Source organism: Mirounga angustirostris, unplaced genomic scaffold (assembly GCF_029215605.1).
Source record: "Mirounga angustirostris isolate CCGP_5_RB_7025 unplaced genomic scaffold, mMirAng1.0.hap1 SCAF_7, whole genome shotgun sequence".
NCBI classification, from domain to species: Eukaryota; Metazoa; Chordata; class Mammalia; order Carnivora; family Phocidae; genus Mirounga; species Mirounga angustirostris.
In genome coordinates, this window is record NW_026991715.1 from 42,897,374 (window position 1) to 43,185,731 (window position 288,358).

A 288,358-nucleotide genomic window follows, 5' to 3' on the forward strand; every position below is an offset into this window, starting at 1 on the left:
TAAATACAGCAAACCTTCCTACAGAGATTCTAATGTACTGTGTCTGGGTGGCCCCAAGCCCAACTTAGCCCAACTAAGCCAGCATGGAGAAGAATGCGTTAAATGGTCCTAAGAACACCCACGGCTTCTGAATGGATTCAGCTCCCCAGGATTCCTACTCCAACCAGCAGCACCTACAGCTCTTGTCCTAGGTTTACTCTTCTCTCTGTCTCTCTCATTCATTCTCTGCTCTGTCACCAATGACCTTAAGTCACTTCCCTGAATGATCCACCTCCCCCTTCACCCTTCCAAAGTTTCCTCGAAAGCTTTGGCAAAAACATGTTCTATTCTTTTATTCCAGTGAGTTTGGGAAACCACTCTCTCTGTGGTTTCAACAAAAAAGGGGAAAAAGAAAACTAAAAAGAAAAGATAGAAGAAAAGACAAGAAAAGAAAAGGAAAGAAAAAGGATGCTCAAAATCACCATTCATTGTTCCTGGGAACCTATCCTATAAGTGATTTTTAAGAATAAAGAAAGGAAAACTTGTTGGACCCCTCCTGCTCCAAAATTGCCTGATAGGAATTTTGCTGGTTTCTTAGGTGTTCTTCCAGATACAAGATCATTCTGTATCTTGGGGACTGTGTGACCTTGAGAAGTAGCTTCTGTTTTCTACAAGTTACATTACAGTCTGTGGAAGACATTTATACATAGTTCTTATTGCTCAAAAAGTGTTCAGTTTTTAAAAATCTCAGACCTTCTAACTGCTAAACAGAAAACCACACTGATTTGTTCACCAGTAAAAACATATTAACATTTGGCCCAAAACTAGCATATCTAGGTTTTTGTTTAAAAATGATATACCACTATAGGGTGCCTGGGTGGCTCAGTTGGTTAAGCGACTGCCTTCAGCTCAGGTCATGATCCTGGAGTCCCGGGATCAAGTCCCGCATCGGGCTCCCTGCTCAGCGGGGGGGTCTGCTTCTCCCTTTGACCCTCCCCCTCTCATGTGCTCTCTGTCTCTCTCATTCTCTCTGTCTCAAATAAATAAATAAAATCTTTTTAAAAAAATGATATACCACTATTATTTTAACTGACTACTCCCTTATTCTTATTCTATATGCACATATGGGACACAATTCTGAAAATACTTCTTTTAACCCATTTAAATCTTTATCTTCCCATTTTATTTATTCATCTCCACCTCAAATAGCTCACAGAGGCATAAGTCAATGTAAAACTTTCACTACTTTTCACTGACAAATCCACAAAAAAAGGACTTTTGAGATGAAGTGACTGTTCTCTCTCCCCATCTTTGACAGTTTAACATCTATGTGGCCACAAGAAAAAGCTTTAAGTAGCTCAACCTTCACCTCTGCTTCTAGTGAGAATCAGGAATGAGAATGATGACCTTATCTGAACAACCTGAAACTGATTCCAACCTCTACAGAAAGCTTTTGCAGTTCTGCATCCCAGAAGAATCTGAAACTTTAAGAAAAACGTAAGAACTGAAACCATGATATTGCTATACAGTCTCCTCTTGAAAGGACTTTGGCTTCACTCATGTGCACCTCATTATTAATTTACATTTTGCTGCAGAGATGGAAAGAAAAATGCACAAGGACCAAATCTCAAAGAGGCCATACGGAAAAAAAAAAGGATAGGGTTTACCATGGTGTTTCTGGAAAGAAGTTCCAAAATACACAGAATTAAGAACAAATTGTTTCAGCAACACAAGGCTGCTTCTTGTCCAAACTGGTCTTCAAACACACACACACACACACACACACACACACACGAAAGCAAGAGTTTAACAATCGTTCAAAAAGTTACTAAATTGGGTGCCTGGGTGGCTCCGTCAGTTAAGCGTCTGCCTTCAGCTCAGGTCATGATGCCAGGATCCTGGGATCGAGTCCCACATCGGGCTCCTTGCTCAGCAGGGAGCCTGCTTCTCCCTCTGCCTGCCGCTCCCCCTGCTTGTGCTCTTTCTCTGACAATTAAATAAATAAAATTTTAAAAAAATTTATTAAATTAAGCAAAAGCATCTAAACTGGAATAAGTAGTTACTTAGGAATAACTTACTGCTTTGAAAAACAAAGTGACTCTAAGAATTTTAAAAACTTAATTTATAAATTATATAACTTCTTAACTATAAAAAGTCACTCAAAATCATGTTCACTGTAATTATTATAACTTTTTAGAAAAGACACAATAAAATGAATAAGATATACTCAGTTTTGTTTTTTTTTTAAGATTTTATTTATTTATTTGATAGAGCGAGAGAGCACAAGCAGGGGCAACAGTAGAGGGAGAGGGAGAAGCAGGCTCCCCGCCAAGCAGGGAGCCCGATGTGGGCCTCGATCCCAGGACCCCGGGATCATGACCCGAGCCGAAGGCAGACGCCTAACCATCTGAGCCACCCAGGCGCCCCAAAATATACTCAGTTTTATAATGAGGTGGAATAAATTGAAATCAGAATTAGTTAACAAGGAGGTGGACAAGGTCCATTTCAGTATTTAAATAGACTTGTTTAAAACTTCTCCATGGAGGGGCTCCTAGGTGGTTCCATCAGTTAAGCATCTGCCTTCGCCTAAGGTCATGATCTCAGGGTCCTGTAATGGAGGGCTCCCTGCTCAGCAGGGAGTCTGCTTCTCCCTCTCCCTCTGCCCCTCCCCCCCGTTCCCACTCTCTCTCTCAAAGAAATAAACTCTTAAAACGAAACAAAAAATTTCTCCATGGATACAGATATAGCTATATATGTGTAAGATACACATACACAATTTTTTTCTGGTAATTTTTTTTCTGGTGATAATCATGAACAGTTATGTTTAGTTTTCAAATTTAGTTTAAAGCTGTCCAATTGAGCTTTCTAACTATATACTAGTGACAGTATCTTTTTAATAGAACAACTGTTACCTGGGCAGTGAGAATATAGCCCATTTTAATTTTTTTCTGTCTTCTTATGTTAAAAACTGAATACATGCTATTTTAAAATTAAATCTCATTACCCATTCTATTATCAAAAAAATTGGGGAAGGGGGCAAAGTCATCACATTAAAGTTAGAGCTGGTTTACAAAAACATGATTTAAGACATCCTCTAGGAATCCAGATTTTTTCCCGTTTACATATTTATTTCACTGCCCATTCACATCCAGATTTTAGTTTTGTATTATATTCTAGTAAAAAAAAAATTCTGAAAAAAAACCACCTCAAGACCTACCAAAATAGACAGTTTTTATTTTATTTTGTTTTGTTTCCAAAGCTAACAAGTTATTATATGGTCTTATTTTAAATAGAGCCATGGAAGTGTCAGTGGGGGGATATGGGTTGGGGAAGGATCTACATTTTCATGAACTGTACTCAGATTTTGAGTATAGTATGCTGTTCCTCACAACTATGGGTACTTTTATACTTCCTTGTTCCTCACAAAGTATAATTGTTTCATGTTTTCCATTGTCCAGCCCCCAAAAACCTTGACTGAAGAACCAGCAGTCTGTGCCGGGTCTGAATTCATCATTAGCACCCAGGGTAACCTCAGTCCACAGAATGTAAGAAGACAAGTGAGGCAATGTTTGTGGAGTCCAGCAGCTGAACCCGCTCCACAACAGAAGAAATGCCCCAATTGTCCTTCCTAAGCAAAAATTGCCATGATTCCCCATAAACAAGCAGTTGTCCGTTGACTGTTATAAATAGATTTTAATATACAACCAGCTGTCTGAGAAAGAGTTTATAACTGTTGACCAAAGACACAGTAGGGAAGAGAAATGGGAGGTTTCCACATAGCAGGAGAATGGCTTGTATGCAATGAGTGAGGGTGCACACAGATCCCCCATTTAAAATATGTTAGCATGCCTGAATTCGAGCTAAAATTAGGGGATAGCACAATGGGCTTCATGTGGGAGTCTTTTCAATAGAGACTGTATTCTTCTCTGACGGGCACCCTTGAATTCGGGATTGTGAAATATGTAGGAGTTAACCATCAGACATCCTATAAAGTGCTGGTCAAAGGAGATATTTCAGAAGATATATAGCAAGATGCACCAGTTTGGCTGTGATAAGAACTAACTTCTGCCCCTATCTCTTCCCCATTTCCTGTACTGCTTTTCTTTATCTTTGCCAAAATGACTGTCCTTCTTTGCCTTCTTTCCCAATCTCCCCAGATAACAACTGTGAAAATGTTCTGAACAGTTTATTTTAACCAGGCCCAATCCCTGGGGCAAGATGCAGTCTCAAAAATCTGATGGGCTATGAGAGAGAACAAGGCCCAGAGCAGCCAGCCAGGGCACATGCCTCCGTACTGCAGCAGGATCCCACCCACGGCTGCTCTGAGTTCTGATCAGCCAGCCGGAGATAAGTGGATGTGGCTGAGGCTGAAGGTAGATGTGGTACTGTTGCAAAGCTCAGTAAAACTAAGCAAGGACGGACAAACGTGCCTCAGAGAAATATGGAAATAGAAGGGTGGGGATAGCAGACAGACACAGGAAAGCAGAATCCAGAAGGAAAGACTTAACAGAATGTTTCTCCCTCCTGTAAAATAAGTAGGAATGAAGAAAAGGACATCTTAATAGAAAATAGTACACTGTGTACATTTTTAAATGTACATTTTTCCAAATGAATTCCTAGTTTGATCTCCGCCCTCTAAAAAATTCTAAAGGGATCATAAATTTTTAAAAATCACTTAGATAAAAAAATAAGACTACCATGATTGCTTTTGAACTATCACCCATCCTATGATCCCAGCTTACCGTGAAAGTGACATGGGCGAGAAAGTTTATGTGTAGTTTAAACTGGATATATTTTTTCCTTCTGGTTGAGACACATGTAATTTAACACCAGGTCTTATTTAAGAATTACAAGTTCTATTTTAAAGATTGAAAAACTTTAAACTGAGTAGGCAAGAGAATGAACCCTTAGAGATGTATACCCGGAAGATTTGAAATATTTGATATCTCATACTACAAACTTGTAAATGATTACCCTTTCCTTGGAAGCTGCCATTCCTCAGTTTCCTTTCATAAAACAGCACCTCCCTCAGAGTGTTGTAATAGAGCTAAGTGAGTGGGAGAGTGCCTTGCCCATGGCACCCAGTAGTGTAATATAGAACAAATTAATGTGCTTTAAAACTTGCCACTGCTTTTTTTTCCACGGGAACTTAGAGCTTTAGTATTCAGACACAAGTGCATGTCAGCTTACAGCTTGATGAATTTTCACGAACTGTACATACCCATGGGACCACCACCCAGATTAAGAACATTCCCAAAACCTAGAGAGCTCCCTTCATACTCCTCTATGGCCAGTATTGCCCCACCTGTCAACTAACAGTAACCATTATCGTAACAATATCAGTTTTGCTTTTTTTAAGATATATATTTTTAATTGTGGTAAACAGACAAAATAAAATTTACCATCCTAACCATTTTTTAGTGTACAGCTCTATGGCATTACATATGTTCACATTGATGTGTACCATTATCAGCTTCCACCTGCAGAACTCTTCATCATCCTAAGCTGAAACTCTATACCAATTAACAGTCTCTACCGACTCTGCCCAGGCCTTGTCAACCACCATTATATTTTCTATGTCTATGAATTTGACTATTCTAGGTACCTCATATAAGTGGAATAATATATTATTTATGTTAGTGTTGCCTAAGAGATACATATATCTAACATAAGAGACCACAACTCTGGCACTATGGTTAAAGAACTTATTAATGATAATTAAAAAGCTGCTATAGGGGCGCCTGGGTGGCTCAGTCGGTTAAGCGTCTGCCTTCGGCTCAGGTCATGATCCCAGGGTCCTGGGATCGAGCCCCGCATCGGGCTCCCTGCTTGGTGGGGAGCCTGCTTCTCCCTCTCCCTCTACTGTTGCCCCTGCTTGTGCTCTCTCGCTCTATCAAATAAATAAATAAAATCTTTAAAAAAAAAAAAAAAAGCTGCTATAATTAAGCTAAGCAGTCGTTAGTCAGAAAGCTCCTTAAATGACAAGGAGAAACTTAACCTTTCTATGAGACCAAAGGCCCAACCCTCAACCATGGGTCAGTGTCCAGCAACATCCGCCACACCCAGAGATTCCTAGGCTCTCAACTGACACTGACTAGTAGCTAACGCCTTAGTGTCCCGCATCCAAGCTAGCCCATGACAGAGTACTCCAAAGAGGCTGGAAATGCTAGACGGTGAGGAACTGACGTTCCAAGGCCCAGGTCAGCTTTGGGCCAGCCCCAGGCCTATGATACAAAGAAGGACAAGAACAGGGGGAATGGGTTGTATCCCAATCAGAGACCTATTCAACAACAATACAAGTTTTACCCTCACCCCAAGGGCAAACACACACCCATTCCAGCTCCTCTTTTCCCCACCTAAGTGACCTTGAAGGTGTCACTAAGCCTGGCCAATACACAATCTAGAGCAGAGCAATATTCAGACATTCAGACAGGACAGGCCCGGCTCCCCCAGTGAGGGGGATCACGGGATCAGAGCTAGAGGGGCCTCCACCTTACCAAAGACAAGTGTCCAAGGAGACGTTACTCCCATAAATCCATCCATCTTTGAGAAACAGAAACCAAATTTCACCCTCCCTCCCAAGCGCTCTCACCCCTATGAGGACTAATCCCAGTCCCTCGCTGGAGTCCTGAGACTTGAGCGGCTGCGGCGCCAGTGGGAGCTTCCCTCCTATCTCCAAAGCAGGCACACTTTTCTATCAGGGATGTGTTCAGGTGGTACACACAACTTGTGTTTGTCGTCCTAGACCATCAAGAAGAAAAGTCCGACTTCAGGGACGACAGACCGACCCGGAGGAGCCAGGAGCACACAGGAGCGGCCCTTGAAGGAACAAAGGACAGGAGGGTGGACACTGTCATAGCCACAGCCCACACTTAAGGGCATCAGTAGACGAGGTGGTCATTTACACCTCACACCCCCACCAGTCCCGAAATGCTGCCAGGAAGCTTCTGGACCATTCCTTCCCTGACAGGGACCGGAGCAGCAGCTACATACTAGCGGGCCAGAGGGTAAAGCCACGTCATCTGGCAAAAAAAATCTCAGTCACATGCGACGGCAGAATCCAGCTGAGAGAATCCAACGGCTCTACCCAGCAAAAACGCACGACCAAAACCCCAGAGCCCATCGCTCAACGCCAACCTCAATTGGGTTGCGCTGCGCCAGGCACGGCTGCGCGGTGGCCACGCTGCGTGCGGCCCGAGGAGGCGGCGTGCGCGTGCGCAGCTGCTGTGGTCGAAAGCCGTGTGTGGGACCTGGGGCTGCGCGAAGGGAACGACGTGGGCGTTCGGCGCTCCTCGCTTCTCGTCTGCCTTCCTGCGGGCCGCGGGTCTACTGCCTCAAAGGGAGCTAGGAGGCTTTCTATTCAGAATATCCTGAGTGTTGCATGGATGGAAAACCCGTTTCACAAGAGAAGGTTGAAACCAAGAAAGCCCTCATGAGCCAGTGTGCGAAACCAGTGCTCAACATCAGCTACAGGCCAGCTTGTGACCAGAGCGGCCCAGTTGAAGTCCTTCCGTTGCTCCACCTTGGAAGAGCCTGCCATGCATCCAAGTGCGAGTTCTTGGCCAACCGACACATTACAGTCCAGCGGAATGTCTCACAGCGGACCTTGGAATCCTGCATGACTCGCCTGCAGTACAAATGGAACCCGTGTAAGACAGTCACATGGCTGACGTCAGCTCCCACTTTCAAGAAGCAATAGGCTTCACTGACTATGTCAGGGTAAGGCGAAGCAAGGTCCTGGTCCACTGTGAGGCTGGGCTGTCCCATTCACACACCACCTGCATGGCTTACCTAATGAAGACCAAGCAGTTCTGCCTGAAGGATGCCTTCGATTACATCAAGCAGAGGAGGAGCGTGGTCTTGCCCAACTTCGGCTTCGTAGACCAGCAGCTCCTGCGATATGAGCCTGAGATCCTGCCTTCCACACCCACCTCCCAGGCTCCCTCCTGCCAAGGAGAGGCAGCCAGCTCTTCATTTATGGCCCATTTGCAGACAGTGAGCCCTAATATGCAGGGTTCCTACCGCACATTCCCTACCTCAGTGCTGGTTCCAGTGCCTCCGCATTCAGCAGTCTCAGAGCTCAGCAGGAACCCCACAGCCACAGCCACACCTGCAAAAACTGGGCTAGGGGATTAGCCCAACCCCAACCACTGTGATTTTATTTTTTAGACTCAGACATTTCATACAATACTGAAAACCTCACTACTTCCCACTATGAGTGATAGTAGTCACCAGGCCTGCAAACGAACTTCAGACCAACCTTAGGAATGGGTTTTTGGAACTGGAGGAAGGTCAAGGTATTATGAGAGCACAGCATGTGCTGACTACTGTCCAGACCCAGTGCCTTCTCAGAACTGCACTTCTCTGTACACTGATTAGTTCACCTTTTCATTTCAAGCTTAAGGCAATAGATAACCTGTAGCAAAATGGAAAAAAGCAGTTGCTAGATCAAGAGAAAAATCAGTTATGAAGCCAATTCATTTCAAAGGAAACACAATTTCACCTTACTTTAACTTTGGCAATCTCAGAATCTGTCTCCATTGCTTCAGGGCATAAGCTTTTCATCATCCAGTCAGGAAAATAACCCCACAGGGTTTGTAGGGACACAGTCTGTGTGCTGATTTGAAACCTCAGATGTTTTTGAGACTCCTTCATGAGTCCAATGGAGGCAATTGGTTGAAGTAATGAGATGTTGACCTTTCTGGGTGTCCTGTCCCCTGTGGGTTCTTCCCTGACTTTGGACTTTGCACTATTCTTATTCATACTTGAGCCTTTCTTATTGTACCTCTCCTCAAACCATCTCTTCTGTCATTTGAAAAACGTTCTTCAGACCTTATACCAAATCAGGCCTTTGAGGTGGTGGCAGCGGGTGGAAGAACAAAAATACCTACTGTCTAAGTCAGGTGGCACTGAAACAGTCGTCTTCCCCAGCTAGTTGTCCTTGTATGTGCTTGTCTCATTTCTTACAAGTGTTTTCTTCCCTGCCCCTAGGGGTTGTCTTCAAGCTGTTGACTTCGGGGATTTACAGATTTTGCAATGTGGTACTACTACCACATTTTTTGTCTGCAGGTTATTTCTTCAAGGGTAAAAGCAGTTATTCCCTAAAACCCATACAAATGTGAAGAAAAGCAGTATGTTACTGATTTTTGTTGTTGTTGTTGTTGTTTATAGTACAAAATAAAAATAATAAAAAGAAAAAAACAGAGCCAGAAGCACAAAAACAAGCAAGGGCTATCCCCTTCTACTGCCACCACTCCGATCAGTCTTACTCTCCAACGCAGCGCTGCCTTTATCACAGCCTTTAAATATCCTTCTGCACAGATGTGGGCCCTTGTCTAAACCCTACAGTGTAGGACTGATCATGAATCCTAGAAGGATTGAATTCAGGTAAGAGAATCTTATATTCCCAGGGCGACAGCAACACCTACTCCTGCTTATAGAGTAGAGGTGCAAGAAGTAATAATACAGAGTGTTTCTTAAACTCAACCCAAAAGTGCAAGTATATAATAGTAAATAGATGCACGTATTTGGAAGGTGTGCACTGACTGACTGTATCAGTCCAAATGTTGGCAACAAACACAGATGTGGACAGTTTATAAGTTACAATCTAACCAACTTTGTATCCTCCAAAGCAGTGCTTCTTGGACTTCAGCAAACATCAGAATCACCAAGAAGACTTGTTAAAACATAGATTGTTGGGATGCCTGGGTGGCTCAGTCAGTTAAGTGCCTGCCTTCAGCTCAGGTCATGATCCCAGGGTCCTGTGGGTTCAAGTCCTGCCTAGGGCTCCTTGCTGAGCAGGAGCCTGCTTCTTCCTTTGCCTGCTGCTCTCTGTTTGTGTGTGTGTGCTCTCTCTCTCTCTGACAAATAAAATCTTTAAAAAAATTTTTTTTCTTAAAAAACACAGATTGCTAAACTCCCTCCCCAGAGTTCCTGATTCAGAGGTCTTTGGTGAGGTCCAAAATTTACCTATCTAACATGTTTCTAGGTGATGTTGGTCTTGAGACTACACTTAGAGATCAACTAATCCACATTACCTATACCAGGACTAGTAGAAATAAGATGTTCACTAAGCGTATATCAATTCATTGATAATAGGCTATGCCTAGCGTGTTTTGCAGCTCTCGGATTCTTAAAAAAGAAACCCATTAGGTAGGGGCACCTGGGTGACTCAGTCGGTTAAGCTGCTGCCTTTGGCTCAGGTCATGATCCCAGGGTCCTGGGATCGAGCCCCACATCAGGCTCCCTGCTCAGCGGGGAGCCTGCTTCTCCCTCTGCCTCTGCCTGCCTCTCTGCCTACTTGTTCTCTCTCTCTCTCTGTCAAATAAATAAATAAAATCTTAAAAAAAAAAAAAAAAAGAAACCCATTAGGTAAAAAGGATGAAATTTACTAAGTCTGGAAATTATCCAAGGAAGTACCCACATAAAGAAAATAGTATTTGAAATTCATACTCCCAACCTTCTTTTGTTTTGTTCAAGAAGAGGAAACATTTGGATCTTCAAAAATTAAAAAACAGCAGACATAAGAAGACAGTACTGTCCTCTTTGTGCTTCCCAACACTTATAGATTATTATGAATATCATAGAAATAGTCTGTCAATTAAACATTCAAGGTAAGTCATACTTCATTAACAAATTAACCAGAAGGTCACAATATTTGTCTTTCTTAAAAGACCAAATCACATTGACACACATATACAATCAAAAGAAGAGAAACTGAGGCTTATTTACTCTCATTAAAAAATTCAGACTGTATATCCCAAATTATACAAATAAGTATATCAAAAGTAATGATAATCAGTACATTCCATCTTTAGAAATGCTTCACCAACATTAGCTAATGAACTCACGCAGCAAGCTTGTGAGGTAGGAGTTATTATCCTTGTTTTGCAGATGGAGAAACTGAGGAAGGAGGAGGTAATGACTTGCCCAAGGCAGGCATGAGTCAGCATAAAATGTAGAGTAGACTCTAGGTTAAGACAAATGCTTTGGATTTTTTCTTAAAAATCAAGAAATACAGGGCGCCTGGGTGGCTCAGTTGGTTAAGCGACTGCCTTCGGCTCAGGTCATGATCCTGGAGTCCCAGGATCGAGTCCCGCATCGGGGTCCCTGATCAGCAGGGAGTCTGCTTCTCCCTCTGACCCTCCTCCCTCTCATGCTCTCTGTCTCTCATTCTCTCTCTCACAAATAAATAAAATCTTAAAAAAAAAAAAATCAAGAAATACAAAACAAAACCGAAAGAAAAAAATAACTCAATTTAGGAAAATGAGCTTTGGTAAAGGGAACAAGTTTTTGTTTTGTTTTGTTTTAACTGAGAACAGAATTTCCATAGCTAGTAATTTATATACCCCAAAGTTTCCCACTAATTACCACCATCTCCTCTGTATTATCTTTCTAGTAAGTGAGAAGTTGATGATAACTCTCTCTTTTGACTCAAGAAGCTTTCCTTTTTAATGAACAGGGTCTTATGGAACCCCAATTATATAAGCAGTGAGCTTATGGAATTTCTAGTAAACATGGCTTTCCTTTTGGCTTACATAAATTAATCTTCAAATTATCAGTGAATTTCAGAAAAGGGGGGTGCTCCTGTGTAATCCCCACACCTTCCCTAAATGCCTTCAAAAGCTATATCAAGTGTGAATGTATTAAGTGAAATCCTTCATGAATTTGTAAATTGCTTTAAATAAAGACTTCCAAAATAATTTTGCAAGAGTGGCTTGTTTTTGTAATTTATAGCTAAGCAGCTGTTGTTTTGGTGGTGTCTTCAGTTTCTTTTACACAAAAAAATCTGAAAATGAGTCATGTAGACAGGAAGACCAGATTGCTTTACATAGTAAATGTTTTTGTATACTTACCTCATAGAACTTTTAAAGTCTTAAGAAAGTAAACACCAAAAAAAAAGATCATTCATTAACCCTCACACTGGATAAAATGTTAACCAATGATATGTGCAACTTATACTCCAATGGATTTTTTTATTTCTTGTGTATTTCCATGCAATAGCTGAGTGTGCATGATGAGCACATAGGCTAGCAAAATATGAGACAACTACTCTGAGGCCCTGCAAAGCTTGTGAGGTAGGAGTTATTATCCTTGTTTTGCAGATGGAGAAACTGAGGAAGGAGGAGGTAATGACTTGCCCAAGGCAGGCATGAGTCAGCATAAAATGTAGAGTAGACTCTAGGTTAAGACAAATGCTTTGGATTTTTTCTTAAAAATCAAGAAATACAGGGCGCCTGGGTGGCTCAGTTGGTTAAGCTAGGCCCTGCAAAGCCTAGCAATTGGCTCATCAAGGGCGCCTGGGTGGCTCAGTTGGTTAAGCAACTGCCTTCGGCTCAGGTCATGATCCTGGAGTCCCGGGATCAAGTCCCACATCGGGCTCCCTGCTGAGCAGGGAGTCTGCTTCTCCCTCTGACCCTCTTCCCTCTCGTGCTCTCTATCTCTCATTCTCTCTCTCTCAAATAAATAAATAAAATCTTAAAAAAAAAAAGGGTCTAAGGACTGACCTGAAGTCATTTACTCTGGTATGCTTGTATCTGCACCATTCACTTTTGTCCACTTGGATGTGGCAAGAATCAGAAGCTGATGAAAAGCACATAGTTACTAATATGCTCAGTATATTCTTGGCACTTGAGGTGATACATGTAAAGTTGCTTTGTGAATTATAAATTCCAGATCCCTTCTGTGGACAGAAGTGTCATATGCTTCAGTAATGTGATCATCTCTAAGCTTCTGAGTGAGTACCAGTTAAAAGAAATTAACATTTACTATAATAGCTATATACATATTTATTCATGGATTAATAAACTATATATATGTATACTTCTGTACTAATATACATATTATAAGACACAGAAAAATAGAAATTGAAAAAGAATAATAAAAATAAATAGGAAAGATGGGGCACCGGGGTGGCTCAGATGGTTGAGTGTCTGCCTTCAACTCGGGTCATGATCCCACAGTCCTGGGATCGAGCCGCACATCGGGCTCCCTGCTCGGTGGGGAGCCTGCTTCTCCCTCTCCCTCTGCCATGCACTCTGCTTCCGCTCTCTGGCTCTCTCCCTCTCTCTCTCTCTGTCAAATAAATAAATAAATAAATAAATAAATAAATAAATAAATAATCTATAAATAAATAAATAGGAAAGAATTTCTAGTATTTTCTTCCTGCTCCCAATGGATTATCTTTGGAGACTACTGCTCTAATGGAATGTTAAGTCTATTTTGAAAATAAGGGGTGATAATTATAATTAACATTTATATAGTATATGTAAATACTGCTAAATATTACTAATTCTAGTGCTTTACATATATTAATTTGTTTTACCTTGGTATCAGCCTTATGCAAGAAGTATAATTATTATCTCCATAAATGATGAAATCAAGGCACACACTAGTCACCTAACTTGTCTGTGGCCACCCAATTACAAAGGAGAAGGGACAGGACTTAAATCTAGGCAATCTAGAGCTAGACATTAGCGAATCTGAAACTCTGAATGCCTGGCACATTATTATCGTACTAACCTGTAAGTGAAGGGGCTCCTATGCATTAGTTTCCATAATACCTTCATAATGGCATGTATCTTACCATATTATAACTGTTGCTTTGAATGTTTGTCTCTCCCACTAGAATGAAAACTCCTTGAGCTCAAGGACTAAAGTACTTTTATATTTGAATCACAGCTTTGAACACAGTGCCAGGTATCTGGAAAGTGTTGAATAAATGGCTAGATGAAAGAAAAAAAGATTTTAAAAATGGGCAGATCGATGAATTTACCCAAAATTACTCTATATCCCCTGAAATGTGTATGTCCTTAAGATAGGGATAGGAGGGTATCCTGTCAACAAAGATATTCTCAGATTTTCTTCTTAATGGCATATTGTTCCACTGTCAAACCAAGACATAGAAAAAAATAACTTGATGTTATCCAAGCCCTTTCAGGTAGGAATACTGGGCCTACCCGTGGGCCTTCCAATCCTTTGCTGTTAAAGAAACCAAAAAGGTGGGGCGCCTGGGTGGCTCAGTTGGTTAAGCGGCTGCCTTCGGCTCAGGTCATGGTCCTTGAGTCCTGGGATCGAGTCCCGAATCGGGCTCCCTGCTCAGCGGGGAGTCTGCTTCTCCCTCTGACCCTCCCCCTTCTCATGTGCTCTCTCTCTCTCTCAAATAAATAAATAAAATCTTTAATAAAAAAAAAAAAGAAACCAAAAAGGTGAAAATAGAAAGATAGGAATGTTGTTTATAAAAATAACATCTCTTGGGAGCCTTACTCATATTTTCCCAAAACAAAACAGAAAATATCTGCCCTCGTGCTCTAGAGTCAACAGGAAACCTGTACCGTTACGACCTCAGCCTGGATACATGCAGGGGGGAAAAAAAAAAAAGGGTGAATAAATGATGATGGACTTACCTTCTATGATGTGGAATCCAGTTATCCAGGTCTCAATCCAGTCTTAATCAAACATATGTGGTTACACTTCCATTGGCAATATGATTCATTACAACACAAGTTACCCAGACTGCAAGACTGACATTCCCAAACCATGATATTTCATATACTTCTTTTTCATTTTGAGTGACACAGACCAGCATCAGGATATTAGCCAAATTTTGAAATTTTCCTTCCTATATTAGAAGCTGGAAAAAGTTAAAGGCACTCAGACCCAAACACACACTCTAATAAATGTGTGGTTTTTTCCCACCCCAGTCACTTCCGTGTATAGCTTAAGGTACAAAAACCTCTGACGAAACAATGACTGTGGAATTGCTTTAACAAATCTAATGATATACGTAATGTATTGTAATGGGTTCCATCTACATCCTATACAATTTTGTCTTTTTTTCATTGCTTTGTATTCTTTATATGTTATACATTCTTGCTATATATTGCTTTATATGCTTTCAAATACAAGATGATTTTATAGAAGTTGAATTCTGGACTTTCTTTGTTATAATTACATATGTAATATAATTATACATATTAATACTAACTATATATACATTTTATATATAATTATATTATATATATATATTTTTTTTATTTAGGCTGATTAGTGTTGTTCTTTGGTGCTTCTTACAGCAATCAGATACAATTACCACTGTTCCGTAACACCACCTATCAAACTTGTTATTTCACTCTGAGAGCTGTGCCTATCTTGTCTTTATTTTTCCCTCTTCAGGACAATGTCCACAATAGTGTTACTAAATCTTTGCTGAATTGGATCACTATTAAACTACTTAGCAAAGATAGTGTCTGTCAAAGATATTATTTGTTTTAATGAGCAGAGAGTGAGTAGAGTCCTACTTAAGTGTGGCTTAGGGGACCAGCAGAGAAGCCCCAACACCACCTAATAGCATTTTTAAAACGTCTTCACCAGTCTAAAGCAACATTCCCTAACCACTTTCACCAATAATAAAGGTGATATTTTAATCACCATTTATGTATCTCCAATAGATCAATTTGGGAGAGAAAAAGAATTAATGATCTCCTAAAATCCCGGCACCACATAATAATATTGAATACTTACCATGTGCTGCACACTATTCTAAGTTACACTTTGTGAATTAACACTCCCAATCCCCCTCCAAAACTCTAAGTACTGTTATTAGTCTTCCTTTTGAATATGAGGGGAGCGAGGAACACTAAGTAAATAAAAGGATACATCATCTCATGGATATAAAGTCCCCCCAAAATAAAGAGGTCAATTCTCCCCCAAACTAACCTATAAATTCAATGCAAACTCCAGTCGAAATCCCCATATGTATTTTCATTGAACTCACAATGGATCCTAAAATACATATAGAAGAGGAGAAACAAGAATGAAAAGCAAGAATATCTAAGTTTTTCAAGAAGAAGAAGAAAAGAGAGAGAAATATGATCCTCTCAGACATTAAACTTGAGATAAATCAGTGTGGCAGATAAATAGATTAATGGAGTAGATTAGTAAGTCCAGTGTCTATGAGAACTTTATGTATAACAGAGAAAGCTTCACAAATCTGTGGAAGAAAAGGTGTAGTATCCCAATTAGCTCTCCATATGGAACAGTAAATTAGGCCTCAATAAATGAGGAACAATAAATCAGGCCTCACCTCACAATATCACATATTTACATCAATGCTGATTAAAGATATAAGTATGAAAAATAAAACTTTTAAAACTTCAAAAAATTTTTGACCACATTAAAATTAGATGTTTATGGGACGCCTGGGTGGCTCAATCAGTTAAACGGCTGCCTTCAGCTCGGTAATGATCCCTGGGTCCTGGAATCAAGGCCCACATCTGGCTTCCTCCTCAGTGGGGAGTCTGTTTCTCTCTTTCTCTCTCCCTCTGTCCCTCCCCACTGCTCATTCTCTCTCCCTCTCTCAAATAAATAAATAAAATCTTTTAAAAAAAAATGCACAAATCCTACAAACTGGCAATTTTACTTCTAAGAATTGATCTAGAGTCCCTCATTCACATCTTCAATGGAAATCTATATGAGGATATTCCGGTTAGCATCCCTTATCTTAGGGGAAAAAATGGAAGTTATCTAAATGTTCACTGATAGGCCAATAGGTTAAAAAATTAAAGTATATTTACACAATGGAGCACAATAGAGTCTTATAACATATGAAATAGTTCCACATGCATCAACATAAGTAAATCTCAGAAAGAATTGCAAATGTCAAAACAGTTCAAGGTACATTTATGGAAATTTTTACAAACCATGAAACAATATCATATTTTGTTTATGAATACAAACAAATACAGTAAAAGCATAAAAATATAGATCAACTTCAGGATGGTGATTTCCTTTGGGGTTCAGGGAAGGGAATGGGAAAAGCAGGCCTTTATGTTTATTTGTTATGTTTTATTACTTCAAAAAAATATGTGAAGCAAGAGCAGCAAAATATTAGCACATATTATACAGAATCTAGCTCTACCATTGCCACCAATTTTGTAATTTTATATGGTTTAACATAAAATTATAAGATATAAAATATTATAAGCTTCATTTATTTGTGTCCCTAAAACTTTGTTCCAAGGAAAGTCATCAGCTACATTTACAAGCATATATGAGAAGAGTATTCTTTAAAAACCAATAATAATAATGTGCTATGGTGACCACTGTGAATTGTGTAAGACTGTTGAATCACAGACCTGTACCTCTGAAACAAATAATACATTATATGTTAAAAAAAAAAAAGAAGAAGAAGATAGCAGGAAGGGAAGAATGCAGGGGGGTATCAGAGGAGGAGGCGAACCATGAGAGACTATGGACTCTGAGAAACAAACTGAGGGTTCTAGAGGGGAGGGGGTGGGGGGATGGGTTAGCCTGGTGATGGGTATTAAAGAGGGCACGTTCTGCATGGAGCACTGGGTGTTATACACAAACAATGAATCATAGAACACTACATCAAAAACTAATGATGTAATGTATGGTGATTAATATAACATAATAAAATAAAAAATAAATAATGATTAAAAAGAACAAACTTTACTTTTCTCAATTGTCACTGCAATATCAGATATCTATAAAATTGTGAAGAAAAATTTTTAAATGTACAAATAAAACACTTTTAATTGGTTTTGGAGCAGGGTGAATGGCAAAGAGAATTTTCTGTATCTTTATCTGGTGTAAAATAAACTTGAAGGCTATAAGGAAGAAAAGAGGACTATAATTTATCATGGATCCATCTAGAGTGTACTATATAAATGAAGCTAGAAATGGCTGTCCAGTGCTTCAGGGATTTTTTTAGAGAACTTGAGTGACTTACTTAGATACTCAGCTATTTGAAGCAGGATAACAAACTTTCAGGCACATCTAGGACTTCATTTCAGTGGATTTTTCCCCAGTTGGACAAAGCTTCCATATGCCCAGCTGCTAAAACGTTATCTTACTTTCACCTGCAAAAATTAGATTATCCACTTTTCATATGGGGTGTTAGAGAATTTTCACTTGACTTTGTACATACGGTATATGGCTTCTTGCAGCCAGTGCCCTTTGGAGATTGAAAAGATTATGGAGTCCTCCCGCCCCACTCCATTGATAATTCAAAATTTTAATATGACAGAAAACTCCCATGCATGCCAAAATAACAAATTCCTTTCTGATGAGCATAGCATAATGTATAAACTGGTCGGATCACTGTGTTGTACATCTGAAACTAATGTTAACAGTGTGTGTCAACTACAGTTCAATAAAAAATTAAATAGGTAAAAAATAAACTTAACATTTTAAGAGTTCTTTTCTACATTTTTAAATGTGAAATTCTGGAAAAATGTCAAAGTTAACTTTGTTATTTTTAGGGAGAGGGTGCCCTCGCATTACTGGTGCCCTGAACATGTCATAACCTGTTGGTTAATCCCACACTGTCTCAGTTATCAATAAACTGAAGGGCCCTTTAAGGCAACTCATTACTTTAAACCTTCTAAGCAACTAGGAAAAGCTATTAGAGGTTGTAAGCTTTCTCACTGGCTTCAGGACTCAGGTTCTAGTCTGAAACAGCAAACACTCACATATTTAAATGATTAGTACCACGTGGCTGAAGCCTAAGATAGAAATTTTCATTTCCCCTCTTCCACAAAACTAGATATAAGACATCAGTGGAATTTGGACTTGCAACCTTCTGAATATGCTACATGAACCCCTTTTTGAGAAGACCATACTGCTCAGCTTCGGGACAGCTTTTGTCGAGTTTGCTATGGTGCTATCACTAATATGAGACAGCTGAAATGTCTTTCCCAGTCAGCGCTACAGATCTCCGGAAATAAAGGTCATTTGGGAATATGCACACTCAGGTTTCAAAAATAAGTTTGATTGCAAGAAGTATGTACAGCTTTAACACAGTTAATCTTAAACCCATGTAATCTTACTAAAGGGCTTTATATTTTTATAAGCTTATTTAGCAAACTCAATAAGGGCAGGGACTCTCTATGATTTTCTTTTTTTTTCTTTTTTTTTTTTTTTTAAAGATTTTATTTATTTGACAGAGAGAAACACAGCGAAAGAGGGAACACAAGCAGGGGGAGTGGGAGAGGGAGAAGCAGGCTTCCCGCCGAGCAGAGAGCCTGATGCAGGGCTCGATCCCAGGACGCTGGGATCATGACCTGAGCTGAAGGCAGATGCTTAACGACTGAGCCACCCAGGTGCCCCTCTATGATTTTCTATACAATACCCAACTAGGTAATGGATGAATGTTCATTTGTTAATTGCAAATTATAACAAGTCACTTGTTCTCCAGTTATGTAAAGACATTAAAAAGCATTTATGTTAAAAGTCACATAAATCTAAATAGGTCTATATACTGATCTTTAGAAAGAAATTCACCAAAGGAATCATACACAATAGTATAGTAAAATACCACTTGAAACATTTTTTTAAGTCTTTTTTTCTTTTCTCTTTTTAAAACTGTGATTTGGTAAATCCAGGAACACTATCAATCTGTCAATTAATCAGTGTTATTGAGTCCCTATTACACGAAAAGAATCATGTGTGAAACATAAAAGGGCATAAAGTATAAGTTTTGCCCTAAGAGATTTATAATTTGGTCAGAAAGAAAAGATTTAAGCACATTAAAACATAAATTCAAGGGGCGCCTGGGTGGCTCAGTCATTCAAGCATCTGCCTTCAGCTGAGGTCATGATCTCAGGGTCCTGGGATTGAGCCCCGCATCAGACTTTCTGCTCAGCAAAGAGTCTACTTCTTCTTCTGCCTCTCCCTCATGCTTGCTCTCCTCAAATAAATAAATGAAATCTTTTAAAAAAAACACATAAATTCAATATATGAAAACAACACAAAAACAGACAGAAAGCAGTTTATGACCAGTGGTCCAGTCAGTGACATACACTCTAAATAAAAGTAATGCTTTCATAAATGGAAGAAATCATTACACAACAATATTTTGTACATGAGAATTTCATTATTTAACCAAGAAATACTGAAGGACAGGCAAGTTACAGACCAGTTAGGCAAGAGGGTTCCCTTGCTCCAATATTAAAACCAAACCCTCGAGTCAAAACTATTTGCAGATTAAAGGTAGGGCCAGTGGGTAATCTTAGGAAGACCAAAAACATCTACCACCTGAATTGTTGAAAATATGGTGCCATTAAACTCAATTTTTAAAATTCTCTTTTCTCTTTTTTAAACATAGGTGTAGATAGCTGATTTAATCATACACCTTGGTTCATGCACACTATCATGGACCACGCAATGCCCCTTTCTTATTTTGTTTTAGTTTATTTATTTATTCCCTTTTATCCCCATGTTTCGCTGCCTTTTCCCTCTTCCCTCACAGCTAGCCATTCTGACATATTTGATCTGTTGAACATGTATGGCTACATTCGCATGTGTTCTTACAAAATGGATATTATTTTGCCTGCATGTATTTTTTAACAGCTTTATCAAGACAAACTTCACATACCATACAATTCACCCATTTAAAGTGTACAAATAAATGGTTTTTAGTATACTTACAGAGTTGTGCAACCATCACTAGTCAATTTTATAATATTTTTATTGTCCCCAAAAGAAATGGCACCCATTAAAGAGTTACTCCTCATCCCACCTCTGCCCAGCCCCTGGCAACCACTAATTAGTCAGCTTTCTTTCTCTATAGACTTGCCTCTTCTAGACATTTCATATAAATGGAATCATAAAATGTGTGGCCTTTTGGTCTGACTTCTTTCACTAAGCATAATGTTTTCAAAGTTTATCCATGTTGTAGCATGAATCAGTACTCTTTTTATGGCTGGCTAATATTTCATCATACGGACATATTTTGTTTTATCTATTCATCAGTTGATGAACATTTGGGCTATTATGGATAATGCCACTATGAACACTCATGTACAAGTTTTGTATAGACTATGTTTTCAATTCTCTTGGATATATACCTAGGAGTGGAACTGCAGGGTTAGATGGTAACTCTACCTTTAGCATTTTGAGGAGCTGCCAAACTTTTTCAAAGTGGCTGCACCATTTTACATTCCCACAGCAATTTTTCCACAACCTCATCAACATTTGTTATTTTCTGTCTTTTTTATTATAACCATCAATGGGTATAAAGTGGTATTTCTTTGTGCTTTTTTTTTAAGATTTTATTTTTAAGTAATCTCTACATCCAACGTGGGGCTCAAACTCACAATCCTGAGATGAAGAGTCGCAGGCTTTACCCGCCCCTCCGCACCCTCCCTCCCCCCACCCCGAACCCGCCAGGCATCCTCTCAGTGTGCCTTTGATTTGCATTTGCCCCATAGTTACTGTTAGGCATCTTTTCATTGACCACTTGTATATCTTCTTTGGAGAAGTGTCTATCCCAATCCTTAGTCTGTTTCTAAATTGGGTTATTGGTCTTTTTATTATTGTTCTGTAAGAAATCTTTATATATTCTAGATAAAATTTCCTTATCAGGGTTGTCTCATCAATTTTTTTATAGTATCCTATGAAACAAAAAAGTAACTCATTTTGATGAAGTCTAATTTCTTCTTTTGCTGCTTGTGCTTTCAATGTCATATCTAAGAAAATGATTATGAAATACAAGGTCACAAAGATTTACTCCTATGTTATCTTCCAGGAGTTTTATTCTACTTCTTACACTTGGCCTCCCCTTACACTTGGCCTTGAGTAAATTTTTATATATGCTGTGAGGTATGGATCCAACTTCATTCTTTTGCATGTGGCTAGCTGGTTGTCCCAGAACCATTTGTCCAAAAACACTATTCTTTCCTCCATCTAATTGTCTTAGCACTTGCGTCAAAAATCAATTTACCATAAATATGAGGGGTTATTTCTGGATTGTCAGTTCATTCCACTGATCTGTATGTCTGTTCCATATGCCAGTACCATAATATCTTGATTATTGTTGCTTTATAGTAAGTTTTGAAATCAGGAAGTGTATTTCAATCTTATTCTTTTTTAAGATCGTTTTGGTGCATATATTTTTAAATTTACTTCATTTTTCTCCACATATCCTTTTTATAATCGATTTTGAAACAAAGTCCTAGTGATAATTCCATGTAAAACTGCCTGTTCCTCTTTGTGGAGGTGTCCTGCCCTTCTCTTCTCTGGGTTGATTAAAGTCAAGGCTCCTCTTGCTGAAACTGACTAAGGCAATGTTTCCAAACAAAGTCCATCTGTGAGGTTGGCAATTCTTCCTTCTCCCTCAAAGTTTCTCAGACCAGGTCTCATCTCTTTGCATTGTTTTTTAAAACTCTCGAGACTTTTTGAACAAGTGCTCTATCTCTGACGATTCCAGTTGAACCGCTCAAATTGAAACTGAGTAAATATCTTAATAATAGGCTTTTGGGATATATTTTTTAAAGCATGTGTATACTAAACATGCACACAGAGACAAGCATGAGTCATAATGATACAGGAGTGTAGATTTATTTTTAACGTATGCAAATGATACTGTGATAGATGCACATATATAGAGATAGGGATTTATCTTACCCTTTTTCACCTAAGTTTCCACACACAACTTTAGGAATTGACAAAATATAAACTTGGTTTCACTCCCTCACTAGAGTAGAGTGTAAATTTGAATTTAAAAACAAACAGACCCTCCCTCACCAGGCATTAGGCTATCTCTGTTGACTATTTTTGTGTCTTGAGGAGTATGGTTCCCTGGTGCCACCACACTGGCCCTGCCACCAACCCTGAGACCAGGGCCAGCCATTGCCTGACACCATCAACGCGGTTGCCTCTGAGGAAGGAGGAGTAGTGAAAGGGAGGTAGAGACCCACCGCTTTTATAACAAAACTCGTGGAACTATTTGATTCCTTTAATAATTTGTATTGATAAAGTTAAAAAAAAAGAGGAGGAGAAGGGGAGAGGAGCTTGGAAAATAAATCAGTAAACAACAACAATCCAGGAACAACTGAACTCTGAAAGAAAGGATGGAAACGGGGGGAAAGTGGGAGAGAATTTTTTGAAAGAAGTTTCTTAGGAAAATTCTTTTTTTTTTTACATTTTATTTATTTGTTTATTTATTTATTTAGCACAAGCAGGGGGATGAGCAGAGGGAGAGGAGAGAGATAATCTCAAGCAGACTCTGTGCTGAGCGCAGAGCCCGACGTGGGGCATCGATCTTACAGCCCTGAGATCATGACCTGAGCTGAAATCAAGAGTCGGACGCTCAACTGACTGAGCCACCCAGGTGCCCCTTCTTGGGAAAATTCTTAGGAATTAGTGCCTGAATGTGGAGGAGAAACACTGAGATGGCCGAAATCTCAGTTTATTGGGAGAAGTGTGTACCTAGAGGAAAATAAACTATATTATTTTGCACATATTGTCCACCTCTTAAGATCAGTACATCATTATACACTCTGATGTTTTCTAATTATGTAATTGTAGAATTTAGCACCTGTTTGTACAGGACTGTCATCCTCATGAACAGCTTCATGTTCATATCATCATTTTTTAACAACACTGTAAACTCTTTTTCTTTATATTACTTTTGAATGCTTTCTTGGTTCCACATAGCTAGGGATATTATAGATTCTCTACACACAATCCATGGTTAATTGATGATGTAAGGTAGAAAAGACAGGTTTTTAAATGTTGGAAGCTGGTAAGTAAAAGGAAATCCAAATCTATGAATCTAAAGTTACTTTATTTTTAAGTACTTTATATATGTTATTTTATATAGAAATAGAACAGCTAACACCTATGTAGTACTTTCTGTGGTCCAGATACTATTTTAAGTGCTTTCTGTTTTAACTCATTCACCCTTCTCACTGACCCCATAAGGTAGGTACCACTATTATGCCCATTTTTTAGAGGACGGAACCAGCGCACCTGGAGATTAAGTACTTTATTCACAATTACATAGCTACTAAGTTGCAGAATCAGGTTCAAACCCAGTGGTCTTGCTCCAAGTCTACATTCACATATGTATGTCATATGTTCTTAGCAGTATGGTATGACACTGTGATGTGGTATAAATAGAGAATAGCACAGCATATCACAATGTACAGTATGATTCAGAGAGAGAACGTTCAAGCAACCAGAGAACAGAGATCCTTGTGAATGGAAATGAGTGGAAAAGAATTTCCTAAGTAGAAACGGTATGAACAGGTCATAGGTCAGTTTGCTATAGGTCAATATACCAAATGATTAATTTGCCAAATGACAAGTTTGCTGAAATTTACCAGAAAATTCATCACAGCTATGTTACCATACAAGTTATCCACATGGCCAGGGGCAGAAGGGACAGAGGTACCTAAATTGTGCGATTGGTAACCAAAATTGATACTTTGACAAGTCTAACAAATCTCTAGCTACAGGACTATAGCAAAGCTTTAAGGAAACTGGAATATAGGAAAAGTCCCCAGTAAGGCAATGAAGTAATGAGTCCGTGAATAAATCATTCATGGAATGGATTTTCAGTGAATTGACTTGTGGCAAATTCACTCATCGTCAATGAATTGACTTTTGCTACATGGGCCTGATTCAACACATAGAACTGAAATGTATAAACGTAGGTTAGGTCCTACAGTCCCCACCACAATGATCTTGAATCCTACTTACTACAACCCATGGTAAGGAATACACTTCACAGTGTAACTACATGAACACATACACACACACACACACACACAGATAAAAGATTCACGTTGCCCTTACTCCAGGCAATGCACTCTGATATTTTCTATCCTATTTGATTTTTTTTTATAATGGTTACAACCCAATAACATGATTTCCTAATCATTTAATTGGTTTTGAACTGCAGTTTAGAAAATCTTGGAACAGAAAACCTGTTGTAACTTCCAATATATATAGTACAAGATTAATAGTCCTACAGCACCAAACTAACATGCTTAATACTGTTTTGGAGAAAATAATGGATATAATTCCAACTCAGATCCTGGAGAAGCCGGTGGGAGCCCCAGGTAGCGTTCTCTTTTCTTCACGAAAGGCAGGGCACCCTGGAAAGGGTTCACCCCCCAGAGAGGGGCCGGTGCCTTGGAAAGCACCCTGGTTCCAACTCCGTGCTCCAGGATATAATTCCCCACTGCAAGGGAATGTTCCATCTACTGTAAATCCTGTTTACGGACTGTAGGGAGATCTTGCAGCTCCAAATTGCTAGTATGGCAGCCCTGGCCTGATGGGTCACCAAAAGGCTAGTTAAAAGGCTGGGAGGAGGGAGGTGCCTTGGTCACAGATGCCTTGCTAAAGGAGACCTTTCTTTTCCTCTACCAAACCTACTGGTTTAAACTTCTGCTGCCAGAACTGGATATCTGCTGCCCATAAGAACTGCTCTCTCCCTTGTTCCACTAGTAAACCAAACACCATCTTAAGCTATTCACTTTCTCTTCTGGCCTGTCAGAAACCTAGAGGTTTCCTAAAGGGTATCATGCTGGCAATAAGAATGTACAGATGGGGTAGAAAAGATGCCTTTTCTTTTTCCCTTGTGATGGGTAGGAAAAGGCAGAATTGACCATAAGATACTTCTGAGTTTTCAAGTGCAGCAACAGTAATTTATCATCATTTTAAGAAAAACCAGACTTGGGTTGTTCTAACTGGGCTTTCGGGTCATCTGCCTAAAACCACTATTTAATGATATTGTTTCTAATTCAGTGACATAGAAATATTAGAGGGGAAAATGGTAAAAACATACGCCATATGCTATTGTATAATGTCTCATCATTTGGCCATGCATTTAAACAAATTAGATGCTGATTATACTTCAAGTGTAAAATGCTGAGGGCCTCTTCTGCCCTTTTGAGTTCAATTAAAATTTTAATTACTTGGTAAAGAGAAGCACTTCAGGAAATAGAGGTAACATTTCACCCAAAGGCTTTTGTAAAATTAAGAGTTGAAGAACAATGATATTTTCATCTGCTATTGTTCACTGATGACCAGCTAATGTTTTGTTTATTTGTTTTTATCCATCTCCATGTATCTATCCCCATTGGACTTGTGTCAGCCCTACTGGATGCTAATAGAAAAGATTAGAATCAAAGATGAAGAATAAATAAAATCTTATCTGTTTTCAAGTATTTGCAAATTTCTGGGACTCATCCTTTCTTACTGGAGCTTTCCATATTGAACTCAGCCCAAAACTCAATTTAGGGAGAACATGTGATTAGCATTCCTTCAGTTATGAGGCCTTTATAAAGCAAAGTGTTTTCTTGGCATCTTTGGTAGATATTTTTTCCTTCGTTATCCATGTGAGCATCTTTATTTTATTTTAAAGATTTTATTTATTTATGTGACAGAGAGAAACACAGCGAGAGAGGGAACACAAGCAGGGGGAGTGGGGGAGGGAGAAGCAGGCTTCCTGCCGAGCAGGGAGCCCGATGTGGGACTCGATCCCAGGACCCTGGGACCATGACCTGAGCCGAAGGCAGACGCTTAATGACTGAGCCACCCAGCTCCCCATGTGAGCATCTTTAGAAGAAGAAGATGAAGAGCTGAACTTTGAAATAGACTTACTAAGAAGGTAAACGTGAGTACTCAATTTGCAAAACTGAAAAAATACAAAACTGAGAGTGTTACATCAGTATGTGAGTATCCTGAACACCTAGTGTGTGTGTTGGATCATTCTACTGAAATACCTAAGAATCTGTTATGGAATTCCAGGCCCATCTTGGAGAGCCTGATAACTCAAATGAGTTAGAACATAATGCTAATGAGCTGAAATGACGGTCATGGTCCTTGTTTGAGTTACTCGGTGTCATTAAAAGAAATTTTGTTACTTTTACCACCCACTAAACTTTTAACCCCAGTGACCTGCTAGGAAATTTTGTGCTACTGCTCAAGATAGGCCTGGTTGAGGACCATGAGTGATTACACAATCATTACACAGAAAACCTTCAAGTGCCTGGTACCTGATAGGCACTTGATAAATATTTGTTGACTGATTAGAGATGCCTGATTGTTACACAAAGAGTACATTTATTCTCCCTGGAAGCAGTGATGTATTACGGTTAGAAGACCAAATTTAGAGTTAGCATCCTATCGTGCCAATTTTCCAGCTAAGTGATTTGCAGCAGGATAAAAAAAAAAAAAAAACTTCCTATGATTCCATTTCCAAGTCTGTAAAACAGGGAGAACTATTTCTGTCTCCAAAAAGACCTGTGGAAGAATTAAGTGGGCAACAGTACACAAAAACACCTGACAGACAGGGGCCCCGAGCAAATGTTGGTTGAATCGAATCCTACATTTTTCATTGTCATGAATGAGTTTATCCTTAATTTTAGGATTTCCACCAATAATTTTAATCTATTTATTTTGTTTTCTGGATTATGTAGTATTCCTCTTCCCTTAAAAATAATCAACTCATTTTTGGCAAAGTACAGAGATACAAGCAAAAATAATAGGAATATTAAATGTTACAATGTCAATATAAAGGATTAAGATTGACTTTTAGGTATTAGCAAACTCACAGTGTGTACCTTGGTAAAGGAGGCATTAATTCCCCTGGTTAAGGACAGCTGCAGCATTTCACAGAGAACTCAGCTGATGATGATTTTATGCCATCCTCTCCTCAATGATAGCCTCTTGGCAGTTACCTGAGCTGACTTTATTATTGTTGATTAGATTAAAGTGAAAAGTTATGACGGATGCTGGGATACTTCCCTTCAAATGAAATGAAAATAGAATCCAAGGAAAAGGGAAGAGATACACGTGAAGAAGCCCAAAATCACCTGAGTTAGAAGGGGCCACTCTGAACATATGCTCAGCTTCAAAGGAGGCTGACAGCTCCAGTATGAGACAGGCCAGACTGTTTGGGAGCAACCCTTTCCCTCCTGCCAGACCCGATGATCAGTAACTGTCACATGAATAGGCAGAGCTGGGCCTGGGCCTGAAAGTGCAGTGAGGAACACTGGCCCTAGCCAACAAGCCTGCAAAGCAGTTGGAGAATAGAAAAATGCAAATGTCCTGGGTCTCCTCAATCCTCAATACACAACCTAAGTTCCAACATATGGTCCACTGTTTCGGGAAGATAAAGAATTGCTTTAAGGAAAATCTGGCAATTTAAAAATCAGCTTAGAAATGTTCTTATATTTCAGAAGCTTTTGATCTCCACTGATATTTCTGTATCATTTCCATCCCTGATCATTTTAATAATTGAAACATTTTAAAAACCTAACTCTTCAAATTAGTTCACTTCACTTTATCAATATCTTATTTCCAAGGAAGGAGATGAATTTTTAAAACGTAACTTTGAGACCCTCTGCAATATGAAAAGTGATTTAAAATAAGACAAAAAGTTTGTTTCCACGGTCTTACTCTGCCTAGTCCGGTGTTTTCTTGTCTTAAAATAAGTTGGCATTCCAATGTTTTCATATATACTAATAAGCTGGAACAGTAATGCCCGTTACACTGATCTCTTTAGCAATAAAGAAGAGAGTTCTGTGATTTTGCCACCCTTTGGAGTGCTTCTCAAAGAAAACCCATTGTTGGTTCACCTTTGCCTCTCTCTCAGACGGGGATATGACCTGATTTGTAGTCTACAAACTGAGGAGAGTAAATTCTTCTGCTAACTTCTTCATCTTGTCATGTTCTCCTGCAGCTTGGTCCAGCAGATTCTCTGCCAAGAATCATCTAAAGCAACTGATGTATCCTGGAATTGCCAATAAAATGTGTGAAGGGGAGGGCTCTCCAGAGAGATGGCCTGTGTTTTGGAGCTGTTGATTCAATGACGCTTTTTCATCTCAGAAATTATTTTTCTTTGTAATTTAATTAGAGATGGAAGTCAGTGATAGGTGTTCTCCAAGGAAGTGCAGAGAAGCACTAAACTAAGTCCGAAACTGAAGATTGTTTCCCCCATCTCATGAGTTGTATTTCGTTTTTAGGTTTTTTTTTTTAAGTTAGCAAAAAACACTTTATTTAGTTACTTAGTATGCTGAAAAACATGCTGTCCACAGCATACACTGAATATACGGCAAGGATTGGCCTTCAGCGTTGTAATTTCAGACTGAAGAGCAAAGGCTTTGTAACCAACCAAGTTTCACCACTAGGGTTTGGGGAAAATAAGTCAGTAAAGTTTTATGTTTCCAAGAGGGAACCTGGCATTCTAGCACTTAATGTCTATTAAATAATGACTATTCCTCTACCCAAAATGTAAACTTCATGATGTATGTAAATTAGTGGACTTGTTATAGAAACACTTTTATTTTCTAAAGTTAGGCAAGGTATAGGACTCTAACTAAAACTTAGCCAAAACAAAATCACTGATAATAAGGCATACTTTTTTGAAAGATTTATTATTTCATATTTGTATGTATTATTTGAATTTATTATTGAAAAAAGATCCATGTCTGTTTTAAGATGGACAAACAACATAGAAGTAAAAAGTGAAAGTTCTTTCCTCCAACTCACAAGAGTTGCTATAAACCATCTTATATGTATTTGAAATATATAAAAATTAGTCATATGACATTAACATTATATATAATATACATAATAATATAAGTACAGGCTTTACAAAAGTAGAATTTTATTCTATTCTGCTACTTGCTTTTGCACTTCACTACATTTTAGACATCTTTCTTTGTCAATACAATAAATAGGTACAACAAGTTATTTCACTCTTCTCCACTTAGCATAATTTTTTTATTATGTTATGTTAATCACCATACATTATATCATTAGTTTTTGATGTAGTGTTCCATGATTCATTGTTTGCATATAACACCCAGTGCTCCATGCAGAACGTGCCCTCTTTAATACCCATCACCAGGCTAACCCATCCCCCTACCCTCCTCCCCTCTAGAACCCTCAGTTTGTTTTTCAGAGTCCATCGTCTCTCATGGTTCATCTCCCCCTCCGATTTCCCCCCCTTTCATTCTTCCCCTCCTGCTATCTTCTTCTTCTTTTTTTTTTTTTAAATATATAATGTATTATTTGTTTCAGAGGTACAGGTCTGTGATTCAACAGTCTTACACAATTCACAGCACTCACCATAGCACATACCGTCCCCAGTGTCTATCACCCAGTCACCCCATCCCTCCCACCCCACCCCCCACTCCAGCAACCCTCAATTTGTTTCCTGAGATTAAGAATTCCTCATATCAGTGAGGTCATATGATACATGTCTTTCTCTGATTGACTTATTTCGCTCAGCATAACACCCTCCAGTTCCATCCATGTCGTTGCAAATGGCAAGATTTCATTCCTTTTGATGGCTGCATAATATTCTATTGTATATATATATATATATATATTAGGTAGCGTAATTTTTAAAAATCTAACCACTACTAATTGGCATCTGGTGCACTGTTACTCTGTCACGAATACACACACCGCTCTAAAGGACATTCTCCGTTTTCCGTAGAATAGAAATGGTTCTCTGCAGCATAGAAAACTGTGCTGCTTCAAAGCAGGGTTGTCTTGAAAATTTTGGAAGGTATTTCCCATTGCCCTCTCTGCTTCTGCACTGGATGCCTCCTATGCCCACCTCGCATCTCAACCCCCTTTGATTTCCATTACTGCTGCAGCTTTGTGCAGCTGTCTGCAGCGCACCAGCACCTCATTCCGGCCCGACCTCATCATCTCTCATTTCTCCCCAGGGTCTCTCAAGGCTATGTGACGGATGCCTGGGGACATTGATCAGCTTTTGCGCATGGGCATACCTTGAAATGTGAAAGGCCCACAACACTTCTTGGTGCAACTCTTACCCAACGACGACAGGAGCTGGTGGGGAAATGCTTCCTTCCCCTCCCCCATTCTTCAGGTGGGCAACTGTGGGGCATGATCCACAGGGCTCCTCAGAAGGTCCCTGAGGGAGCCAGTCCAGACTGCCTACAATGGTGGTGACCAGCTAGAAAAGGCTCCCTTGGACTGGCTTTACCCTTCCCTCTTCACTCCCCGACTCGTGCCCCTGTCTCAGTCTCTGCTTTTGGGGGGACTTCAGTTAACATAGATACAGATTAAATCCTATCATTGGTGACTGTTTTTTCTTATCCTCAGTCACATCAGGCACTGCCTGCCTTTTTAATTCTTGTCATTGTTATAGGGAAAAGAAATAGATCTCACTGTTTTAATTTGCAAGTCTGAATAATAGTAAGTTACATATAAAAAACACTTTAAAACATCAGCAAGTAAACCATAATCAGGAATCTGTCATTTCTTCTAACATTAAAACCCTAAGGAAAAACACTTCATTGCCCCTTTTTTCCCCAGATGAAGGTAGTACTTTCTGATTTTTACACAGCAATTGATACAACAGAGACAATAACAAGCATATAACATGAGCAGAAGTCTTTTCCTACTGTCTTATAGCCCTTGACATATTAAGACGGCACTAGCAAATGATGGGTCCATAATTTGAATTGGGGCCTTTGTCCATATCTGTCAGTCTCTGATAAAATGTTAGACTTTCATAAAATGTTAGCGCTGAAATAGATGTTAAACACATCTTGTTCGGGATCCTTTGAAAATGAAAATCCAGGGAAGGGAAATGACTGAATGACTCACCCAATATGACACAGACAGAGGGAGCGATAATCTGGAACTCCTGACTCTGGGTTTGGTGTTTTTCGTACTAAATTATGCTCTCCTTTCTTCAGAAACTATCATTTGGCTTTTCCAAAACATCCTCAGTCCTTGTGTCTGATAAGAGCCCATTTACTATTGAAATATAATAAGATAAGAAATGTTATTCATAATATCACCATAGAGACATCACAAAGGACTAGAGGTTTCCCCTGCTATACAAAAACAAAGTAACAACCATTAATTTATATAGAGAAGTTTTTGAGCATTCCCTGATGCAAATAATAATTATAATAATAACCTCTCAGGCTTTTCTGATAGCTGATGACACGTCTTTCTAACAGATGCCAAAATAAATCGAGATAAGGCACAGAAGCTCACACAGTTCAAAGCTGTGGCGGCTTGATGCTGAGATGTTGAGCATAGTGTCTGAGTTCATATTTCTTTTGGTTAGTGAACATAGGTACTGATGTAGGTCTTCCGCAAAAGCAAAGAGCTGTAAGGAGAACTTGAGAAAAGCGGGAGATACCTGTATTTTTAGAGCCGTTATAGCTTTGTAATGGCGACCTCTTGAAAGAGCTTTCTAATGGCTCCAACATTACAATTGTAAATACAGAATCCTGGGATCCTGGGATCCTGGCACACATCACCGTTCAAAGGTGACATAAGATACGAGGTCAAGATAAGAATCTAAAATAAAAAACAAAATAAGACCAAACGGACAGTTGCTAGGGAAAAATCAAGATCAATGAATAAAGGGGTCAGAGACTTTAAATTTATTAGAAGCCTATAGCTACCAGCGTGTAAAGGGAGCTTGGAGATGACTGCATTCCTGAATTCTCTTTGTCTCCTTGGGTATGTGAGAGATTTTCCTTAGTTTTCACATGTATAGTTTCTTTTTGTATGATAAAACCATTTAAAATAATGAAAGGTTTAAAAAGTCATTGGGGGGCAACCCCTTTGGGGGTCCCCTCTCTCCTTGGGAGCTTTGTACTATCACTTTGCTATCGCTCAATAAACTTTGCTTTGCTGCCCACCAGTAAGTAAGTAAGTAAGTAAGTAAGTAAATAAATAAATAAATAAAAGTCTTTGGAGGTGATTTATATATTTAGGCCAACTGAGTTTTAAATGCATTCTTCCAATTCCTATTACGGTTAATTAACTGATAATAATTCTGCTCAGTTGGTTTTAGTCATATATTATTTCAGTACAGGGAACTGTTAATATTTGTGGAGCACCAGCTAAGTGCTATGCACTTTACATAATTTCAACTTTATTTGCTAGCCCCCGTCCTAGTTTGAGTTCCCCTAAAACCAGACGTTGAGACAGGATTTTAATGCAAATAGTTGTATGAGAGGGGAACGCAGGGGAGTGGAGAACTGAGACAGTAAAGACAGCTAATAAAGGTTGTATTCCCAAGCTGGCAATCACTAAGTGTAACTGGAGTTCAATCCTGCTGGGGGAAAAAATCTGGAAATCGTTGTGGAGCACACTCCTGAATTATCTCACCCCAAGGATAAGAAATTCTGGTATGTTGATCAGTGTTTAACCAACAGCTCTGGTAGAGGATGGGAGTTCTGATTTGGAGCATTTGCTAATAATTCCCATGGTGTAAATACACTCATCATGGTCAATTTTAAGCTACCAATGTGACATCACTGAACTTGAAGTTGGGAAGACACATGCCCTCCAGGTTCTTATAAACTGATGCAGAGCCGTCTGCAGTACACCACTGCAACACTCATCATTGGTTAAGAACTGCTCAGGATAGGGGTGTGGGGTCCACTTCCAGCAGCCTATATGGTCAGCAAAGTGACTTCAGAGGCCAGAGAGATGTAGCTGGCATGGATATCTGGATGATGTACACCGAAGTAGCAGTAACAGTGAGAGGAGAAGGGGGAGGCTCTAACAGAAAATCCCCATGTTTCTGATGACTAAAGTGTGTACAACTTGCCAAAGGTCATGTAGCTAGTAATGGAAGAACTGAGATTCAAACACCAACCTAGCTGATACTGAAGTCTTCTTGGGTCTGCTTCTCCTATCGAAAGCAGTATCACAATGCATTAGTGAACAAAGAAAATTATATTGTATTATTTATGGTAAATTGTTCTAACAAATAGATCTAAATAAGTAATGGCACAAGACAATAGAATTTTCTTCCCGGGAACAAATTCAGGCTATCTAGAGAGGCTGTCCTCTAGCTAGTCCTTCAGGGACCCTTTCATTCTGTGACTCTGCTATCCCATGGGGCATTGTAGTCATCTGTATCCAGCCAGTGCCATTCCTTTAAAGCCATGGTTCATATTCTATTGATGAGAACCAGTCACATGGCCATATCTAACTGCAGGGACGGCTGGGAAACAGTCCTGGCCGGGCAGCTGCTTCCCAGCTACAACTGTATGGAGCAGATACTTGTTGGTTAATGTTACTTGTGGCTGGAACAAAGGACAGATACTTGTGGCTGGAGCCAGGGCCTCAGGACAGAGTGAATGGTGAGAGCAGAACAATTAATGGTGGAAAGTAGAAGGAGGAGATTGAGAGGTTCAGGAGGGTAGAAAGCATATCTGCTACTTCAATCCTATGGTATTCTTGGGCCTTGCATGGTGACTAGCACATAGGAGTTAATGCACTTAATATTTGTTGAATGAATGAAAGAAGGAATTTGGATTCTATTCTCTATGTGATGTGGAACCATTAAAGAGTTTGAGGAGAAGGGACAGAATCAGAACTGCAGTTTAGAAAAATAACTGACAATAGTGCCTAAAATTTATTTGAAAGGTTAACCACCGGAGGTAGAAAGTAATTTACTTATTATATGTTACCAATTTCTATCTGTTGTGATTTTTTATTTCCTGAACACATAAACATGGATATTTTTAATTATACCCCAATCTGGCCTAACCAAGCATTTAGGAGTACATCAAACTCATAAGTGTTAGGTACAACGGCTCTAGGACTGGGCTGCCTAAATCACAGCCACTAGCTACATGTGTCTTTTGAGCACCTGAAATGTGGCTAGTCCAAAATGATGTTCGAGATGTTCTGAAGTATAAAATATACACCAGATTTCAAAGATCTTGTACAAAAATAAATGACAGACGTTATCATTAATAATATTTTATATATTGATTACATATTGAAATAGTAATATTTAGGATGTATTATATAAAATAGCACAATACTGTAATTAATTTCACTTCTTTCTTTTTATTTTTTTAATGTGGCTACTAAAAATTTTAAATCACATATGTGACTTGTATTTGTGGCTTGCATTAAATTTTATTAGCACTGCTCTAGTAGATGCCAATTTTGTATACCTGTTTAGCAGTTTTCACCCCAAAACAATGCAAATCAATTGCAAAGTGAAGTGCAAATGTTCCAAAAGACGCAGAAGTTAATTAAGCCACTGGAAGTGGTACTGAACTTCTCAGCTCACATGTAAAGCCTTTTCACTATAGGATTCAACAGAGTTGAACCAGCAGACCACAAAGGAAGAGGAAACCAACAAGGACATCAGTTCAAAGAAAGCAACTGAGTATTACAGGAGGACCTTGAGATAATGTATGAAGTCTTCAAATACTTTTTGCAAAAATAATAATCAGAAATAAACCACAAAAGTCAAATGGAGAAAGAACACCTCACCATACATCAAAAACATTAACCAACATGACTCATCGAAAGAATTCAAAGAATCAGTGCAGAGTTGTAAAGGTAGCAGAATTTTGCTAACTGTGAGAGATCAATTTCATAAGCTATAGTTTTATTTTGAAGTAGAAAAACCTAATTCATTTGTTTTTCATTATTTACAACAAAATTTAGTTTCTGATTTTAAGTACATGCAAATATATGAAAAATATTTAGATGGCTGGTTAATAAAAAGCAATCATAAATATGTATATGTTTATGTATCTTTATAAGATATATATATCTTAAATATCTTATTTTAGCTTAAAACATAAATAACAGGATTTTGTTTTGTATGGTTTGGGTTTTTTTAACCAGTATTTGGCTGTAGGACCTTGGTCTGTTACGTGTGGGTTCACTATTTAGAGTTTCATGTATCTATGTCACATATCTCACGGTCTACAATTTTCACTTTTAGTTTTTTAAAGCAAAGCGAGAACTGATAGATACTTGCTTTCCCAATCTTTTACAGTTATCCCATCCACAACTAATTTGATAGAGTTTTTTTTAAGGATTTATTTATGTATGATTTGAGAAAGGGGGGGGAGGGGAAGGAGAGAATCTCAAGCTGACTCCCTGCTGAGCATGGAGCCCAACCCCCCGGGGGCTTGATTTCATGACCCTGAGATCATGACCTGAGCCAAAATCAAGAGTTGGAGGCTTAACCAACTGAACCACACGGGCGCCCCAAGAGAGACTTTTTTCAGTGTCTCACCTTCTTTCATTTTCCAAAGCATTTAACTTAGTTTTCTAACGTTCTTTTTGCATTCACATACCCATGTTTTATTAATTTAATAATTTAATAGTGTTTAATTAAATTTCATAAGGACAGTTATAGTTGGTATAATCAGGTTTGGGAACAAGTAGGACAGATTTTCCTGGGGCCCACAGTTCACCTGGAGGGAGAAGTGTAAAGGCACCATGAGCATTCATTGTGCTCTGGCATCCCTCTGCATGTTGTACGCCACACTGGGAATGTAGCTGGACGAGTCAGCTAAGCGGAGGCTGCTTAAGAAACTTTCTACCATGTCACCTACACTGTCCTTGTAGGGGGCCAATTACCCCATAAATGACAAGATTTCCTGACTTAGAACATGTAGAAACACCTGGAAGTATGGTGTCTGGAAAGTGGAGAAACCAAATTCTAGGCCAACTCTCCAGCACGTATTCTGTATTAAATAAATAAATATATATAAGCCTAATAGAACACAAGCATTCTCCAGGTTACATTTGTACTCTTTATGTCAACCTAAGACATAGATCTTACAAACAAGCATGAAAACACACACACACACACACACACACGGATCTGAAATCCTCTAAGAGTCAGCCTGATAAATACCTAATAAAAATATTTGCAGAGAGGAATGTTTTATTTAATTTTGTAAATATGAAAAACAACAAATACTATCCTCAGAGAAGAGGAAAAATCCTTGCATGTGCATGGTAGGTGTTTAATAAATATATGATGAATGATGTACAGTCTGAAATATTTCTGCCGGTGCATACTAAATCTGCTCATTCTAAGGTCAGTGATATTTATACACAACCAAGAAATGCACCAACATTAAACTAGATACTCCAAATTAACGTGTGTAGGAACTGAAGTGTGACGATTCCCAGAAGCACTGTGTAGAAGCAGTGATCTGTAAAGGACTGGCATAAAGGTTAGTGAAGTTTTCATGGCATAAATGTAATCATTGCAATGCTTGTATCTAAGAAAGGATAGAACTAAAGAGCTTGGGAATAGTAACTGGAATTTTCAGTGCACAAACAACCTTTGAAAAGACACAAGTCTCCTTTATGCCATTAAAGGAATCAAAATAAGGCACTTGAAGATATGCATTTGAGCAGTAACATAAAGCAGGAGCCACAGCACCAAAACCAGAGCGAGTCCTAACCACGCTTAAGACAGAGAAACTACAGTAGCCATCCCATGGGTTGGAGACTTTGTATTAACATATGACAGAGGAAGAACATCCTTTGCAGTCAAGCATGTCCTTTGATTATTTCTCTCTCCCTCTCAAAAAAAAAAAAAAATCAGTTTGTCAGTGTACAGATACATAATGACAACCCAAATATTTACATAAAAGATCAAGGGCAAAATGACTTAAAGCATCAAAAACTCGGGCGCCTGGGTGGCTCAGTTGGTTAAGCGGCTGCCTTCGGTTCAGGTCATGATCCCGGAGCCCCGGGATCGAGTCCCACATCGGGCTCCCTGCTCGGCGGGGAGTCTGCTTCTCCCTCTAACCCTACCCCCTCTTGCGTGCTCTCTCTCACTCTCTCTCTCAAATAAATAAATAAAATCTTAAAAAAAAAAAAAAAAGCATCAAAAACTCGGCAAAAGACCAGTACCGGGGTTTCTCCATGGTGGTGTGGAGAACTGGGGCTAGTTGACAGTGTTGTGTTTGGTACAAATAAAGAGTTTTGCTGGAATCTTGTTCTACTTTGCTACTATGGCCAAACTTTAAAACTGGAACAATTTTGAAAGGCTAAGGGCGTCCACTTGCTTTTCTCATTTACAAGTACCAGAGTATGTGTATGCCATTTAAAGGTTTTTCAATCTAAATAGGAAAGAGGAAAGTTGATCCTTTTCAATTTAGGATTTGGTGGGTGTGGCAATCTGGGAAGACCTGGGAAATAACTAGTGTTTAGCTTGGATGATACACTTGGCAACCATTAAAAGAGTGTATAATTATAGCCTAAATGTAGATTTCAAATTTTAACAGATTTATCTAAACTTTCCAAAATTTGTACCGTTGAATGTAACTCTCTAAAACTATCTTACGGCAGATGCAGCAGTATTCAAAATATTGAGCTAATATAAAATCAATACCATTTTAAAAAATCCCTCGAATATCACCACCCTCCTCAGTTAACATTTATAGTCGGGAAGGAGACTTTCATTTTACCTAGTTTCAAGAAGTCAAATGAATTATTTTGTAGACAGTACTGACTTAACGTCTAAGTCTATGAACACTGACAAGATAGCGCTCCTTCTGTTCGTGAGGAACCCTCCCCCCCACCCCCATGTCTTAATTAACGTGCACAAAATAAATCTAGGGATGCATGTCCCTGGTTGTGGGAGGTTTCCCCTCACAGACAAATCAGCTCGAGGAAAAGAAGAGAGGGGAGAAATAAACGCCACGCAGAAGCTCTACTTGTCAGAAGAAAGGTCGAAAATCATTAACATGTAAATGGTGCTTTTTCCATTCCAAGGCTCTGCTCCGCCGAGACTGCCCCAAGGACTGGAAGGGTTCGGAACGCCACGTTAGGCAACTCGGGGGGACTGCAGGGGTGGGGGCGGATGGAACCCGGACGGTGACCCGACCCTGCCGGGAAGAAGGACGTGCCGCCAGAAGCATCGGATTCGGGGAGGGCCAAAACCTGGCCGAGGATGACATTATCGAGCACTTTCTGGCACAGCCTAGGTTCCTTCCCCTAACATGCTCTTTGTGGTCCTGTATACTGCTGCCTTTCCCAAAAACAGCGGAGGGAAAAATAAAGATGTACAAGGACTTCCGCCCCTCCAAGTCTCTCTCTAGCGAGGGCGGAGAAAGAGGTGAGAGGGATGTCCCAAATCGGTGACTTCAGGTTGTGAACAAGAGATCCCAGGAAACTTTGAAATTTTTATTTGTAGCTCGTGTTGGGGGAGAGGAGGACAAAAGAGAAGAAAAGGTTTTTTTAAAAAACTTTTTTTTGGGGGGGGCGCGGCTGCACGTCTGCTAAATATTGGGTTTCTTTCGCTTTGCATCAGGCGACAACCCAGGGCGCCACCTGCGCGTGCCGCGCGGAGTGGGGGAGGAGGATTGGTCCTCGCCCGGGTTCCCCGACGCCCACTGCAAAGGGCAGTGAGAATGACAGACCGCAAACCCTCTCGCCTGCATCCCCTTCAACGCACTACACACCTAAGTTGGAACTGCAACTCTCGTTGGGCGACCTCCCGACGAACCGGGCCGAGATTGCGGCGGAGAGGAAGCGGCGCACTGTAGCCGCCGAGGCTCCTCCTCTCGCCGGTGCAGCCCGGGACTACCTGGCGCCCAGCGAGTGCAGCACGCTAAGCCCAGGGCGCCTTTGGGGCAGTTACGTCCCAGCCCATTTCGCCGGCCCGCGCGCGACGCCGGGCGCACAGCCCACTCCTTCCACCTGCTCCCCGCCATCCCACCCCCACCCCCACGCCCCCGGGCCGGAGCCGGTGCGCCTGCCAGACCGTCCAGGCCAAGCACCCGGCGGGCCCTGCTCACGCAGTTGGCGCAGGCGGCTCTACGCTAGCGGCGCAGCGCCCGCCGGTCCGCCCTCCCCCTGCGCTCTCCCCGCCCCCTCCCTCCCTCGCAGGGGCCGAGCGAATGTAGCCCGCGAGAGAAAATGGCGGCGGCGGCGGGGAATCGCGCCTCGTCGTCGGGATTCCCGGGCGCCGGGGCGGCGAGCCCCGAGGCGGGCGGCGGCGGAGGGGCTCTCAAGGCGAGCAGCGCGCCCGCGGCAGCCGCGGGACTGCTGCGGGAGGCGGGCAGCGGGGGCCGCGAGCGGGCTGACTGGCGGCGGCGGCAGCTGCGCAAAGTGCGGAGTGTGGAGCTGGACCAGCTGCCGGAGCCGCCGCTCTTCCTCGCCGCCTCGCCGTCGTCCTCTTCCACTTCCCCGTCGCCGGAGCCCTCGGAAGCGGCGGCGGGCGGGAGCGGTTTCCAGCCTGTGGCGGTGCCGCAGTCTCACGGAGCCGCGAACCGTGGCGGCGCCCACCCTCTGGAGCCCGCGGCCGCACAGGACAGCGGCGCCCCGAGCCCCGCGGGGGCCGAGCCCGGGGAGAAGCGGACGCCCGCCGCCGAGGCGCCTCCTGCAGCGGCCCCCGCCGGGTGAGCAGCGAGGCCGGAACGCGACGAGGACTTGGGGGGCGGGCGGACAGACGAGGGCAATGAATGAACCCCGGGCACCGCGCACTGCGTCCCGGGGCTCCGCGCAGCGAGGCTGCGCGCCGCTCGCCGGGATCCGAGCCCTCGGGCACCCCCTTTGACCCCTCCGGCGTCGGGCGGCGGCCCGGACCTGGCCTGGGGGACGGAACGGGGACCCGGGGCGGGACGTGCCGGAGAGTTTGTTATTGTTTGCAGACATGTGACAGGCGTGCGAGCCGCGCTGCAGGGACCCGTTGAGATAAGGTGTGGGGCCCCGGGCTGGCTTTGTGGGGCTCCCGGAATCGGGACTCTCTGAGGTGACCCGGCGCGGGACCCTGGCGCTGCCTAGGGGCTGGGCTGGGCGGCGGCGCCCCCAGATGAGAGTCCCGGGATCGCTGGGGGTGAGGCCCGAGCCTGCAGACAGGCGGTGGTCAAAAAAGGGGCGGGGTGGGTGCGGAGCCCAGCCTTAGGCCGGGTAGGGGGGCTGGGGCGTCGGGAAACGCCGTGAGGTACACCGGGCCTTGACAGGCAGAGCCCCTCGTCAGGTACCCGGGCCCGCCCGGGAGCCGGCCGTAGGCGGTACGGCCGCGGGGCGCTCGGGGTGGAAGGCTCTGTAACGCCTGTCAAAGCGGTGTGGGCGGGCGGGCGAGCGGGCGGGCTACAAACCCGGGGACTTGGAATATTTTAGGACTTGGGTTTTCTCATTGCGTCCCTCAGGGGCTCTACATGTTCTTGGGAATGCGCGCAGCGCCACTAAAACTTGAGTGACTTCTGTTTGGAGTTTGAATTTGGCCTTTGAAGTTTGCATTTGGCGGAGTGGTGTAAGAGCCAGGACCGGATGTGTCAGCCATTCAGTTTCAAAGCAGTGGTGACTGCTCCCCGCAGCCTCTCCGGCGTGGCTGGGGACCGCGGCTGGGGTGCGGTGCTTCCTGCTCGTGCAGCTGCGCGGGCTACCCGCCGGCTGCGGGATTCCGGGGACCACAGTGCAGTGGGCTTCGGCTCAGATAGTCCTACGTGCCTATGCATTACGGTACGTGTAAGGTAACAGACCAGCCGTTCTTGGCCTGACACTTTGTTGGCAACTGGAAATCTTTATGTTAAAGGAAATTCTTTTAAGTGTGACAGTCGTAATCCTTGTTTTTAGGAAATCTGACTAGTGTTTGCACAGCGTAGTCTTGATGAGTATTTTGAGTTGCTGGAAATGTTTTCGTGATAGTTAACCATTGCCCTGTAGAGTTTCCTGACCTTTATTCTGGGTATTTTAAAGACTGTGTCTTATATTTGTTTCCCTTGTGAGACGAATTTGACAATAGGAATCCTTGGTTTGGGTTAATTATCTAAAGTGCTTTGGCACTTTCTGAGCTTGATATTTTTATTTATTTAAAACCACAGTTCATTTATTACCAGGAAGTTGCACACCCCACCAAAAAACAAAAAACAGAAAACCCTAAAAATTATGGTCAACACTGTGCCATGGCAATCTCGAGAGGAAAGGAGATTTGTGGCTGTGATAGTTATCTGTGTGTGCACTTGTAAATATAAGTTAGTGTTACAAGAGCTAAGTTTCTCTACACTTTCCTGCTTCTGTCAAGATTGGATTAAAACCTCACTAGAATAATTCTTTGAAGGCAGTTAGTACTACAAATGAGCTCCAGATAAAAATATTAAACCTTAAATTTTAGAAGTTAATTTTATCTGTTCTTATGAGAGCAACTTTTTGAATACAGTAAATAATTTAGTGTCAGCATTCTAGTCCTGTTGATGAGCTATGACTACAGTAGAGGAGCAACCACTGTAAAAATAATGTATAGAAGTTGTTTAGAGTTGCCTCCACACAAAATAAGACTAAGGTGGAGGCAGATAGAATTGAGGAACTGAGTAACCCATGTTTAATTTTTGCATGTTATAATATAGGTGGTTTTGCCCTCTTAGTTGAAGGAGTGGATTATAATGCAGTGTGTGAAATAAGGAGCTAATCAGCATAATCATTTTTAAAAAATGAATTTCACTAGCCAGAATGCTGTTTATTCACCCCAAATGTAATACCTACAGACTTCGTTTATAGTAAAATGTTGATTCTCTAAGCTTGAAAATACAGTGATTTTTCCTTCTAGTTCCTTGTCTGTGGGGTTGAAGTTCATTTGCATCTATTGGTATAAATACTTTGATTATAAAGAGTTCAGTGAACTTTACATTTTACTTTTTTGACAGTAGTTTCATTTGTACTTTCTGGAGAAAAATATAGCACTGAGATTTTGAAGTATTTTAATGTTTCAGGAGTACTATGGGTCTGGAGTTCCCTTCTGTCTAAAGACCTGTTGTATTTTTAAAAGAGAGTTCTATGATTTTTAATTTCAGAATTTCCTTCAGTTTTTTTGATCTTTAGATGTAGAAACTGTTCTGAAAATGTGGAAAATAAATTTGTGAAGTATAAATTGTGTAAGTTATATTCATATTAAAAATAAAAGATTTTATGTCTGTCCCTCTCCTTTAGGGTAATAATTGAAATCAATGAAGTTTTGTGCCTGTAAGTGCCGCCCAAGGGTTTGGAATTTTAACTTATATTACAGAATTAGGAACTTTTTCTTCCTATTTATTGTTTCTGAAGAAAAATTACAGTGTTACTTTCCATTGAACAGGCTGTTGTGAGTTTGGTAGATATAATTACTCTATCCTATTTTTGTAACTTAAAAAAACCCTATCAATTTGCTGGCCCCATGAAAGAACAAGATATGCTGTACTTGTTAATGTTAGTTTTTGTTTAAAACTAAAGCCATTTCATAGGCTGCTTTTATATCCTCATATAGCCCCCAGCTTTCACTTCCTTTTAGAAGCTGCTAGGTTAAAAATATAATTTAGTGACTTTTTACTAGAGGAGATATAGGAACATTATTATCTAAAAATAAGTTGTAAAAAATTAAGTTGGTGATTTTATGAAACAATAGAAGTAGTTACATAAGGTAACTTATGTGAATGTGTAAGTTTCATAGTTATGAATTGTCTACAAATTCTGTTTTAAATCAGGTAAGAACATTAATGCATTCTTCATTATACTTAACCTTATTAAATGTAATTCTGAAAGAAAAATATCAGAGCTATAGTTGTTGCCAACTTTTGTTTTATTTTCATATCTGATTTTGGCAAGGGTGACTGGTTAACCAACATTCCTTAATGTATGATTTCCAGTACATTATAATAACTCCATTTGTTAGATACAAAAACCAGGAAGTAGCCCTGTTCATTGATACTCTTTCCTGTCTTCTATAGCACCTCCAGCATATGTTGCATGTCTTAGAAATGGTCACTGACTTACTGACTTGAAGATTTCAAAACATAGAAAGAAAGGAGTGTTCTTTGTTTTGAAGAGAGCAAAATAACCAGCTACAGCTTGCCTAGGCTGTCTGCTCATCAGTCCTTGACACTGGCTATAAGCATTCCAGAAGAAGAAATAATGGGGTGGCAAGGCAGTTAATGGTGAATGGATTCCCCTGAGGGAAAATATAGGGCATTCAGAAGTACTCTGAGTGAGAAAGGACAACTTTTGCATTTGTTACCCATTTTCTTGGGTTGAGAGGTATTTCTCTATAAAGAAGGCAATAGAAAAACGTGGCATGGAACAGTAATGGTCTCCAGAGGCTGCTTCAGAACTACACTATATTGCACCTCTAACCTTGGGAACACTTTGCCTATGGTGGTTTTCCTCAGTCCTTTCCTCTTTTTATATCCTAAGTCAAAAGTTAGAGCTACTTAAAAATGTAAATGGGTAGAAGATTAATGTGAGGAAATGTGCAGTTTTAGGAACAGACCCAACAAATAATTTAAGAACATTTTTAAACATGAAAGAAGTAACCAGGAACAGAATTAAAGTAAATGGTTCGTTGCAAAACAGTGAGATTAGTCAGGTGCTCTTCTTACAGCAAGATTATAAGAGGATTTTAGCTGTGGCTAAAACATGTTCATTGAGTATACAGATATGTTTGGATTCCTTTTATGTAGTCACCTTTCTTGCCTTCTGCAGGTCAGGCCAGTTGTATATAGTATCTCATTTCATTATCACTACAGCCCTCCAAGGCATTGTAATTTCTGTTTTCAAGAGAGGGAAACTCATTTGTGATGCTAAAGCTCTGTGATCACATAACTAGAAGACAGAGCCAGGTCAGTCTGACTCCACAGTTCATTTCTTTCCACCATCTATGCTGCTTTTATTTTTCCAAATTAATAATTAAATTGATAATTTTTAAGGAGGAATTTGTTCTGCAGGAGTCATAATAAACATAATAGGTCTCTACCCAGTGCCATTGCCAATATATTTGTCTCTTTATATGTATATACTGCATAGCTTTCTGTAACTGGCCTTGTATATGTAATACAAGTAGACTGTACTTAGATCACCTTATTGTGTTAGGCAAGGAGAATAATTGATTCACGTTGAGTGTTAGATTTTTTTGATTTGTGCTGTATTATAAGTGGAGGGAATTAAAGAAGGTGAAATTAACATCACTCATGAATCTTAATCATCACACATGGAGAGAAATTCTTCCAGTACAGTTGTACCCTGCTCCTTTATTATTTTTTATTTCATTCGTCCAAGGTTTACAGATCTCTACAAGATGATGGTCTGGGTAGTAGAGAAAAAGATCATTGATGCATGGCCTCTGTTTCTCTTGGTAGGTTCTAGTATGAACGTGTTTAACAGTACTATATTAAGTGCTTTAAGAGAGATGGGAATACAGAGAAACTCCCAGATTAAAAACTAGTGCCCTGAGTCTCATCTACAATCTTCCACACTATATTCCTATAGTGAATACAGTGTTATCTCCCTAACTTCCTGAGGAATTAATTGGCCTTCCAGGCTAGTAGTTAAGGGTGGTGCCTTTGTTCTGCTTTCTGCTTGTATGTTTGGGCTGCTAGTTTTTGCTCCTTTACTTTGGTCTCTTTCCCCTTTCTTAGGACAGGTATATGCTGTAGTTTTTCTATTTCCAGAGTAATGGAAAAAGGAATCTAGATATAGATTAGTTTCAAACTATTTCTGCCTACGCTCTTAAGAGGAATATGTACGGAACTGCGAGTTCAGATGTGTTTTTTTTTTCTTTCTTGAAAGAGAACATTAAAAGGGGGTATGGAGAGCAAGGAACTCAATATATACCAATGGTGGTTTTAAAATTTAGTCTTTATTATTAGTAACAGCAACTCTGCTAGTTAAGAAAACGTTAGGGGATGCCTGGGTGGCTCAGTCGGTTAAGCATCTGCCTTCGGCTCAGGTCATGATCCCAGGTTCCTGGGATGGAGTTCCGCATGGGGCTCCTTATTCAGCAGGGAGCCTGCTTCTCCCTCTGCCTGCCACTCCCCCTGCTTGTGCATGCTCTCTCTCTCTGACAAATAAATAAATAAAATCTTAAAAAAAAAAAAAGAAAGAAAACGTTAGGAAATGTCACATATGCTCTAGAATGTAAGATAATCAAAAAAATATCCTTATATTCATTTACTCTATGGCATATCATAGTTGGTTTAGTTAGGTATGTTTAGGTATGGAAGGGAGTTCTGTATTGTTAGTGATTGAATCCTTTGGAATACCAGTCTGGTTAGTTTGGTTTAATAGATTGAGATGTCAGAGTGCCAAGAACTGTTAAGTTATTAATACCCACCAAGCATATATTTCTGAGTACAGTCTGACACCCAGGAATTATTAATGAGGCCATCGGACCTCTTGAAGACTGGGGGAAGTCCTTGGAGCTTACACAGTGCTGTAGTTAGTGCATTAACTAAGTTTATCACATGAAAATATAGTGATGATGAGTGTATATGGAATAAGGAGAGAGTAGATACTGGGTGGAGACTTTGCCCTGACAAATAGACATGATCATTACCTTTTGTTATTGCCTAAATAGTCACTTAACTGATATATTATCAAATAATCTTCAACTGGTCCTACAGCATTCTGATACTAAATATCCGTTATTAACAAATGAGGAACTCTGTCTTACTATTTATTCCACTGCCTAGTACCTAGACTAGTGTCTGACACCCATGAATATTAGGTGCCCATAAATGTTAGGATGAATTAATTTTCCCGAAGTGGTTATTTTTAAATTACTATATCTGAAGATTACAATTTACTTTGATGTGATTTTAATCATCGTCTAGTTTAAGGCAAGTTTTGAAGGTAAGAACTGTTTCTTATGTTGATAGTAGCAGTAGGTGGTATTTAGCAGTCAGTGGTTGATAATATTGACTGATTTTATATAACGTAAAACTTAAAATAATTATTTTAATAGCTAAGTGTAGTTACAAAGTAATTAGAGTCATGCTCAAACTGTCAAATACTGAGAAAATTGAGTTTCTGATACTTGAAGTAACTAGTTATTGGGCTAATGGGTAACCTTCCTGATTTTCTTCTTAACCTTGGCAGTTCTTCCTTGGTGGCCCATCATCACCCTCTGGAACATAAATATTAAAAGATCCTTAGGGTGATCCTAGGGCCTCTGTCATTTTGTCTTCTCCATTCCCACCATTAATGCCTCTAGATAGTTATTGACCATTCACAAGTGATTGCAGAATTTGTTTTCCTAGCCATGACCTTTCCTAAACTCCAGACCTACACCTAACTGTGTGACATAGCCATACTCAGATATCTAAAATAAAATTCAGGGTTTTCCCTACACCTTGTCCTACTAATATATTCTCTGCTCATGAAATGGCAGAACCAGAACCTAGGAGTTACCCTTGACCACTCCTTGTATTTAGTCCACCATCAGAGCCTGGGGATTTGACCCTGTTACCACATCCCAAGGCCAGACTTGGATGGTCTCTTACTTGGACTGATGTAGTAGCCTCCTGACTTGCTCCCTGTAGCCTCCTTTCTCCCTTCCCATCTGTTCTCCATATTATATGGCCAGAGTGATCATTTTAAAATGTTAATCTGATTATAACAATGTTCCTCTAGAAAAGTAAGTAAGATTAAGTATAAAAACTTTCAAAAGCTTGCCATTTGGTTAAAGACCAGAGAATCCTTATCATGCCCTACTCAATCCCTGCCCTGTCTGGCCCTTGCTGCCTCTCCAGGCTCATCTCAAATCACACTTGCCCTTGTTCTCTGCAGGATTGCCTTCTTTCATTTCTTCAAACTCAGCACACCACCTCCTGCCATAGGGCTTTGGCATGCACTGCATGCTCCCTCTGCTGGAACACTTTCCCCAGTCCCAAGTCAGCACTTCATTGTTCGTATCTTAGCCCCCTGATAGCTCTTCAGGGAAGCTCTTCCCTGATCTCCCAGACTGGCTTCACAGCACAGTGTCCTTACTCTCAGTGTTGTGATTTTACATTTGTTATCTCATCTGATAAATGGCTGTCTTCTCCAGAAGACTGTAAGACCTGAGTGGGCAGTGCCTGTGGCTGGATAGCGACCCAGCACCTAGCAAAATGCCTGGCCCATAGTTGCCCGTTGGTAAATATTTGTGGAATAAATGAGTAAGGATAATAATGACCTGAAAAGTTCAACCTCATAGATCATTTGTTTAACACCTTTGGGCAGACGTAGTCTAGGTCCTAGCTGAGACAGGATTACACAGCAAAAGCCTAGATGATTGGTGTGGCCTAATTCTCAGTTTGTGATAGATTCATTGGGAGGTATCTGGACTGTAAGACCTGCCAAGTGCCTTGAGTGAGGTAGGACAGCTTAATGTGGCATGGAGGAAATAGCTATATAGTAGTCCATGCCTCCCCTTTCCATGGTTTCACTTTCTGAGGCTTTGGTTACCTGCGGTCAGTCACGGTCTGAAAGCAGATGATCCTCCTCCTGACACATCATCAGAAGGTCATTAGTAGTTTAATGCTTCATCACAATGCCTACGTCATTCACCTCACTTCATGTCATTGTGTAGCCATTTTATCATGTTACATCATCACAAGAAGGGTGAGTGCTGTACAGTAAGATTTTGAGAGTGACCACCATTCACATAACTTTTTAAAAAGTATATTGCAATAATTGTTCTATTTTATCAGTTATTGTTACTCTCTTACTGTGCCTAATTTATAAATTAAACTTTATCATAGGTATGTATGTATAGGAAAAAACATTGTATATATAGGGTTTGGGACTATCTGTGGTTTCAGGCATCACCTGGGGTCTTGCAATGTGTCCCTAGTGGATAAGGGGAGACTGCTGTACTGCGTGATAATCTGCTATAGGTTTGAAGAGTTTACTATCTGTATGTGATTCTTTTGCACTTACTAGGGAGGTGAAAATGGGTGTGTATGTATATTTATGTATATATGATATCTATACTCAGGTTCATATTCATATATACATAAATATATACATAAAGGTTATGCATTATTATAATTCATTTTTTCAAATTCTCAGAATGTTATATAAGCTCAAGATGCCATTTTAGGGTTTTTGTCCCTTGAGTATTTATTTGAGTATATTTATGTATATATGAGTATAAATATGCTCAAAAAGGTGTTATGCATTAATGTAATTGTTCTCTTTCAAGTACTTACTTATAATGTAAACTTAAAATACCACTTCTGGGATTCTTGTCCCAATAACCCTACTGTCATGCAAAATTAATTTTTTATTAATATAAATTCATCTTGGAGTAAATAGAAGTTCACGTTTGCATTGAAGAAAAGATTTGCTAAGCAAATACTGTATGAAATTTTAGGAACCAAGAGGCCACGTAACAGAAAACACTTTAAAGTTTACTGGTGGTAACTAAATCCTACAGCCTCCCTTATCTAGAACATGGTTTAGTACTAAGAAGTAAGGAAAAAAGGCTCTCAGCCGCCAAAGGGCCTGTAACGAAATCTGTCCTTTGAAGTTCTTTGATTTTACGCTTAACAAGAGTTTCAAGGGCATTGGCTCAGGATTCACTGACACTTATTTAAGATATTATTCTTGTGGTCTTGTCCATTTGGTGTCCCCAACACACAGTGATCAAAAGCAGCCAATTAGAAAGACTAGCAGTACGAGGAAGAGACAGGTTCCCTGATGGCCGCAGTATAGACAGAGAGACTTGACAGCAGGAGAGGAGAGGGAGGGAGAAGAGGACATCACAGCATTGCTGTCAGGGGACACCTGGTGTGGGAACATTCATTTCCACATATCTGGATAGCTTCTCAGATTATAGATTTATTAAATGACAGAACTTTCCACATTACTTTTTGGGTACCAGTTTCCTTATATAGAATGAGTGTGATCAGGATTGTTTGTTTTTATAATGGCGAGTGTGGCTCATCATTACAAGCTTGTGTTTCTGTTTACTCAGTGAACTGAATTAGAAGGCCTATTATATTTTAAGTAGGATTTCCATTCGAGATAGTTGTAGAAAGTATTTTGATCCTCAAAATGGTAAGTTCTAAGTTACCTAGAAGAGGTAGTCCTATGGCCTTGAATAAATGAAGTGTTCTTTAGAATTGCATAAAATTGGAGGGTACTCAGTAGAAATGTCGTGTGGATTGTCTGTATGGGAAAATCTTTTTTGCTTTATTTGTGGGACCGAGTCATTTTATACCCTGCAGTTTCTTTAAGATGCTTATTAATCACCACCACTGGTATACACTGACCTTTGTCCTAGTGAGACTGTGAGGAGTCAGGCAGTAAGCTCCAACTTTGTAACATTGATCAAGTTACTTGATGACTGCAAGTTTTTTGGTTTAATTACTTCAAAAACATTCTTCATGTCTGTATGCTCTAAGATGAAGAGTGTTTTGAAACAGACATTTCATTTCTTTTTTCTCCTTCAAGATAATGAGTTGGCTACATCTCTTATTTTCTGGATTTCTGTTAGTATTCTTAAATTCTGCTTGTGTAATAAGTAAGATTCTTTTTTTTTTTAATATTTTATCTATTTATTTGACAGAGAGAGAGAGATAGTGAGAGCAGGAACACAAGCAGGGGGAGTGGGAGAGGGAGAAGCAGGCTTCCCGCCAAGCAGGGAGCCCGATGCGGGGCTCGATCCCAGGACCCTGGGATCATGACCTAAGTCGAAGGCAGACGCTTAACGACTGAGCCACCCAGGCGCCCCATAAGTAAGATTATTTTCATTGAAACTTAAATTTTATAAAAGATGTGACAAATTTATGTAGATATTAATATTCCTGAAAAAGTTTTAGTGTTTTAATCTAAATTTATTTTGAATTTTGAAAATATGTTTCAATTACTCTGGTAATTTATAGTATCAAACCTCATTAATATAATTATTAGACAATCCTCTTGAAAGCAACAGAAGAATTTTTTTTAAAACTTACATCTTTATCATTTAACAAAAAGGACTGTACATTGTAGACTACTATAGGCTTTGCTTTTTTCTTGACAGTATTTTGTTATCTTGATACACATAGAGCTGTCTTTTTAATGACTGAATAATATTCCATCTTATGAATGTCACATCAGCCAGTTTCCTGTTTTTAGACATATATAGTTTGTTTTTGGATTGTTAAATTAAGCTTCAGTGACTACCATTGTATATACATTTTCATATATTTGTGCATCTAGTTCTATAAAACAAATATTCAGAAGTGGAATTGCTGAGTCAAAGGACATGCATATTTAAAATTCGATTCTATAGCTGAAGTGCCCCGTCAAACATTGTACCAGTTTATATTTACCTCACAGTATGTGAGACTGCCCATGGCCCCACATTTTGGCCAACATTGCATATCATCAGTCTTTCATTTTTTGCCAGTTTGGTAGATGAAAGATGGTTTCTTATCCTAATTTACATTTCTTAGCTTTTTAGCATCATTGTACAACTTGTCCTATTTATTATCAGTTTCATATTTTTTGGTATATTTCCTTTCACACGTGAGTAAGAATTGTTTATTTTTTCTTACTGGTTTGTAATCATCCTTTGTATATTAGAATTTTAGCTCTGACATGTATTGGAATTGTTCCCTCCACTTCTGTGTTGTGAGTTACGAATTTCAGTTATAGTATTTTTCCATAAAGAAACTTTAATTATTTTTTCAAATTTCAGTTCTTTCTTTTCATTATTTCTGTCTAGGTCTTAAAGAATGGCCCAGAGATGCAGTGCTGAATTGTACCTAAGAGTACAGATGCATGAATTCTAATCAGAGTTTCACCACTATCAAGTAGGGTAACCGGACAGTTACTTAGCTTCTTTGCACTTCAGTTTTCTTAGCTGTGACATGAAGATACCACTTCGTAGTTGTTGCAAAGACTGTGTGTTTGTATAGTTCTTCAAACAGTGCTTGGTGCATGGTAAACACTGTATAAGTAATAACTATTATTATTCCCAAGTGCAGAATTATCACAATTCACCAGTGTTTTCTAATATGTTTTATGTATTAAAAAATATATTTTTATATATTTATTTGAGTGAGAGAGAGAGAGCATGCGAGGGGTAGAAGGAAAGGGAGAGAGAATCTCAAGCAGAATCCATGCTGAGCGCAGAGCCTGATGCAGGGCTCAGTCTCACAAGCCTGAGATCAGAATTGAGCCCAAACCAAGAGTTGGATGCTTAACCAACTGAGCCACCCAGGTACCCCTATTTTTATGTATTTTAAAAAAATACTTTAACCTTTGATCTATCTGAAGTTTAAGGGGTGACAGAGGGCTCTAACTTAATTTTTTCCAAATGACTAGGTGTTCCAGCACTGTTAATTGACAAAAAAATCCCCTTTATCATACACTAAATTTTCAAGCATTTGGAAGTTCCCAAGTATATTTCTTTATTCCAGATCTTTTTCTTACACGAGGGGCCTAAACTCCTAAATAATCACATTTCAAGTTTTGTACAAAGATTAAAAGAAAGTCACTGACTAAAGAGAAGGGATATATTAGATTATTAACTATATGTTTGCTGACTCGTTCTGATTAATATTTTGGTTCCTGGAATGTCTTAGCTTCAGTGACAGAACCCTGCATCCAACTGCCTCTGGGATAGCTTCTCTAGAAGGTACAGTCTGGCAGGCACTGCCGCTGCCATGTGTCCAGACTGAATCCCTGTCCTCCCCAGCCTTCCTATCCTCTCCCTTAGATTTCTTGGTTGTTTGGGATGCCTGTTGGTAATTCCTGCCACCGTCCCCCTAATTACTGTGCTCTTACTCTACTGGCTTTCTCATCTTCAGCATCCAAGCAGTCTCCACTTCCAGTGTTCCCAGTTCTCTGCTAACTTTGGAATCTACACCACAGCTGCTAACCCTGGGTCACACCACTGTCACCTCATCCCAATTCTTGCAAAGCTTCCTTTGTAACTAGTCTCCTGCTTTTAGACATGTCTTCCTGTCTTTTCCCTACACTGCAGTTAGAGTGGGGCTTCTACAATGCAGGTCTGACCGTGACACTTCTGTCCACGAAACTTTCCTTCATCCTCAGAATGAAGTCCAGACTCCTTATTGTAGCTCAGAAGCCTCTGGTGACCAGCTCTGCTCCCCTCTTCACTCCCTCTTCCAGGACACCCTGCTCCAGACATCCATGTTCCTCCATGTTCATATTGTTTTCTCAGCTCGCCCCTTTTTTCTCAGTGTGCTGTTTCCCTTATCTGGAATACTCATTTCATCTCCACTGTGAGATGTTTTTAAATATGTTTTTATTCCCTTTGCAATAAAGAATTATTGGTATTCTACTAAATATAAATGCGGCTATTTGGAGAAGTCAGTACTGTATTGTGAATTCTGGTGAACTCTTTAGAGTTCTTCAGTATCTGAATTAGATTTGCCACTTTTAAACCTCTTCAGTTTTTCCTCTGTCACTGCATACATGGTCATGTCTTACTGAACGGCAGTGTTTACAAAGAGTTGTTTGGAAAGTATACATTATTGTAAAGTGAGTCAGATTTTTCCATTTGTATTAAAATTTCAAAGGTGCAATGTCAGGAAAATATTTTGGTGCCATACAGTGTATTGCTGTCTTTGAGAATAATCCAAGACCATCTCCAGTCAGAGAACAAACATGCTCCAGTGCTGCAAGCGCAGGGCTTGACTGTGTCGGGGCAACATGATCACAAGGTTTACATCGGCTGCCTGGCCTCCTCAGGCAAGGTTCCAGGGAGCTAATGGGCTATAGGAAGACAGGCATGTCAGATGTGGGGTCATTTGAAATCTCTTTTTGTCTGGTCTGTGGCTGTCTCTCTAGAGAAACCAAAGGGCAGAGTAGTGAACATGCCAGGGCGAATGCCCATTGCCAGTGCTCTTATGCCCCCTGATGCCACCACTGTGTGTGCCTTCAGGAGCACTCTGAGTGACTGCTGTGAGCCAGGCACCAAGGTTCTAGGAACCCAGCAGGGATGATGCCTGTGAAGGAGTTTAACAAGGTAACAGGCTACTGATGACAGGGTCTGTGCAGGCCTTCGTCAGCAGGGAGTGAGGCGGGTATAGGGAGGGTATTCTGGGAAATGGGAGGTCCGTGCCAAGTCTCAAAGAATGCAGAGTTGTTAAACAGGTGAAAGGGGCTTGCGGGAGGTTTTATGACCGGGGTGGCAGAGTTTGGGGGAGGAGGCCCTCTGCTGACATGGAGAACTGCAAGTATAATTCAGATAACTCTGTGTGGGTGGAGAGCAGGGTGTAGATGGGGCTCAGGAACGAAGCTGGGGACTGTCCGGAGAGCCATGCAGAGTTCTCTGCTTCCTTATTGCTCCCACTGGCCAGCCCTTAGATCTTTGTGCTTAGGACAAAATAAAAAGCTTTTGTAGTTTGACAGGCAATCACGGTGTGCTAGGAAGTGGGTCAGGAGGCGCAAAGGAGTTACATCAGAGCTGGTGCAAGATAGTCTGCAGCCACAGGTCTTTGCACTGCCAACAGCTCCCACAGTTTCAGAGGTTCACGGATTCAGAGGTATTCTCTTGTAAAACAATTCCATCCACTTTGATCCCGCATGTGGTTTTGGAACTGCCCATTTGTATTTCAGAGACGACACAGTGTAGTGATTAGGAACCTGCGTCCTAAGAGTCAGACCTTTAGCCACTTACTACTATTGGACTCCAGGGAAGTCACTTAACTTCTCTAAATTTCAGATGTTCTACCTCGAAAATGGTGTGAGCGGAGTGATTAGATGAGATAATGAAGCATGATTCTTGACCCAGAAAACTACTCAGTAAACATTAACTGTCAATAACATCACTGCAAGTAACTATGAAGACTCACTAATTAATACTTTGTACAGATAAGGATGAGGTTAAGAGACTCAAGTTTACCTTACTAGTTGCCATTAGTTTAGCAAAGGTAGTGTGTATAGAATATACATCATCTTGAGAGCAAGTTATTTTTCTTCATTATTTTGAAATTATTTGCTAGAATAATGGAAAACACAACCTTCAAAACTGTGTGATGTGGGATAAAGCATATCATTGCTAGTACATAGATCAGGGATCTCATCACTTTGTGAGGACATAAGGCTGGTCTCCTGGGTTTGGTTTTCTCATCTGTGAAAAGAAGAGATTGACTTACATAATCTCTTGGTTCCCTTAAAGCTCTAGCAACTTTCCACTAATTTAATTGGAAAATTACCTCTTGTGACTATATTTAGTTGTAATTATTGAAACAACAATTTATTTTTGAACTTACCACCTCTTGGAATTTTAAACCTGGATATCAACTCTAAGGAGAAATTCAAAGGAGAATTAATGAAGGCTCAGAAAAAAGAAATCATATTTGTTAAATGATGAGAAAATACTTACTTTTTAAAAGCCTATAACTATACTGGGAGGATAGTATTTTACAAAGTGGAGAGAAATTAGGACTGAGTAGTTAGCATGTTTGTGTTTAACAGATTCTGTTAGAGAGGAATTTTGAAAATAACTTTAAATCTAATTTTTGGGGGAGCCTGGGTGGCTCAGTCGGTTAGGTGGCTGCCTTCGGCTCAGGTTGTGATCCCGGGTTCATGGGATTGAGCCCCACATTGGGCTCCCTGCTCAGTGGGGAGCCTGCTTTTCCCTCTCCCTCTGATGCTCCCCCTGCTTGTGCTTTCTCTCGCTTTCTGTCAAATAAATAAATGTTTAAAAAAAATAAATCTAATTTTTGATAACTATACTGTTAAAAATTGTCTTTCTTTACTTCAGCTTTAGTTGTATAAGGATGGATATCCCCAGGGATGACCTCTAATAAGCAAATTCCTGCTTGGACTTTTTTCTGTGTTTATAAAGTTCTTTCCATAAATGCAAATATGTATACATACTTTCCTTTTTAGTTAAAACTTTAAAATATGTTGTTTGGTGACACTTAGTTGTATTGTTTCCTGATCATGAAAATTCAAACTTAATTGTAGTGGGCGGGGTTCTTTTCACATAATTTGAATAGAGTTGGCAATTCTTAGTAAGTATGAATTTCACTGTGGATTTTTTTTTAATCTAGTAATTTGGGGCTCAAGTTCTAGGAAAAGTTGACTTTCAAGTAGATTTGGAATAGGACTTTTTAACTGACTTAATCATTTGTGATTGTACCAACTTGAAGCATATCCATAGAAAACTCTCTTGCCCATTGCTATTCTTCATACACAGAACTGAAGCTGCTTCTAATTCATTGCTGAGCACATCCAGCACTAATTACTGTTTGTTTAGATTCCTGGTAGTGAGGAATACCTGACCCTTCCTGCTTCCATCACAACCCATACACTTAGTTCTGAATGTTGGGATCAGTTATTCACATATTTGGGAGCACTTATTACATGCTACAGGCATGTAATATTTATTTAGACAACCCGTACACTTAGTTCTGAATGTTGGGATCAGTTATTCACATATTTGGGAGCACTTATTACATGCTACAGGCATGTAATATTTATTTAGACACAGCTGCTATGAGAAATAGAGCAAGTGCTTTTGAGTCTCAATTGCATTAGCACCATTCTTCTAGCTTATTGTGATGCATTGTGATAACTAGCAGTAGTTTTTGTTACCGCTAATAAGGCAGGTAAGACTGTCATTTGCACAATGCAAACTGAAATCATCCTTCAGTTTTATAAGTGCATGGTGGAACATTTCCCTCCGCTGCAGGAGGATTTGCTAGGAGTTTTAAATATGTCAAAGATGCATGAGAACAAAGCCTTCCCTCTTGGGGCTTAGACCCATAAAGGCAGTTTTGGCACCAAAGAGAAAAGGTTTATGCTCAAGAACTTCTTGCTTTCTCTTCTCTCTCTTAATTCCTGGGCCAAGTTTTGGTGATAAGATAGAAAACCATTAGTTTCTGAAGTCAGCTTATCTCTAAATACAGCAACTTGGTAAAGAAATGTGCTCAGAATTACATTGTGTAATATAATGCTTTATTCTTATTGAAGGTTCCCCAATATACTGAATGTTGCAGATTTTAATTACTAAAAACAAATTAGTAGAAATTTCTTATCTGAGTAGATAATATGGTTGGTCATACACCAAGCCAAAATGAAATTATTTTTTCTGAGTTCTGTCTCTGTTTCATACTCCCTTGCCTACAACACATACACATCCCCTGCCCCGCCCCCAGCCCCCAAACACACATGTAGGTCTTGCCTTTTCGTTCGTGCTGACAAGTTGTTCTGGGACTTGCTATTACAAGGTCTTCAGTAAGCCACGTACACTGAATTCTTTGCTATAGCGAGGTTCCTATAATGCCATTGCACTCACACATTTTCATGTATTTCTCAGTTCTTTATTAAAAATAAATCTTTATAAATTATTTATTGAGCATTGATAGGGTTTGTCTTTGTGATCAATCTGCTCTACACTTTGAGTTACCTATACCATACTTTTACTCCTAGGCTGATTTTCTTTCCTCATGCTATTGAGTTACTTCTGCCCCAGTATATTACTTTGAGCACAGGAGCTACATTTTATATTGCCTGAAGCCAGATTGTTTTTAACTCTGTCACAAAATTTAGCCCAAAGACCTAGAAAAATACATGCTATCAGTTAGTTACTTTTGAAATACCTAATCTAGGATTGCTTTTTAAGTTTTTTAAATTTTTTATTTTTATTTTTTAAAGATTTTATTTATTTATTTGACATAGAGAGCACAAGCAGGGGGAGTGGCAGGCAGAGGGAGAGGGAGAAGCAGGTTCTCTGCTGAGGAGCCCAATGCGGGGCTTGATCCCAGGACCCTGGGATCATGACCTGAGCCAAAGGCAGCTGCTTAACCAACTGAGCCACCCATGTGCCCCTAGGATTGCTTTTTTTTAAAGTGTACTAAGGGAGATTGCCTGCATTAAAAACATTGATAATAGCACTTACATTTTGTAAAAGTTTCTGCTTAAGGGATATATTTTAAATATTCAGTTTTTTCCATATGCTTCATAGCCACATGAATCAAATCTATTTAAATACAATATTAATATTCTCTCTTCTTTCCATAAACCATTAAAATATCCTTGGAAATTTTATAATTTCATCATTCCAGCTCTTTATTCTATAACACTTTTAACTGTGAAAATGGGATAAAATCTTGGGTTTTTAGCATGATGTGTACGAATTTGGGGTTTGGACACTGTGAAGACCTGACAGCCATCACCAACTCTCCTCCAGGATTGTGTGTCATGGAGGAAATGGTGAAGTCAGCACTCTCAGCTGTTGTGGCTTTCATTTTCTGCCCAGCAGCCCGGTAGTTATTTCGGGGTCTCTCCTATAAGTCTGGGAAGTGAAACCTCACTGGGTCTTACCCTGGATCCTGGGCAAAGAGGGGTCCTCTGCTATGCTGCAGCTGAGGCCAGGGTGGACTCCCTGCCCCAGTTCAGATACCACAGAACTGCTTTTGGATAATACTCGCTCAAGATATTGACGTGTTCTGCCCTGCTGGAGCATAGAAGCCACCAGTGGGACTTTTTTAGGAGACTGGATCAGGAATGGGTGGGATGGAGAAGAGAAGGGACCGTTACTGGTGGCAGTGGTTGGGCAGCATCAGCTAGAATCAGTCTTTACAGCCAGTGGACTACAAAATTTAATCAGGCTTATTTATTACAAGGTAGTTAGACTCTGACAGAGGGAGATGGACCACAGAAGACCCAGGCCTTAATTTTTTGTTAACCCGTGATTTGTAACCTAACGTATTCCTAATTGTTCATTTTGTAATTCAAGTTTAATTGGACTAACTACCAGTGGGCCTTTAGACTGCCCTTTCAAAAAATTGGTAGTGTGTTCATTTCTGCACTTATTAAATGATATTTGGATTCATTAACTGTTTCTTTCTCTTAGAACTTTAAACATTAAAAACAACTTTGAATATTCTAGTCTTTTTACAATTGCTTATGTAGGACTAATGAAAAAAATTAGGAACAAATCAATTTTTCTTTGACCTCTCAAGGGTCAAATAGCCCAACTTAAAGGTGAGAGAATGTGGAAAATACTTTGAAAACCAAAATTATTCTGATACAGCACTTCAACTTTCTTTCCTGTTTCAGTTAAAATTAAAAGCCGAATCAAATTGCAGTTCAAATTCAAGAGTTCCTTACGGATGCATCTGATTCCTTGTTTCCCCGTTCAGCTGTTGTGTAGGGAATTTTCATGTGTCTTTAGTGGAAAGGTATTTAACCTGCTGTCCAGGAGCTGATTGTGGTAGACTAAGTATTAGCATTGGCTTACGCCAGCTGGCCTGTCCCCAGTACTGTCTTCTCAGCTCTGCAGGAGATTGAGCCAAGTACTTTAGCCTCTTTGAGTTTGTCCTCATCTATGAATTAGAAACAATACCTTTCCTACTTTTAGAATTAGAGAAGATCAAATGAGATGTTGTATGTGAAAGTGCTTTCAAAGGGTAAAAATAAAGCACTAGGATTTATGGTCCCAGCACTTTAGAATTCCAGAGTGCAAAGCACCTGCCTCCCTAAATATCACAGTAACATTAGAGATGTTCAGTCACCAACAGGGGGTTGAGCAGAGCCGTGGAGTGCGGGGCTGGGCCAGCTGGCCGGTGCTGAGTTCCCTCAGCTCATTCTAGTTCAGCAGTATACTCCTGTGTGCTGGTCTTATTGGAAAGAGCAGTAATAATTCACTTCCTCCGTGCCTGGTCCACTGGGTGCATTATATAGTTTCTCTCACTTAAGCCTTGTACTGTCCTTGTGAAGTGCAGTTTTATTCCCATTTTACAAGCGAGAAAGCAGACACTCTGAGAGGTGAGGTAACTTAGCAGCTAACCAGGTGGTGAAGCCTGGCTGTGAACCCTCATAGTTTGACTCTAAGACTGTGCTGTTAACCTTTAAATAGTCTTTTACACACACACACACACACACACACACAAAAGATATATATATATATACATAATATATATATATAAAATACATATATAGTAGGTATTTTATATATATATATAATATATATTTTAAAATCAGGAGATAGGTTTGAGTTACAATAGCGCACACAGTTTATTATCTGTTACTTATTTCTTTGTCTTGGCTTTTATTGAAGTAAAAACTGTATCTGGTGATGACTTTTTAAATTATGTTTGGGTCCTCCAAAATACACAGGAAGCATCATTGAACCATGTTAACGTTTTTCCTTGTGGCGTGACGTTCTTATAAGACCAGTTGTAAGCACAAATAAATTTAGACTTCACTGTGTTTACTGTGCCAGAGAAGAGAGTAGGCTCCAGGCTGCAAATATAGTTGAATTCCTTAATGCACAGAACTTTGCCCACAGAATGGGAGATGTGCTTGGAGTGCATATGCATTAGAAGTGGTCATTGTTAACACTGTGGAACCTTCACCCTTCAGAGAGTACACGCACAGACTTTGTCTCCCTCGCACCCTGTGACACAGCCATCATTCCCATTTTACAGATGGTGAGAATACCTCAGAACAGTTAGCCTCCCCACGCAAGTGAAGTAGTAAGAGGCAGAGGGAAAGTCTGACCCTCTTCTGTATACACACCCACTCCCTCCTATGCTGCCTCTCCTCAGCTTACACTGGAGTGGCCTAGTGCATGCTCTAAGGTAGCTGCCTTGGGTGTTTCAGAAGTTTTGAAATTTATTTCTTTATACCTAAGTATAATTATTAGAACTCTTTGTAAATGAGTCCTGAAAAAAATAACTAGTTTTCATGTCCAGTGGTTTTAAATTAAAGCTCAATTCAGGCTTTAGCATTCTTTTAGTTGGTGTATTTTAATTGTTGGCTATTCCTTTTTTTACTAATTTGAATAAAGATGTCAATATCTAAGGCTACCATCCGATATAGAGGTATGCCTAAATGAATTTTAGTTCATTTATTCTCTTATTGGTGTTTGTTCTTGCCTAGTAATGTAAGTTAACAAATGGCTGCCTACCAAGTGTGGGATCTTTAGTTTGTGTTCAGCAGGCATCTTCTTTGATAATTAAAAGAGCTTAGTGGCTTTGAGAGAATTCAGTAATCTCCCTGACCCTGTGCCTCCCCCACAAACAAAGGAGATAATCTTTGAGTTTAACTACAGAAAGGCCACTCAGGTAAAAATGAAATCTCCTTCAGGGCAAGATAAATATCTTTGCCCTTAACTGTGTGTTATTCCCTTATTTTGTTTTCTTGAAAATAATGGTAATGGGTTTGCTGTCCTATAAATCTTACATATGTGCTGCTTATAGAAACTTAACACTATCATTTCAACTCAGCCCATGTTTACTGGCATACTGTGTATGTATTACTGTGGCTAGGAACTCAGTTGGGGAGGTAAGAAGATTCAATTCTTGTGTTCTCTAGCTAGTTATTGACTCCTGGTAGCTAGTTTCAGGAAGAACTCTTGGAGAAAAAAGGAGTAGTTGTCATTCTACCTGGATTTGACAGTATTCGTGTATATACTGGATATGAGGACAGCTTCATAAATGCTGCCTGTTGATTATCCTTTTAGGGTACAAATGATGTAGGCAGTGAAGAAAAAAGATGAAGAAAGAAATACTGTTATGCCTTAAGAAAGCCCTTTTAATAAAAATGTAAGTTGGCACACACACACACACCCAAGAAAAAAATAAAAAATTATGCAGCGTCAAACTCCTGAAAATTATTTTATTATGTATATTTTATTTATATACATCTTTTAAGAAAATAACTTGTGGAAAGTAAGATATGCTTAATCTTACATCTTATTACAGTGATAATAATTCCGGCTTTGGGATTGAAGTTTCATGGCTTCTCATGAGTGTTTCTAAGGATACCGTTGCTCACTGAACCCTGGGTTGCTCAGAATCTTCCACAATTGCTGAGGATTGAGGAATGAATGGGGAGTTGCTGTGGGCAATTTTAATTCCCTTACAGATAGGCCCTGGCTCATATCTGGACCTCTGAAAGAGTGGTAGGGAAATCCTAGCTCAGATTCTTTCTTCTGAGGAGTGCCAGGATTTCCTGGAAGGAAAGCAGAGGAGAACCTGCAAAGGAGCCTGAGATGTCACAGGACAGATGACACCCAAAAGGCAGGGGAGAGGACTTTGTCCAAGGAGAAAATGGTCAGCAGTAGCAGTGCCACTGGGCAAGGAATGCAAGGGTGGCTGTGCATGTCTCCTGACCAGCAGTTTTCGCGCAGCGGTGGGCATCGGAGCCACTGTGCCTCGTTAGGGGGTGACAGAGCAGTTCCTCTTGAGAAGCTAGTGGAGGGGGGCACCTGGGTGGCTCAGTCAGTTAAGCGTCTGCCTTCGGCTCAGGTCATGATCCCAGGGTCCTGGGATCGAGCCCCACATCGGGCTCCCTGCTCCGCGGGAAGCCTGCTTCTCCCTCTCCCACTCCCCCTGCTTGTGTTCCCTCTCTTCACTGTCTCTCTCTCTCATAAATACATAACATCTTAAAAAAAAAAAAAAAAAGCTAGTGGAGAGAGGGGAATGCCTATGGGTTAGCAAAGGCAAAGAAGCATTTTAGAGTTGATTTGGTTGGTTTTTAAAGAAGGCTAGGAGAGGGAAGAATGCTTATAGGCTGAAGAGATGGAGCAAAGAGAGGAGGTTTTGTTGTTCAAGTAATGAGCTTGCTTTTCTGAAACACTGACATTTCTTGAGGAGGAGGCTTGGAGGGCACTTGACTGAATGGGGAATAGGAAGCCAGTCTGTGATTAAAAGTTTGCCATGGTGGGCGCCTGGGTGGCTCAGATGGTTAAGCGTCTGCCTTCGGCTCAGGTCATGATCTCAGGGTCCTGGGATCGAGTCCCGCATCAGGCTCCCTGCTCCTTGGGAGCCTGCTTCTCCCTCTACCTCTCTCTTTCTCTCTGTCTCTCATGAATAAATAAATAAAATCTTTAAAAAATAAATAAATAAAAATAAAAAATAAAAGTTTGCCATGGTTATGAAATATGTAGATAGGCATTTTCTCTGTGTTTAAATTATTGCAATTCATGACATAGCAAAACATTCACTCACTCAACGAATTTATTAAGAACTGGCTGTGTGCCAGGTACTAGGAATACACCAGCAATGGAACAGACAAAAAAATCCCTGCTCTTACAGAGATTATGTTCTAACAAAACAAGTGTTTTAAGTGTGCTTGGAACCCATTTCATGGTTTCTACGTGCACAGTTTGGTCATGTTTTATGGACTTCCCTGCAGATGACAAGGAACACTTTTTTTTTAAGTGACTTTCCCTGCCCCAGGTGTTCAGAAGATTGCTTTCTTTCCCAGCCCTCTCGGTGGCTCCTTATATTTCTCTACCCCTTCCTATTTGTCACGCATAGTTACCTCTTAGAAATAGTGTCCTCGTCCCATTTTTAACTTGGTCAGCACGCAGACCTGACTGGTAGCCAATTAGAATTTGATGTTGAAGGTGTGGTGTGGTGACGCACCTGGGGAGGTGATGCAAGAGTACTTTCTTGGTAATAATAAAGTATCAAAGTTTTTACATATTTTTAGAAAAATAGTTTAGGACATATTTAGAAATATGCCTGTAGATATTACTTATGTTACATAACTGGTAGGTAGTTTTCTTGATAAGTGGTAGAGAGATGGCTTATACTTGGCAGGTATGCAGTTTATCTTATCTCTGCCTTAGGTAGAGGGTGACTTATTGCTTAGATATGGCTAGTTGTTGTGCCGTTGACAAATTATACTCTCTAAACAATTTTTTTTAAGTTTTGTCATATCTTATTTATGTAAACATCATATTGTGATTGGACCGTGGTTGAGAACAGCTGCTTTAGCTGATTGGTGAACACTGGCCATCCATTCAGTTCTGTTGAAGAGAAAGAACCCAGGAGTGTCCCATGCAGTCCGCCATCCTCAGAATGCTTACTTAGAATCATGAACAAAATTGATTCTCAGGTCTCTAGTCTCATGGTTTACATTAATTAATTCTTTTGAATTTTGTTTTAGCCATCTTTGTATTTTTAACACAAAACTTGCATTGTACCCCTCCCCCAAATCTTAGAATAAAATTGGCATTCTGGAAATAGATGTTCTGTTTTTCATGCTTATGCTCTGGCTTCAAATGCATCCTCCAGCTGTATCCCCCTAAACTAGGAGAACCCAGGTTTGAGGAGTCTGGATTTGGGGTTCCAACACTGCCCCTTCCCTGGACACACTCCATTCGTTGGTCCCCTTAGCTAGTTCCCTCTGAGTTTGCTTCACAGTAAGATGTAGTCTCATGGCTTCTGCCTCTCCCCTCCCAGACACAAAACCTGTTGGGGTATCCTTCAAGACTTTTTATTCTTATTAACCGTAGGAAAATCAACAGGCATTAACAAAACTAGAGTCATGGATAAGCTCCAAAGTTATGGGAAAGTTTTTTCACTGAAATACAGATGTCTAGGCTCATGGTTCTTGACTTCTTTTACAGGGGATGAAATCTTTTACTCCACAAGGGATGGTCCCAGCTCTTCTCTCTTTCTGCAGCCCCTAGAACTAATGGTAGATACTTGGTTTAAACAAAGGTTTCAGTGAAGCTTATTTACATCCTAGAGATCTTTCTGGTCTAAAGGCTCATATTGAAAAGGCATTAATTTTTCCCAGCCTGCTCTGTATAGGTGCCAAGCATTAGAAGGTCCATAATATTAGAATGGAAGACATGGGCCTTACCCTTAAGAAAAATATAGCACAAGGGGAAAGATCAATCTGTTCCTTTATTGAGCACTTATTTATTAAGTACCAAACTTTCTGCTAGGGCAGGGAATGTGTTGAGACCCATTTCTGTCCTCAAGGATCATTTCTTGCCCTCACAGTCAAGTGTTGGAGACAGATAAGTAAGAGACCATTTTAATAGTGCTATTTACACTTAGTGGGGATAGAGGAATCCATACCTCATCCCAACCTCAGACTGAGTTAGAGGGGCTGTGACTAGTGGGAAAGGCTAAAGGCAGCATCTGGGACAGTTTCTCTAAGGTAGAGATGACCCTAGAACTTGAGTGATAAGAGGCAACTACAGGGCACTGAGACTAAGAGATATGCCTCAGGAAAACTAGACAAATTTTATTTTTATCTTTTCCTTCTTCTGTATTGTAGATAAATTACATTTTATTGTCAGCTTTGTTCCCATTTTTCAACTTAAAAGTTTTGAGGTTGAGTATCAGCCAGAATGGTATGAATTGAGTCGAAGTTACTCCAAGTAAAGGGAATATTCATATGCATGCTTATGAAAAAGAGATGCTGCCACGTTTTTAAACAGCAATAAACACAATAATATAATTTATATAAGTACAGTCTTTTGCCCCATTTCCATTCAGATTATTCTTTTTATAACTGAATTCATTAAAATTAGAAATGGTTATAATGACTGTCTTTTGAGGCATATACCAGGCTAAGTCATAAGTCAGAACCTGCCATTTTAAAATAAACGCAATTATTTGGTTCTTCTAAATTGTAGCTTTTGCTACAGTGAAAAAAAAATTGGCATATTTATGAACACCTCCATTTCTGTTGAAATGAGGAAGACATTATTTAGGTAGAAAGTAATAATTCAGACTATATTTGGAACAGGATATCAGAATTAATATGTCTTTAAAGTGATTCGAGGGGCGGATGACATCTTTGATATTAATATTCGCCTAAGTTATATTTTTAAGGAAAGAGTGCCACCTACTGAATGAGGATTTTTTTTTCCCCTTCCCTGTCATTCCATTCTAGAATGTTCTGCTTCACTTTGAATTCTTACTTTTTTTCAACTACAAATAGGTAGCTTATGCCAGCCAGTGAACAAAGAAGTTAGGTTCACTCCTGATATCATCATCTAATGGATTAAATAGGGTGCCTAGTATTCTTAGAGGAAGTTTGTGCCTCCAAAACCAGTTGTAGAAAATAAAACAAACATAAACATGATCAGCGCTTTGCAAGTTTCAAAACCTTCACATGATTTTAATGTATTGATTGGCCCAAAGTTTTCTGTTTTGTTTTAAGATGGGTATGTGTACACTCCTTGAGTGGGAATAGGTGAACAAATGGCTGGAAAGAAATTATTCCAACGAATAACTGAAGGGGAGCAAGGAACATATGACATTGGTCTCAACATCTGGTGGGGAGACCTCAGTCACCTGGAGAATAATATTAGTACAGAGATTATTTGATCACAACTTGGCCGTAGGTCATCTGGGGAGATTCCTGAAGTCAAGTTGGAAATCCAAATACCTCTTTCACAGTAATCCATATGGTACTTTTGGTAGTTATGAACAAGATGTTATCTCATCAGTGAAAGGCTGAGAACATGAACACTAGCAAACACACAGTAACAGAATTAAAAGATTTTATTTGAGAATTTTACATGGCCATTATTTATAGTTTATTGGCACATTTATGGTGTTTTGGCTTAATTTATTGCTAGGCATCAAACATTTGCAGCTTTTCCCACTTGTTTACTGGACTGTGTAAGTAGAGAGTGATTTTTTTCAAGAGGAGCAAGACTGTATGACACATTGATTTATTACTTGCTGTTATAGACGGATTAATTGTACAGCCCACTGAGGAATGATATTTTATATTAAAATCCTGAACTGAAAACCAAAAAAATATACAGTGTAGGGCATTAGAATTTATTCCATATAAAATGTTTATCTTGTCTAATCCAAACATGTCAAGCTTGTGTCCTAAATACCAGATGTAATTAACCAAAGGTTAGTCACGTTTTCAGTTTAAAGAATAAATTGCAGCTAAGAGAGTAGATCTTAAAAAATAAATTATAGTGATGTCTAATCTTATTACATAAGTAAGGAGTGATAATTAGCTGAATGAATGATACATAGTCTCTGAAAACATATATATTTTTTTAATTTGAGAGAGAGAGAGTTCACGAGCTGGTGGGGAGGGACAGAAGGAAGAGAGGGAGAGAGAATCTCAAGCAGACTCCCTGCTGAGTGCAGAGCCTGCCGACATGGGGCTTGATCCCATGACTCTGAGATCCCTGAGCTGAAATCAAGAGTTGGGTGCCCAACTGACTGAGCCACCCAGGCACCCTGCAAAACACATAATTTTTAATAATACAAAATACAAATGTTTTAGCAGTAATTGGGTTTTCAGGTTAGTATGCAAAATGACACATTAAATATTAACATATCCCAGCTTTTCTTCATTTTAAAAAAGCAAACCATCACTTTTATGACACAGACCAAGCACTTCTGAAATTATGACACCAGATTATGAAAAAAACAGGATGTGTGGCTGCAGAGAGCCCTGGAACCATGGGAGTTAGGATTCAGCTTGGCCATTGTCGTAAGTGCAGCTGAGACTTGGCCACAAAGCATCCATGCTTCATTTCTTATTTCTGGCCACTACTTCACATCATTTTGACTTATAGCACTTAAATATGCAAAAATGGTTGTGTCTTTTAAGAAAGAGAAATTTGTGGTTAATTCATTAAAAAAAAAAAACAAAAACCCAGAAGAATTTTTAATGTAAAACAACCTAAAAATCCATGTTTTTTGGTCTCTCCTTTCTTGAATGTTTGTCCTGACAGTTTGACATTTCTGAGAGAGCTCTGATAGTCTTTTAAATATAATACTCACCCCTTTTCATAATTAGGTTTATTGCTTTTATGGTAGTGACCATCAAGTATACAGAGTCTGAAAGTTTAGTATTTCCTAGCCGAAGTTTTCACAGGGTCTGCGGATCCACGTACGTACTTTGCTGATGATGGTGCTAGTGATGTTAAGAAAGGATTCTCACATTTTAAAATACTGGGAGCCACTGGATCGTAGGAGTAGCAAAGAATATTTACACAAATAAACTATTAGAAGGTACTCTTCAGATTTAACGAATAAGGGAGTTTATGAGTCGTGTTGAGGTTTATCTTTTTTGATATTAATATTTCCCTTGCAGGACTACAGCATGTATGTAGTGGCATTAATAAATGAGTCATAATGTTCACATTGGATGGCCCTGAAGTATTGCCTTGTAGTCTGATCTGATTTGGTAAATTCTGGAATTCCAGAAAGGTTGTGAATTACTGACACTCATGTAGCTGGTTAATGGCAGTTAGGACTTGACTGTGAATCTCCAAACTCCCCGATCCTTTTATTCTTTGGTTCTTGAAGCCTCCCACAATGTAGAGAGTAGTAGTTCCGGAGCATGTGCCTATTTTTAAAGATTTCGGCCATATAGAAAAATACAGAGGGAAAAATATTAGGGCATAGTATAATGAACAGCCATAAAACTTTTGCCTGTATTTAATAAATGTTAATATTTTACAATTTTTGCTGCAGTTGGGTATGTGAATGTGTATACTTTACAGGAACAAATATTAAACAAACAGTTGGAGGCCTCCTTGTCCCCCTGCCTCCCTCCTGGCACCCCACAGATAGCAGACTACCTGGTAGAATTGTACAGCAGTTACCTCCTAAAACTAGAAAAAAGTTGTATTTTGCTATTTTCATCTGTTTTTCAACTAATGTATTGTTAAAAGAAAATATGAATCAACATAGTGTGCAAGGAGGAGGATGGGACTTTGAGGCCAAAGAAACCCAGTTTTAAAACTCGGAAATCCCACTTACTATGAATTCCTAGTCAAGTTAGTTGATCTTTCTGCAAGAGTTTCTTTGTGCCCACCATGAAGATGGTGTGTTTCATCTTATAGCCGTGGTGAGAATTAGAGCCACTATATGGACAACATCTAGCATAGTACCTAGTACAGAGGAGGTGCTCCCTAAAGAGTAGCTTTAATCAACATCAACATCATGAATAATAATAGGTAATTTTAGTAGTTAAATTTATTTGGGTCCCTACCATGTAATTGGCACTTGTTGAGTGCTTCATTCATGTTCATTCACTTTAACATTCTGTGAGATGAGAACTATATGCAAAGGGCTTAAAACAGTGAAAGGCACATAGGAAAGTGCATCATAAATAATACCTATCTCCGTTTTGCAGAAGAAACCCTTTTAGGCACTCTACATGTATATTAACTTATTTAATCCTACTAGTCACACTATATGGTAGATATTATTATCCCCATTTTACAGTGAGGAAGTTGAGGTACAGAGAAGGTAAATACCTTGGGCCAAAGCCATAGCTAATAGTGTCAGATCTTGGATTTGAACCCAGGCAGTTTAGCTCCAGAGTTCATTCCCCTTATCACTGTGCCATACTTTTTGATTATGTGTGTGGTTACGACTTCTGTTTCTACCCTATCCTAGAAACATATCCTTCAAATTATGTCCTCTCTAGTGAATAAAAAGTCTTTTTGGTTTTGTTGTGTGTACAACCCAGATTTTACTGGTTTGAGTGGCTTTTGCCCCCATCAGTACCCCTAAGACACCCCACCCAGCCACCCCTCACAATACTTTTTAACTCCCCAGTGCGGGTCTGACATGGCTCATGAATGCATTTGGTCTGTTGCCCTGTAGCTGTCTCTGGACAGTGCTGCCTCCTTGTCCATTGCCTTTGCTTCCTCCAGCCACATTGGTCTCACTGCTTTTCCTGGGTACTGACACTCTTTCTGCTCTGACCGCCTTCCCACCAGTCACTGCCAGGAACACGGCTATCAGTGCCAACGACACAAGAGTGATCCCACTGTGCCAGAGCTTTGGGAGTTTGCAGTGAAGTGAAGACTGTGCCCCAGGTCCCTATTTTATTTCACATTCTGGGGCTTTACTCGAGGCATGTGGAGATGAGAGAAAATGGCTTGTCAGGTTTTTTGTTTTTTTCCTTTGGCTGATGTCTCATCTTCACCCAAGTCCTTGACAAAGAGTGAGTAGACAGGGGCAAATCTTAGTGACAAACTCGGGCCTCTGCTAATAGTTAGACAAGGCGAAGTTTGAATATGTGACACCCTCTTCTCTTAGGATGGGTTCGTATCAGGTGATTTTACCCATCTCTGAAGCTGGCTGTAGGGTAATCTTTTCCCCCCCATATTTTAAATTCTTAGAGCCTTAGTTGCACTAAAAACATGCTGAATTTTGTGATAGCTTGAGAAGTCTTATATTAAGACAGTAAGACAGTTTCTTCTCTGGATTCTTCTTAGACATACTAATTTGAGCCAGAAGGGATTGTAAAGATGATTCAGTACAGATTTCTCACAGTATATCCCCAGAACCACTACTCTATCAAAGGTGTTCTGCTGAAAGGGACTTCTGTGCCAAATATGTGTAAGGAATGCTGTGTACCTTCTTCCCCCCGCCCTTGGAAAATGAAGTGCACATAGGTTTTTAAATAACCTGTTTAACTTCATCTTATCTCGCGTTTCCTAACAGCAGAATCATAAATTGTTTAATATTTTATAGAACATTGTTTTTACCAAAGTTATATCTTTTGTCTAGAAAATCTTTCAGTCTTCATCAGTACCATGCCTGCCAATCCTGTTCTTTCCTTTAAAATTATTCAGGTATGACCTCCTCTGTGGATCTTTCCAGGATTCCCCTAGATAAAATTAAGGATGGATATCCACTCCATCCTTGCAACTGTTTATGATATATTAAAATACTTCATTATAGGAGAGATGGCATCTTACTTTCTCTCTTGTGCTAGACTAAGCACCTGGAGGAATAGAGGTCCTATCTTATTTATCTTTTGTTTCTTTATCCCACTTTGTATATCTATGTCTCTTGCCTAGCTCAGAGCTTCCATGTAGTAGACGTGCCAACATTCATTGAACAGAGTGGTTTTCTAGTATTAAAAGCATAAAGAAGAAAAGCAGCATTTGTCAGGAAGTCATTCTTCCTCATTCTGAGCATCCCAGTTAACATGCCTTTCCACCAGCTAGAAGGAAGTACTTTAGAAATACTATCAGCTGTTCTGCAGTATTTGAAAGAAATCATTCTCCTAGCAAAGGCTGTAAGAGCGCTTTGTGCTGTAATCCAGTGCTATACTCTCTTCTCCATTAATCTGGGAACATTAAAAACAGCCCAAGGGTTTTTATTAACATCAATGGCATTCACTCACAATGTTATATTTTTAACTGTAAACGAACTTTTCTTAAAAGAGGGGAATATGTACAGTAACAGACCAATTTCCCAATTATTAGTCTTACTCACTTGATCTCTTAAAAGAATACTCAAACTAAGCTGCCATGTTTTTTGAAAAATAACTGACATAGTAAAAATGCAGTTGCACACCCACTGAAGAAGGTTCCAAAGAAAAGCATACAGAAGAACTTCCATATAACATTGATTTGGGATCTTTTTGATGAAAAGCAAAATGGTGAAGGAACAGCCATCCCTTCCAACAACCCCCTGCCCTCTTACCTGCTTTGTACCATGAACTATGTACTAGATGGAGGACAGGACACACAGTGCTTTGCTGGAAACTGTCTCACGGTAGTGGTATAGGGAGTTCCAATCTACTTCTCTAATGTATTGTAAAAGCTCACTATACTTTTGCATCATTTGTCATTTAGACATTCCCAACCCTAGATCTGTTAAGTAGCACAAAAGGGGAATTCTTGAAAGGAAATACACATTTAGCCAAATACTATAAAATATTAGCATCCTTTTCCTTGCTTACTGATCTATGTTCAACAGTTAAGGAAGAGGATGCTCAAACGTCCCATTTTTTTCAAAGGTTTCTAAAGGTTCTTTGTCAAGTATCAAGGACACACAAAGGAAGAATAAACAGTGGAATTTTTAGCAGTGAATATCAAAAGAATACAAACCTACAGGATAAAAAGTTTTTGAAGCTTTCATGGGTTTTTGCTGGAAAGGAGCAAATGAAAAATGGGACCATATTCGTCTTAAACTCCCTTTGTTACTGGCTGTCAGAAACTAAAGTTTACGTTAAGCCTGGTAGATGTCCCACGTTTGTGGGTGCGAAGAAAAGAATAACGTGAATCTTTCTCCCTGGAAATATTGTTACAAAGGTCATTACTTTGATGAGTAAAAAAAAATATTTTTGAAAACTAAGAAACATTCCACTGGCAGCTAGTTAACTTTTCGGTCCATTTGTTTTGTCTGTCATTGCTAGAAGAGTAGCATTCATTGTTTTTCTCTCAGTAAGATTTTCATGTATTTTGTGAGTTTGGTGCATCTTAGAAAATCACAAAACTCATTTCTGTTCACTTCTGACCATTTTTACAATTTTCACTTGTCTACCATAAATATTACCATTTCATTTTACACTGAACTTGAGTCATTACAGAACTGAAAGCATGTGTTTCACTTTAGTCTGATTTGTTTTTTATGCTGATACATAAGGGGTGTTACCTTGAAAAGATGTCTACCTTCACTGTCTCTGCTTTTTCTCTTTGAATGCTTTTTTACGAACATATTTTCTGATTTCAAATTGCTAATCTTGTAGGATTTTTACTTCCTTACTAACTTGATTACTAACTTGACTTGTCTTATTTCCTTTAGTTTTCTTTAAATTCTTAATTGCCTCCTGACAGGTTTTAACTTCTATTGTAGACATTTTCTTGACCAGTCAGTTACACATTTGTCAGTACATGTGATTATTATCTTACATATCCTCTGACTTGATAAAGTATATATAATTATTTTCAATTGATGTAAATGTATTTTCAGATTCATCTATTAGCACATTTAGAAGGAAGAGTAATTTTTCCAGATTTGGATAGAATATCACAGTTCCATTACCACGTAATGTCATCAGTAATGCATATTAGACTGATCTGTTTGTGGTAAATTAATTAATTTAAATGTAGTAGTTTTTAATGGAATCTGCCATTACATTTCTGAGAGATACAGATGTACCAAGGAAACTTCTTAACCAAGTTTTTGCATTGCTGCTTTATATTCTTCCTGCGACTAGGCAAGTGTTAAGAGTGATTTTGAACATAATTTTTCACTGTATTTTGTTCTTGGTTTATGTGGTTCTTAGGCACAGGAAACACAGCCCCTTTAGTTTGATGATATTTACTCATGTATAAACGTGTCTACCTGAAAGTCCAACCTTGGTGTTTTACCTTCAGTATGTCAGTAACTTTGAAAGTTACTGAAGTCCATCCAAAGGCTTGTGTGTTAATTACACAAGATTTATTTTTCCTGCAAAGCAGTTTTATCAAACTTGTATTTGAATATTGCTATGGAGATGTGATCAAGAAAGGTGCCTTTTAATCATAAAACAGTTTTGAGTAGAATTAAACAAAAATACAGTTCATAAAAGAAAACAACCTAGAATCTTTTCTTTCTTCACTTAATAATATATGTTACGTACATTAAAAAATATTTTTAATGGTGTCTGAATTTAAAAGTTATAATTACCAGTAATAATTCACTTATCAATCCCTTAGAATTTATTCAGTGTTCGTAGAGTATCAATTTCTTTAAATATATCCATACATATTTATCACATATATAAGAACATATAATGTAGAACCATGTAGTTTAAAATACACTTTTTTTTTTTAAGATTTATTTTTAAGTGATCTCTACACCCATTGTGGGGCTCGAACTTAAAACCCCAAGATCAAGAGTCCCATGTTCCACTGACTAAGCCAGCCAGGTGTCCCAAAATACACTTTTCTTTTTGATTCACTTGAATTCTCTAAAAGGAGCCTTTGAGTTTACTCCATAGACTAGGTCATAGGTAATTGACTGCCAAAAAAATTCCATATGGAGTTGCTACCTTTACAAATGCTTTGATACTGGGGCGTCTCTTCTCAGTGGCGCATTCGGTTAAGTGTCCAACTTTTGGTTTTGGATCAGGTCGTGATCTCAGGGTTGTGAGAGTCCGCTTAAGACTCCCTCTCCCGGGCACCTGGGTGGCTCAGTTGGTTAAGCACCTGCCTTCGGCTCAGGTCATGATCCCGGAGTCCCGGGATCGAGTCCCGCATCGGGCTCCCTGCTCAGCAGGGAGTCTGCTTCTCCCTCTGACCCTCCTCCCTCTCATGCTCTCTGTTTCTCATTCTGTCTGTCTCAAATAAATAAATAAAAATCTTTAAAAAAAAAAAAAGACTCCCTCTCCCTCTGCCCCCCCCAAAATAAATAAATATTTTTTAAATGCTTTGATGCTTTGATACTGTCTAGTAGCTCTTTGCTTTTTGTAAACTCCCTGTTACTATATTTGCATAATGATTGTTGAGCTAATATTTTACAAATTACTAATTTAGAAGTCAGAAAACCTTTTGAATATTCTTCTTGTTCTCTTTGAAATTGTTTTTATGTCCCAGAGATACTAATTGATGGTAGAAGTTATGGGTTAAAAAATAGGCTGTGTGTGTCTGCTGGGTACTACACCTGCAGTGTTATTTCCCAGATAATTTGTTTATTAGAAATGATAACCAGCTACTTCTGACTCTGAATCAGCAATTATTTATGGAGCCCAGAGCATCTGTTGCTGCGGGTGCCCTCTGTTGGTAGCTGCAGGACATGCCAGGGGAATGCACTTACTTGTCTGCAGTGGCCTAAGTCAGCAAGTGAACAAGCAATTGCAGTATGTTTACCCATTAATATATTCTATCAGTTTAATTTTGGTTAATTTCATATATACTCTTCACGTTTCTATACCATGTCCAACTTTTCAAAATCTTGTAATTTTTGCTGAATAATTTTAATCTTAAAACTCAGATGAAGTGCCATTTTAACAGAAACTAATCCATGAGGTCAGATAAACTGAATTTTAGTATGTACAGATAATTTGGAATAATTTATAAATAGAATCAGTCAAAATCACTAAGGTGGTATTAAACTACTTATAATCATTGTTGACAATAAGTTATATTATTGTCTTTGTTATTTGGTCTCCTTATTATTTAACCTTTGATGTTGTTAACCAGAACATGGGCTTTTTAAGGGTGAGATTCTGTGCCTGTATCCCTCAAAGGACTAAATAGGAAGATTTGTACAATACTAGAAATAGCTGCCCCCCTCCCCAGTAAAAACTTCTGATAGTGATTCCACATATTATAACACTGATTATACCATGGCCATATCCATATAAGAAATCAATAGTCCTTTGTTGTGACAAAGAGTACATGGTTACTCTTTATGGGGAAAAAGCAATTGCCTGTTTCTCATTGTAAATAAATAGGAGTCGTGCCATCATTGGTTTTCGGGGTCAAATATTACTGAGCATAAGTTGGAATAAAGCCTTTTGGGGACTAATTATCATACACACGTGAGCCACTTTATATACTATTATTTTTTACGTAAAATTAGATAAGTTGTGGTTGTTGTATTATAAAGATGGAAGGGTTGGACGGACCATTGATTTTATTTCATTCTTCCTGCTCAGAAGAGGGAAAACGCCAGTAGTAGCGCATATCTCTCAAGAAATTATCTTATGGGAAAATAGTTTTTACAGATATTTTGGCCTCAGATCTTGGTCAACAAATTTTAAGCACTTGTAAATACTCATTTCCCTTTTGACCTGTAAGATATAAGAGACTGTGGAATTATTCCTGTCTGGGTTTCAATCCTGTATTTTTCACATACAGACTTTGTCACCTTGGACACAACTTAACCTCCTTGTTTGTTTTTTCTTATCTGCCATTGGGATAGTAAAAGTCCCAAGTCATGAGAATTGACTGAGGTGACCCATGTGGAGCTGTTAGCACAGTGCCCTGTCCATGGTAAGGGATTGTTAGCCTCTGTTGTTAGCCTTATGCTTCACCACACACTCTCCCCATTCTTACCGAAGTCCTTCCTTCTCTTGACTTTTACCTGGAAACTCAAATTTTAAGGATCCCACAATAGACGAGTCTTATTTTGGAAGATAGTTCCTCCCTTGCTCTTCTCTCCCCTTGGTCACAAAGCTTGTGGGTTTTAATATATGATTTCCTCCTCTTTTGAGAACTTCCCAAGTAGACCTCAGTTGGGTGGCTCTGAATTGTGCCTATCCCAGACATTTCAGTGTATTTTCCAGGGTTCCTTGAGATTCCTTGGACACGGACAGAATTGAGTTTCTATGTAAAGTTATCCATAATGTGAACTGTTCTGGAAATGTTTATATATACTAAAGTTAAACTCCATTAGTTTCTAGAAAGGTTTCATATGGTCATTACATACTCTTATTACAGTGAAGTGCTCTATTAATGAAGAGAATTAATGTGCTTTTTTAATTCTTATAATAGTCACCATTGTAAAAACTAGTTTAAACTTTGTATTCTCATCAGCTAGATAATGGGGTTAAGTAATAATTCACCCCATTATATGTTCTCTTTGTCACAGCACAGATACCTGATGTTGAGTCATTGTAAAACCAAATCAGAGTTGACAGTGACCTGCCATAGCAGACAAGAGTCAGATTGACTGGGGTTTGAATCTTGCTCTTGCTCCTTATAAACTGTGTGACCCCAAGCATGTAAATCAGCCTCTCCAAGCCTCAGATGGTAACAACCTCATAGGGTTATTGGGAGGGTGAAGTACACGTAAATATCTATAAAGCACCTAACACCTTGCCTGGCATGTAACATTAATTTTTTTCTATTATGATGTAAGTCTGGCAGCTATTTCTCCGTATCACTTGTTGTTGACTGACATACATATTTCCATGGTAAAAATGAACCATTTAAGAAATACCTTTTAAAAATCATATTTAACTTGATAGAATTCTATTTTTGAATGTTTTTCTAATATCTTGTGTGTGCCAGAGCAGTGTGCTGTATTAATGCTGTAGTCAGGCTCTTTGGGGATACAGGGAAGAGAGACATATTAGGGTTTATTTCAGTGCAATGTAAAATGGACCCAAGAAGTTTCCTCCAAGGCAGCGCATACATGTGGCCTCTGGAGAACTTGGTTATTCACCACCCAGGGAAGTTTAAAAGTAGCTCTGATCATTGTTAACAGCATATCATGTGGCCCAGGTACAACTCTTAAGTTTATTTGCATTGCTTTTTCCCTTCCTTCCATTGCCAACCACATCTTCTGATTTCTCTTTCTTCTCTCTTATTTCTGTCTTATTGTTCCTACTTACTGCTTTGCTCTTTTTCTCTATTTCGATGCCATTTTTCCTGTAGTGACACTATCTGTGTATCTTGCAGTCACATACCCATACTGGGCAGATATGGTTAAAATGTACAGTACCATCTGGTTTAGAGGGTCTTTGGACCAGGGCACATTCTTGCACTGGCCAACTGTGGACTGCAGGATGGGTTCAAATGTATAAAGCACGGTGCTCCCGAGAATCAGGCACCATCCTTGGAAGGGGAGGTGGCTATGGCTGGATAGGCCCTCTGGCTTTGGTTCATGTGCCTTTTGTGGCCTGTAGAGGACATTTGCTACTGATGATAGAAAAATGAGTAGGATGTTGTAACCTGTCCCAGAAAAACTCCCAGTGTGGTGAGAGAAGCAGATACTTAAACTAATACTCAACTTTATAATGTATTATAATTAATATTAACTCAGTGGGGAGGGAGTGGCAACTGCTATAGAATGGTAGTAGGAAATTCTTTACTGAAGACATGTAAGATGATAGGGTAGTTCTGTCAGGGAAAAAAAAATCATCTGCAATAGCAGAGAGGTATGAAGTACCTTGGTGTGCTACAGAAGAGTATTTTAGTGCTTCGAGAAGTGGTGGCTAGTGTTGAAGGGGCTCCGGGAAGAGGGTCTGGTATATGATACCAGTGAGGTCAGTCAGAGAGTTAGAAGCAGAACTGGGGAAAAAATCACCTCCTAGAAGTTCAGGGAGAGGAGAGCTACAAGAGTGGCAGTCCAGTCAACAATAGTTGCTACCACAGGTAGTCAGAGGACCAGTGACTTCATTAAGAAGGGACCATTGAACCATCTCATCTGTTAGCAGGTAAATTCTGTAGGTCTACAAAGGGACCAGAACAAGAAGCCTAACCTCAGAGAAGAAAGGTGCTTTGAAGCTCTAGGTTGATCAAAGATTCATTCTGAGGAATGTTTAGAACCAAAAAAAGCAAGAAAAATGTTTTGTAAATAAACAGGAGAGGAAGATAAAGCTTAGTTTGTAACAATGTTTAAGTTTCTCATATCTGTCTGGCTAAAATTTCATTTTTTTTTTTAAAGAATTTATTTATTTGACAGAGGGAGACACAGCGAGAGAGGGAACACAAGCAGGGGGAGTGGGAGAGGGAGAAGCAGGCTTCCTGACGAGCAGGGAGCCCGATGCGGGGCTCGATCCCAGGACCCTGGGATCATGACCTGAGCCAAAGGCAGACGCTTAACGACTAAGCCACCCAGGCGCCCCAAAAATTTCATTTATTTTTAAAGTCTTCAAAGTGGTTTCTCAAAATATGTATGTTTGTTTTGTCAAAGAGTCAGAAATGTACAAGCTATTACTTTAGTTACAATAACAGGTATTGGTTGTAGGTACTAATGCAAAAATAACTCTCCAAAACACTCATGTTTAACCAAAATGAATTAGAGGCCCTCTAATCTCCTGGTGATTTAGCAACTGTCTGTTTAGATTAGTTTGTGTTTTAGAAGAAAAGATGTTTCCTGTTATAGCTATAGTATTAATTGGATAAGAAGATACATGAATGCTATATACATACACACATGATTTTGTTCCTAGCAAGAAGAATAGGATTTACTGTATATTTCATTGAATATAAGATCCCATTGGTTATAAATTGAACCATTATCTTATATAAACCCTACCATAAATTACAGCATTTGATTCTAAGCAGCATTCAGATTTCACAGATAGTAAAATGCAAAAAAAATACACATTTTAGAATTAGTGATATATGATTATTATTTAAGAAAACATTAGAAATAACTTTTTGTTTTATATTTGCAGATTAATTTAGGAACAACAAAAATTGCTCTACTGAATAAAATCTAAATTACAAATATAATCTTAATTAAATACAGAACTTTGTAAAAAGATTAACGTGAGTAATCATTAAATTTTAAAACTAGGAATGTCCTTAGGGCTGGCAAAGTTGTTAATAAATGATTATTCATTTAATATATGCTTTGAAACCCATCATAAGCCAGACACTGTTAGATGTTGAATATATAATGATGGATAAAACACTGGTCCCTGCCTTCATGGAATTTATAGTTCATGGTGGGGAAATAGGTTTGCAAATTGCAATGAGCACTTTAAAGGAAAAGTACAGTGCTGTGAAGGAATGTAACTAGGGATTCCTAACCGACATTGGGACCATCTCTGAGGTGTAGAAGAAAAGTTGAAAAGTGAGTAGAAATGAACGAGATGAAAAGTAGACAAGAAACAGTCTGTGCAAAAGTCTTGAGGAGGAGCGATGTTGGAGTTTTTCAGGCAGTGGAAGAAACACAAGGAGCAGGGTGAGGGTCTAAGTGACTTCAGTTGAGATAAGACAAGGTGGTGCATGGCCACATAGGACCTGTTAAACATTTTGAATTTTAGTCCAACCCAGGGGGATACCACTGGAGGGTTTGTTTTTGTTTTAATTTATTTATTTGACAGAGAGATAGCACAAGTAGGCAGAGCGGCAGGCAGAGGGAAAGGGAGAAGCAGGCTCTCTGCTGAGCAGGGAGCCCGATGTGGGGCTCGATCCCAGGACCCTGGGATCATGACCTGAGCCGAAGGCAGCCGCTTAACCGACTGAGCCACCCAGGCGCCCCTGGAGGGTTTTAATAGAGGAAGTAACCCTGGCTGCTCTGTGAAGCCTGGATTGGAGTAAGATTCAAAGTGAAAGGGCACCTGGGTGGCTCAGTGGGTTAAGCGACTGCCTTTGGTTCAGGTCATGATCCCGGAGTCCTGGGATCGAGTCCCACATTGGGCACCCGGCTCAGCGGAGAGCCTGCTTCTTCCTCTGACCCTCTTCCCTTTCATGCTGTTTCTCTCTCTCTCTCTCAAATAAATAAATAAAATCTTTTTAAAAAAATTTACAAAGTGAAGAAGCCTCCTTAGGAGTCTTTTGTTAGTACAGACCAGCTAAGTTGGCAACTTGACCTAGGGGGTTAGAGTAGAAGATACATTTTCTTGAAGATAATTTGCCAGTATCACCAAAAATCTTAATTTGTGTACAAATTTGACCCAGCAATTCCATTTCACTGCATTTGTTCAGAAGAAATAATCTTGTATGTATGTAAAAGTTGAGGTACTAGTATGCTTATCCCCTATTATTTATTAAGAAATTGGTTTAAGTGATTACAGTATTTTCCAACAAGTGGAAAGGAAAGAGGCAAATCACGCCGACTTTAAGGAGGCCACATTATCAGGAAGCTTTGTTTAGACAGGGAGAGTCTTCTCCGTGTTTGGGTGTGTGCCAGGGACAGAGACACTGAAAATACAGAATGGAGAAGAGATACTCATAAAACAAATTTGGGGGAGGAGAGACATTTAAGACCAAAGGGAGGATAAGCTCCTGTGTCCAGGAGTGCAGGAGCTTCTAGGGTGAAAATGCACTGCAGTTCTGCAGTGTGACTTATTTTTTGAGAACTAGCCTGGGAACCTAGCCACGCCTTGCAACATTTTTACTGGAGGGGAAAGTGTTTGCTTTTCAAACCAGAGAGTTGTAAGTGAATTTTTGGTATGCAATCAGCCCATAAATTGGGTTGCCTGTAAATCCGAGCTTCCCTGGGTAAGTAGTAACTGAGCAGGATAAAGTTTTGGGAGAACATTTCTCTACCCTCCCTCCCTTCTTGTCCTTCCCTTTGTCCTCCCCCGCCCAACTCCTTCTCTCTCTCATTCTCTTTTTTCCCTCTCCCTTTCTTTCCCCTTTCTGTCCTCTCTTCCTTTCCCACTCCTCCCTCCCTCTCTACTCTTCCTCTTAGACACCCAAAAAGTTATATTTTATACTATAATCAGAGCAGGAAAAAGAGCCAGGCACTTCTAAGTAAATAAAAGAATCTCCTTCCTTCCTTCCATTCTTTATTTACCTTTTTTCTTTTCATATAGGCTCTTTCTTTTCGACAGTTTTCTTATACCTGTATGGCGGAAATATTCTTCTATATGCTCTTAATGCCCATTTGCAAGTTTCAAATGTTTTGTGCTCTTTTGCATTCCTAAAACTATCTAGACCAGTTTCTCTGCACAGGGGTATTTAACTTGTTCATTTCTACTGCCCTCACAGAATTGATGCTTCAGGAAATCCAATTAACGATTTCCTTTCTAGTGCATATTTAGTTTTAAGTAGTTTTTTTTTTTTGCTGGTTCTCTGAAGATACTGATGCTCTATGGTTGTAATTAGCTGGAAAATTCCTAGAGGAGTTTGCATTTAATTTTTTATAAGCTTGCGGTTATCGTCTCTGGTATTTCCTTGAGTATTTCCTTTTCCTATCTGTGTAAAAAAAAAAGTAACTGTTCTGTAGCTTTATAGAATGTCCAAAATAGTTATTGAAGTTAGCTTAGTATTTTTTAAATTGTTACTTCTCCCAGAGTACAAATGCGTTAACTATTTCCTTATGAAACAGGTTTTAAAATCCATGCATATGCATTTTGTATTTGTTGTATATATCCATATGTGGATATAAGTGTATTTGAAATTAGTGGATGCTTTACCATTTAGGCTTTGTAGAATTAATTCTCAAGTTACTAGCTTCCACATTATTTTATTCTGATAACTCCACACTATATTATGGAGTAAAGGTCAGATGTTTGTACCAATTTTTACTTTTTATATACAGAGTATCCCCAGTGCTTTGATGTGGAATTATTGTTGGGAGAATATAAATTTAATTATTTAGGCTTTGAACAAATATTGTGGGATCATAGAATATGGGTGAGGTTACACTTAGCTTATTAAATATTTATTTAGCTTTTTTTCAGAAAATGAGCATATCCACCAGATTCAATCTATAGTGACTTAAATTACTGAAAATGCTGGGATAAATTATTGGAAATCCTGGAAATCCTTAAATTATTGGAAATCCTAGAGTAGTAAAATACTCTTCTAAATATCTGTTAAATACTTCAGGACGTGAGAATGGTGTAATTGGAAACAGTGCAATGTTCACGAATGTGTTCGTTAATGCCATACTTAATGTCTTGGGATCCATTTTGTTAACTACCTGGGAACAAAGGTCTGCATTAGTATTATTAGTAAGTCTGTACCTTCTAAATAGAACCTTTCTTTTTAAAGGCATTATTAAACTCACATTATCATGCGGCATTGAACATTAGTGTATATGTGATTCACAGTGATACTTTCATACTTGGCTTAAATCATTGGGGGGTTTTTAGCAGTTACCTTTGTAGTTACATGTCCAATGAAAGTATAAAATACTATTTGTTCTTAGAAATTATTTTTTATATATTAATCTCATTCTTCTTTCTCCCATTTTAGTCGTGAGATGGACAGTAAAGAAACTCTCAAGGGGTTGCACAAGATGGACGATCGCCCAGAAGAACGAATGATCAGGGAGAAACTGAAGGCAACCTGTATGCCAGCCTGGAAGCACGAGTGGCTGGAAAGGAGAAATAGGAGAGGCCCTGTGGTAAGTGGCTGTGGGTTACCTGATGTAAGGAAGAAAGCATAGGAGGAAGTGGGAAATGAAGCATAAATAGATCCTCTTTTAAGCTTTTTTTCTTCTTGATTTTGAATGCAGTCGTTTCATTTGCTTGATATTCTAGCCACTTGGAACAAAATACAGCTAAAACTATGCTCACTAAGCACCTTAAACTGTTATAGAAACTAAACTGGTTGGGTTGGGGAGGTAATGCTTAAAGCAACACTGCCCCCTACTGTCAGTAGCTAAAATCCTTTTAGTAGAGATTTATATTGTGCTTTAAAAAAGAAAAGCATTTTTTCTCATTTTATTTTGATATTCTTTCTCTAAGGTAGGATCCAAAGATCTGAGTTCCAGAAATCATCCAGGAAAGCAGAAAGGTTGAATAGACTCATGGGGTTTGAGGTAAATTTAAAAGATGCCCAGAGTTTGGGGAAAGAAAACCTAGATTGATAGAATTAGGAAAGAAAGGCATACTCTATCCTTTGCCATGGTTATTTGCTTTTAAAGTAGACAAATACTATGAAATGTGCTTGTCTTTCTAATAAAGGAAGTAGATCTCAATTGTTAATTAAGTGTCCCAGTATCAGTCTGTATCAGCAAGTTTTTATTTGCTTTTTGTTTGTTCTTTATAAGTAAAGATGACAAGTTAAGATTTATTAGGCTTGGGGGAGGGCAAGGGATGGTGGGTATAATCATAAAAGTTATTGGGCAAGCTACTCATTCGACAATTGAAACCCTTCAGCTGTATGATCATCTAGCCCTACATGCATCCCACTTGCCTTTTTTTTTTTTTTTTTTTAAGAGAGGGAGAGAAAGGGGGTGGGAGGAGCAGAGGGAGAGGGAGAGAGAATCTTAAACAGGCTTCATGCCCAGTGCCAGAGCCCGACATGGGGTTCGATCTCAAAACCCTGAGATCATACTGAGCTGAAATCAAGAGTGGGACGCTTAACCAACTGAGCCAGCCAGGTGTCCCCCACTTGCCTATTTTTCAAGTATAAATTAATTAAATGTGAATAAGTAAAAATTTTGTTCCTCAGCCACATTAGCCATGTTTCCAATGCTCAAAAGCCACATAGACTTCCCTCATTGAGCTGCATTCTGTCTTGCACATTCTACCCAATGGTGCTAACCCATGGAGCTAATATAGAATATATTTAATTGCTCCTTTATATACCAGGTTTTTAAGCTAAGCTGCTATATTACCCATGAGTCCTTTCCTTTCCAGCTAAGCTTCCACATTTCTTCCATTTGTTTTTCATATGAAGTAGTTTAGTGAGAACCCCTGACCGTTTTAGTAATCATGTCAGAGGATGCAGATGAAGAAATCAGGAATTCATCTTAGAAAAGAGGAAGTTCTTTTGAAACATCTTATAGAAGGGGGTACATTTTTGCCCAGTTAATATAAAGAACCTTTGAGCAGTTTAAACCATCTGAAGTGTGGATGTGCTGCTTTCTTGAGCTCCTTATACTGGTGGAGAGTCCAAATCTTTTGAGAATACCGTAAAGCAGAAATCATAACTTTTTGAAAAGAAGCCAATAAAGCCAATCCTTTATTACATATAAACTAGGACATTCAGTTATCTAAGGCCAAATTCTTTTTTTTCTCAAGTACATTATCTGTATATAGGACACAGGTAAAGAGGGAAGAGATGTGTGGAATAAGACAACATGTAGTCCTTAAGTTCAGTTATGCTACCCTATATCTCATAGTTTACAGATTTCATACTACCCTTAAGTTTATAGTCTACTTGGAAAGTCTGCTTTTGTTTGTTTTTATGTTTTATGTAAATTAAATCAGGTCCTTCTTGAAACGTGAGGTATAAACATCTCCAATTAAGAAAATGCAACTTATAAATAAAAATAAAGGCATGAAATACCACAGAACAGTTTGTGACTGTATGCCAAATGTGTGGAGTAGGCAGAGAGCAGTAACAATTTAAAAAGAAAAATGTCAGGCTGATAGAGTTAAGGGCGTTTGTAAAACATAGGATTTTAACCGAGCCTTAAAAGATAGGGGTTTTTCACCAGGTGAAGGTATGCTGTCTGGTGCGCTGCAGGCTGAAGATGTGGAGTGGGGGGAGGGGGAGTGAAAGCCCAGTAAGACGACAGGTTAGTCATGTTTGATAGGCACAGCAGCTGGCTAGCAGAACAGTAGAAGAGTAGTGGGAGAAAGGCAGGGAAGGTTAGGTAAGGCTACAGGGTTTGACCTTTTGGTCAGAGCTAGATTAGGTCTGCTGAGAAATAACAGGTCTTGCAACCTGCCTTTCTGCTTAAGAGATTGCTCTTCAAATATGTAGCTTCTATTGGTGATTCTGAAATACATGTCTAAAGCTACTGTAATAAAACATTGCAAAAAAAAAGACAATGGTTTTATATTAATCAGACTATTTGGGCATTTAAATTATGCCCATTATTGTTTTCAAGATCATGTATTTTCTCAATAGAAATGAAAAAGAAAATATCTCCTTGAATCTAGTTGAATGTAAAAGTGCTTATTTTGCACATTTGTTTATTAACCTGTGATTATTGATTTTGAATGTTAAGTGATTTAGGGCACATAATAACAGATAATACTAAATTCTAAAATTATGTGTAACAATTTAGTGATAAAGCCTAAATGAATGACATCTGTGGGGTAAAAATAGTCTTAACATTTATCATTTGAAGTAATACTAAATAAAAGTTGATAAATTGTTATGTTTGTATAATATTGTATAATGAAAACTTGAGTTCATTTCTTGGTCTGATGTATTCAAATGTACTTACTTTTTCTATTTTTAAGTAATCAGAATGTTGGGATTTTAATTTAGGTGGTAAAACCAATCCCTATTAAAGGAGATGGTTCTGAAATTCACAACTTGGCAACTGAGTCTCAAGGAGAGGGCCAGGTGAGCCCCGCGTCACCCGTTCCCAAAGGCCGACGCAGTCCTTCTCCTGGCAGCTCCCCATCAGGTCGCTCAGTGAAGTCAGAATCTCCAGGAGTTCGGAGAAAAAGAGTTTCCCCAGTGCCTGTAAGTTAATGTTTCAACAAGTATGTTAAGTTTCTACAATTTTTAGGTACATTTATAACACAGGAAAGATTGGCTAGCCATCTGTTAGAGCAGCATTTCTCCAAGTGTGGTCCACAGACCCTTGGTTGGGGGAAGAGAGCAGGTCCTGAGACCCCTTCTGTAGATCCATTAGATCAAAATAAGTTTTGTAATAAAACTGGATGTTATTTGCCTCTTTCACTGCATTAACATTTACAGTGGTGGGTAAATATAAAGCTTTAGGGTAAAGCGCACCTAAATTAAAGCTATGACAACAGAAATTGGGGTATTTTTGGCAGACATTTTCCTTAAGATGAGTTAAGTGAAGGAAGGAACTTCAAGAAAGACAAGTGAAATGTTTTTTTCACCAGTGAGATTAGAATTTTGGGAAACTCATATCCACCACTGTAAACTTGACAGTTTCCCGATACTTGAATTTTCTAACGAGATCAGTGATGTTATCAAATGTGATTTTTTTTTTAATGTATTGCACAGTGAAATGTGTAAACATTTAGGAGATCTGCATAACTTGGTGAACCAATATTTTCCCAATGGCCAGTGCATGATGAAACAAAATCATCCTTAGGTAAATGATCCATTCACATTGTGTAAGATAGACCATCTGGATTTTCATGTGTAACAGTAGGAAAAGTTTGTTGATGTGGTTTCAGATTCCATATCACAGTCTTCTTGGGACTAGTATCAAAGAAGAGTGTTCACAATTATTGGAAGAGTCTTTTAAAATACCTTTTCCAGCTGCATATATTTGTGAAGCCACATTTTCTTCATGTACTTTAACCAAAACCTCATTATCACAGTAGACTCAATGCAGAGACATGGATGAGAATCCAGCTGTCTTCTGTATTAAATCAGACATCAGAGAAATTTGCAAAATGATAGGTACTATCTTTCTGAGAGAGAGTAAGACTTCTAGTGGCAGAAATGCAAGTTAAAATTTACTTTCTAAACTTGAAGAGCAAAGAGCAAATGAGTGGGTGGTAGAATGACTAAGATCATGACCACAGGGTGAGATTTGGTTTTCCTTTGATCAGCATATAAATCCTTCCAGAAGTAAATTTTAAGTAAATTTTTTTTACATTAAAGCCCAAGATACCCAACAGTATTTATTGGCTTTATGTTGACACATCTTTAAATGAGCTATTTTTTTTAAACTTAAAACAAGAACAATCTTGTTATTGCTCATGAATCTGCAAATTAGGTGGGGCTCAGCAGGAATGACTTATGTCTGTTCCCCATGGTATCTGCTAAAGCTGGAATATCCAAGATGCTTCCTTACTCATGTGTCTGGTGCTTCAGCTGGGATGCCAGAACAGTTGGAGGCTGTTGACATCTCTTCCTCATACTGTGGAAGTTGGGTTGCAACACCAAGTTTTGCAAGCTGGGAGAGAGCATGGAACAGATTCTTTGTCTCTGTCCTCAGAGGGGACCCTGCTGACACCTGTTCTTGGACTTCTAGCCTCTGGATCTATGAGAGAAATTTCTACTAAGCCAAAAAAAGATATATCAAGAGGGCAAGTCCAGTGTGGAAGTTTTTATCAAGCTACCTTGTTTCCTAATGCCTTATTGCCCAAAGGTAGTTACATGCTAGTTGCATATCCAGAATCAGTGTGGTGGGGGACTACACAGGATATAAATACTGGGAGGTATGGTTTATAGGAGCCATCAAAGTATAAAAGTCTACCACAAGTATATACAGAATTGAGTTTCCCCTTCACTCCCCCACTTTAGGGTATATGTTAGTCAAAGTTACCCCTCATTTTTTTTTAACACCAAGTTAACATTTCATTATCTGGATAAATCACAGTTTATTTAATGAACTGCATACTAATGGGGACATGTATATTCCTTCTTTTCATTACCAAAAAGCAGTCTTGCAAACATACTTTTTATACATACATCATTTTACACATCTGTGAGCATATCCATAGTCTGAAGTGAATACTTAGGTCATATAACATGTACATGTATACTTGTTTTTTCTTTTACTTTTTAATAACTGCCTATTAAAAAAAATGGCCGGATTGAGATATAATTCCTATACTGTACAATTCACCTGTTTAAATTGTACTATTCATTGGGTTTTGGTCTATTCAGAGTTGTAGCCATCACTACAGTCAACTTTTAAAACATTTTCATCACCTCAAAAAGAAACCCCAGACCAATTAGCAGTCTCTGCCCAGCCCTCAGCAACCATTAATCTGCTTTCTTAGTCTATATATAATTTGCCTATTCTGGTTATTTCATAAATAGTAAATGGAATCATGCAGTATATGTGGTGTTTTGTTACTGGTTTCTTTCACCTACCATTATGTTTTCGAGGTTCATCCATGGTATAACTTGTATCAGTACCCCATTTGTTTTTGCTTGGTTTTTCTGGGGTTTTTTCCCCCACAAAATATGTTTATCAATGTATGCATTGATTTTTGCCATGTACGTATATATCTTAACAAAAATATTAGCTATGCAGTATCATTCTTGTGGTTTTTTTGTTTGTTTAACATTCAAAATTAATTTCCGATTGACCCAATTCTCTGTAATTCTTTTTGGAAGTACTCCATTTTTAATTATAGAATAGCATTCTTTTGTATGGATATACACATTTGGTTTATCCATTTGTTAGTTGATGGATGTTTGGGTTGTTTCCACTCTTTGGTTATTATGAATAATCCTGTTGGGAACATTTGCATACGAATCTGTTTGTGTACATATCTTTCACTTCTCTTGGGTTTATACCTGGAAGTGGAATTGCTGGCTCATGTTTTCCAAAGCAGCTGTACCATTTTATTTTCCCACCAGCACTGTATGAGGGTTCTAATCCTTCATGTTCTCACCAACATTTATTATCTTTAACAATTAAACCAGGCATCAAAAGAACTAGAATTTCCACTGGGCATTGATATAGAAAGACCAAGTTCTAGAGGAATCAGTGGAGTGGAATGAGTGATATATATCACCTTCACCACAGGAGATTTTGTCAGCCTTCAGTAAAATGTCTTAATCTGGGGAAAGTCACTTGCCATTAGTTCTCTACAGAGTGTACCATGGGAGGAATTCCATGGTGGTGTTTATAAATTACCATTGCAAAAGAGCATTTAGTAACACATTAAGTGGAAGCCAGGAAATTGGATGTTTAATTTTTATCACTAGAAACAAATCATTTTGCTTGCTTATGGATGAATTTTTATGCTTTTAACCTTGGTTTACATAGTACTTTTCAAAGAACTCAAATATTTTCATTTTGTAAAATTACCACACGGTTGTCTCACTCAGCCAAATGTTTATCATTAGTTTTAAGGATGACTGAGATTTTAGAAGTTTACTTGTGATGCATATGTCAGATAAAAAGCATTTGCAAAATGCATTTTATCCCATCTTATTTTGGGGCATTTTTTCAGAATATAAAATGCCACATGGCCATCTGGTGTGACCCTTTTTTAGGTAGATGTTTCTTATCAAGAAGTAAGCAATTTACCTAATAGAAAAACAATGCTGTAAAGTTTCAGAGTGGGCGAATCACACCACCTCGAAGAGCCCCTTCACCAGATGGCTTCTCACCATATAGCCCTGAGGAGACAAACCGCCGTGTAAACAAAGTTATGCGGGCCAGGCTGTACTTACTGCAACAAATAGGACCCAACTCTTTCCTGATTGGAGGAGACAGCCCAGACAATAAATACCGGGTGTTTATCGGGCCTCAGGTAGGATTTTTCACCATTTTACATTTTATTAGTATCTAGTACTAACTCAAATGTATGTACTATAACATTCTTAAATTTAGATCAGTTAATTCTCTTTAGTTAACTAAAGTGAATTTAAAATATATTTTGTGCTAGTAAACATTTTTATTTAATGTATTTGTGAACGTCTCTAGTATGACTCAGTATACTTTAGAATACAAATTTGATTTAATAAATTCACCAAAAATAAGAGATTAAGTCATAGTGTAGACTTTTCTTACATATCCTTATATATCTTACTATATAAGAATAATGAAGCAGGGTGCCTGGGTGGCTCAGTCGTTAAGCGTCTGCCTTTGGCTCAGGTCATGATCCCAGGGTCCTGGGATTGAGCCCCACATCGGGCTCCCTGCTCACCAGGAAGCCTGCTTCTCCCTCTCCCACTCCCCGTGCTTGTGTTCCTGCTCTCGCTCGCTCTCTCTGTCAAATAAATAAATAAAATCTTTAAAAAAAAAAAAGAAGAATGAAGAAAATTAATAGAAACTTCGTTAAACTTGGAAATATAAAAAAAGTGATCTTAGGAATTCCAATAGAACCACAGATTTATTACCAATAGGTTCTCTTTTAACTCTTTAGAACTGCAGCTGTGGGCGTGGAACATTTTGTATTCATCTGTTGTTTGTTATGCTCCGGGTATTTCAACTAGAACCTTCAGACCCAATGTTATGGAGAAAAACTTTAAAGAATTTTGAGGTAATTTTTAATAAATGCTTTAGAGTAAAATTGCTAACAAATTTTTATGGCTCATTCCTGACAATTTTCCATGAGCTCTAAATAGACAGTGGTCATTTTGAAGCTGTGAAGATATTTAAGAATTATTTGAGGCTTATCTCTTATAATCCATTGACTGATTAGTTTTTTCTTCCAGATTGAAAAGAAAGTAAACACTGACCTGCTGTAAATCTTAGTAAGCTATATATATTCTTATTTTTGAAGCTCTTAAATTGGCTTTATGAAAATTTTATGAAATAAAAGACAATTCAATCTCTAGAACTCTTTATCTGTATATTATAGTGCGAATATCATTGTTACTGTCTTTTTTCAATGTTAGGTTGAAAGTTTGTTCCAGAAATATCACAGTAGGCGTAGCTCAAGGATCAAAGCTCCATCTCGTAACACCATCCAGAAGTTTGTTTCACGCATGTCAAATTCTCATACATTGTCATCATCTAGTACTTCTACATCTAGTTCAGAAAACAGGTTAGTACTTTTTAAGGAATTAAAAGCATTAATCCAGTGTTATTTTTTGATTTGAGAGGTCATTTTTTTTATCTGCTTGTTAAGTTGCTCTAAAATAATTTACTTACTGAATCTTGGCTTTGAAGTTAAAATCAGGGGTAAACAATATTAAAGGTCATCTGAGTATAGTGTAGGCACACATATATGCATACATATATATGGACTTTTCATCCTGAAAAACTACACTTGGAAAATGGCACCTTAAAAATCAGAGTATAATAAAGAGTCATAAGAAAAATCAGGTGGCAAGTATAAAATATAAGTGGCTACTGTTATCAATCATTACTTTTTGCCAAGTATGGTGTCTCATTCTGTTCATATACCATCCTCATTACGTAGGTTTTATCACTCTTTTGCAGACAATGAAGCTGAGACACTGTGTAAAAAATATGTCTTTAGTTCTTTTATAAACAAATTATATACAAGCCAAAGTGGTTTTCCAAAATCACTTTCCAATGTAGGACCTTTAATTTGTATGACATCACCACTTCTTTCATAGATATTTTCACAGAATCCTCATTACAGGCTGTTTTACTTGTGAGAACACAAGGATGCTCTTCTAAACAGACTAATCATTTGTAATTAAGAGGTAACAGTAGCCGTTAATCACAGGTATTGAAAATCTGCAGTGCTTCTCAAACTCTTCCATTGCCTAGCTGCTAATAAGAATGAACATGTAATGCTGAAGGACCTGAAATACAGCCCAAAATGACAGGTGTGAAAAAATTTTCAAGTCTCATGTGAATTTTCTTTCTTTTCCAAGTTCTTTATTGGGTTTCTTCATTGGTTTTAATGTAAAAATGAGTTTTTTAAATTACTCCAGAAAGGAATGCTGCTTCTCTAAAAAGGGTACCTCCTATATGTTCCTGAGGCACCTGTTTGAGAAGCACTAGTCTAAGTGATTAAGTCCCATCTTCATCCAAGCAATTTTTTTAAGTATTATTACTACTTCAAAATTCATGAAGAATAGAAAGTAATCAGGTCAAGGGATTTTTGAAGAAAAGAATGGAGAGACCTATGGGAAAAGTAAATGTTTAAATTTTCTTATTTTTGATTATTGATTTTAGAATTGCAGAGTTTTACAAGTTTTTTGGGAATTTTAGAGATTTCTAGTTTACATTGTTCAGTGATAACTGAAGCCAAAAGAGGTCATGCAGCTCAGCTGAGCAAAGGCAGAACCAGAACCTCAGTATCTTGACTTCTAGTTCAGGGCTCTTTCTCTTACTCCTTATGTCTTCTAAATAGATGAAAAAAGGAGCTTTATTTCTTGCGCTTCCTGACCCAAACGTATTCTGGAGCTCTTCTCCTTTGGATTCACATTCCTGTAGCTTTTTATTTTGGAAAAAATAAAAAATGTTTAAAACCAGGTAGGCAAAGGTAAAATAGAAAGTTTCTCTCTAAAATAAATGAAGATACCTTCCAAATATGAGCTGGCCTATGGAGGTTTTATGAATTCATTTGGATTAATGTATCCATGGGGAGAACCACTGAAGCTGTCATCTTGATATACTGAGTAATTATACTGTGTAGGTAAGTAGGTTAATATTTCATGTAATCACAGATTTTTATATCTAAAGACTACAAAAAAAAAACCCAAAAACCAGGAAATTTGTCTGGAGACCTGATTGCATTGTAATTAATTTTAAATTATAGAAGAAACAACAAAAGCCAGAATTGGGACAAAGTGAACCTAAGGTCCTAGTACGTAAATGGGCAAAGGGCATGAAGAGAATATTCACAAAAGAATTTCAAGAGGCTAACAAACATGAAAATGGTTTAGTTAACCTAATAACTAAGGAAATGATCATTAAAAAAAGATACCAGATTTATTTAGATAATTAGTAGAGACTTTGTCATGAGACAATTTAGTTCTTGTATAAGGATTTGCTTCACTGTATGTCAAGTTCTATAGCCTTTCTGGAAAAAAAAAATGGTTTTTAAAATGTTAATATTTGTTGATGCAGTAAATGTACTTTTTTTTTGACAAAAAAATTTTATCTGAGAAATGTACAAGATTTATATATATGACTGTTTGTCAGCATTATGGAAAAAAATGAGAACAGCTTAAATATCCAGCAAGGGAATGGTTAAAGTATACCCATATTAGGAATAGTTCATGCAGCTATTAAAATTATGCTTCTAGGGCGCCTGGGTGGTTCAGTTGGTTAAGCATCCGACTCTTGATTTCAGCTCAGGTCATGATCTCTCAGGATTGTGAGATTGAGCCTGGTCTCAGGCTCTGAGCTCCGGAGAGAGTCTGTTTCAGATTCTTCCACTTTTTACTGCCCCTTCCCCTGTTGTCGCTTGCTGTCTCGCACTCTCTTTCTCTCTCTCAAATAAATCTTTAAAAAAAAATATGCTTCTGAAGAATACTGAATGACATGAAACAAAATCTAGGTTATAATACTGTATGTTATGCCTGAACCCAATTTTTATATATGAAGGTATTGTGGGTGCATACATAATGAGGAAGAATTTTAATGGTTATTAATAGATGACATTATTATGGGTGACTTTTTTATACTTTGGGCTTTAAGGTTCATCAGGTCTCTGTCAGAACTACTCATCTCTGCCCCTGTAGCAGAAATAGCCATAGAGGATAAGTGAATGAATGGGTATGGCTGTGTTCCAGTAAAACTTTATTTACAAAAGCTGGAACAGGCTTATTTGATCCCCTTGTAGTATGCTAATACCTGCTCTCTACTCAAGTGACTTTAATTCTGAAAAATCTGTGCTAAAAAGAAAATGTGAAATGTAAAAGAAGTGGGTACAAAAATGTTTCTACTGGTTTCTTAAAATGTGAAAATACAGAAACAATTCATGTCCAACAATAAATGGATGCTGAAGTCAGAAAAGCATTTGAGTAATAAGTTGTACTTGCAACTGGACTAAATTGTGGAATTTTATTTTTTCTTCTAAGCTATTTTTGGTGTAATTTTAAAGTTACTTGACCTGGGATCATCTCTGCCATTAATATTTTTATTACAGACTGTTGTACAAATCATTTCTGCCATGGTTCTGTTAATTTTTGTCATTAACCACATGCATATTTTGACGGCACTTCCCCACTCCACATAGCTCCATAATTATGAAAAGAGATAAAGAGAAGGGGCAGATAATCAGGAGGGTAAAAGACTACTAGTGTGTGTGCCTTCACCTCAGGAATCATGCATCATGACTGCTGGACCTGTTTGTTCAGCTTTTATGAAAGTTTTTTAAGCAAACTGTTACTTTGCTGTCAGTCATTCAGACCTGTTTTTCAGGAATTATATAGCTTAAGGTTGTAGAAGAGTAGTATTAGGCCCAGAGAAAAGCCTAAGCTTAGTAGAGACTCTAATTTGTTGGGGTAGGTAGATTATGAGATATTCTCCTCAAATTAAAGCCTACCACAAACTGATTTTATGTCTCTGGCAGCTTATTTAACATCTCAGAACCTAGTCTTTATACTGTAATGGAAATACGGTTACTGATTTTTAAAAGCCACTCGTAACATCATGAAGGTTCAACAAAAATTTATAAAATATAAAACAAAACCCCTCTCTCCAGTCTGGGCTGCATACAAAATAACTATTGTTAATAGTTTAATAGCTTTTAAAAATTAAATAAAGGAAATAAAACTCTACCCTGCACTGTTTTTTTATACAGACACACACACACACTCCTCAGTACTTCTCTCATTATATTTTGATCTGAAACTTGTTATATTTTTGTTTAACTTTAGATACCAGGACCATTTTCCTGAGTCAGTACAAAAATACACACTACTTTCTTTTCATGGCTGTATAAGATTATGTAGATACGCCACAATTTATTTTGCCATTGCCATAATTAATGGACATTTAGTACACCTAATTTTTTGCCTATTAAATTTCTTTGTTTATATATTCCAAATAACTCTGTAGGATAGCATCCTAGAAAATAGGTTTTTTAGGTCATGTATATGTACATTAAGTAATTTAAGAAATACTAGCACTTTCCTTTCAAAAAATTTCAGTTTTTACTCCCACCAGCAGTATATATGAGAAGTTGTTTTCCTATGCCAATATCAAGGCCAGATGTTACCAACCTATACAATTTGTGTCAATCAGATTATTAAAAAAAAAAAAAAGATATGGTTTCATTAATATGCACTTTATACTTCATTTTTCATACTTAACTGACTATTGGTATTTTTCATTTCAATTGCCTTTTTATCTTCTTTGCCCATTTTACTATTGAATCATTACTAGTATTTTTCTTACTGATTTTTAAAAGCACTTTGTGTATTAAGAGTATTTCAAATATACACAATAAAGTTGCAATATTGCCATAAATTGGAATCATTCTATACAAATTAGAATTCTGTCATGCTTTTTTTTTTCACCATATAGTATATTGTAGATGTCTTTGTCATTTATGAATGTCTTAGATCCTTTTTAAAAGCTTCACAGTGTGTGGTGTACTATTTCTTTTAACCTTCTTTTGATGTTCATTTGGTTGATTTTTTTTCTTTATGCTAAACAATACTGCAGTGAACATTCTTTTATATACATACACACACACGTTTATTATTTTGTCTGTTTCCTTATGATGTATTCCTAGAAGTCTAGTTGAAAGGTTTTGCTTATTAACAATGTGACATATGTTTCTAGCTTAGTTTCTAGGAAAGTTGGATCAGTTTATGGACCCACAAAAAGTGCCTGTGATGGGCTTTCAAACTTACCTAGATAGATGAGCTCTTAAGTCCTTTCCAGTAATTGAAATCTTGAAACTATTGGCATATCACATGTTTGTATATAGTCAAACCTTATAGCAGTTTGTTCAAAAGGTACAACAGCAGAATTGAGGGGCTACATCGGTCTCTAAGATTGTAGTTCGTATATTGAATTGTATTCATAGCAAGGAAAGGTTAACACACACCCACACTCTATAAATACTAGTGGTGTGAATCTTATTTAAAATTACTGTATAGTAATAGGAGAAATAAATATTTCTCAAATAGTTCCACAGAAGATGCTCCTAACAAGACTTTCTAATCAGTTTTTTCATATTGTAAAGAATCCAAAATTGTTTTTAGCTATGGTGTTAATTCTGTATTATATTCTTTAGCATTTAATGCTTTCCTTTCCCCTTCCTCATAGTATAAAAGATGAGGAGGAACAGATGTGTCCTATTTGCTTGTTGGGCATGCTTGATGAAGAGAGTCTTACCGTGTGTGAAGATGGCTGCAGGAACAAGCTGCATCACCACTGCATGTCAATCTGTATGTGGCTCTTTTTCTCCCTGTGCTTCCTCAGCACAGTTACTCTAGGAGTCAACTATATTAGTTAGGATTTTAACCTGACTTTTGCGGGGAGAAGAAAAGAAGTATATCTAGGCCCTTATGTAAAGTTTTCAACGAATTGGAGTTTAGGATTTGTTAGGAGTTGAGCTTTGTGAGCAAAGAAATGTAATATAGTGTGATACATGTAGTAATGGAAGGCATGCACAGAATTAAAAACATAATTCTGGTCTGGAAGGTGTACGTGGAGGTGAGGAGGTAGAAGAAGACCTGGGCAGGCATGACAGGGTAACATGAAAGCAAGTTTTGGAATGACATTACCAGGTGATCAAGTGGGCAGAATGTTTTAAAAAATAGTTAGCAAAATACATGTTGTAAGAAAAATAGCATTTGCAAAAGGTACACGCATCAGAATAATTTTACCTCCTGTGTTTGCTTGCTTCTAGGTAAATACGTCAAATTATTTTTTGAGGTTCCTTTGATATAAACCTATACTAGCCATTAGCAGCAATTATTATATACAACTACTTAATGTTAAGCATTTATATTTTTTTTAAGTTTTTTTCCTTTAATTTTTCAGGGGCAGAAGAATGTAGAAGAAATAGAGAACCTTTAATATGTCCCCTTTGTAGGTCTAAGTGGAGATCTCATGATTTCTACAGGTAATTTTGAATTTTGAATTAATGATTTGGATATGTTTAATAAAAGATAAAAATGTTCTCAAAGTGTTATTTAAATCTTTTAACACGCTTTTGTTAATATTTCATTTAGCCATGAGCTGTCAAGCCCTGTGGATTCCCCTTCTTCCCTGCGAGCTGCACAGCAGCAAACCATACAGCAGCAGCCTTTGGCTGGGTCACAACGAAGGAGTCAGGAGAGCAATTTTAACCTTACTCATTATGGAACTCAGCAGATTCCCCCTGCTTACAAAGATTTAGCTGAGCCATGGATTCAGGTAAGTAGTTCTTATTCTTTGCTTCTCAAATAAACCTTTATAGACCAATTAATGTAGCTATCTCCCAGTTGTTTATATTATAATTTGCTTCCCTCCATCATGACTGATAATTCGATTGAAAATTTCACCTCTGGTGTTACCACTCTGCTGCTTATTATAGTTTAAACTTCAAAAATTCTTGGAGTCTCACCTCCCATCTCTAGAAAGAGCTCTGAACCATCAGACATCAGGATTATCTAAGGATAGACACTAGACTCCTTCAATGCTAACTTGTTCAAGTGTTTAATCCCATTTCTACCAAGAATTTGTCATTTTTCTTATTTATCACCATTTAAACTCAATTTCTCTTTTCTGTATCCTCATGGCATATATAGTAGGTGCTTAATAATTGCTGAGTGGATGAATAAGGGAAAAAAATATATGGCTTTTACCTTATATTAGCCATTTTTATTTGAAAGGGCAGTTTCCGTTTTTACTTTCTCTTCTGATGAAATGTTTTTTCTTCCTCAGTAAATTGGAATTTCTATTGGTTGGTTGGTTAGAGTCTAGTGATTTTCTTTGTCGTTGTCTGCTAAGTCTATTATGTTTTTAAAATGTAGAATCCCAAACTAAACAACGTCTCCAGTAGACAGTAGTGAAGTAAAATGCTTTCAGTAATCTGTTAAATTCTGTTTAATACTATTAAATTTGTAAACAGACACACCAATTCATTCAACTTGTGTGTCATTAGGATTTCCTTTTTCTTTTTATGACTATTATAGTCCTGCAGCTTTTGAATTCTCTTTTCTCAGCATGTAAGTAACCTATCATGAATCTAATAAAATTTGCAAACTTAATAAACATACTTTATTTCTTTTATCTGGTTCATTAGTGGTATTGAACATAGGCCCTCACCTGGCCCTTCATGAGTCCTCAAGAGAACTCTCGATACTTAGGAGCTATTGGACGCATTCTTTCAGGGCAGTGGTGTAGTCGGTTTTGCTTAAGCTTTAGGCTGGGCTATGCTATCTACTCCTAGTTTTTTACTAAGAATATGACATAAGACAGAATTAAGACTTAATCCATGGTATGCTCTTTAACACTACGTGCCAGGCATATAATAAGTTGACTATATTCTAGTTGATTTATTCTCCTTTACTGTCACCTTGTAACAGAACACATTTAAGTAAATCATCATTTATTTGCCCTAAAATTGTGTTTATTCATCTCTAAAATTTAGAAATTTTTCATATGATAAGTTATCTTAGGTTTTAAGTTTACTTTTACCTAATTGGCCCATAATGTCAAAACCTTTCCTTTATTTAGGGACTCTAGGGCTTTGCAGGCATGGTGATTTGATTTGAACATGAGTTTTTTTCTTTTTTCTTTAGATTTTTCCACTCCCTTCATTATAGTTCCATCTATTTTGTTGAGGGTTTTTTTTTTCTTTAACCTTTTTCTACAAGACAAAAATCACAGTAAAAGTTTTTGACTTACCACTGTCATCTATAGGAGAAATACTCTGTATCTCTTGGACACTCTAGTGCCTTTTTTGGTTTGGCTTTATCTTGCTTCAGTTTTTTCTCTGTTTAACTACCTTAATACAAATATAAAGTTGGGGTTCTTCACAGATTTTTTTTGTCGTAAGTATAGGAGTACAGAGTCATATACATATCCATCTAATTACTTAATGGAGTTCACTCTTAATTTTATTTGAGCTAATAAATGTAAAAGGGTTTGGATAATTAGCAGTTAAACTTGAGTATAAAATTCCTCCTTCTGATTAAGTGGCCAGAAACTGTGTAGATTGGTGAGGATTTAAGAAATGTCCACAATTTTCCTTTAGTAATCAAAAATCATGCTTATATTCAAATACTTGAGGTTCATTAGTTTTTCTCCACATTGAATTCATTGTTTGTTTGACTATAGGTATTTGGAATGGAACTCGTTGGCTGCTTATTTTCTAGAAACTGGAATGTAAGAGAGATGGCTCTCAGGCGTCTTTCCCACGATGTTAGTGGGGCTCTGCTATTGGCAAATGGGGAGAGCACTGGAAATTCTGGGAGCAACGGTAGAAGCAGCCCGAGTGCTGGAGCCAGCAGTGGGTCTTCCCAGACCAGTATCTCAGGAGACGTGGTAGAGGCATGCTGCAACGTTTTGTCAATGGTCTGTGCTGACCCTGTCTACAAAGTGTACGTTGCTGCTTTAGTAAGTAGCTTTATTATGTAACCAAAGCATTATGGGTGGGTTTTTTTTGTTTTGTTTAGAGCTTGTAGATACCACTCTTAAGATCCAGTGAAACTACTTTACCTGATTGAATTTTGGAAAATCCAAATCTTTATTCCATAATCCCAAGAAATTGCAGTTTTCCATTTATTCTCTTCATTTGGATTTTACTTGTTTTAATCTATTCAAGTTTTCTTATATACTGTTTACTTTTCTCCCCTAAAATAGCCATGTCTTGCTGTTCATATTTTTAAATTTACCTTCCACCTTACACATGATCAAATTAAAAATGCATGATCATAATTACTTTGATTTTTTAAAAATTTGATATTAGACATTAAGGAGAACTGGTTATTAATAAACATTGTTGTATGGAAATTCAGGATCCTTTTCACAGAGGAGGGTTCCATGACATAGATGACTGAGTTGTTTTTCTAGTCGAAGCTATTAGAAGTTGTCTTTCATGAGTGGGATGGAATGAGGAGGTTAATTTGTAATTTTGGAGGCTAATTTGACTTTCTCCATTCTGAGTATACATATCTTTAAAACAGGGTTTCCCAACCTCAGCACTATTGACATTGAGCCAGATAATTACGCTGTCTCATGCACTGTAGGATGTTTTAGTAGCATCCCTGGCCGCTACCCGCTAGATACCAGTAGCAAACCTCTCTTCTCCCTCCCACCCCCTTCATGACAACCAAGAATGTCTCCAGGCATTGCTTAGTGTCCCCTGAGGGTCAAAATTGCCCAGTTCACAACCACTGCTTTAGAATAATTCTTACCTAGTTCGTTTTTAAAACTCATTAATCTCTCTGCTTCCACTCTCAGTCTTTTTCTAATCCATCCTATAACAACTATGCCCTGTGAATCTTCTTTTTGAGAGGTAATACAGCCTGACGGTTATGAACATGAATTTGGAGTCAGAACTGAGTGCTTTCATAATTTATCATCCTATCTGGGGTACTTGAATAATCTGCTAGTTAAACTGGGACTAGCCTAGGCAATCTGAACGTAAGGTTAAGATTATAGAGACCTTGATTCAAATTCTGGTTCTTCATTTGCCAGCAGTGTGACTTTAGGACTCATTAAATTTCAGCTTCCTCACATATAAAATAATGAAAATGTTACCACTTAGGTTTGAAATGAGATTGTGTAAAACCTCTAGCCATAATGTCTGGCACACTGTAAGAACATTGACTATATAGTAGCCATCAGTATTCCTTAAAGACCACTTTGATTATTCCCTAGGTTAGAAACCCTTAAGATGATTCCGTTGCTTTAGCAGCATTTCCAAAAGCATATTTCATGACAGTTTGGCAGGATTATGAGAAAACCTCCCCTGAAGAAAGAGTTCTGTGTTCAGTTAAAATTGACGCGCAATGAATTACACGAGTTAAGTGGGTCTGTTCACTGCATGGCTTCTAGGAACCTTCAGTAAGCTAATGTACATTAGGAATTTTTAAGAGCAAGAAGTAGAATGCATTATTTCCCAAATCTATCTTACCATGGTCTGTTTTTTTATGTAGAATATCCAGGGACCAGCATACTGTAAAGACCAATGTTCTTGGCCCACCTTTTTACCTCTTTTTCTTATTATTTTCCAACACAAACCTTCAGGCATACTTGGTTGTTCAATGTACTGCCTTACTGTCTGGTTGTTTCTTAAGTTCACATGGTTTCCCATGTAGTTTGTGAGCTGTGAAGTGAAGAGACTCTGAAAATCATACTATATTCTGATTCCTCTATAATTAGTGTGCCATGCACAGTGGAAGCAGAAATGGCTTCTTCCCTTAAAAGCTCTGCATTCTTTCTCCCTTCCCTTTTGTCTTTCCTGTTTTCCCCTCCCCTCCCTCATTTGCTGAACCATTTGAGAGTTATTTGCAGGCATCACATGACATTTCAGCTCAAATATTTTAGCGCGTATCTTTTAAGAACAAATACATTCTTCTGTATAACCACAGTGCAATCAGCAGACTCAGGAAATTTAGCATTAATAACAATATTATTATGTACTTATGAAATCCATAATCAGATATCCCCAATTGTTGCAGCAGTGTTCTTTACGGCTAAGCCACAGACCTTACTCAGTTTTTACCAGTTTTTCCATTAATGTCTTTTTTCTGTTTTAGGAGCCAGTCCAGAAACTCACATTGCATTTAGTTACTGTGCTCCCTTAATGTCTTCCCATCTGTGACAGTTCCTCAGTCTTTCCTTGTCTTGGATACATCTTGACATTTTTGAAGTGTGCTGGCCACTTATTTTGAAGAATGTCCCTCATTTTGGGTTTATCTCATATTTTCTCATGATTTGATTGAGTTTATGCATTTTTCATAAGAATACGAGAGGTGATGTTGCTATTCTTAGTGCATTGTATCAAGGGGTACATGATGTTGGTGTGTCTTATTATTGGTGATGCTGTCTTTCATCATTTGGTTAAGGTGATGTCTGTTGGGTTTCTTGCTATAAATTACTATTAATAAATATCTTGGAGGAGATACTTTGATCCTGTTTCTCTTAAGAATTTTGCCCACTGATTTTAGCATTTGTCAGTGGATTTGCCTATGGATTGAAAGTATTAGAGTTTGTCTTGTTGCTTAGATAGAATACTATTTATAATACCTGAACAACATTAGGCAAATTAACAAATAATTTGCAAAATGCATAGTAAATAAATTAGTTTTTCAGGATTAGAGTACATATTTTTCTGATAACTTCATTGCTTTTGTGGCATTTGTTGTGTTGTGTGCTTTCCCGAATACTAAAATTAGGTTGTTTACCTGGTCCCTTCAATGACAGAACATTATAAAAAAATACAGTAAAGAGATTTTAAGGTATTTGGAACTCACTCAGACTATATAAGAGAATATAAAGTTTTGGATGGGAAGGTTTAATTTTTAAAGCAAGAGAGTCTTACTGAAAATTCGGAAATCAAAACGAGTCTTCTTTTTTATTTTAATGAAATAATCAAAATACGCCTTTTATCTGGTTTGCTATTTAAATCAATATTTGTTCTCTGAGAGCCAGTAGTAAAAGTTCTGTGCTTAACACAAATGATGTAAAACTTACGAAATTATGGAATTAGACCTTATTATTATGGTGCTCTAATGGTGATTTTCTGTTTCCCTCATTCCTTCTATATTAATTAATTGGAATTCTTCTATCAAGAGGAACTGTCTCTTCTCTCCCCATTGATGTATTTCTTAAGTTTTTAAATTTATACCAATATAGGCTGATGGGTATTTATTTTCATCTATGGATTAAAATCCAGTACTATCATCATTTAATTTGTTGCTCATATTATTCCATCTTTGGCATTGAAAGCTCTTTTTTAACTTCTCATTTTGAAATTCATACTTCAAAAATTGCAGAAATAGTTCAGAGAGTTTCTTTGTACCCCATCTGTTTATTTATTCATTTATTTGTATCAGTATGGATTCATGGATTATTTATTTATGGGTTATAATCCTTTCCTATCATTATTTATTTTATTAAATCGCCTCAGATTATGCCAGGGTCTTTGATGCTTTTCAAATGCAATTAAACTGACCTTCAGTTTTTTCCTCCCAGAAAACGTTGAGAGCCATGCTAGTATATACACCTTGCCATAGTTTGGCAGAAAGAATCAAACTGCAGAGACTTCTCCGGCCAGTTGTAGACACCATCCTAGTCAAGTGTGCAGATGCCAATAGGTAAGGCCCTATTGATGAACTGCTTCAAACCCTCTTATATTAAAAGCCTAGCAACAAGCCTCACACCTGGTGAGTATTTGATACATACTTATTAAATGAGGCTTTGAATATTGTTTTCTAATATGAGATGTGAAATTAAAATGTAACACTTAAAGCTGTTAAACACTAGGGAGAAGGACTAATGACAGGCTAACAAACTGCATGGATAACCATATTGTGTTGTGATTGATTTTATCTTAAAGTAATATTCTTAATCTCAACTCCAGTTGAAAGAACAATAGGTGTTATATACATAATCTCATTTTAGAGAATGAGTTACATGGGATAGGAACCAATAAAATCATTGCATCTGCTTAAAAAAACAATTCCATATTTGCTGTGTAATGGAATTTTACTCTATGACAGTTTATGCTAAAAAAAAAACCCACAGCAACAAATTCCATATAGCCCTGCAATATCCTTAAAAACTGACAAGGAACAAGAGTAATGCTAATTGGAGGGGTAAGGATAAGTAGAGAAGTGAGGCACAATCATAGTAAAAAATAAACTGTGCTTTTATGAGACCACTGGTTCGCTTACTGCTCCTTTAATGAGTACAGCTGGCGCCAAAGGTCATTGGGCATTCTCCCTCTTCCCGTCCCACCCTTCTCTGGGGGCGGGGGGAGGGGGAGTACACTGAATCTCCCTTGTTGTGCCTCAGCCATTATACCCATTTGGAGCTCGCTCAGCCCAACTTTTGTCTTCCTAAGTCACATGATGTAGTTTGTAGGTTTGTATGGTCTCAAAAACTAGGTGCTTAGATTTGACTTGCTTGTCATTTCATGAAGTCTGTCTTGTGCCTCCATTGTTTTCTCTACACAAGCCTATGGATAGAAAGTATTAGAGTTTGTCTTGTTGCTTAGAATACTATAATACCTGAACAACATTAGGCAAATTAACAAATAATTTGCAAAATGCATAGTAAATAAATTACAGTTTTTCAGGATTAGAGTAATTTTTCTGATAACTTCATTGCTTTTGTGGCATTTGTTGTGCTGTGTGCTTTCCCGAATACTAAAATTAGGTTGTTTACCTGGTCCCTTCAATGACAGAACATTATAAAAAAATACAGTAAAGCGATTTTAAGGTATTTGGAACTCACTCAGACTATATAAGAGAATATAAAGTTTTGGATGGGAAGGTTTAATTTTTAAAGCAAGAGAGTCTTACTGAAAATTCAGAAATCAAAATGAGTCTTCTTTTTTATTTTAATGAAATAATCAAAATACGCCTTTTATCTGGTTTGCTATTTAAATCAGTATTTGCTCTCTAAGAGCCAGTAGTAAAAGTTCTGTGCTTAATACAAATGAGGTAAAACTTATGAAATTAGACCTTAAATAATGAATATTATTATTTGTAGGGACATTGTTAATGTGATTTTAGTGGTGGAAAAGCGAACACTTGTGGAAGCTTTTTTCCCCACCTTTTCACATAGCATTACATTACTATTGTCCTTTTAATGTGTATTTTATCTAAGATCCAAGTCTGACGTTGCTTCTTTCATTTTTAGTCGTACAAGTCAACTGTCTATATCAACACTGCTGGAATTATGCAAAGGCCAAGCAGGAGAGTTGGCAGTTGGCAGAGAAATACTTAAAGCTGGTAATAACATTTTACTTAATATAGCACGTCTTACCATTTTCCTTCGCCGACTGTCTAATCCCGTAATCTCTGATAGGGCAGTTGTAAACGGGAGTTTGGAATAATTGTGTAAATTGATTGAGTCAGCTAACATTAGAAATATGAATTAATCTAAGAAATTCTTTCTTTTTTAAAAGATTTATTTATCTGAGAGAGACCGCACAGGGGAAGGGGCAGAGGGAGAGGGAGCAGACTCCCTGCTGAGCACAGAGCCAGACTCAGGGCTCAATGCCAGGACTCTGAGATGATGATCTGAACCAAAATCAAGAGTTGGCCATTTAACCGGACTGAGCCACCCAGGCGCAACCCCTAAGAAATTCTTAAAATGAATATAATTAGAGTATTATTCTTGGCATTATGCTATTTTGATCATGTTTTTAGATTTTAATATCACTGTTTTTCAATTATTTTTGCTTTCCTTTTCATAGGATCCATTGGTATTGGTGGTGTTGATTATGTCTTAAGTTGTATTCTTGGAAACCAAACTGAATCAAACAACTGGCAAGAACTTCTTGGCCGCCTTTGTCTTATAGACAGACTGCTGTTGGAATTTCCTGCTGAATTTTACCCTCATATTGTCAGTACTGATGTTTCACAAGCTGAGCCTGTTGAAGTCAGGTAATTTTTCTTCTGCAAATATATTACTTTGTTCTTCCTTTCTACTCCATCCCCACTCCCCTAAGAAGGACACATTTTAGATTCATGAAAGACTCAGAAATTACAGAGCATATATAGGTCACTAATACCTTAATCTTTGATTGATATAAAAACCTCAAGTCTAGGCTACTTAATTAAAAATTTATAGATCCTTTGTTCTGAAATTATTTTTTTAAATGTGTAAGTTGTAAATTAGTACCTTTTTTAATTTGCATATATTTTGCAGTAATTTTGACTTGTCTAGTAATTGAATGTGGTTTTTTTTTCTTTCAGGTATAAAAAGCTGCTGTCCCTCTTAACCTTTGCTTTGCAGTCCATTGATAATTCCCACTCAATGGTTGGTAAACTCTCCCGAAGGATATATTTGAGTTCTGCAAGAATGGTTACTGCAGTACCCCACGTATTTTCAAAACTATTAGAAATGCTGAATGTTTCCAGTTCCACTCATTTTGCCAGGATGCGTCGTCGTTTGATGGCTATTGCAGATGAGGTGGAAATTGCTGAGGCCATTCAACTGGGCATTGGAGACACTTCGGATGGTCGACATGACAGCTTTTCGCAGGTGTCTGTCCCTACCAGCTATCCCGAAACCAGAGAGAACAGCTCCCCTGAGTGCATAGACCATTTAGAGAAAACTGGAAAAGGACTGCGTGCTACAAAACTGAGCGCCAATTCAGAGGACATTACTGACAGACTGGGCAGCATTTCAGTAGGACTTCCCAGTTCAACAACAATGGAGCAACCAAAGCCAATGGTTCAAACAAAAGGCAGACCCCACAGTCAGTGTTTGAACACCTCTCCTTTATCTCATCATTCCCCATTAATGTTTCCACCCTTGTCAACTCCTTCTTCATCTGCCCCCTCTGCACCAACTGGTACTGGAACAGATGTCTCTAAGCATAGACCTCAGGGATTCATTCCCTGCAAAATACCTTCTGCATCTCCTCAAACACAGCGCAAATTTTCTCTACAGTTCCAGAGAAACTGTTCCGAAAACAGAGACTCAGATAAACTTTCCCCCATCTTTACTCAGTCAAGACCCCTGCCCTCTAGTAATATACACAGGCCAAAGCCATCTCGACCTACCCCAGGTAATACAAGTAAACAGGGAGATGCCTCAAAGAATAGCATGACACTTGATCTGAACAGTCCTGCCAAATGTGATGACAGCTTTGGCAGCAGCAGCAATAACAGTAATGCTGTCATACCCAGTGATGAGACAGTGTTCACCCCAGTAGAAGAGAAATGCAGATTAGATGTCAATGCAGAGCTCAACTCCAGTATTGAGGACCTTCTTGAAGCATCTATGCCTTCAAGTGACACAACAGTAACTTTTAAGTCAGAAGTTGCTGTGCTCTCTCCGGAAAAGGATGAAAATGATGATACCTACAAAGATGATGTGAATCATAATCAGAAATGCAAAGAAAAGATGGAAGCTGAAGAAGAAGCAGCTTTAGCAATTGCCATGGCAATGTCAGCGTCTCAGGATGCCCTCCCTGTAGTTCCTCAACTACAAGTTGAAAATGGAGAAGACATCATCATTATTCAACAGGATGTAAGTATAGTCTTGAAGAGATTAGAGAGTTTCCTTGGACCAAGCTGAAAGAAATCTAACTCAGAAATGATGCTTTTCACTGAGTTAATCGTGAGAAGCAGTTTTTCACATAGAATTATACAACAGTTTTGTGTCGTTGCTTGACCACAAACACTACTTGCCTATTTCAAAGGCATTTCTGGTTGCTTCTGTAATGGTGATCACTTCTGCATTTGACATTGGTCACCAACACAGTCCCTTCAGAGGTCAACTTTATAGATGGTTTGGGAAGCCAGGCCGAACAAGAATAATATTTTGCCAGACTAATTTCACAAACTCTTCCTCTTGTAACTTAACAGTAAAAAGATTGCTTTCATTTAATACGTAGACACCAGAAACTCTACCAGGACATACCAAAGCAAAACAGCCTTACAGAGAAGACACTGAATGGCTGAAAGGTCAGCAGATAGGCCTCGGAGCATTTTCTTCCTGTTACCAGGCTCAAGATGTGGGAACTGGAACTTTAATGGCTGTTAAACAGGTAAATATCTAGGGAGCACATAAATGACTTAAATTATAAAAACGAAGCATGAGCAAATAAGAAAAATAAAGGATATGTCCCTGTGTGTATACACTGTAGTTCTTTTCAGAAACCTGAATTTCAAAGTAAATACTGCTGAAGCACCAAAAGCATCATGAATTCTAATGAAAAGCTGAAGCATGATTATTTTAATGAACTGTAGAAATGACCCCTGAAAGTATAGTCTTGAAGCATGATTATTTTAAGATGCAGCATCACAATGGGACTCATAGAGGTTGTTTTTGGTTTGGGTCTGTGCTTTTTATAAACAAGAGTTAGGGTTTCCTACTCCTTTTAGCAGTGTTACCAGTGCAGCAACATCTTGGGATCTCTGTAGTTGACTTTTTATATTGAGCATGCTTATCAAGATAAAATAATAAAGCTTTCATTTTTAAATGATGTTGGTTCTTCTATGAATAGGCTTTTCTCATTCTATCTTTAAACAGTTTTGGAGGATTGGCAACATCCCAGTTTTTTCCCTTTTTCTGGTATTTCACTGCTTCTTAAGCTAGACTCTCTTTTCTAAGAGCTTGACTTGGTTTTTTATAAAGTATCTACATTGTATCCATGAGCATAAATGCCAACTCCTGTTAATCTATAAACTGATCTGAATTTGTCCATTTTAGATCAGATTGTTAGTGAAGTTTGTAAATAGAATAATTCATCAGAATTCAAAACTTTGTAAACATGGTTATTGAAACAGGTGACATATGTCAGAAATACATCTTCTGAGCAAGAAGAAGTAGTGGAAGCATTAAGAGAAGAGATCAGAATGATGAGCCATTTGAATCATCCCAACATCATTAGGATGTTGGGAGCCACATGTGAGAAGAGCAATTATAATCTCTTCATCGAATGGATGGCAGGTATGTTCCTGTTTTAAATCACCAGTAATAGTACATGAATTGAACTTTCTGGCTGATACTAAATTTAGGAAAAACAGTTTAATAAAGACATTTTTAATAAGTAGTTGTTTTTCTAAAAGCAAATCATCCCTAACATAATACGAACCGGAAATACTTTTTTTTGTCTTATACTTACTGATTGGTGGGCAGCAAAGCAAAGTTTATTGAGCAATAGTACAAAGCTCCCAAAGACAGAGGGGAGCCAAGAGGGTTGGGTTGCCCATTTTGTCTTACATTTAAATATAAATAAGATATTCATTGTCTCGGTATCATATGATCTCACTGATATGAGGAATTTGAGAAACAAGACAGGATCATAGGGGAAGGGAGGGAAAAATGAAACAAGACGAAACTGGAGAGGGAGATAAACCATAAGAGACTCAATCTCAGGAAACAAACTGAGGGTTGCTGGAGTGGAGGGGGGGTGGGAGGGATGGGGTGGCTGGGTGATGGACACTGGGGAGGGTATGTGCTATGGTGAGTGCTGTGAATTGTGTAAGACTGATGAGTCACAGACCTGTACCTCTGAAACAAATAATACATTATATGTTTTTAAAAATATTCATTGTCTCTACCTTTCAGACTTTTTCAGTGTTTCTTTTTAAATGATTGTGTAACACTGTTTTATAGGGATAATTTTTAAAAAACCTGCTATGTATAAGACTCATGTTTTTCCAGGTGGCCATCAGTGGGACAGATTTGAGATGTTTTAACGTGACAATATAAAAATGAAATTAAGATATAACTTGGAAAAATTATTGTAGGTAAACTAGCACTGAAGCATAATGTTGAACCTAATTATCTACTTGAACAAGTAAAAACTGAATTTTATGTGATATCATATGTACAGTAAAACAAGTAACTTGGGATGTAATAAATGATAAGTGCGTGGTTTAACTTCTTAGATTTTTTTTTTGCAACTGAAGGAATGGATTTCTATTTACATATCTGTTCTTTAGTATGTTCTCTGATGTTGGTTATAGCTGTGTTGATTGTTGTTTTTAGGTTGACTATTATAAATACTTCTCAGTGTGAGGTTTATTGAGTTTGTGACCTGTCCCAGGTCAGAGCTGGTAAATAGTAGAATATGAAGCCTCATGCTGGATCTTCTGGCTCCTCTCTTGCCTGGCTTCTCTCTACCTTCTGCAAAATAACATGTTAGCATTCTTTACTTAAGTCTTACTAAGAAAGGTATTTTGTGTATCTTGGTCAAAAAGAGAGATGAATGGTACATTGCAGAAATAGTTCCATGTAAAATTGTTAAGTTTTAAAGTTTTCTGAAATCTTGACCTTCCAAAAAACTATTTCATGAAAGCTTGATGAAAATGTCTAATTGATAGGTTTTCAGATTCCTGGAATGTGTTAATTTTAAAATCTGTTTGACTTCTGATGCAGAGGATAAATTTAACATTTCAGATGTGAATGTGAGCTCTTGGGGCACAAGCTTATATAACCAAAGTGTAGTAAACAGTTTTAATTTTGGCTTGAGTTTATGATAACTATTATATGTTTGTCTTATAGGGGGATCTGTGGCTCATTTGCTCAGTAAATACGGAGCCTTCAAGGAATCAGTAGTTATTAACTATACTGAACAGTTACTTCGTGGCCTTTCGTATCTCCATGAAAACCAGATCATTCATAGAGATGTCAAAGGTAGGTATTCTTCTAATTACTACCTACTAGTAATAAATAGAAAACAAATGTAGTTTTACAACTTGGACCTTTGTTGATGGTTTCTAACTTGAGATCAACTATGGGATTGTTTCTCCTGAGTAACTCAAACCACTAGAATTAATAGAAGTGAAAGGAACCTGTGGAGTCATGTAATCTACCCGCTTCAGAGAGACTGACTTTTCCAGTGTTACTGCTCATTGATGGCAAACCAGGTATAAAAATCAGGTCTCTGATTTCCTGTCTTGGTCTTATGACCTACTGCCTCCCCAAAAGCTCCTGTTCCTGGTTTTATTCAGAATAATTGGGATATCATGTACTTCTTTTGAGAAAAATCCTTTCAAATCTTTTGCATTTCAGCTTATTAAGAACAACTTTGGGGGGCGCCTGGGTGGCTCCGTCGGTTGAGCATCTGCCGTCAGCTCAGGTCATGATCCCGGGACCCTGGGATCGAGCCCCGCATCGGGCTCCCTGCTCAGTGGGAAGCCTGCTTCTCCCTCTCCCCCCCACCCCCGCTCATTCTCTCTAATAAATAAATAAAATCTTAAAAAAAAAAAACCAGCTTTGGTTTTCTGACATGAATGTCTGTGGCTAGTATTTGACATAACCTATTCAAGTAATTTTACAACATTAATTTTTTATAATTGTGAAAGGACTATATATTTTGAATTGGTCTAGGTGAGTATGTTTCAATAGCACTTTGTCTTAAAATGGAAACTACACTAAAATTTTAACTTTGAGGGAAGATTTTTGTTGGGAATCATTATATTAAAGCTTTTTAACACTTAGTAACATTTCATTAAATGTCTGCCTTTATCTCTTTCTGCCTTGTTACTTTGATCTTCCCTCTGAGGATTTGGATTTTATTTATTTTGTACTGTTGATACCTGTATGCCTTTAGCAAGAATGAAGTGAATTCAGAGGGGAGATTTCTCTGAATGCTTCCATGTCCACTTCCTTTGTTACTGTCCTGTTTCGTGAGTAGTATTTTACTGAGTTTTTAATCTGTTCTTTTGTTTTTAACATACAAGGTCATTTGCTGTTTCTGTTGACAGGTGCCAATCTGCTAATTGACAGCACAGGTCAGAGACTGAGAATTGCAGATTTCGGAGCTGCAGCAAGGTTGGCATCAAAAGGAACTGGTGCAGGAGAGTTTCAGGGACAGTTACTGGGGACAATTGCATTTATGGCACCTGAGGTGAGAAGCAGCTTTCAGTGTGATGAAAGAAAATATTTGGAGTTCTTTGTGACAGAATTACAGCAAATTAGTTTGCAGTATTATTCAGTATATGCTTACCAATTAGAAGCTCATGGCTCTAAAATAAGGTTTTAATGATATCCTTGATTTCAGACCCTTACCTTTCCATCTTTGTCTTGACAAAATTTTAAAAGACAGGTTTTAATAGTTTTGCCTATAAGGCTATTTCTAACAAAGAATTTTGGGGTAATTTGTACTACTAGTGTTGTAGTACACCCAAAGAACACATAATTAGGAATCTCAACCATTATTCTCTCCCTATTCCAAAGGGAGGTGAGCACAGAGAAGCTGGTCTTAGTAGTAGTGGAAGAAGTTTAACTAAGCATTGCTATTCTGAATCAGGCTTCTTCTGTTGTGTTCCGAACTCTTCATGTTTATATGTAGTGATAATCGTTGTCCTCTGGCTCCATAGTTTACTTAAGTGCACTATGGGGATGCTTGGAAATTCTATGATGCGACTCTTTTTCAGAATCTCAGAATTCTCCAAAATACTTTTGTGCCACATAGGAGATTAAGCTTGTTGATGAAATAAATGAGACATCAGGGTAGTCCATGGAGTTGCTGTCTGTACCACTGTTTTGATCTGAAATAAAAAACTAGAATCCATAACTACAGAATGTCTTTCTCTCTTTTTAATGAGTCATATTTCCAAATTAACTCTCTATTTTAGGTACTAAGAGGTCAGCAGTATGGTAGGAGCTGTGATGTGTGGAGTGTTGGCTGTGCCATTATAGAAATGGCTTGTGCTAAACCACCTTGGAACGCAGAAAAACACTCCAATCATCTTGCTTTGATATTTAAGGTAACTGTGATATAAAAATTACTTCTTTCTGCTAAAACTGGCAGGAGGCAGATTTTCATGGGTTCTCCTTAACTCTCAATCTCAGGTGAAAGCATATCCTCCTTGAAATAAATATGCATGTATACATCTCCAGGAATTTATATGGTGTGGTGAATGTTGGCAGCATGTACAGTTGGTCCTCATTTTTCACAGTAGTAAAGCTCTATAAAGTCACAGTGAACAGTGAGTTAGCAAATGATGAATCATTGTTTCTCAGTGAAACATGTAAATAGATATATCCAACTTTCAAATGTAAAAACATAGAGCTCTTTATGTACACAAGCTGCCAGTTCTTAAAATCTGACTTACTATTTTCTGTATTTAAGAAATTTACACCCGAGTCGGGTACCAAATCCTGTCTGTTCTACCTTTCTGACAACTCTGAAATCCATTCTGTCCATTTCCAGCAGAGAAGAATATAATAGTTGAAGTTTTTAGCTTTTGATCCAGACATGTGCTAGTTAAAAGCTCAGGCTCTGATGTGGGATGGGGTAACCGGGTGGGACATTGGGGAGGGTATGTGTTGTCATGAGCACTGGGTATTACATAAGACTGATGAATCACAGACCTATACCCCTGAAACAAATACATTATATGTTAATTAACTGAATTTAAATTAAAAAAAAAAAAAAAAAAAAAAAAGCTCGGGCTCTGGAGTGATACAGACATGGTTTCAAACCATGGCTCCAGCCTTTAATAGCCCTGTGGCTAGGGAAATGACTTATTCGATCTACCCTCTGTTTTCTTGGTTGTAAAATGGGTATAATGACAGCACCTACTTCATGGGATTATTATGGGAATAAGCAAATTATCTCTGGGGCTGAGTAAAGCGAAGTCCACTGCACCAGCACCCTGTCCCGGCACCTCCCACCTGCCATAACAGCCTCCGGTCCTTCCCACACTTTAGAGCCCTTCCTCAATCGGTGCAGCTGTGTGTCTGATGCACTAAATGGACAGGTGTGGTCTCTCTCACTTTGAATAGCTCTCTCTGCTGAACAGTAGAAAATGTACGTGAGCATATAGTATAAAGTGAATACTTTACCAACCTGTCTAAGCATTTTGGTGCACTTAGTCGTGTAAAATTTGAGACAATAAGGGAAACCCTTAGATCCATCTGCTCAGGATGTATTTGGTCAAATTTCTAAAAATTCTAAAATTGGAAGGTTCTTGGAGGAAGCCTCCCATCCAGCAGGTGAGTTTTTCCATAGATTCTGTCAGAAGAAAGTCCACGCACCTCAGCTTCAATTCTTCCATGTACAGAATGCATGTGTACTACAGAAGTCCCAACTGTGCCAGGTGTCAGCATGCTGGTGGTTTTTCTTACAGATTGCAAGTGCAACTACTGCTCCGTCAATCCCTTCACATTTGTCTCCTGGTTTACGAGATGTGGCTCTTCGGTGTTTAGAACTTCAACCTCAGGACAGACCTCCGTCAAGAGAGCTACTGAAGCATCCAGTCTTCCGTACTACTTGGTAGCCAATTATAAACTATAATGGAGACCGGATGCTCAACGAGGCAAAACTTTTGTGGGGAACCACGCTGATAATATGCTGGCCTTCATGCCACCGAACAGCAATGAACAAGACCAGTGGGGAACCCTTAACCTAAGTATGTGATTGACAAATCATGATCTGTACCTAAGCTTAGTATGCAAAAGTCCACAATTTGTGCAGAAACTAAACCGTGCCTTTCAAAGAACTGGCCATAGGTAAACAGGAAAGCAGCGAAGTTTGCATGACTAATTAACAGAAGCGTATTTTGGGGGTTTTTTTGGAGCACTTTTTCAGCAATATTAGCAGCTGAGGGGCTCAGGATCTATTTTAATGTTTCAATTATTCTTCCATTTCATATCGTGATCACAAGCAGGGGGTTCTGCAATTCCGTTGTTTTTTTGTCACTGGCTATAAATCAGTATCTGCCTCTTTTAGGTCAGAATATGCTATAACTAGCAGTAAATATATTTTTAAAAGTTGGTAACTTCTTTATGAACCACAGTTGACCTTTATTTTTTAAATGCCTGGGCAATTGTGGTTCACTGTGCATTTTACTGTTGGCCCATTCATTTCGTTTTTGGAAATCATGGTTCTATATTTTCATTTCACCTTCACTTTTGTTTAATATTCAGGGAAAGGTGATCTTTTCAAACCAGAAAAAAAAAAAATAGAACTAGGTGTGAACTAGAGTTTATTAAATATCTTGCTATTGCAAGAGGCTTTTTTTTAATACAGATTTAATTTTGTTTTTTAAAATTGGAATATAATAAAATACTACCTTCACTGAGTCAGTCACTGCTCTTTTCATATAGGTTAAATATAAATTAAGTGAAAATCAACTATTCTCTGTGATGCAGCTCAAAACCAAGATCAAGATTACCTTGAAATTTGATTTTTTTTTTTTAATGTATTGGTTTCTTCTGTAGGAAACTTCACACCATTGAAGTCTTATTTTGTATGTAACAATCTATCATTCATCATCCATCACCACTAATAGTAACATTAAACTGCTATTTTCCTTCTACCATGCATTATTTCTTTACAATAGGCCTGGCTGATAATTAAAGAAAAATGAACTAATAACTACCAATGAGTAATAGTGTTTTTACAAAATAAATTTGAATGAATTTAAAAGTTCAGAACGAAAAGTGAAATTGAATTTGACTTACTAATTCTTGGATTTTGCACAATTACCTAATGGTTTTCATCTGAGTTGAATTCAGAAGCATGGAATCCTGAAGGAAAATGGCAGCTCTTTTATCCTTTTTTTGTGAGTCTTTTAAATCAAGTACTGATTAAATATTTAATACAACTTTTTGAGATGTTAAGTTTAACTCTTCAGAAGCCAGTTGAATTATTGCAGAGTGAAACAGAATTGGTTATTCTCAAAGACTCAGGATAAACTAAATAAGCTATATAGAGTACATTTTAAATGTACATCACAAATTGGAAGTAAAATAAGTTACAACATAAGTTTACAGGGATATATTGCATATTTTTAAAAGGCAGGTTTTTGCTTTTGTTTTTTTTTTTACGTGAAATGTGTCTCTTAGTGAAATTTTACATTCCTTTGTTTTGGAAGATTGGCAATATTTGAAGAGTTAAAAATAGTACCGAAATGTGAAGTTTGGTAGCTCTAAATGTGTTGTACTTGACTTTCTTTTTTATTTTCTATCTTTTTTATGTGTGTGACTACTTAGAATTTTCACAACCCTAATAAGATTGTTTCCGAGTTTCTCATGTGCAAGCTTTAACGGATGCACTCTTGCCATTTTATGTACTGGAAGATCATCACTAGTCAGATTAATACTGTGTCTGACAGAAATGTAAACTGTATAAACTGAGGAACCTCAGCTAATCAGTATTACTTTGTAGATCACCATGCCCACCACATTTCAAACTCAAACTGCCTCTAGATGTCCAAATCCATTGTTTGAGTTTGTTTGCAGTTCCCTCAGCTTGCTGGTAATTGTGGTGTTTTGTTTTTTGTTTTGTTTTCAATGCAAATGTGATATAATATTCTTATTTTCTTTGGATCAAAGCTGGACTGAAAATTGTATTGTGTAATTATTTTTGTGTTCTTAATGTTATTTGGTACTCGAAAGTTGTAAATAATGTCTACTGCTGTTTATTCCAGGTTCTACTACCTCAGGTGTCCTATAGATTTTTCTTCTACCAAAGTTCACTTTCACAATGAAATTATATTTGCTGTGTGACTATAATTCCTAAGACTTCCAGGGCTTAAGGGCTAACTTCTATTAGCACCTTACTGTGTAAGCAAATGTTACAAAAAAAATCTCTGGGTTAAGAAAATTTGGCTTAAATGTATCCTTTGTTATTTTAAATATATCGAGATATTTTAATTAAAATTTTTACCCCATTGAACCAATTTTATAGTATTTGTACCTATTTTGGTGTTTGTCTTTATAGTAAATAAAAGTTTTTGAACAAAGGTTGGTAATTTTATTTATTTTGCCACCTGCCCAGTTATGTCCTTCATAGCTAAGGGAGCCGGACCAAGATCACGTGTTCCTCATAGTCAAGTTTCTTCAGTTTCATTCAATCCAGAATCATTCCTGAGTTTTTTCTTGATCTTCATGACTTTAATATTTTTTAAGATTACAGGTTATTGTTTTATAGAGGTCCTCTGTTGGAGTTTGGTGCTTCCTCATGACTGGATTCAGAGTATGCATTTGTGAGAGGAATATCAGAGAGGTGATGTTCTGCTCTTCTTGGTGTGTCTTTTTTTTTTTTTTTTAAGATTTTATTTGAGAGAGTGGGGGGGTGGGTGGGCAGAGGGAGACGGAGAAACAGACTCCCCACTGAGCAGGGGAGCCCTATGCTGGGCTCTTCTTGGTGTGTCTTACCAGGGGGCGCTACAAAGCCAATTTGTCCCAATGCTGGTGATATTAACTGTGATCATCTGAGTAGGCTTCATCACTAAAAAGTTACTGTTTCCCTTTGTAATTAATATCTAGCTTTATGTTAAGTATTTTGCAGAGCTGATACTTTGAGATTACATAGTTTGTTCTTCATTCAACTTTAACTCTCTGCTCTTAGCTTTCTTGAATTCTGAATTATTACTCTGATAGTTGCCAAATGGTGATTTTCTAGTTCTTGCATTCTTTATTTTATTAATGGACATTTTGCTATAAAGAAGAGCTTTCTCTTCTCCCACTTATTATTCATTTATATCAGAGTGGATTTGTGGACTCCGATTCAGTGAGAGAAAATCGATTACTGTCATCATATATTTGCTCAAATGGTCCAACTCAGCCATTGGGTGCCTCTGAAAGCCAGTTTCTCTGTCCACTGGCAAGCCACCAGTATTCTTTGAACACTTCCGTACTTAGAGACCCATCTTGTGTGTTCTCTGCTTCAGCCCTGGGATCAGCCATTTTCCAAAGATTCCTTTGATGGAGACTGGTATTTAAAAACAAGGTGCTAAAAATACTCATTGCTCTTGGGTGTCATTTTGTCACTTGCTCCCAGGCCCTCCTGGTAGAGGTAGACAAAACTACTATATATCCACTATACATAGATTTCTTGTGCATATGAGAAATATACATACATAACCTACACACACAAACCATGAGTTCATACCAATCTAATTTCAGTTTACCACCACCAGGTTCATTCAAGTCTCCCCCCTTTCCATATTTTTAACCCTTTCCTGGACAGTGAAAAACCTGACTCCCATGTACCTCAATATATTGACTTATTTGTTCAAGTCCCCACCCCAACCCCCTGTGTAACCAATCCGATTCCCAACAGGCAGCCTTCCCTGCATGGGGCCCAACCCCTGCTGGACTATCTTTGTTCCCATTTACCTGTGGGCTTTAGTATATATATGTTGCGTATATATTTTTTAAAGCCATCTTACATGTATATTTAAAAGTTGTATTATACATATTGTAGCATATATATATGCAATGTACTTTATTTTTTTAGAGCACTTTTAGGTTCACAGCAAAATTGAGCAGAATATTCAGAGATTACCCATATGGCTCCTGGCCCCATTGACTCACAGCCTCCCCGACTATCAACATCTAAGGACTTTTTGACAACAAGAAGGAAAGCTCTTCCAAAAAAATTAATTTTTTTTAATCTTAAGTGAAAATTATAACTCTTTTAACAATCTACCTTATGTGGCTTGACATGTTGTATACTTTCACATAAATACTACTACTGTTCCCAGACAGCACAGGTTAAATTTAATTGATTCTTTTCACACAACTCTTTTTATATTGTGTGGAATTAAAGAAACAATAAAAACTATCTCCTTGGGGCACCTGGTGGCTCAGTCGTTAGGTGTCTACCTTCGGCTCGGGTTGTGATCCCAGGGTCCTGGGATGGAGCCCCACATCGGGCTCCCTGCTCGGCAGGAAGCCTGCTTCTCCCTCTCCCACTCCCCCTGCTTGCGTTCCCTCTCTCGCTGTGTCTCTCTGTCAAATACATAAGTAAAATCTTTTAATAAAAAAAAAACCTATCCTCTTACGTTAAACTGTTGAGAAAGGGAATGAAGATTTACTCATCAGCAAGTATTTGTCAGGCATACCTTGGAACAGTGATTACACTCTATTTCACAAATGCGGAAACCAGCCAATTTCAATCATTCTGCAATTCAAGCTACACCAGTGAACTCCTTTGGACTGCCTCACAATTTTAGTCTTAGATTGTACCTTGTGGTTGTGTGCTCATTTCCACTTTTATCCTTCGTTTTTCTGCCAGTAGTCATTTCTCACAGGATCAAACAATCAGAAACAAGATGAATTTAACCCTGCAAAATAGGTAATGTCACGAAGTAAGTGTGGGTTCAGATGGCATTTTCTGTCTCTATGTTTGTCATACAGGTTCTGTATAATAGGAAAATATGCATTTTTTTTTTTTAAGAGAGGAAGCGAGGGGGGCAGGGATGAGGCACAGGGAGAAGGAGAAAGAGAATCTTAAACAGGCTCCATGCCCAGTGTGGACCCCGACGTGGGGCTCAATCTTGCAACCCTGAGATCACAACCTGAGCTAAAATCAAGAGTTGGACGCTTAACCAGGCGCCCCCCAAAATGTGCATCTTTTAAATAGGCTTTAGAGATTACTGTTAAAGGGTACCCCTCTGTCATTTCCAGAAAATATTACCTTTGAAAACAGGTTTTTGCCTTAGAGGAATTAAAATAAATTCTGTTGTTCTTTGATTCTATTTAAAAGGCATTAATCATTGTGTAAAAGGACCGTATCTGCAGGTTAGATACAATCTAAAAAAATGTTGGGGTATCATGCTTACCTGGAAATGCCAATGAATGCACATGTGAACTAATACAGTAATTCACTTGTTATAAAAAATGCATGAAATACTGCTGCCACTGGGGAAAACAGTGACTAACAGAAACTTCTGCAAACTGTCATCTTTCTACATCATGACAATTTTTAGGTTTCTAGGGAACAGTAGTAGGTCATAAGGATGGACCTGGAAACCACAGAGCATGAAACATACCCTGGGTCAAATCTGGCTCTGTCACTTGACATTTGACCTTCTGAACCTACACTTCTGCCCCTATGGGATGAAAGTGACAGTGTTGTGTGAAGTAAAAGAACCTATGTAAATGGCCTACAACATTGCCAGGCACACTGGATGCACAATATATGTTTAATTGAATGAATGAGTGATCCAAAGGTTACAGATCAAATACCTATGTGGCTAGAAGTGTCCTTAGCAGGGCCTGTGGCCAACCTGAGAGTTCATGCCAATTCATGTTCAAGAAGGGGGTCCATGCTTGCCACACTGGAATGGGAAGAAATAAATAACAGTGTTGCCAAAGCCTCTATAAATTTTTTTTAAAAGAAGCTGGAGATCGGGATTTTATCTGCAATTTCCTGGTGTTTAAACATGGGAAACTAATTTAAAATTTGGATTAGGAACTACAGGCTAAACAAAACTCATACGCTATATCTGACCTGTGGCCAGCCACTTTTTGACCCTGACTTTGGTCCAGGCTTATAAAACAAAAGAAGGTAGAATATTGAGAATCTCCACTTGACTTTTGTCTTCTAAGAGCTATAAGAAAAGGGGAAAGTGGAGATGCTGATTACAGATGCTACAGAACAAATCTCTGAGGAGAAAATTAATGTCTAATTATATGCACTAATGTGAAATGTTTACCACTAAAGCCTAATTATCATGTAGCAAATTATGCATATGTAGCATTCAAATATGCCATCACTGTGATATCATTAACTTTGTGATTTTATTTGACAACAGATACTCTATCAGTATTATGTGACTGAAGAACTTATCCATGATTGAAGCCAGCCTCATTACTTTGTAGTCAACCTGGAATCACTCTAGCCCATGCCTCATGGCCCTCATAGCTTTGCCAGCCACGTAGGGCTAAACCTAAGCTAACGTGAGTGAAGAGGCAAAGCCATCACACCCCAAAGTAGCTTTTCTGACAATGCCGAAACAACTATTCGAGTTTAGAGATAATTAAATGGCATTTTCCTTTAAAGTCAATTTGCTGAAGCTTTCTCAATATGTATAAAGACATACTGAGGGGCGCCTGGGTGGCTCAGTCAGTTAAGCGTCTGCCTTCGGCTCAGGTCATGATCCCAGGGTCCTGGCATCCAGCCCCACATCGGGCTCCCTGTGTACTCAGTGGAGAGTCTGCTTCTCCCTCTCCCTCTGCCTGCCACTCCCACTGCTTGTGTTCGCTTGCTCTCTCTCTCTGCCAAATAAATAAAATCTTTCAAAAAATAAAAAAAAAGACATACTGAGAGAATAAGGGTGTAACTAGGGTGAAAGGGAAAGGAAGGAAAGAAAGGAGGAGAAATAACAGGGGACAAGAGATACTGAGAAATCCTTGGCAAGAAGTGGCATTCTAGTAGCATCTTTTTTTTTTTTTTTTTAGATTTTATTTATTTATTTGAGAGAGAGAATGAGAGAGAGAGCAGGAGAGGGAGGAGGGTCAGAGGGAGAAGCAGACTCCCTGCCGAGCAGGGAGCCCGATGCGGGACTCGATCCCGGGACTCCAGGATCATGACCTGAGCCGAAGGCAGTCGCTTAACCGACTGAGCCACCCAGGCGCCCTCAGTCTAGTAGCATCTTGAAGAAAGAAACACGGTGGTACAAGAAGCCGAGACAAAGTCAGACCATAACTACAGTGTCCAGATAAATTATGAAAGGGGGTGCCTGGGTGGCTCAGCTGGTTAAGCGTATGACTTGATCTCAGCTCAGGTCTTGATCTCTGGGTGGGGAGTTCAAGTCCCACAAAAAAAAAAAAAATTATGGAGAGTGACATAAGTATCATGGCAGCGTTAACAGGTCCCTACCAAAACTGAATCATGAACAAACAGAAAATGTGAACAGACTGATAACAAGTAAGGACATTGAATCAGTAATAAAAAAACTACCCCCCACCGCCAAAAAAAGCCCAGGAGCAAGATGGCAGAGGAAGTAGGAGATCTAAATTTCATCTGGTCCCAGGAACTCAGCTGGATAGGGATCAAACCATTCTGAACACCTACGAACTCAAGAGGAGATTGAAGAAAGAATAGCAGCAACTCTGAACAGAAAAGCGACCACTTACTGGAAGGTAGGACGTGCGGAGAAGTGAATCCGAGGCAATATTTGGGAAGATAGATGGTGGGGGAGGGGGCCTCCGTCGGCTGCTTCTGGCAAGTGATAGAGCAGCGGAGCACAAAATCGGAACTTTTAGAAGTCAGCTCCACTGAGGGACGTCACTCCGGTGGCTAAGCGGGGGGTGGAATCCTCGCGGGACAGTGTGGTCTCAGGACCCTCGGCGTCACAGAAAGACCGGGGGTGCCTGAGTGTGGCAGAGCTCCCAGGGATCGGAGCGGGGAAGCCGGCTGCAGAGACAGACCCAAGGAGCGGGCTCTCAGCTCAGGGTTGTCATAAACCGTGATCCGCGGCAGTCGGACCACTGATCCACCAGCAGGGACCCAACAAGCGGCAGATCCGGGGAGGCTCCCCTTCCTGCCCCGGGAGGAGTGGCGCGGGAGCGCACCGCAGGGATCTGCTGGGTTTGGAGACTCCACATGGGGTCGTGAGCCAGAGATAGAAATGCTCGGTCACAGGCTGGGTGAGCACGGAGTGCAGCCGGAGACTGGGGAGATGGGAGTGACTGAATGCTTTTCTCTGGGGGCGCACTAAGGAGCGGGGCCCCGAGTTCTCTGCTCCTCTGGGGCAGAGACTGGGAGGCCGCCATTTTCACTCTCGGCTTCCAAAGCTGAACGGAAAGCTTGCAGGGAACACAAGCTCCCTGAATCAGTAATCAAAAAACTACTATTAATGAGGTGCAATAAAAAATGGAGGCTCTAACTGCTAGGATAAATGAGGCAGAAGAGAGAATCAGTGATATACAAGACCAAATGATGGAAAATAAAGAGGCTGAGAAAAAGAGAGATAAACAACTACTGGATCACAAGGGCAGAATTTGAGAGATAAGTGATACCATAAGACAAAATGATATTAGAATAATTGGGATCCCAGAAGAAGAAAGAGAGAGAGGGGCAGAAGGTATATTGGAGCAAATTATAGCAGACAACTTCCCTAATTTGGGGAAGGAAACAGGTATCAAAATCCAGGAGGCACAGAAAACCCCCCTCAAAATCAATAAAAATAGGTCAACACCCCGACATCTAATAGTAAAACTTACGAGTCTCAGAGACAAAGAGAAAATCTTGAAAGCAGCTCGGGAGAAGAGATATGTAACCTACAGTGGTAGAAACATTAGATTGGCAACAGACCTATCCACAGAGACCTGGCAGGCCAGAAAGGACTGGCAGGATATATGCAGAGCACTAAACGAGAAAAATATGCAGCCAAGAATACTCTATCCAGCTAGGCTGTCATTGAAAATAGAATGAGAGATAAAAAGCTTCCAGGACAAACAAAAACTAAAGGAATTTGCAAACATGAAACCAGCCCTATGAGACATATTGAAAGGGGTCCTCTAAGCAAAGAGAGCCTAAAGTAACACAGACCAGAAAGGAACACAGACAATATACAATAACAGTCACCTTACAGGCAATACAATGGCACTAAATTCATATCTTTCAATAGTTACCCTGAATGTAAATGAGCTAAATGCCCCAATCAAAAGACACACACAATCAGATTGGATAAAAAAAACAAGGCCCATCGATATGCTGTCTGCAAGAGACTCATTTTAGACCCAAAGAAACCCCCAGATTGAAAGTGAGGGGGTGGAAAACCAAAAGAAAGCTGGGATGGCAATCCATATATCAGACAAATTGGATTTTAAACCAAAGACTGTAATAAGAGATGAGGAAGGACACTATATCCTACTTAAAGGGTCTGTCCAACAAGAAGATCTAACAATTGTAAATATCTATGCCCCTAACATGGGAGCAGCCAATTATATAAGCCAATTAATAAGAAAAGCAAAGAAACACATCGACAACATTACAATAATAGTGGGGGACTTTAACACCCCCCTCACTGAAATGGACAGATCATCTAAGCAAAAGATCAACAAGGAAATAAAGACTTTAAATGACACACTGGACCAAATGGACTTCACAGACATATTCAGAACATTCCATCCCAAAGCAACGGAATACACATTTTTCTCTAGTGCCCATGGAACATTCTCCAGAATAGATCACATCCTAGGTCACAAATCAGGTCTCAACCAGTACCAAAAGACTGGGACCATTCCCTGCATATTTTCAGACCACAATGCTTTGAAACTAGAACTCAATCACAAGAGGAAAGTCGGAAAGAACTCAAATACATGGAGGCTAAAGAGCATCCTAATAAAGAATGAATGGGTCAACCAGGAAATTAAAGAAGAGTTTAAAAAATTCATGGAAACAAATGAAAATGAAAACACAACTGTTCAAAATCTTTGGGATGCAGCAAAGGCAGTCCTAAGAGGAAAGTATATAGCAATACAAGCCTTTCTCAAGAAACAAGAAAGGTCTCAAATACACAACCTAACCCTACACCTAAAAGAGCTGGAGAAAGAACAGCAAATAAAGCCTAAACCCAGCAGGAAAAGAGAAATAATAAAGATGAGAGCAGAAATCAATGAAAACGAAACCAAAAGAACAGTAGAACAGATCAACGAAACTAGGAGCTGGTTCTTTGAAAGAATTAATAAGATTGATAAACCCCTGACCAGACTTATCAAAAAGAAAAATGACCCAAATAAATAAAATCATGAATGAAAGAGGAGAGATCACAACCAACACCAAAGAAATACAAACAATTATAAGAATATATAATAAGCAACTATATGCCAGCAAATTAGATAAGCTGGAAGAAATGGATGCATTCCTAGAGCTCTATAAACTACCAAAACTGAACCAGGAAGAAAGAGAAAACCTGAACAGACCTATAACCACTAAGGAAATTGAAGCAGTCATCAAAAATCTCCCAACAAACAAAAGCCCAGGGCCAGATGGCTTCCCAGGGGAATTCTACCAAACATTTCAAGAAGAATGAATACCTATTCTTCTGAAACTGTTCCAAAAAATAGAAATGGAAGGAAAATTTCCAAACTCGTTTTATGAGGCCACCATTACCTTGATCCCCAAACCAAAGACCCCATCAAAAAGGAGAATTACAGACCAATATCCTTGATGAACATGGATACAAAAATTCTCACCAAAATACTAGCCAACAGGATCCAACAGTACATTCAAAGGATTATTCACCAGGACCAAGTGGGATTTATCCCTGGGCTGCAAGGTTGGTTCAACATCCGCAAATCAATCAATGTGTTACAATACATTAATAAAAGAAAGAACAAGAATCATATGATCCTCTCAACAGATGCAGAAAAAGCATTTGACAAAGTACAGCATCCTTTCTTGATCAAAACTCTTCAGAGTAGAGGGATAGAGGGAACATTCCTCAAGTTCATAAAAGCCATCTATGAAAAACCCACAGTGAATATCATCCTCAATGGGGAAAAGCTGAGAGCCTTTCCCTTAAGATCAGGAACACGTCAAGGATGCCCACTCTCGCCACTATTGTTCAACATAGTACTAGAAGTCCTAGCCACAGCAATCAGACAACAACAAGAAACAAAAGGCATCCAAATCGGCAAAGAAGAAGTCAAACTCTCACTCTTTGCAGATGATATGATACTTTATGTGGAAAACCCAAACTACTCCACCCCAAAACTGCTAGAACTCATAGAGGAATTCAGTCAAGTGGCAGGATATAAAATCAATGCACAGAAATCAGTGGCATTCCTATACACCACCACCAAGACAGAAGAAAGAGAAATTAAGGAGTTGATCCCATTTACAATTGCACCCAAAACCATAAGATACCTAGGAATAAATCTAACCAAAGAGGCAAAGAATCTGTACTCAGAAAACTACAAAATACTCATGAAAGAAATTGAGGAAGACACAAAGAAATGGAAAAACGTTCCATGCTCATGGATTGGAAGAACAAATATTGTGAAGATGCCAATGCTACCTAGAACAATCTACACATTCAATGCAATTCCTATCAAAATACCATCCACTTTTTTCAAAGAAATTGAGCAAATAATCCTAAAATTTGTATGGAACCAGAAAAGACCCCGCATAGCCAGAGGAATGTTGAGAAAGAAAAGCAAAGCTGGTGGCATCACAATTCCAGACTTCAAGGTCTATTACAAAGCTGTCATCATCAAGACAGCATGGTACTGGCACAAAAACAGACACATAGATCAATGGAACAGAATAGAGAGCCCAGAAATGGACCCTCAACTCTATGGTCAACTCATCTTTGACAAAGCAGGAAAGAATGTCCAATGGAAAAAAGACAGTCTCTTCAACAAATGGTGTTGGGAAAATTGGACAGCCACATGCAGAAGAATGAAACCGGACCATTTCCTTACACCACACACAAAAATAGACTCAAAATGGTTGAAAGACCTAAATGTGAGACAGGAATCCATCAAAATCCTAAAGGAGAACACAGGCAGCAACCTCTTCGACCTCAGCCACAGCACCTTCTTCCTAGAAACATCGCCAAAGGCAAGGGAAGCAAGGGCAAAAATGAACTATTGGGACTTCATCAAGATAAAAAGCTTTTGCACAGCAAAGGAAAGAGTCGACAAAACCAAAAGACAACCGACAGAATGGGAGAAGATATCTGTAAATGACATATCAGATAAAGGGCTAGTATCCAAAATCTATAAAGAACTTATCAAACTCAACACCCAAAGAACAACTAATCCAATCAAGAAATGGGCAGATGAACAGACATTTTTCCAAAGACATCCAAATGGCCAACAGACACGTGAAAAACTGCTCAACATTGCTCGGCATCAGGGAAATCCAAATTAAAACCTCAATGAGATACCACCTCACACCAGTCAGAATGGCTAAAATTAACAAGTCAGGAAACGAAAGATGTTGGCGGGGATGCGGAGAAAGGGGAACCTTCCTACACTGTTGGTGGGAATGCAAGCTGGTGCAGCCACTCTGGAAAACAGTATGAAGGTTCCTCAAAAAGTTGAAAATAGAGCTACCATATGACCCAGCAATTGCACTACTGGGTATTTACCCCAAATTTACAAATGTAGGGATCCGAAGGGGTACATGCACCCTGATGTTTATAGCAGCAATGTCCACAATAGCCAAACTATGGAAAGAGCTAAGATGTCCATCGACAGATGATGGATAAAGAACATGTGGTATATATACACAATGGAATATTATGCAGCCATCAAAAGGAATGAAATCTTGCCATTTGCAATGACGTGGATGGAACTGGAGGGTATTATGCTGAGCTAAATAAGTCAATCAGAGAAAGACATGTATCATATGATCTCATTGATATTAGGAATTCTTTATCTCAGGAAACAAACTGAGGTTTGCTGGAGTGGTGGGGGATGGGAGGGATGGGGTGGCTGGGTGATAGACATTGGGGAGGGTATGTGCTATGGTGAGCGCTGTGAATTGTGCAAGACTGTTGAATCACAGACCTGTACCTCTGAAACAAATAATACATTATATTAAAAAAAAAAACCAAGATAGCAGGAAGGGAAAAATGAAGCGGGGGAAATCGGATGGGGAGACGAACCATGAGGGACTATGGTCTCTGAGAAACAAACTGAGGGTTCTAGAGGGGAGGAGGGTAGGAGGATGGGTTAGCCTGGTGATGGGTACTAAAGAGGGCACGTACTGAATGGAGCACTGGGTGTTATACGCAAACAATGAATCATGGAACATTACATCAAAAACTAATAATGTAATGTATGGTGATTAACATAATAAAACTTAAAAAATTAAAAAAAAAAGCCCAGGACAAGATTGTTTCACAGGTGAATTCTATCAAACATTTAAAGAATCAATATCCTTCTCAAACTTTGCCAAAGAACTGAAGAGGGAACACTCCCAAACTCAATTCATGAGGCCAACATTAGCCTGATACCAAAGCCATATAAGGACTCTACTGGCAAAGAAAACTACAGGCCAAAATCCCTGATAAGTACAGATGTGAAAAATCACAACAAAACATCAAACTGAATTCAGCAGCACATCAAAAGGATCACACACCACGAACAAGAGGAATTTATTCCTGGGATACAAGCATGGTTCAACATATACAAACCAAAAAATGTGATATGGCACATAGATGCAGAAAGCTTTTGACAAAATGGCAATATCATTTTATGATTTAAAAAAAACGCTCAACAATTGGGGTATAGAAGGAACATACTTCAACATGATAAAGGCCATACATGACAAGTACACAACTAACATCACACTCAACTAAGTTTTCATATATATAATTGTTATTTTCCCTTAAAGTCAATGTACTTAGGGAGATTTCTCAACCTTTACATAAATATGCTGCCAGGATGAGGGCTGTACATAACTTAGTTGTGTAGATGAAAAGTTGATAGCTTTTCCTCTAAGATTAGGAACAATTAGGGGTGCGTACTCTCACCAGTCTTACTCAACATAGTACTGGAATTTCCTGGCCCGAACAATAAGAAAAAAAAACTAAAAAGCATCCAAATCAGAAAGAAAGAAGTAAAACTGTCTTTGTCTACAGATGATATAACCTTATATACATAAAATCCAAAAATTCCACCAAAAATGTTAGAACTAATAAATGAATTCAGTAAAGTTGAGATACAAAATTGATGCAGAGAAATATGTTGCATTTCTATACAGTGATAATAACTAGCAGAAAGAGAAATTAGGAAAACAATCCCATTTACAATTGCATCAAAAAGAATAAAATACCTAGGAGTAAATTTAACCAAAGAAGTGGAAGACCTGTACTTTGAAAACTATTAAAACACTGATAAAAGAAATTGAAGAAGACACAAATAAATGAAAATATATACCAATATACCATGCTCCTGCTCTGGAAGAATTAATATTGTTAAGATGTCCATACTATCCAAAGCAGTCTATAGATTCAGTGCAGTCCCTATCAAAATACCAACAAGGGCACCTGGGTGGCTCAGTTGGTTAAGCATCTGACTCAGGTTATGGTCTCATAGATTGTGAGATAGAGCCCTGCGTTGGACTCCCCACTCAGTGGGGAGTCTGCTTGAGATTCTCTTCCTCTGCCCCTCCCCCTACATGTGTGCACTGTCTTGCTCTTTCTCAAATACATCTTTAAAAAAAAAATAACCAATAGTATTTTTCACAGAACAAGAACAAAGAACCCTAACATTTATCTGAAACCACAAAAGACCCTGAGAAGCCAAAACAATCCTGAGAATGAGTAACAAAGCTAGAATTATCACAATCCCAGATTTTAAACTATACTACAAAGCTGTAGTAATCAAAACAGTATGGTACTGGCACAAAAACAGAACACAGCTGAATTGAAGAGAACAGAGAGCCCAGAAATAGAGCCATACTTATATGGTCAAATTATCTATGACAAAGGAGTCAAGAATACACAATGGGGAAAAGACAGTCTCCCCAATAAATGTGTTAGAAAAACTGGACAGCTACAAGTAAAAGAATAAAACAATCACTTTCTTATACCATATACAAAAATAAGTTCAAAGTGGATTAAAGACCTAAACACAGGAGCTAAACCATAAAAATCTTAAAAGAAAACATAGTAAACTCTTGGACATCAGTCTTAGCAGTATTTTTTGGTTCTCTCTCCTCTGGCAAAGGCAGCAAGAGCAAAAATAAACTATTGGGATTATATCACACTAAAAAACTTCTGCACAGTGAAGGCTGCCATCGACAAAACAAAAAGGCAACCTACTAAATAGGAGAAGATATTTGCAAACGATATATACGATGAGGGGTTAATATCCAAATATATAAAGAACTCATACAACTAAACACCAAAAAACAAACAATATGATTAAAAAATGGGCAGAGTACCTGATTAGTTATTTTTCCAAATAACATCTACAGATAGCCAACACACATGAAAAGATGCTCAAAATCATTAATCATCAGGGAAATGCAAATATATATAGTAATCAAAATGGTATGGTACTGGCATCAAAATAGATACAATGACAAATGGAACTAAATTAAGAGCCTAGGCATACACCCTCACATATACAGCCAACTAATATTTGACAAGGGAGTCAAGAATATTCAGTAAGGGAAAAAAAAAACTCTTTTCAAAATGGTGCTAGAAAAACCTGGGTAACAATTTTCAGGATAATGAAACCAAACACTGATCTTACATCACTCATAAAAATTACCTCAAAATGGATTAAAGACTTAAATATAAGACTTGAAAATGTAAAACTCCTAGAAAAAAAACACAGGGATAAAAACTCTTGATGATGGTCTTGGCAACAATTTTTTGGATAGAACACCAGAGCGGAAGCAACAAAAGCAAAAGTTAGTAAGTGGAACATGAAACTAAAAACTTCTATACAGCAAAAGAAACAACAAAATGAAAAGGCAACCTACTAAATGGGAGAAAATCTTTGCAAGTCATGTATCTCATAAGGGGTTAATACAAAATATGTTAAGAACTCACAACTCAATAGCAAAAGCCAATCTAATTAAAAGATGCACAGAGGACCTGAATAGTTTTTCCAAAGAAGACATACAAATGGCCAAGAGATACGTGAACAGGTGCTCAACATCAATAATCATGAAGGAAATGCAAATCTAAAACCACAAGGAGATATCACCTAGGGGAATGTAAATTGGTGCAGCCACTGTGGAAAAGAATATGAAGTTTCCTCAAAAAATTAAAAACAGAACTTCCACATGATCCAGTAATTCCACCGCTGAGTATTTATCCGAAAGAAATGAAATGATTATCTCAAAAAGGTATCTGCATTCCCATGTTCACTGCAGCATTATTTTCAATAACCAACACATAAAAACCACCCAAGTGTCCATCAATTAGACGAAAGGATAAAGATGTGGTGTGCGTGTGTGTGTGTGTGTATGTGTTATTCAGCTGTGAAAAAGAAAGAAATCCTATCATTTGCAACAACATCAATGAACCTCGAGGGCATTATGTTAAGTGAAATAAGTCAGAGAAAAACAAAGATGGTATGATCCACTAATATGTAGCATCTTAAAAAACAAACTCACAGATACATAGAACAGATTGGTGGCTGCCAGGGGTTGGGGATTATAGGTGGGCAAAATGGGTAAAGGTGGTTAAAAGGTACAAACTTCCAGCTATAAGTCCTAGGAATGTACAGTATTGAGTACAACATGGTGACTACAGCTAACAATACTATATTGTATATTTGAAAGTTGCTGAGAGTAGATCTTAAAAGCTCTCAGCACAAGAAAAAAATTGTTAACTATGTGTGGTGATAGATGTTAACTTATTGTGGTGGTGATTTTGCAGTGTATACATATATCAAATCGTTATGTTGTACTTATAAAACTAATACACTGCTATATCTCATTTTAAAAAACTTACGTAGATGGGGCGCCTGGGTGGCTCAGTTGGTTAAGCGACTGCCTTCGGCTCAGGTCATGATCCTGGAGTCCCGGGATCGAGTCCCGCATCGGGCTCCCTGCTCGGCAGGGAGTCTGCTTCTCCCTCTGACCCTCCTCCCTCTCATGCTCTCTGTCTCTCATTCTCTCTGTCTCAAATAAATAAAATCTTAAAAAAAAACTTACGTAGAAGTGAAGGGAAGTAGTCTAGATGGCTTACAAGGTTCTTTTCATGGTCTGACTTCTGCTCAACTCTCTCATCTCCTGGACTATCACCTTCTCAAGACCAAGACAACTTCCCAGCCATTGCTATTTCCCAGCACAGGGAATGGTGTCTTTTATCATCACACTCCTCTACTAGGACATTCTGTCCCTCTCTTCACTTGATTCACTTCAACTTATTCTTCAAGACTTACTCTTAGTTCCTCTAGAAAGTTACCCCTACCCATGCTGAGTCAGATGAGTCTCTCCTGTAATGCTTTGGCAGCCATAACTAAACTTTTTCATCCTTCCCCCACTGGGCTATAATCTTTTAATTACATTTCTTCTGTAAGAGACTATGAGTTTTGCAGCTGTAGGAAGAGTATCTTATTTATTTCTGTGCCCTCACTGACTAGTGCAGGGGCTGAAACAGACTCAACCTTGGTTTGTTGAACCAAATGGCAAGGAGAAATTACTGACTAAAAAAATATAGCTGATTTCTAACTTAACTAAAATATTTATAGCTTAAGTGACTGATGAGAACAGTTTTCTGACTGTATATTCTTAGTGGGATATATTCAAGAACTAAAGAAAGCAAATAAATATTTGGTTTCGGTAGCAGTGTCGTAATTCTCAAAGCATTTTGCATACTGTAGGACAGAGTGAATAAGTAAATATATTGATGCCACTGAGAAACAGGGTTTTCACTGTGGGAGAAGGAAGATATAAATATGAATGGGAGAAGGTAGGGGGAAATCAAATGTTATTAAATTTCAATTGGCCATGAACTCATGGTTTTGTTTTTTTAAGATTGTATTTATTTATTCGACCACAGAGAGAGAGACAGCGAGAACAGGAACACAAGCAGGGGGAGCGAAAGAGGGAGGAGCAGGCTTCCTGTGCAGCAGGGAGCCCAATGGGGAGCTTGATCCCAGGACCCTGGGATCATGACCTGAGCTGAAGGCAGACGCTTAACGCCTGAGCCACCCAGGCACCCCGAACTCATGGTTTTTAAAATATAGTTTTTAGTAACAATGAGCACACCTCTCTTCTCAAGCTTGGCGTCTAAGGCTGACACCTTAAATGAAAAGAAACAGGGCTCCTTATATAAATAACTAGTTCCAGATCTGGAACAATAAAATAGAAAGTGAGCCTAAAACATAAGCCTAATGGGGCAAGTCAAAAGGATACAGCTTAACAGGGCTCCTACAGAACAAATTTGGGGCAATTTGATCATCAAACAGGATAATGATGTTAATATGCTGGGGAAAAAAAAAAAAGATCCAAGAGCCAACAGTGATTATGACAGGGCAGAGAATGAGAAAAAGAAAACTGTTCTTTACCAAAGAATACCCTAAAAAAACTAAAAATACAGAAAGGGGGATCAAATTAGAAACACATCATTTCATGAACTCTAGTGTAGTAATGGACTCAGGCAAAAATCCTCATTGATGCTGAAACTACTGAGTGACAGGTTGGGAAAAAGGACCCTCTCATGGCCACAGAGCATCACTCTAGAGATTACTTAAAAATATAATGGGAAACTATTATCTTCCAGTCGAGGTCTGTTGTCACTTTTAAAAAGTGCTCACATGTAGCATCGCGTTACCAGGACAGACCGAAATGATGTGACTCCTGATGCAATGCAGTAAGTACACATTATATATAATATATATTATAAGGATCTGTATCATCAAAATTAAAAGTCTACCTTTTGCCAAAAGTGTCCAAGTTGAATTATGAGGAACAATCAGAAAAATGGTGAATATAAAACATTTATGCAAGACACCAGGTCTGATCTCTTCATAAATGTTTTATGTCTTGGGGCACCTGGGGTTCAGTTGGTTAAGTGTCCAACTCTTGACATCAGCTCAGGTCTTGATCTCAGGGTCGGGAATTCAGGCCCCATGATGGGCTCCACACTGGGTGTGGAGCCTACCAACTAACTAAATAAATAAATGTTTTATGTCATGAAAAACAAAAGCAGAGGTAGACTAAATTAGAGCAGATTAAAATAGACAAAATGCAATGCGTGAACTCTGATCCAATTTTAAAAACAAGTCATTTTTGAGATAAGAGAAATTTAAATATGGACTATATATTCATGATATTGCATATGATATTGGTATTACATAGAAAAATGTTATTCTTAGACATGTATCATATGACCTAACTGATATGAGGAATTCTTAATCTCAGGAAACAAATGAGGGTTGCTGGAGTGGTGGGGGGTGGGAAGGATGGGGTGGCTGGGTGATGGACATTGGGGAGGGTATGTGCTATGGTGAGCGCTTGAATCACAGACCTGTACCTCTGAAATAAATAATACATTATATGTTAAAAAAAAAAAAAAGATAGTAGGAAGGGAAAAATGAAGGGGGGGAATTCGGAGGGGGGGAACGAATCAAGAGAGACTATGGACTCTGAAAAACAAACTGAGGCTTCTAGAGGGGAGGGGGGTGGGGGGATGGGTTAGCCTGGTGATGGGTATTAAAGAGGGCCCGTTCTGCATGGAGCACTGGGTGTTATACGCAAACAATGAATCATGGAACACTACATCAAAAACTAATGATGTAACGTATGGTGATTAACACAATAAAAAGAAAAGAAAAGAAAAAGAAAAATGTTATTCTTGTAAAGCTGTTCAAATGGAAAGGAAAAAAAGAGAGACAAAGGGAGGCAATCTTGCAAAATATTAACAATTGCTGAAACTTAGATGGTTTTTCATTGTACTTTTCCATAGGTTAGAAATTTTCAAATAAAAGTTGGTAAAATACTTCTAAGTTTGTACGGTTTTTGGTTTGCCATCATTTCTTTTTTTACATTTTACCTTGATTTCCTTCTTTTGCAGCTAAGTTCCTGCGTTTCAGTGGCAATTCTTCCCACACTAATTGACCACCAGTTTAAGAATTATTTAGGCAATTACCTAATATCCAGAAGAGGGCAGCAGAGTAAAACTTTTCTTTAATTAAAGGATGATCTTGGTGTGTTAAACTTTGCCAGTTATCTGAAAATCAGACTTTACCTCACCTCTCTCTCATGAATAAAGCAGTTGTGTCAGTGTTCCTCTTAGAAAATTAAAAAACTCAAAAGGCTATCACTGAGACTTCTATTTTTCAAATCTAAAATCTAGACTCAATGTTTATTATCTGATAGGTCATTCCTATTCTCCTGTCCCCTCTGACAATCAGTTACAACCAAGGAGAGGCTGTATCAAGACACTTGATAACTTCTTTTCTGGTTTCCTGTTCTGAAAACCATCCTGCTCCTAGCTGGCCATCCACGTGCCCACCCATCCATCCAGCATTCATCTACCCCCCCCACCCCCGCCCCCCCATCCGTCTTGGCAACCACTATTCCTCTGAGCTTCCTAAACTATTTCTACATGGTAGTGCTCTGGAACCTTCAATGACTCCCTACTACCTATACCTCAGATCTCAACATATCCAATGGTGTGATTCTACTCTGCCTGAAAACCTAATTTCCTACTACTACTAATGCAAATTTTTGCTTTACTCAGATTATATTTTTGCTCTGTGAACCCACTGTGTTCAATCCCATCTCTGTACCTTTGCTCATGCCCATGGTTCTCAAACTTCTTGGTCTCATAATTTGATCTGAGAGGCAGCTGAGAACCAATCGCATGGAATCTTCCAGTTGATATTCAAAGCTGCCACAACCAACAGTGTACTACAGAATTCTATGGGGCATCATTCACACTATTGTCCTAATAGATTTGTGGATTTACTACGTTCCACTAGATGGCAGCAAAGTGTCTGGAGGAAGTGGTGGCTTTTGCTAATTTAAAGACTAACAGAGATCATTTTTTTCTTCTCCTTTTTATGCAACATTTTAGGTCCTACAGCACAAAATAACTTCCAAATACTTTGTGACTAATTTTGTCAATATGTAATATACTACTGTAATTCAAAGAACTGGCATTAACTCAATATCCAATGAAATGCCTTATCACATACTCTCCTTCTCAAAATTTTGCACCACAGTATGCGGTTCTAACACTCGATTCTAAAACATTTTTGTCCTCAGACTCCATTATACTTTTGAAGAGTATCAAGAGTCCCCAAGGGGCTTTTGTTTATATGGGATATATCTACTGATATTTCCTAGATCATATGAAAACTAATGCTCTAAAATATTTATTAATTCATTAAAAATAAAAACTCAAAATCTATTACATCTTAATATAGATAACATACCTTTAAGAAAAACAGCTAATTCCCACCCCCTCCCAAGTAGTGAGAAGAACAGCATTTTTTACAGCTTTGCACAAGTATTTCCAGCTTAATAAAGGAACTGGATTCTTTTTTTTTTTTTTTTAAGATTTTCTTTATTTGACAGAGAGAGAGAAAGAGCAAGAGAGAAAGAACGCACTCATGAGAGAGTGAGCACACAAGCAGAGGGAGCAGCAGAGGGAGAGGGAGAAGCAGACTCCCCACTGAGCAAGGAGCCCTAAGCGGGACTCGATCCCAGGACCCCAGGATCATGGCCTGAGCCAAAGGCAGATGCTTAACTGACTAAGCCACCCAGGCGCCCCAAGAACTGGATTCTTGAGACAGGGGAAGATGGCAGAGTAGGAGGACCCTAGGATTACCTCGCTCCATGAATACAACTGGGTAACTATCAAGTCATCTTAAGTATGCTAGAAATCGACCTTTAGACTGACAAAACAAACTCCACAACTAAAGGTAGAGACCACATTGAAGAAGGCAGGAAGTGCAGAGACGCAGTTTGGGAGAAACTGATTGTGGCCACTGCAGTGGGGAGGGAGCTATGGTTGCAGAGAAGGACTAGAGACAAGCTAACACACAGTGGAGGGCAACAGGAAAATGAATCCCCATAGCAATTGGCTTAGAAAGCAGGAGGGCCCAAATTTCCTGAGTTCTTCCAACCAGCCGGGCTTAAAGCCTGGAGTTCTAAAGGTCAGCATGCTTGGCTCTAAGAGAGTTCCAGAGGACACTGGGGCTGCTGTAAGAGCAAAGGCAGGTCAAACACTCTGCAGACTTACAGCTTGGGAACAGTGATCTGAAGAGCACCTGGGGCACACATGATGAGGTTAGTTCCTCATCTCAGAGCATATCACAGAGAGTCAGCGTTCATGATGAGACTCCTCCCGGAAGAAAAGAACTCACAGACACCATTTCCCATCCTGCCCCTTAGCATAAGTACAGGGCCACCTGCAGGAACCAGCACAGACACTTGCCACCTAACTTACACCAAGCCCTGCACCCCCACGCACTGGTGGAGCCATCCCTCCCAGTCACACCTGCCTCAGTCCCAGCACGGCAGGCCCTTCCCCCAGAAGACTGGCCCAAACCCATGCTCACACCTCATCTCCTAATGTGGGAGTTTTGGGACCCTCAGTTCTGGTGGCAGTGGTACAGCCCCAACAGGTCTCATTTCATAAGCAGACCAGAGCACACCTACTTGAAACTCACCACAATCAGGCCAGGGACCAAAGACTGCCCACAAGAGGCAAAGAGAGCCTCTGCAGACAACTGACCCGATAAAGCAGCCAGGACACAAAAGCAGAGTGCATGCAACACACAATGGATATACTCTCAAGAGCACCAGGCCCTAGGGAACAGGTGACATTACACTGCAGGGACCTCTTCTTCATAAAGCCATTACTCTCAAGAACAGGAGACATAGCAGACTTCCCTAACACAAAGAAACAAGCACAGAGACTTAGACAAAATGAGAAGACAGAGGAATTTGTCCCAAATGAAAGAACAGAACAAGACCACACCAGGGATCTAAGTGAAAAAGAGATCAGTAATAATGCCTAATAGAGAATTTAAAGCAACGATCATAAGGATACTCCCTGGGCTTGAGAAAAGAGTATAGGACATTAGTGAGACTATTAACACAGAGATAAGGAATAACATAGAAGAGATAAATGGCTCAATAAACAAAATGAGAAACATATTTGATAGAATAAACAGCAGGCTGGAAGAAGCAGAGGAATGAATTGGTGACCTGGAAGAAAGAGTAATAAAAGTAATCAAGCTGAATAAAAGAGAGACAAAAGAATTATGCAAAATGAGAATAGACTTAGGGAACTCAGTGACTCCATCAAACATAGTACATTTGTTATTACAGGAGTCCTAGAAGAAGAAAGAGAAAATGGGGCAGAGAATTTATTTTAAAAAATAATAGCTGAAAACTTATCTAACCTGGAAAAGGAAATAGATATGCACATGCAGGAGTCACAGAGAACCGCCAACAAAATCAACAAAAGCAGATCTACACCAAGACATATTGTAATGAAAATGGCAAAATATAGTGATAATGAAAAATATTAAAAGCAGAGAGACATGGGGCATCAGGGTGGCTCAGTCAGTTAAGCATCCAACTCTTGATTTTGGCTCAGGTCATGATGTCAGGGTCCTGGGATAGAGCCCCACATCAGGCTCCACACTCAGCATGGAGTCTGCTTTTCTGCCTCTTTCTCTCCCTCTGCCTTTCCCTGAGTGCACATGCATGCATACCCTCTCTTCTCTCTCTCTCTCAAATGAATATATAAATCTTTTTTTAAAAATAGCAGTGGGGCGCCTGGGTGACTCAGTTGGTTAAGTGTCTGCCTTCGGCTCAAGTCATGATCCCAGGGCCCTGAGATCGAGTCCTACATCAGGCTCCCTGCTCAGCAGGAGCCTGCTTCTCCCTCTCCCCCATGCTCGTGTTCTCTCTCTCACTTGCGCTCTCTCTCTCTAATAAATAAATAAGATCTTTAAATAAATAAATACAGCAGTGAGACAAAAGAAGATAGTTACCTACAAGGGAAACCCCATATGGCTATTGGCAGATTTTTCAGCAGGAACTTTCCAAGCCAGAAAGGAGTGGCATGATATACTCAAAGTGCTGAATGGGAGGGGCATCTGGCTGGCTCACTAGGTAGAGCATGCAACTCTTGATCTCAGGGTCATGAGTTTGAGTCCCACATTGGGTATAGAGATTATTTAAAAAAAAAAAAAAAAGTGAAGTGCTGAATGGTAAAAACCTGCACCTCAGAATAATCTATCCAGCAAAGCTCTCATTCAAAATAGAAGGAGAGAGAGAGTTTCCCAGACAAACAAAAACTAAAGGAGCCCTGCAAGAAATACTAAAGGGGACTCTTTGAGTGGAAAGGAAAGACCAAAAATGACAGTATGAACGTAGGAAACACAAAAGCAGTAAAAATTAATATTTCTATAAAGTATCAATCAAGGAACTCACAAAATAAAAGGATATAAAATATACCTTACACCATATACCTAAAACATAGGGAGGATCCATACTTGGATGATGATGATGATGAGATGGACCCAGAGACAGAAGAAGCTTACAAAAAGTTTGTTTGGAATCTGAGCATAAGCAAAAACAGTAAAGCTAAATTTCAACACATCAGTTTTATAAATCAGTTATGGTGATTTAGCAGAACACAGGAAAACAAGAAAATGTGTCAAACTTATACCAAATTAAGGATGTTATGTTACTAATGTATGCAACTTTAATTTTGTTTAACACTATCTGCCAAAATAAACTTTATTCCCTATAACTTAAAATGTGTGTGTGTGTGATGTGTGTATATACATACATATGTGTGTGTGTGTGTGTGTGTGTGTATATATATATATATATATAATAGTTTATTATGTACAGTTAATTCCACTGTTTTGGCTGCAATAATATCAATTTTGAAAAAAAAAATCCTAAGCTTGCCTCATCACTCAAACATGGCTAGATAACTACTGGATCATTCAGAAAACCCAAGAAATTGATCTGAGGACTAAAAGAGCAAACTACACAACTAGGCAGAGAGAAGAGGCCACACTGTGGAAGGTGCAGAGACGAGATCTGGGGGAGAAAAGGATTGTGGGTGTTGCAGAGGAGAAGTAGTGGTGATCACCGAGAGAGGCATGAGAGAGAAAGCGAATACACTGGAAGAGACGGTTCCCCTTCTTGGAGCACATCTGGACGAGGTGGCATTGCCTCACCAAGGACAAAAGAGCCCACAGATGCCATTACCTTCCCCTGACTCTCAGCATAGGTGCAGAGACACCTGCTAACCTGGGTGGCTAACCTGGACACTGGCTTTTTGCTGCACTTTGCTCCAAACTCCAAGCTCTGGCGCTTTGGTGCGACTGCCCTTCTGGGACAAACCAGCACCAGCCCCAGAAGAGTGAGACCCTCCCCGAGAGCATGAGTGCAGGTATGCCACATACCAGGTCCCTCTACAGTTGAGAGTTTCAAAACTCAGCTGGCCTCCCTGGGATAGAACACAGGTGCACTGTGCTGCAGGACAGGAAGACAGCCCGAAGAGGCACAGACAGGGTGAAGGCAGGGATCTGAGGGAGGCCTGGGACACATGAGGGGAGACTGTTCACTCTTCTGTGAGGGCTTCCTGGACAGTGGTGGGCACAAACCCCTCTTCAGAGACAAGGGAGAGGGTTGGCATTATTTCCCTCCCCAGCCTCTCAGTATAAACTAACACCAGTAAGCAGCACTGCACCAACAGTGGAGGCACAGGCTGCTTACACTAAGCCCTGCCTCCTGCACTCTGCATGTGCTTCTTTACTAGGCCAAGTGTACCTGAGAACCAGAGCAGCAGGCCCCTCACCCAGAAGACCAGCCAAAGCCCCCCACATGCACCAAGTCTGCTGACCACAGAGTGCTGCAAAGCTTCAGCTCTAATGGAAAGAGCATCAGGTCTCTTTTAACAAGCAGCCCAGAGCACACCTAGTTAAAACTGACCACACTCTGGCCAAAGTGCAAACACTCCCCACTGCAGGCAAGGAGAAATTCTCCAGAGGACTGACTGGAGGAAAAGAGCAGCCAAAACACAGCAGCAGAGTACACATAGCATATACCAGAAACACTTTCTGAATCGCAAGGCCCTGGACAGTTTATGACCTTTTCTTACTAAAACCATTACTCTCAGGAGCAGGAAACATAACAGGCTTTCCTAACACAGAGAAGACAAAGACCTACACAAAAATGACAAGATGGAGGAATTCATCCCCAAAAAAGAAAAGGTCATGGCCAGGGATCTAACTGAAACAGATATAAATAACATGCATGATCCAGAATTTAAAACAACAATCGTAAGGACACTAGCTGGACTTGAGAGAAGCATAGAAGACACTAGGGAGTCCCTTACCACAGAAATAAAAGACCTAAAAACTAGTCAGGCCAAAAAAAAAAAAAATGCTATAAGTGAGATGCAAAACCAACTGAATGTAATGACCACAAGAATGGAAGAAGGGGAGGAATGAATAAGTGATATAGAAGACAAAATTACTGAAAATAATGAATATGAAAAGAGGGAAAGAAAAATATTGGATCACAAATGTAGACTTAAGGAAATCAGCAACTCCATAAAGTGTAATAACATCCATATCATAGGAGTCCCAGAAGAAGAAAAGAGGGGAAAAGGGGCAGAAGGTTTACCTGAGGAAATTATAGCTGAAAACTTCCCTAATCTGGGGAAGGAAACACATATCCATATCCAGAAAGCACAGAGAACTACCATCAAAATCAACAAAAGCAGGCCAACACCAAGACATATAGTAGTAAAATTTGCAAAATACAGAGATAAGGAAAAAATCCTAAAAGCAGCAAGGGAAAAGAAATCCCTAACTTACAAAGAAAGACAAATAAGGTTAGCAGCAGATCTCTCCACAGAAACTTGGCAAGCCAGAAGAGAGTGGCAGGATATATTCAATATACTGAATGAGAAAAATATGCAGCCAAGAATACTCTAGCCAGCAAGGCTTGTCATTCAGAATAGAAGGAGAGAAAAAGAGTTTCCCAGACAAACAAAACTAAACCAGCCCTACAAGAAATAGTAAAGGGGGGCACCTGGGTGGGGCTCAGTAGGTTAAGCATCTGCCTTCGGCTCAGTCATGATCCCAGGGTCCTGGGATCAAGTCCCGTACCAGGCTCCCTGCTCAGCGGGGAACCTGCTTCTCCCTCTGCCTCTACCCTTCCCCCCCACCCGCTCTCTCTCTCTCTCTCAAAAATGAATAAAAATTTAAAAAAGCAGTATTAAAGGGGACTCTGAGTGGGCAAGAAAGACTAAAAGAAAGACTAAAGTGAAAAAGACTAGAAAGGAACAGAGAAAATCTTTAGAAACAACTACTTAACAAGTAATACAATACACCAAATTCATACCTATCAATAATCATTCCACATTTAAATGGATAAAAAACAGGATCAGTCTATATGATGCCTACAGAAGATTAATTTTAGACCTAAAGACACCTGCAGATTGAAAGCGAGGGGATAAATGGAGAAGCATTTATCAAGCTAACGGACACCAAAAGAAAGCCGGAGTAGCCATACTTATGTCAGACAAACTAGACATTAAACCAAAGACTGTAACAAGAGATGAAGAAGGGCACTGTATCATAATAAAGGGATCTGTCCTATCCAACAAGAAGATCTAACTATTGTAAATATTTATGTGCCCAACTTGGGAGGACCCAAATACATAAAGAAGTTAATAACAAACAAAGGAACTCATTGATAATAACACAATAATAGTAGGGGACTTTACAATCAGAGAAAGACAAGTATCACATGATCTCACTGATATGAGGAATTCTTAATCTCAGGAAACAAACTGAGGGTTGCTGGAGTGGTGGGGGGTGGGAGGGATGGGGTGGCTGGGTGATGGACATTGGGGAGGGTATGTGTTATGGTGAGTGCTGTGAATTGTGTAAGACTGATGAATCACAGACCTGTACCTGATACAAATAATTCATTATATGTTAAAAAAAAAAAAAAGAAGATAGTAGGAAGGGAAAAATGAAGGGGGGGGGATCGGAAGGGGAGACGAACCATGAGACTATGGACTCTGAGAAAAAAACTGAGGGTTTTAGAGGAGAGGGGGCTGGGGGGATGGGTTAGCCCGGTGATGGGTATTAAGGAGGGCACGTATTGCATGGAGCACTGGGTGTTATACGCAAACAAGGAATCATGGAACACTACATCAAAAACTAATGATGTAATGTATGGTGACTAACAGAACATAATAAAATAAAATTTAAAAAAAAGAGAAGGGGACTTTAACACCCCATTTACAGCAATGGCTATATCATCTAAGCAGAAAATCAACAAGGAAACAATGGCATTGAATGACACACTGGACCAGACGGACTTAACAGACATATTCGAAACATCTCATCCTAAAGCAGGAAAATACACATTCTTCTCGAGTGCACATGGGGCATTCTCCAGAATATTACATACTGGGTCACAAATCAGACCTCAACAAGTACAAAAAAACTGAGATTATACTGTGCACATTTTCTGACCACAATGTTATGAAACTTGAAGTCAATGACAAGAAAAAATGTGGAAAGACCACAAATACACAGAGGTTAAAGAACATCCTATGTTCTTTAAGAATGAATGGGTCAACGAGGAAATTAAAGAAGAAACTTTAAAAATAGATGGAAACAAACAGTAGTGAAAACAGGAGAGTCCAAAACCTTTGGGAGGCAGCAAAAGCAGTCATAAAAGGAAAGTATATAGCAATACAGTCCTTCCTCAAGAAGCAATAAAAATCTCAAATACACAACCTAACCTTACATCTATAGGAGCTAGAAAAAGAACAAATGGGGCACCTGGGTGGCTCAGATGGTTAAGCGTCTGCCTTCAGCTCAGGTCATGATCTCAGGGTCCTGGGTTCAAGTCCCACATCGGGCTCCCTGCTCCTTGGGAGCCTGCTTATCCCTCTGCCTCTCTCTCTCTCTGTCTGTCATGAATAAATAAATAAAATCTTTAAAAAAAAAAAAAAAAGAACAAGAACAAATGAAGCCTAAAGCCAGGAGAAGAAGGGAAATAATAAAGATTAGAGCATACATAAAAGATATAGAAACAAACAAAAACCAGTAGAACAGACCAATGAAATCAGGAGCTGGTTCTCTGAAAGAATCAATACAATTGATAACCCCCTAGCCAGTCTTACCAAAAAGAAAAGAGAAAGGTCCCAAATAGTTAAAATCATGAATGAAAAGGGAGAGATAACAACCAACAGCACAGGAATACAATTATAAGAGAATATTATGAAAAATTATATGCCAACAAATTAGGCAATCTGGAAGAAATGCATAAATTCCTAGAAACATATTAACTACCAAAACTAAAAATGGAAGAAACAGAAAACTTGAACAGACCAATAGCCAGCAAAGAAATTGAATCAGTAAACAAAAGTCTCCCAACAAACAAAACTCCAGGAGCAGATGGCTTCCCAGGGGAATTCTACCAGACATTTAAAGAAGAGTTAATACCTATTCTTCCAAAATGTTCCAAAAGACAGAAATGGAAGGAAAACTTCCAAACTCTTTCTACAAGGCCAGCATTACCCTGATTCCAAAACCAAAGACTCCACTAAAAAAGAGAATTACAGACTAATATCCCTGATGAAAATCAATATGAAAATTCTCAACAAAATACTAGCAAATCGAATCCCTTCATGAAAAGAATCATTCACCACAGTCAAGTGGGATTTATTTCTCGACTGCAAGGGTGATTCAATATTCACAAATCAATCAACATGATACACCACATGAATAAAAGAAAGGGTAAGAACCACATGATCCTTCCAATAGATGCAAAAAAAGCATTTGACAAAGTATAGCATCCATTCTTGATAAAAACCCTCAAAAAAGTAGGGATATAGGGAACATATCTCAACATCATAAAAGCCATATATAAAATGCCCAGAGCTAATATCATTCTCAATAGGGAAAAACTGAGAGCTTTTTCTCTACAGTCAGGAACAAGACAGGGATGTCCACTCTCACCACTGTTATTTAACACAGTACTGGAAGTCCTAGCCTCGCAATCAGACAGGAACAAGAAATACAAGGCATCCAAATTGGCAAGGAAGAAGTCAAACCTTCACTATTTGCAGACAACATGATATACTATGAAGAAAACCTGGAAGACTCCACCAAAAAATTGCCAGCACTGATACACAAATTCAGTAAAGTTGCAGACACAAAATCAACATACAGAAGGAAGATCCAAGATGGCAGAGGAGTAGTAGACCTTAGTTTTGTCTGGTCCCAGGAATTCAGCTAGATGGCTACCAAATCATTCTGAACACCTGTGAACTCAACCAGAGAACTAAGAAAAGAACTGCTGCAACTCTACAAATAGAAAAGCGACCACTTTCTGCAATAATGACAAGACGGAAAAACTCACCTTAAAAAAGAGAACAAGAGGCAGTACTGTCAGGGACCTAATCAGTATGGATAGAAGTAAGATGTCAGAACTAAAGTTCAAAATAACAATTATAAAGATAGTAGCTGGGCTTGAAAAAAGCAAAGAAGACACTGGAGAAGCCCTTTCTGGAGAAATAAAAGAACTAAAATCTAATCAAGTTGAAATCACAAAGGCTATTAATGAGATGCAATAAAAAATGGAGGCTCGGGGCGCCTGGGTGGCTCAGTCGTTAAGCATCTGCCTTCGGCTCAGGTCATGATCCCAGGGTCCTGGGATCGAGCCCCGCATCGGGCTCCCTGCTCTGTGGGAAGCCTGCTTCTCCCTCTCCCATTCCACCTGCTTGTATTCCCTCTCTCGCTGTGTCTCTCTCTGTCAAATAAATAATAATAAAAATATTTAAAAAAAAAAAATGGAGGCTCTAACTGCTGGGATAAATGAGGCAGAAGAAAGAATTAATGATACAGAAGACCAAATGATGGAGAATAAAGCTGAGAAAAAGAAATATAAATGGCCCCCTTCCACACGATCACACTGAGCTAGTACCCGGGCCTGGAATCGGGCCGCAACCTCAGCCTCGCCTGCCGCCTGCCACCGCCTCTGGACCATGGACCCCCGCAAGTGAGCGAGCTTCAGGCCTTCGTGAAAATGTGTAAGCAGGATCCAAGCGTCTGCACACCGAGGAAATGTGCTTCCTGTGGGAGTGGGTGGAGAGCATGGGGGGTAAAATACCACCTGCCACTCATAAAACTCTATCAGAAGACAATACGAAGGTAGAAAAAACAGTAAGAAGGTGGAGGAAAACATAAAGACAGATGAACCATCAAGTGAGGAAAGTGATCTAGAAATTGACAATGAAGGTGTGATTGAACCAGATACTGATGCCCCTCAAGAAATGGGAGATGAAAATGTAGAGATAACTGAGGAAATGATGGATCAGGCAAATGATAAAAAGTGGCTGCCACTGATGCCCTAAATGATGGTGAACTACAGAAAGCCACTGACTTGTTCACAGATGCCATCAAACTGAATCCTTGCTTGGCCATTCTGTATGCCAAGAGAGCCAGTGTCTTCATCAAATTACAGAAACCAAATGCTGCCATTTGAGACTGTGACAGAGCCATTGAAATAAATCCTGATTCAGCTCAGCCTTATAAGTGGCGAGGGAAAGCACACAGAGTTCTGGGCCATTGGGAAGAAGCAGCATATGATCTTGCCCTTGCTTGTAAACTGGATTACGATGAAGATGCTAGTGCAATGCTGAAAGAAGGGGGCCCAGAAAATTGCTGAACATCGGAGAAAGTTATGAGTGAAAACGTGAAGAGCGAGAGATCAAAGAAAGAACAGAAAGGGTTAAGAAGGCTCAGGAAGAACATAAGAGAGCCCAGAGGGAGGAAGAAGCCAGACGACAATCAGGAGCTCAGTATGGCTCTTTCCCAGGTGGCTTTCCTGGGGGAATGCCTGGTAATTTTCCTGGAGGAATGCCTGGAATGGCAGGGGGGATGCCTGGAATGGCAGGAATGCCTGGGCTCAATGAAATTCTTAGTGATCCAGGGGTTCTCGCAGCCATGCAGGATCCAGATGTTATGGTGGCCTTCCAGGATGTGGCCCAGAACCCAGCGAATATGTCAAAATATCAGAGCAATTCAAAGGTTATGAATCTCATCAGTAAATTGTCAGCCAAATTTGGAGGTCAAGCATAATGCCCTTCTGACAAATAAAGCCCTTGCTGAAGGAAAAGCAACGATCACCTAATGGATGTCGCAATAATATAAACCAGTGTACCTCTGACCTTCTCATGAAGAAAGCTGAGGTGCTGTGAAGAGAATCCCTACCCCTCTGCCCCAAATGCAGCTGAAACATTCTATAGTGGTTTGCCATTAGGGTATTCATTCAGATAATGTTTTCCTACTAGGAATTACAAACTTTAAACACTTTTTAAACCTTAAAAATATTTAAAAACATATTAAAAGGGTGTGTTAGTCCCTACATTTTTCTTTACTAATCATTTCAGTTTTTTTCCTTTGGATTAATTGGGCAAGGAAGATACTTCAGTGTGGAAGATTTATTGCTCAGTTTGAGTGAAATAAAGGTTTATTCGTGGGAGGCAAATATAACATTTAAATAGATTAAAAATATATATATAAACAACTACTGGATCATGAGGGGAGAACTCAAAACATAAGTGATAGCATAAAGCAAGACAATATTAGAATAATTGGGATCCCAGAAGAAGAGGAAGGGGAGAGAGAGAGAAGGGCAGAAGGTATACTCTAGCAAATTATAGCAGAGAACTTCCCTAACCTGGGGAAGGAAACAGGCATCCAAGTCCAGGAGGCACAGAGAACCCTCCTCAAAATCAATAAAAATAGGTCAACAACCAACATATAATGGTAAAACTTAGGAGTCTCAGAGACAAAGAGAAAATCCTTAAAGCAGCTTGGAACAAGAGGTCCATAACCTACAATGGTACAAACATTAGACTGGCAGCAGACCTATCCACAGAGACCTGGCAGGCCAGAAAGGACTGGCATGATATATTCAGGGTGCTAAATAAGAAAAATACACAGCCAAGAATACCTTATCAAGCAAGGATGTCATTCAAAATAGAATGAGAGATAAAAAACTTCCAGGACAAAGAGAAACTAAAAGAATTTGTGATCACTAAACCAACCCTGCAAGAAATATTAAAGGGGATCCTTTAAAAGAAAAGACAGCCCAAAAGTAACACAGACCAGAAAGGAATAGAGACAATTTACAGAAACAGTGACTTTCCAGGAAATACAGGGGCACTAAATTCATATCTTTCAGTAGTTACTCTGAATGTAAATGGGTTAAATGCCCCAATCAAAAGACACAGGTATCAGATTAGATAAAAAAGCAAGACCCATCGATATGCTGTCTGCAAGAGACTCATTTTGGGCCCAAAGACACCTCCAGATTGAAAGTGAGGGGGGTGGAAAACAATTTACCATGCTAATGGACATCAAAAGAAAGCTGGGGTAGCAATCCTTATATCAGACAAATTAGATTTTAAACCAAAGACTGTAATAAGAGATGAGGAAGGACACTGTATCATAATTAAAGGGTCTATCCAACAAGAAGATCTAACAATTCTAAATATTTATGCCCCTACCATGGAAGCAGCCAATTATATAAACCAATTAATAACAAAATTAAAGAAACACATTGATAATAATGCAATACTAGTAAGGGACTTTAACACCCTACTCACTGCAATGGACAGATCATCTAAGCAGAAGATCAACAAGGAAACAAGGGCTTTGAATGACACAATGGACCAGATGGACTTCACAGATACATTCAGAGCATTCCATCCTAAAGTAACTGAATACACATTCTTCTCAAGTGCACATGGAACATTCTCCAGAATAGATCACATACTGGGTCACAAATCAGGTCTCAAGCAGTACCAAAGATTGGAATCATTCCCTGCATATTTTCAGACCACAAAGCTTTGAAACTGGACCTCAATCACAAGGGGAAATTTGGAAAAAAACCTCAAATACATGGAGGCTAAAGAACATCCTACTAAAGAATGAATGGGTCAACCAGGAAATTTAAAAAGAATTTAAAAAATTCATGGAAACAAATGAAAATGAAAACACAATTGTTCAAAACCTGTGAGATGTACCAAAGGAGGTCCTAAGACAGAAGAATATAACAATACAAGCCTTAAGAAACAAGAAAGGTCTCAAATACATAAACTAACCTCATACCTAAAGGAGCTGGAGAAAGAACAGAAAATAAAGCCTAAACCCAGCGGAAGAGAAATAATAAAGATTAGAGCAAAAATCAATGAAACAGAAACCAAAAGAACAGTAGAACAGATCAACAAAACTAGAAGCTGGTTCTTTGAAAGAATTAATAAGATCAATAAACTCCTACTCAGACTTACCAGAAAGAAAAGAGAAAGGACTCCAATAAATAAAATCATGAATGAAAGAGGAGAGGTCACAACCAACACCGAAGAAATACAAACAATTATAAGAACATAACATGAGTAAACTATATGCCAACAAACTGGGCAATCTGGAAGAAATGGATGTATTCCTGGAAACTTATAAACTACCAAAACTGAAACAGAAAGAAATAGAAAACCTGAACAGACCCATAACCAGCAAGGAAATTGAAGCAGTAATCAAAAATCTCCCAACAAACAAGTGTCCAGGGCCATTTGGCTTCCCTGGGGAACTCTACCAAACATTAAGAATTAATACCTATTCTTCTGAAGCTGTTTCAAAAAATAGAAATGGAAGGAAAACTCCCAAACTCATTCTATAAGGCCAGCATTACCTTGATCCCAAAACCAGACAAAGACCCCACCAAAAAGGAGAATTATAGACCAATATCCCTGATGAACATGGATGCCAAAATTCTCACCAAGATACTAGCTAATAGGACCCAACAGTACATTAAAAAGATTATTCACCAGGACCAAGTAGGACTTACTCCTGGGCTGTAAGTGTGGTTCAACATCTGCAAATCAATCAATGTGATACACTACATTAATAAGAAAAAGGACAAGAACCATATGATCCTCTCAGGAGATGCAGAAAAAGCACTGGACAAAGTACTGTATCCTTTCTTGATTAGAACTCTTCACAGTGTAGGGACAGAGGGTACACACCTCAAATCATAAAAGCCATCTATAAAAAACCCACAGTGAGAATATCATTCTCAATGGGGAAAAACTGAGAGCTTTTCCCCTAAGGTCGGGAACATGGCAGGGATGTCCACTATCATCATGGTTGTTCAATACAGTACTAGAAGTCCTAGCCTCAGACTAGCCAATCAGACAACACAAAAAAATAAAAGGCATCAGAATCAGCAAAGAAGTCAAACTCTCACTCTTTGCAGATGACATGATACTCTATGTGGAAAACCCAAAAGACTCCACCCCAAAATTGCTAGAACTCACACAGGAATTCAGCAAAGTGGCAGGATATAAAATCAATGCATAGAAATCAGCTGCATTTCTATACACTAAAAATGAGACAGAAGAAAGAGAAATTAAGGAATTGATCCCATTTACAATTGTACCCAAAACCATAAGATACCTAGGAATAAACCTAACCAGAGGCAAAGGATCTGTACTCAAAAAACTATAAAATACTCATGAAAGAAATTGAGGAAGACACAAAGAAATGGAAAAACGTTCCATGCTCATGGATTGGAAGAACAAATATTGTGAAGATGTCAATGCTACCTAGAGCAATCTACACATTCAATGCAATCCCCATCAAAATACCATCCACTTTTTTTACAGAGCTGGAATAAATAATCCTAAAATTTCTATGGAAGCAAAAAAGAACCCGAATAGCCAGAGGAATGTTGAAAAAGAAAAGCAAAGCTGGTGGCATCACAATCCCGGGCTTCAAGCTCTATTACAAAGCCGTAACCATCAAGACAGTATGGTACTGGCACAAAAACACACACACAGGTCAATGCAACAGAAAAGAAAACCCAGAAATGGACCCTCAACTTTATGGTCAACTGATCTTGAACAAATTAGGAAAGAATATCCAATGAAAAAAAGACAGTCTCTTCAACAAATGGTGTTGGGAAAATTGGACAGCCACATGCAGAAGATTGAAACTGGACCATTTCCTTACACCATACACTAAAATAGACTCAAAATGGTTGAAAGACTTAAATGCGAGACAGGAATCCATCAAAATCCTAGAGGAGAACACAGGCCTCAGCCACAGCAACTTCTTCCTAGACACATCTCCAAAGGCAAGGGAAACAAAGGTAAAAATGAACTATTGGGACTTATCAAGATAAAAAGCGTTTGCAAAGGAAACAGTCGACAAAACCAAAAGACAACTGACAGAATGGGAGAAGATATTTGCAAATGTCTTATCAGATAAAGGGCTAGTATCCAAAATCTACAAAGAACTTATCAAACTCAACACCCAAAGAACAAATAATCCAATCAAGAAATGGGCAGAAGACATGAACAGACATTTCTCCAGAGACATACAAATGGCCAACAGATCTATGGAAAAATGCTCAACATCCCTAGGCATCAGGGAAATACAAATCAAAACCACAATGAGATACGACCTCACACTGGTCAGCATGGTTAAAATTAACAATTCAGGAAATGACAGATGTTGGCAAGGATGCGGAGAAAGGGGAACCCTCCTACATCATTGGTGGGAATGCAAGCTGGTGCAGCCACTCTGGAAAACAGTATGGAGGTTCCTCAAAAAGTTGAAAATAGAGCTACCTATGACCCAGCAATTGCACTACTGGGTATTTACCCCAAAGATACAAATGTAGTGATCCTAAGGGGCACATGCACCCCAATATATATAGCAGCAATGTCCACAATAGCCAAACTATGGAAAGAGCCCAGATGTCCATAGACAGATGAATGGATAAAGAAGATGTAATATGTATGTGTATATATACACATACACACACACATATACATACACACAATGGAATACAACTCAGCCATCAAAAAATGAAATCTTGCCATTTGCAATGGCATGGATGGACTAGAGGGTACTATGCTAAGCAAAACAAGTCAGAGGAAGACAATAATCATATGATCTCACTCATATGTGGAATTTAAGAAACAAAACAGAGGATCATAGGGGAAGAGAGAAAAAAATAAAACAAGATGAAATCATAAAGGGAGACAAAGCATAAGGGACTCAATCATAGGAAACAAATTGAGGGTTGCTGGAGGGGAGGGGATAGGAGGATGGGGTAACAGGGTGGTGAACATTAAAGAGGGTCCGTGATATAATGAGCACTGGGTATTATCACTGACCTCTACCTCTGAAACTAATAATGCATTATATGTTAATTAACTGAATTTAAATTTAAAAAAAGAACACAGTAAGACTTGTATAGATGGGGAAATTTTAATCATATTTCCCCCACCCTCTCCAAAGGGTAGAATAACTAAATGGATTTTGAAACAATGAATCTGGGAAGAAACTATTTGCCATGCTTAAAGTTTAGATGTGAAAAACTTTTGTATTCATCATTAAAGAAAAACTGACAAACCAAAACAACCCAAAACAACAACAAAAACCAAAATCAATATATAGAAATACTGCATTTCCATACACCAGTAATGAAGCAGCAGAAAGAGAAATCAAGGAATCAATTCCATTTACAATTACACCAAAAACCGTAAGATACCTAGGAATAAACCTAACCAAAGAGGTAAAGGATCTGTACTCTGAAAACTACAGAACATTTGTGAAAGAAATTGAAGAGGACACAAAGAAATGGAAAAACATTCTATGCCATTGATTGGAAGAACAAATGTTGTTAAATTGTCTATACTACCCAAAGCAATCCACACATTTTATGCAATCCCTATCAAAATACCACCAATATTTTTCACAGACCTAGAACAAACAATCCTAAAATTTGTATAGAATCAAAAAAGATCCCAAAGAGCCATAGGAATGTTGAAAAAGAAGAGCAAAGCTGGAGGCATCATGATTCCAGACTTTAAGCTGTATTACAAAGCTGTAGTGATCAAGACAGTATAGTACTGGCACAAAAACAGACACATAGATCAACAAAACAGAATAGAAAACCAGAAATGGACCCACAATTATATGGTCAACTGATCTTCAACAAGCAGGAAAGAATATCCAATGGGAAAAAAACAGTCTCTTCAACAAATGGTATTGGGAAAACTGGACAGCCACATGCAGAATGAAACTGGACCACTTTATTACACCATACACAAAAATAAATTCAAAATAGATTCAAGAGCTAAATGTGAGACAGGAAACCATCAAAATCCTAGAGGAGAACAAAGGCAGCAACCACTTTGACCTTGGCCGCAGCAACTTCTTATCAGCTATGTTTCCAGAGGCAAGGGAAACAAAAGCAAAAATGAATTACTGGGACTTCATCAAGATAAAAAGCTTCTGCACAGCGAAGGAAACAATCAATGAAACTATAAAAAACTTAAAAAAAAAAAGGGTTAGTATCCAAAACCTATAAAGAACTTACCAAACTCAACACCCAGTAAAACACATAATCCAGTAAAGAACTGGGCAGAAGACATGAACACACATTTCTCCAAAGAAAACATCCAGACAACTAACAGACACATGAAAAGATGCTCAACATCACTCATCATAAGGGAAATACAAATCAATACCACAACTAGATACCACCTCACACTGGTGAGAATGGGTAAAATTAACAAGTCAGGAAACAACAGATCTTGGCAAGGATGCAGAGAAAGGGAAACCCTCTCACACTACTGGTAGGAATGCAAACTGGTGCAGCCACTCTGGAAAACAGTATAGAGGTTCATCAAAAAGTTAAAAAGGGAACTACCCTACAATCCAGCAATTGGACTACTAGATATTTACCCAAAAGATACAAAAATACTGATTTTAAGGGACACATGTATCCCAATGTTTATAGCAGCATTATCAACAATAGCCAAATTATGGAAAAAGCCCAAATGCCCACTGACAGATGAATGGATAAAGAAGTTGTGGTGTATGTACACACACACACACACACACACACACAGGAATGTTACTCAGCCATAAAAAAGAATGAAATCTTGCCATTTGCAATGATGTGGATGGAGCTAGAGTGTATTATGCTAAGCGAAACAAGTCAGTCAGACAAAGATAAATGTCATATGATTTCACCCATATGTGGAAACAGAACGGATGAACATAGAGAGAAAAAAAGAGAGAGAGGTAAACCATAAAACAGACTCGGGGCATGGCTCAATCAGTCAAGCATTGGATTCTTGGTTTCAGCTCAGGTCATGATCTCAGGGTCATGAGATCGAGCCCCACACTGGGCTCTGTGCTCAGCGCAGTCTGCTTAAAATTATTTTCCCCCTCTCTCTCCCTCCCCCTCTGCTCCTCTCCCCTCACTCTCTCTCTTTCTCTAGCTCTTAAATAAATAAATAAATAAATAAAATCTTAAAAACAAAACACAAGACCCTTACCTACAGAGAACAAACTGAGGGTCACTAGAAGGGAGATGGGCAGGGGGATGGGCTAAATGGGTGATGGTTATTAAGGAGAGCACTTGTTGTGATGAGCACTGGATGTTTTATGTAAGTGATGAATCACTAAATTCTACTCCTGAAACTAATATCCCACTATATGTTAACTAAGTGGAATTTAAATAAAAACATGAAACAAAAAAGAAAAAAAAGATCTAAAATCAGTGATGTAAGGTTCTACTTATGAAGCTCAAAAAAGAGTAAAACCAAAGAAAGTAGAATGTATAAAATAATACAGAACAGAAATTAACAAAATAGAAAAAAGACAAACAGAAGAGAAAATTAATAAAGCCAAAATCTTTCTTTGAAAAAAACAGAAAACTCCCAGTTACAACGAGAAAGGAAACACCAACCACCAAAATCAGTAATGAAAATGGGGTTCTCACTATAGATAATATAGACGTTAAAGGGACAATAAGACTGTATTTATGAAAACTTTATGCCAACCAATTTGCCAGATTAAATGAACAAATTCAATGAAAAATATCTCACTAAATTTGAAAGAAGATGAAACAGAAATTTTCAATAGCACTATATCTTTCAAAGAAATTGAATTCAGGAGGAGGGAGCGAGATGGCAAAGTAGGAAGATCCTGAGCTTACTTCCTCCCATGGACATACCAACATCACCAACTACATACAAAACAACTATCTCTGAAGACAAACTGAAGACTACCAGAACAGATCTTATACAACTACAGATATAAAGCCACATTCAAGATGGTGGGAGGGGCAGAGATGTGATCTAGTCAGGACCCACAGCCCCTGCACAGTGATCTCCTGCAGAGGGATAGCACAAACATACAGGCCCTCAAAGAGGAACAAGGGGTCCAAGCCCCACATCTGGATCCCCAGTCAAGAAACATGCATGGGGGGCGCCTGGGTGGCTCAGTTGGTTAAGCAACTGCCTTCGGCTCAGGTCATGATCCTGGAGTCCTGGGATCGAGTCCCGCATCGGGCTCCCTGCTCGGCAGGGAGTCTGCTTCTCCCTCTGGCCCCCCCCCCTCATACTCTCTCTATCTCATTCTCTCTCTCAAATAAATAAATAAAATCTTTAAAAAAAAAAAAAAAAAAAAAGAAACATGCATGGGAAAAATGAGTCCCCATTACAAACGGCTGTGAAAGCCAGTGGTGCTTACATATGGGAGACCCAGAAGGCAGTAGGACACTTAAAGGACAGGTGCATAATGTCACTCGGTCCCAGTTCCAGAGCAGAGGCAGCAGTTGGACAAGCACCTGGCTTACACGGAAAGGAGATCCATTCACCAATTTTAGGACATGTGCCACAGGGGCAGGGATCTGGTAGAACATTCTCCAAAGCGTACAGTGTTAACAGACACTTTTTTATTCATTTCCCTTCTCCCCAGCTGGCCCAGCCTGGCAGCAGCCATTTCTAACACTCTACCTACTGCGCTAGCACCAATCATCTGGCCGCAGCCTCCCTCTGCAGACTTCACCAGCCCAACTTGCCTGCTCCAGCCTGGCACCCCCCAAAGCTGTTCCCACCTGGCCACACCTGGACGTGGAGGCGGCTGTCCCAGAGTCCCAGCCTCCCCATTACCCCATCCCCGCCAAGCAACCTCCATCCCAGGGGAAAGAGCCAAACACGAAAGGACCTGCGATAGTCACAGCCGGACCTCACTGCCAACACACGGGAGGCCTATCCCATCCACACACATGCCCACCAGCTGTTGCTCCAGGACTTCACAGCCAACTGCGTGAGGGGCCAACCCTGCACATGAGCATGCTCACAGCAGTTATGGCCTGGACTCTCAGCCAGACGTGGCTAGGCTTCACAGAAGCTGCACATCCACATCCACAGGCACATCCACAGCTGACGTGGCTAGGCTTCACAGAAGCTGCACTGGGGAACAGCTCTGCACACCAGTGAGTCCACACCAAGTGCAACCCAGCTACAACAGGAGGGTACCTGCAGCCCAAACAGGGGAGACCACTAGGGCACCTGGCTCAAGTAATGAGGGGTTGGGGGGTGGGGTCGCACAACTGGACCTGACAGGATACCTTCTGCATAAAGCCACTCCTTCAAAACTGGAAGGAAACCATCAACAGAATGAAATGCACCCTATCTACTAAATGAGAGAAGACATTTGCAACTGATAAAACAGATAAGGGGTTAATATCCAAAATATATAAAGACCTCATACAGGGGCGCCTGGGTGGCTCAGTCATTAAGTGTCTGTCTTTGGCTTGGGTCATGATCCCAGGGTCCTGGGATCGAGCCCCACATCGGACTCCCTGCTCAGCGGGAAGCCTGCTTCTCCCTCTCCTACTCCCTCTGCTTGTGTTCCCTCTCTCGCTGTGTCTCTCTCTGTCAAACAAACAACAACAACAACAAATCTTAAAAAAAAAAAAAATGAACTCATACAACTCTATCAAAAAAAAATCCAATTGAAAATGGATAGAGAACCTAAACAGACATTACTCCAAAGAATACATACAGATGGCGAACAGACACATGAAAAGATGTTCAACATCACTAATCTTCAGTGAAATTCAAACCCAAACTACAGTGAGATATCACCTCATACCTGTCAGAATGGTGAGTATCAAAGACAAGAAATAACAAGGTCAGCAAAGATGTAGAAAAAAGGGAAAACTTGGGTACTGTTGGTGGGAATGCAAAATGGTGTAGCTGCAATGGATAGTCTGGAGGTTCCCCCCAAAATTAAAAATAGAAATACCATACAATCCAGCAATTGCACAGCTGGGTATTACTGGAAGAAAACAAAAGCACTAACTAGAAAAAATATATGAATCCCCTTGTTCACTGCAACATTACTTACAACAGCAGAGATATGGAAACAACTTAAGGGTCTATCAATAGATGAATGGATAAAGAATATATGGTATAAAAATATACAATGGAATACTATTCAGCCATTTAAAAAAATGAAACCTTGTCATTTGGGACAACATGGATGGACCCAGAGGGTATTATGCTAAGTGAAGTTGAGTCAGACAGAGAAAGACAACTATCAAATGATTTCACTTATATGGGGAGCCTAAAAACAAAACAAAAAGAAAACAGAAACAGACTCATAGATACAGACAATAATCTTGTGGTGCCACAGGGGAAATGGGCAAAATAAGGAAAGGAGATAAAAGGCACAAACTTCTCAGTTATAAAATAAATAAGATGGGAATGCAATGTACACTATAGGAAATATAAGTGATAATAATGTAACAACTTCGTATGGTGACAGATGGTAGCTAGACTTATAATGGTGATCACTTCCTAATGTATATAAATGTTGAATCACTATGTACACCTGAGAATAATATTGTAGGACAACTGTACTTCAATTAAAAAAATGAATTCATTATCAAAGAAAACTACAAGCCCAATGGTTTCACTGGTAAATTCTATCAACATTCAAGGAAGGAAAAACAGTACTCATATACAAATTTTGGGGTGTTTTAGAAAGTAGAGAACACTTCTCAACACATTTTATGAGGTCAACATAAGCCTAACACCAAAACCTGAAAACAAAACTACAAATAAGCTATGAGGCTGAAAAATTTAAAACACACTTCAAAATAAATGTGAGACAACAAAAGCATATAAAAACCTACAGGGTATGACAAAAGTGTTACTCATATATGAGTTATCTCAAGACTTCAAGGATGGTGCGACATTTGACGATGTGTCATTATAATTCACTACATTAACAGAAGAACATAGAGAAATTATGTGATCATCTTAATAAATAGCAGAAAAGCATGTGATATTCACCATTTAAAATTAAGACAAAAATTCTTGACAAACCAAAACTAGAAGAGAACTTTTTAAACTCATAAAGTATACCTACCAGAAAATTATAGTAAATATTAAACTTGATGGTAAAACCTTAGAAATACACAGAATAATAAAGTAGAATTATACAAACTAACATGGGGAGACTCCAAAATATATTTCTGAATAAAAGAAGTTGCAGATATTTACAGTAGTTTAAAACACTCACACATATTTCTACGATTTTCTGTAGGAATATACACAGGTATATAAATACATAAAACTAAGATTTGCAGAAAACACATCAGCCTGATAACTTCTGAGACCAGGTGAGGACCAGGACTGGAGTAAGTACAAGTCCCAGGGTGTGGTTAAAGGAGATTTTAGTCTTATCTTCCATGTTTCTATTTATTACCAGGAGAATGTTGTTTTTTATGAATAGCTTAGGTAACTAAAAAGTAATTTTAATACCATAAATTTAAATTTAACATAGTACTGGAAGTCCTAGCCAAAGCAATTAGAAAGGAAACAAATAAAGACATCCACATTGAAAAAGAAGTAAAACTGTCACTATCTGCACATTACATGATATTATGTACAGATAATACATCTAGAAAACCCTAAAGACTCTACCAAAAAACTGTTGGAACTAATGAACAAATTCAGTAATGTTACAGGGTAAAAAATCAGTATACAAAATCTGTGGTTCTATACCCTAATGATGAACTATCAGAAAGAGAAATTAAGAAAACAATCTCCTTTACAATTGCATCAAAAAGAATAAAATACAGGGGCACCTGGGTAGCTTAGTCGGTTAAGTGTAGGACTCTTGATTTTGGCTCAGGTCATAATCTCTGGGTCATGAGATGGAGTGCCACATTGGGCTCCACACTGGTGGTCATAGAGCCTGCTTAAGATTTTCTCCCCCCACCCCCCCAAAAAAAGATTCTCTCTCTCTCCTTCCCTCCACCCCACCCCCACCTTCCCCAGGCGGGGGGGGGGGTGGAGAATAAAATACACAGAAATAAATTTAACCCAGGTGGTGAAAGACCTGTACCCTGAAAACTGTAAGACATTAACGAAAGAAAGTGAAGAAGACCCAAATAAATGGAAAGATATTCCATGTTCATGGACTGGAAGAACTAATACTGTTAAAATGTCCATACTACTCAAAGCAATCCAAAGATTCAGTGCAACTCCTTTCGAAATTTCAATGGTATTTTTCACAGAACTAGAACAAGTAATCCTAAAATTCATATAGAACCACAAAAGACCCCAAACAGCCAAAGCAATCTTCACAAAGATGAGCAAATCTAGAGGGATCATGCTTCCTGATTTCGAAGTATATTATAAAGCTCTAGTAACCAAATAGTATAGCGTTAGCATATAAACAGACAGATAAATGGAAGAGAATACAGAGTCCAGAAATAAACCTGTATTTACATGGTCAAATAATTTATGACAAAGGAGCCAAGAATATACAATGGGGAAAAGATGGTCTCTTCAACAAATAGTGGTGGAAAAAGCGGGTAGCCTCAAGCAAAAGAATGAAACTGGCCTACTATCTTACACCATACACAAAAATGAACTCAAAATGGATTGAAGACTTGAATTTAAGGCCTGAAACCATAAAACAAACTCCTAGGCGATGAGGAAAATACAGGTGGTAAGCTCCTGGACATCAGTCTTCACAATAACGGTTTTATTTCATCTAACACCAAAAGTAAAAATAAATAGTGGGACTACATCAAAGTAAAAAGCTTCTGCACAGCAAAGGAAACCAACAACAAAATGAAAAGGCAACCTATGGAATGGGAGAAAATTTCTGCAAATCATGTATCTGATAAGGGGTTAATATCCAAAATATATAAAGAAATCCTACAACTCAACAGAAAAAACAAAACAAAACAACACAATCCAATTTAAAAAATTGGCAGAAGACCCAAGAAGACATTTTTTCCAAAGAAGATATACATATGGCCAACAGACACATGAAAAGATGCTCAACATCACTAACCTTCAGGAAAACTGAAATCAAAGCCACAATGAAGTATCACCTCACACCTGTTAGAATGGCTATTCTGAAAAAGACAAGAAATAACAAGAGTTGGCAAAAAATTAAAAATAGGGATATCTGGGTGGCTCAGTCAGTTAAGCATCTGTCTTCAGCTCAGGTCGTTATCCCAGGGTGCTGGGATGGAGTTCGGCAGTAGTCTCCTTGCTCAGCAGGGAGTCTGCTTTCCCCTCTGCCTTTCACTCCCCCTGCTTGCGTGCTCTCTTGCTCTCTCACTCTCTGACAAATAAATAAATAAAATCTTCTAAAAAAATTAAAAACAGACCTACTATATGATCCAGGAATTCTACAGCTGGGTATTTATCCAAAGAAAATGAGAACACTTACTAGAAAAGATATATGCACCCCTATGTTCACTGCAACACTATTTACAACAGGCACAACATGGAAACCACTGAAGTGTCCATCAATGGATGAATGGATAAAGAAATCATGGTGTGTATATATGTATACACACACACACACACACACATATAGACACATACAAGGGAATATTACTCAGTCATTAAAAAGGAAACCTTGCCATTTGAGACAACAAAGATGAACCCTGAGGGTATCATGCTAAGGGAAAGAAGACAGAGAAAGGCAAATACCGTATGATTTCATTTATATGTGGAATCTAAAAAACAAAACAAAATAAAACAAGCTCATAGAGAACAGATTGATGGTTGCCAAAGGCTGCCAGGGGCTGGAGGGTAGGGGTTGATTATAAGATAAGTAAGATCTGGGGATGTAATGTATAGTGTGGTGACTATAGGTAACAATACTGTATATATGAAAGTTGCTAAAAGAGTAGATCTTAGAAGTCCTCATCACAAGAAAAAAAAAATGTAACTATGTATGGTGACCAATGTTAAATAGATTCATTGTGGTGATCATTCTGCAATATATACAAATATAGAATCATTATGTTGCACATGTAAAACTAATATAAGTCATTATACATCAATCAATAATAAATAGGGTCTACGCAAAGTGGTCCCTTGTACTGGATGGACAACAAAGATGATTACACTACATGATAAAAATTTTAAAAACACTGGAAATATATATAAAAACTTTTTTTAAAGTATATTATTATAGGTAAATATTTTACTAGTTCTTTTGTGCCTTTTAAGTTTAGAGACCATAAAATCACTTTCTTTGAATGCCATTTATTAATACATCCTGGGACTGATTTGACCCCATTTAGCATATCAGGTAAATCTGCAGGATGCCAATTGTTTACCAACATCCTGTATTATATTAGAGTGAAATAGAGACTTTGGCAGATATTCTTTCTCTCCTTGTATTCCTTTTTGGAATTGAACAAATTAGTCCTAAAGCCACCTGCCTTTACCTGAATTTTCACTAGGTCCCACCTGTTTTCTTTAGACTTTTGGTTAGGATTTCACCTTCACTCTCAGGAAAAGAAGCGGAGAGCAGTCTCCGGCCTGAGGAAATGGCACCAACACATTTCTTAATAAACACTTAGGGATGTGAAGATACTTGCAAGGTTCTTGTAGTGTGCATCCACTGGAACTAAGCGGGGTCTAAACTTGTCCTAAGCGGGTGTGGGTGTAAATACACGAGCGAATGGAGAAAGTAAAGGGGAAGACAGGGCTTCCCCCAGCTCTACGCACCTCTGATTCAGCCAGCTGGGGTCAAAAGGGAGCAGCACGGACGCCGCCGGCAACAGGCTCCAGGGGAGTACCAGGGCCCCGGAGCACCGAACTGAAGGCGGAGAGCGAGGAGGGGCGGGACGGCGTGGCCTCCGCTCCTCCCCGGGCCGGGGCGGGCCCGAGACCGCGACCCACCTCTCCCGCGCTGCCTTCGTCACAGCGCCGCGGGACAGCCATGCCCGGCCGCCTGCTGCGGGGCCTGTGGCAGCGATGGCGCCGTTACAAGTACCGCTTCGTTCCTTGGATCGCGCTGAACCTAAACCACAACCCGAGGTGAGAGGGCGAGACCGGCAGAGCAGGGCCACCTTCTTTCAGCCCCACGACGCCACCCGGGCCGCTGGATCGGAGGCGAGAGGGCCCTCGGTGGGCGGAGCCTCCGGCGAGCGGAGCTTCAAGCGGACCGAGCTTCAGGCGGGCGGAGCTTCTGGCGGCCCGGGGGCCCGAGGCGGGCGGGCCCGCGGTGGGTGGAACCCGAAGGGGGCGGGGCCCGAAGTGGGCGAGGCCGAGGTTGGTGGAGTCCGAAGAGAGCTGGGATACTGACGAGGGCGGGGGGCCTTAGGAGGGTGGGGCCTGTGGCCTAATCTCCCATGGTACCCCGCGCTGCCAGACTTGCGAGGCGGGCGTTGCCCGCGGGCGGAGGCGCGTGTTCTCTTTTGGAAGTCGGTGCTGACCCGGGCTTCTGTCCCGGCAAAAAAGAAGAGGCTTTTGAAAAAGAACAAAGCTCTTAGGGCGTGAGAGTGCGTGGTCTTCTCTCCGCTAGGGCATAGTTAGGAGCTTGAAATTACTTAGAGAAGCCAAACCGAGGTTTATCTGGTGAAAGCAGCCCAGCCTGGCTGTGAGGATAGCAGCTTGGACTGACGCATAAAAAGGAGCAAAATGCCACTGAAAGCACGTGGGCGTGTTGGGTTTAGAATAGTCTTTGCCTGAAGACCGGGATCTAGCTGCGTGGGTGGCCGGGGAGTCAGTGTCGTTGCCGGCTCTAGTAAGTGGCGTGCTAGTGATCTGGAAGAAGTTCACGTAATGCTCGCTGAAATGGGCACACTAGCGCCACTGAAAGCCAGTTAATAACCAGAGAGCTTTTCCAAAGTTTCATTCGGCGGAAAAATGAACTCAGGGCCATCCTTACTATAGAATTGTGAGGCGGGAATTGCTTTCTTCTTGTTAAGAATTAAAAAAATACCATTATGCAAATAAAAATGATGCAGCCATTAAAGAAGTAGGTACTCCCTGGAGAGAATGTGACAAAGTGTATAATGTTAAATTTGTCTTTGAAATTACACACCTATAAAAAGAGCCATTCCAATGTGAGGATTCTTACGTGATGTTCACATAATGGCTCTGTATGTAGTGGGAAAATACTAGCTCTGTTTCAAACGGCTTATGGCTCTCCCACTTAACAGCTTTAGGATGTTGGGCAAGCTCCCCAACATCTCCAAGCCTCAGTTTCCCTGTCTGCAAAAAGGAGATAGTGAATGTAAGGACCCAACAGCATTTGGTACACTTAGAGCTTTCACAAATGTTGGCTATTGTTAACATGGGTAGGTATTGTCCGGAGTTAGGTCACTAGAACTACCCCCAAACAACTCTTTTCTGAACGTCTTAGTTTCATCGTATTCAGACACGGGAGAATAATCATCATTAAGGCCAGTGACTCAGAAGGCATGAAGCCTGGCTTTTGTCAGTTGAAGGGTAGTGAACAGAAACTTTTCCTGTTTTCAGGACCCTCCGATATGTTCCAGAGGAATCCAAAGACAAAGTTATCTCAGATGAAGATGTCCTAGGAACATTACTGAAAGTTTTCCAGGCTCTATTCATAAATGATTTCAATAAGCAATCAGATATCTTGACTATGCTTCCAGAAACTGTTAAATCAAAATATCACGACCTACTGTCAGTTCAACATCCAAGGGTGAAACCGCTTGAATACAGACATGAACAGCAAAATACCTTTAAACCAGAAGAAATTCTTTATAAGACATTGGGTTTCAGTGTTGCCCAAGCAACTAGCTCATTGATTTCTGCGGGAAAAGGTGTCTTCGTTACCAGAGGATTGGTACCAAAAGGCGCGGTTGTATCTATGTATCCTGGTAATGGCACAGTTAGTGCTTTGCCAAGAGTTTCCTATTTATCGACTAATATAAGTTCAAGTAAATACATGGTCCTGTAATCCTTCGAGTAAGGGGTTGAATTGGAAACTCAGATTTCCACAGATTTTTAAATCCTGATTTGGAAATTAACCATAAATTATTTTATGTGTTAGAAAGCATCCTTGAGTATTTGTTGGGATAAATGCACTTTTCTTTTAAGGAAATTTTTGTAGTTAATGTTTAAATGTGGGCTATAGTATGGCCTACTTTGATAAGATTAATTACTTGGAAAGCACTAGAGAATAAGTCAGTTGGCTTACATAATTGGTAACTAAAGGTAAAAATAGTATGGGTTAAAACAGGAAAGACAGAATTTAAACCCATAAATCACTGGACAAAGACCTTCCTGCCATTTCTACACTTTGAAAGTAAAGCAGCTTCTTTGCAAAAAGGTCATTGACTAGAATGTTCAGGAGAATATGTTATTTGTTAAACTAATGATATTATTTGGTGTAGTACAAAAATGTGTGAATGTTTAAGTCAGACCTATATTTTCAAAAAGTCATTCTGCTATTTTCTAATTTTACATCCTTAAGCAAGAAAGTTGGTTTTCTCCTACACAACTAACCTAACTCTGTAAAGACTAAATAGAACAAGCCAGCAACAAATGAATACTGAAACAAATTTCATAAAATAGCATGCCTGGAACATAGGACAGGCCCAGCAAATATTTATTTTGTCCTTTAGTCCATTGCCAGTGAAAGGAGAAACAACCTGAATGTCAGACTCATTTATTCCCATTCTGTCTGCATTATTTTATCGGTTATTAACAAAATACATTTCTTAAAAGGCTTTTTAATAGATGTCAAATCACAGCCTACTTTAAAAAGCAAAACCAAAACAAAACAAAAAAACCCCGCAACTTTGTAAAACTGAACCTCAAATGTGGTGTTCACATTTTAATTAACCAAGATAGTCACATTTTATTTTGCTGTGTGAACAAGTTGGTCCTCCGCTCCTTACTATTGAGCACTCTTCAAAGGAGGAAAGTAGCCAAAGAGAATGTGATAATCTAGACTGGAGGTGAAATATTAGAAAAAAGGTAGAGAAATTAAATTTCTTTCATGTTATATATATGTTCCAGAGAAAGGTCCTTATGATGTTTATGATTTTTACATGTTGCTGTGTCTTTATCTTATTGTATAATAGGTACAGTATATCAGAAGTATGAGCCAATCTTTTTCCAATCCATTGGAAATCCATTTATTTTTAGATGCTTGGATGGGGTACTCATTGATGGAAATGACAAAGGAATATCAAAAGTTGTATACAGGTAAGTTAGTGCCCATGTTCAAATTTAATAGAGGACCACAGCAAAATGTTTATGACCACTAGCCTTTTTATTTTCAATAAAAATCTGTTTAAGCAGTTGCTAAGTAGCCACTCAGTTGCCCTATTGACTAGATAAAACTTCTTTAAGAAAAAAAAACTTTTTTAAAGAGAAACTGGACTTGTCAGTTCTAGGGTTAATTTTGTACTCTTGGATTTTATTGTAAGATATAAAAGAATAATCCCTTAGCTAATTCTTTCACCTGTTTCAGATCTTGCAATGGAAGGGATCGACTTGGTCCTTTCAAAATGAGTGATAGTACATGGCTAACATCAGAAATTTGTAATCCACTGGCTGTAGGACAGTATGTCAACAATTGTTCAAATGGTAAGTTGGCATCATGGGTCTGTGAAACAAGATATAAATACAACAGTGGTAATTTTCCTCTTTTGCCCTATGACTGAGTGCGAGAGGCAGTTAAATTTAACATCTCAGCTATTCAAAGCCCATAAGTAAACTATAACATTGTGGGAGCAGATATCAAAGAACCTGGGGAAGTAGTGATACACATTAGTTGAATAACTTAGTGTTTTTCTTCTGGTTTTGCAATAAATATAGGCAATTGATAACTGCTCTTCTGATCATCATTATTTTAGCATTTTTTTTTTTTAAAGATTTTATTTATTTATTTGACAGAGAGACAGCGAGAGAGGGAACACAAGCAGGGGGAGTGGGAGAAGGAGAAGCAGGCTTCCCACCGAGCAGGGAGCCCGATGCGGGGCTCGATCCCAGGACCCTGGGATCATGACCTGAGCCGAAAGCAGCCGCTTAACCGACTGAGCCACCCAGGTGCCCCTATTTTAGCATTTTTTAAATAGTTAACTTAGAAACCATTCTGTCAGTGCCTCGGTAGAGCCTAATAGGTTAAACTAGGCTGGTATCCCCTTTCTGTTGCTGTGTGCCTGAGTCACTTACCTTCCCATAGGGCTTGACTTGCCCAAAAGTTTAAATTTGATCTGGCTACATTTAGCATAGGTTTTGGTGTTAGGGAGTTGTGAACTTGAAACCTGACTCTTCTACTTAACCTTTAACCTTTCTGAGCCTCTGTTAATAATAGGGGCACCTGGGTGGTCAGTCCGTTGAGCATCCGACTCCTGATTTCAGCTCAGGTCATGATCTCAGGGTTGTGATATCGAGCCCCAAGTCGAACCCTGAGCTGGGCTCTGAGCTAGGCAGGCAGTCCGCTTGAGATTCTCTCCCTCTGCCCCTCCCCCCACTCACACATGTGCGCTCTCTAAAATAAATTTTTCAAAAAGTAAATAATAAAATACATATATTATATATATATAATCTAGTAATGCCTGGAACATAATAGTGATTATTTGAGCATGTTCTTCTAATTTAGAAAACTACACATCAAGTGACGTAATTCAGTACTGTTTTCCACGACCTTATAAAATGACTGTTACTAAAAATTATATACTTATTCCTAGACAGAGCAGCTAATGTCTGCTATCAGGAATTTGACGTGCCTGCAATTTTTCCTGTAGAGCTGAAGCAATATCTTCCGAACATTGCATACAGCTGTGACAAACAAAGGTTCGTTTTTTTTCCTCTCTCCTGTCTTATGCTGTACTTAAAAAAACACATATTTTCTAGGGTGCCCGAGTGGTTCAGTCAGTTACCGACTCTTGGTTTTGGCTCAGGTCATGATCTCAGGGTCCTGGGATCGAGCCCTGTGTGGGGCTTCATGCTCAGCTGCTCGGCGAGGAGTCTGCTTGTCCCTCTCCCTCCCCCCTCTGCTCCTCCCCCAGCTCCCGGGCCTCTCTCTCTTTCTCAAATAAATAAGTAAACCTTTAAAAAAAACACAACTTGGGGTAATTTTTTTAGTGAAAAATTATGACTTAAATTTTGATTTTCATCATACCTGAATGTGTTAATGTAGGCTTATTTGAAATTTAAAATTTTCCATTAACCTAGCTCATTCTGCTTCTTATTACCCATTTTTATTCTGTGTGGTACTTAAAAGAATCAACCTTAAAATTTTTTTCAAGTGATTCTGTTATTTTTCTCCTTACAAAATCTTCAAATACATTTTTACTTTAATCATTTTAAGGATCATGTTCTTCATTTCACTTGAGAGTACCCAGTTGAACAAAAAAGGCCAAATTACACTATTAGTTCTTTTGCCTATTTCACTATTAGGCTTGGAAACTTAACAATGAAAACAAGGTAAATATTCAGAAGATACATATTTGTAATGTAAGGTTTATTTTCTGCTCATTAAGTGGAAAGTCTACTGAAAGTATTCAAGTAACAATTTCTACATAAAAGTACTTCTGTAGAGTTCTTTATCAGCAGGGCTATAAGAAGGTATAATCATTATGTTAGGACAGTTACTAGCAAACTGTACTTTGTATGGGCCCCATTAAATCGTCCTTTTAAAATGAATGAGATTTAAAACTTAGACTGTTTTCTTTACTTAAAACTTGAGAACTTCTCTGTCTCTATTCATGCGTGTTCCTATAGCTAACAGTTGGGGGTTTTTAGCCGTATACTCTGGAGTATAGTGTCGTTACTGTTCAAGTATAGGAAACGTTAACTGAGTAGGAACATTGAAGGTTACATATGTCTTACAGTGTCCATAAAAGTATTTTTTTTAATTCCAATTTTTTTCTTTTTTTTGAGAGGGAGAGAAAGAGAGATAGAGGATGGGGAGAGGGAGAGAGAGAATCATAAGCAGGCTCCATGCCCAGTGTGGAGTCCAACACGGGGCTCGAACTGACAACCCAGAGATTAAGACCTGAGCAGAAATCAAGGGTCAGATGCATTTAACCGACTGAGCCACCCAGGTGCCCCAAAATTCCAATTAATTTTAAGTAATGTTTCCAGCTTTGCAGAATCCAAAGATACAAATTAATTTTAAAATGTTAAGCTATAATAAATGTCATTTTAAAATGCTTTTTGTGATACCAGTTTTGGGAGCCTGAACATAAAAACAACATATTCAGAAGAACTCGTCAGTTGTATAAAGTTAACTGATTTGTGCTCTTTTTAAATGATATGGAATAGACATAATGTACTTTACCTTCATCAGGGAAAATAAATAAATAAATAAATAATAAAATAACTCCATCAGGGATAAGAGCTATTTCCTCATAGAAGGCAAATAACTAGGACAGTAGTAAGAAATTTGAGTAAAATTGTGTCTATAAAATCTATATTGGTTATATTAAAAAATGAGCTTGGATCTGTTAATACTTACACATTTTCTATATTTTTCTTTTTGTTTTCAGCCCACTTCGATGTGTCATTCTTGTAGCGCTCAGGGACATCAAACAAGGAGAAGAGCTTTTCTCAAACTACTATACAATTGTCAGCTAACTATGAACTAGAAATTAGGTTTTCTGCTATTGAGTTCATTCTAAATGTTTTTTGTTCATCATATCTCTGAGTTCTACCTATACAACAAATATTTTGAGGCCTAATTGGAGTGGGAATTTTTTGTTTTTATTGATACTGTTTTTATGATAAAAGCTCTTTGCTTCATTACAATTTCAAATTGTCATACAATTCCGATCTTAATTGGCTTTCCCCTAAATATACAGTAGCTTATTAAATTAAAACCTACTGCCTGAACTTAAAATTTCAAATGTTCTTTTATTTTGTATATCTCTGTGGTGGTTTATAAAATTCCAGCCAAGCCATCATCATTTCTTGCACTGTTGATTTGTACAAACTTCTGTAAAAACTGTATTTTTATGTAATAAACTAAAGCAAAAAATATGTTGTGTTGTCATGAATTGTGTGTGTGTGTGTGTGTGTGATTTAAGGATTGTTTTAGCTAGGTAAGGGGGAATTGGAATTTACTCTTACTTGAACATTCACACACATACACAAAGTTTAAAAGAGTGAGAGAGATGGTTTTAGCATGGAAATAAAAGATAGTGGTGGTGGGAAAGACACGGATTCCCATTCTCTTATTTCAGTGGGGAGTGCTGACATTAGTGATGCTCCTGGCCTCTCTCTCCATCTGTTGGAGGAAGAGTGATTTCATGAGATTCTCTTTGGAGAAGAACTAGGCACCCATGGCCCAGACCCCTCTAGTTCCTTCTCTGTGGGCTGCCTGCCCAGCCAATGACAGTGAGTCTATGCAGAGGTGGAGTATTAGTGAGCTGACCTGGCCACAGCTCTGAAGCCACCTTTCCCAAAGAGTTTCACTCATAATACTTCCTTTGATCTCCATCAACCTGACTCCTGCATCTAATTCTCAGTTCCAAACTTGGATGGAGAGGAGGGTGTTATTTATTGGACTCCTCAAATCCTAATGTGGAACCTCTATAGCCAGATTTTAACCACCTAAACTGCTATATTAACAGCTTTTCTCACTTCATTTATTGCAATTTCAGTAGTCTCCTAATTGCCTTACCTGTTTCCACTCCTGCTGCCTTTACAGAATGGATCACCAAGAAGGGTTCTTGTAAATGTAACTCAGATCTTGACCCGCCTCTGCTCAAAACCCTCTTATTACTCCTCATACAGTGGAAGAAATGCCCAAGTGCTTCACATATATGATAGAGCCACTCACTACCTTTTTTTTTTAAGATGTTTTATTTATTTATTTGAGAGGAAGAGAACACAAGTGGGGTGAGGGTCAGAGGGAGAAGTAGACTCCCCACCGAGCAGGGAGCCCAATGCGGGATTCAATGCAGGACTCGATCCCGGGACTCCAGGATCATGACCTGATCCGAAGGCAGACGCTTAACAACTGAGCCACCCAGGCGCCCCACTCACTACCTCTCATCTCCTGCTTATTCTACCCCAGGCAAATCTGCCTCCTAACCACTCCTGGAACCTGCTGGGCACACTCGCAATTAAGGCTTCTGTTCTAGTTCTCTGTGCATGCTGAGGTCTTCCCCCAGAGAGTCACATGGTTCATTCCCTCCCTCTGTCACCTTGCCCAACCAGCCTACTGAAATTTACAATCCCCAACTGCCAGCCCTTAAAATTTCCATTACACTTTCCTTTTCCTCTATCAGATTTATCATGTATGGATAGTAAATGTACATTTGTGACAGAATCCAATTCCTTTTCTCAGCCTCACTTGTCCTTTATTTGTGTCACCAAGATCCTGGGAAAACAGGGAAACTAATCTTATTAAAAAAAAAAAAAGCCAATCTGCTTAACCACTTGACCAAGAAGATCCTGTTACCCAGAACCTTAAGTAAAATACAGAAATACCTACTCCTGTGGACGTATTTGATGGGCTAAGGTATTTAGGATTGAACTCTTGCAATGTAAATAAATTTAAAACTAGTTCAGGAAAAAAAAAATGTACGTTATATAGAAAAAGATCAAATATGATAAAATGTCAATTGCTCAATCTGGATTTTTCTTTATTCTGTTAACTTTTGTCTTAAAAAGTTTTTCTTTTAAAGCTAGGGGCAATGGGGATTAACATAAGAATAAAAACAAAAAAACAAAAAAATACAAAGGGTGACGCCTGTGCACCCACCCAGGATAGCATAGAAGGGGAGTTGGGAAAAGTGTGGTCATCTCCAGGATTGGGGGTTGGTACAAATGTGAATATTAGTTTAATTAATAATAAAAAATAGTTATTTTTTAAAAACAAAAAACAAAAAAATAAAGCTAGGGGCAAAGTCACCATTAGCTGAAGGGTAATTTATGTCTTCAAGCTTTTAGGGAATACCTACTATGTGAAGGGCCCTGGGAGAGTCAAAGAATAAAATATGTTCCTGCTCATAAAATGCTCGTGGTGGAATATAAAGCTTTCCTAGTATCATGATTTGGTCTGCACTGGAAGGGCGAAAAAATTTTTTTAATGTAACATAGATATTTTACAACAGAACCATCTTTCTTACTAGATTAACTGTTTAGATTTATAAATGGCTGATTTCATTTCTGACATCCTGAAATGCTTTTATGAGTTCTATACCAGAAAACAACTCCGTGAAGAAAGGCCTTACCTCTGTATAAACATCTCATCAAAACCGAGTTAACACAACAGCCTGTGTGTCTCTCGAAAATGAATGTAAACTAGTGTAGTAAACCTAGGAACACATGAGCACTCCTGATCTAGAACCACAAATTCCGTGCCCGTGCCCAGCTTTGTCAGAGAGTCTCCACAGACACACAGAGGAAAAGGATCAGAGAACACCTACCTGGATGGGAAATGGTAAACAGCGATACGTCCTAGGGATGAGGACATAGTGTATATAATGAAAAATCCAACCTACAGATTCTTTGAGAAATCAGAGAAGCAGCAAGCTCAAAGCCTATCATTGATGGCAATTATGGCCAACAAGGGTAAGGCCTACAAGTCACGAGAAGCTCTGCTCCCACAAGGCTCTCCTCCCTCCCCTAAAAGCCTCAAGTACTCCGCAGGTCTCACACGGTACGAGGCTGCTCTCTTGGCTAGAGCTAAAACGCTGGTGCTTGTCCCCACCTGAAGGCACTTCTGTGTATGTGTCCACCACAGAGGCCTGCACATTAAGGTTCTGTGGGGTCTGTGCATGAAGGAATGTAGTTTTAGACAAGTAACCAAAGCAGAGGAGTCAGAGTATTTGCTTTCATTTTATCCTCTTCGTGTCCTTGTATAAAATCTGGACCTTATATGCAATCTGATCACTGCATATTAAGAATGGACTAGATTCTCTCTCCCCCTTCTTCTGCCCCTCTCCCCCAATAAATAAATCTTACCAAAAAAAAAAAAAAGAATGGACTAGATAAAGCTCTGCTCAGAGCAAATGAAATATGGGGACAAACTTGTGAAACTAGGCTAAGATGAGATTGTCAGCTTCAAAAGATGAAGGTTTAAAGGTATTTCTAGAGTCTACTAAACTATGAATACTATGGAGAAGACTAGTTTACCATAAATATATTCTGTTAAATAATAACATCCGATCAAATTTCAGATAACATGTCTTCCTAAAAGACAAAGTTACCTAGAAGAGTGTTTAAACATAAAAGACATTGAATAAATATTTACTGAATTAAACTAAAAGTGTAACAAGCCTCACTTTGGGACAGCTGTTTTAGTACAGATGAAAATCTGTTGTAGAGGATTTAAAGAAAATTTATCTACCAACTTTGTCACTTACCTATCTTATTTACAACAGCAAAATCCAATTGAAAAGTGGTTAAGTATCTACCCATGTGTTATAGCTTAAGATTTATTTAATAAGTATCCAATTATGACAAATACTCACACGAACCAAGAAAAAAAAAGATTTCCAGATTTTTATTTCTGGAACTGTACACCAGGTATTAAAGTACAACAAATACAAAATAATGCTCAAAAAAATCAGTGTTTATGTACAAATATTAAAATCAATGCAACAATAGCAACTTCCTCTTGAACATCTGATACTAAAACTTGTTGTGATTGTCACTAATTAATCTCATACTCACAGGGTACTTATTTCAAACTGGGACAACTGGAATCACTGGTCATCTAAGAGGAATTTTAATATCTACCATATTTAACAATAAAACTAATAGTTTCCTCCTTTTAGTGAAAAAATTAAGAACTTTTTAAAAAACATAGTAATGTCAATATTTTTATAAATTATTTCAATTTCCATTTGTAGGCAATGTGCTTTGAAACTCTGGGCAAACAATCTCCTTGGTGGTCAGGTTTATTCATTAGTTTACATTCAAAGTTGAAATATTCACTAGAGACTTTGGTTAAATTAAATGGTATCACTATGCTCTATTAGATCTGATGTTCTCAAATATTTATGACCCTCAATTTTAAAATTAAAAAGGAAACAATTGCACAATTCTTTGACCTAATTGTACACACTTTAGTATTGTTTAAACAGTATTCTACATCCTTCAAGTAAATTCAGCAATTGACCATGACAAGAGGAAAACTAAACATTTAAAAAGCTAGCATGGAAAAGATGAAGTACGACTAACAAAAGTAAAGTATTGCTATAATCACAGCACCAGTTACACTTCTAAATGAATCCGCTGTCCTCTTCAAATTCCCTGTACATAAAAGATACATCAGCCAACAATGCAACAGCTCACCATGGATTTTTGGTTTGTTCATAAGAAAATAATGCGGCAAAAGAAAAAAAGAATTTATCACAGTTTGTTATAAGAATTGTGCTTAACACTTGATAATAAAGGCATTATTGTTTCTTCATGAAATTGCAAATCAGTAATTTTCATGCTCTCAAACGCAATTCTTCTAATAAACAGTAACAAATTCTCTGTTAAGATGCTTAACTGGAGGAAAAAAACAACCCAGTAAACCCAGCGTTCAAAAGAAAATTCAATAAATAGCTATTTTACATGGATAAAGTCATAGTGGTACAATTTATGAATGTCACATCAAACATGCACAAAAATGGTATTTATACATGGCAGAAGCAGTCAGAAAATATTGAATTAGATCTAAAAAGATATGAAGAATTTACATATATATACAAAAATCTTGCAAATTATTGCCTCATTTTAACAAGGAATTAAAAGTAAACGTTACCAGCTAGTTAGCACTCTCTAAGAGGCTAAAATCAGAATGACATTTAAAAATCTATTTAGCTGGAATTTATTTTTCTCTCATATCATTTTCTGGATTTTGGTCAAAAATCTTTATTTAAATAACTAAAGTGTCCATTCAACTTGCTGATAATCAAAACTTTAGATAAGAAACACTGTTTCCATCTTATATCAAGATCCCAGCAATGCATAGATAAACTGAATATGTTACTGCATCAGCTACTGAGAATGGGCATGTTCATTTAAGTGCAACTGGTATTAGCATTCAGTCATCTTTGTGTAAATTACTTTAGACAAACCAGCCACTGTAAACCCAGAGTGAAAATCAAAGTTATAACAATGGAAGATTATGGCCAGTATCTTACTAAATTATAAAAGGTATACTGATTTTTAACAGAAGAAATAAGGTTCAAAGTTTAGCACAACACCACAGCAATAAGAAGCTGAGAACTTGGATAAAAATATCTGAAAGCAACACAGAGCCCAGGCTACCCATTATTTACTGTGTGCATACAGGAATGCTAGACTTTAGATGTATAAATTAGAGACTGATTTTAAGTTATTAATTTAACTACTTTTGTCCACTGTGCTAAACTAAATTTTATAGTAAATATACTACTGCGTAAACACTTCAAAGCAATCTTCATTAAAACGCTGCAAAGAAAAAATAAGAATACACATCATCCAAAACTAAGGATGTCATTGCAGTTCACAGTTTGTATAATAAATACCCTCCCTTTCCATCACTACTAAGGTCACTACAACCTATCTACTCGTCAGCACAACCTTGAAGCGACTTATTCTTACAAATATGAGCAATGCAGCCAAACATTTAAGTTTTTTGCAAAGCAAGACAACTAGCAGAAATTGGAAATTAAGACGGTGCCCCCCCCAAAAAAAACCCAAAGCAAAATTGTCTTAACTGAACTATAAAAGCAAACCTTATTACACCCTAATACTGTATTACGTATTGTTTGAATTCACCTTTTAACTTAAAGATGCATATCTAGAGAGCAAAAATGGCCAAAGCTTAGGACAATGGCTTCTCATTCATGATGTCTGGAATAAAAATAAAACTGAGTTTGAGATGCATCTGAACGTCTATCTCTTTTTAAAACTTAAAGTGGTAAAGTACCATTCTATTTCAGATAGAAACTCACATTTTTCTCACCAACTGTTCAAGCTAAACAAAAAAGTTTAAATATACTTCAAGGTTCTACTGCATTAAGTGTAAAATCTAGAAGTCCCTCCAAAATATTAACACTTTGAACTGCAGTGCTACAAACAACTTAAGAAATGTCCCAAAATGTAAACCATTGAGTGGCAACATCCTAGGTTTTGTGAGTCAGTTGCCTCAGGATAAACTAAATTATCAATGACCAGTATGATTTTCACAATTATAATCTTGACAATGGTGGACAAAACCCCAACTGAATACCACATCTTCAAATGCCAAATTTTTAGCCAATAAACGAAGGTACACAGAACTCTTCCCACAGTAAAATGACCGATTCTGTGTAAGGTAGCCCTGGTCTAGAATTTTAAAACAGGATCCAAGCAAGCGTCTTCATAATTTGCACGCAGTTCCTCGTGCTGGCTTCCATAAAGATGGACTTGCTGTTTTGTAAACTGAAGTGCTCTAGTTGAATAACATGAGAGAAGTTTCCGTTTTAAAAAAATCCTTGCATGTTTGTGCAGTTTAAAGAAACCTACCCCTGCTTTTATTTAATTAAGAAAATAAAACCAAAAAATGCTACATTGAGCAGGGATTGGGATCGGTACCTGTAAACATTGTTATTCCACTGCATCCATTACGGCAAAAGGAATTTACACGAAAAGAAGCCACTCCATTCAGTTCAGAACATCTGTGCTGGTTTTGAGCTGGTGGCCTCTGTCTACAGGTTTTAAAACTGGGAGTGAGGGCAGTGGGGAACAGAAAAGAATAGAAAAAGAAGGGAGTGGAGAAGAGGTACTGGGGGATGAGGAAGAGATAAGCAGAGCTTAAAGCTGCACCACAGAGTTCAATCTTAGTTCCCAACTCTGCTGATCATAGTTCATTTCCACATTTATGGATTGAAAAATGAAAATACTCTTGATAAATCAAGATATAGTTCTATACATACTGACATCACTGATGTCATAGTGAAAAGGTTCAAACTTCCAGTGAAAGACTAAGCAGACCTGACCCTTTCCTCAAGTTTATTGGTACTGCACACCCACTGCTTCTGGGCCCCCCGCTCCCGTCACTCAGAGGGAAGAGCGGCATGCTGATGCAGAGCATGGGCACTGATGAAACCATTGGTCTCGCTGGCAGACAGACTGCCAAAGTCAGCCACAGAGACGGCCATTTTGGCACTGGTGATGTGATGTGTGTGGTTTTCAAAGTCCACACCCAAATTATTTACAGAAACCTCATTCATAAAGGATTCAGGAACAGCAATGCCCATTTTCAATCTCTTTGCCGGTCTTTCTGACTCTTCACTGCATATGTTCATGGGGTTTAGCTCCGAGTGATAAAATCCAGTCTCAAATAAATTAAAACAATCACTTTCCCCATTGCTCGGCAGGGTGAGTAACTCCTCTGTTACGACAGGCACATGATTGACTTGTCCACGGGGTGTGTTGCCCAGTGGAGGAAAGCTATCATCCAAACAATTCACATCTGGGGGGTTGCAGACGGTTGCCACACTGTTGGTCAGAGCTAAAAAGAAATGGAAAATGGTTTAAGGAAGTGGTCCCATGTCATGAAACAAAGATGACACAATTTTGCCGTAGGCTAACAAACACAAAAAGATGCTCATTTTACCTGTCAAGTCACTGGCAGTGAAAGAGTTGAGAATGTTCAGCTGTTGATCAGGAAGAGGCTCAGGTCGATTAGAAGTTAAGGCTGAAGAATTTACTGTCGAACCCAGAGCTTCTGTTTCATCTACCAAACGATCCATATAGTCCCTGAAAAACATACCCCGGTAACTTCAAGACTGCCTATCACAGTTAAAAACAGAAGTCTCTAAAGTCAACCCCACAGTACTTACGTAACTCCAGGGTGATGGTTATATCGTTTCTTTCCAAATCTTGTCTGTTGAGCAAAGTAATCATAACGTTCAGATTTCTTCCACATATAGTAGAATGCTACACATTCAGCAACTGTTCTAGTTCTCACCTAACAAAAAAAAAAGTTAAAATTTTAAATAGAAACCAATAGACCCAACCCATTTTTCAGTAACTTCTTTTTTTAAAGATTTTGTTTATTTGACAGAGAGGGCGCGTGCGCACCCACACAAGCAGGGGGAGCTGCAGAGGTAGAGGGAGAAGCGGACTCCCCAGTGAGCAGGGAGCCCAATCGGCCTCGATCCCAGGACCCTGGGATCATGACCTGAGCCGAAGGCAGATGCTTAACAACTGAGCCACCCGGGCGCCCCACCTTTTTTTTTTTTTTTTAACAACACTGTAGTTTCAATCCATGGGTCTTATTTTCTATCCTCCCAATTATAAATTCTGAACATTTAATAGTCAAATGTCATTACATTTACATTTTCAATAATAAGGATACCTTCAAAAGTTCAAGGTTTGTTATTTAAATCAGAATCTATTCATTTATAAAATGTGTATCCAGAAATGATCTTACACCTTTACTGAAAATCTTGAAACAGTGGCAACCTTTACTTTTCCTCACTGAACTCTCACTGTGATTCTGACAGCAGCAGCGTCCTTCTTAACCCTGAGGGGTCCACGAATGGGATTCACTGGCATCTATTAAATCCCAAAATTATATGCAGGTATACTTTTCTGGGGAGAAGGGCTGCAGCTTCATCAGATTATCAAAGGGTTCCATAATGCAAGAGAGATGCAGAACCCTTAGAAAAGGGAGCCGCACGCAACTGCATCTGCAGTTTAAGATGATTTGTTACCTAACGGCAGGGTGTTTTCCTTCAACATGGGTTTGGTTCACCACTCCAACAGAGTTTGGTAAAAACAACAACAAAACCATAAAATCTGAGCCTTGCCAACGTGGCTCCACATCCAGACTAGGGCTGCTCAAACTATATACAGCTACAGGTATGAGTTCAGACATACAGACAAAATTCTGTATCCTTATCTAATAAATACTTTCTCCACTACTTAATCAGTATCCAATAAAGAAGTTTCAGAGTCTCTATCCTGATTAGTGAGCATGACAGAGTTCATAACATAAGGAACAAGCTTTTTAAGCCAAGAAATAAAGTATACATTTCAATAAACATCATACAGTTTAAGTCTTTGTGGCAAACACAGGCTTTCTGGGGACAGAGACCTTTCCTGTCTTATTCACTGATGTACCTCTAGCACTTAAAACGTCTGGTAAATGGGAGAACTTAATTATTTAGGAAATGAATAGATTTCATAAGTCATTTTTACGCAAAACTTATGTTTTACTTTGACTTGAACAACCCAGACTTCTTGAAAAATGTTTTATCTACTCATTAAATTAAATACTTCATCTCATCTTTGAGAAAACACTAGGTTTTCATACATACAAAAAGGCACTAAACTATTCAACATCTTACTGGAAGGTCTAGCAAATGCAGCAAGACAAGAAAAAAATAAAAGGTATACAAGTTGAGAAGGAAGAAATAAAACTGTCTCTGTTCACAGATGACATGACTGTCTAAATAGAAAATTCCAAGAATCAGCAAAACATTCATGGAACTAATAAATGATTATAGCTAGGTTGCAGGATACAAGGTTAATATGCAAAAGTCAATTGCTTGCCTATATACCAACAGTGAAAAACCAATACTGAAATTAAAAAATACAATACCATTCACATTAGCACCCAAAAATGAAATATTTAGGTACAAATCTAACAAACTACATGCAAGACATACATGAGGAAAACTATAAAACCATGATTAAAGAAATCAGAGATCTAAATAAATGGAGAAATATTCCACATTCATGGGTAGGAAGACTCATGGCTGTTAAGATGTCAGTTCTTCCCAACTCAACCTACAGCTTCAGAGCAATCCCAATCAAAATCCCAGCAAGTTACTGGGTAAGTAGTGACAAACTAATTCTAAAGTTTATATGGAAAGGCAAAAAAACAGAGTAGCCAACACAATATTGAGAGAGAAGTACAAAGTTGGAGGAATGACACTACCCAACTTCAAGACTTACTATAAAGTTATGGTAGTCAAGACAGCGGTCTACTGGCAAAAAAAGAGACAGATTAACGCAAGAGAATGGAGAGCCCAGAAATAGAACCACACAAATGCAGTCAACTAACTTTAATAAAGAGTAAAGGCGATGCAACGAAGGATAGCCTTCTAAACAAATGGTGTTAGAACAACTGGACATCCGTATGCAAAAACAAAAAAAAGAAAGAAAGAAAGAAAAAGAAAGAGAAAGAGAAAGAAGCTAGACACAGATCTTAATAACTTTCACAAAAATAAACTAAAAATGGAATATAGACATAAATGTGAAATGCAAAACTATAAAGCTCCTAGGAGAGAACATAGGAGAAAAGCTAGATGACTTTGGGGATGACAATGACTTTTTAGATGTAACACTAAAAGCATGATCGGTAAAAAAAAATCTGATTAGTTGAAATTCACTAAAATTAAAACCTTCTACTTTGCAAAAGACACTGTTAGGAGAATGAAGAGCCATATAGAGGGAGAAAATAGTTGCAAAACACACATGTGATAAAGGACTATTATCCAAAATGTGTAAAGAGCACTTAAAACTTTACAGTAAGGCAACAAACCACTCAATTAAAAAATAGGCTAAAGGCCTTACCAGACACCTCACAAAGAAGAGACACAGATGGCAAATAAGCAAATGAAAAGATAGTCCACATCTTATGTCATCAGAGAAATGCAAATGAAAACAACAAGATACACTACACAACTATTATTAACAGCCAAAATCTAAAACCCTGACAACACCAAATGCTGGAAGGATATGGAGCAAGAGGAACTCGCAGTGCTGGTGGGAATGCAAAATGGTAAAGCCACTTGAGCAGACATTGTGAAGGTTTTCTAAAAAACCAAACATACTCTCACCATAGAATCCAGCAATCCCACTCATTGGCATTTAGCCAAAGGAGCTGAAAGTCCATGCAAAAACCTTCACACCAGGTGTTTATAGCAGCTTGTAACTATCAAAACTTGAACGGGACCACGATGTGCCTCAAGCGGTGAATGGATAAACTGGTATATCCATACAATGGAGTAAAAAGAAATGTGATAAGACATGCACTATCAAGCCATGAAATGACACGAAGAAACCCTTAAATGCATAAGTCAAAGAAGCCAATTGTATTAAAAAATACAATACCATTCACATTAGCACCCCAAAAATGAAATATTTAGGTGTTTAGCCAAAGGAGCAATAAAGGCTACATAGTATATGATTCCAACCATATGACATTCTGAAATGGCAAAAGCATAGAGACAGTAAAAAGCCAGGTGTTGGGGTAGGGCTGGAGGAAGGGAGAGAGGAATAGAATGGAATTGGTTGTAGTACAAGGCATTTTTAGGACTGTGAAACTATTCTGTATGATACTATGTAATGGTACAAATCATTACACACTTGTCAGAACCATACAACACAAAAAGTGAACCATGGACTTCAGTTAATAATAATATATCAATATTGGTTCATTAATTATAACAAATGTATCACACTAATGTAAAATATTAATAATAGTGGAAGCTGTGTATATGGGGGAAAGGGGGCATATGGGAATCCTATGTACTTTCTGATCTATTTTTCTGTAAACCATAAATTACTCTAAAAAATAAAGTCTATTAATGAAAAAGAAAAAGGAATAAAATATTGACCTACCCACCTAAATACTTCAGAATCTTATGTTCCTTTAGGATGAAAAAAGATAATAATAAACCATACTTTAATGAAACTTAATTATTCCAAACTATTGGAATATACACATTCACACACACTTTTTAAAAAACTCACTTTACTTTTTAGAACAGTTTTAGGTTCACAGCTGATGTGAGCAGAAAGTACAGAGTTCCCACATACCATCTTCTGCTCCCAAATATGCACAGCTTCCTCCACTATCAATTTCCCACCACAGTGGTACATGTTACAATCGATGAATCTACACCCACACATCTTTATTACCCAAAGTCCATCATTTACATTAGGGTTCACTCAGGTATTATACATCATATAGGTAATGACAAATATATATTGACATATATCCACCATTAGAGTATCATACAAAATAGTTCCACTGCCCTAAAAATCCTCTGTACTGTGCCTATTCATCCCTCCCTCTATGATAAACCTTGAAACCACTGATCTATTTACTGTCTCCACAGTTTTGCCTTTTCCAGAATGTCATATAGTTGAAATCACACAGGAGATAACCTTTCCAGATTGGCTTCCTTGACTTAACAATATGCATTTAAAGGTCACCTCATGTCTTTTTGTGGCTTAATAGCTCATTCCTTTTAGAACTGAATTATATGCCAGTGTTTGGATGTGTCACAATGTATTTATCCATCCACCTCAAAGGACACCTTACTTGTCTCCAAGTTCTGGCAATTATGATTAAATGTGCTATTAACATTTTGTGTGGATATAAATTTTCAACTCTTTTGTGTAAATACCAATGAGTACAACCATTGGATCATATGTTAAGAGTATGGTTAGCTTTGTAAGAAAATGCCAAACTGTCTTCTAAAGGTGCCATACTATTTTGCATTCCCATCAGTAATGAATGAGAGTTCCTGTTGCTCCACATTCTTGCCAGCATTTGATGTTATTAGAACACTTATAGTTGGTTTTAGTATCAATGTTTCTTCTTTCAGCAACTGCAGTTCTGGCTGCTAAAGAGAAACATTTCTGAGGCCACAAACATCTGAATAGCTTAGAAAGAAATCAAAGTCAAGGAAAACGGACGAAAAGTAAGACTACCTAGAAAACAGTCAATCCATTCTCCATGAGTACAGTGTAACAACTACGTATGTCAAAAGATAGGTGAGTCCTCTATCAGCCATCCCACAAGCAGGCCGGGGCCAATCCCAGTCACGTGTAAAGCAATATAAGAAATGCTAACGTCAGGAAAGCATTAACAAATTCTTCCTTTTTTTTCCCTACCCAAGTGACTTAAAACTTATGTGCTTCTATTCACTGTCATTATTAAGCAATCTGTACTACTCTGCCTAACTTACCTTATTCTTCTGTATAAGATGAAAATCTTTTCCAAAAAGCATGAGTGCATGTTCAAAGCTCCGGCATTCTTCTTCTGTCCACGCAGTCATTCCTTCTAAAGAAATTAAAGAAACTTCATTGGCCTCAGAGCTCTTTTATATGAATTGCTAGTTTACTTTCAGTATGTTTCCCCTATAAAAGGCCGTTAACTATCCCTCTCTCACAAACACACGCGCGCACACACACACACACACACACACAGTTCTGTATGCAGGGGATTTCCGTTAGGATTACCAAAAGTAAGCACAATACAATCTTATTTAAAAATCAACAATACCAAAATATAAACACTGGGGTTTTCTCCTCTACATGGAAGGATAAGAATGTAATGTTTTTCTATAATTTATACGCATTGTTTTTCTGACTTTTTTAAACAATGAGCATATATTTTTTCAAATTAAAAAAAAGGTTATTTCCTTTATGACAGGAAAAAAAGCCTCATTTTGATATTATATCAAAACCATAGTGCTTTTAATTAAAGACCATAAATAATCAATACATATGTATTTAAAGTCAGTTTGCAGAGTACTACACTCTGGAAATCCAGTGGGAATAAGAAACAGCCCATGCTCTCAAGACTAAATCCCGTTTAACTTCTCAGAAGACGCTAATGTGAGTGACCTCAAATCTGTTTGGGGCAGAGGAAACCTGAAGTCCTTCATTCAAAGACAATGGGGACCAGGTCCCCATCAAGAGTAGTCCACCACAGGGTCGCCAGGGTGGCTCAGTCATTAAGCGTCTGCCTTCAGCTCGGGTCATGATCCCAGGGTCCTGGGATCGAGCCCCGCATTGGGCTCCCTGCTCAGCGAGAGGCCTGCTTCTCCCTCTCCCACTCCTCCTACTTGTGTTCCTGCTCTCCTGTGCCTCTGTCAAATAAATAAATAAAATCTTAAAAAAAAAAAAAGAGTAGTCCACCATAAAGATAAAACATAGTTTGAACTAAAGTAAAAACCAGTATTTAGTTTTTGAGATTAGGAGAGCTTAAAAATAATTTTCTCAAAAAAGCAACTTTTATAAGAAAACATTTCAACAGGCTATCTCAACCTACAAGTTTAAATGTGCTGTTTTCAGCTTTTCTATTTTTCCAAATCACTTATATACTATTACTGAGTATTATTTCACTCTATATATACTTAATGAAAGCTATGGTGCATGCAATTATTTATATAATGACAAAACTACTGAAATTAAAGTTAACCATTTTCCCCGACACACACAAAACAAAGCCTAAGTATCGTAAAAATTTTATTACATGATTACTAAAAATACCTTCCTTGTAATAAATTCAATGGAATATATTATAATACATGTTTTTTTATCTTTAATCTCCTTTTCATTTCCTGTTTGGTTTAAAAAAAAGAAAAAACAACTTTTCTTTTCAATGAAATCATAAAATCGTTCTTTTTAATTACTTTGGATATATTGTCATCTCTGGGGTCTGCTTTGTTCTGTAACTATTTCTTCAAGAAAGTGGAGGTGACAGGGGGGTAACTAATTTGTATTTGAACAATCTCTGGTACGTCTAAAAATAGAGGGCAAGAAAAGGAAAAAATTATTGGCTATGAAGATGAACAAAGATCTTACAAAAGTGTAATAGGACTGCTCCATCCTTTACAATACTTTGTTATTCTAATCCCCAAATGAGCATCCCCTTTCATTTCCCTCTCTTGATCCCAAGAGTTCCTCACCTTGAGATGCCTTTCCGTTGCAGCAGTACCTTTCAATTGCTTCCTTTATATTATGGTTACACTTGAGAAGTTCATATAATGCCTACAAGATAAAGAAAAAAAAAAAAAAACACCTATCCAATAAAAATTACCAGAAATTCACACTTAACAACAGCATTAAAACAAACAGACAAAAAAACACCAGGACTAGTAAGAGTCTTGACAAATACTGTCTGAAATGCTCTCTAAATGCAAGACATTTAGGGGTATGCTTGCCGAAACATTTAGTCTACTTAACTGTCCTGGTGATGGACTCTGGTATCCCAGGAGTTTGTTCATTTTCACTCTACCCCTCAGAAGTCATCTACCAGTATCGTTCTTTTTTTTTTTTTTTTTTTTTTTTGCCAGGTCATCTGAGCTGGGCAATTTCCCTATTTTAGATGATTTTTTTCTAGTTGGGAAAAATTAGAACTATGGTCTTATTTCTTGGTATCACCTACTCCCTGTCTTTTAGAGTGTTAATAAGAGGGAACAGCAGCAGGCCTAGAATAGAAGGATGGGTACCTGAGTGACTAGGGTTTATAATGGTCTCATGGTCTACTATGAAGGGTGTCATTTTCTTAAAATTAGGATTTCTTCTCATTAAATCTGTTTGGAATTACAAATATACTAAATAGCAGTGGAGAGAACTTAACTGGAAGTTATTTAATAATCCACCTTCCCAAGTAATTTCCAAGAAAGGCAAAGATGGCTCAATATTAGTAAATCTATTAATACATCAATAGGCTAATAATCAGAACATAATCATTAAAAAACAATCCAGCTGCTAAAAAAGCATCTGATAAATCAGTATCCATTTCTAATTTTAAAAAGACAAAAACCATAATAAGTGTAAGTGGATGATTACTACCTTAGTATAATAAAGACAGCCTATATCAAACCAAGCACTGGTATTATTCTTAATGTAAAAACCTTAGATATATTACCTCCCATCAAAAGCAGGCCTCAAATCACTACCACTACCAAAAGTCTCTGAGAGTTATGGCTAATGCAGTAAGATAGTAATAGGAGTAAGAGATATAATAAATGGTAAGGAAGGAACCAAGGTATAATTCAATAATGACTTTAAGACTAGAAAGCCTGATAAAAACAACTGAAAAATTACTAGTTTCACTAGCTTGAGAAAAATTAAATTTTTAAAAAATTGGTATTTCTCTATATTAACCGTATATAATTATTATAGATCCCATTAACAAAAGTATTAAATACACATAAATATTTAAGATATTGACAAATTAAGTTAATTAGATGCATGTGATGTCCAAACAAACAAAAACACTGAGTGATTAAAAAAGTCAAATACATAGAGAGTCAGATCATGTTCTTGAACTGGAAGGTTTAATGTTTTAAAGGTACTAATTCTTCCAAAATTAATTTACAGTTTAATGGACTATCAGTACAAAAACCCAGTGGGGATTCTTTTTGACAGCTGCAAAGCTACTCTGAAATTCAACTACTATGACTTCTGTATGTTACTTGGGAATTCAAGTCTGAATCCAACTATCTCTGGATATTCATTTCAGTTAGGATCATTGAGGCTAAAGATACAGAGTGAAAAGTATACGAGAGGGGCAAAATGATGTCAGAAGGCAAAACCAGGGGCATCCAAAAAAAACCCTTAGTAGGCAATACTTCCAGCCCCATCCCACATACAATCAAGAGTATCCTGCAACTATAGGTACACAGTGCTTAACAAATGCTCCTAAAGCAAATTTATACAATCTTAATAGGCAATACTTTTCAACACTTCCTGAACAGAGTTCAAGAATAATCCAAAAAAATACCTTTATTATAAAATCTAAAGTCCAACCATAGAGAATGTTTAAATAAGTGATATTACAGCTACAGGATGGACTATTCCGTCATCAGGAACGAGATAGTAAAGAATTCTCAGTGCCAAGGAAAATAAGTGATTCAAATTAAGATATGTGCATACACAGAGAAGAAAGGACCAGAAGAGAAAACGTGAAACAATATGGAGTAGTTATCACTAGGTCTTGGGACTTTTCTTAACCAGTGTTTTCCAAGTTTTAAAAATCTATAGAAAGAGAGATATCCAGTTCACACGTAAGAAATACCTGAATCACATATAAGAAAATCAAGAACGGTGCCTAGGTGGCTTAGTCGGTCAAGCATCTGACTCCTGATTTCGGCTCAGATCATGATCTTTAGGGTTGTAAGATTAAGCCCCTCGTCACGCTCTGGGCTGGCGTGGAGCCTGCTTAAGATTCTCTCTGATCCCCACCCCCGTTCCCCCCCCCCCCCAAAAAAAGGAAAATCAAGAAGAGATTAGTTAGCTGCTGTTTCAACAGAAGTTAAAGTATACCTGTTCATTGTCCCTTGTGTGTGTTCCTGCAGATATCCTATCCATTATTTTTTCATTTCCAGTTCTTAATGAGGTCTCAACAAGGTACTCCTTAACTTTGCTCTCCAAAACCACACCAGGACGCCAAAGTAACTGGTCTTCATTTTCAGACACTGATAAAGAAAATCCCATTAACACATTAAAAATAGTGAACATACTCCTAGATGCATACAAACTGCTCTTCCTCTTCTTTGATACGCTATACACTGGGACAACTAACTTTGACGACAGCAGCAATTTGATTGTCTCGCGACCCACTGGTAAAGGTATAATTTTTTTTTTTTAACTTTATTAAGGGCCAAGTGGTCCAGGGGCTACAGCAAGCAGCTTTCTCACTGGCTGATTTACTATCCAATCAGAAGGCTTTCTATGCCTAGTGAAATCTAATGTAAAACCCAGAAGGGTGTTTTATATTCTCCTAATGAGGGGGTAAAAATAACCTGTATAAATTCTTTAATAGCCTCTTGAACTCTGCCTCTATGATGTGTATACAGGTTAAAAACTGCAAACAAATAAAACACACAAAAATAAATAAAAGCCAAAATATCTGCCAATGATGAAATACCTAAGAAAGGTAGATTTTTACTTTACTAATTTCCTCCCAAAGGGTGAATTTTAAAGGAGGATGCACATTCATCAAAAATGGAAAAGAATGATTAACAGTAAGAGAAGTAAACTTTCCAAAATCTCTTAAAGAGGTTGATACATTAATAAGCAGAGTGTCACTAAAACAAGATATATATATTATTAATGCACACATTGCCACCATACTTAAAGCTTCTACTTCACACACTAAAGTAACACAGATGGCCCAAATATTTATCCCATTGCTTCAAGTGCAATGCATTCTTCAAGTGTAGGATAAGTACTAAATATAGCTAATAAAATAATTTACTGAAAGCTCCCTATGTACCAGGGACCAGGATCAGTGCTTTATATTCACAATTGTGTGAGGCAGGCATTATCGCTCCCGGTGAGCAGGAAAGGTAAAAATAAAATGTGCCTATGAACCAGTAAGACTGACTTTTGATGTAAATTCCTCTCCTCCTTGTCATAACTGAAATAGGTAAAACAGTTTGGGTCTATCCCCTCTAAGGATAGAGAAGGTAGAGCTTCCCTCCTGAATGTGTACAAGTGAGAGAGGATTACATCCATTATGTTTAATCTAAGAACTGACGTGGCTGAGCATGTTCTGACGTCAAGGGTGTGTGTCATTTGGGTGGGGGGATGGAGAGGCTGGGTCATCTGAATATCAGCCACTGTTTTGCTTCCCTGGGACAACATCATTTCGAAAGCAGTTTAGGAAAACATTGTTATTAGGGGCTGCCAATGCTAACAACCCTAGGGTAGCCACTCTCCCCTTCCTTTAAATGGAAGATGACCTAACAGGGCAAAGGAAAAAAGCAAAACTCAGGAAGGGCTGTGTCGCTGTGCTGTGTTGGCCCCACGATGTCACAGGGACAAATCGACTTCTTAGGGAAAAGGTCAAATGCACACGGCCAAATCTATATGCTTCCCAAGTTCAGCTAGGGAAAGATACCTGTATTTTTACTTTCCACCACATTTTCGAGACCAGCTATAACTGGGATCTACCAAAAATGCGAAGAAAAACTGATTACACTTAAGTAGGGGTGTACAAAAAAAGAAAGGGAATCCTTGTGTTCTACCACCTTCTCTTTCAGGGCTTACACAGGAGAATTTCTTCTAGAGTCTTTATTCATCAAGAATTTTCTTTCCAAGAGATTTTATCTCTAATGTGCTCATTATCTCAGGTTATAAGATTCTACCCACTTCTACTAGAGTGGGATGTAGGTCAAGCAGATGCACCTGCAGAGGCGTTCCACTACCCTACCTGGTGCCTTAGCATACCCATAAGGCTAAGAAGCACTGTACAGAGACAGAAGTGGTTCTCTGAGTCTCAGCGTTAATTCTGATATATTATTCCTGAGTCAGGCCCAAACTTTCGCTGACTCCAACTCTATCTTTATTCTGCCAAGGTTGATGGGCACCTGGGTGGCTCAGCTGGCTAAGCATCTGCCTTTGGCTCAGGTTATGATCCCAGCATTCTGGGATCGAGCCCTGCATTGGGCTCTCTGCTTGGTGGGGAGTCGGCTACTCCCCCTCCTTCTGCAGCTCCCCCTGCTTTAAAATCTTTCAAAAAAAAAATTAATGTATAATTACTTTATGTATAATGTATAATTAATGTATACTGCCAAGGTTGGTATGTAATCAAATAATTAAACTATTAAGGGATAACTTGGCCTACCATATATTATCAAAATCAAAACCAAAAATCTTACTTACCTTTCTCATCACCAACATACTCTCCAAGGTAAGGGGGAATCTCTGCCTGATACTGTAAACCAATCATTATTTCCTACAAGAAAATTTAGAAGTAAAAACAACTTATAAAAATATACTAAAAAACAAGTTCCAACTCATTGAATTACTACAAGTCAAAAGAAATTTCATCTTACAACAGCAACATTATCTTAAATTACTTCAGAAATGAAAAAAGCTACTTTAGTCCAAACTGTCTACTAAGTTATTATGATAGTAACTCAACTTACTTTCCTCAAATCTTCAGGTGAGTTACCACTGTCTGTTTCAACATCTTCAACTTCTGATTCCTTATCTCCATCATATGTAGTATTTGCTTAAAAAAAGAAAATTAAATTTTAAAAAGGTTTTTATTGCCTATTTTTGCAGCACGTGCCTGGCATGTGGCATTTTATAAAAAATCATTTGAATGAATGAGATTAGCACAAATATACTCAACTTCTTGTACTATTCTCACATTTTAACACTAGTCAAAACAAGAAACTGAAAATACTAAGGAAGTGTATGGTACCTTAAAATTTTTTGTTCTACGGTCAAATAGTTTGGGAAGGCAAAAGGAAAACCACTATGGTCACCTTAAAAAAGAACAGAAAGCAATAGAGTTCTTATTATGCTAACCCAGAATGGGACAAAGAGGTGTACATTAACTCCATCAAAATTATGTTTTTGCACACATACACCTGTATGTGTATTTGCATTTGTTAAGTGAACAGTTCTTCTATGACCAAAATACCTAAAAAATAAGCAAGGCTGCAGATAAGAAATTATTTCACTTCAAAGACCTTTTAAATATTACTGATATACATTAAGGGATAACACCAAGAACTAAAAAGAAAAAGAGAATTAAATAAATCACTAAAGACATAAAAAAATAGTTACTGAGCATCTGATGGTTTTCAAAACCAGGAGAGTAAAGGACCTTTTAAAACAAGTCCAAAAAATGTCCATAAAATTTCATGGCTGAAGAACTATGATTGGTTACGATAGCAACAGATGAATCTTGGGAAAGAAAATAGCCTTGCAAAACTAACCAAATGTTTTAGGTTTTAAAACGACATGTTGGTTCACCTCTATCCCAATAAAAAGTTATAGTCGTTATCAGGATTGTAATAGAACTGTATTTCCATTAAGTAAAACACTTAGAATATTCTGACGAACGATTTGTTTTGTTTTGTTTTAAGTCTGATGAGCTAGCGAATGCCATAAAATGCACTGGAGCCAGAGTATCAGTGTTACTACTCATCAGTAATGACTGAGCTTCTTACATCGTAAAGGCCTAGGGAAGAAATCGGAAGTTTCATGGGAAGTCACAGACGGTGTCAGATCATCTGCAGAAGACTGAGTTTCCTCATCATCACCCGACAACAGGTCTTTTGCTATTTCCTCCTGTAAGAATAAGAATGCAATGCTAGAGTTAGAAATTACTACATCTCATAAAAAAATTTTTTACTTAAAAAAAGGAAATTAGACTTCATCAATTTCTTATTATTCATAAACATACAATGTATTATGATACAATTAAGAACTGTTGAAGGCCCCTTTTGAGAGAAGTAAATCTGAAATGCTCCTATAATTTACTTCATATACATATTTAATAACAATATTTAATTACATATAATATTTAATAACTATATTATACACTTAAAAAATCTGCCTAACTTATGCATAAGCAGAAAGCTTATCTGAACCTGCAAGCTAATTTTTAGCGAATTTACAACAAAAATAATCTTATGTCTAAGTGATTAACAATTAAACTCACTTTCTACCAACGTAAATAAATAAAACCAAAAAATGCCCCGAACTCTTCTCTTCCAATAATTAAAAAAATCTAACCAATGAAAAACTCTGACTAGAGATATAATTTTAAAAGCAACACGTTTGAATTAACTTTTATCTAAGTACAGAGTCATCTGTGTGCCTGGTACATAGGCACTCAGTATTTGCCGAGTGACTACAGTCATTAAAGGTGTGGTACGTTAATACCACATCTGACTGAAAAGGGGAAACAACAAAACTCACAGGAAGAGGTGCCAAGATATGGATTCCTCTCCCTGTCTGAGAGTCCCTTTCCAGAGACCACAGAAAGCTAGCAGAGACTGTGGCTGTGTGAACTGCCCTCAGCAGGGACTATGCCTTCCCCACAACCAACAATGTGACAGATGTGTCACCAAGGCCTTGGCTGCTGTGGCTGCCTTCACTCACAGAGCCCAAGAAAACAGAACTTCTCCCCAACCACTCCACATCTAAGCCAGCTTGGATTGAAGGCTTCTGGGGGATTTATTAATCAATGCATTCAAGTGTTCAGAGGATCAAAAAAAGTTAGGGCAAAATCTAAGTTTAGATACTGTATGTCAACATAGTAAAGAAAAACTTTATGGGAGAACGCTCAAACATACAAAGTATTAAGAAGCTACTGGTACTTTTAAAGCAGTGTAATCAAAGCCAAACAATATTTAAATCGGTCACCAAAATGATAAAGAGCAATGGGTCAATAAGAAATTTACATTTCAGAAATACAAAATGCTTTTAATGAAAAGGAAACTAATAAAAACAGCCAATGGTAATGGATTTGGAATTTTTCTTTTAAATGCTTGTACTCACTTTGTCTAGTGTCATGTCTGGTAGTTCATCAGCAAGTTCACTTGGGGAGCTATTTGTACTGGAATTTGCCACTGCCGGAATTGCAGGTTCATAGCCATAGAACGCCAGTAAATCTTCTAAAGGCATGTTTCCTTCCTATTCAAGCCAGGGCACAAACATAAACTCAGTACATGTCACAATACAGAAGCACAGATAAACTGTGATGCCCTTAATGTTCATAAAACACATTATAAAAAAGCAGTATCAAATCAAAGCCAAGTTTTAGTTTTTCTTTTTGTACTACTGCTAGAAAATAGGCTCAAACAGTCAGAGCTATTATTAACTTATTAACAAAAGCCTAATGATTTTTTATTTCCAGCATCACTTCACTCTTTAAAAAATTCCTCAAATATTTAGTGATTTTTTTTGGTAAGCATTCAACATTAGTATAAAGATTTACCCTGAAAGAACTTACAAGTAATCAATCAATAACTTCATATAATACTCAGTGTGTTTCCTTGGATTTAACAGTTGAAGACCACTTGGTTTAATTCTTCATGTTAATTGGATGACAGCCAAAGGGCAACCACTTTTAGTATATGTGCTGCTGAAGCGAGCACCGAAGGGCAACTACTAACACCAATAATATTTATGTATTACTCTTCAAAATTATCCTTTCTATTACTAGCACCATATCTGTATTCTGTACAATTGTTTTAGGTTTCTCTTCCATAAACACCTACTGAAGTTTATTATCATTACGGCCATCTTACAGGTGACAAAACGGAGGCTTAGTTCTGGGTTCAAATTCCAGTACCACCAGTTCACTTACTGGCAGCGATGCTTTGATAAAAGTACATACTTTGGCTGCAATGTTTCCTATGTTATGAATACCTACGCTATGCCACATTTTGGCACCCTTTTCCCCCAACTAATCCATCTGGAAATACGTGGTGTATTTCCTTTTTAAAAATATCTTAATTCAACTACTACTATTTACAACTATTCAAATATATAAATACAAAATAATATATCTACAGACTAGTTAATTTGCTCAATATTTTAGAGATGTTTATGCTCATCTATTAAGAAATTCATTAAGCTTGCTTATAGGTTTCGTTTTCCCTTTAAGGCAAAATGCCTCAGTCATGAAGCAAAAGCATGAAAATGCTAAAACATGTCCTCAGCTGATCACAAAGTGAGCTGAAATGAGCCAGTGATGATTTCTAGAAAGCCGCTGTCAGGCTCAGAGGGGTGCCCAAGAATCTGGCCTTCTTCACCTTTACAGGTCTAGAACTTATATTTTTCACTGTGCCTGCTTCAAACAGATTCATGCTAAATGAGCTCTATAGAAAAGGTTTATGACAGAATGTGACTTTGTAAATTTGCAGGAGACATGTGCCTTTCCAGTGACCATACCAATCACGTCACTCATGAAATCCTTTCAGCTTGGGATTGGAATCCGTTAAAAAGCTGCTTTGGTAGCATGGAGTCAGCACAAATGGAGTTGGATGGTCAGGATGGACAGAAGTTCACCCATACCATGGGGAAACCTCGTGAATTCTTCTTCTCCCAAATCAAAGAACAGAACCCCTCAAATGTGCCCAGAACCAGATTCAGAGTCTCTCTAGTCCTGTTCCTTGCAGATTCCATGCAGCCCATTCCCTTTGGCTCATATTGGTTCTAAGAGGAGACTGGGTTGAAGCTTTTGCAAACCACCTGTCTGTATTATTTCTTCAAAACCTCATAGTTTCAGATTCTCTCCATGAGCTGGGGAGATGTCAATTTTCATGCATCATACACTAATAATCCACCTTTCCATCAATACAGCATTTACTGGGTCCTAGGTACTATGCAGAGGTTGCTAGCTGTAGATACAGAAATTTACAGAAAGTCCCTGCTCTGAATGAGTTCAAGTCTTAATGGAAGAAACTGGTAAGTTAACAATTATAATACAATGTGTTGATTGCAAAAATCAATTCCAGAAATGGTAGTATACACTGGTAGGTACAGAGAAGGGAAGAACTAAACTCTAGGAATAATGGCATGCGTGAGGTTAGGGAGGTGCCACATAGGGTGCAAAGACTGAGCTAAGTCTCGACAGATGAAGAGGTATTTGACAGATGAGGGCTGTGTACTAGGGACTTGTGGTGTGTCATAAGAAACACTGACTGAGCAGTTACTGGGTGCCAGTAGGCCACTGTGCCAAGTGCCAGTATGAAAAATAGGTCTTGCCCTTCTACAGAGTACAGTCTAGAGGGCGGAGGGGAGGGAGAATAATCACAATACACAAATATAAAACTGCCAATTACAATGAATGCAAAGGAAATAAATAGGGTCCAGAATAATGTAGAGAGTCTACTTTCTCAGGGTCAAAGGGAAGACAGAGCGTGTCCTTTACTCCCAGTGTAATGGGAAGTGAATGGAGACTAAAAAAAAAGTGTGGGGGGGATGAAGGGGGAGTGCCATGACTTTATTTCTTCTTAAATGTTGGGCAACTACATAAAGAAAAGTTTGAGGAGGTGGAGAGACAAGAGAAAAGCAGGGAGACCACCTAAGGGTTTCATGCTGGATTAAGGTAGTGATATAAACATGGAGAGAAGTTAATAGATGATATATATTCTAAGGTGGAATCAAATGGGTTCCTGGATGTGGGAGTGAAAGGGAGAGAAATGTCTCTCCAGATTTCTATTTGAGCGACTGCCTATATGGTGGTAACTTTTACTGAGATAGAAAGGACTGAAGTCAGTTAAGCATCTGCCTTCGGCTCAGGTCATGATCCCAGGGTCCTGGGATCAAGTCCCACATCGGGCTCCCTGCTAGGCGGGGAGCCTGCTTCTCCTTCTCCCTCTGCTTGCTGCTCCCCCTGCTTGTGCTCTGTCAAAAAAATAAATAAAATCTTTAAAAAAAAAATAAAAAGAAGAAAGGACTGAGGATGGGTTTCTGAAGGAAACAAAAGTTCTGCAGAAGACACAAGTTAAGTCTGAGAGGACTATGAGACATCTAAGTAGAAGAGTCAAGTTGGCCAGCAGCCTGGTGTTCATCGAGGATCAGGCTGGGCTAAAGATATACATCTGGCATTCGTTAGCATCTAGATGATATCTAAAGCCAAAGAAGGCAAGAGGATACAAAGAAAAGAGAAGGGAATATATGCTTTATTAGAAGAACTTCCAGATATATTACCCTACAGGCAATGGGAGATGTCTGGAAAATTTTAAGCACAATATGCATTTTGAAAATAACATTCTAGGGGGAGTAGAAGAAGGAGAGCCTCAACTAAGGAAGGGAATTATCTGAGCAAAATTAAGAGAAAAGAATGTATTTCTTGACCTACTTGATAAAGTAAATGAAAGTGACAGAGGAGTCTAAAAGGATTGCCTGTTTCTGGCCTGCAAAGGCTAAATACCTATAGGACCGTTATGAGACAGAAACATCAGAAAACTTGAAGGTGGACAGTGGGGTAGTAAATGATAATTCAAGGCAAAAGCTGAAGCAATGGGCTTGAATGAGATCATCCAGAAAAGGCATACAGAGTGAGAAGACAAAAGCTAGAACTCTGGGAAATGCCATCAATTAAAATGTGGGCAAAGAAAGAATGGCCCATAAATACCAGAGAGCAGAACTAAGAGAAAGCAGAATTACATAAGCTAAGGAAGAAGCAAGTGTGGAGAGACCAGAGATAGTCATTTTAGGCCAAATATCAAAGAGAAATCAAGCGAAATAGAGAGAGGAATTCTCTGTACCTGTCAAGCAGGAATTACTGGTGATCCTACAGCCTACTGGGAGAAACAAAGCTGAATCAATGGAGGAAAGTACATGAATGAACTGAATAGAGGGGAGAGAATACATACAGTATAAAAAGAGAATCACTAAGGGCAACACAGGGTTAAAACAATTTCTCCCAAATTTAGGAAACATGAGTAGGATTCTCTATGCTGATTTTAAAAAATAAGTGGGAAGGAAAGACTTAGGGCAGGAGGGATGGAATTAGGAGTTAGCTTAGGATGTGGCATATACTCTTGGGACAGTAGGGAGAGAAGAATGAGTATAAAAGTTAAGTTTGTATGTGTGGGGCACATAGGAGATTCCAGGTAGTCACTCATGAAAACCCCACTTTCTCTATAAAGACACAAGTACAATCATCTGTTGAGGAAGAAGGTGACTATCTTAGTGGAACTTCATCAACACATTCAAGGAATGACACTAGTTACCTAAAGGGAGCTGATGATAAAATACAGAAATTACTTGTACTAAAAACTTGTATAGCAAAACCAGAAAAGGTGAATCTAATCTCTGAAGCACTTCACAAGTGAGCTATTAGACCTATTAATAAAGGACTGTTCTCTGAAGCACAAAATAAGTTTTTAAAAAAATCAAATGAGTAAATCTCAGTCTCTGAGATCTGTGGTGGCTAGATCAGCGTAGAAGTTTGATCCAGCACCTTATCACAGGTAGAGAATTTTTCTCTTCTTTTTCTCAGGTATTTTGTTGACCCTATTTAAATTTTAAGGGGCATATTTGAGTCTAGTCATACTTATAAATGAACTATTTTCTAACTCAAAGGTTTTATATCAGGAAGAACATAAAATCTAGAGGCAGAGGACTCATTAACTGCTAACCATTACTGTAGGCAAATCACCTAACTCCCCTCACCTACATTTCTTCATCTGTAAATAGAAAAGTATCATAATTTCCTTGATCCTATGATGCATAACCTCACGTGCCAGAAATTCGGATGCATCCCATTATCAATGTACACATTTCCCATAGTACTGTTCTTCCCTGACTCCATCTATATTACTTCTTTAAATCTATGGTACATTTCACAATCAACAAGGACTCTTAACCAAGGAAATAATGCTAATACTCATCCAATACACCTGATGGTGCTCCTGCATTGATCAACAGAAATTGTCCGAGTGAAGTGTAGGACAATTTTCATATGACACCAGTCTGATATCTTAAAATATGCATTGCAAAACAGTATACATATAGTTTTAAAAAATTTAAAGAAAACAAACAAACCGGGGCGCCTGGGTGGCTCAGTTGGTTAAGCAACTGCCTTCGGCTCAGGTCATGATCCTGGAGTCCCGGGATCGAGTCCCGCATTGGACTCCCTGCTCCGCGGGGAGTCTGCTTCTCCCTCTGATCCTCCCCCTCTCATGCTCTCTGTCTCCCACTCTCTCTCTCAGATAAATAAATAAAAAATCTTTAAAAACAAACAAACAAACCCACAAAACAGGAAGAATCTATACCAAAGTGTAAGTGGTAGAAAAGGTGATTTTTACTTTCTCATTCCACAATGAATATCATCAAGGGAGAAATCTACGTATTATTGTAAAGAACTTCTCTAAAAGTTATAGCTGGAGACTATTAAATTAAAACCTCACAAAACAATAACATGAATAAACTATAGTAAGACACAATGTAAACCTTATTTTATACATTTAATAACATAAATCTAGTCACATAATGTATTCTCTATACCAAAGTTCTACTATACAAAAACTGTTTTTATCTCTTATTTTTAATACATACTGTACTAAAAATTTGTAAGCACTAAAATACAGGCCATATTTATAGCCTATAAACTATCCAGTTTACTATGAGTATAAAAACTTACTGTAATTTCTAAAAACAAACATTAACATCAAGCCCCTAAAACTGTGAACATTTACAAATACCTAAATCAAAGTTCCAATAATAAAAGGTGAACAGAGTACATTAAATGATATAGAAATAATTTTAAATTTCCTCTATAAACGATTTTTACTCTTTATATTTGTGTCTCTATCTGCTATTTTGTATTCAGTGTCATGTTTCATTAAATATCAACAAAGAATAGAGACCACATCTACATAGTTAAGCTTTACTACAGATAAGAATTATAGTTCGGGGGGCGCCTGGGTGGCTCAGTCGTTAAGCGTCTGCCTTCGGCTCAGGTCATGATCCCAGGGTCCTGGGATCGAGCCCCACATCGGGCTCCCTGCTCCGCGGGAAGCCTGCTTCTCCCTCTCCCACTCCCCCTGCTTGTGTTCCCTCTCTTGCTGTGTCTCTCTCTGTCAAATAAATAAAATCTTTAAAAAAAAAAAAAAAAAAAGAATTATAGTTCGGAGGAAGTGGGCAGTCAGTCACTCTTAGAAATAGCTCCTCTTACCAATTGTTCAGTGAGAGAAAGATTAGGCTTCTAAGTGGAGATACAGTTCTTAGGTCTTCCCTAGAATCTGTTTAAAGATCACCTGTAGTTTTCTGTCCCAATTTCCAAGAATGTCATAAAATACCAAGAAGCAAAACTGTCCAAGTACAGAGAAGTTGAAATATTTAAAGACCTCTAATTTTTCTGAATCTTCAAATTAGTGATAGATATCATTACAAAGCAAAAAATTAATTACCAGTGTTTATTTTTTTAAGATTTTTATTTATTTGACAGAGAGATAATGTTAGCTGGATTATATAATTCTCAATTATTCTAGGCTACCCATTCATAAGAGGTAGGAAGAAGTGCCCGAATAAAGCCAAGCAGAACTCAAGACTCTTGGACATCTTTTATCAAAAGGCAGTATTTTATCAAGACCCCTGAAAGGATCAATACCTAAAGCTTTTCTTAAGTATTTCCCAACCATTTTATCTCTATATTCTCAAATCTGTTTGGCTATAAGTTGGTTTTGTTTTTTTGGTTTTTTTTTTTAATGATTAAATCTAACAGCAATTGTGTTGGATTAATTTGTCAAGTGAATGAACATGTTTAGAAATTTTCAGGTCTACCAAAGTAAGCCTGGAGTCTAGATCCTGAAGACTGCCTCTGTTTCCCTGTATATTAACATGAAGGGAGAAATGCAATAAGAATTCATCTCTGCCTCACAAAGATAGCAGAAGAGATTATGTAAGAATGTGTCTTGTCTCTTTGAAGAAAAAGAGGTATAAAAACTCAAAGGATTATTATTATTATTATTCCTGAAAGCTTTCGTTGTTCTGGGCTGATCAGAAATGTGCAAATAAGGTTAATTTATAGATAAGTATAATCCTACATTTTTCAAGTGACCCCAATGGAGACCTCTCTCTGTAGTCCTGGTATAAATATGTGTTTAAAATCCAGTTCATTTCCATTTCTATTGATTGTGGGTTAAAGAAGTTATAAACTACATTTACTCTTGCCAACTTTTTAAAAGATGGCTGAGGGGTGGAAAATGGGACATTACTGTTTTACAATTAAAAACAGAGTAAAACTTTTTCACTTTCAATGTTCTTTTAGTATTCTACCAGATTACAAGTTATTTAAAGGAAAAGACTTCTCCCTGTATCTACTGCAGTGTTTACTTAAACTCAAGTGTGATGCTAAGTAGAATAGTGTGGTATAATGCACTGGGCTGGGCTACGATTCAGAACCAAGTTTAGGGCCCACAGTTCTCTATATCTCATTATTCTCATCTGTAAGATGACCACATGTACCTACTTCACTGTGCTCCAAACACTTAAAAATTAGATTAAGAGATATAAAATAATTTTGAAAAATTAAATAAAAATCTACTTATTAGGCTTTCCTTCAAAATAATGAGAAGATCAGTGACAGTACATAAAAGTTAGGTCAAAAACAAAGATCCTGATCCTGTTTTTATTTCAGACAGATTGTAAAATAATTTATAATAGAATTTCAAAATCTTGGGCGCCTGGGTGGCTCAGTCGGTTGAGCGACTGCCTTCGGCTCAGGTCATGATCCTGGAGTCCCGGGATCGAGTCCCGCATCGGGCTCCCTGTTCGGCGGGGAGTCTGCTTCTCCCTCTGACCCTCCCCCCTCTCATGCTCTCTCTCTCATCCTCTCTCTCTCAAATAAATAAAAATCAAAAAAAAAAAAAAAAAAGAATAGATAAGAACAGGGGCACCTGGGTGGCTCAGTCGGTTAAGCGACTGCCTTCGGCTCAGGTCATGATCCTGGAGTCCCGGGATCGAGTCCCGCATCGGGCTCCCTGCTCGGCAGGGAGTCTGCTTCTCCCTCTGACCCTCCTCCCTCTCATGCTCTCTGTCTCTCATTCTCTCTCTCAAATAAATAAATAAAAAATCTTTAAAAAAAAAAAATTCAAAATCTTTACTGTAAGTTTGCTATTAAAATATGAAAGTAAAATCCTTTACCTTTTCTAAGTCTTCAATTTCAGAACTGAAGTTTTTACCCTCATCCATCATTTCCTCTTCTTCAAGAGTTCTTTCATCATCATAGTCATGGACCAACATCTCAGCAGTGGGGTCAAAATCATGATCCTCAGAAGACAAAGACCCAACTGGAATGAAACAAACAATCACTTTACACATTCACAACGTTACTTACGAGAAAATAATTTGTGTTCTTTTGCCAGTTCCTTTTAATGTTTATATGTGAGCTTTATTAAATGCATTTACTATATACTTTTTTTTTTTTTTAAGATTTTATTTATTTATTTGACAGAGAGACACAGTGAGAGAGGGAACACAAGCAGGGGGAGTGAGAGAGGGAGAAGCAGGCTTCCCACTGAGCAGGGAGCCCGATGCGGGACTCGATCCCAGGACCCTGGGACCATGACCTGAGCCGAAGGCAGTTGCTCAACAACTGAGCCACCCTGGCGCCCCGCATTTACTATATACTTAACAGGTTATAAGGACCATACAGTTCTGAAAAGATATCTAAATCAGCAAAAGAACAAGGCAGAGTAATTTAAAAACTTTAATAAGAAGTCCAGTCCATGAGAACAGAACTTATAATGGCAACAAAGTGATTTAAACGGAGGAGTCCTAAAAAAATGTTCTAAGATAAAAGTCAAACTTGTTTGTCAGTTAGTTTAATGCATTTGTCTAAAAGCAACAGAAAAATGAAAGAAGGATTATTAATGGAAGATTTCAAAAGAATCTGTTATCCACTAAAGCTCAACACTTCAGGCAAAGAGAATACATTATGTTACCCAACTTGCAACCCTCAAAGGTACAAAACACAATAGAAATCTGGTTCATGAAAAAATACAAGTTTTTGTGAAGCAACTATACAGCAAGTCAGTCTCTAAAAGTAGTATGTCACTTTTCATGTCCATAACTATATTTCAAGCTCTCCGCACAGGCATTAAATTGTAAGAGCATGCTTTTCTTTGTACGACTAATAAGGTAATTAGTTTTTAAGATTATGTGAAGGAAATATAGAAAAATCATATCTGCAGGTTTTTGGAAGATGTATCCTGCTGCAAGTTGTTTTGGCCAATTCATAGTGGTTTATAAAATTGTAATGCTTTTTATAAGCAAATGTGAAGTCAACAGGATACTCTGAAAACAAAGTTGAAAAATGAGTAAGATTCATAATCCCAAGAGAATGAAATCGAATCTATGAAAAACAGAATTTTCTGTTTTACTCTAGTATCTAATTCAATTAGACCAGTAACTCTCGAAGCAGGGAAGCAAAGAAGTACCAGAATCTTGGAGTAGAGGAAGGGTGAAGTGGAAGGAAGTACATTTAACATAAAAAGTTTGGTCTGTTTTTAGTAAAGCTATTTAGTATTTTAAATTTCAAACACTTAAGGACAGCATGAGATCATTACCAAAACACTGACCTACACCAAGGATTTTTCACTATGAGAAAAAATACAGACATCATTCAATGATTTTGATTCTGAGTTTGGAGAACTCTAATCATTAGTCCTAAAAATAACACAATTTCTATGGAACTTAATTCTTTAGGAAGCTTACATTATGATGTTATTTTTTTAATGTTGAAAGATATTATCTGTTCATTTTAAAACCTGTTGAAATACAGATGGTTTAACTTAATTTTAAGGAGAAAAATGAGTATTTATTAAAGAGCTCAAAAGCACAACATCCACTATTATCAATTTCCTATTTTGAGGAATTCCTGGAAACCTCTGTGGTATATAAAGTGTCAGGGATGAAACAGATGGTAACTTTTCCACCTCTTTAAGGCAGAGCTCTGTCCTCTTTTGTAATCCCCACATCACTGGTCACAGTGCTCTTCCCTCTTAAAGTGGAAAGTATTCAGTTAAGGGCCAGAAATCAAAGGGCCTATGGGTCTACTCCTGGCTTTGTCCCTGGCCTGCTGAGACCTGAGGCAAGTCATTTAAACTTTCTGGGCCCAGGTCCAGTTTTTCATTTGTAAAATGCATAGTGTTGGCTGAGATGACCTCAAGAGCCTCTTCTAAGCTCTAATATTTTCTTTAAAATTGGCTAAGTGATTAAAAACAGGTTATAAAAGTTTTTTAAAACACCAAAGCCACAATGTCTTCTTGCTCTTTATTTAGATTGCAACTTCTTAAAAGCAGACAGTGATGCAAAATGGAAAAATTCCATTATCATCCAGATGTTTGGCATCATGTATATAAATATTCTGTTCCTGAAATCAGTTATGACAAAGAAATGTTTGTCTCAAAATTACAAAAACTTCTTAAAACAATTTTTTAAATGTAAAGATGTAGACAGCTATCTGAAAAATAACCACAAATTTCTTCTACTTGGTGACTATTTTTTAATACCTTGAAGGATAATCAAGTGAGACCTTAAAAGTCAACTAAATGCACAAAATAGTATGCAAGGAAATGGGCTGTTCACTCTAAGGCAACATGTTGCAACGGAGAATTTGGGAACTTTTTCAGGCTCTATTAATTAGGTGACTCTCAGTAGAGAAAAAGTCTTATCAAGTGTAAAATAAGGGACCTGGAGTAGTTCAGAGGTACTTTTCCTGTAGACTATCAGAGGGAAAAGAGACAGCCAAAAAAGGGCTGGAAAGGGGGTGAGAAATTGAAACCAAACTGTCCTCTCATGATGGGACTCAGGGGAGCCAGAAACCCCAAACTGTATGCAATGATGCATACGTGGAGAGTTCAGGAGACAGTCCCCTGCGTTCATCAGAACCTGACAAGTGTTTCCCATTTCAAAAAGGTTAATCACTACTCGATGATCTAAGGCTGCCTCACCTCAAAATTTTGTATTATCACTTTCCTGTGACAAACTTGGAATTCTGTTTCTTTTAGGTAGCTTTACTGGAAAATTGAAACTCTCAAGTTCCAATTTTAATACAATCTATAGTCATTTCTCAATTGTGAAAAATTTAGGAGACAAAATAAGGAGAGATGGGGAGTAATCCCAAATTTTCGACAATTTAAAGAGTTGATTTCTCGAAAAAGAAAATCTAAACTAACCTGGGAAAGTTAGTGGAAAGTTAATTTGAGATTAACTGTTTCAGGCTTGGAGGAAAAAAAACGGTATGTGATAACTGAAGATATATTACTTAAAAAGAACACTTGTCTGTTAGCAGCTTTGTAACTAGTTATTTTTTTCAGCATGAAAAAAAAGAGAAAAGTGTAACTGTTCCTTCCTCGAACAACTGAATTACCAAAATGTACGCTGAAACTCTTAAAAACAATGAAAAAACTCGCAGGACAAATTTTTGTGCGAAAACCTTTAGGAATAGATCTCTGAGCCCCCCACATTACCCTCTGGGACCCACTGAAGAGGTAAGAAAATAGGACAAACCTGGGCTCGAACTTCCAAAAGAAGCCTAGAAGAGAGAAGAAAACGTGCGGTTAGATCGCGCAGCCGGGGGGAAGAGGCAGCGCAGGCAACAGGGCGCAGAGGAGGCGGAGCCCAGAGCTCCTCCGCAGCTGCCAAAAGTACAAGACGTAGCTTCGCTCCAATCGCTCCCAGCCCCTTTCGGGCCCCTCTTGGCTGCCTCGCCTTCCTCCCCGAGTCCCCAGTGTGCAAACTCGCAGACCCGGGACGAAGCCCAGAGTCTAACAGGCAACTCCAAGCCGCCCCTTGGAACTCAGCAAGTTACAAAGCGGAGAAGCAAAACCCAGAGCAGTCGCCTCACGGCATCGGTCCCTAGTGCCCGGCATCTCGGGAGTCCCCCAAATCCCACCCGGCTCTCCACGGACCCAAACACCACCTCCCAAAGTAATACCCTTTCCTGGAAGGGAATCGTCCTCCGAGCACCTAGTCTACCCCTGGGGCCCGAGAGCCCCAATTCCGAGGCTGTCCTCTGACCTGAGCGCAGGCCAGCTCGAAACTGGACACCCGCCCCCAAACCAAAGCGCAAACCCCCCATTCTCTCTCCCGAAACTGGAGACGCGGCCCCTCAGTCCCAGAGATGCTAGTTCCTTCCAGGGTGTTCAGTCCTTCCCTAGGCCCGCCAACGAGCCCCTATCCCCAGCGAGCTGCAGCCGAAGGGGCTCCTGCTGCGCCACCCCCTCCCCCCAGCTCACCAGTCCCGGGGGACACGTCCAGGGCAGCTTTGCTCGCCCTGCCTCCCTCCTTCAGCCCAGAAGAAAGTGGGGTTACCGAGAGCCCCCAGAGATAACGTCGAGAGTCTTGGACTGCCCCCTTCACACCCAGGGGCTCCCCCACCTCCAGGGCTGCGGGGCGAGGAGTCCCGCTCTCATCCCGCGAAGCTCGGCGGCCGTACATCCCGCTTGCCTCGGTGCCCGGAGCAAAGTGGAGCGTGAGGCTCCTTGGCGCCGCAGCCCGGACCCGGTGGGCCGGGGGCACAGAGCGCTCCTCCCGCAGGACAGTGGCGCAGCCCGCTCCCCGCTTTGCAATCCGGCCGCGAAGCGGGGGGAGGGGGGGGGGCTCGGCCGGTTTCCACCCACCCTGGCCCTAGAAAGCAGCGCCGAGGCTCCGGCGGCCCGCGTCAGCTGCCCGGGGGCATGGCACGGCGCCGTCCCCAGGCCGGGGCTCGCTGCCGCCGGTCGCCACCTCCGGTCCGGCCCCGTCGCGCAGCCGGCTCGGGGCCGGAGCCGCCGCGGCCTAGTCCCGGAGGGAGACCGCTCCCGCGCCCGCTCCCGCCCCCCGGCCGGCCCCGCCACGGCCCGCTGCCGCCCCGCAGCCCCGCCCCACCGCGCCGCTCCCCCGTGGGGCCGCGGGAAGGGCCCCGGATCCCCCACGCCGGCTCCGGGGGCGCGGGGGGCCGCCGGGCGCCCGTTCTAGCCCGGCCGCTCCTGCCCGGTTTCTCCGCTCACCTCCGCCATATTGGTACCTTTAGGGCGAACGAGCAGCGCCGAGCCCAGTCCCCGGATGGGGCGCCTGAGCCAATCGCAGCCGCCGCCGCCGCCGCCGCCGCCGCGGTCCGCCCGGCACCCGCCCGGCGGCGGAGGCGGCTCGGCCCCTTATAGGGCAGGGCGGCCCGCGACGCCCCCGGCCCGCTCGCACGCCCACCCCGCCCGGAGCCCCACGCCGCGCCCCGCGCCCCGCGCTCGCTGCGGACGGCCCGATGCGCACCGGCGCTCACCCGCCCTTCCCCTCTCGGCTGGAGTAAAGTTCCTGCCGAATCGGAGGCAAGTGGGGGACGAATGGAAACTCGGGCGTGGGACGGACCCACGTCCAGGCAGTCGAGGCCGAAGAGCCGGCCGGGGCAGCGGAGACTCGACGGACGGACACGCTAGTCCGGTAGGACGCGGGGGAGGCCGTCAGGAGACGTGAAGGCACAACTCGACAGACGTCCCCCAGTGAAAAGAAAGGAAGTGATCGATGCAGTAGACTGATGGACAAGAGAAAGCCCCGGAAAATGGGAGAAGTGACTGGTGGACGGCAGGGTCAGTCCAGAATGAGAGGACAGCGACCAGGCACTTTGCGGTTTCCCCGAAGAGACCTGAGGAATGCGGGGTGCAAACCGGCATATCCTGGCTGCTGGAGTGGCCGGTGGAAGTGGTCATTTGCCACACAGGCTTTGGAAGATAGCGACAGTACAGAAGAACGGGCAAAAGATCGACAAGGCAAAGAATTTGAAGAGACTTGCACAATTCAGAGGAGACATTCGTAAAATATAAACTGCGCATGTACCCCCCAAATTAGAACAATCCTAGGGGTTATTAATTACTAAATAGTCCAGGGGATGACCCAGGGGTACACACTTGATAGGCCTGTAGAAGAGCAAAATAGTATATCCGAGGCCCTAAATTGAGTCTCAAAAACTCTACCTCCACCCCAGAAGGCCAAACATTTGCTTAGGGTCAAAAAGAAAACTAGTCCTGTGGGCAAGTGGATGGGTGGAGAAGGGAGAACAAGGCTTAACAGACATACCTACTCTTAGAGGTGCCTTCTGGCCATTTGCTCTTCATTGGGAGAGGTAAGTCTAACTCCTGGCAGATCCATATCCACACTGAACAACTTTAAGCAAAGTACACACATTCACTAATAAGTCATGGGTAGCCCACAGAAGTAAATCCTGCAAGTTCAAGTCATTATGTCAAGTCGACTTGGTATAGGATTGTCTTGAGGCAGGAAGCCAGAAATAACAATATGTATGGAAAAGAAAGTTAAAAAATGTGGAAGAGAAAAGTCTCCTGTAAGGTCCATGGATAAGGCAGATGCAAATACTCAGAAAAGTATGGCAGGACCCTACAGACACTTGCAGAGGAGAGTGATCTCGGACATCAGAGTTCTTCTCCCAATTGTTGCTAAAACATGTCATATTAAATGACAGAATTGAGGTTTTTGCTCACAAGTTGAGAACCTTTCTAGAAGCTGAAACTTTCCATACTTTTAATCTACACACGACAGGTCTGCTTTTATGCTGGGGTCACCTTTGATTCTCCACTCCAAGAGAACATACAGATGCTGAGGCTGAAGACTGGATTATGGATAGGAGGGGAAAGAGTTACTTTCAACATTTTGGCCAAGGCATCTTAAAAATTAAAGTTACTCCATTGGTAAACGTTATTTATTTATGGAAATTTTAGGGGAAAATCACTTCAACCATTTCAAAACATCGTAAAGACATGGAAAATTACACTTTCCCTGCTGTGAAAGATATCTTTCGACCTTTTGTCCAGCCAAAGCTGAACTTTGAAACCAGAGGCTTGGCACACGTTGTATGTACTGTCCTCAATGAGGCGTTTAGAGTTTTCAAAGTTAAAAAAAAATGGCTTGAAATTAAGTGCAAGTGATTAACTTTAGAAATGTTGCAGTGAGCATGCCCTGTGGACAGAGCCATTAAACAGTGTCCTGATCTGCTTGCCCACAGCATGAGCCACCACAGACCAAGTCAAGGATCTGAATCACAAAGAAAGTGTCTCCAGCAGCCTGCCTTGTACTTAATACTAGGGAAAATGTTTTCTTCATAGCAAAACTTGGCTAATCCAAACTATAAATGCAGTCTTAGATTCCATTCTGCCATGCCCAAGAGGTATAGAGACTCTTTCATTTGCATGAACTTAGTAGAGTTTCTGCAGATACTTTTTTAAAAAAATAAACTGTAAAGATTCCATATAGGCATTTGTAATTTTGACTGCTTATATTCTCATAGTTTATGTAGTCTGTGTCCAGGGTATTAAATAAGGATTCATAGAAAAATAGTGAAGCTAAATAAATTTTCAGTTTAAGGAAGCAGAGCTATTTTCTCACCTTCTAATCACTAGAGAAAAAGTTTATTGCCTAGTCTTACATAACACATTCCTTTTACGATAAAGTGTGTAAAGTCTACCTATGTACATGGATCTTTCATTCTTTTTGATGACAAGACTTCCAGGAGTTGGTAGAGAAAAAAAGTCTCGTTGTTCCAGGGAGTGGAATAAAAAATCGCTTTTTACTGTTGTTTTTATTATTCTGTCACTACACAACGGATGGCATTATATAGAGAACAAGTCCTATGCTGGACACTGGGCACTATAGGATCACCGTAAGATTCCTTGTCTCTCAAAAGCTTATAGTGTAACTGTATTCTTGTATGTGGTGGATGGGAACAAGAGGAAGGAAAACTCAAAACTGAAACCGTGGTAACCCTTTAAGGAGAACCAAAATGTAACAGATCCTCCAGCCATCTTTAAAAATGAAGTAAATCAGCCTGGGTGGCTCAGTGGGTTGAACATCCAACCTTGGTTTTGGCTCAGGTGATGATCTCAGGGTTGTGAGATCACGCCTCCCCACCCCCCTACCTGTGGTGGGGCTCCTTGTTCGCTCAGTGGGGAGTCTGCTTGAGATTCTCCTCTCCTTCTTCCTCTCCCTCTGCTCCTCCCCCAATTTGTGCGCGCGCTCTCTCTCCCATAAAAAAAATTTTTTTAAAGAAATAATCAAGAAAAGTTTATAAATGTGTACTTTCAGACATTTTACAAAAAATAGGTAAAATAAGAAAATGTAAATATGAAAAATGAGGACCAGGAGGTTAATACCAGAGAAAAAGTTAGAACAAGAATATTCAGATAATGAGATGTAACACAATATGAGAGTTAAACCATAAATTTGGCTTGCAGCTTTCTGAAGAAAAGGCAAATAAATAAATAATTGCAATTAATTGTTTGATTTTCATTGTCTTTGGAGAGAAATACACAAATTCTTCAATGGCAACAAAGCTTTTTCAGCACACTTTAAAAGAAATATCTTGCCTGAGCTACACAGTAACATAGTAATGTAGAAGGAAATACCCTCTACCAGACACTCAAATGCATTAGCAGGTTTTACAACACTATTTCTTTTAGTGACCATTCATGAAAGTTGAGAGTACTATATGGCTGTATGACCTACTGAAAGCAGTTTTAATAGGGCCACCATAATGCAATGCAAATATTTAGCTTTCTACAGATTCCATCTAACCCAAGGGAAAATAATAGGCTATCCAATGTTAATGTCTATGGTAGTTAGGCAGGCATAATGAATGGGTGAAGTAGGTTAATATGAAGGCAAAAATGGGGGCAATAGCAAACCAATAGATAATAATCCTGCCTAAATGGGGCAGCCACAAACTTAGACTGGCTCTTGCCCTATAAGGATGTGGGCCCAGTGCTTCCAGACATTTCAATTTTCCAAAAAGAACTAGAAAGTCATATTTTTATGAAATCTGTTTTTTAAAACTTGTCAATTAAATTTTTAAACACAGTGTAGGCCAAATAAGTCACATTAAGTAAATCGTGCTGTGAGCTTCCAGTTTGCAGACCCTAACATAGAATATCCAATCAATATGACCTCTCAAAATGGTTTCAGATAAGACTGTAATGCCAACAATTCAGCTCTCCATTGGATTAAACTACTTGCATTTTTTCTAAATATATCCATTTCTCCTGTGAGATACTCAAATATTTTTTTTGTTATAATGAACGACTAGTCTCTGAGAAGACTAATGCATTATAATAAGTTTTGACTAAGCAAAGATTGCTAACAGAAGGGAGATGCTCTTCAGAAAAAAAAAGAGTATTCACAGAGATGAAAAGAGAATGAATCCTTAGTTCATTACAAAGACGAGAACCTGTCCACAGACATGAGAATCTATTTGACCCATGAGTCAAGGCTGTCCTTAAAATATGATGGAGGCATCAGGCTAACACACCTTTGTAAGGTGATCCAAATTAGATCTTCAACTCAGTAACTTTAAATTTAAGGGATATTCTCAAAAGAATTGTGAATATTTATACCCCTTTGCACATATCCAAGTCGACATCTAATTTTTCCATTGTAAGTTTAAAGAGTTGCAAAGGATATACTTCCCAATGTATTACAGTGGTGGTAATTAAAAAACAAAAAGCCTTTATTTAACACTTTAAAATGTATGCAGTGGGGGGGCACCTGGGTGGTTGAGCATCTGACTCTTGGTTTCAGCTCAGGTCGTGATCTCATGGTCATGGGATCCAGCCTGGAGTGGAGTCTGCTTGGGATTCTCTCTCCTTCTCCCTCTGCCCTTACCCCCCTCAAGTAAATAAATCAATCTTTTAAAAAATAAAATAAAATGTATGCAATGGAATCTAAATACCATAGCAATTTGATATGTCCATCATTCTTTTCTATAAATAGAGAATATATTTCTTCTTTAACAGTTGGATATTTTATAATTCCTTTTTCTCTCTGAACTCATATTCCCATCCTATTTTATCCCACTGTAATATGCTTAAGCCTAAAAGTTTTCTTTAAAGATTTTATTTACTTATTTGACAGAGAGAGAGCACAAGTAGGAGGAGCAGCAGAGGGAAAGGGAGAAGCAGGCTCCCTGCTTAGCAGGGAGCCCGATGCGAGGCTCAATCTCAGGACCCTGGGATCATGACCTGAGCCAAGGGCAGACGCTTAACTGACTGAGCCACCCAGGCGCCCCAAGCCTAAAAGTTTTTTGGTGATGCCCTACTATCTTTTTCTACAACAAAAAATATCTCTATAAATTGACACTCAAAGTTAATAATTTCCCTCTAGATTTAAGTTATCAGTCCAATTATTATTTTTAGTCCTATTATTAATTCACAATTGATCAAAACAATATACCTGTATTACAAATTTTGATTAAAGCTTATTGAACGAAAATCAAAACTGCACTGAAATCAATCTCTTAGTAAGATGAATGGGACCTTAAAAAAATTAGTTCATGTACCTGTGGATACATTTTACAGAATACTAGAATGAGAACGAGTTTAACATTGGTTCCATTCTTTATGTGTATAGAAATAAACTCTGAGAAATCATATACATACAATAAGGGCTTTGTTGTTAAACCATCACTGAATTCTTTGAACCCTTAGTAATATATCATGTTGTGATCTTCCATCAAACATTATTGTTAATAATCTTACACTGTTATTTTGATTGTCTTCAATTTTGTTGAAAGTGAAGACTTAAAAACTACCTTATTGCAAAAGGATTTGTTACCCAGTCCTTAATGGTCCTTCACTATAATTCACTTCAATCTTGATGAATACCAAAAAAGACTTTGCCAAGACTTATCAAATGACTGATTGTAGTGGTTACTTTTTTTTCTCTTAGAGGCACATGTTTAAGCCAATACACTCAGAAAAGGGAGGGAAAATGGAAATATTCTTAATTTTAATACTTTCTTGTCAATTTTAAAATATTGTATTTTAAAATAAAATTGTAAAATAAAATTTTTAAATATTTTTTAAAAAATCCTTTTTATCTTGTCACATATTTTAAATATATTTTTGTCAAAACCATGGAGCTGTAGATTCAGCCCATTCAGTTTGTGGAAAATATTTGCCAGGCAACCCAACTAGCAAAGACTGTCCCCTTTGTCAAACCAAACTGCCAGGTCAGATTTGCTTTCTTTCAGAGAAAGTCTGACTTCATTTTCCAATTCTAATGAGTGTGTTAAATCATATTTTGAAGCATATTAAAAACCACTGGGTAATAAATCACAAAACATGTTACTATAAAATAGATTACTAAAAGCAGGCAATTCAAGATTAAAATGATGTAAGATCTAATAGAATTTATTCACTGTATCATAAGTTATAAAGAATAATCAACATGTAGTTCCTCATTACTTCATTTATTTTCATTCAGTGCAATGTGTAGCTAAAATTGATAAGTTATTTATATTACAAGGGATGTGGTAAAAGGCACAGTAATCCTTTGGCAAATGTGTACATGTATGTATTGAACTTTGGTGTTTGCTTTGGAAAAAAAAAGAATTAGGAGTAAAAAATCAGAAATACTCCGCTAATTTCATTTGTGTTCAAACTTAATATTTGATGATACAGAAAGGTATGTGCTGCTAAAAATAATCAGTCCAGGAGTTAGCCTTTCTTTTTATTTTTAATAGGAAGTGGGAAAATATCACAAGATGAAGTGACATAAGGATTTTTATCTGTGAGTTTTATCAAGTGTTCATAGATATATAGAAATCTGAAGAAAATTTCAGTTTCCTTTCGGAGACATGACCTACAATGTATATTGAAACTACTTGAAAACACTTGTTTAAATAGTGTTTACTATTGCCTATCAATGCTGGCTTTACTTTGCTCTTTCCAGAGCCCTCCTTCAAGAGCAATGCATTTTTTGACAGTGGTCAGGAGAGAAAATAAATAGTCACTAAATGAAAATTATTCTGCCTCTCACTATCTACACTCCACAACATACTGTCTGATATCAAAAAATCCCAACAAGGACCAAAATACTCCATTCCTCACACCATGCTTAACCTAAAAAATATATGACAGGAAGATTTAACATGCATTAAGTAAGTTCTATTAGCTTATTATATATCCTTCATTTTAAGGTGTATTTCTAAGAATATGCCTTGAGGGGCGCCTGGATGGCTCAGTCGTTAAGCATCTGCCTTCGGCTCAGGTCATGGTCCCAGGGTCCTGGGATCCAGCCCCACATTGGGCTCCCTGCTCTGCAGGAAACCTTGCTTCTCCCTCTCCCACTCCCCCTGCTTGTGTTCCCTCTCTCACTGTGTCTCTCTCTGTCAAATAAATAAATAAAATCTTAAAAAATAAATAAAAATAAATAAAAAATAAAAATACACCATGAAGATTTCTTCTTATATCTTAGTAACTCTAATTGTAAAAAAAAAAAAAAAATTCACTTCTCTAGGTCAATTGACCAAAACAGAAAACAGGTTGAACAAAACAACTATTTAAGTACTGACAAGTGCTTCGTAATTCTATGTTGTGCTGTATTAGAATGGAAACCAGAAAGAGTCTTAAAAAAGCTTAACTTGACAATTTCAGAATTTCAGCACTAAGTAACAGGCAACCAGTTTGGAGAACTGGGTTTGCAATGGAATGCACAGGGCATGGATAAACAGGGTCTTCTCTCAATGGAGGATCATTATCATCTCCCAGGGTATTAGCAGAACTAGACTTATAAATTATCTTGAAGAAGGAATGCACAATTTAAGGAATACCAGTGACTTTGCTCTCCATCCCCCCAATGAATTTTCTGGTGTTAGCTTGAGATGAAAGACTTGCATCTTCTATACTCTTGGTTGGCTTTTCAGAATGTGAGCATCTTGCTGTATTGAGTGTAATTCTGGTGTTTAAAGGTATGGGGGCAGAGGTATAGCATGGCCTACAAATACAAGCCAACTTCTTCATCTGGTGTTCAACTAAAGAGATACCTATTACTGAAGGAAAATTGACTCCATTGGACTTTTTGAGAGGCTTTATGTCTACTTCCAGTGTGGTAGTTTCCTAATGCTTTCTTTCTTCAGTTCAGTTTTTAAAAAAAATTATTATAGGGGCACCTGGGTGGCTCAGTCAGTTAAGCATCCAACTCTTGGTTTCAGCTCAGATCATGATCTCAGGGTTGTGAGATCAAGCCCCAATCTGTCAGGCTCCAAGCTCAACAGGGAGTCTGCTTGAGAGTCCCCCCTCGCTCTCTCCCTGTGCTCCCTCTCTCTTAAAAAGAAAAGTAAATAAATAAATAAAATTTAAAATCATTATTATGTGGGTGCCTGGCTGGCTCAGTTGGTGGAGCACACAACTCTTGATCTTGGGTTGTGAGTCTGAGCTCCACGTTGGGTGCAGAGATTAATTCAAAATAAATAAAATCTTTAAATAAATAAATAAAATAATTATTATGAAATGTTTCAGGAATATCAAAAAGTATGCCATTTAAATAGCTTTTTATCTTTCTTTTTCTTCATTTAGTTTGCACAAACTAAATGTAAATGCAGTATGATTCCACATTATAAGCATTTATTGAGTACCTATTAAGTGCATATTATTTCATATAATCCTCCCAACCACCTTGGAGGTGGATATTATCTCTATATTATAGATATAGAAACTAACAGAAATTAAAACTTACCCAGCTTGCAAATGACAGAGTTAAATTTGGGCACCAAGCTGCCAGAGCTCTTTTCTTCATATCAAGATGTCAATGGGGAAACCAAGAACTACTAAAAAAAAAAAAAAAAAAAAGCATTTAGTTGAAATCTTGGTAATTATGAATGAGACTAAGAAAACGCTTTTGGAGGAAAAAACATGCTAAACTAAGGGACCCCATTGGGATTAAGCCATGAAACTGGATAAAAGAAAAAATGTGTATCTTACCAACTTATCGTAATAATCATTCAGTTAGGTAAAATAATCTGAGTTATATGGTGCTTCAAAGATAGCAAGCCGAGAGGGCACAGACCATGTCCAACGAGTCCCGCTTTGAATACACTTGGCCTAGCACACCACTTGGCACATAGTGCACACACACAGTAAACATGTGTTGAATGAATGAATGAATGAGGATCTAGTCCAACTACAGCCACTTCCAAATGACCCAAGGTATACAATATGACGGTAATAGGCAATGTGTCCTACTGCATCATTTGGAAGGGTGTTTTAGAGGCAGCAGTCATTCACTCATTAATCCATTTACAAATCACTTCCATTCCTGGCCTTTGGTTGGATTGGGCCCACCCATGCAATGCACGTACCAGGAAGTCCAGCCAGGGACACGGGCCCTCTGACTCACTGTGCATTCAGGCAGCCCTATTGCTCACCTGTTCTGACTTGTTGTGGTCCCTCTCCCTCCCCCACCTCAGACGCCTAACTCCCCGTGATATCGCAGCACAGAGTAATGTCCCTCAGGGCCCCCTTACTTTTATGACTCACTGGGACATGCTTCTTTGGCTTTCACCCCCTGCATTCCCTCTGGAACCTCCACTCATCCAGAACTGCAAGTTTTTCCTCGTCCACACAAGCCACCTCAGCTCTACCTGGCCTTCCATCTGGGAGAGGAAGGGACATACTGAGCTCGCTGTGCTGGGATCTACAAAACCACAATGCAAAGCACCTCTCCTCACGCACCAACTTGTATTTCAGCTTTTGAAATACTTATACCCTAACACTTATCTTTACACACAAATGAATCCTCCCCACCACTGAGTGGATTTCTAGCCAAAATGACCATGTCAAAGTGTGCAAGGACAAGTCTATTCTTTTTTTTTTTTTAAGATTTATTTATTTATTTTAGAGAGAGATAGTGCATGAGCACGTGGGGAAGAGGGGCAGAGGGAGAGAGAGATTGGCAAGCAAACTCCTCACTGAGCACACAGCCTCATATGGGGCTCGATATTACGACCCTGAGATCACAACCTGAGCCAAAATCAAGACTAGGACCCTTAACTGGCTGAGCCACCCAGGTGCCCCAAGAACAAGCCTATTCTTTGGCAGAACTTTTAGACATAGAAAGGATTTTCTGGAACTGGTTATATCAGAAGCATTTATGAGCTGTATTAGTCTGCTAGGGCTGCCATAACAAAGTACCACAGGCTGGGTGACTTCAACAGCAGAAATTTATTTTCTCACAGTTCCATAGAGTGGAAGTTCAAGACCAAGGTGTTAGCGGGTCTGGTTTCTCCTGAAGCCTTTTTCCTTAGCTTTTAGATGGCCACTTTCTTGTTATGTCCTCACATGGCCTTCCCTCTGTGTGCACGTATCCTTGGTGTCTCTTTGTGTATCCAAAAGTCCTCTTATAAGGACATCAATCAGATGGGATTAGGGCCTACCCTAATGGCCTCATTTTAACTTAGTCACATCTTTAAAGGCCCTATCTCCAAATACAGTCACATTGTGAGGTACTATAGAATTAGAACTTCAACATATGAATTTGGGGGGACACAATTCAAGCCATAACATGTGCCCCCCTCAGATTCTTTCCACCCAATCTGCCTCTCAGACTCACAGTTTCTGCCATGGATGACCAACTCCATGTAGGGAACTGCATGCTGGTATCTGGCTTCTTCTGCCACTTCTGTACTCGGACAATACACCAGCTGCAGAGCATGGAATCTGGCTTCTTGAGTAACTACTGGAGGGGCTAGATGGTGTAGGGCAGAAACATGAAAGTTTTGATTCTATATGAAACAAATTTGCAGACACGGGAGACTGAAGAGTGTCAGGCAGTTAAATTTCCTCTCTCTTTCCCTTGGATGGATGACTCTGGGGTACTGGTTCTCCAAGCAACCTGTCTTGAGATGTCCAGTGTGGTTGAGTAGACCACACCTGCTCAGCCCACCTGCTGGGCCTCCTGTGACTTTTTCATGAAACAATGACCAACATAATTATGCACCACCTTGCATTGCTTCCCATCCTTCCCTGTTTAACTTCCTTTTTTCCTCACTCTTGTTGCCATGGCTTTGCCATCGCCAATTATCCCCAAATACATCATCACTTAATCCTTGCCTCAGGCTCTGTTTTCTAGGGAACCCGCGCTAGACCACTGGCACACTTGACAAATGAAAAATGAGACAAAAAAAAGTCCTGGTAATTAGAGACAAATATTGACAAGGAATCTTGGGGCTGATAGTGCACTATCAGTTAATCAAGAACATGGTCCTGCATGATATATGTTGAGTTCAGAAAACTCATCATCACTCTTAATGAAATATAAGATTAGAAAGTATATCAGTCAGTTCAAAATAGAAAAACAGAAACCATTCTAAGAATTAAAAGAGAGGAAATTCAAATAAATAAATAAAAATAAAAACTAAAATAGAGGAAATGAAACCACGAATTGGTTGCACAGGTCCTGAAAGAGCTGAGATTCCAAACAGATGACTGTCAAGTTATCCGGAGATTTGCAGAAGCAGAAAGTGCTTCCAGTCCTAAGCTGGAGAAACAAAGAATAATCAATGTTACCACAGCCCAGGGGCCAGTGAGTGGGGGGAGCTGGAACTAGGGTGTGCTTGCCTAGCCAGAGCTGTACTGGGGATGGAACCAGAGACAGAGAAAGAGGGACAAGTATCCTGGCTTCTCTCTTCCTCTCTGTGATTTTCTGCCAGTGCCTCCCATTACCTCCCATTTTCTGCCAGTGCCTCCCATTACTACTACCAAGAAGAAGCCAGCTGACCCAGGAGCCTGCAAAATGAAGCTTGTAGGAATTGCTGCCCTTGCCCTATGGAGGAGTTCAAGGGAATTAATGGCACAAGCTCAGGACTGGCCCAGAAAACAAAGTAGGTTAACTTGGAGAAATTGTTAGATGTCAATAACTCTATGGGGCAGGGAAGTGTACCTTGGGAGAAAAAGTATAACACAGATACAGCATAGTGGACATCGGAATAAAACAGACCTGGGTTTAAAGGTTACTGGCATTGATCTGAACTTCTGTTTCCTCTTTTCAGTCTGTGTTGTAACCCTCTTAGAAAGAGTGTGTCATACTTTAGAATTGTCCCACTGAGGGATGTGGAAGCTGGAATTATATCCACCAATTCCCATCCCCATTTGAAGCTAATTCCTGGCATTACCTCTCAGGGACTTTTGTCCTGTCCTTCAGGAGGGACCGGCCCATTGTCTCAGCCAGATAACATTCTTGGGCAGAGAAATGCAGGAACCAGGTGTGGGAGGTGCCATCTGAAAGTGGCTTCGGGACTGACTGAGGACTATGGATCAAGCATCAGCAGCATCTACTGTGGACGGATAGCTGGAAAAGCTCTGAAGATCATATTAGACCACAATCCAGCCTTAAATCAGCACCATTGCACTTTCATATTTTCCTAGACCAGTACTGACTTCACTGACTAATACCCACACTTAGAAATACATTTTTGGCATTGTGACTCAGTACACATGTGTGCATGTATATATACACATATACAACTGAAACAAAAGATTCATAAAATTATACTTATTCTAAATAACATATACTCTGGGATTTTTCCATTTCATTAGATTTTTTTTAAACAAAGGTTGCAAGTCTTGAATTGATTTCATGACCCTCTAAAGACCGTTGGTTCATAACCTAGCTATGCAAAGTGTGGACTCCCGCCACAGCAAGTTAAAGAACTGAAGCCAGAACGTAAATGAGCTGTGTCATTATATAAGTAAAGTCATTAAGCACTAAATTCAGTTGACATTCTTTCATAGCAAGATATTCTCAGTGAAGAAAGCAGTATGTTGATTGATACGTTATAAAAGTCAAAAAGAAGTTTTCTAACATTTGCCCTTTTCTGTTGCTAAAAGATCCCTAGCCCTCCAAAGTCTTGTTCAGTTATTTCTCGGCGTCTCTGAGGAACATCTCTGATGCTGTCATCAAACTACATTTACAGAAGGTCCCCGCCCTCCCCTCAGCGCTGATGGCTAGAAGCAAGCGTGAAAACCACTGCCCACTCCTTCCGCTCACTGCTGCAAGGAAGACCACTTGACCCATACTCCTGGCCTCCCTGTTCTGCTGCCATCTAGCCTAGTGGAAACGAGATTCGAGTTCCCCCTCTGCAGACGAAAAAGAGAAGGAAAACTGGGTCCCCACTACGACTCTGGTTTCCAGGTGTCCAGGTTGCAGATGAGTTCTGTGAAGCTACCATCTTCCAGGATAGCAGTCCTCAAACGGGAGCACCCTAAGGCAGTGGTTCTCAACCAGGGGTATTTTGCTCCCCAGGGGCAAGTGTGCCAACGTCTGAAGACCTTTTTGGTTGTCACAGTGCGGTGGGGGTGGGAGGAGGGGTTGCTACTAGGGTTTGGTAAGTAGAGGTTAAGGATGTTGCTAAATATCCTACAACACACAGGACAGCCCCCCATAACAAAGAATGAAATGACCCAACATGTCAAGAGTGCTTGGAGGGAGAAACTGCGCCCATCAGTGCGCGTCGTCTTCCCTGCGGCGAGCGGGCACGGACTGTTGGCGGCAGGCTGGTTACACATCTTTAATTTCCAGGTGTACCGTTTCCTGACCTTGGTCTGCAACAGCCAGCCAGGTCTCCTTTCCAACCTCCCTCTCTTGGTAACCCTTCTCCCAAATCCCAAATATGCATGCCCACGTATAAAACTTAGGAGGTACCTAAGAAAGGACAGGTGGAAAATGGCTGGCTCTCTCCTGTGCGGAGGGAGAAGCGGTGAGGCGGTCCCTGGGGGCAAAACAAAAAGCTTCGTAAGAATATGAAAGCATCAGTGCCTTGTTTCATGCAGGTAACAACCGTCTGGCACGTCTCTGAGTTTTATGCCCCTATCTATCTGTTTTAGAATTAGAATCCAAAAGTAAGATAAATCCATCACAGGGAGACATAGGAACACGTTTATATGAATTGATGAATGAAGACCGACTTCTTCTGACTGCAAATTCAATCTGGCTAATTGGTTTGACAATGAAGACTCGCTTTGCCATTTAGATACACAGCAGACATTACCATAAATGAAACTGGTTAAGTCTGTGGGCCAAAGTACACTATATAGTATGCCAGAAATGACATCTTTTGCAATTCCTTAGATTTACAATAGAAAACTTTTCACATTAACTTAAAAATGTGAGAGGATGGTGATACAAGTCAGAATATTGGTTACCTACAGGAGGGAAAGGAAGGTATCACTAAAAAGGGAGCAGGAGGGAGCCTGCTAAGTACTGGAAATGTTCTACATCTCCATCTTTGTGGTGATAGTGTGAGTGTGTATAATAGGAAAAGTTCACTGAGCCGGTACACTTAAGATTTGCGTATCTTAGAAAAGTTATATTTTAATAAAGACAACAGCAAAAGTGAAGGGGGTTTTCAAAATTCTTTTGTGAGACTATTCAAGCAAAAAATTTGCAGACCACTGTTGTAGGAGACTGAGAGGACTAAATTTTCCTAAAGCCATGGTCCAAAACATGTCTCTCCTGTCCTCTACCCTCAGGACCTCTCCTCCCTAACATGTCTCATTTTCCTCCCAAACTCCTTTTTTAAAAAATTAATTAATTAATTTTTATTATTATGTTCAGTTAGCCAGCATATAGTACATCATAAGGTTTTGTTGTAGTGTTCAATGATCTATTAGCTGCGTATAACACCCAGTGCTCATCCCAACACATGCCCTCCTTAATCCTCCCAAATTCTTACACCAAGCCCCCAGAAGTCTTACTCTGTAACCACCACCTCTTACATCCTGAACCAGTTCCCTGGGCATTTCTCTCCACCACCTGCCTTCACTGAGATCTGCTCCCCGCCTTGGTCTTCTCTGCCCAGCCCACCCAGGACACCACCCTTTCAGACTGCACAAACCTAGGGTCAGGAAGAGAGGTCCATGTCCTTGATCCTCTGATAGGAAGCCAGGATGCTCCCACCTCTGAGAATCCTAATATTCATGATACTGTCTTCATTCCTGGTCACTCTCATTTACTGACTACCTGGCCACTGCCCTTCACCAATGGACGATCCAGTGTACACACCGCCTTCTCCACCCTGATCCCTGCTATTCTCTTGGTTGCATTTATACTTGAAGAACAGAAGATTTTAATTTTGATGAAGTCCAATGTATCCATTTTTTCCTCTTATGGTTGGTACTTGTTGTAGCCTATGTAATTTTTTGTCTTCTCCAAGTTTTCTAAGACTTTCTCCAGTATCTTTTTTTTTAAATATATTATAGTTTTAACTTTAACATTCAGGTCTATGACCCATTTTGAGTTAATTTTTATATATAGTATGAGCTAAGGGTCAAGGTTCTTTTGTTTTCAATAGAGATACACAGTTGTCCCAACACCATTTGTTGAAAAGCTTTCCCCCATTGAAATAACTTGGCACCTTTGTCAAAAATCAACCGGATATAGACATAGATATAGATAGATAGGTTTTTGATGGTATATATATATATACACACACACACACACATATAAATCTATTTTTTCACTCATATATATGAAAAATTATATATATAATGCCAATTACTAGGCTCCATGTTTTGATTCATTATTCTATATGTCTGTCATAAGACAATTCTCGATGACTTATAATAATATAAGATTGGTAATAAATCTTGAAATCAGACTGTGTAAACCCTTCATCTTTGTTCTTTTTCAAAATTATTTTGGCTATTCAATATTCCTTATTTCCATATGAATTTCAGATTCAGTTCATCCGTTTCTACAAAATGCCTGCTAGTATTTTGCTTGAGATTGTGTTGAATCTATAGATCAATTTGGAGAGAAATGACATCTGAGCAACAGCGAGTCTTCCAATCCATGAACATGACATATCACTCTATTTACTTAGGTCTTATTTACTTTCTCCTAGCAATGTTTCATAGTTTTCAATGTACAGGTCTTGCACACCTTTTACTAAACTTATGCTTAAATATTTTATGTACTTTTGATAGTATTTTTTTTTTAAAGAAAAGAGTGGAATTTAATCTTTATTTACAGGACACTGCAAGAGAGGAGATTCCACATAGAAATAAGAAACCCATTGAGAGGAGGAGCTTCATACAGGTTGTACAGTTTGGAACTCGTCAAGTAGAGTTTCGTTGTAAAAAGTGCTACAATAACAAAACACATTTAAAAAGAGTTCTCAGTAGAGAAACAGTAAGACAAACTTCTCCCAAACAGAGTACACAACAAACAACGTTCTGCCTCAGCTGTACAATCTAAAAGTTAGAGGTCCCGGGAGTGCCATCCTAAACTTGGAATGTATAGTCTTCCGAGGTAATTTTTGGCACAACATTCTGATCTTCCTCTTCCTCTACAGAGAAATACTTCTCAATCAAGTTTAATGAAGCTTTGTACACAGGCTCATTTTCATGGTTTTGTAGAGCTTCAATTTTGTCCAAACCTCCACATTCTTCCATCATTATACTAAGTTGCTCAGTTTCACCTAGTTTCTCAGCAGCCGGAAAGATGTTTGAAATGGCATCCAGAATAACCAGAATAATTTTGGTATCTTTTGCAGTTACGGGGTTCATCAATGGTTCTATTATGCCACAATGAACGAGGTATACAATCTGTTCAACTGTCCCACCACTTGTATAGTTGGTCACAGCCCAGACAGCTTCCTTTTGTGTCTTAAAGTCTGCCTTAGAGAGAACACCAATGAGGAATGGGACTAATCCATGATTCACAACTTGCTGTATCTGGTCCTGGCGGCCAGCTATGATGTTTGACATTGTCCATGTAGCTTCCTTCTGAATATCAGTTTTGGGGTTCGTTAGGAGGCTGGGAAAAACAGCAAGTGCTCCTGCATCTATTACAACCTGAGTCTGTTCATCTGTCCCAGTGACAATATTTCCTATGGCTCTTAGCGCAGCAGTCACAATGGGCAATTCAGTAGCTCCTAGAAGCTTCACAAGCTGGGGCACAACTCCTGTTTTCACAGCCATTTCAATCTGTTCATTTGGACCATCAGTAAGGTAGGAAATGGCCCAGCGGGTATCTGCCAATACTTCTGGATCATCATGATGCAGGAGATGAACTAAGGTAGGAAGAATCTGCTCAACAGCATCTAATGGGGGTGCAGGATTCTTGTTGCAACAAAGGTTTGTAAGTGTCCAAGTAAGGTTACGTAAGTAACCACATGCTAAAGATGACATATCAGGAACTGCAAGGAGAGCCAATAGTGGTTCAACTGCACCATACTTGATAACCAAGTCTCGAAAAACTGAACCATCACCTGCAATGTTTCCTAGAGCCCATGTAGCTTGTTTACTGATGTGGGCATGGGAAGATGCCAACAGAGAAATGAATGCTGGGATAGCACCTCCATCTACCACAGCCTTGGTCTGTTCTGACGTCCCAGAAGCAATGTTAGTGAGAGCCCAACCAGATTCAAACTGAATGGGACTACAATCAGTTCTGCCCAAGAAGGACACAAATTTTGGAATCAAACCAGCCTGGATTATGTTGTCTATGGGGGGCTGTTTTTCCCTAGAAAGCAGCTTCCTAGTAGCTTGAGTAGCCTGGAGCTGGCTTTCCAAATTGTTGCTATTTATGCCTTTGACAATGTTATCAACAGACCAATTTATAGTGCCCTGGTTGTTGCGGTTTTCCTGTAGTGGAGAGGTAGCCTCATCAGGAAACAAGCTTACGTTTCTCCTTTTCAGCATCTGGTCGTCCTTCTTAGCTTTCCTCAGCTCCACATTAACTTCTATTCGGCGCTGCCTCATTTCTGTACTGTCTTTCCCCTTGTTCTTGAATCGTTAAGGCGGGCAGCTGGTGAATTAGCGTTCTCGTTGGTGGACATGGTTATGAGACAAAGGGAGAAAGCTACACGGCCGCTCAGGCTTCCACAGGAGGCAGTCCAGGGCGTGCAGTCTGCGGGTCAGCTGCCCTCAAGATGTCCACCATGGATCACCCCAAAGACGGTGTGTCTTTGATAGTATTTTAAACGGCATTTAAAATTTTCACTTTACCATTGATTGTTGCTAGTATATAAAAATTTAATTACATTTTGTATATTGACCTTGTATCATACAACTTTGCAAAATTTATTTATCTTTTTGTAGCTTTTGGGCAGATTCCCTTAAATTTTCTATGTTCACAAATATGTCATCTGCAAATAAAGACAGTTTACTTCTGCCTTTCTGATCCATATGCCTTGTTCTTTTACTTGCTGTATTGTGATGGCTAGGACCTCCAGGAGAGTGTTGAATAAAAATGTTGGGAGTATTTATTCTTCCTTGTTCCTGATATTCCTGCAGCAAAGCATTGCATCTTTCACCTTTGTGGTGGTTTTGAAATATATTCACAATTTCTCTTACACTCCTCCCCTCAGAGAGTGCAGTCTTTTCCCCTTCCCCTGAATGTGAGCAGTAGTTAGTGATTTCCTTCTAATGAATAGATTCTGTTGGAAAGGACTGTGACTCCCAGAAGATCAGATCATAAATGGCATTGTGGCTTCCTTCTTGCTTTCTCTTTTTCTTGGATCACTTACTCTTGGGGAAGCCATTTGCCAAGCAATGGGAACACACAAGAAGACTTATGAAGAGATCCATATGGTGAGGACCTGAGGCTTCCATTAAATAATGAGTAAACACCTGAAGGCTTGTCCCAACAGCTTTGTGTATGGGGCTATCTTGGACGCAGATCTTTTAGTCCTAATCAAGGCTTCAAATGACTGTAGTCCCAGTTGATATCTTGAATGCAACATCATGAAAGAATCTCAGTCAGAACCACTCTACTAACCTGCTCTAAAATCCCTAGCCCTCAGAAATAGTAAGATGGTAAGTGTTTATTGCTTAATTTTGGGGGGCAATTTTTTACACAGCAATAGACAACTGATATAGCCATTAAGTATCATGTTTCTTGTTTATGTCCTTTATCAAGTTAGGATATTTCCCTTCTATTACTAGTCTGCTGAGAGCATTCATTGTGAATGACTATCGAATTTTGTCAGGTACCTTTTCTGCATATATTGAGATGATCATATTCTTTTTCACCTTTATTCTGGTAACATGGTGATTTCCAATGTCTTTTCAACCTTTCATTCCTAGGATAAACTTTATCATTTGGTGCATCCATACACTGAGAAATATCAAGCAGTAAAAAGGCATGAACAATTGATACATGCAGCAGCATGGATGAATCTCAAAAACACTCTGGTTCCATTTATATAAAATTCACAAAATGGCAGAACTAATCTAGTGACATAAAGTATATTAGTGTTCGCCTGGGGCCAGAAAATGGGTGGCAATTGACAGCAAAGGACAGGAGGAAAGGGTGATGGAGATGCTCTATATATTGAGCATAGTAGTGGTTACAAAAATGTATAACTCATTGATCAGTACCCTTAAAATATAAGTGAATTATATCTCAAGAGAGTTGATATTTAAACGTTTATGCTTGAGAGGCACCTGGGTGGCTCAGGCAGGTAAGCATCTGACTCTTGATTTCAAGCGTGGAGCCTGCTTGAGATTCTCTCTTTCCCTCTGCCTCTGCCCCTCCCCACCACACACATGCTCTCTCTCTCTCTCTCCCTTAAACAAACAAAATAAAATAAAAGTTTATACTTGAATTCTATAAAACTATATAGGTTAAGAATGTATTTCCTAATCATGCCCATTAAAATAAAAATGTTAAGAGAGTAGGTATAGGTTATCTTTAAACATGGTTATCTGTGTTACAACTAATGCTAGCAATATGGTTAATAACCACAGTGAGGGAGAAAACACCGGCCCAGTTAATGGATTTAATCTATTCCCGAATCTAAATGGTTGTTAAGTAAGGGCTTCTGCTGTGTATAGAATTGTTACTGAAATAAGTGTACTCACTGAGCCTGGTTTCCTAAGGTAAAATTCAAGTATGCTTGAGAAATCCAAACCCAAGTCAATTTTCCAAGTCAGAAGACTCTACTTAAGTTATCCTGGTCTAGGAAAACGGGGTTAAACAGAAACACAATCCATGACTTTTCTGATGGCTTTTCTCTTTGTGCTGACAGCATTTCCCCTTTAGCTGTGATAATACTGAAATCTGTCTTACCCTCAACTAGGACTCTTCAGCCTGGAACACACAGAAATGGTACAAATGCCAACAGTTGTTTCTAAATAAACCAGTCATAAAAGAGAAGTCACTGATAAGAGAAACGATTAACATTATCAATTGTAAGTTACTGTCAGTAAAAACAGTTATTCATTATTACCATACTTAGTGCAGGGAATCCTCTCCCTTATCTTTCCCTTTGCAGAAAATAAAAAGAACAAAGGAAATGAGAGATTACCTCTCAACCGAAAATTGCACTGGCCATGTCATCATCCTTGGCACACTCAGGTTGGAATCCAAAATGATTGTTGTCCCCAGGTCAGCCCCTCCTCAGCCCCTCAGCTGGTCAGTCCAGCAACTGGAATATGAAAGAAAGAAAAGCGTTACTGTCAGTCACATTCAACCTTCTTCTTTCTCTATTCTTTTCTTTTGGGGGTGGCATCTGAGAACACCAACATTTTCCTTAGTGGGGGAAGTCAAGGGCTAGTTCTGCCAGTGTGATAGAAAACACCTTTTACAAGAAACCAAAAAATCCCTGAGATCATGGAAATGCAGGACACCTAAGGTTAGTGAGCTGAACAGGGGCCAGGAGCCAATAGTGAGAATGAGGGAGCCATAATCAAAAAGACAGATATGAGGGCGCCTGGGTGGCTCAGTTGGTGAAGCGTCTGCCTTCCATTCAGGTCATGATCCCAGGGTCCTGGGATGGAGTCCCTAGGGAGCCTGCTTCTCCCTCTCCTCCCTGCTTGTGCTCTCTTTCGCTATCTCTCTCTCTCTCTCTCATAAATAAATAAATAACTTTAAAAAAAAGACAGAGATGATAGTGAGTGTTGACAGAGATGGGGAATACTGGAACCCTCATATACTGCTGGTATGAATGTAAAATGTTGCAGCTGCTTTGAGGAAAACCAGTCTGGCAGTTCCTCAACAGGTTGAATAGAGAGTTACCACATGACCCAGCAATTCCCCTCCTAGACGTACACCCAAGAGAAATGAAAACGTATGTCCACACAACTTATACACAAACATCATAGTGGCATTATACATAATTGCCAAAAACTGGAAACAACCCAAGTGTTCATCAACTGAAGAAAAAAACAAATAAAATGTGGTATATTCACATGACAGAATACAATTTTGCAATAAAAAGGAATGAAGCACTGAAACATGCTACAACGTGGATGAATCTTGAAAACATTATGCTATGTGAAAGAAGCCAGTCACAGAAGAGCACATATTATATAATTCCATTTGTATGAAATGTCCAGAATAGGCAAATTTATCCATACAGAAAGTTAAATAGTGGTTGCCTAGAGCAAGGGAGGGGGTGGGAAGGTAGGTGGCACATAGAAGGACTGGGGGTTGCTGTGTTTCTTTTTGGGGTGATAAAAATATTCTAAAATTGATTGTGGTGATGGCTGCCCAATTCCGTGAATATACTAAAAGCCATTGAATTGTACATTTTGAATGGGTGGATTGTATGGCAGGTAAATTACATTTCAATGAAGTTATTTAAGTGGGCGGGGGAAGAACCATGGGACCAGGGCAGGAATGGAAAGCCCAGGAGCTAGCCAGAAGGGAGGGTTGAGAGAGAGAGTAGGCAGGTGGGGCGGCCTGAGGCAGCTCTCCTAGGCTGGTGCTGGGAGTTGCTGTTGCTGGTGGTCTGTATTTGCAGCAACACAAGGGCAATGATAGGTTGAACTGAATTTAAAGGACGGGGGGTAGGCTAGACGTCTACTGTTTTTAAAACAGAAGACTGCTTCTATACTCGCTATTCAAGAACTCCAAAGAGGCTGCTTCTGTGTTCAGGTTTTTTTTAGGGGACAGGTGGTGGGCACTACGTTGATCTGTTTATTTAGGTCTTCAGAGTCTGGAAGCTGAGTTACACTCAGTTTGAGACACCTTATCTTCATTGATCCCATGTAAGACCTTTTTTTGTATGTTCCTTTACGTTTATTCCTTTTTACTCCCATAATCTACCCAAGCAACCTTTCTAATGGGCATGATGAACACCTTTTGGTTTGTATGTATATGCTTGCATACTGAGTGTTACTGTTTTGTATGCATGTGTTCTTACATTTAATAAATATTGTTGTGATAGATGTTTTAGTAGGGTCTGCTTACAAATTTCCACTGTTATCTATCTTTTAGCTAGCTGTCCTTAACACTGCACCTGGCACCTAGCAAGAGCTCAGTAATTGTTAATCATTAATAATTCTAGACCAGTGGTTCTCAGCCCTGGATAATCTGTGCCCCCCTTCCCCCTCTCCCCTAAAAAACATTTGGCAATGGCTGGCGGCATTTTTGGATGTCTCGACTGGAGAGGTGGTACTAGTATCCAGTGGGTAGAGGCCAGATATGCTGATAAACATGCTACAGTGACCCAGACAGTCTCAAAACAAAATGTCAAAAGTGCCTAGGTGGAGAACCCTTCAAGAGAACAGGAACCATATAGGTGTTCATTCACGATTTTATCTCTAGCACCTAACACACCTCATAGTCCATAGTAAGTATTCAATAAATATGTGTTGGCACATTCATGCAAACTGACTAAATGGGTGAAATGAGTGAGGGTACACCCTCACAGTCGGGCTCCAAGACTTCAAAGGGGGCACAGACCCCTTTCCCGGAAAATTAATCCAGACCACTTATGCAACTTAAGTGTCCATCAACAGATAAATAGATAAGAGGTGGTGTGTGTGTATATATATATATACCATATACTCCATATATATATCCAGCCATTAAAATAAATGAAATCTTGCCATTTGCGACAACATGGGTGGGCCTAGAGGGTATTATGCTAAGTGAATTAAGTCAGAGGAAGACAAATACCATATGATTTCACTCATATGTGGAATCTTAAAACAAAACAAATCAACAAACAAAACAAAACAGAAACAGACTCATAGATACAGGAAACAAACCGCTGGTTACCAGAGGGAGGAGGGGTTGAATGGGTGAAATAGGTGAAGGGGGTTAAGAGGTACAAACTTCCAGCTGTGAAATAATTAAGTCATGGGGATGTTATGTACAGCATAGGGAATATGGTCAATAACATTGTCATAATGTCGTACGGTGACAGATAGTAACTGGACTTGCGGGGATCATTTCATAATGTATAAAAACATAGAATCACCATGATGGTACATCTGAAACTAATAGGATATTGTATTTCAATTACACTTCAATAAAAACAAAAGAGAACAAAACACAAAGAGCTAGTATGTTCCAGAGAGACCGGACCAGAACACAGGCCAGTACTCTTTCCACTAGGATACCCTGCTACTAAGCAGGTTCTTTAAAGACACATGAAAATGATTTTGATAAAGTAATACAAAATAATCACATTATCAAGAGGGTTGGCATAAAAGGGAGCCGCACAGCATACATCCTAAAGACATTTTTATGCTCACGTTCCAGAATGCAAAACTAGGAAATCATCAACGTACACAGCTAGTTGTCTTTTCTGTGCTTGGAGACGTTTCACAGAGAGAAGTTTTGCATGTGGTCCCGAAATTTCTCTGCTCATTCCAGTTTTGGCTCTTCTTTTTATGGCACAGATCTACACAACAGCAAATGCCATTACCTTGAGTTCACGCATGACTGTCGCCTGTGTCACTCTGTGGGATTCAGCCAGGCCTGGCAATACTCACGGATGGATGGAAGGGGGAGAGGCAGCGGGCCTTGGATGTATCTTGGTTGGTCCCCAGGGTCAAACACAAGGGAGGGAGAGGGAACCGAGCAGCTGCAGCTGCAGTGAATTCTGGTTTTGTGCGGGGCAGGCGAGCACTACTGCAGACAGCCCGAGCAGGCATTTGAGAGGGAACAGGAGCCCAGCAGGCGCGTGAAGCACAGGAATGGGGCATTCAAAGTGGATCACCCTTAGAAATTCAGGACCCCAAGCCAGCAGTCTGTCAGCCCGGGGGATATCTTTGAATCTGATTCCTGGGAGCTGGACCGGCATGGCCAAGGATAAGAGATGGGACATCAGCCAGGTTATTGACAATGGGCTCAAATCCAGAAGCCCACATTCAAGAAATGGAGCCTGTGAAAGTAGATGGAGAATTCAGGAACCAAGTAGGTGCTGCCGAAGGATCCCTATGTGGGTCGGTCGTAGCTCAGCTGGAGTAGAAAGGCTGCACAGTGGGGAGAGGAAAATGAAGAAACCAGGCTTCAGACTGATCAAAAGGAGATGGGGGGTTAACAACTGTCAGGAGGCTGTGGGATCTCTGACGGTTCCTGTCGCCCCATTATGAGCACAGTAACAGGCACACTGGAGTCTCTGGGTTCCAGAACATTCCCTTCCCATAGGCTGCCCTGGAGTAGACTCACAGGTCATACATACCACAAAACTATTATTAAAAAGAGAAAGGAAAACTTGGGCAACTTAAATATTTATAGTATTTTCTGCAGTTGACTGTTAGTCAACTTCTTTCACTCTCTCGTGCCACCTTGCACCAGCACCAGCCCATGGAGCTCTTTCTACACAGCCAGCCCTGACCTTCTAAACATGTGAGCCATCTCCTTGAACAAAGCCCATCAGAGATGTCTACATAGAGAGAAGATGAGACAAACAGAAGGAGGGAGGGAAAAGGGACCAGCTCTAAGTGAGGTCTGAGATGGAAGAACACTGAAAAGGAAGTTGTATAAAGAGAATGCAGGTGTGCTCTGAAGCATTTTGTGGTACGATTGAGTCACCCTGTGTATAAATCTTTTCAATGCTGATCTACAGAGAAACGAATAAATGAATGGCCAAATGAGTAAATCAGTGAATGAATCAAAGAATCAATGGACTGATAAATGAATGAATGATGATGATAGGAAAATGGCAATGAGCAACCATCATTACACAAATGTGTGAGTGTGTGTGTGTGTGTGTGTGTATGCAGAGGGAAAAGATCAAAGAGTTGATGGGTGTAATCAGCACATGGAGGGGCTACTCAGGCCCTGATGGAGGGATTGATGACAAACTACAGGAGACTGACAAGCCCTAAAGTGCCTCGGAAACCCTCACCCCTAGGATGGTGACAGACATGTGTGGCAGGTGCACCCTCATAGCTGGCAGCTGTCATGTTCAACTCTCCCCTTCCCCCATCCAACCATGGGGTGTGGAGCAGAGAGGCCCAAGCCAAAGGACTCACCACTTACCCAGTCCTTTGTCCAACAGTCCCTTATGTTAATTCCTGACAATACGAGAGAAACAGAAGCACTCACAGAGCATATAGGTAATGCTTTCATGCAAAAGAAATCCTATGCCTCTGAAAGACCAGCTACCTAGCATTGGCTACACTGATAAGTCTATACATGTGCCACGTGATGGATGGTGAAATTGAGTCTATACAGAGTGAGGTGACCTCCAGCTGGATTTTAACTAGCCAATCCACAGGGGAATAATGTGTCCTAATGACCTATGTGGCTGACCTTTACAGAGTGAATATCGAGTTCTCAACTGATAGAGGGGGTGAGTACGAGCATTACCTGGGGAGCTTTGTCAAACTTTACACGCCCAGGAGTCCTAGCCCTGATTCTGTTATTCCCTGCCTGAGACAACAGCTACTAGATAGAGGGCAAGGAACTAGATCTGAAGTTGTTTGCGTCCAATACAATGCCTACCACTCAGTCTCTGCTGAATAAATGGATGAATAAATCAATTTAGTTGTTTTTATAACCACAGAATTTGGAGTCTGGAGAGACCTTAGAGTTCAGCCAAACATCTTATTTAATGACAGAAATAAGGTCCAGAGTGGTGAAGTGACTTGTCCAATATCACACATTTAAACACTTAGCATGGCTACTAAAATTACAGGATTATTCAAAGTAGTATAAAATGTAAATTAATCAGCAAACATAACTGTTTTCTACAAAAGGCAAAGCACCAGTCTGAGAGAACTGGTCAGATGGTCTGATTAAGAGGGAAAAAAGGCATGCTAGGATCACACATCAAATGTGGGATACAGGGGCCATGGATCTGTCCTATCTTTAGGTTCTTCCCCTCCACAGTCTGAAAAGCCCTCCTGCCAACTAAGCCTTATCCTACAACTCTAAGCCTACAGAGTACAGCAGATGGGCATGGTTTATCAGGGAAATATCTCCTTTAGCAAGAGAAAAGGAACCAGTGTCACAGGCCAATTCGGTGCTTCACAGAAGAGTCTGAAAGAGATGTTCATTAATTGGGAATGATTTAGATGAGATTCCATTTCAAGACATATGATCTCTATTATGAAAACCCTCACCACCATTGAAATGTCTTTTCCTGAAGCAACAGCAAAGTCTTAAGAACATGGCTATCGATTTCAGAGGAAAGGCTACTTATTTCTACTGTGAAGAGCCAAGAACTCACTCAACACTGAAACAGCCACAGCTTTTTCATTGTGCAAAGACCAAAATAAAAACCACAGCCTCTGCTTACAGGTTAAATTCTTTTTAATCCTTCGCACTCCAAGGATCTATACGTAAGTCTACTTGGCTTTAGGTTGCCAGAGAGCAGGATGTTGGTAAGCAAAAACACCACCAAGAGTGACACTTTCCATGGGGCCACTAAGACACGACTTAATGATGAAGCATGATCATCTTCTTGGACTGTGCTTTGGTGACTGAGCAGCCAGAAGGAAACACTGATGCAAAGGGAGTGCACCTCTGTCAAGCAAATGGCCCAGTCCTTTTGATAGCAGAGGCACTTTATGAAACTGGGCTCCGTAAAGAAGTTCCATCATCTGTCTTCGGATTTTATCCATCCAACCATCCAAATGGTTTAAACCAAAATCAAGTATTGCTATGTAAAATATTTTAAAAATATGTGTGTGATCCTGATTAAAAACGTTTAGGGCAGCATGCTCTTAGCCTCTATATTTCCAAAAATATCTCTCGCATATGCCAACAATTGAGCCCACAACCCGCGTTATCTGTGCCTTCAACCACTTGCACTGTCCTTCATCTTTGAAGCCAGCTGTTAAAGGGCATTAAGAGCGAGGTCACTTAGCCTCCACAGAGGATCATTTGACAATGCCACACAAAGTTATCTGCAGATACAAGGTAATAGTCTTTGCAATTGTGTGTGGCCTTGCACCATTGCACAGTGTCATTGAGAACAGACAAGTCATCACGGAGTCCTTTCTGAAATTAAAAAATGCATTCTACTGCCTTGTTTTCCCTGAGAGAACTGATTTTGAAATCCACCAGTCACATAAGATTTAAAAACCTTCAAATGGCATGACTTGCAATATATACAACATTCCATGAGTTCATCCTAAGATAAAATCATCCCTCATCCCTCATATTTTCATCTAACTCTGGTGTTAACAGTTAAAATAACAAAATTTTAAGGAAGTTTTTAAAAATCATTTAAGTACCTAAGCAAATTTGAAAATAAAAAGTTTCTTGGCCAGAATGATTTCCTCAGAATGTTAAATGCAACACTTAGGTTAATATGGGTCCATGTGTCTTAGGTTAATATGTATTTAACTGCATCCTTCCACACAGACCTTGACATAGGAATGTGTGGAAGAACGGCAAGAAGCCTGTCCTAGGCTAACATCTCATTTTCCAAGGAATTTCCATTGTAATAAACCCACTCTAAAAATATTTTGTGGTGAGAGATTGTAATTCTAAGTAATGAGACATTTTCTTCTTATAGCCCATGATATAACAGTTAAAGTTGGCAAACCCTCCCTTGGTCACACTTACAATCAGCTGTTGTTTGGTCAAGGCCAATGGAATTAGGCAACCCTGCACTAGTTGTAAGAATGAAATGTTAAATTAGCAATTCCGCTTTAATGAATTTATGTTAAGAAAATAAAGATATGGGGGCGCCTGGGTGGCTCAGTTGTTGAGCGTCTGCCTTCGGCTCAGGTCGTGATCCCAGGGTCCTGGGGTCAAGCCCTGCATTGGGCTCCCTGCTCGGTGGGAAGCCTGCTTCTCCCTCTCCCACTCCCCCTGCTTGTGTTCCTGCTCTCACTATCTCTCTCTCTGTCAAATAAATAAATAAAATCTTTAAAAAGAAAAAAGAAAAGAAAGATATGAACAAAGATTAATATACAAAGATATTCATGGCAGGATTTGTCTTATAGGGAAAAATTGAGACCAATTTTAAACGTTCAATAACAGGTCACTAAACAGACCATGATACTGTCATAAAAAATGATGATTGAGGGGGACCTGGGTGGCTCAGTCAGTTACACGTCTGCCTTCAGCTCAGGTCATGACCTTGGGGTCCTGAGATTCAGCCCCTTGTTGAGCTCTGCTCAGCGGGGAGTCTGCGTCTCTCTCTGCCCCTCCCCTACCTGCCCCCCCCCACTCATGATCTCTCTCTCTCTGTCTCAAATAAATAAATACAATCTTTAATAAAAAAATGATTGAAATGTAACAATGTTTACATTAAACATTGAATAATGGAAACAGTTATAAAATACTAAGGACAGATGAGCTTATTTTGAGAAAAAAAATTATATACAGAGAAAACAGTCCAGAAGAATATATGGTATAATTATGGGTTATGTTAACTTTCTTCCTTCTTTCTAAGTTTTCTAGAATAAATATGCAAAGACTTACATAACTTTATTTTTAAAAGCCCATTTTATAGAAAAGAATAACAATGTCAGAGGCCAAAAATGCTATTTGCCAAATGTTTGTCACAGACATCCACAAGCCCTCCTTCCTACTTGAAAAGTCAGGATGCACTAACAGGATGAAACAGATAGCCCCACATCTCATGACTAAATTCAATGAGAGGTTAGTTTTTATAAATGCAATGGTCCAATGCAGCTGTCCCCTAGGCAGCTCCCTTAAGCAATTCTCTGAGCAGTGATCCAGGAACCAAGTCTCTTTCAATCTATTGGCTTCACTAGATTCTTTACATTAGGTCAACAGGGGAGGGAAGAGAGAATTTGTAGGGTTGCGCAGGAGGTTTTCCTAGCCACTCCCAGATATAACACATAATACCACCCAATTCCATTGTCCAGAACTCCGTCATATTACCATGTCTAACAGTGAGGAAGACTGAGAAAAATCTAGTTATGTGACTGGAAGAAAAAGGAAAATAATTTGGTAATCAACCAGCCAGTTGCAGCCACACTACCATCACCAAGATGAGCACGACTTCCATATGGTAACCCTACTTGACACATGGAGGTGAGAGTGAGACATCCTTCCGAGAAGTAGAAAATGAAGAAGTGAAAATTAACCTACCGAAGCCAACCCAAATTCCTGAAATATATCAAATTCCCACTTATTTGAGCAATGAACAGGAGAGAATGAGATGGACGTTAAAAAGGAGGGCATTCTCACCTGCGCCTTTTATTCCAGGACTTATTTTTTTCAACTACCAACTCATGATCACCATGCCAGAATGGAATGTTTCATGCGATCCCTGACAGAGATCTAATAGATTGGCTAGAGGCAGGTGACTGAGGATCTGATAACACCAGAATGAGCTGGGTTGACTTGGGTCCACCCTTCAGAAACATGATTGTACCAACAGATCTGAAATTGTGGCACTACCAAACATTAATGTAGTCAAATATTTTAACCTGAAACCTAACAAGGTGAAGCAAGCGCTCTATCTGAAGAAAGAGTGTGTTCAAAGAAAATGATCTTTGGAGAATTCAGTAAAAGAGAGAGCTAGAAAAGAGAAAGAGTTTGGCTGGTTCTTCATCATTATTCAGGGAGAGACAGTAAATCAGACTCATTGAACCCTGTGGCTCTCATGCTTCTAAATATTTCAGCATATTGTATCATTTAATTCCCTAACAACTCTATGAAATAGCTACTGTTGTTATATCCTTCCAAGGAATGAAGAAACAGATGGGAGTGCAAATGACCTGCTTTAAGTTTTCAGTTTCTAAGCATCAGTGTCAGAGGTGACCAATGGTTTCTGGTGTCCGTGAGCTCATTGAATCACACAGGACATGAAAATCATGGTTACTCAAGAGGTGCCCTGTGGCAGGACAAGAATAATTCATCAAGTCCCACGTTGACCTGAATGAAATATTTCCACAATCAGTTGGTCCTAAACGTGGCTGGTGTTATCTGTGAGCTTATAAAACAATAGTTCCCAAACCCCATCCCAACCCTTACTAAAAGAACACCTCTAGGAGTAGGGTTCAAGGAACCATCTTCTTACAAAGCTCCTACAGTGCTTCTGATATACAATAACTTTCCCAAATCATACACTTGAAATGTTCTATTTAAAAACTCAGCCATGTCGATGATGGAACAGGGTATCCTCAATGGTATGCATAAAATTCTACTCACCATAAAATGTCTACTCTTCTGTAAATTAAAAGGTTAGCTTTTAATTTTGTAAATTAGTCTTTTAGAAACTTGATCAACATGAGTAGATCCCTCCAAATCTGTCCATTTCACTTTGTGGTTTGGGTAGGGTGGCCAATAGTCCAAAAGCTTTCCTGGTATTAACACTGGAAGTCCCACATCCCAGGAGATTCCTCTGGTCAAACTGGTATGGCTGGTAGAGTGACCAACTCATCCCAATTTGCCTGAGAATGCACCATGTTTTAAAATTGAAGGTCCCACATCCTGGGAATCCCCTGAGTCCCAGGCAACCTGTGTTGGTTACCTTAACTGGTCACAAACCACTGCCTCCCTCTGAGACTCTGCGTAGTCTGATAACCTCAGACAAATTCTCTATTTTATCGTTTACTAAAATATATCTTCCCAAGACTCAATGATATCCAGAGTTTTTAGGAAATAAGAATTTTGTTCCTAATGAGATCTCATAAATACTAAAACATATACCTTATGGGGCACTGTGGAGACTTACTCAGAAAAAAGAAAATTGTCATTTAGGATTTCTCAGAAATGGAATGCTCTATAATTTTCTTGCATCCTTTCATAAATAAGACTGAAAAAGCAAACCGAAGATGTGTTGCTATATAGGTCCAAATATTGACGGAAGGGATCCAAGAGTCACACCAGAAATGTGATCATAGAAACTCCAAGGTCCCTGGAACCTGCAAAAAATTTAATGTCAGCAAGTGTTCCCAATGCCTCCTTCCTTGACCCAATGCCTCTCTGACTTGAGGTTCAGGCTTCATTACCCATCTCGCACACTGGCTGATTATGTTTCAAGTGAGTGACCCAGGACAGTGAGTTTGCCTAATAGATTTCTACTTTTTTTGAGACTTTTCCTTTATGCAAGGATTGGTGAATGCTGGGTCAGTTGTCCATATATTGACACACTTGAATATTCATAAACAGTATTTGTTTTAGTGTTCCCAAACTGTTTCATGAATAATTCACATGTTTGACAGCAACCTATGTTATTCAATTTATTTAAAGACTACAATCAATATAGCATGCTGCTCTAAAACATAGCAACCAGTCCTTTAACTGTAGTGTGCTTTAAAGTTTCTTTCCGGTTATTTCTCCATCACACTGAACTACAAATATAGGGTAATTACTAATAATTCTATCTCCATTTGCATGTCACCACAATCAACATATTGATTGCTTTTTTTTTTTTTAAAGATTTTATTTATTTATTTGAGACAGAATGAGAGACAGAGAGCAGGAGAGGGAGGAAGGTCAGAGGGAGAAGCAGACTCCCTGCCGAGCAGAGAGCCCGATGCGGGACTCGATCCCGGGACTCCAGGATCATGACCTGAGCCGAAGGCAGTCGCTTAACCAACTGAGCCACCCAGGCGCCCTATTGATTGCTTTTTGATTATAATAAACGGTTGGTTAAATTGAAGGTTTGCGATTAAGAATGTTAAGCTCTGATATTTATTTAATTCAGCTGCACCAATTTAGGCGCTACATGGTAATTTCATAAAAGCTATTGAGAATCAGAGTAGTTATTTGAATCAAGTTATAAAGAGAGCCCAGTTTCCCCAGGAGAATCTGGCATTTGAGTAAATTACACCAAGTAGGGGTTTGGTTTTGCCTCTTAGAGCATACAAATCACTCCAGCATTATGCTCATTTTGATATGTAAATATCAAAGCAGGGAAAAAGCAGGAAATTTCTTAGGTTAATTTCTTACTTTACGATTTAAGGAAGAAAGCTTCAGAGAAACACTAAATGAAACCTTATTTACAAAAAACTTTGTCCTGGACCCCAACTGGCTGGGTGAAGAGGACTGAAAATCCCCCATGTTTTAGAATCCCTTAGGAAGAGATACCAAGTTTTTGTATAAAAACAGTATTGTGATTACAAAAAGCAGCCCAAACTAGAATGATCAGTGACAGGAAATTCTGGCTAACATCATGCAGACTTCACTTTCATCTCTTTTCCTCTTATTTTCTTTTAATGGCCATCTCTCAACACCTTCCTCAATTTTTTAATTTAAGAAACAAAGTATGTTCCATTGAAACCTGTGTCTCTCACCTCCCCCAACCAAGAACGTGACAAAGTTATACAGAACCAGCTTTCATATTTTCTCAACTCTAAGGCATGCATGTTTTATATTATAATGTTTCTGAAATCAGAATATGTGATTAATAGATTCTTTCCTTATATCCCCCTTGAAAGCTGTTATTCATTGCTTGGTCTCATGATTCATATTGTCTTAAAATGAAACTATGGTACTGTTATTGCTCATGGGGTCCTCTAAACTAGAGTTCCCTTGAAACTATAATCAACCTGGGCCATACCTGACTTTGTACAGAAAATCAAGACCCTCCTTTTCATATTCACTGTGGGGACTAAGTCTTCCAGATACCCTACTTTTAGTACAACATGGTTCACTTCCATGTCAACTTTTTTGTCATTTCTTCTCTCCTAGACTTTCCCCCATACTATTTTGTCCTTCCTTTCTCATTCTGAAATTCCCACTGTCTGTTCTTGACTCTTGTTTCTTCATCCTCGCTGCATTTCCTTTTGTATCTAATCTAGACCCATAACCCATCACTTCTACCGTTCTCCATCCAGTTTCCTTTACTGCCTTCCTCTTTGATCCTTCCATCACATGCCCAGCAAAACTCCATGACTGGAGAATGCAACCGCCTGCCTTTGTGCCCCACACCTTGTCTGTTTGGCATGATGGAAAAAAAAGAAAACCCCAAGTATACAAACTCATATAGTCAGGCCACTCTGAATTCATGTATTCTAAACAGGTCTTCATAGGGCAATCCTTCTGTTGTCTGGGTAGCTCTTTACTCCCACTCTCTACAGAAATCATTTGAAACTTCTCCCTCCTTTTATCAACCTATATCCCATTACTTCTCACTCTCTGTATGAGACTTCACCTCAAGGAAAGTAAATTCATCATTTAGGAACTCCCTCAACTTTGTTCTACTCAATGCACAAATTTACTTTTGTCTGTACCTCCTCCTTCTTCTTTTCCCCATTCTAAACTGGAAAAGATGGCCTGCCTTTTATCTAAATCTATTCTCTTTACCTGTAATCTGATCTCATTTGGTTTTACCACCTCTCAGTATTGTATCTTTATTCTTGCCCTCACATTACCTCCTTCCCGAAAGCATTTAAACAGACCCTAGTATTTCCCATCTTAAAAAAAAAAAAACAGGGGAGGGGGGTGGGAGGATGGGTTAGCCTGGTGGTGGGTATTGAGGAGGGCACATTCTGCATGGAGCACTGGGTGTTGTGCACAAACAATGAATCATGGAACACTTCATCTAAAACTAATGATGTAATGTATGGGGATTAACATAAGAATAAAATTAAAAATATATATATATATAAAAAACAAAACAAAACAAAACAAAACAAAAAACCTCCACATCCACCCAGGCTCTCCTTTCCATAGATAAGTTTCTTCAAAGAGGTGTCTGCTCAGTATCTCCTCTTCCTCACCTGTCATTTACTCCTTGGCTGCTGCAATCTTGGCTTTTCACTCCACTGAAGTGACTCTCACTGAGATGTCCAATCTATATTGCCAAATCCAGTGGACACTTGCAAGTCTGTATTAGAGCTCTGTAGCTCTTGACTATATTAACCATGTCATTCTTTTGATGATCTCTTTCCTGCTTTTCTGTGAAGCCATGGCCTCATGGTTTCCATTCTGCTTCTTTGGCCACTTGTTATCAGTCTCTTTCTCTAGGCACCTCTTCCTCCGCCCAGCCTGTGAATGTAGGTGATCCTCAGAGCTCTGTTTGGGTCCTCTTCTCTTCTCCGCTGGATGATCTCTGCTATTTCTGAGCCTACAGTTATCATCCATACTGTGTCAGTTTGAGTTTTCCAAGAAGCATCCATCAGGATGTGATTAGATATGTAAGAGATTTACTGGGGGAAACATCTGTGAAGGATAAAGGGGAGGCAGCAGTAGTAGGTTGGGAAAAGCAGTTAGTTCATGATGTCATCTTGACACCTGCAAAAAAAGTGGGTGAAGGAAAGACCAGTCGGAAGAGTCTCAGACTGATATGGAGTTCTAAGACAGTTTCATTCAGGGGAATCCTGGAACCAAAGTTGCCTATTAAGTAATCCTGTGGCTAGCTGGAAAGTGTGGCCTTGGTGTGAACCCAGTGTAAGATTCAAAGGGGAGAGTCAACTGGGTCTGTCAGTGAAGGGTGCTTCTCATAGCAGGTTCTCTTGAAGGAGGTCTGAGCAGTGCACTTTCATGGCTATCATCCATTTCAACCTTGTCAGGGCCATCTGCCAGACTCCTGATGGAGCTCTTTAAATACAAATGTATCTAGATCTTGTCCTCTGAGAATTTTGATTTAGTTAGTCTTAGATGAGGTCAGACATATTCTCTGCAAAAAGCTCCATAGGCAATTCTGATTCCTAGCCAAGTTTGGAAATGAAGATCTTCATGTCGATGGCTCAAATTGCTCTATTCAGTCTAGGTCTTCACCCCAAGGTCCAGATCCATATAATCAACAGCCTACTGGGTCTTTCCATTTGGATGTCCCAAATTAAAGTCAACATAATCTGCCCCAACCCTGTTCCTTTTCCTGCATTCCCTACTTCAGTGAATGCCAATAACTTTCACCTTTCAGTGGTCCAAACCAAAAGCCATGGCATCATGACTGACTCCTCTTTCCCTTACTCCTCACCACCTCTTAGTCACCGAGTCCTGTTGATTCTGCCCTCTTGATATTTCCTGAATCTCTCTCTCTTCCCTAGTGTCACTATGTTATTTCAAGCTATCATTCTTGCCCCCATTCTTGTCCCCTCCAATTCATTCTTTTTTTTTTCTTTTTAAAAATTTTATTTATTCATTTGAGACACAGAGATACAGAGAGAGAGAGCATGAGCAGGGAGAGAGGCAGAGGGAGAAGGAGAAGCAGGCTCCCTGCCAAGCCAGGAGCCTGATGTGGGGCTTGATCCCAGGACCCTGGAATCATGACCTGAGCCGAAGGCAGATACTTAACCATCTGAGCCACCCAGGCGCCCCCTCTCCAATTCATTCTTTACACCACAGCCAAGTGATCATTCCATAACTTGCATTTGGTAATGCCACTCTATTGTCTTCTCATGGCTCACAAAATAAAGTTCAGAATCCATTATACATTACACAAGGCCATACACATTTGGACCCTTGTTTATCAGCCCCTGTCTTAACTCTTGTCAGTATCCTACCTTCTGCTGAGCTACTTGCAGTTCTGGGAGATCTCTAGGCATTTGTATCAGCTCTGACTTCTTCCTGGAATATACTGCCCACTTCCTCTCCTTAATCCCCAGTCTCTCAAGGCTCCATCTGAATTCATTCCCTCTGTACACCTTCCTTAAGGTCAATGTCTTTCCACTTCCACCGAGCTGAGTTAGATGCCATCGCAATCCCATCACACCCCACCATTGCATGCTTCACAAAGATGAATGTGATCCTTCAGGCTACGAATGTGCCTTCTTCACTGGAAGATCCCCAGAACTTAGCACAGTGGAGCTCTCAGCTAAGTACCTTGCAGGCTATGAGCAGTAGAAAGAGCACAGGCTTTGAATTTTACCAGGGCCTATTTCTGGATAACCTTGGGCAAGGACTTAACCCCCAGTTTTCTCATTTGTAAACTGAAAAATATCCCTCTGGATTGCCATAATGTTCCAGTGGATCATTATCTAAAACATGGTGCCTGTCATCTGGAAGTATACCCTCAAATTCTAGGTTTTGTTGATTCTCTTCACTTCTGCAAGATCTCTGCTTAACACTTCATCTAATTGAGTCTGATATGCCATCTTCGTTGTTTCCCCCTTAGAGCTGTTTCCTTCCTGTATATTAGACCATCTTCCCACAACTCATCCACATAGCTACCTTACTCTTTTCTTTGATTTCTTCCATGAGCCAATTCCTGTACCTCACTGCTGAGGCAGACACCACTAATGGTTTTTGCAGAAACTGTGGCGTCAGACACAGCAGCAGATCCATAAGTTACTGCACATCCATGTGAGCAAAGGCTAGGGCTTGAATCCCCAGGTGGGAAATGATAAATATAATTGCTGAAGTGGATACCATTAATGGTTTTTGCAGAAATCATACTGTAAGATCTTCCATCATATGGACACATGAACTCCCCCAAGAGCAACCAGGATAATAAATTCTGGTGTATCAGAAGTTCTTAGCCAGATCTTGGGCATTAAAACACAATCTTGTGTAAGCTTTTGCTAGGGACAAAGCAAAAGCTAGGTAACAAATCCTTCTCACCCAGATGTTCTAAAAAAAATTGACTTAGGACTCCTGTCCTACATAGACTATTAGCTAACTAACTAATTAAATCCTCTAGTATTTACTGAGTACCTCCTACGTACCAGGCATTGTGAATGGTCTAGGGATAAACACAGTTTGGAACTGAAAGCAGTTTAGCACAGTAGTTAAGAGCATGGGCTCCAGCTCCTGTCTGCCTGAACTCAAATGTAGGCCCCATCACTCATTACTTGGATGACCTTGATCAGTGACCTGTGGTGTGCCTCAGTTTTCTTGTCTGTAATTGGGTATAATGATAGTACATTTCTGATAAGATCACAAATAATAAATGTGTTAACACATGTTAAGCCTTACTTAGAACAGTGTCTGCCACTATATAAATTTAAATAATGCTAACCATGATTATTGTGGAACCCAGCCTAGGTATCCAGCCTAGCCTTGGGGAACAAGAAGGGCTTCCTAGAGGAAATGATGTCTAAATTGATACTGGAAGGATGATGGTATGTGAAGAAAAGGATGTTTTAGACAGGAACTGCATGTGCAAAGCTCCATAGCACAGTTGACAATGATCCACGGTGGAAAACTGTTAGAGTTGCTGGGTTAGAGAGAGAGAGAGAGAGAGAGAGAGAGAGAGAGAGAGTGTGTGTGTGTGTGTGTTGGAAATAGGAGGGCTGAAGAGAGAGATGATAAAGATAAGCAGGTATGCCACCTGTCCTCCATTTGTCCCTCTTATTTATACTCTCCTCCACCCTGCTCTTTGTCCAGAGGCTAACTTCTATGGACTACTTTTGTGACTCCCTTGCTTACCTGCTTCCAGTTATTTGGCCACTGAGAAGCTCTGGAAGGCCATCAGAGGGAGGTAGAAGAGTGAAGCTGGCCTTACTCCCTGGTTCTATTTCAAATGAGCCACAGCTTCTTCCAATCACCCCTCCTCATCCCACAATCTTTCCCAGGCATGAGGAAAGAATCCCAGCCCAAGAAAGTACCTGGGGAAGGAGCTCACCAAGCCTGATATTCTTTGGATCCCTGGATATTCCTAACACTCACTGGATGTTTGTGACCCTGAGGAGCAAAGAGAAAAAAGCTATCTTTCTCTCTCCTTTTTTAAAAAAAATATTTAATTTTACTTATTTTTTTTTTTAAGAAGGCTCCATGCCCAGCATGGGGCCTAATACAGGGCTTGACTCCACAACCCTGAGGTCAAGACCTGAACTGAGATCAAGAATCAGATGCTCGGGGAGCCTGGGTGGCTCAGTCGTTAAGCATCTGCCTTCGGCTCAGGTCATGATCCCAGGGTCCTGGGACTGAGCCCCACATCGGGCTCCCTGCTCACCAGGAAGCCTGCTTCTCCCTCTCCCACTCCCCCTGCTTGTGTTCCAGCTCTCGCTATCTCTCTGTCAAATAAATAAATAAAATTTTTAAAAAAATCAGATGCTCAATTGACTGAGCTACCCAGGTGCTCCTATTTATTTTTAAGTAGGCTCCACGCCCAGTGTGGGGCTTGAACTCACATCTCTGAGATCAAGAGTCACATGTTCTACCAACTGAGCCAGCCACGTGCCCCTATCTTTTTCTTTGTATACCCTTTTCTTTCCTTAAAATCTCCAAGGACCAAAAGGTTGCATTTCAACTTTTCACTCTCTCTATGTTGTATCTTCTTTGTACCTTGGGACAGATGTCTTCACAACCTAACCATCTGATGGAAGTAGTATCTGCTTCATGCTATGACATTAACCTCTTTGTTCTGAATGCTCTGGAAATGGGGTCCGTAAGATGAGTTAACCCCACAGATTACCTGGGAAAAAATACATTGGTTCAATATGCTCATGATATTTTACCTGTTACACAAAGGTTAACAATAATGTATATATAATGCACTACAAATCCTGGCATGAAAAAAGCACTTATACGGTACCTGTTATTATTTTGTAAGTTAGAGATGACGGCTGATGTGATTGTTCTAAATTCTTAAGCAGTGATTCTAAAGGGCTTTCTCTACTGCATCCAGATGACTAGAGCCCTACTTTCACAGCCTTTCTTCTTTCTCATTTTATGTTTTGTTTTTTTTTTAACTCTGTATCTGGATTCTTCTGTGTGGAGCTGTGGTAAGAAAGAGTTGTCTCAATCCTATTGTCACCTGCCAGGCTAATCTGTTGACTCTTCTGGTTTCCAATATTCTTCTGCTCTGCCCTTGGCAAACACATCTCCAAGTAGGAATGGGCCAACCACTGCAGTTGTTCCTGATTCCAACCCTGCAAAGCTCTCACCAATATGACTTTCTCAGGGCCACCTGAACTTAAACCTTTGCCAGGCCTGAGAGTTGCCGGCACTACCAGGCATGGCCTCTAGGGGCACTCAGGTCTCTCTAGTCGCCACAACTGAAGCAGTCAGGTAGAGATCAGAGGAATGGGCTCTTTTACACAAAACAAGTTTTTGATCCTAATGTAACTAGAAAAGCACTAGACAGATGTTATTTGCACAGTTCCCAGGTTCTGTGGAGTAGGAGAAAATATCTGCAAGCTTGACAAATGAATAATATCTAGGATATATAAGGAACTCTCAAAACTCAACAGTGAAAAACAAACAATCCAATTAAAAAATGAACAAAAGACATAGTCATTTCCCTGAGGAAAATACACAGATGGAAAATAAGCACAAGAAAGATGTTCAACATCATTAGCCATTAGAGAAATGCGAATTAAAACCGCAATAAAATATCACTACACACAGCTAAAATCCAAAACATGGACAATACCAAATGTTGTCAACAATGTGGAGAAACCCAATCACTCATAAACCTGGTGGAAAATGTAAAATGGTACAACCACTCTGGAAAAGAGCCTGGCAGTTTCTTTAAAAATGAAACATGATGGGGCGCCTGGGTGGCTCAGATGGTTAAGCGTCTGCCTTCGGCTCAGGTCATGATTCCAGGGTCCTGGGATCGAGTCCCGCATCGGGCGCCCTGCTCCTTGGGAGCCTGCTTCTCCCTCTGCCTCTCTCTCTCTCTGTCTCTCATGAATAAATAAATAAAATCTTTAAAAAAAAAATGAAACATGATGGGGCACCTGGATGGCTCAGTCAGTTGGGTGACCAACTGTTGGTTTAGCTTGGGTCTTGATCTCAGGGGGCTGGGTGTTTCAACCCCCCTCAGCTCCACCATCAGCATGGAGTCTGCTTGTTCCTCTCCCTCTGCTCCTCCCTCCGCCCCCTCAACCCCCCCCCCACTCATGCATGCATTCGTGTGCTCTCTTTCTCTGACCCTCTTTCTCTAAAATACATAAACAAACAAACAAACAAACAATCTTTAAAAAAAAACAAAAAAATGAAACATGCAACCACCATGCTACCCAGCAGTTGCACTCCTGGGTATGTACACAAGAGAAATGAAAAATTATATTCACATAAAATGTGTACACAAATATTTAGCGTAGTTTTATTCATAATAGCCCCAAACTGGAAACAGCTCAGATGTCCTTCAAAGAGTAAATCGTTAAACAAACTGTGGTACATCCATATCATATAATACTACTCTACAGCAAAAGGAAAGAAACTAGTGATGCACACAACTTGGATAAATTTCCAGGAAATTATGCTGAGTGAAAAAAACAATCCAAAAGGTTACAGAATATATGCTTCCATTTATCTAACATTTTTGAAGGACAAATTAGAGAAACAGAACAGTGGTAGGCAGGAGTCAAGGAACAGGGTAGCAGGTAAGAGGTCAGTCTGGCTACAAGAGAGCAACATGAGAGATCTTTGTGGTGATAGAAATGTTCTGTTCTGTCTCTTGACTGTATCAATGTCCATATCCTAGTTGTGATACTGTTCTATAGTTTTGTAAGATATTACCAGTAGGGATTAGTGGGTAAGAGGATTATGGAATCTCTGCATTATTTCTTACAACTGCATGTAAATCTCTAATTACCTCAAAATAAAAAATTTAACTTAATAATGGAAAAATGTTAGTTAAAATTCAGCAATTATTCAATATTGGCATAATTTACCAATATTCATCATTAGTTACTTTGGATTTACCTGTTATTCCCTTATTAAAGTCATTTTACTAACTTCAAAATATGACCAAGCTCCCTACCTTCAACCCACATACATATACACATATGTGTTCACACATTTACCTAGATATTAAATACTCCTACCCTGCAGATCTAGTGTGGTGCCTAGAAACCTACATTTCTAGCAATGAGATAATTCTGATACACACTAAAACACTTCTTTAGGTGAAATTTGTATCTTTCCCTATCAATCTAAATTAATATTCCAAGGTCACCTCTAAGTGACCATGCCGTGTCACTGGGAAGATAGAAAAGTCCTTGAGTTTGCTAGGCAAACATCTTCCCAGGAAATCTGGCTCCTGCTATTTCATAGGACATTCTTCTTATCAGAACACATACCCTCCTGCTTCCTGTGTGAGTAACACCTTCATCTTTGCTCACCTCTCCAGACCTGTACCTGGTGACCCATTCAGTTTCATATGGAGGAAAAACATGGCATTGAGAGTCTTAGGGTCAAAATGAAGGTCTTTTGAAAAGTCCAGATGTTCTGATTTTAAAATAAAACTCCTACTGTTACAGTTCTGTCTCCCGCAGATGGTAAAGAATGAGAAGAAAGTGCCCTGTCAAAACAAAAGCTCTGGACTCCATGTAATCACACATTCTTGTCTTGGGGTAAAGGTTCACAGCTAAGCTAAGGGATAGCGTTTCCTCCTAAAAATCTATTTAAGGCAAACAGGGATTTAAAAAAGACACACAAGTTACCTCTGATACCAAAGAGAAAGAATTAAAACCTGCACTAGACAGCTGCTTGCTTCCCAAAATATCTTGGCAGTATCACAGCTGCAAGTTTTCTGAAATCTGAGGAATCAGATTCAGAGAGAAAGTTGGGGGCTAAAGACTCAAGACTTTAGAATACCAGAGCATTATAAAGTTGAGAGGAATTTTGATTGACTAGGCAAGTAATTCATGCCAAATAAATCTATGTCAAGGCAGGGGAGCCATGCAATGGCTTTGGGAAAGGGGAGTGAATATACCTTTACATCCTAGCACTTGAAGACCTTTTCCAGCATATTTCAAGGCCAAGTGTAGACTCTTCTATCAAGCCATTAGACTTTCTCCCAGGAGACAAAAAGATAAACTGTATGTTTTCTTCTCTCCGTTAGAAGCAGGTAGTGAAGAATGAGCAGGGGCTGAACATTCCTGAAAACTCCACTTGGTTTTTGTACTGGCCAGAGGACTTGATTTCACACACTGAAGATTTGGGGTCATTAAGCATAATAGGAATTTATCACCGGGAAACTTGAAGAATCTAGCTCAGAAAAGGAATGTGAACCAAGGTGGGCCAAGCAGCTAGCCCACTGCTAAGGTCATGCCAGCCTGGTTGGGTGTTATTGCTGCTGTAGCTACCACTGCTATAAACTGAACGCTGCCAATGGCTTAGCTACCGCTGAACCCTGAGGGGTGTCACTGTTGTCCACATCACTAGGGAAGCAGTCTCTCCTGAGAACAGGATGAATCAGAATGAAAGGTCCTAATGATTCAGGACCTCCAGAAGCGTAGCCCATGAATTTCTATTTTAAAATATAATCCCCAAGGTGATTTTAAAAAATCCCCTGATTTGGGTAGCAATTATTTAAATATGGAATATCGTGTTATTGCTCTGCTCAAAGCTTTCCTGTTTGTTTCACGTTCAAAATTACTCAATGCCTATTTATTACCTATGGAAAATTAAGTTCAGATTCCTTAGACTAGCATTCAATATCCCAGGTCCTCTGGCCCTATCCCATTTTTTCCAGACATGTCTTCCTCTCTCTTCCGTGTACCCAACATGGCAGTCCCACTGAACTGCCTTGATCATTCCATGGCTCTGCAGATACGCCTCTTGGCTCTGCTCCTATCTTTATCTGCTGAAATACTCTTCATTTTTCAGGTCACCTCCACCACAAGTTTTCCTTAATTACTTCTCAGTTTTCTCTGACACGTTTCTCTTTTGACACATCATATTATAACTCTGATATAGATTTTTGGCATATATGGTATTTATAGTAATAGATAACAATCTTTGCATCACCTATTGTATAGAGAATAGTATCCAATTCATAGTAGATATTCAATTAATATATAAACAAAACCCATCTTGGAAAATTTTCCAACCAGATTTATAAAGTACATTAACCCTGAACAATGCTTCCAATTAGGTGCAGAGCTTGCCACAAATTCTGGTATCCCAAACAGTAGTCTGTCTTTCAAATTTATAGATCATGATTCTTTAAAAGGAATGGATGACCACACTAAATCCCCTCAATTGTTGCTTACCCTAACACTGAACTGAATACCAGTGAAACTATGTTTTACATAGATAGATCACACCCTGCCCTCAAAAGTTAAAATTAAGAATGTCTATTAACTTACAGCAAATATTACATAAAGATCATTACGGTTGATGGTAGCCAGGAGATAAATACTTCATTGAAATATGTAGCAGTGAATTTTATATAGAAAATTCCAAAAACCAAGTATCTATTTTTTAAGTGGTTAAACACAATGAAAAGATTGCTCCTTTACCTCTCAGGTCAAAGTCTGAAGGCCTGGAGTGATTGATTGGCACAATGATGTGTGGTTAAAAAGGAGGGAATGCAAGCTGGTGCAGCCACTCTGGAAAACAGTATGGAGGTTCCTCAAAAAGTTGAAAATAGAGCTACCCTATGACCCAGCAATTGCGCTACTCGGTATTTACCCCAAAGATACAAATGTAGTGATCCGAACGGGCACCTGCACCCCAATGTTTATAGCAGCAATGTCCACAATAGCCCAACTATGGAAAGAGCCTAGATGCCCATCAACAGATGAATGGATAAAGAAGGTGTGGTATATAGATATACAATGGAATACTACTCAGCCATCAAAAACATGAAATCTTGCCATTTGCAATAACATGGATGGAACTAGAAGGTATTATGCTAAGCAAAATAAGTCAATCAGAGAAAGAAAATTATCACATGATCTCACTGATATGCGGAATTTGAAAAACAAGGCAAAGGATCATAGGGGAAGAGAGGAAAAAAATGAAACAAGATGAAACCAGATTGGGAGACAAACCATAAGAGACTCTTTTTTTTTTTTAAGATTTTATTTATTTATTTGACAGTGAGAGAGTACAAATAGACAGAGCAGCAGGCAAAGGGAGAGGGAGAAGCAGGCTTCCCGCTGAGCAGGGAGCCCAACTTGGGGCTTGATCCCAGGGTCCTGGGATCATGACCCGAGCCAAGGCAGCCACTTAACCAACTGAGGCACCCAGGTGCCCCAAGACTCTTAATCTTAGGAAACAAAATGAGGGTTGCTGGAGAGAAGGGGGATGGGGTGGCTGGATGATGGACACTGGGGAGAGTATGTGTTGTGGTGAGCTCTGGGTGTTATGTAAGACTAACGAATCACAGACCTGTACCCCTGAAACAAATAATACATTATATGTATGTTAATTAATTGAATTTAAAATTTTAAAAAGAGTCAAAAAAAGGAAGGACTAAGTTTTGGATTTTTCTGTGGTCACCTTATGTCAGACAGCCAGTGCTGTGAAATTATAAATACAATAGTGTTTGCTTTCATTTTTCTCTGTATCTTGAATGCTTCCCGTCCCTTTTGTTTGGAAGTTACAAAACCAAGTCAGCCAAAATGAAAATAGATGCATATAAGAACAGTCTGAAAGAGGGGCGCCTGGGTGGCTCAGTCGGGCGATGGGAGAAACATACACTCAGAGACCTGACTATATACAATGTGGAAGGTGCTATAACAGACACACCTACAAAGCACTCTGAGCACCCAGTGGAGGGTATCTTTTCCATCTTGAGTGGAGCAGGGGTCTAGGTCAGGCTTCACAAGAAGCTAACAAAACACGAAATGAGTCTTTAAAGGTCCGTAAGATTTCATCACACAAAGAAGAGAGGAAAAAGAATTGTATTTAAAGGGAAAGGTATGATCAAATGTATGCTAGGAGGAAGCTGAGCCTTTACTTTGACTTGGCAGCAGATCAGAACTACATAAACATAGAGGTGAAATAAGTGTGGGGAGGGGCTTTATTTATGGAATTGTGAGGTGATCAGTGAGTTTGTGGAGAGTCCATCCAGAATTCAATCTATATTCAAGAAAGGACTGTGAAAAAAGCCTCCACATAGGATGATCGCATGACTAATTCATTTATTCAACAAATAGTTACTACGTGTCCGGCACTGTAGGTCTTGGAATAAGTAAGACATAGTACATAGTCTGTCTCCTCATAGAATTTATTGTTCAATAAAGGAAATAAGTAACAAACGATTGTACAGATGATTACCCTGCTGTGGTGGAAACAGTTACCACAAAGGAGATGCACACAGTGTAGTCTGAGATGGTAAAACAGGGGTCCCAACCCCAACTCACCTCTTGGCCTCCAGACTTTCAGTATATACCTCTACTGTTTGTCCCCAACTTGTTCAGCTCTTCCTTTTACTCATTATGTCAGTTTTAGGTATTCCAGCTCTCTCTTCTCCAGAGTTCTGGCAATCATTTATGCATCCAGAATTTGGAAAAACCAACAGTTATTTTCTACATAGTATCCTAGTCTGGACAGAGCTAATCAGAAAAATTATCACCATGGATGATCCCAGACAAGATTCTTCAGATTCCTATCATTCTAAAACAGAATCTGCATTGTCCACACAATGCAGTGTGAGAGGCCCACACTAAGTGACAGTACTCCATGGCCCACCCTCCAAGAGCCCTCTCGGTTTCCTTCAGTGGCAATGGGAGCATCATGGTAGCCTCTGTGAGCTGATATTTCATGTGAAATGCTCACAGCCAGATTTTGTTTCTGCTGTACTCTTGGGGGTTGGAAGCATTATTACTGCTCAGGCATACTTACTCATCAGTATCTCTAATCTTGACCAACTAAGACAACACCCACAAACTGGGAAAGTTCTTGATTTTTACATTAGTTTTTTTCATTTGCTTTTAGGTCATGAGCAAGGAGACCTGGTATGACCAAAGATGTTATGATAGTGGACATCAATCTGTGGAGAAGCAAAACTGGGGATGAGTGGGTCAACAAAGTTCTGTATAACCCATTTATTCAGATATACAACATTTGTTCGCCTCTTCTGCATACTTTTCTGGGTTGCATGCTAAAGAAGACTCAAGGTGAGAAAGATGTAGTTCCAATTTCTAGGCAATAGGTTGGATTGAGCTGAAATAAAAGGATCACCCTCAAACAACAATATTGCTGGTAAAAAAAAAAAAAGTCTAACAAAAAATTTTAATACATAGCTAAACTTGAAAGTAAGTAAAGAAGGGGCGCCTGGGTGGCTCAGTCGTTAAGCATCTGCCTTTGGCTCAGGTCATGATCCCAGGTCCTGGGATCGAGCCCCGCATCGGGCTCCCTGCTCCACGGGAAGCCTGCTTCTCCCTCTCGCACTCCCCCTGCTTGTGCTCCCTCTCTCGCTGTGTCTCTCTCTCTGTCAAATAAATAAATAAAATCTTTAAAAAAAAAAAAGAAAGTAAGTAAAGGAAATTCCCAGGTGCATGGACATGAAACAGGAGTTGGAGCCAAACCTCTCGAGAAAATATTGATAAATCAATATTAGCCTCAGAGGCCAAAGTCTGTAATATTAGTGGTTTCATTGAGATGAGAGGAGAGGATTTGGGCTTCCCACAAAAACCAGGCTCACAAGGCTGTTCTACTCATGATGAAGAAATGCAAGGACACTAACTGCTGTCCAGGAAAGGGTCAATGAAGCTATTTATCCACTAAGAGAAAGTGGCATCTATCAGAAATCAGGACCCCAAATATGCATCACAAGTGTGGGAGGCTACAAATTCAGACTACCCTGTGGAAGTAAGAACACCAAGCCAAAAGATTAACCTAGAAACTTTTCCAGAACCAATGAAACCTTTAGGGCTCTAGAAGAGGCATCATAAAACTATCTTGAAGGGATTTCTTCCATGTTGAGAGTCCCCAACACCATGCCCAGGTCCAGTGATTTGCTAGAAGGACACACAGGATTTAGCATATACTCATATTCATGGCTAGGATTTATTACATGGAAAGGATACAAAGCATAATTGGCAAAGAGAAAAAGCACATGGGCAAAATTCAGAGAAAACTAGTTACATTCTCCAAAAGTCTGCTCCCAGTAAAGTCACACTTAATTCCCCCAGCAAGGATTTGTTACAACATGTGAAATGTTGTCTACCAGGGAAGCTCATTAGAGACTGAGAGTCTAGGATGTTAACTAGGTACTTGGTCAGGAAGGCATCCTCTGCCTATCTCATACGCAGATCCCAGACTGTCGAAAGGAAAAGGAAAGTAAGTGTTCATCATAAAACAAACTGTACAGTTTAAGCAGAGAGAGCCACTCTGATCAGTCCTGATAATAGTGGGCCCACTCCTGAAATCTAAGTATGAGATATAGAACACGAAGAGACCTTAAATATTCTCATCACACACCAAAAAGCTAACTATGTGATAGGATGGATGTGTTACATAACCTGATTGTGAGAATCACATATATCAAAACATCACGTTGTGGGGCGCCTGGGTGGCTCAGTCGGTGAATCGGCTGCCTTCGGCTCAGGTCGTGATCCCGCGGTCCTGGGATCGAGCCCCACATCAGGCTCCCTGCTCCGCGGGGACCCTGCTTCTCCCTCTCCCTCTGCCTGCCTCTCTGCATACTTGTGCTCTCTATCTCTCTGTCAAATAAATAAATAAAATCTTTAAAAAAAAAAAAAGAAAAAAAAACACATCACGTTGTATGGGATGCCTGGGTGGTTCAGTCAGTTAAGCATCTGCCTTTGGCTCAGGTCATGATCCCAGGGCCCTGGGTTCGAGACCCACATCAGGCTCCCTGCTCAGCGGGGAGCCTGCTTCTCCCTCTGCCTGCCGCTCCCTGTTTGTGCTCTCTCTCTCTGACAAATAAATAAATAAAATCTTTTTAAAAATCACGTGGTACACTTTAAATACATTAAAATTTTGTTTGTCAGTTATACCACAATAAAGCTGGGGGTGAGGGAGGGCGAGTAAAAACAAACGAACAAAACCTGAATCCATTTCTGTTGGTTACAACCAAGAACCCTGATGCATATAAGAACAGTCTGAAAGAGGGGCGCCTGGGTGGCTCAGTCGGGCGATGGGAGAAACATACACTCAGAGACCTGACTATATATAATGTGGAAGGTGCTATAACAGACACACCTACAAAGCACTCTGAGCACCCAGTGGAGGGTATCTTTTCCATCTTGAGTGGAGCAGGGGTCTAGGTCAGGCTTCACAAGAAGCTAACAAAACACGAAATGAGTCTTTAAAGGTCCGTAAGATTTCATCACACAAAGAAGAGAGGAAAAAGAATTGTATTTAAAGGGAAAGGTATGATCAAATGTATGCTAGGAGGAAGCTGAGCCTGAAGATAAACTAATTAGGGTATGAGCACCATTACATGTAAAGTTGAAGATAAAATAGGGAGAGTATCCGAAGAAGGCTATGGGAAATCAAGGTAGATAAGTAGGTAGAACTAATTTCTTAAAAAAAAAAAAAATCCCTTAAATTGACATTCCAAAATGTTTGCATTATTCTTGTCAGATTTCTGGCACTTTTAAAGCCAAGGCATATTGAACCATCACCTGTGTGAGCTGGGGGGAGAAACGCAGGTCACTGAGATAAGGAATGGATTGGAACCAGAGGGTCATATTCCATCCCCAAGGCTGGTCACTGAAAACAGGGCAAAACCCAGTAAATTCTTTTAGGCTTAAAAAAAAGCCTTATTCAGATAAAAGAGCAAAGAGGAAACAAAAGACATACAGATTAGCGAGATGATAAATTTATATCTAACTATATCAGTAATCGATATAAACTATATAACTATATAAATTTAAATGTAACTATATCAATAATCACAACTGTAAACCTTAATTAAAAGACAGAGATGATAATGTACCAATTTTGGCTCATCAGTTGTGTTATGGACTGAATTTTGTCCCCCCCAAATTCCTTTGTTGAAGTGTTAATCCAGAGTGACTGTATCTGGAAATAGGGTCTTCAGAGCTAATTAAGGTTAAATGAGGTCATATGGGTGGGACTCTAATTCAATAGAACTGTGGCCTTGAAAGGAGAGGAAGAGACAGTAATATCTGCCTTTCTCTGTCTGTCTGTCTCCATGTGTGTGTGTGTGTGTGGACTGCACCCAGAAAAGCAAGAAGGCAACATCTGCAAGTCAGGAAGAGGGCCCTCATCAGACTGAATAGACTGGGTCCTTGGTCTTGGACTTCTCAGTTTTCAGAACTGTGAGAAATAAATTTCTGTTGTTTAAGCCACCCAGTCTATGGCATTTTGTTATGGAAGCCACAGCAGAGTGAGAAAAATTGTAACAAATGTACTACACTAATGCAAGATGTTAATAATAGGGAAACTGGGATGCAGGAGTGAAGGGATCTAGGGGAACCCTCTGTAGTTTTCACTCAATTTTTCCATAAACTCAAAACTGCTCAAAAAAGAAATTCTAGTAGTGTTTTTTTTTAAGGCAGAAATTGTCTAACTGGTTATAAGGTTATAAGGCAAGGTTCCTTATAGGGCGCCTATAAGAAATGCACATTAACTACAAAGACATAAAAGGCTAGAAGAAAGAGGACAGGAAAAGATATACCAGACTAACACTAATCAAAATAAAGTTGGGGAGCCTGTATTAATATCAGACACAAAAGGTTTCAAAGCAAGGAATCTTTCCAGAGATAAAGTCAATTCATAGTGATAAAATGTCAACCTAGCACAAAGACACAACAGTCTTCAACATTCATGCAATAACAGAGCTTCAAATAAACATAAAGCAAAAACTGATGGGATTGCAAGGAACAGTAGATAAATCCATAATTATAGTCAGAGATTTCAATAACCCTCTCTCAATGATTAATAGAACACATAAAGAAAAAGTCAGTAAGTCTATAGAGAAGATTTGAGCACCACCTCAACCAACATGATCTAATCAATGTTTATAGAACACTCCAACCCCAAACAGCAGAAAACATACTCTTTTCAAATGCATACACAAAATATACCAAAATATGTCATATTCCGAATCATAAAACAAGTCTTGATAAATTTTAAATGATTTAAGTATTAAAAAGTATATTTTCTGAACACTGTGAAATTTTAAATTTAATTTAATTAAAAATCAGTAACAGAAAGATCTTTGGGAAATCTCCATATACAATTGGCCCTTGGATAACATGGGAGGTAGGGATGCTGACCCACCACATAGTCAAAAATCCATGTTTAACTTTTGACTCCCCCAAAACTTAATTACTAATAGCCTACTGTTGACTGGAAACCTTACCAAGAGCATAAACAGTCAATTAACACATATTTTGTATGTTATATGCATTATGTATTGTATTCTTATAATAAAATAAGCTAGAGAAAAGAAAATGTTATTAAGAAAATTGCAAGAAGACTGTTGAATCTCAGATCTGTACCTCTGAAACAAATAATGCAATATATGTTAAGAAAAAAAAAAGAAGAAGAAGAAGAAGGTAGCGGGAGGAGAAGAATGAAGCGGGGGAAATCGGAGGGGTAGACGAACCATGAGAGACGATAGACTCTGAAAAACAAACTGAGGGTTCTAGAGGGGAGGGGGGTGGGAGGATGGGTTAGCCTGGTGGTGGGTATTGAGGAGGGCACATTCTGCATGGAGCACTGGGTGTTGTGCACAAACAATGAATCATGGAACACTTCATCTAAAACTAATGATGTAATGTATGGGGATTAACATAAGAATAAAATAAAATAAAAAAAAGAAAATTGCAAGAAAGAGAAAATACACTTATAGTACTGTGCTGTATTTATTTAAAAAAAATCTGTGTATAAGTGGACCTGCTCGGTTCAACTTGTGTTGTTCCCAATTCATCCAACTATAATTGGAAACTAACACACTTTTAAACAACAAAGGGGACAAAGAAAAATAATCAAAATTAAAACTAAAAAATATTTTGAACTGAGTACAAATGAAAACACAATATACCAAACTGTATAGGATGCCTGAGTGGTAGAATAAAAAATGGCCCCCCAAAATGTCTACATCCCGATCTCTAGAACCTGTGAATGTTACCTTATATCACGAAAGGGACTTTGCAGATGTGATAAGTTAAGAACCTTGAGACAGGGAGATTATCTTGAATTATCAGAGTAGGCCAATGCAATCACAGTAATCCTTATATGAGAACTGAAGAGGGGTCAGAATCTGAAGAGAGGACAAGCTGGAAAAGGGATGCCGGGCTGGCTCAGTTGGTGGAGCATGTGATTCTTGACCTCAGAGTTGTGAGTTTGAGTCCCACATTGGGTGTAGAGATTACTTAAAAAAAAAAAAAAAAAGCTGAAAAGGGGCAAAGAAACATAGTCTCTCCTCAAAGATTCCAGAAGGAACCAGCCATGTCAACACCTTGACTTTAGCTCAATAAATCTGAATTTGCACTTTTAACCTCCAAAGTTGTAAAAGGACAATTTTGTATTGTTTTAAGCCATTAAGTTTGGGGAAATTTGTTACAAAGTCAACAGGACTCTAACACAGCCCTTAAAAATACAACTTAGAAGGAAATTTAGAGGAATAAATGCCTAACTTTTGCCTTATGAAACTAGGAAAAAAGCAAATTTAAAGTGGCAGAAGAAAGCAAATGATAAAAATCAGAGCAGAAAGCAATGAAATATAAAACAGAAAAACAATAGCAAAAAATAGTGAAACTAAAAGCTGGTTCTTTAAAATCATTAAAATTGATAAACCTCTAGCCAGACTGATCAGAAAAAGAAAAAGAAGACACAAATAACCAATGTCAGGAATGAGAGAAGCGATACCCCTACAAATACAACTAATGTTAACATAATAATAAGAAAGTATTATGAATAACTTTGTGCTAATAAATTCAACAACTTAGATGAAAAAGGGGACAGATTCTGCAAATTATGAACCTTCACTCAAGAAGAAACAGATAATTTGAATAGCATTATAACTAATAAAGAAATTAAATTTGTAGTTAACCTCCCTTCTTCAAAGAAAACTCCAGAGCCAGTGACTTTACCAAGTTCCTCCAAATATTTAAGGAAGAAAAAATGCCAATTATGTACAAACTCTTCTGGTAAATTGAAGAGGATGGAATACTTCCCAATTCATTCTTTTTTTTTTTTTTAAGATTTTATTTATTTATTTGAGAGAGAGAATGAGATAGAGAGAGAGCAAGAGAGGGGGAAGGGTCAGAGGGAGAAGCAGACTCCCTGCTGAGCAGGGAGCCCGAAGCAGGACTCGATCCCGGGACTCCAGGATCATGACCTGAGCCGAAGGCAGTCGCGTAACCAACTGAGCCACCCAGGCGCCCCCCCAATTCATTCTATGGAGCCAGCATAACCCTGATACCAAAACCAGACAGAGAAGAAAAGAAAACCGCAGACCAATATCCGTCATGAGCACACGCACAAATATTCCAAATAAAATTGTAAGTGTAAATTGTATACAACAATACATAAAAATGATAAAACATTATGATTTCACGGGGTCTATCCTCATGTATTCCACATTACATGGGACTTGAAGAATACAGAGAATACAAGATTAGCTTACTATTCAAATATCAATCAACATCATTCACTATACTTTTTTTTTTAGCTAAAAAAATAAAACAACCAGAACCCCGTGTAATCATGTAAATACAGCCAGAAAAAAAATTGTTCCCTAGTAAACTAACAAACAAACAAAAACTCTGAGAAAACTGGGAATAGAAGGGAACTTACTTAGTCTGATAAAGTGTAGCCTCAAAAACAAACAAACAAACCAAAAAATGTATGGCTAACATCATATTTAATGGTGGAAATTAAATGTTCATCCCCCATAAATTCAGGAATAAGATGAGAACATGCATTTCTACCATTTCTATTCAACATTATATTGGTGAGCCTAACCAGAGCAATATGGCATAAAATAGAATAAAATAAATAAAATAAAATAAAATAAAGTAAAATTCATATGGCAGTGCAAAGGACTTAAATTGCCAAGATGTCTTTGAAAAAAGAAAAGCAAAATTGGAAGACTAACACTACCTCATTTCAAGACTTACTGTAAAGCTATGATAATCAAGATAGTGTGGCATTGAAAGACAAATAGATCAATGAGTCAGACTAGAGAGTCCAGAAAGAAACCTACACATATATGAACAGCTGACTTTTGACAAAGGTGCAAAACCAATGTAGTGGAGAAAAGATAACTTTTTTCACAGGTAATGCTGGAGCAAGTGGATAATCATATACTCCAAAATGAATTCTGATCGATATCTTGTGTCATTAAAAAATTAATTAAAAATGGATTATAGATAGAATAGTAAAACCTAAAACTATAAAACTTATAACAAAACAGGAGAAATTTAAAACTGTTGTGATCTCAAGCAAAATTTCTTAGATATAAAGCCAAGAAGGAAAAAAAAATATAAATTGTATTTAAACAAAATTTAAAGTTTCTGGTCTTCAAAAGACATTTTTTCAGAAAATGAAGATGAAAAGCCCCAGATGGGGCACCTGGCTGGCTCATTTGGGAGAGCGTACAACTCTTGATCTCAGGATTGTGAGTTCAACCCCCACACTGGGTGTGGAGATTACTTAAAAATAAAATCTTAAGAAAAAAAGAAAGAAAGGCCACAAACTGGGAGAAAATGTTTGTGAATCATATTCTTTATAAAGGTCTTATATTGCCTATATATATAAAGAACTCTCAAAACTCAGTAATGAGATTTAAAAGCAGGGACTCAGGGACACCTGGGTGGCTCAGTCAGTTAAACGTCTGCCTTCGGCTCATGTCATGATCCCATGGTCCTAGGATGGAGTCCCATGCTGGGCTCCCTGCTCAGTGGGCAGTCTGCTTCTCCTTCTACCCCTCCCCCTGCTTGTGCTCATGCTCTCTCTCTCTCGAAAATAAAATAAAAGCAGGAACTCAGATATTTGTGCACTCTTGTTCATTGCAGCATTATTCACAATAAACTGAAAGGTGAAAGCAACCCGTGTCCATTTATGGAGGAATGGACTAAAAAAAAATGTGTTATGTACACACAATGAAATATTTGGCCTTAAAAAAAAGAAAATCCTGACATATACTACAGTTTGGATGAATCTTGAGGAAATTATGCTAAATGAAATAAGCCAGTCACAAACAAACTAATACTATATGATTCCACTGATAATGAGATACCTAAGAGTCCTCAAATTCTTAGGGACAGAATGTAGAAGGGTGGTTGCCACAGCTGGGGGTGAGGGAAAAATAAACAGTTATTGTTTAATGGATACAGAGTTCCGGTTTATCAGGATGAAAGAGTTCTGGCAAAGGAAGGTGGTGATAGTAACGCAACAATACTTAATGCCATTGAATTTTACACATAAAAGTGGTTAAGATGGTAAATTTTATATTAAATGTATTTTATCACAATTTAAAGCAAACTCAATAAATAGAGAACAACCCAATTTTTTAAATTGGACAAAATGTTTGAACACACATTCCCCAAAGAAGATATACAGATGGAAAATAAACATATGAAAAGATGCTCAACATTGTTAGTCATTGGGGAAATGCAAATTAAAACCACAATGAGAGATCACTACATGCCTATTAGATGACAAAAATTTAAAATACTGACCGTTCTAAGTTTTGGCAAGGATATGGAAAATTTGGAATATTCATATAATGCTGATGGGAATGTAAATGGTACAACTGCTTCGGAAAACAGTTGGGTAATTTCTAAAGAAGTGAAATATCCATTTACCATATATGATCCAGCCTTTCGATTTCTAAGTATTTACACGAGAGAAATGAAAGCATATGTCCATACAAAGACTTGTAAAAAAATATTTATAGCAATTTTATTTGTAACAGCTAAAACCCTGGAAACCACTCAAATGTCCATCAACAAGTAAATGTATAAACAAACTGTGGTGTATCCATGTGATGGACTATTACCTCCCTCCTTTTATTATTCCTTTTTATTAACAAAAGGAACATGGAGAGATCTCAAAATAATTATGCCAAGTGAAAGAAGCCAGACAAAACAATAGTACATACTGTATGATTTCATTTACATACCATTCTAGAAATTACAAACTAGTCTGTAATGACAGAAAGCAGACTGGTGGTTGCCTGGGCATGGAAAGAAAGAATGAAGAGGAACAGGAGAGGAAGGAATTAATTACAAAGGGGCATGAGCAAACATTTGGGGATGTTGAATATATTCCTTATCTTGGTGGGGGTGGTTTCATGGGTGTATGCATAGGTCAAAACTTATCAAATTGTATGCTTTAAATATATATAGTTTATTGTATGTCAATTTTACTTCCATAAAGCTGTTAACAAAATAAATAAAGAAGTTTTATAAGCTCAGACTTGATCTGCCTCAGTGAATTCCATCTGTTGGTGGAGGCAGAGATTGAGGAGCATAACAACTTGGAATTTTCACTTTGGGAAATGACCAAGGAAGACAACCTGTGATGAGGAAAAAAATATTGCTGAGCCACATGGAAAGTTTTGGAGGGGTCAAAAAGTGTTCATTTTCTCTACATTTAATCAACATGGCAGGCCTCAGAGTCAAAAGATATTGGAGCCAGGATGGATCTTAGAGAAAGAAAATGCAGTTAAGTTTTTGTATTTTTCAGATGAGGAAATGAATCCAAGAGAAATAAAGGGCCTTGCGTAAAGTCACATAGCTTGCCGAGGTAAGCATAAAATACGAGTCCTCTGTACCCTACCTTAATGTTGTTTTTTTTTTCTATACCTAGATATCCTAAACCCTTGGGTAATTGCTAATCTAGGTCAGTCTAAGAAAATATCGGAAAAGGTAACACCTATGAGACTCCAAGATAATACCTATGAGAATCTTTCATGGCCATGTGGACAGCTAAGAAGGTAGAAGGGACAGCACTACCTCTACCTTCATATCTTCGGTCCCCAAACCGTCTTAGACAGACATCACTCCTTGTAGGCCAGTAATGCCCTCCTGGCTACCCTCAGAGTCTAGGCAACTTGAAACTATTACTTCTGAGGTGAATTCCTTACAGGCAGAGTCAGCTATGCAATAATGCTTGTCTTAAAAACACAAATTTGGTGCAATGTGATTCATATATTAGGAAACAATAGGAGTACGGTGCACATTTACCTTTGCTGTGTGAGGTGAGCTCTTACAAGTGAGAAACTGGACGGAAGCAGAACACTGCACTCAGCAGAACTGAGTGGCCTGGGATACCCGAAGTGCACATACAACGCACACCCCTCAAATATCTACCACCTATCTCAGTTCACTGCAGGTGTTACGTCGTGCCCATCCACATGTGCTGTTACAGTCTTTCCTCTGGGTTTAGATAACCTAACTTCCTACCACTTTGTAGTGAATCACAAGCTGCAACCTGTTCAACACCTAGGTCCTCAGATTTGAAGTCTTCTTAAGGCAAAGTGCCATGTTTATTGTGTTATTTGTAAATTTCCTTTTTTTTTTTTTTCAACTTGAAATCAGTCACTGTTTATTAACTGACCAGATTATAGTCGTGGGAGACACCTTACCTCAACCTTCTAAGGAGACTACTGACCTGGTCTTCCCTGCTGTCACCATCTCCACCTTCTACAAAATCTGCGACCTTTGTCTTCCTTCTGCTTCAAGGAGAAGACAACTGGAAGGGCCATGGGAAGTTGTTTCCCTCTCTGAAGCATTTTCCAACAGTTGAGATTTCATGAATAAGATCCTCCATGCATTGGTGACTGGGTGGCTCAGGCATTAAGCGTCTGCCTTCCACGGGGGTCAGGATCCTGGGGTCCTGGGATCGAGCCCCGCATTGGGCTCCCTGCTCCACGGGGAGCCTGCTTCTCCCTCCCCCACTCTCCCTGCTTGTGTTCCTTCTCTCGCTGTGTCTCTCTCTGTCAAATAAATAAATAAAATCTTTAAAAAAAAAAAAAAAGATCTTCCATGCAGATGATACCCTATTTACCAAGCATTGGAGCAATCAAAGTGTTATTTGTCGGGACGATTGACTTTTTTGTCGATTTTGCTATGACCACGTGGGTAGATCAATTCATTTACTGACTTCAGACTTCGGTACCCCGTGCTGTAAATGGCTCCACCATCCTCAACATGTTAACAGAAGACTTGCTGAGCTTCACAGAGGTGCCACGGAAGAGCTGACACAGGTGACGAAGTGTCAACACCTTTTGGATCTTGGGCTCACACCATTGATACCTCTGACCCTGAAAACAAATGCCCACTTGAGTTCTACAGTTACACAGAAGTTGCTCACTTTTCAGAGGGCCTGGGTGGCTTAGTCGGTTAAGTGTCTGCCTTGGGTTCAGGTCATGATCTGGGGCGCCCTGCTCAGCGGGGAGTCTGCTTCTCCCTCTCCCTCTGTTCCTCCCCCTGCTCATGCTCTCTCTCTCTCTTTTTAAACATTTTATTTATTTATTTGAGAGAGAGCACGTGAGACAGAAAGCACGAGCAGGGGGAGGGGCAGAGGGAGAAGCAGACTCCCGGCTGAGCAGTGGGACTCGATCCCAGGACCCTGAGATCATGACCTGAGTCGAAGGCAGACACTTAACCAACTGAGCCACCCAGGCGCCCCATAAATAAAATCTTAAAAAAAAAAAAAAGAAGTTGCTCACTTTTCTTGCCAACCTCACAATTCAAATCTTACTTCTGTACATCCTCCAGTTTTTGCTATTATGGTGCTTAGCTTTTTCATAGATAAGCTTCCTCCTTGCCTTTTGAGGCATCTTTTGGGCAAATTTCTCAGGTGCTTGATCTTCAGCTCTGCAATATTCCTTTTCTTCATCTTAATGGTTTCTGGCACAGCAGGAACCTTCTTTTTCTCCTCTTCTATACCCTTTTTTTCTGGCTGCTTATGAATTTCTTAACCATTTAACATGTATAAACGGTGCTAGCATTTTTATTAGGTTCCTATACCTTTTTCTGTACTGTGTCACTGATCAAGTTTTGGAGTGTTGTCTCTCTGATCCCATCTTCTCCCATAAGCCCTGTGGTTTTTCTTGCACTGTTGTGCATAGCATGGTGATTTTTATGAGTGTATATGTCACATTACAGCTGAACTTTATCAGAAGTGTGGGGTAGACCCTTGAAATACTAACCTTTGGTCCAATAGCTATACCCATGAACATGCATGCACGCACACACACACACACACACACAGTTTTGTTTAAATATTACTGGACAGGGGCGCCTGGGTGGCTCAGTTGTTAAGTGTCTGCCTTCGGCTCAGGTCATGATCCCAGGATCCTGCGATCAAGCCCCACACTGGACTCCCTGCGTGGTGGGAAGCCTGCTTCTCCCTCTCCCACTCCCCCTGCTTGTGTTTCCTCTCTCGCTGTATCTCTGTCAAATAAATAAATAAAATCTTTAAAAAAAAATACTACTGGACAGGTGTCCTGTCATATAAGTTTGTTTCAGAGCAGACAGGGAAGTCTCCTTTTCAGAGCCAGCCCACACAATGATTGTTATTTACAGCATACCAGTCCTTTGTTCCTTCTGAGCAGTGACAGATCTGGGACGCAACGAGGACGATTAGCACTGGTCAACCAGCAAAGACAAGTATTAAGTCAGCTTACTTATAATGGATCGGGCTTAGCAGTGACCCACCCTCTTGGCATCTTAGGTGCCAGTAACAATATAAGTCAAAGCATGTTCCATCATGGCCTGCATCATAATCACATGCAGAACTGAACAGAATGTAGATTCCTGGGCTCCACTCCTGACCTGCCAAATCAGAGCCTCTAAGATCAGGATCAAGGAATTAGCATGTTTGCAGGCACTCAGTCATCCTCGGGCACCCTGAGCTTTGAGAACCACTGGACTAGAATGTCTACGTGAATTGCAGCAAGATACACGACGCAGAGCCAGGTTCCTGGGGGCTTGATACATAGCTTAACTACTTTTTACCTAAAACAACTGGTTCTCACTGTTTTATAGATCATTATTATCCAATTACAACGGCTTTTGTCCAATTTTAGACCAATATTGTTGAGGCTTTGTCACGGGTGCCACATGCCGACCTGTTGTGAGGGAGAGGAGGTTGATAAAAAGAAGGAAAGGCGCGACAGAATACTTCAACATATTCGAGAGTGTCGTTTGTAGCTGGTTCATTATGTTCATATCCCATCTAGCTGTCAAAAAATTTCTAGAACTATTTTTTTTAGAACTTTGAATTAAATTCTCTGATGTATTCTGAAACAAAGGCAGGACATCTATAGCTTTCTAATGAATAATTTCTATAATCTATAATCTAGCCACTGATTAACTGGTATGAAGATCTGCACTTGTGTACAAGATGGGCTGGGAACAAAACAGCAGTTAAAAGTTGCAGAGATAGGGCACCTGGGTGGCTCAGTCGGTTAAGCGACTGCCTTCGGCTCAGGTCATGATCCTGGAGTCCCGGGATCGAGTCCCACATCGGGCTCCCCGCTCAGCAGGGAGTCTGCTTCTCCCTCTGACCCTCCTCCCTCTCGTGCTCTCTGTCTCTCATTCTCTCTCTCTCAAATAAATAAATAAAATCTTAAAAAAGCTGCAGGGATATTATGAGTACTTTAAAGGAATATAATTATTTTTCTGCAGAAGGTAACCATTATTGTGATGCAACACATACAGTAATGTCTCATAATCACCAACAAGTATTAATGTGATGTTTAACATCCTCCACCTTGGAAGATGATTCAAGTCACAGGCAAAATAAGGGAAGATCTTAACTGAAAGGAGATCTTAACCCTGTTAAAGAGATCTCTTAAAGAGAACTTAACTCTCGGGGCACCTGGGTGGCTCAGTCGTTAAGCGTCTGCCTTCGGCTCAGGTCATGATCCCAGGTTCCTGGGATCAAACCCCATATCGGGCTCCCTGCTCAGCAGGAAGCCTGCTTCTCCCTCTCCCACTCCCCCTGCTAGTGTTCCCTCTCTTGCTGTCTCTCTCTCTGTCAAATAAATAAAATATTTAAAAAAAAAAAAAGAGAACTTAACTCTCTCCTTAGCACACCCAAATACATATTACAAAATAACTCTAATACTTCCTAGGCTGGGAGGAAAAAAGCAAGTTCCTCTTCTAGTGTGCGCAAAAGAACATTGTAACTAAGATGTGTTTTTGAAGGAAACAATGAAGAAAATGGACATAAAGGTACAGAATTAAAATGGATTTGCTTTGTCTCTTGAAATTATTGAAACCAGAACTACCAAGACGGAATTTATTATGCATGGTTCATAAAATGGCACCATGTATCAGAAAATCAATGTGAGAATTAGCTAAGTGCTATAAACCTCCATTACCAGAAGTTATGCTGACAATTCATCTTGCCCACCTTTTCTAAACATAATTTGGCTTTACCTGTTCAAAAATTCTCACTTTCTAATAGCATGACAAAGTGTCAAGTTGGTGAAGTATTTAGGAGTAAAATATCATGATAACTACAACTTAATTTCCAAGATTATAAATATATATAATGTCCAGAGAAAGAAAAAGCAAATATAGCAAAATATTAACTATACTGAATCTAAGAAGGAGCTATATGGGTGTTTATTGAAGAATTCCTTCAACTTTTCTGATGTTTGAAAATTTTCATAATATAAATTTGAAGGAAAAAAAGAAATACACAATTTAGCCACTTAATGAAAATATTTAGTCACTCCAGAAAACTCGGTAATCATACCCAAGCCTGTGAGTACAATTTAGTATGTAATTCTGATTTTATGACTTAGCGTGGCACTCCTCAAAAATGATGGCTGAAGAAGAAGGAAGTGTAACCCGAAACTGCCCTGCCCACTGCAATTCTTTTGATGCTGAGTATATTCGCCTCCAGAAGTATGACCAGTATATTAAATGTTACAATGGTTTTCTACCTTTAGGCCCATTCTCAAAGATTTTCCCTCTTCGTATGATTGACTAGCAACTGAATTGTCATAATGTGAAGATCAAAATGAGAAGCTCTGCAGAGAACAGGTTTTACGTTAAGTCTTCAAATCAATAAGGTTGTAAAATAGCAAAATGTTTCTAAATAGACTTGAGTCCATGAATAACATTTTGTTCATCAAAATAAATGACAAAGTGGATATATTCATGGAGTGAAATCATGGAATTGGAATTTTCTCCTGTAAGGGTCACAGATGTTTAAATGTTGTATATGTTTATATTTTTGATATGTATATTTCTGTTTCAGGAACTTGAAGAACCTAGTCCATCTCAGATTCTCTCTTCCTCTCTCCCTGTCATCATCCTTCTTCTCCAATCCCCACTGCATCTGTCTCAGCCTTTCATCCTTGAAAGGTGGCTCTGGGCAAAGGACCACATCTCATCTGCAGAATGAGGAGAAGGGCTAAAGCACCTCCCAGTCCTCCTGGCTCCCACAGCAGTGTAGCTGCATTTTCTTTTGCCAGCAAATTGTCTTGTTTACTCTCCTCACCCCCTGGGAACCCACCAGCCTCAGGATCTCTTCAGTCAATACTTTAAATGGCCCCTTTCCTGATACATGAACAATGAGATGTTTTTCTGTCTTGCTGCCTCTCCCTCTCTCCTTCTTCCTTTTTCCTACCATCTTCCATTTCTGTAAGTCCAACAAATGATCACTTTCTGAGTTTCTAATATTAGCCCTTAGGTCACCTAACCTATTAACCCTTTCACACTGGCTTCCCTCTGTACCTCCTGCACCATTATAGTTCTAAATTCCATGGAAACCAAAAGATTCTTAAAACATGCTTAGTAAAGCCTAGTTTCTTCCATTCTCTTAAAAATGCAAGTTTGTGGCAGGTGATGTGTCTGATGTCGTTAGCTGGGACTAGTTAAATTCTCTACTGGACCTTTTAGGTATAGCCCCATGACTTCCCAGTTACTAAATATGTCCGTCTATGTCACCATGTGAATAAAGTTCCAGATGTAATGTTAAAGTTATGACCAAACAGACACAAAAACGGCAGCACATAGTTTTCTAAAGCACCTTCAAGATGGCAGGTATTGTGTATGTTCATCTGCTGCTATTATTAGAAGCACTTCATACTGACTAAGCTGTTATTGAGGATGAAGTGGATTAAGACTTATGGAGCCTGAATGGTAAACACATGACACAGGGCTTCGGAGGCAGGCTAGGTGTGTGTAGTTTTATTCTGCACCACACCTCAAATGCTCAGCAGGGAAGCCTATGTTCAGGGCAATTTCTAAGCAGCAGCAAGGCAATTCAAATATTTGAATGACTCATCTAAATTGACCTTCCACAACAGCCTAGCTAACGTCAAGGCATGGGCAAACTGGCAGCATAATGCCAGGGTAGAAAGCACTGGAGGGGAAGCAAAGGAACCATAGATGCCCACCAACTAGGCAGATGCATCCTCATACCCCTCCATGCCTCTGTTTCCCCATGAAGTTCAGGGACAAGAAAATCTGACTCCTAGTTGCCTTGTGAAGTTTTTTTTGGAGGACTGCAGGAAATGCTAGCCATGTGCTTAGAACGGGGAGTGATGCTGGAGGGCAAGCACAAATGGGTTGCCAAGTCCCAGCAGACACTGAACCCTAGATAGACAGAGGGGCGTCATTCCCATCACTTTTTAATGCGAATGTCTTTATTTTATTTTATTTTTTTACTTCATTTTGAGAGAGAGAGCGTGTGTGCGTGTGGGCGGGGGGGGGGGGGGGGTAGGCGAGAGCATAGGGAGAGGGGGAGGGAGAATCCCAAGCAGGCTACATGCCCAGCGCAGAGCCCAACGGGGGGCTGGATCCCACGACCCTAAGATCATGACCCTAGCTGGAACTAATAGTCTGACGCTTCGCTGACTGAGCCACCCAGGCAACCCAATGCAAATGTCTTTATATGATGATCTAATTAGTAACTAGAGATCCATTTGACACAAAGCTCAACTAAGCTGTGATGTGACTGCCCCTCAAGGAGAGTCCTAGAGGTAAGGGCAGAGAGAGAGCAGGAGCCTTTGAGAAGTGTGTGCTTGAGATGATAATCTTTGAAGAAACACATCTCTTCAGAGGGTGCGAGGGCCAACAAATAGAAGATCCTGCCACCTTCTAGCAGAGACATTTGGAGGAAGACTCCTTGAACTGGGCCAGGGCAGCGTGTTTCCGCCAGCCATTCTCTGTAGGTCTGGCTCGAGAACCCCACCATCCCCTAAGTGAAGAGAGAGCAGCATGAGGGCAAAAGACACACCAAGTGAGATCTCTGGATGAATCTTGTTTCCCCAAAGGATACTGAGAATAATCAACAAATGATAAAATAAAACCCATGGAAAAATAGCCAAACAAAAGAAGGGGCATCATCCTCAGACGAAGATAATCCACAGGAATCAGAGAAGAAAACAAAAAAGTCTGGGAACTCTTACCTCCTCAAAAGAATGCAAAGTAACTGACCTCTTCGAAACAGATTCAGAATAGCATAGGGTGGATTAAGATGGAAAGACAATGGGATGAAAGAAAAGGGAGGGGGTGAGATGACTCTTAAAACAGCAGAACTGAAATCCATAATGGAGATGATAAAGAACCGAATTGGCAATGCGGTGTCACCTTTCTAGAGGGCAGTTTAGCAACATGTGTTAATATCCTTAAATATATACATGGCCTCTGACCCCACAATAATATTTCTAGGGGCACCTGACTGGCTCAGTCCATAGAGTGCGCGACTCTTGATCTCAGGGTTGTGAGTTCGAGCCCTACATAGGGTGTAGAGATTGCTTAAAAATAAAATCTTTTAAAATAATAATAATATTTCTGAAAAATTTAATCCAAGGGAATAGTAGTACAAATTTGCAAAAATACAACTACAGGATGTTACTGAGGGCTTTTTAAGTTTTTTTTTTCTTTTAAAGATTTTATTTCTTTATTTGACAGAGAGAGACACAGCGAGAGAGGGAACACAAGCAGGGGGAGTGGGAGAGGAAGAAGCAGGCTTCCTGCCAAGCAGGGAGCCTGATAGGAGGCTCAATCCCAGGAGCCTGGGATCGTGACCTGAGCCGACGGCAGACGCTTAGACTGAGCCACTCAAGCACCCCTGAGGGCTTTAAAAAAAAAAAAAAATTATTTATTTGAGAGAAGAGAGAGAGGCAGAGCATGAGGAAAAGGGAGAAGAAGACTCCCTGCTGAGCTGGGAGCCCTATGCAGGACTCCATCCCAGGACCCCAAGGTCATGACCTGAGCCGAAGGCATATGCCTAACTGACTGAACCACCCAGGTGCCCTGGCTTTTTCAGAGTAGAAAAATAGGTGTTCACCACTAGGGAATTACTGAAATGAATTATGATATTATCATAATATTAAAATGAACATAGCATTGGGTGCCTATATAGTTTATATATATCATATATCATGCTATATATATTATATTATGCTGAAAATAAAGCAGATTACAAAATAGTACATAGGGTAAAATCTTAGTTCAGTTTTTTTTAAAAAGTCTGTGTGAAGCATAGAAAAGTCTGGAAAGATCGTATTATTAACTTTTGCTGCATAACAAACCATTCTAAAACTTAGTAGCTTAAAAGAACCATTTCTTTAGTTCATTATTTTGCAGGGCAACAAATTTGGGCTGGGTTCATTTGGGCAGTTCTTCTGACCTTGAGCTTCATCATGCATCTGTGGTCAGCAGCCTATTGGCTGGACCTAGCTGGTTTAGGATAGTCTCAGCTGTGACAGTTCATCTCTGCTCTTCCTGGTCTCTCATTCCAAGGAAACTATCCTGAGGTTGATCACAGTGCGTCCCAGCATTCTGAAATCAAGAGTGAATCCTGAGCTGAGAATTGGCATGTTAGTTCTGCTGCATTTTTTTGGCCAAAGTAAATCACAGGACCACCTCATATTCAAGGGCAGGGAAAACAGATTCTACCTCTTGATTTAAGGAGCTGCCAAGCCATATTGCAAAGGGATGTGGATATAGGAAGAGGGATAATTGTGGCAATTTTTGCATACAATCCACCACAAGGATGTACTAGCATGTTAGTGGTACATATTTAGGACATGTAATTACAGGTGATTTTTATTTTATTCCTTGTTTTCCTATACTAGCAACATCTTTTGGAATGAACATGTACTACTTTTGTCACTGAAATCAAGTTGCTATTTCCATCTTACCATTTTACAAAAAGTTTTTAATGGCATTGCAAAATGATCATGGTATAATCTCGAGTAAAAAAGCATGATAGAAAATTTACAAGTACATTCACAATATATCCTAAAACATAAAATGCATAGAGAAAGGTCTAGAACATTTATCAAAATGTTAACAATGGTACCATTTAGGTGTATAGTTATGGATATTTTCCTTTTTTTTAAGATTTTATTTATTTGTCAGAGAGAGAACGCACAAGCAGAGCAAGTGGCATGCAGAGGGAGAGGCAGGCTCCTCACTGAGCAAGGAGCCTGATGCAGGATTCTATCCCAGGATCCTGGGATCATGACCTGAGCCGAAGGCAGACGCTTAACCAACTGAGCCACCCAGGGATCCCGGATATTTTTCTATTTTACTAAAATTCCTAAATTTCCTATAATTAAAAGAAATTACTTTTTTTTTTTTAAGAGAGAGAGAGTGAGCGGGGGGGAGGGGCAGAAGGGAGAAAATCTCCAGCAGCCTCCCCACTAAGCACAGAGCCCCATGTGGGGCTTGATCTCATGACCCATGAGATCATGACCTGGGCTGAAATCATGAGTCCAACGCTTAACCCACTGAGCCACCCAGGTGCCCCTAAAAGAAATTAACTGGTAAATGAAAAAGTGTTTTTAAAATGACATTTAAAGAGGGCGCCTGGGTGGCTCAGTTGGTTAAGCTACTGCCTTCGGCTCAAGTCATGATCCTGGAGTCCCGGGATCAAGTCCCATATTGGGCTCCTTGCTCAGCAGGGGTCTGCTTCTCCCTCTGACCCTCCCCCCTCTCATGTGCTCTCTCTCTCTCATTCTCTCTCTCAAATAAATAAATAAAATCTTTAAAAAAAATGACATTTAAAGAGACTCTTGACTATAGAGAATGAACTGAGGGTTGCTAGAGGGAAGGTGGGCCAGGGATGGGCTAGATGGGTGATGGGCATTAAGGAGGGCACTTGTTGTGATGAGTACTGGGTGTTCTATGTAAGTGTTCCGGAACCAATATTACACTATATGTTAAGTAAGTAGAATTTACATAAAAACTTGAAAAGGAACAAAATAATAAAATGAAATGACATTTAAAAGAAGGCTAAGCATTCATGTCTGCAAGACTTGTCTCAGAACCAAGAGTGACAGCGAGCCGCACACTGAGAATGATTAACTTGGTTCTTTGCATTTGAAATTTAATGATAGGAAAATCATTTTTTGCTGGAAAACAATGGCAACCTTGTTTGTCTACTTATACAAAAGCACTGAGAAAAACGTCAGTAACCGTGCAAGTTCCACATACTTCAACACAACTTAGTCAAACCTCTCTATCTTGGAGATCCTGGACACTGCCAAGCTGCTACAAGAACTTCTGCTGTATTGGTTTCTTCTAGGTACATCCAATGGACTGCGACTCCAAATGCAGGAGTGACAGATGGATCTGCTCTACCCTCCACCAGCAAGGCCAGGCTAATGTGAGGAAGAGGAGCTCCTGGGGCACAAAGAGGGGACCCTTCTTGTTGAGGCCAGCCTGCATGGGGCTCCCCTGGCAGTGAATGCCTTACCTTAGACCCGGCTCTCCTTGACAGAACTCATCTTACTCTTGTTCACCAGAACACAAATACTCCCAAATTACGACTCTCATGCTAGGAGTACTGACAGTGTCCTAGCCAAGGTTCCCAGAAAAAAAGAGTCTGAAGCCACAGGTTTATGTGTGGGTGCTTTACCAGAGAATTCAGTCCCAGGGAGCAGGAGTGAGACTCAAAGACAGTGAGGCAGGGAAAGACAGAGAACCAACATGAAGAGGATCTAGCAAGCTGGCCACCAATAACCTATAACTCAAAACCATGAGATTGTGCCCCTGAGAAACCACATAAATGGCATCTCAGCATCATCTTGGGAAGGGAAGGGGGGAAAAGGGAAGGATTTATCCATAGGTTCCCAGCTACTATTGGTTGAAATTTCTCCCTATGAGGCGTTAATTCCCCCACATTGACAGCGTACCCTTGAGCAGTACTACTCTTAGATCCAGAAAAGAAGGACTTAGGCCTTGGACCTGAGGCTCTCGACTTGCCCTGCTCACCACAAACCCTGCGAAACACAAACACACACACACACACACACACCCAAATATCAGAGAGCATGTCTGCCACTTGGGATCCTACCATCAGCCCTGGCACAGCACAACCTGTAACCCTAAACATCTGCTCCTGTTCGCATCCCAGGGGAATCCTTCTTCACACGGCTTGCCCTGTGTCCTCCAAACAAAAGGCAACCGTGTCAAAATGCCATGAAAATGTGCGGGTTGTTCCAATGCCAGTATTGGAGGCCGACGCCCTTTTGGAGCTCAGGGCAGACTTTAGAAGCAGAAGTGCTTAGGTTAGAAAAAGACAAATTTGTTAACTTCTCCAATTCTTCTCCGAAAGCAGGAAGGCAACAGATTCTTTCACAGTGAAGTATTTCCCAGTGGTGCCAAGCATTCTTGTTCTTCCTTGTGTTCCAACTCGTGGCTCGGGAGGAAGCGACAAACTTTAGTATGTCTCTCACATACTAAACCACCTTCTGTATTTTGCTCTGAGGCGGTTACTGGATCTCTGCGAACTACACTTCTATTTTCTGCCAATAGGGAACGCCATGGGGGGGTGGTCTGCAAGGCCAGAGACGGGGGGCTTGCTCTTCCTTCCTGTTTACTGGGTGTCCCTGTCAGCTCGGCAGCGATACCTGGTTTGTGTCCAGCTTTTTGTGGTGGTCCCACAACCAGAATCACAGCATCCACTAGCCAGGAAGCTCTCCCTGTCCAAAAGTCTCCACCTCAGTTCTGCACTGACCTCCTCCAAACTTCTACTTTCTTCTTCCTTCTCCCACCCCTTGGCATGGTATCTTCTACTGATATTATTTTCAATGTTACCTTTCTGATCCCTTTTCAGTGTTTAAGTTCTCTGATACGGTTTGACCAATTCCTTAAATATTTGCTGTTAAATACACTGGTGTGATTTCTCTTTTCCTAACTGGCCCTAGCCGACACAATAGATCGGGATGAAGCATAACAATTCTTTACAGGGCAATTGGATGGACACTGAGTGCTGGAATTTAAATAAACTTTCAAAAACTGAAGAACAATTTTATTTAAATACTTTGAGTTTTAATTTTTATGTTAATGAATTATGATGTATATTGAACATTTTAATTTTAAAATCTTGACTATTTTAGAAGGAAAATATCTTACTTTTAAAACATAATGTATTGGGGCGCCTGGGTGGCTCAGTCGTTAAGCGTCTGCCTTCGGCTCAGGTCATGATCCCAGCGTCCTGGGATCAAGTCCCACATCAGGCTCCCTGCTCAGCGGGAAGCCTGCTTCTCCCTCGCCCACTCTCCCTGCTTGTGTTCCTGCTCTCGCTATCTCTGTCTCTGTCAAATAAATAAATAAAATCTTTTAAAAAAAATGTAAAAAGGGCGCCTGGGTGGCTCAGTTGGTTAAGCGACTGCCTTCGGCTCAGGTCATGATCCTGGAGTCCCTGAATCGAGTCCCGCATCGGGCTCCCTGCTCGGCAGGGAGCCTGCTTCTGCCTCTGACCCTCCCCCCTCTCATGTGCTCTCTCTCTCTCATTCTGTCTCAAATAAATAAATAAAATCTTTAAAAAAAAAATGTAAAAAAGAAAACCAAACATAATGTATTAGTTAGGATTAGAGAGAGAGACTTATTGCAATGAATTGGATTGGGTGATTGTTGAGGCTGGTAAGTCTGAAATCTATAGGCCAGACCAGCAAGGCTGGAAGCTCGTGGGCAGAAACTGATGCTGGGTTCCTGAGGCAGATTTTTTTCTTGTCAGGGAAACCTTAGCTTTTACTCTGAAAGCCTTTCAACAAATTGGATGAGACCCACTCACATTGTGGGAGGTAATCTCTACTTAAAGTCAACTGATCATAAGTGTTAATTACATCCACAAAAATACATCCAGAGGGGCGCCTGGGTGGCTCAGTTGTTAAGCGTCTGCCTTCGGCCCAGGTCATGATCCCAGGGTCCTGGGATCGAGCCCCGCGTCAGGCTCCCTGCTTGGCGGGGAGCCTGCTTCTCCCTCTGCCACTCCCCCTGCTTGTGTTCCCTCTCTCGCTGTGTCTCTCTCTTCAAATAAATAAAAATCTTTAAAAAAAAAAAAAAATACATCCAGAGCAGCACCTAGATTAGTGTGATTGAATAACTGAGTAGTATAGCCTAGCCAAGCTGACACATAAAACAAACCATCATTTTCATACATAAAATACATAAAATAACTTTGTATAAAATACATAAAAATGTTTTATTTTTAAAATTTCTACTAATTTATATTTTTGTAAATATATTTAAGGTTTGTGTTCCTTGAATATTGTTATATTTGATTTAGAAATGAAAAATACAAAAGTAGAGCTTAGTAAAATTAAAAAAACAGATCCTCGGGGCGCCTGGGTGGCTCAGTCGTTAAGCGCCTGCCTTCGGCTCAGGTCATGATCCCAGGGTCCTGGGATCGAGCCCCGCATCGGGCTCCCTGCTCAGCGGGAAGCCTGCTTCTTCCTCTCCCACTCCCCCTGCTTGTGTTCCCTCTCTCGCTGTGTCTCTCTCTGTCAAATAAATAAAATCTTAAAAAAAAAAAAAAAAACAGATCCTCTCCCACTGAAATGTTGACCCGCTGCTTAACATCTTCCTTTCAATACACCCTCTCTGCCCTCACAGGCCTATCCCTGGCATCTGCAGAGACTGGGGAAAGAGTACAAATGGAGGCTACCCATATTTTCATTTTTTTAATCAATAAATAAAATCTCCATTTGTTACAAAATTCGAAGTTGCAGAAATTTCACCTATTTGTTCAAGTTGTATATTTGATGAGAATATGTTTCTTACTCATTTTAATTGTTTCTGATGAGTAATTAAAACAATTTGTGGGGCTCAGTCATTAAGCATCTGCCTTTGGCTCAGGTCATGATCCCGGGATCCTGGGATTGAATCCCGCATCACATTGGGGTCCCTGCTCGGCGGGAGGCCTGCTTCTCCCTCTCCCACTCCCCCTGCTTGTGTTCTTGCTCTCGCTCTCGCTCGCTCTCTCTGTCAAATAAATAAATAAAATCTTTTAAAAAAATAAAACAGAATTTGTAATGTAATGTCTTGTTTGCTAAATTTATGGTGGTCATACCCAGCTGAAGGCTGCTCATTTTCCTTATTTTCAACTTTCGAAATTTTGAGAAGATCACCTCTTTCCAAAATTGGAAATCTTGAATACCTCTGCAAAAGATGCTCTTATTTGGCAATGTCCTTAAAATATGTTACAACCAGGGTGTCAAAATGTTTATGATCATTGGTATTTTCTGTCAAATTGCTTTATAAAAAACTTCGTTAACAACTTACTAATGTAAATGTTTTCATTTATTAATTTTCTGGGCTAATGTGGTAGGCCAAATTGATGGTAGGTCAAAAATGATACCTTGTTTGGGCGCCTGGGTGGCTCAGTTGGTTAAGCGTCTGCCTTCGGCTCAGGTCATGATCCCAGGGTCCTGGGATCGAGCCCCGCATCGGGCTCCCTGCTCAGCGGGAAGCCTGCTTCTCCCTCTCCCACTCCCCCTACTTGTGTTCCCTCTCTCGCTGTGTCTCTCTCTGTCAAATAAATAAATAAATCTTAAAAAAAAAATGATACCTTGTTTTCATTTTAATTATTGCAAAGGTGAAACAGTTTCCCAAGTGTGTACTTGAATCAACACTGTATATCATAAGGTATAAAATTATTTATAGTTCTTGACAAAGCAATTCTACTTGTTAATTTATTCTAGAGAAATAATCCATACTAGGTATAAAAATACTTTTTCTGGAGTTACTATAATGTTGGAAAATTGTAATGAAATTCAATTGGTGGGAACTTACTGTTTAATCATAATAAATTTATTTATCAAGTTTATGCAGCCCCTAAAAATGGCTGCTATATTAAGGCTAGATGCTATCATGGGGTGGCAGGCAGAAGGAAGGAGTGGGGAGACTCATAAGAAAAGAAAAACCAAAACCCAAAACCTCAAGATACTAATTACTTGTATCCTTTGAGCACATTGAGATTTCTTTTTAACACATTAAAAAGACCAGAAGAAAATTCACCAAAATGCTAATGGTGGTATATTAGGGTCATAAGACCACAAGTATTTTTTTCTTTTTTAATTGCCTTAAAATTTTCTATAAAGGGTATATAACTTTTTAATTAGAAGGTTAAAAAAAAGAATTCTATATATGCCACTAAAACTTTTGAACTCATTAAAAATCTTCATTATTCAGAGCTAAATGAAATATTCAACTTTGCACTTAGTTTGGATCACCTTGCTTCATGATTTATTGTGAAGGCAGGAACCATGGGAAGAGGAGTCCATAAGGTTTTCTTTCATCATCTGTAAACATGTTTGTGTACTGGATTGCCCTTTCCCATTGTCTTAAAGAAACATCCTGCCTGTTTTCCAAAAGCAAATCCTCCAATTGTGTCCTTGGTTTGAATTCCTTCTTTCTCTCAAAACTTGGACTCACCCAGTGTAATCTCTCCCATGTGGATTTGCCTCTACTTTCATTGGATCCTCCTCTGAAGGCTAATGATGCTTAGCATCTTTTCATGTGCTCACCAGTCATTCATACATATTCTTTAGAGACATACCCTTTGTCCATGTTTTTAAGGGGGTCATTTGCCTAATACTTGAATTGTAAGAGTTCTTTATACAAGTGTTCTGGATACAAGTTCCTTATCAAATATATTATTTGCAAGTATTTTTCCCCCATTCTGTGGGTTGTCTTTTCACTTTCTTGATGAAAGCTAGCACAAAAGCTATTTATTTGGATGAAATCCAATTTATTAGTCCAATGACATCTTTTTTTCTTTTCTTGCATGTGTCTGGTGTTACATCTCAGAAGGCTTTGCCTAATCTAAAATCCACGAAAATTTATCCTTAAGTTTTCTTCTTGTTTTTTAAAAATATTTATTTATTTATTTGAGAGAGAGAGAGGGAGAGAAAATCTCAAGCAGACTCCAACGCTGAGCTCAGAGCCTGATGCAGGGCTCAATCCCAGGACCTTGAGATCATGACCTGAGCCGAAACCAAGAGTCGGACGCTCAACCGACTGTGCCACCTAGGCGCTCTCCTAAGTTTTCTTTTAAAAATTGTATAGTTTTGGGCGCCTGGGTGGCTCAGTTGGTTGAGCGACTGCCTTCAGCTCAGGTCATGATCCCAGGGTCCTGGGATCGAGTCCCGCATCGGGCTCCCTGCTCTGAGGGGAGCCTGCTTCTCCCTCTCCCACTCTCCCTGCTTGTGTTCCCTCTCTCGCTGTGTCTCTCTCTGTCAAATAAATAAATAAAATCTTTTTTAAAAAATTGTATAGTTTTAGCTTTTACATTTGGGTCTATGATCCATTTTGAATTAATTTTTTGTATGGTATGACAGCAAGTTCATTCTTTTGCATGCAGCTATCCAGCTATTTCACCATTTATTGAAAAGACCATTCTTTGCCCCAATGAATTGTTTCGACACCCTGTCAAAAATCAATTGATCATAGATGTAAAGGGTATGTTTTTGGACTCTCCATTCTGTTACATTGATCTATATATTTATCCTTGCCCAGTACCATACTGTCTTGATTACTTGTAGCTTTGTAGCAAGTTTTAAAATCTGGAAATGTGACTTGTCCCTGCTACTTTCGACCTTGGACAGGTTACTTAATCTTCTCTTTTGAGGTTTCTCATTCTGTTCAATGATGGTAAAAAGAGTATCTCCTTGAGATTATAAAAATTAGTTTCTACAGTCCCAGAGGGAAAAAAAAATACGGTTTTTCTGTAGCCATAAAAATGCGTAGCCACGATTATCATATTTCAACACATTTAATCAATTGAGGACAATGTGCCTCAGAGAATGTACTTCTGCAAGCCAACCAATCAGTGCCAGCCCCACACTTCTGAAAGCCAGCCAGTCAGGACCACTCCCATGCCACGTGATGCTCTAGGAAAAGGGTTCCACTGTCAAATAAATTTGGTAGAAGGCTGCATACTTTATTTCCTTTTTAGAGGTTCACAGTGGCTCGATCCTCAATCCCGTTCCCCAGGAAACAGATTGAAATGGAGATTTGTGTGCAGGTAGTTTACCTGGGGTGCCTTTGGAAACACCACCCATAAGGGAGTGCGGGAAGTAAGACTGGGCAGAAGGAGAAGTTTCACTACAATATGCTGGCCGTAGATGATGCCACAGGGAACTCTGGAGCTGGGATCCCCGGTCAGAGTTGTTATGCACTGGGGCAAGAGGAGTCAGGCTTCTCTAGTCATTGGACGCATGCTGTGTCAAGGATGAAGGGGACTAACCACGGGCAATTCATCTCTCTTCTACCAGAGGGGAGAGAGCTGTGAGCCATCAGCTCACATCAGCAACCAGCTGTTCTGATCCCTCAGCTGGGAGAATGAGGACTTCAGTGCTGAAGGGGGAACCTGGGTTGGGTGACACAACAAAGTATCTACTACAGCTCAACTATTCTGACACCAATTCTTTGACACCAACTGAGTGTCCTACAGTTAGATTCCAATCCGATGCTAATGAGCCGGAGTTAGTGAAGACCCCACAATTTAAAGTCCTTCTCAAGACTGTCTCCCCTTCAGGCACCAGCTGCAAATCTCAGGGACTACCTGCACTTCTGACTGACTATAAATTTAGGAGTTCCCACAATCCCTTCAGTTTCAATAATTCGCTAGAACAACTCACAGAACTCACTAAGCATTCTATGCTTATGATTATAGTTTTATTCTCGAAGATACAACTCAGGAAGAGCCAAATGGAAGAAACACACAAGGTAAGGTAGAGGGTGGGGGGGCCGGGGGTGAACAGAACTTCCATGCCCTCTCCTTGTGGAATCTGAGCATGACATCCTTCTAGTATTATCGTGTTCACTGACCAGGAAGCTCTACAGACCCTCCCACTGTTACTGGGGTTTCATTACATAGGCATGATTGATTAAATCACTGGCCATGTGATTAAACTTAATCTCTAGACCCTCTCCCCTCCTCGGAGGTCAGGTGCCTGAAATTTCCAACTCTCTAATAACATGTTTGTTTGGTCTTTCTGATGATCATTCAGCCCCCATCCTGAGGCCAGCTGGGTACCCCCACCTCCAGATTATGTCATTAGCATAACCAAGATACCCCTACAACTCAGGAAATTCCAAAGGTTGATGAAGCTCTGCACGAGGACCAGGGACAAAGACCAGATATTCTGTATTATACCATAGTTAACGTATTAATAATTCTGGGCTATTCCGTACTTTAAAAAATGATTTAACTTGCTTAACCTGGTATTTCCTCAATTTACTTGGCCATGAATCCCCATTTTATGGACACTATGCTTTCCCTCCACACACCTTTTAGCACACTTGGGAAACACACTTTGGGGAATAGTACTCAAATGTTTATTTCTCTGAGTTCCACTGCCACATTTCCAAAGGCTTGATGGCTGAACCAACTACATATTTTGTGGGGCCTAGTACAAAACCAAAGCGTGGAGTTCCTTGTTCAAAAATTATTAGGAGCAGGGATGCCTGGGTGGCTCAGTTGGTTAAGCATCTGCCTTCCAGCTCAGGTCATGATCTCAAGGTCCTGGGATCGAGCCCCACGTCAGGCTCCCTGATCACTGGGGAGCCTGCTTCTTCCTCTGCTCCTCCCCCCCTGCTTGTGCTTGCACTCTGCCCCCGGAAATGAATAAACAAAAAAATCTTTAAAAAAAATTATTGGGAGCAGCATTAGCAGAGCATTAAGCCAATCACGGGGCCCTTCTGAGCACAGGGCCCTGTGTGACAATACAGGTCACACTCCTATGAAGCTGATCCTACCTGATGGACTCTTTCCTACTGTTGTCTATTTCAATAATTGGCCACATTGACCCAGTTTCACGGGTTATCATTATTGACTTTTCCTTCCCTCATCTTGAATTCTCCCACTTAAATATCTCTCAGACTTGTCCACACCTCTTTATCCCCACTGCCCACCCCCCTAACTCAGGCTATCATCACTGCTCACCCAAGACTGCTTTGGCCTCCCACCACTCACACTGCGTTTTATCTCACACCTCTACAAAGGCAGCCAGGGTAATCATTCTAAAAATGTGGATATCAGGGCGCCTGGCTGGCTTAGTAGGTAGAACATGTGATTCTTGATCTTGGGGTTGTGAGTCTGAACCCCACATTGGGCAGAGAGATTACTTAAAAACAAACAAACAAACAAACATATGGATCTCATTATGATCCCCCCCCCTTTCCTGCTTACAACTTAATGATACGCCTTGCTTTTGGGAAAAGTTCTAACACCTTAACATGGCTTAAAGGCCCTTTCTGATGAGGTCCCTGCTTACTTGTAAAGTTTCAACTCACTACTCCTCTTTGTCTCCTGGTGGCCATTCTTTCTCCTCTGTCCTTATTTGATAGAAGATAGGATCCTGGGGCGCCTGGGTGGCTCAATCGTTAAGCGTCTGCCTTCGGCTCAGGTCATGATCCCAGGGTCCTGGGATCGAGCCCCGCATCGGGCTCCCTGCATCTGCTTCTCCCTCTCCCACTCCCCCTGCTTGTGTTCCCTCTCTCTCTGTGTCTCTCTCTGTCAAATAAATAAATAAAATCTTAAAAAAAAAAAAAAAAGAAGAAGAAGATAGGATCCTCAGGCATAGAGCCAGACTTCATTTAAAAACAAAACAAGGGTGCCTGGGTGGCTCAGTTGGTTAAGCGACTGCCTTCGGCTCAGGTCATGATCCTGGAGTCCCGGGATCGAGTCCCACATCGGGCTCCCTGCTCAGCAGGGGGTCTGCTTCTCCCTCTGCCCTCTTCCCTCTCGTGCTCTCTGTCTCTCATTCTCTCTCTCAAATAAATAAATAAAATCTTTTAAAAAATAAATAAATAAATAAAAAACAAACAAACAAACAAAAAACCAACAGGGGCGCCTGGGTGGCTCAGTCAGTTAAGTATCTGCCGTCCAGCTCAGGTTCTGATCTCAAGGTCCTGGGATGGAGCCCCACATCAGGATCTCTGCTCAGCGGGGAGTCCGCTTCTCCCTCTCCTCCCCACTCCTGCTCTCTCTCTCTCAAGTAAATAAATAAAATCTTTAAAAAAACAAAACAAAAACCAGGACAAGTTGCATAAGAAGACATCAAGGGGAAAAACAGGGCTGGCCTTGGAGCTGGGCCTGTCCCCTGCGCAGCTCAGCTGCCTCTCCTGCTGGGCCACGTAGCTGGGCGGCACAGCACAGTGGCTAAAAGCAGAGCCCCTGGAACCAGACTGCCAAGACACTTACTGCTCTTCTGCCTCCTCTCCGTTTCCTCGACTGTAAAACTGAGAACAATAAAACTATCTACCTTAAGCTGAGGCTTACATGAGTTAGTGCATGTGAAACACTTAGGGCGTTGCCGGGCAAGCAGTAAGCACTGTATAGGCATTATCGACAAGAGCTCAAATTCATTTCTGCTTCTGCCCTCTCCCATCAATCACCACCTGCTATCCTTTCTCCTGCTCCTGCTTTGTGCTCACTGATGGCTTTGGCCTACTCATGGCTTCCACTCCCTCGTGGCATCTGCATATTGTTTCCTTCTGTGTGACTTTGGCTTCTACTACAGTTTTCCAATTGCTCAGCTACCTCTTGAAACTTGCCAGAGTTCCCACGATAGAGATTCTGATTGGCCCAGAAAAATCCCTGCAATCCCTCTGAGACAACTTCTTGCAGTCCCATGAGTCACGAGCACCCCTCCCCGGTGCTGCTCCCCTCTGTGGGGGTTCAGGGAAGGAACTCCTCAGAGCGACCTGAGGGTAACGCTAGCATTGTGGGCAATGGTCCGTGCACTGTACATGTGTTCACTCAGGCTTAAAGCTTGGTGCTATCTCGCGACGCCTGGGTGGCTCAGTCTGTCAAGCGTCTGCCTTCAGCTCAGGTCCTGATCCCAGGGTCCTGGGATTGAGCCCCACATCGGGGTCCCCGCTCAGCGGGGAGTCTGCTTCTCCCTCTGCTTGCTGCTCCCCCTGCTTGTGCTCTCTCTCTCTCTCCCTCTGACAAATAAATAGATAGAGATTAAGAATTTGGTGCTATCTCTGTATTGGTGCCTTATCCCCTACAGAGGATTCGTAGTCTTTTTTTTTTTTTTTTAGGTTGGGGGAGGGGCAGAGGGAGAAGGAGCGAGAATCTTAAGCAGGTTCCATGCCCAGCCCGGAGCCTTACGCAGGGCTCGCTCTCACAACCCTGAGATCATGACCTGAGCTAAAATCAAGAGTTTGATGCTCAACTGACTGAGTCACCCAGGCACCCACCAATTCGTATTCTTATCTTTAAAAAAAATGGCGGGGGGCGGGGCACCTGGGTGGCTCAGTCGGTTAAGCGTCTGCCTTCGGCTCAGGTCATGATCCCAGGGTTCTGGGATGGAGCCCCGTGTGGGGCTCCCTGCTCAGTGGGGAGCCTGCTTCTCCCTCTCCCACTCCCCTGATCATGCTTTCTCTTGTTCTCCCTCTCTCAAATAAATAAAATCTTTAAAAGAAATTTTCTAACTTAAATAGTAAAGAAGTATATCCAAATTACTGCTGACTATAGTTATTTCTGTATTTTCCATGTTTTTAAAACAACTATCTTATTTGGTGATAGGCACTCAAAGAGTAATTATGAAAAAGCCAGACAATTCTGTATACCTCTAAAAATCTCATTGAAAACACCATGTTGGCACAGGATCTATCATAGGTGCAGCTGCAGTTAACAGGATGTACATATGCTTCTTTTTTCTTGCACACCATGTTGACAAAATAAGATTCATGATTTATTAAAATACATATACTAAATGTAAAATTACCCAGATATGCTATATAAAACATAAAATAGAAATGAAAGTTCATAAATTGGTTCCAATTCTAAACACCCAGGGATAATTAAACAGCATATTTAGCGCTCCACTGTGTTTATTTCTTTCCTGTACCTTCCTGCCCAAAATCTTATAATGAAAAAATCTCAAAAATAGACAAGTTTAAAGGAATTGTCCAGAGATCATCCATACACACACAGTTTATTTATGCATTCTTCTCTTGATGGACACTTGGGACTTCTCCGTTTTCGGCTACTATGAGTAAAACTGCTGTAAATATTGTAGTACAACTCTCTTTGTAGATATATGATTTTATTTTGCTCTCTTAATGGTGCTCTTGATGAATGGAAGTTTTTAATTTTGATGAAGTCTGATTTGTGAACTTTTTTTAATGGTTAACTCATTTGTGTCCTAGTTATGAATTTTTTACCTATCCTAATTCCATGAATATATATCTTACATGTTTTTCTGTAAGTATAATAGTTTAATCTTTCACATTTAAATCTATGATTTAATCTCAAATTAATATTTGTGCATGTTATAAGATGAAGCATATTACTAAGGTCTTTTTATTCCGTATCAATATTAAATTGTTCCAATAGCATTCATTGAAAAAAGTCATCCTTTTCCCAATGAATTGCATTGGTGACTTTGTTGTACATCAAGTAACCATATAAGCATGGGTCTATTTCTGGATTCACTGATCTGTTTGTCCTTCTGCCAATAGCAAAGTGTCTTAATTATTCTTTTAGACTGTTTTAGATTAATTCTTGACATCTGGTAGGTTTGTCCTTCAAATCCATTCTTCTTCAAGATTGACTATCACAGATCTTTTATTTTTTTTCCACATAATTTTTAAAATCAGCTCATGAGTTTCAATTTTGAAAAATCTGCTAAGATTTTTACGGAATTACATTAAATTTATAGATCATTTTGGGAAAACTAAACATCTTAACAATATCAAGTCTTCCAATTCCTGAAATGATATATATCCCTCTATTTAATTAAGTCTTCAACTTCTCTTGGCAATGTTTGTAGTTCTCATTGTAGAAGTCTTACATATCTTTGAATTCATTCTGGAGTATCTGATGCCATTCTATGCTCTTATAAATGCAGTTTTAACATTTTTATTTTCCAGTTGACTGTTGCTAATATGTAAAATTGTATTTCCTGTTGAATCTAGTATCTAGATACCATTGCTAAATTCAACTTATTACTCTAGAAACTTAACTGTAGACTCAACTGGATTTTCTAACTATAAAATCAAATCACTTGTGAATAAAATGAATTTTATTTCTTCTTTTCCAATTGTATGCCTTTTATTTCCTTTTATTGTATTATTGCACTGGCTAGGTCCCTCAGTACAATGTGAATAGAAGTGGTAAGAATAGATATCATTGTCTTGCTCCCAACTTAGTGGAGAAGCATTCAATAGTTCACCATTAAAGTGACATTAACTGTTGTTATTATTGGTGTTATGTGTGTGTTCCTTACCAAATTGGTGAAGCTCCCTTCCTAGTCTTCCCTGAATGACCTAAGCTTCTCTCAATTTCTTTGATTCTTGTATTTGTATCCCTTCTCTCGTGCAAAAAATACTGGTCCCTAATCATGTGAAGATGATTTTTTGTTTGTTTGTTTTATGCTATGATGTAGACAAAATGGTTTCAAAATTATGGTCTCAATACCAAAGTTGCTACTAAGTAAAGTGCAGGATTTGCCTTTTTTTAAATTTTTAACTCTTATGACATATTGCCCTAAGACTATACAGGCAGAGTCCTATCTTGTAAAGACAATTGAAATATTTCTTTCCTCTTTATGATTGTATCACCAATTTGATACACAGTTAGATTGAACTGTGTCACTTTACTTTCCATTTTGGAGGGTTTGTTTTTTTTTTTTCAGGTTAACTCTCATAACATCTGGAAAGAAAGGCAGCTGTGCCTCTTCCTTTTCCATTTTTAATCTTCGAATTGTTTTCCACCGAGTGCATATGTAAGTTAAAAGTCTCATAGAGTTCATTTGTTGTGAACAGCAAGAGCGTGTACAGTTTTTCCCCAGTGATATCCTGCTTTGGAGGGGACTATGTACATATCTTTTCCAAGTTCTCTCTCCTCCATATTCCTCTAAGTACAATCCTAAATCTTACCTTCAATACCTCTTTCTCTGCCTTAATCTTCTTTCCACTCTATCTATCCTTCGTGGCTGATACATTGTTCGAATCACTTCTGTGCATATTCTGTGAAATGCAAACACCTTTGCTTGGCATGTGAGACCTTCTGCATAAGGTGTAGTTGTTATAAGTATTAATAAGGCATAAATGGATTGGAATTGGGTTTTGGAGACAGTATAGGTGTGATGCAAAAGCAGAGATAAGAGAGGGGCGCCTGGGTGGCTCAGTCAGTTAAGTGTGTGCCTTTAGCTCAGGTTATGATCCTGGAGTCCCGGGATGGAGCCCCACATAGGGCTCCCTGCTCAGCGGGGAGCCTGCTTGTCTCTCTCCCTCACTCTCTGCCCATCCCCCTGCTTGTGTTCTCTCTCTCACTTGCTTGCTCTCTCTCAAGTAAATAAATAAAATCTTAAAAAAAAAAAAAAGCAGATACAAGGGAAATCAGAGTTGTACATAGTTCTGTATAGCAGAGGACATCAGATCCTCAGTGGAGTGAGTTGGAGAATAATGATCCAGGGTTAGGACTGTGATGGTCAGAGAACAGAGGCAAAGCTGGGAACTGCAACCCTTGTTTGAAAGAGAAGGACCTCTTTGAAAACCTGAAGTCCTTTCCCACTGATATTAAAAAAGCACAATTATCTGGCTCCAATTTACCTTTCCCATCTTACTCTTGACAAAGTTCATCAGACTTAACTTTCTGTACCATTTCTGTACTTGGGATTTCAAATTAGGTTTGTTTTGTATCTGACACTTTTTTAAGTTGGTTCTCTGCATCCATGAGCCAAATATCTGCTCGACACAGACATCAAGATCCCTACAAGACTCATACACAAAACAAGAGATTTGACCATGTTCTCTACTCCAACTCTTCCCTCTGCTCAATGTGCATTTCTTGATCCCTATTCCTAGAAGTAATCCCTGGCTCCTTCAAATTTACACATGACTTTACCTATGCTTCTCTTATATACCTCAATTCCTACTTTCTGTTATAGTTATTAAAGACTTATCCTCTGAATAAACATCCCAGACTGATCCATCTTTGGATTCCAGTAACTTCTAGAATGATGTCCTGATCCATGGTAATAAATAATCATGAATGATTATGGTCTGACATTACAGAAAACACTGGGCTTTTCTTTTGATGTCCTTTTATTAATAGAACCTAAGCGTGCCCTTGCTTTTTCTTATTGGTAAACTATTAAGTAACACAAACTTAAAATCAGCAAAACGCTTTGCTTTGGGCCACCTGGCTGGCTCAGTTGGTGAAGCATGTGACTTTTGATCTCGAGGTTGTGGGTTCAAGCCCCATGTTGGGTGTGGAGATTACTTAAAAATAAAATCTAAAAAAAAAAAACCAACAACAAACTTTCCCTTTTTTTAAGAAGGTTCTTTTCTATGCTAGGTCTCCTTCGACTTCTATTTGTGAGGCTGATCTTTAAAATTTAAATAGACTTATTAATCCAGGATAAATTTTCTCTTTTCAGCATCTATCATGTAGTCTGTGGAGATCTTGATTCTACTATTCAACCTGTAATCCATTCCTCCAGTTTGTAGTCACCATCTATTTGGTAAGCATCTCTTCTAGGTCTTCATGAAGGTAGATAACAAAAATATGACTATTTCATGAATCCTCATAAAACTACCAAAAAAATAAAACAATAAAAAAAAAAAAAAACAAGCCCCAGGGGCATCTGGGTGGCTCAGTCGGTTAAGCCTCTGCCTTCGGCTCAGGTCATGATCGCAGGGTCCTGGGATCGAGCCCCACGTCGGGCTCTCTGCTCAGCAGGGAGTCTGCTTCTCCCTCTCCCGCTCCCCATGCTTGTGTCCCCTCTCCCACTGTGTCTCTCTCTGTCAAATAAATAAATAAAATCTTTAAAAAAAAAAAAAGCCCCTCCAAGCCAACATGGGGTGATTAATAAGAGATGTTTGACCACTGTCATTAAATTAGCGAAGAATCTAACCTACCATCATCCATTGTATTATTTTCCACATCACATTTCCTGGACTCACCCAGAAGAATATCATGTTTGTCTTTGTCACATGTCTCATTAAACTAAGAAATAACTATCAATAGTTCCCTCTCTTCTACCAATCTCCTGTAAGGAAGAAAATGAGTTGCTCCTGATGAACCCAAGCTGACGCCTACTGCCATATAAAAGGATTCTGATTTGTTTAACAAAGCTGAGTATTCACATTCACCTGGCTCTCCCCAGGTCCAAGGGAAGATATTACTCCTACAGGAACAATACAACTCGGTGACTCATTCCTGGGAGGGAGGTTACTCCTCTTGACAGCTAATCACAACCAGGCAGCATGATAATGAAGTAAGCCAAACTGACATAACTTATTTTCCTAGACTGCCCAATGCTGAGAAATTCACAGAGAAGGGTAGAATCTCACTCCTATTGTTTCCCAGCACCCATGCATAGTTCCCAGAACTTCATAACACAAGAGCAGCCTTTAGGGGCGCCTGGGTGGCTCAGTCAGTTGGGCATCTGCCTTTGGCTCGGGTCATGATCTCAGGGTCCTGGGATTGAGTCCTGTGTCAGGCTTCCTGCTCAGCGGGGAGCCTGCTTCTCCCTCTCCCTCTGTCTACCGCTCTGCCTACTTGTGCTCTCTCTCTCTCTGTCTGTCAAATAAATGAACAAATAAAATCTTTAAAAAACAAAACAAAACAAAACAAGACCAGCCTTTGAATAAGGTTACCTTCTCTGTTCACTATCTAAATCACCAGTTCTTACTGAAAAAAAGTTCACTATCAATTGTGTAATAGTCATTCCTAAGGGTGTTCCTAAAATACAGGTCTTTATGGCATAGCTTTTGATAATACTTTTCTCTGCCAGGAATTATTTTGGTAGATGGTAGCCAATAAATACTTGATTTTGTTTCTTGCCTTACCTAAATCTATTAGTTTTTGGGGTCACGGGGTGTTAAATTTCAATTTGGAAATAGATTTTATCTATTCTGACTAAAAAGGTAATTTTTGAAAACACAATTATAATAGATCTGAGTATTCCCTAGCTCTCAGCTCTCCTTCCAGGCAGAGTTCATAATTCTATTAATTAATTTGTGCATATTGGAGGAATCTTTTTATTCAGGCACTGTTGTACATTCCAATAAATTCCTAGAAACTCTAGGTCAAATTGGATTCTGTCCTTATCATCTGTACTTTCTATAAGGAAATATAATACAAAACAATCCTATTTAATAACAGGTTTTGGGTGGGGCATGAAAAAGGAACAAAAATAAAGTTTGTAAGTAAAACTGGGTTTCTGTTAGGATGATTTCCAATATAAAATGGCATTTAACTAGCAGATCCTGGCATAAACTTTTTCAACTTCCAAATGAAATACTTAAGAAGAAGATGAATACCAAGATCAAAATAAAGAAACTGATCATTAACCTATGGGCAGAAGCAAGGGGAAAACTCCACTAAGTTTAAAGTCCAATGGAAATGGGAAAAATTCAATCAATTGCTCCCTTCTCCTATGCCCCTGGGGAAAATAGCGGCACTCATGGGCCAGAAGTCAGGCAGTAAAACCCTTCCTCTCGTCCTGAATGATGAAATAAAAGACTGCAGCAAGGAGAAACCTTAGACAGCCGGCCTTCCACCACATGGTTTAAGGAAGCCAGAATCTTCTCTCCTAGTCCTCCCTTCCTTCTCTTTCTAAAAACATTCAAATTCCGGGCAGCCCTCTTGGGTCCCCCTGCCCCTCTTTTGGAGCTTTGTACTCTCAGTAAACCTTGCTTTTGCTGCTCCAACCCCCCCAAAATAAAAAATAAATAAAACATTCAAATTCCATGATAAAAACTAGGCAGGAACTGGGGATAATACTGGAGGTGTCGTAGTCTCCTGTATAAACACTAAGACAGGAAGAGCTGTGAAAATAGAGGTTCTGGCAATTGTAATTTTTTACAGAGCCCACCAGAGGGTGATGGAGACAGTGGGGGCAGGAAAAGATACCTTCTCAGGCCAGGGGAGTCTCACTAGATGAAAACTTCATGGGCGCCTGGGTGGCTCAGTTGGTTAAGCAACTGCCTTCGGCTCAGGTCATGATCCTGGAGTCCCTGGATCGAGTCCCGCATCAGGCTCCCTGCTCGGCAGGGAGTCTGCTTCTCCCTCTGACCCTCCCCCCTCTCATGTGCTCTCTCTCTCATTCTCTCTCTCAAATAAATAAATAAAATCTTTAAAAAAAAAAAAAAAAAGAAAACTTCAAAGAGGCTGGGAATGGGCTAGGAGCTGCCCAGCAGATCAGTTACAGACCCGAGAAGGGAACACGCAAGCTGAAAGCCAAGGGCAGCAGTGTGCTGGTAAGTAGACTCTGACTACCCCACCACTACCACCACCATCCCTCCCCCACCCTGTAAGTATGTGCCAATTTCCATGGTGGGAACACTCCCACCATGGTGGATCTCAGCCGTCAACATCACTGAACCACAAGCACACAACTCCGAGTTGGAATAAGGGGGATCCATCACATGCCTTGGCAAGCATTAGATGTGGATGGATTTCTCTTTATTCTAGAAGGAGGAAAGAGGAGCCTGTGAGAAAAATGTTTCAGGGCAGAGGAAGGAGAAGAACGGTAATAATAGCCAGCCTCAATTGAGCACTGATTATTCTCAGTACTTTATACTTTACAAGAAACGTCTCATTTAATCTTCACGGCAACTCTATGCAGTAGGAGGTATTATCTTAATTCTAAGACAACAATCTCAAGTTTCGTTAGGTAAAGTAATATTTGGCCTGTTCATGCAGCTATTAAGTGGCAGATTTGGTCTTTGGACTGCTGAACTGCAAAGCCCATACACTTGAACTCTAAGCTAAGCACAAAGTAAACCTGCAATAAATGTCCTGATTTCTTGACTCATTATGATAAACTATTCATCTTCCTTATAAATTATTGGCATTTTCACTTCTTTCTCTTCTGAGTTAATGAGAGATTTACATCCAAGATCCTTCAATTGCTCTTTCCTAATTTAGAATGACAAGAAGCCTCTCAGGGGAGGATTTTGTGGTGGATGGGGTGGGGTATGGGGGTGTAGGTGTGGTGGGAAATACTCAGAGAACAGGTGAACAGGGTGCTAGAATGCAACAAATAGAAAGTAGAGGCTGGGGCGCCTGGGTGGCTCAGTTGGTTAAGCGACTGCCTTCGGCTCAGGTCATGATCCTGGAGTCCTGGGATGGAGTCCCACGTCGGGCTCCCTGCTCAGCAGGGAGTCTGCCTCTCTCTCTGACCCTCCCCCCTCTCATGCTCTCTATCTCATTCTCTCTCTCATATAAATAAATAAAATCTTTAAAAAAAAAAAAAGAAAGTAGAGGCTGGGACTGATACTCCCAAACAAAAGCAGCCAGTCATCTATCAACATCTCAGTATTCTCCTAAATTCATGCCAGTCTTTTTCTTTGCTGTCATAAGTGTTAACAGCCATATGGATTAGTCATCCCACACTCTAGCTTCACGTTGGCTTGATATACACAATGACCTTTATTCCCTAACAACTACCTCCTCCCATAGCCACACCTGGGGATCTTTGCACGTCTATGTGGCTCCACCTCTGATATACTGAATTCTAGTAAATTGCTCACTGACCACAACCTTCTAGCTCTCCCACATCTTACTCCTTCACTTGACCTTTGATCTAGTCAAGCCCCCAGAGACTGCCTCTGTGTTTCCCACTAACTTTCCCCCCTTTCCGTCTTCTCTCCTTTTTTAACTCAGTCTAGACCCTGTGTTGTATCTGTTCAATCACTGTCTCATCAATGATCTCAGCACATTTTCCCCTTTGCCTCCCATCATCCCTCAGTCTTCATCCATCCATCCTCTCAGCCCTTGAATGCAAGTTGCTGAGAAAATCATGCAATAAGATTCTCTAACTTCAGTTTATTCTTCCTCATAGCCCCACAGTCTTTTGGTAAATGCTTTATCATATTTTTCTCCTGTTCCTCACAGAGGCTATTTCAAACTTTTACCACTTTCCTTGATTCCCCTGCCCTACAGATGTCTCTTGAACCTCAGAAGACCTTGACTGCATTTCACAAATGCATTCTGCTGGAGGTGCTCTGCATACTTGGGGCATCAGGGTACTGCAGAGCCCACAGTCCATAAACCTTTTTAGCAGGAACGTCAGTACCTCTTTCTAGAAGACTACATATTCCTGAATTGTCTGAAAGCCCTAGGGAATTTCACAGTCTGCCTTCCACACCCAAGCAGAGATGGCTCTGGAGTTTGATCAGAATCCACTTCTCACTGGCACACGTATTACTGACATGAAGCCCCTCTGCTGCCAGCTCTCCTGATGATCGTGCAGGAGCTGTGTGGAATATTTAAGAGAGGGAAACCTCCCTCACATAGTATTAATGTGTTCCAAGCCTTCCCACTCTTAGGTTCTCCAAGTTACAGACCTAGAGCAGAGAAAATAGAAAAATGTATATAAGTTCAAATCTCTCTGAGTCAGCCTTGATCAAATTGAATTCCAGATTGTACCAGAGGTGCCATACGTTTCAATAATAGGAATCTTGGGCCAATGAGATGTTGACACAGACATTTTAAGGTTTCAAAACTCTGAGCTGGCCATTGCAGCTTGTTACAGAGATAAAGATCAAAGGGTGGATTCCATTAACCAATCAGATATGTTGAGGATACTAAAAATGTAAATATTAGCCAGGTTGGGGTGAAGGTCCCTTCTTGACAGATTATGTTTCTTATGATGAAATTGATTCCTGGCTAGTGTGCATTTAAGAAGTTCAACAGTTACATCTTGGGTGCCTGGGTGGCTCAGTCGTTAAGCGTCTGCCTTCAGCTCAGGTCATGGTCCCGGGTCCTGGGATCGAATCCCACATCGGGCTCCCAGCTCAGCGGGAAGCCTGCTTCTCCTTCTCCCACTCCCCCTGCTTGTGTCCCCTCTCTCGCTGTCTCTCTCTCTGTCGAATAAATGAATAAAATCTTTAGAAAAAAAAAAAAGTTACATCTTGATTTTTAACTACAAGGGCTTATTGTTATATTACCCTTAATTTTGAGACAATGATGCTTATTTTACTTCTTCGTTTTGAGAAACTGTATTTCCTCATTGTTTGTTACAGGAAGTTCAATTTGAATTTCTTCATCAACATTGTAACTGACCTTATTGTAATTAATTCAAACGAGCATAAAGGGATTGTCAGATCCTCTTGGAGTTAGGAAAAATACATCTATGTTCTTCTTTTCGTGGCCGTGATTGTAAAATTAGCTGTGATTATATCAGAATCTTTTTTTTTCCAGTATTTATTGTGAGAAAACATCAACTACACAAAAGTAAAGTGAACAATAAAATGAACTGCCATTTGCCCATCATCCTGATTCGACAATCATCAAGAAGCTGTCACAATTGTAGAAATGCTTTTAGAAGCCAGGGCAAGCGCACGGTGATGGATTGATGGCGGGCCTTTCTCTGGGGGCCTCTCATAGTGTACCCATTGCAGGGGAGTGAGCAGCCCTGAACCACTGCCCAGCCTCCTCACTGGTGAGCTGTGAGCACTGAAGGGGGCTCAGGGGGAAAAAGTTACTAATTAATTAATTAATTTTTAAAAAGCCAATACATGCATTTAG

At 39.4% G+C, this 288,358-nt stretch overlaps 3 protein-coding genes, 1 long non-coding RNA gene, 2 other non-coding genes and 4 pseudogenes across 13 annotated transcripts; 6 read left to right on the top strand and 4 right to left on the bottom strand.

Annotated features, from left to right (window-relative positions):
• The first annotated feature begins 1,381 nt into the window (after window positions 1-1,381).
• LOC123854438 (dual specificity protein phosphatase 5-like) lies at window positions 1,382-8,115 on the top strand (annotated as a pseudogene).
• Window positions 8,116-39,428: 31,313 nt separating this feature from the next.
• On the top strand, window positions 39,429-114,622 carry MAP3K1 (mitogen-activated protein kinase kinase kinase 1). The gene is made up of 20 exons (XM_045895085.2): window positions 39,429-39,932; window positions 81,314-81,464; window positions 84,290-84,490; window positions 88,027-88,227; window positions 88,843-88,959; window positions 89,318-89,466; window positions 94,626-94,747; window positions 95,346-95,427; window positions 95,537-95,720; window positions 97,629-97,907; window positions 101,493-101,614; window positions 103,164-103,255; window positions 103,723-103,912; window positions 104,225-105,506; window positions 105,874-106,026; window positions 106,769-106,931; window positions 108,492-108,623; window positions 109,697-109,839; window positions 110,570-110,701; window positions 112,067-114,622. The coding sequence occupies exons 1-20, from the start codon at window positions 39,451-39,453 to the stop codon at window positions 112,214-112,216; spliced, it is 4,527 nt and encodes a 1,508-aa protein (XP_045751041.1). The 5' UTR covers window positions 39,429-39,450; the 3' UTR covers window positions 112,217-114,622.
• On the bottom strand, window positions 84,355-159,231 carry LOC135365383 (uncharacterized). Its single transcript, XR_010413072.1, has 3 exons — window positions 159,047-159,231; window positions 116,916-117,013; window positions 84,355-84,488 (listed from the first exon to the last, which is right to left on the bottom strand). It is a non-coding gene; the product is annotated as an uncharacterized LOC135365383 (long non-coding RNA).
• On the top strand, window positions 138,327-144,657 carry LOC123854441 (hsc70-interacting protein-like; annotated as a pseudogene).
• On the top strand, window positions 159,225-166,288 carry SETD9 (SET domain containing 9). 3 transcript variants are annotated; one of them, XM_045895096.3, is made up of 6 exons: window positions 159,225-159,358; window positions 160,805-161,232; window positions 162,382-162,505; window positions 162,774-162,889; window positions 163,996-164,101; window positions 165,799-166,288. In XM_045895096.3, exons 1-6 carry the CDS (start codon window positions 159,261-159,263, stop codon window positions 165,884-165,886), a joined length of 960 nt encoding a protein of 319 aa, XP_045751052.1. In that variant the 5' UTR covers window positions 159,225-159,260; the 3' UTR covers window positions 165,887-166,288. The 3 variants fall into 3 exon arrangements, with proteins under 3 accessions (XP_045751052.1, XP_045751061.1, XP_045751070.1); XM_045895105.3 differs by having other exon boundaries at window positions 160,805-161,172; XM_045895114.3 differs by lacking the exon at window positions 163,996-164,101.
• Window positions 166,289-169,740: 3,452 nt separating this feature from the next.
• Window positions 169,741-221,420, bottom strand: MIER3 (MIER family member 3). 6 transcript variants are annotated; one of them, XM_045895131.3, is made up of 14 exons: window positions 221,316-221,420; window positions 209,744-209,834; window positions 199,760-199,784; window positions 196,391-196,536; window positions 188,285-188,419; window positions 186,949-187,069; window positions 185,914-185,999; window positions 185,648-185,720; window positions 183,305-183,456; window positions 180,940-181,021; window positions 179,212-179,306; window positions 174,064-174,191; window positions 173,838-173,980; window positions 169,741-173,732 (listed from the first exon to the last, which is right to left on the bottom strand). In XM_045895131.3, exons 2-14 carry the CDS (start codon window positions 209,801-209,803, stop codon window positions 173,275-173,277), a joined length of 1,704 nt encoding a protein of 567 aa, XP_045751087.2. In that variant the 5' UTR covers window positions 209,804-209,834; window positions 221,316-221,420; the 3' UTR covers window positions 169,741-173,274. The 6 variants fall into 6 exon arrangements, with proteins under 6 accessions (XP_045751087.2, XP_045751095.2, XP_045751110.2 ...); XM_045895139.3 differs by having other exon boundaries at window positions 179,212-179,303; window positions 221,316-221,415; XM_045895154.3 differs by lacking the exons at window positions 209,744-209,834; window positions 221,316-221,420 and adding an exon at window positions 201,241-201,372 and having other exon boundaries at window positions 179,212-179,303.
• On the bottom strand, window positions 216,968-218,843 carry LOC123857877 (importin subunit alpha-1-like; annotated as a pseudogene).
• A 35,195-nt stretch (window positions 221,421-256,615) lies between the features above and the next one.
• LOC123852627 (large ribosomal subunit protein uL30-like) lies at window positions 256,616-258,827 on the bottom strand (annotated as a pseudogene).
• A 23,190-nt stretch (window positions 258,828-282,017) lies between these two features.
• On the top strand, window positions 282,018-282,090 carry TRNAK-UUU (transfer RNA lysine (anticodon UUU)). The gene has a single exon. It is a non-coding gene; the product is annotated as a tRNA-Lys (tRNA).
• A 6,079-nt stretch (window positions 282,091-288,169) lies between these two features.
• On the top strand, window positions 288,170-288,305 carry LOC123836769 (small nucleolar RNA SNORA42/SNORA80 family). The gene has a single exon (XR_006789061.1). It is a non-coding gene; the product is annotated as a small nucleolar RNA SNORA42/SNORA80 family (small nucleolar RNA).
• Window positions 288,306-288,358: the final 53 nt, after the last annotated feature.

Bases quoted from the DNA above. Each gene is read 5' to 3' on its own strand.
- SETD9 (XM_045895096.3), top strand. From the start codon at position 159,261: ATGCCCGGCCGCCTGCTGCGGGGCCTGTGGCAGCGATGGCGCCGTTAC. The intron at 162,506-162,773 runs GTAAGTTAGTGC...CACCTGTTTCAG, and splicing joins ATATCAAAAGTTGTATACAG to ATCTTGCAATGGAAGGGATC. The intron at 162,890-163,995 runs GTAAGTTGGCAT...ACTTATTCCTAG, and splicing joins TGTCAACAATTGTTCAAATG to ACAGAGCAGCTAATGTCTGC.
- MIER3 (XM_045895131.3), bottom strand. From the start codon at position 209,803: ATGAAGAAAAGAGCTCTGGCAGCTTGGTGCCCAAATTTAACTCTGTCA. The intron at 183,457-185,647 runs GTAAGTAAGATT...TTTCTTTATCAG, and splicing joins GTATGTTGGTGATGAGAAAG to TGTCTGAAAATGAAGACCAG. The intron at 173,981-174,063 runs GTAAGTACTGTG...TATGTTTTTCAG, and splicing joins AACCATCACCCTGGAGTTAC to GGACTATATGGATCGTTTGG.
- MAP3K1 (XM_045895085.2), top strand. From the start codon at position 39,451: ATGGCGGCGGCGGCGGGGAATCGCGCCTCGTCGTCGGGATTCCCGGGC. The intron at 94,748-95,345 runs GTATGTGGCTCT...TTAATTTTTCAG, and splicing joins TCACCACTGCATGTCAATCT to GGGCAGAAGAATGTAGAAGA. The intron at 95,721-97,628 runs GTAAGTAGTTCT...GTTTGACTATAG, and splicing joins TAGCTGAGCCATGGATTCAG to GTATTTGGAATGGAACTCGT.